Source organism: Dasypus novemcinctus, chromosome 24 (genome assembly GCF_030445035.2).
Source record: "Dasypus novemcinctus isolate mDasNov1 chromosome 24, mDasNov1.1.hap2, whole genome shotgun sequence".
In the NCBI taxonomy this organism is placed as follows: Eukaryota; Metazoa; Chordata; class Mammalia; order Cingulata; family Dasypodidae; genus Dasypus; species Dasypus novemcinctus.
The window spans coordinates 40,231,543-40,463,121 of record NC_080696.1 but is presented as its reverse complement, the minus strand read 5'-3'; the positions used below and the strand labels follow the sequence as shown (position 1 = coordinate 40,463,121).

General features: G+C 46.7%; 5 protein-coding genes and 2 pseudogenes across 14 annotated transcripts in view; 3 read left to right on the top strand and 4 right to left on the bottom strand.

Annotated features, from left to right (window-relative positions):
* The first annotated feature begins 20,583 nt into the window (after positions 1 to 20,583).
* Positions 20,584 to 92,278, top strand: SAMHD1 (SAM and HD domain containing deoxynucleoside triphosphate triphosphohydrolase 1). Its single transcript, XM_004466604.4, has 16 exons — positions 20,584 to 20,978; positions 23,897 to 23,963; positions 33,962 to 34,034; positions 39,914 to 40,074; positions 41,246 to 41,361; positions 42,866 to 42,936; positions 48,177 to 48,332; positions 49,301 to 49,401; positions 49,515 to 49,623; positions 50,913 to 51,004; positions 52,151 to 52,266; positions 76,281 to 76,420; positions 77,373 to 77,468; positions 82,770 to 82,874; positions 87,799 to 87,936; positions 90,117 to 92,278. Exons 1-16 carry the CDS (start codon positions 20,771 to 20,773, stop codon positions 90,249 to 90,251), a joined length of 1,884 nt encoding a protein of 627 aa, XP_004466661.1. The 5' UTR covers positions 20,584 to 20,770; the 3' UTR covers positions 90,252 to 92,278.
* Positions 84,448 to 86,061, bottom strand: LOC139437565 (heterogeneous nuclear ribonucleoprotein A1-like; annotated as a pseudogene).
* Positions 92,279 to 92,787: 509 nt separating the features above from the next.
* On the bottom strand, positions 92,788 to 109,012 carry TLDC2 (TBC/LysM-associated domain containing 2). 6 transcript variants are annotated; one of them, XM_058287055.2, is made up of 10 exons: positions 106,333 to 109,012; positions 105,847 to 106,137; positions 105,012 to 105,108; positions 104,832 to 104,956; positions 103,297 to 103,452; positions 102,514 to 102,666; positions 100,710 to 100,805; positions 94,463 to 94,536; positions 93,929 to 94,002; positions 93,367 to 93,446 (listed from the first exon to the last, which is right to left on the bottom strand). In XM_058287055.2, the coding sequence occupies exons 4-9, from the start codon at positions 104,862 to 104,864 to the stop codon at positions 93,963 to 93,965; spliced, it is 552 nt and encodes a 183-aa protein (XP_058143038.1). In that variant the 5' UTR covers positions 104,865 to 104,956; positions 105,012 to 105,108; positions 105,847 to 106,137; positions 106,333 to 109,012; the 3' UTR covers positions 93,367 to 93,446; positions 93,929 to 93,962. The 6 variants fall into 6 exon arrangements, with proteins under 6 accessions (XP_058143037.1, XP_058143033.1, XP_058143035.1 ...); XM_058287054.2 differs by lacking the exon at positions 93,929 to 94,002 and having other exon boundaries at positions 92,788 to 93,446; positions 103,324 to 103,452; positions 106,333 to 109,010; XM_058287050.2 differs by lacking the exon at positions 93,929 to 94,002 and having other exon boundaries at positions 92,788 to 93,446; positions 106,333 to 109,008.
* Positions 109,013 to 114,706: 5,694 nt separating this feature from the next.
* Positions 114,707 to 192,199, top strand: MTCL2 (microtubule crosslinking factor 2). Its single transcript, XM_058287045.2, has 15 exons — positions 114,707 to 115,588; positions 133,953 to 134,177; positions 141,267 to 141,425; positions 155,153 to 155,215; positions 155,919 to 157,100; positions 159,391 to 159,531; positions 164,861 to 164,986; positions 165,930 to 166,160; positions 170,179 to 170,283; positions 171,212 to 171,379; positions 172,922 to 173,173; positions 178,155 to 178,226; positions 179,249 to 179,319; positions 180,665 to 182,015; positions 184,714 to 192,199. The coding sequence occupies exons 1-15, from the start codon at positions 114,914 to 114,916 to the stop codon at positions 184,864 to 184,866; spliced, it is 4,974 nt and encodes a 1,657-aa protein (XP_058143028.1). The 5' UTR covers positions 114,707 to 114,913; the 3' UTR covers positions 184,867 to 192,199.
* On the bottom strand, positions 117,890 to 118,693 carry LOC139437564 (protein SEC13 homolog pseudogene; annotated as a pseudogene).
* A 3,681-nt stretch (positions 192,200 to 195,880) lies between the features above and the next one.
* DSN1 (DSN1 component of MIS12 kinetochore complex) lies at positions 195,881 to 218,392 on the top strand. Of its 4 annotated transcripts, XM_058287048.2 has the most exons (11): positions 195,881 to 196,131; positions 197,359 to 197,407; positions 197,733 to 197,957; positions 200,047 to 200,120; positions 200,863 to 200,935; positions 203,023 to 203,110; positions 212,509 to 212,568; positions 212,927 to 212,998; positions 215,457 to 215,604; positions 216,843 to 216,930; positions 217,505 to 218,392. In XM_058287048.2, the coding sequence occupies exons 2-11, from the start codon at positions 197,374 to 197,376 to the stop codon at positions 217,606 to 217,608; spliced, it is 966 nt and encodes a 321-aa protein (XP_058143031.1). In that variant the 5' UTR covers positions 195,881 to 196,131; positions 197,359 to 197,373; the 3' UTR covers positions 217,609 to 218,392. The 4 variants fall into 4 exon arrangements, with proteins under 4 accessions (XP_058143031.1, XP_058143032.1, XP_058143030.2 ...); XM_058287049.2 differs by lacking the exon at positions 197,733 to 197,957; XM_058287046.2 differs by lacking the exons at positions 195,881 to 196,131; positions 197,359 to 197,407 and having other exon boundaries at positions 197,573 to 197,957.
* A 6,612-nt stretch (positions 218,393 to 225,004) lies between these two features.
* LOC131275780 (uncharacterized) overlaps positions 225,005 to 231,579 on the bottom strand; it is an 8,249-nt gene continuing 1,674 nt past the window's right edge. The window contains exons 1-6 of one of the 2 annotated variants that reach the window (XM_058287042.2): positions 229,823 to 231,579; positions 229,386 to 229,496; positions 227,244 to 227,386; positions 226,569 to 226,628; positions 225,641 to 225,762; positions 225,005 to 225,362 (exon numbers count right to left, since the gene is read on the bottom strand). The exon at positions 229,823 to 231,579 is cut by the window's right edge and continues 1,674 nt beyond it. In XM_058287042.2, coding sequence (XP_058143025.1) covers positions 225,034 to 225,362; positions 225,641 to 225,762; positions 226,569 to 226,628; positions 227,244 to 227,386; positions 229,386 to 229,496; positions 229,823 to 229,981 — 924 coding nt within the window. In that variant the 5' untranslated portion in view covers positions 229,982 to 231,579 and the 3' untranslated portion in view covers positions 225,005 to 225,033. The remainder of the gene's footprint in view (positions 225,363 to 225,640; positions 225,763 to 226,568; positions 226,629 to 227,243; positions 227,387 to 229,385; positions 229,497 to 229,822) is intronic. The other variant, XM_058287043.1, reaches the window with a different exon arrangement.

The window sequence follows — 231,579 nt, the reverse complement described above, 5'->3', positions numbered from 1 at the left end:
CTCATGGATGAAACACTGTTTACCAGGAGAGTACCAGGAGGACAGAGCACAAACTGGAAAGGCCTAGAGGCATGGACATATTATAGATGTGGGATTTGCCAGTAGTTCAGTGAGGCTGGAGTATAGTAGGCATATATTTGAAAGTATGGAAGGAAGGAAGGATAGTTGGGTGGGCGGCTCAATTTCGTAGATGAGCTTTCCAAGCTAGGTGAAGGAGCTAGGCTTGATCTTTACAGTGGTTCTTTACATTAGGCTACATCTGGGAAACTGGAAAAATGGGCCTCTCCCCCAGAGATTTCTGATTTAATTGGTTTGGAGAACCACCTAGGCATTAGGATTTGAAAATATTTTTCAGGTGAGCATCTAGGGTTGAAAACCACAGTTACAAGCCATTGGGCGCCTCAGAAGACTTTTGAGGAAGTAGTAAGAATCACCTTTGAGAACTTAACTATATAGGTCACTAAGCTTGTGCCCTGGAAATTCTGATTTATTAGTGTAGCCCAGAAATCAGTTTTATTACACAGGGAAGTTTGGGAAGTACCTGTCCAGAGTCCAGCAGAAGAGTATTATAGCCAAAGAATATGGAGATCCAGGTTCAAATATCATCCCTTCTGCTATAACACCAAACCAAGTTGGATTTCACTACTTCCTTACCTCAGTTAAGTCAACAGCACTTAAGAAATAATTGATTAATTATAGAAAATCACATTCATTGTTGAAAATTACCATATATATAAGAAAAAAAATTTTACCTGTATTCCTCAGATATGATAGTCAGAGTCACCTTTTTTGACTTAAAAATTTTATTACCAGGGAGCAGATGTGGCTCAGTGGTTAAGCACCTGCTTCCCATAAATGAGGTTCTGGATTCAATCTCTGATGCCTCATAAAAAGAAATTATCTTTTTTTGTGGTAACATACATAACATAAAACTTTCTACTTTAACTATTTTTAAGTGTATAATTTAGTGGCATTAATTACAGTGTGTATTAGCCAAAAGGGGTGCTGATTCAAAATACCAGAAATTGGCTGGTTTTCATAAAGGGTATTTATTTGGGGTAGGAGCTTACAGATACCAGGCCATAAAGCATAAGTTACTTCCCTCACCAAAGTCTATTTGGAGCAAGATGGCTGCCGACATCTGCGAGGGTTCAGGCTTCCTGGGTTCCTATGTTCCTGGGACTTGCTTTTTTTTGGATTCAAGGTTCCTTCCTTCCTGGGGCTGACTTCTCTTTACTCTGCGTGGTGACTTCCCAGGGCTCCAGCTTAAGTCTTCAGCATTAAACTCCAACATCAGAAAACCCTTGCATCAAAAGCTCCAACTCTGTCCTTTGCCATGCCTTTTATCTGTGAGTCCCCACCCACTAAGGGGTGGGGACTCAATGCCCTAATGAAATGGCCCAATTAAAACCCTAATCATAACTCAATCATGTCCAGTAATAGACCAGATTATAAACATAATCCAATATCTATTTTTGGAATTCATAACCTTATCAAACTGCTACACAGTATCATGCTACCAAACTTTTACCAAACTGTTCACTACCAAAACTTTTTCATCACTGTGTACCCACAATGCAATAAAATTCTTTTTTATGTAAAGTAAATAGAGGGAAGTGCACTTGGCCCAGTGGATAGGGCGTCCGCCTACCACATGGGAGATCTGCAGTTCAAATCCCGGGCCTCCTTGACCCGTGTGGAGCTGGCCCACGCACAGTGCTGATGCGTGCAAGGAGTGCCGTGCCACACAGGGGTGTCCCCTCCGTAGGCGAGCCCCATGTACAAGGAGTGCTCCCCATATGGAGGGCAGCCCAGCGCGAAAGAAAGTGCAGCCTGCCCAGGTGTGGCGCTGCACACAAGGAGAGCTGACATAACAAGATGACACAATAAAGGGAGACTCAGATTCCCTGTGCCGCTGATAAGGATGGGGGCGGTCACAGAGGAACCTGCAGCAGATGGACACAGAGAGCAGCCAAATGGGAGGGAAGGAGGGGAGAGAAATAAAAAATATTGAGCAAATCTTGTGTAGTGTGGTGAATTTTTTCAGTTTTATTAAGGTATAATTTACATACAATAAAATATCCATTTTAACTGTACAGTTTAATAAATTTTGATAATTGTATTACTACCACCACAATCAATATAGAATATATCCATCACTCTAAAACATTTTCTCTTGCCCTTTGCTCTCCTTCACTACCCTCCCTACATTCTCCCCACCCACAACCCAAGCAACTGTTAGTCTGCGTTATGTTACTATAGTTTTGCCTTATCTAAAATTTTATGTAAATGGCATTGCACAGGATGTAGTCGTTTGTGTTTGAGCTCTTTCACTTAGTGTAATGTTTTTGAGATCCATCCATTTTATATGTATAACATTTCTAACGTCTTTATTGCTGAATATGGGTATACCACAAGTTTTTTATCTATTCACCAATGATGGACATTTCAGTTTCAGAAAAATTTGGCTATTATGAATAATTACAAACATTTCTTTGTATGGACACACATTTTTTTTTCTCTTGGAACATGGTTAAAAAGTTGCATTTCTGGGGGAAGCGGACTTGGCCCAGTGGTGAGGGCGTCCGTCTACCACGTGGGAGGTCCACAGTTCAAACCCCGGGCCTCCTTGACCCATGTGCAGCTGGCCCACTCACAGTACTGATGCGCGCAAGGAGTGCCGTGCCACGCAGGGGTGTCCCCCTCGTAGGGGTGTCCCCCGCGTAGGGGAGCCCCACACGCAAGGAATGCGCCCCATAAGGAGAGCCGCCCAGCGCGAAAGAAAGTTCAGCCTGCCTAAGAATGGCACCGCCCACATGGAGAGTTGACACAAGATGACATAACAAAAAAAGAAACAGATTCCCATGCTGCTGACAACAACAGAAGCGGACAAAGAAGAAGACACAGCAAATAGACACAGAGAACAGATAATAGGGGCGGGAGGGTGGGGGAGAAGGGAGGGAGTGAAATAAATAAATAAATCTTTAAAAAAATTTGCTTTTCTGGGTCAAACAGTATATGTTTTACTTTATAAGATACTGTACTGCCATATTCTTTTTTTAAGTGTCTGTACCATTTGGCATTCCCACTAGCAATGTATGCATTCCAATTGTTCCACATCCAAGTTATCTTTTGATTGAAACTTCTAGACTTTTTCGATGTATAGATTGTGTATATTTTTAAATAAAAATGTGTCATATATCACAATATGTCAGGGTCATCTTTGTCTACGTTATACTACTATGACAATTTTTGTTTAAAGATTTATCCCCCCCCTCGCCCCCCGCATTGTTTTTGCACTCAGCTTTCTGTATCCACTGGTTGTGTGTTCTTCTGTGTCTGCTTATCTTCTCTTTAGGTGGGCTTGGGAACTGATCCTGATACCTTCCAGAGTGGGAGAGAGGCACTCAATCTCTTGTGCCACCTCAGCTCCCTGGTATGCTGCATCTCTTCTTGTCTCTCCCCTGTGTCTCTTTTTGTTGTGTCATCTTGCTGCACCAGCTCTCCATGCAGGCCAGCACTCTGAGTGGGCCAGCACTCCTGTGTGGGTGAGCACACCACACGGGCCAGCACTCGGCGTGGGCCAGCTTGCCACTCAGGCCAGCTCACCACGTGGGCCAGCTTGCCTTCACCAGGAGGCCCCAAGAATTAAACCCTGCACCTCCTGTATGGTAGACAGGAGCCCAATTGTTTGAGGCACATCTGCTTCCCTGCTGTGATAATTTTAATGCTATCTTCCAGTGTACGGTTATACCATTGTTTTTTTATTTTATCATCAAACGGGAAAATAAGGAGTTTTTTTGTTGTTGAATTTCAGATAATGGCAATTTCAATAATTTTTTTTTAGTGAGTCTAGTATTTGCAAAGTTAAGAATCAGGAACTATTTAATCTTTAGCATTTATGATGCAAGGTTGTTAAAATACTAAAGATAGGGGGACGGACTTGGCCCAGTGGATAGGGCGTCTGCCTACCACATAGGAGGTCCAAGGGTTCAAACCCAGGGCCTCCTGACCCATGTGATGAGCCGGCCCACGTGCAGTGCTGATGTACGCAAGGAGTGCCGTGCCACACAGGGGTGTCCTCTGCGAAGGGGAGCCCCACGCATAAGGAGTGCGCCCCATAAAGAGAGCAGCCCAGCGCGAAAGAAAGTGCAGCCTGCCCAGGAATGGCACCGCAAACACGGAGAGCTGACGCAGCAAGATGACGCAATACAATGAGACAGATTCTTGGTGCTGCTGACAAGAATACAAGCAGACACAGAAGAACACACAACGAATGGACACAGAGAGCCGACAACTGGGGGAGGGAAGGGGAGAGAAATAAATAAAAGATAAATCTTTAAAAAAAAAAGCCCAGGTTTTACTTGCATGGTAATCATGGCAGGAGAAAAATGGCAAGAGCAGAGTGCAGAGGGCAGGAAGAGATACACGGATCAGTCCCAGGAGAGGCACCGGGACAGGGTGAAGGCAAGAATGTGCAAGCCAGACCAGGAAGTCGTCACACTTGCTTTTTAAACCATTAATTATCCCTAATGGCATGGGAGAAGTTCCAGCTGTTTGCTGTTTTGATTGATTACCCCACCAATCAATCCCCCGGGGGGACCCAATGATAAAGTCCTTGGGAAATATCTGGGGCTCCTGGTTTTCATAGGAAAAGTCATTATGAATGGTAAAATCTCGTGAGGGTCCTCCAGCCATCTTGGGGGTAACAAAGGACACATATTCAATGGCAGTGGTTTTTCTGCCAGCTTCCAGATCCATCTATTGATTTCCTATACAGCTTCAATGGTACTTTTTTCCCTGTGCATTTCCCAGAGTGTAAAATGATGCATAGTACATGTTTGATATTTGTTAAGTTAATGAACTAAAGAAGTAGGCTCAGGAATGTTTTTTGTAATAATTATATCACATGTGTATTGAGCATTTTCTATATGCCAACCTCAATTCTCATAAAACTCTATGTGATGGTTAGGCTAATGCGTCAAATTCAGCCAGATAATTGTGCCCAGTAGTTTGGTCAAGCAAGCACTGGGCTAACTGTAATACAAGGACATTTATGGACTTTAGTCACCAGTGACTTTACTGCAAAGATAGCTGATTACATCTACATCAATCAGGGAGACTGCAGTCGGCTATGAGTGATGCTTTATCCAATCAGTTGAATGCCTTTAAAGGGGAAATGATTTTAGCATTAGAATTTCCCAGCTCATCTTTGGACAGCCAACATCTCCCAGAAACTCATCAAGGATCTTCACTAGACTTTCATTGCAGCCCTGGCTTGCATCCTGCCTACAGAACCTGGACTTGTGCAACCCCACAGTCACATAAGAGACTCTTCATAAAATCACATACTATTGTCAGATATCTCCTGCTGATTCTGTTTCCCTAGAGAACCCTAACTAATACAGCTTGGTATTGGGAGTGATACTTGAGGAACAGTCTTAAACAAGGGATGTCTGAGGTGGTTCTGGGAGTTTTACAATTGGCTCTCTACTCTAATTGGATTCAAGGGTAACTCCCTCCCCAATAACAAAGACGGTGTTAACAGCCATGGCATGAGGTGGCAATAGAGATACGCAAAATATCATCACTGGATTCCCTACTTCCATGCTTATAAGAAACAAGGATGTGGGTGAGAGTGTTTTCAACACTTTAGAGTATTGTGGACTTAAAAGGTACAATGATTTTGGCTGGCTCCTCCTAGATACCTGGATACAGTTACAAAAGAAAGAGAAGAGTTAAAGTCTTCAAATTTTAAATGTAAACACCACATGAATAATCTGAAAGTTTCTGTTAGAGAAAAGGCCCTCACTGGGGCATGGAAACTGATGATTGCAGATAGAAAGTTTATTGGGAAGCTCTTCCAATGGAGGGATCTGAAGAATAAACTTCAGCACCCCTGGGGATCTGAAGAGAGGCTTTAGTCCACCTCTGGCAGAGGTGGTCATGAATTTATACAGCACATCTATTCTGCCCTGTGGAGACCACACCTTGTCACCCTTGTATCACCCAGCCTCCAGCCTGCCCCAGGGAATTGGGCCTCCTTCCAGCCCTGAGGTGGGTACCAGCCAAACTGAAGCCTGCACTGCCCAGCTTCTGGCCTGACCCAGGGAGTCTGGACCCCCTCCCAGCCCTGAGGCAGATACCAGCCAAACTCCAGCCTGCACTGCCCAGCCTCCAGTCTGCCCTGAGGAAACTGCCTTCCAACCCCTGCCTTAGGAGATTAATCCTATCTTACCAGAAGAAAATGCAAAGGTATACCCTGAGGTCAGAAGCTTGCCAGACATTTATTCCTAGTCCTCCTTACCCACCCCCACCACCCTTCTTGTCTTCCTATTACTAGACTACAATCACAACAAGCACCCAAAGGTGAAATACAAAATGTGACACTTTGAGGAAGTATGGTATACTCTGAAAGAACTGCATGGAAGTTTTCCAACTTACATACACAGAAATTGGGAATATGTATGGGAATGGATACTAAAGATATGGGACAGTGGTAGAAGGAATATAAATTTGGATCAGGCTGAATTTATTGATATGGACCCACTAAGCAGAAATTCTAGATTCAGCGCTGTAGTTCGACGGGTTAGAAAGGGCTCTAACAGTTTGTTTGGGTGGCTGATTGAAACATGGACCAGAAGATGGCCTGGCATGTCTGAGGCTGAGATGCCTGATTTGCCCTGTAAATCTGAATCTAAATCTGAAAAGCTTAGAGAGACTGGAATGCTAGAATGGATTTACCATTTGAGACCTGCCCATGCACCCAGGAATGTCCAAAGGACTCACCTTTAACCAGGACTGTGAGAAATAAATTTGTAGGACTAACTCCATCTTTCCTGAAGAGCACTGTGGTTGGTCTTCTCTATAGTCCAGGTATTACTGTAGGGAGGGCTGTAATGGAATTAGAATCCTTAAACATTATGGGGATGATCAGATCTTGGGCTGGTAAAAGTCAAGAATCAGCAGTTAATCACCAAAGACAAGGCGGGTGTGGCTACCGCAATGGAAGACAGATTTAAAGCAGCACTCAACATAGTCTGAGTCGCATAGAGTTATGGTGCTGGCTAATACATCATGGAGTATTTAGAAGTGAAATAGATGAGCAGTCCACTAAATTTCTTCTGAATCTGTATAAACAGAAGAGTTCCAGGCTGAGCGAACAAAACCCTAACTCAAATTACAGATGCAGAGAATCACGACCCTTTAATCAATTCCCAAACTTGAGACAGTTTACAGACCCAGAGCCCTTGAATGAGGAGAAGGCCAGGTCGCCTTGGGGAAGGAGCCTATTAAACTGCCAAAAATTTATACTGTTAATTTTCCTCCCCCCTTTCCCAAGGAGATCTATATCCTTTTACCAGAGTAACTATGCATTGGGGAAAAGGAAATGATCAGACATTTCAGAGATTATTAGACCCTGGCTCAGAAGTGACATTAATTCCAGGAGACCCAAAACATTCACTGTGGTCCACCAGAGTAGCAGCTCATGGAGGTCAGGTGATTAATGGAGTTTTAGGTCAGGTCCATCTCAGAATTAGTCTACTGGGTCCCCAGGCTCATTCTGTGGTTATTTCCTCAGTTCCAGAATGCATATTTGGAATAGACATACTCAGTAACTGGCAGAATCCCCACACTGGATCTCTGACTTGTAGAGTAGGGGTATTTTGGTTGGAAAGGCCAAGTAGAAGCCACTAGAACTGCCCTTACCTAGCAAAATAGTAAATCAAAAGCAATACTGGATTCCTGGATGGATTACAGAAATCAGTGCCACCATGAAGGATTTGAAGGATGCAGGGGTGGTGATTCCCACCACATCGCTGTTCAACTCTCCTATTTGGCCTGTACAGAAAACAGATGGATCTTGGAGGGTGACAGTAGATTATCACAAACTTAACCAGGTGGTGACTCCAATTGCAGCTGCTATCCCAGGTGTGGTATCATCGCTTGAGCAAATCAACACATCCCCTGGTACCTGGTATGCCGCTGTTGATCTGGCAAAGGCTTTTTTCTCAGTTGTCATTAGTAAGGACCACCAGAAACAGTTTGCATTCAGCTGGCAAGGCCGGTACAGTATCTTCACTGTCCTGCCTCAGGGGCATATCAACTTTCCAGCCCTATTTCATAATATTGTCTGCAGGGACCTTGATCGTCTCTCCCTCCCACAAGACATCATCACACTGGTCCCATTATTCCCCCGCCCTGTGGCTTTTTTTTCCCTTTCATGCTATCTGCTCTGTGTCCATTCACTGTGCGCTCTTCTGTGTTTTTTTTGCTTGTCTCCCTTTTTTTGTTGTTGCATCACCTTGCTGAATTGGCTCTCCACGGCACTTGCAGACCGGGTGGCGCTCTGTGGCGTTTGCGGGCTGGGTGGCTCTCTGCAGTGGGTGGGCAAGCTTGCCTTCACAAGGAGGCACCAGGACACGAACCCAGGGCCTCCCTTATGGTAGACGGGAGCCCAACTGATTGAGCCACAGCCGCTTCCCTGGCCCCATTATTTTGATGATATCATGTTGATAGGACCTAGTGAGCAAGAAATAGTAAAGACTCTAGACTTATTGGTAAGGCATTTGTGTGAGAGAGAATGGGAGATAAATTCAACAAAAATACAGAGTCCTTCCACCTCAATGAGATTTCTAGCATGGCACACACATGCCATGGTGTGCGGCACATTGCGATATCCCTTCTAAAGAGAAGAATAAGCTGTTGCATCTGGCCCCTCCTATGACCAAAAAAAGAGGAACAATGCTTAATTGGTCTCTTCAGATTTTGAAGACAATACATTCCTCATTTGGGTGTGCTATTCCAGCCCATTTACCAAGTGACCTGGAAAAGCTGCTAGTTTTGATTGGGGACCAGAACAAGAGGATTTTCATCTGGTCCAGGCTGCTGTGCAAGCTGTACCTCCACTTGAGCCATATATATGATCCAGCAGATTAAGTGGTGCTGGAAGTTTCAGTGGCAAATAGAGATGCTGTCTGGGGCCTTTGGCAGACCCCTATAGGAGAATCACAATGCAGACCCTTAGGATTTGGGAGCAAAGCCCTGCCATCCTCTGCATATAACTACTTTCCTTTTGAGAAACAGCTTTTGGCCTGCTACTGGGCCTTAGTAGAGACTGTACACTTAACCATGGGCCATCAAGTTACCTTGAGACCTGAGTTGCCAATCATGAGCTGGGCATTGTCTGACCCACCAAACCATAAAGTTGGGCATGCACAGCAGCACTCCATCATAAAGTGGAAGTGGTATATACGAGATAGGGCTTGAGTGGGTCCTGAAGGCAAAGTAAGTTACATGAGGAAGTAGCCCAAATGCCCATGCCATGCCTGCTGTTTTACCTTCTCTGTCCCAGCCCACAGCTTTGGCCTCTTTTGGAGTCCCTTACAAACAGTTGACTGAGGATGAGTAAACTTGGGCCTGGTTTACAGATGGTTCTGCAAAACATGCCAGTACCACCCAAAAGTGGACAGCTGCAGCACTGCAGCCCATTTCTAGGACATCTCTGAAGAACAGTGGTAAGGGAAATTCTCCCAGTGGGCAGAACTTTGAGCAGTGCACCTGGTTGTTCATTTTGCTGGGAAGAAGAAATGGCCAGAGCTGTGTTTGTACACTGATTGATGGGCTGTTGCCAATGGTTTGGCTGGATGGTCAGAGACTTGGAAGATTTGTGATAAAGAGTTCTGGGAATGAGGTATGTGAATAGACCTTTCTGAGTGGGCAAAAATCATGAAAATTGGTGACAAAGAGGTCTGGGAAAGAGGTATGTGGATAGACCTTTCTGAGTGGGCAAAAAACATGAAAATATTTGTGTCCCACATGAATGCTCACCAGAGGGTGATTTTAGCAGAGGAAGATTTTAATAATCAAGTGGATATGATGACCCACTCTTTGGCTAATGCTCAGCCTCTTTCCCCAGCCACTCCTGTCCTTGCCCAATGGGCTCATGAACAAAGTGGCCATGGAGGTAGGGATGGAGGTTACGTATGGGCTCAGCAACATGGACTCTCCCCTCACCAAGGCTGACTTGGCTACAGTCGCTGCTGAGTGCCCAGTCTTCCAGCAGCAGAGACCTACACTCAGCCCCCAATATGGCACCATTCCTTGAGGTGACCAGTGTGCTACCTGGTCACCATGGAAGGGGCAGTAATTTGTTTTAACTGGAATAGACACATACTCCAGATATGGATTTGCATTTCCTACACACAATGCTTCTTCCAAAACCACCATCCGTGGACTTACCGAATGTCTTATCTATCACCAGGGCATTCCACACAGCATTGTTTCTGATCAAGGAACCCATTTCATAGCAAATGATGTGTGGGAATGGGCACATGCCCAAGGAATTCACTGGTCTTACCATGTTCCCCATCACCCTGAAGCAGCTGGATTAATAGAATAGTGAAATGATCTTTTGAAGGCTCAATTCGGTGCCAACTAAGTGGCAATACTTTGCAGGGTTGGGGCAATGTTCTCCAGGAGGCTGTGTATGCTCTAAATCAGTGTCCACTCTATGGTGCTGTTTCTCCCATAACCAGGATCCATGGCTCCAGGAATTAGTGGTCACTATTACCTCTAGTGACCCACTAGGAAAATTTTTGCTTCCTGTCCCTGCAACCTCAAGTTCTGCTGGTCTACAGGTTTTAGTTCCAAAAGGAGGATGCTGCCACCAGGGAAAACAACAATGATTCCATTGAACTGGAAGTTAAGAGTACCACCTGGCCACTTTGGGTTTCTCTTACCTCTGAATCAACAGGTAAAGAAGGGAATTACTGTTCTGGCTGGAGTGGTTGATCCTGACTGTCAAGGGGAAATAGGGCTGCATCTACATCATGGGAGTAAAGAGTTTGCCTGGAATTTAGAAAATCCTCTAGTGCATCTCCTAGTACTGCCATGCCCTGTGATTAAAGTCAATGGAAAATTGCAACAACCCAATCCAAGCAGGACTAACAATGGCCCAGAATCTTCAGGAATGAAAGTTTGGGTCACCCCACCAGGCAAAGAATCATGGTCAGTTAAAGTGCTTGCTGGGGGTAATGGGAACATGGAATGGGTAGTGGAAGGAGGTGGTGATAAATATGAACTTCAACCATGTGACCAGTTACAGAAACAAGGACTGTAATAGTCATGAATCTTTCTTCCTTGTTTCATTATGAATATGATAGTATATGTACACAAAATGAATGTCTTTGTTTTCTTCCCCAATCTTTCCCCCATCATATGACAAGTTGTATTAGGTTCATGTCATAATATTTAAGGATGTCAAGTTTAAGAGTGAAAATCACCTAAGGACTTGCACCCTATTTTGTAGGGAATTAATGCATTTCCAGCTGTGCATAGGAACGTTGCACATCGTTAGGCAGAAATGTATATACATGCATGACTGTTATTGTTTTTACTTAGAGACTAAGTATGGTTTCAGGTAATGTATACAGTTGCCAAGCTGATAAGTGCTGGACTGTGATGGTTAGGCTCTTTGTCAACTAGGCCACATAATTGTGCCAGTTGTTTGGTCAAATAAAGACTGGGCTAATTGCAATACAAGGACATTTATGAACTTTAGTCACCAGTGACTTTATTGCATAGCTTTCTGATTACATCTAGGGAGATTGCCGTCAGTAATGAGTGATACTTTTTCCCATCAGTTGAATGCCATGAAAGGGGAAGTGAAATAAAAAGGGGATGGGGGTGGGGAAGTGATTTCAGCATTAGAGAGAATTAAAAAGGAGAAGTGATTTCCCAGCTTGTCTTTGGACTGCTAGCAGCTCCTGGAAACTCATCGAGGACCATCATTGGACTTTCACCAGAGCCCTGGTTTGCAGTCTGCCTTGCAGAACCTGGACTTGTGCATCCCCACGATCACTTGAGAGACTCTTTTAAAATTGCATACTATTGTCAGATATCTCCTGGTGATTCTCTTTCCCTAGAGAACCCTGACTAATACACCCTATAATAAAACTATTAATCTCTCTTCTACAGAAGAGGAACTCAAGGCTCAAAGATTTTAAGTAGCTTGCCCAAAGCCACAACTGAATGTACTAGGATTCAAACCCAAGTAGTCTGGTTTCAACAGCTCAATTTTTTTCATGGGCATTCTAAACTGTATTTTTTTATATTTGTCTTGGGCAGTGGTTGTAAATCAGAGTCCCACAAGTATCTCTACTATTCTGGAAGGTTCCATGCTATCTTCTTCCTCAAGCTTCTTCCTCTTCCCTGTGAAGCATCCTGTATCTCTGTTTTGGAGCAGGACTTCCTACTCCCATCACACACACAGAAGAAACTCAGCTTGTTAAAGATTTCCATCAAAAATGTTACAACAAACTTTTTTGGGAGTGGGGTAAGTAGCCCAAGTGCCAATATTTCCCCTTTCTCCCTTCACTCAATCTTTTTTTTTTCAGGTACTGGGGCCAGAGATTGAACCCGGGACCTCATATATGGGAAGCCGGCACTCAACCACTGAGCCACATCAGCACCTCTGAGTTGTTTTTTTCCATTTGTTCGCTTGTTGTTTGTTTTTAGGAGGCAACAGGGACCAAACCTGGGACCTCTCTTGTGGGAAGCAGGTGCTCCACACCTTCAGCCACATCTGCTCCCACCTTCACTCAATCTTGATGACTCTCCTTGTTCCTTCTATTCTCAACCTTCTCTTCAAAACTGCCTCCTGGGAGCCCAACATTTCTTGCTTTCATTGTGCCTTCCCTAAGCTTCCCACTTCAGAAGGCTTGTGCTACCTTAACCACTTCCACAAGGAACAGGGTCTTTTCCTTCAAGGAAAACTCTCCTTAGACTCTAGTCCCAGTTTCCTCCCTAGTACTTAAAGCACATTAGATAGGGAAACTTCATTTTCTTGCAGCCATCCCAACTATGTGATACTATGTTTTAATATGGATAATTGAGTTTTCTTCAGTCTTATATAAAATGTAAATAAAAGCATCTTTTTTAATAAATGATGATTTACTTATTCATTTATAGTATTTTTTAAGATTTATTTTTTATTTATTTCTCTCCCCTTCGCTCCCCCCCCCAGTTGTCTGCTCTCTTGTGTCCATTCACTGTGTGTTCTTCTGTGACCGCTTCTATCCTTATCAGTGGCACTGGGAATCTGCTTCTTTTTGTTGCATCATCTTGTTGTGTCAGCTCTCTGTGTGTGTGGCGCCATTCTTGGGCAGGCTGCACTTTCTTTCGTGCTGGGCAGGTCTCCCTACGGGGTGCACTCCATGCACGTGGGGCTCCCCTATGTGGGGGACACCCCTGTATGGCAGGGCACTCCTTGCATGCATCAGCACTGCACATGGGCCAGCTCCACACGGGTCAAGGAGGCCCGGGGTTTGAATCGTGGACCTCCCATGTGGTAGGCAGATGCCTTATCCATTGGGCCAAGTCTGCTTTCCTCAATTTTTTTTTTTTTTAACAAAAAAGAATCACTATGCAAACATATTTAACTTTGAGAAAGAAATATTTAAAAATCCCCAATGATCAAAGGTTTCTTTAACACTTGAATCATTACAAACTTTGTTAATAATAACAGCACATTCTGAGTGGAGAAACATACAACTATGTGTGAAACTGTATTTTGAATGATATCCATATAGGTGCAGGGGCATCTTATAATAACTGACTCCATGGCCTGTCAGAGGCCTGGGGCCCAAAGGTTCAGAACTACTAAGAATGTCCAAACTTAGGCTTTCAACTTAGGGAGTGGAGATGGCATAGCACAAAAGTATTAATTGCAGGTCTACTTGGTGAGTGACAGGGAATTTCTCAGAGGAAAGGAGATTTTTTTAAAAGATTAATTTATTTATTCCACCCCCCGCCCCTCCACTGTTTGCTGTTTGTCTTCATTTGTTGTGATAGGATGAAACAGTAGGGCATGAAGTGATGAAGAACAGACTAGATTAGAATGGATACAAGTGACACTGCAAGAGAGAAATCAACCAGATAACACTGGGTATCTACAATAGAACCTTGTTGGATGCTGGAATTGTGGAGTATATCAGAATGACTTTCAGCTACAAATAAGAAAAAAAACAATTTGCACTGGTTTAAAAACTAAGGAAATTTATTGCTTCATGTAGTTAGAAGTGAAAAGGTAATATGGACTTCTGGGGTGACTGGTCAAATGGCTGAGTAATCTTATCGGAGATCCAAGGTCTGTCCACAGTACCAACTTCTTCCTAAAGCTCTTCTAATGGCTTTAGGCTGTGCTAACCATAACAATTGCAAATCCCCTTTTTGTTGTAGCTCAGGAACTCCCAATTAAATCTATGTTGGAATAAGACATTCTGGCTGATGCAACTACCATTTGAATTTAGAAGCCATAGTTATGTTTGAAATATGAACTGAGAGTGGCTTTTAGGAGCAGGTAGAGCTCAGTGGTTGAGTGTATTCTTCACGTGTATGAGGTCCAGGGTTCAACTCCCAGTACTGTAAACAGATTTTGTCTAGGTGTTTGACTATGCTGCAGAAATTAATTTCAAGAGCACATTGGGTGAGTTAGGCCAATAATTTACTAAGGGAGGGAGGGAAGAGAAATGGGAAGAGATCATGGGTCCCAAGTAAGAGAGGAAGGGGCTGAAAAGTGATAAAGTGGGCTGATTTACAGACTACAGTTCTCCAATATAGATAATAAATGCCCAAATTTTACGCAGAGCCATGATGGCAGGGGAAAAACAGTGAGAGCAGGGTGCAGAAGGCAGGAAGAGGCACACAAACTGGCTCCAGGACTGGCACCGGACAGGGCAAAGGCAATAGAGCAAGAGAGCTTGCCTCTTGCATTTTAAACCACAAATTATTCTGTCCCTTTGCTAATGGCATGGGAGGTGTTCCAGCTGTTTGCTGTTTTGATTATCCCACCCATCAATCCCCTAGGAGGGTCCAATGATAAAGTCATTGCCCTGTCATGCAGAATAATTCCAATGTCCCCAAAATTCCCCATGTTACACCTATTTTTCCCTCTCTCTCCCCTCAGAACCTCTGGTGACCACTGTCTTTATTTTTTTAATTTCTCAGCCCCCCCACCCCCAGTTGTCTGCTCTCCGTGTCCATTCGCTGTGTGTTCTTCCGTGATCCCTTCTATCCTTATCAGCGGCACCAGGAATCTGTGTTTCTTTTTGTTGCGTCATCTTGCTGTGTCAGCTCTCCGTGTGTGCGGCGCCATTCCTGGGCAGGCTGCACTTTCTTTCGCACTGGGCAGCTCTCCCTACTGGGTGCATTCCTTGGGCGTGGGGCTTCCTATGCGGGGGGCACCCCTGCGTGGCAGGGTGCTCCTTGGACACATCAGCACTGCGCATGGGCCAGCTCCACACGGGTCAAGGAGGCCCGGGATTTGAACCATGGACCTCCCATGTTGAGGGTGGATGCCCTATCCATTGGGCCAAGTCCACTTCCCCCATTGTCTTTATATCAATGTTACAAGTTCTTCCATTACTAGAATAATAGTAAGTCTACTTTAGTTCATAGTTGCATTCTCCCTTATATATATATTAATTAATATATTTTTTATTTAATTTAAAAAGATACATAGATCGCACCCCTTTATATTTGTTCATTCCTCAGTCTTGAGGATTTTGGGATGGTGATGCCCACTCTACTTCTGATTGAGAGGGAGCTTAGATCCCATGGGGCAGATGGATGGAACTGTCTTGCTTGCAGTTGTAGATACTGTTTTTGGGGATAGGTGCCCATCATTTACGTTTTGTTAGTTGTCCTGGTTGAGTCTGATGAACTGGAGAGGTGTTGGCTGCAACTCCACTGAGAGTCAGGGCTCAGCTGGCATATTAACAGCTGGAAGACTTAAGTTTCTGGGACATATATTTAACATAAACCCATTACATTTTCTAAATTTTCTTTCTTGGGCATTATTTTTATCTTCCTGGACAAGGAAATCAATATAGTGTTTTTTGCTTAATTTTTAAAGAATTTTGGCTGGGTTTTGGGAGTCAGGCAGATGGTGAATAAGAAAAATGTCTTGAGAAGGCTAGACTCAGAAAAGGATGAAGAGGAAGTAAAGTCAAGCCAGCACTTAGAACTGGCAGCACTAGTCAAAGAGGACGCTGTGGAGAGACTGAAAACCACAAGGCTAATGCTGCCAGAAATACAATTGCCCAGCTCAGCTGGGGGCACGGAAAGTAGCTAGAAGGTCATGGGAAATTACTGTGTATATTCAAAGTCAGTGGCAGAGGGCCTTAAATTAATTGAGCTTATCGTCTTTTCTAGTCCTAACTGTGGCATAATTGACTTCAGAAGGGAAGAGCTTGAGCTGTCATTTCTCTCTCTACGGGCAGAGCACAGGGCCTGCATCTAGTAGGTATTTGTTCCCAGTTTGTGAAATTACTAAATAGACAGGATTACCAGGACTGTGAACGAAGTTAAGTGAAATGGCCAAGGGGGAAGAAGCTTTGCAGTCAGCACTAGTTTTGAATCCTGACTCTGCCACTCATATGACCTTGAGCAGGTTATCACCCTGTGCAAAATCAAGAACCCCTAGAAAGTAGGGGATTAGGAGGACAACAAGGAATTATATTTTTAAACAAGCAAACACAAATACACGGAAAAAAGTTCTCAAAAGCAACTGCCTCGAACAAATCCAATTGATTAAACTTAAAATCCTGCTTATATCATTTTTTTTTTGCCCCCACCCCTTCCATGCTGTTTTTGCTATGTCCATTTGCTGTGTGATCTTCTGTATCTATTTCTTTTTCTGTCTTCTCTTCTTATCTTTCTCTTCTAAGACTCATCCGGATTCGACCCTGGGGACTTCTGATGTGGAGAGAGTTTCCCTGTCATTTGTGCCACCTCAGTTCTTGGTCTGCTATGCTTCACCTTGACTCTCCCCTTTGTCTCTCTTTTGTTGTGTCATCATCTTGCTGCATGACTCACTTGCATGGGCACTAGCTCACCGTGTGGGCACTAGGCTCGCTGAGCAGGCACCCACATGGACACTCAGCTCACTATGTGGGCACTTGGCTCACCACACAGGCACTTGCACGGGCACTCAGCTTGTTGCGTGGGCACTGGTTCACCACACGCGCACTTGGCTTACCACAAGGGCACTCGGCTAGCCACATGGGCACTTGCATGGGCACTTGGCTCACTGTGCAGGCACCCACATGGGCACTGACTCACCACGCAGGCACGCTTCCTCTTCCTCTTTTTCAGCAGGAGGCCCCAGGGATCAAACCCCGGTCCTCCCATATGCTAGGCAGAGGCCTTATCACTTGAGCCACATCTGCTTCCCTATATCACTTTCTATTACCCAGGAAACCTTGTGTGGGACAAATTTTCCCACAAGTCTTATAAACTCTCATTTTATTTTTTTATTTTTTATTTTTTTTAAATACAGTTTTTAATTTTTAAAGAAATACTTCGATTACATAAATGTTACATATAAAATAAAAGGGATTCCCATATACCCTTCTCCCAACCCCTTCCACATTTGTCCACATTAACAACCTTCATTAGTGAGGTACATTTGATATAATTGATGAACGCATTTTGGAGCATTGTCACTAAGAATGGATTATAGTTTACGTTGTGGCTTACATTCTCTCCTGCGCTATTCTGTAAGTTTGACAAGATATATAATGGCTTGTATCTGTCATTGCAGTGTCATTCAGGACAATTCCCAAGTCCTGAAAATGTCCCTATATTACACCTGGTTTTCCCTCTCCCTCCTCTCAGAACCTCCAGTGGCCACTGCCTCCCATCAATGATAAAAGTACTTCCATTGTTAGAATCACAATAAGTCTATACTAGAATACCAAGAAGTCTACTGTAGTCCATCATTCATTCCCCAATCTTAAGGAATCTGGTATGGTGATGCCTACTCCACCTCTATTTGAGAGGGGGCTTAGATCCTATGGTGCAGACGGATAGGACTATCTTGCTTGCAGTTGCAGACTCTATGTTCTTTGGGACGCTTGTTGTCCATCATCATCTCCTTTTTAGTTGTCCTGGGGAACCCTAATGAACTAGAGAGTAGGGGTTGCAACTCCATTGAGAGTCAGGGCTGAGGTGGCACATGGACAGAACAAAGATTTAAGTCTCTTGGACATACACCATCAACTCTAGCAAACAGACTCTGCCAAACAGAAAGGGGCAGAAGAGCCATGTGTAAGGAAACCAAAACTGGGTCCAACTCTGTCACACTCGGGAGCATAAGTTCCTAGGTAGGGCCCACTGGCAGGGCACCAAACTCCTGATTTGTCCGCCCTACCTGTAGTTCTGAATGCCTCCACTATTTGAGGCAGTATCTAATTTGGCAGTCAATGAGATCCTTCAGAGGTGTGCATAAACAAAACATCTGGAATGACCCCCTTCACTTTTTAAGTCTCTTAGCCATACAAACTCATTTGTCTTTACCCTTTCCCCGTTTTGGCCAATGTCTTTTTCCAGTTGCATTGCTAGTTGGTGCCTGGTAGTAATCCCTCAGTGCCAGGGAGGCTCATCTCCAGGAGTCATGTCCCATGCAATGACATGACAGTAGATGTGTTTTTCCTGCAGATACGCTGCATGGAGAGCATTAATTTTTTAAGACAACTTTCTCTGCCTGGAAGAACTGAATTCTCACTTTGGAGAAATCCATTTCCTTCTCTCCACAGTTCCCCTCCTTGCTCCAACTGGGAAAGTACATCTGATTTGCAGAACTGATGTCCCACTGAGATCAGATGATGATATTCTCCAGCATCACATCTCTGAACAGCTTTCTCTGAGATGTGTCCAGCAAGGCCCATTCTTCTTGAGTGAAGTCTATAATTACATCTTTCAAGTTCACTAACTCCAGTGGCTGCATTGTAAATAGTTCAATTGATAACTGACTTCCTCTGGGTTTTCATTCACAACCAAATAAGCCCAACACTGAGTTCTATATCTTATCCCACTGGACTTGGACATCACCCAAAATACTGAAGAATGTATTTCATTATGAGGTTGATCAATTCAAGGCTTGTTCCATTTGGAGACATCAATAGCTCCCATCATGCAATTTTGGACCTTAGAATTCCCAGAATCCAAACAGATCAAACATGCAAGGAAAACAAGACACAGATGAGGCTTTCACCCTCAATCTAGTACTAAGAGTTCCCTTCTCACTGTAGAAAAAGGTCCATTTTCATGAAGGACTCTTGTTTTATGCAGTTGATTGTGTCACCAGTCCTGTAACCTTGGACTGGGGAAGGAACCCAAAGTCCTCCGCTCACACTTAGGGAAGAAAGCCCTCGAAGCACCACCACGCAGCCCTGCGCGGCCCCCGTGGGAAGAGGGGCTCTCTCCTCATGCCCACCGCCCAGCAGTCCCGATGCGGGCAGTTCCCCGCGGTCCCGAGGGACGAGGCCTTCCAACTCCTGCCGTGGCTGTTTTGCTACCGCTGGAACGTGGATAAACTCTCATTTTAAAACCAGCCATTTCCAACTTGAAATATAAATCTTTCACATAAATCTAAAACGCTTTGTTTCAGTTTTATACATCTTGGCACTGTCAGGTCTTTTTATAAATTATTCTGGTGCTTAAGGGCATGTTTTTCTGGGCCTGGCTTTCTGTACAGGTAGAGGGTAAATACATATGCTTTCCCACATAGGACTATGGGTAAAGGGCACACTGGAAAACTTTTAGTTATTATAAATTAATTTTATATCAAAACCCTCATTAAAAGCAATTGTTGACAAGTTATTAAGAGCATGGATGGTGGAGCTAGATTGCTTGATTTGAATCACTTGCTAGCTGTGTAACCTTGGGCAAATTACTTATCTCTCCGTGCTTCAGTTTCCCTTATCAAAAGGTAATTGTGATAATTAAGTGAATTAATATTTGTAAAACTCCTAGAATAACGTCTGACATACGGTAAGACTTTTATAAGCGTTAGTAATCTTTTGGCTCCCACTAGACTACAAGTTCATACTGCTTGATAATAAACTTATCTGTCTCATTCATCCTGTATCTCCTAAATGGGTCTATGGCGGGAAGGTGGATTGGCTTAGTTGCCATCCTTTTGCCTGTCAATTGAACGGATCACGATTTATAGGGAAGCTTGCATGGGCCCTCCTCAGAGCGGCTGAAGTAAGGGGGAGATGTCTGTCATTTTCACATGCTGATACCACCAGGTAGTAAAAGTCCTTGAAGTTAAATTTTAAGTTATCAGATTGGCCACTTCCTCTGGGTAGGGAGTTGGGATGGAGAGAAGAGTGGAGATTCTCCTTTCTAGGGATATGTCTCCATTTGGAGAGGAGAAGTTTGAAATCTGCTCCTCATGGAAATCTGAAGAGAGGAGGTTGTTTTCGTGGATAGGCATCCCAAGGGCACTCTAGTAATTGAGCAATACTGTGGACCTTGTGAAATGTAAGGTATCCTCATGGCAGTCTTGCAGTCCAACTCCTAGCCCATTGTTCTCTGGCCTGGCAGCCTGATGGTCTTTTAGGTTTCCGGTCTCTGGAACTCAGCTTAAGGGGACGCCGGGAGTACTCATTTGTTGGAGAATCCTCAACTCACCAGAAGAGCCTGAGAGTGGCCAGACCCCCACCAAATCCCAGCATGCTCTTTCCCCGCCCCCTTACCGCCTTCAGCAAAGTCCACCCCACCACCCCCAGTTCCGCTTCTCAGTCCCACCCTTTCTAGTAACCGTCCGGGAGGGGTTGAGGGCGACTGGACTTCTATTACGCCTGCGCAGAGAGTCGGCTGGCGCTCCTGGGAAAGTCCCGGGACTGAGCTTTTAGTGCGCCTGCGCGCGGGCCAGGCGCCGCTGTTCTTCACTGTGCAGCCCGGGGTGCCGGCTGCGACCATGTCGCGGGCAGACTCCGAGCAGCCCTCTAAGCGGCCTCGATGCGATGGCAGCCCAAGATCCCCGCCACACACTCCTTCCGCAGCAGCAGCGAGGTCCCCGGACCCCAAACTCCACCCCGACCATGAGACCTGGGACCCGGAGCAGGTGTGCGTCTTCCTAAGTAACTGCGGCTTCAGTGAGTCCGGGCTGCTGGACCGCTTCCGAGGTAACGGGGGGACCGGCCCGGGCTGAGGAGAGGGCGCCTGAGGCCGTGGGCAGGGGCCCTCAGAGGAGGGCGGCCTGAAGGGAGAAGGGAGGCTTGCCGCGGGAGGCACTCCGAGGGGGTGGATCTGAGACCGGGGGCGCCGGGGAGGGGAGACCCGGGGCTGAGAACAGCGCCCCGAGGTGGCGAGGGGAGCCTCGGAAGGATGGGCCTGAGGCGGGAGGCGCCCGGGAAAGATGCTCTGAGGTGCAGGAAGGAGAGATGGGGGCGAGTGGGTTTGGAGACACGTGGAAGAAAGCAGGCTCTGGGGACTGCGACCCTGAGAAGGGCGAGGAACTCGCCACCCCAGCGCCGGGCGGGCGAGACTCGGGTCCCTTTTTAAGGGGGAAGAACCTTAGACCTTGGTCTGAAGTCTGCTGTCATTCGGGCTTCGGAGGCTCCACGGATCCCGGTGCTACCGCAGCTCCTTGAACACTGGCCATGTTAGTATGTTTTGAGGCTTTTGAGTTTCGTTTTCCTCCCGCTGAATTCCGGGTTCTCCTAAAGAGGAGGGAGCTTGTTTTGTTAATCTTCGAATTCCCCAGAGCCTGCTGTAGCATCCCAATAAGGCTCGATGTTTGTTGGCTGTACTTGTAGAACTTGATAAGGATCAAGGATCAAAAGCAGTTTCCTTGCTCATTCCGATCGCTCGTTTTGCCCAGTTGACCACTGAACCACCAAGAGCCCCCATTTTGGCCACATCACATGGGGAGGTTTGTACTTCAGTGAGTCTTTCTCAAAGGGAGAGTTCAGGAGCAGCAGACTTTTAGGTTTCGAGTTTTATTGGCTCAAGTTCAAGCATCCTTCCGTTTTAAATCTACTCAACTTCATGTGGTGAGTGTGAAACTTAACCCAGCCTTTTCCTCTGAGAAGTCAAGAGGAAGGTGAATCTTCGGTGGTTTGGTTTTGCAGTGGGGTGGAGCCCTGTTTGCCTAGTCTGGGGACTGTGGTTAGAGGACCTTTAGTGGCTCTGGACCTAAAGATAGCTTAACAAATTCTGCTTCCATTTTTTCCTCCCCCCACCCTTTTGTTTTCCTCTATTGCAGGGATGGAACTTTAGAACTATCTTTTTTTTGGGAACTTATCTTTGAGTAGCATGGTGGTGAAGTAATATTTTCTTTTCTGTCTCCAAAATGTGATTACTAGGCTGTGTTGTTGGCTTTGTTTCAGTGATCTGTGGATTAATTCATCAGCCTCCAGGTTGTCCTGGGTTCTCTTAACCCTGCAAGCTAGTGCTAGCCAAAAGACACATGTTTGCAGTGGCTAAAAACCAAGCACAAGGTGCTGGGTCCCTTTCTTCATTATGGAATACAGCCTCACAAGAACCTTGGAATGTATTTGCTGTAACCCACATTTTTTTCTTTTTAGTTCTTTTTTTTTTTTTTTCCACAGATGAGGTGTTTGAGGCCCAAAGATGTTAAGTAACTTGACAAAAGGACACAGCTAGAAAAAAAGCAGAACTGGATCCTAAACTCAGTCTTTGACAAACTCCAGAATTCATGCCAGCTATACCCTAACAAGTATTCTTATTAAAAACCACTGGGAAACATAAACCAAGTTAGAACCAAGGGAAAAGTAACACCCCAAAAGAAAAGTGAGCAAAACCCAAGAACAGACTATCCATAACCAGCCTGTGTAATTAAAGAAGTATCAGTTGTTGCTTTAGATTGGAAAAGACTTAAAAGATTGATAATAAGGAAAATGGGTAGTTCAATAAAGTTAGTATACATGTCAGTACACTCATGGCTCACTCATGTTAATGAACAGTTTCACAATACCTTTTGACTTACAGGAATTTTACCTACAGGGATTTACTGGTATAATTGGACAAGTGTCCAAATAAATATATCCAAGATCATTCTTCTAATTATTGGTTATAGCCAAACACTTAAAAATGACTGAAAGCAATAGTAATAACTCCTTATAAATTTTTGTACTGTTTGGATTTTTACACTGAGTAATTATTTATATGATAGAAAAATAACCAAAAAATGCCTTTTTTTTTTTTTTCACAATTATTGTTTCATTTTCTGTTACCTTTAGAAAGATTTTTATTTGTTTGAAAATAGTCCAGGGGAGCAGATATAGCTCAGTGGTTGAGTGCTAACGTCCTAAGTTCAATTCCCAGTACCTCCTAAAAAATATATATATCTTTAGCAGAGCAGGTGTAGCTCAGTGGTTGAGTGCCTGCTTTGCATGTACAAGGTTCCTGGTTCAGTGTCCGATACCTCCTAAAAAAAAACAACAGTCCAGAGTTTTAGTCTGAGGTCAGGAAGGACTAAAATTAAGTATATAGAAAGAGAAAGGGGAAAAAAAAATGTGTGTGTGTGTGTGTATATATATACATATATATATATATATAAAGCCTTTTATTTTTTATATGAAGTCTTTTAAAACACAGACTCTTGTGTGCTTTCCACAGAAGTTTTAGCAATAAATCTACACTTTGGGCACCTTTCTGGCTATGGTTTTGACCTGAGAATTCTTAGAACAATACACTTTTCCTTCTCTACCACCATGTCAAACCCTACCTATTCTATTTTAAAAGGAAGCTGCTGATCTGGAAATGCCACCCGGAGTCAGGTTTCACTTTGCTTTAAGCTGCTGGACTTTTCTTTTCTTGGAAGTAGTTTACACAAATAATTTTTAAAGTTTTAGCTATTTTATTTTTTAAAAATGTCTCTTTCAGAATAGTTATCCAGTTAAAATTAAGACTGTACAAGTAACGAAGCAAAAAAATTGGTTTTTAGCACAGTCCATTGCTTGCAGTGGGTGCTCAGTAAATGTTGATCTCTGTAAACTGTTTCATCCAAATCAAAATTGAAAGCATATGCTGTAAATATTGGATTCATTTTCTTTTTTTTCTCCCATTTGTTTCATAGAAAATAAAATCACAGGCTCGTTACTTTCCTCTCTTGATGAGTCTCTTCTTAAAAATCTTGGAGTAAGGTAAGAATGGTAAAATTTGCATTGTATCCTAGTCTACTTATGGGTGCTTTATTCACCTTAGAGGGACAATGCCCCAAATCCCTGATATTAATTGTCCTTATTTTATTTTTTTTAAAGATTTATTTTTTTATTTATGTCTCTCCCCTCCCCCCCCCCCCCGCCAGTTGTCTCCTCTCTGTGTCTATTCGCTGTGTGTTCTTCTGTGAACGCTTCTATCCTTATCAGCTTATCAGTGGCACTGGGAATCTGCATTTCTTTTTGTTGCATCAGCTCTCCGTGTGTGCAGCACCATTCTTGGGCAGGCTGCACTTTCTTTTGCGCTGGGTGGCTCTCCTTACGGGGCACACTTCTTGCGTGTGGGGCTCCCGTATGTGGGGGACACCCCTGCATGGCAGGGCACTCCTTACACGCATCAGCACTGCGCATGGGCCAGCTCCACGCAGATCAAGGAGGCCTGAGGTTTGAACCGTGGACCTCCCATGTGGTAGGCGGACGCCCTATCCATTGGGCCAAGTCCACTTCCCTGTCCTTATTGTAAATCTATGAAGTGTTCTAAAACAGAATCCCCTGCCTGCTGGTTAACGGGTTTTCTTGTTTGTTTTTTGCAAATCTCATGTTTAATACTATTGATGATTACTCTTTTAAAGAATTTTGCTCACAAGGCTTCATGCAATTTGTGATGACCAACTTTTTACTTTCAATCAGAACAATTGAGTTATGCACGTCAGAAAACATGTGAGAAGCGGTAGGTAGGAAAAATGCTGGCAAGGAAAATCAAGGCAACAACTTTATCTTGAACATGTTTCTAGATTTCCCTAAGGCTATCTCAAGATGGAATGTGGCGCCAGTGTAGCTCAAGTGGTTGAGTGCCAGCATACCACATATGAGGTCTTGGGTTCAATCCCCAGTCCGGTACCTAGAAAAAGTAAAAATAAAATAGTTGTTTAAAAAAGAAAAGATGGAATGTATCCGTGATATTAGATTGAGAGACACTATACAAACTACTTTGGCACTTTGTAGTTGTATGATTTGGGAAAAATTATTTAACCCTTCAGTTTCTGCTCCTGTGAAATGGATAATAATAATGAGATAATGTATATAAAGAGCTTAGCATATGATAAGCCTTTAAAATTCTATGTAGAGAGGACCCTCTGTATGGCTGGAGATTCTAGGGATGTCTGATTAGAGTAGGGGACACATTAAAGATCTCAACTGAGGAACCAATATTAAATATTCCTTAAAATGGAAGTTTTGTTTCTATTAGGGAATTGAAAACAGAAGCAAAATGTGTCTTTTCTTGTGGAATTCCACTTGACCAGATCTTGTTTGTGCTTACTGTAACCAAGGAGTCAAAACAAAGAATTATACTGAATTATTTCATGCACTATTACTTAGTAATTTTTTATGTCAATGTTAAATTTTTTATCAGTTTTATCAACACATATTAGTAAAACATACAATCTAGCCACAGTGTACAATGTTTGGTATAATCACATAGTTGTGCATTCATCACTTCAGTCATTATTATAGCTTTTTCATTATTCCACCCGTAATAATAATAATTTAAAAACCCAGAAAACAAAAAAAACTCTACCCCTTAATAATCTCCTCTCACTTTCTCTATGCTTCACCTGCCATACATAGCTGCTATTCTAGTTCCGTCTTTCTAATTTATTAGTATTTGTATTTTGTATAAATAGAGTCAAACAATATGTAGTTCCTTTTGTCTAGTTTCTTTCACTTAGTATATTTCCTTTTTTTTCTTTACCCTTAATAGAGGATTATTAATATATTAGTATACACTGGCGTCCATATTTTGTTTTGGTTGTATTTTTGCCTGGAATTAGCATCTTGTAACATTAATGTACCTTTGTTCAGTTTCAAAGAAAAAAATAGTCTTATGTGCACTATTACCCATATTCATATTTTACATGAGGTTTTGCTATGTTATACAGTCCCATGTTACATTTTTTTAACAAATCAATTTTATTACTACATAATAATAAAGCATAAATCCATCCAAAGTGTTCAGTCAGTGGTATTTGGTATAATCACATAGTTGTGCATTTACCACTTCATCATTATTAGACAATTTTCATTATTCCAATAATAATAATAATAAACAAAAAACAAAAAAAAATTAATCACCTCTCAATCTCTCTGTGATTCCTGTGCCGTACATAGCTGCTATTCTGTTTCCGTCTCTTGGAATTCTGTAAAAATAGTCTTGTATATGCAGTATTACACATGCTTATATTTCACATGAGGTTTCACTATGATCCATGTTTTAGCTTTCCTTCCAGTAGTATACATGTCCTTAGACTTTCCCTTCCTTTTTTTTTTAGTTTTTAAATTTTATTTACTTGTCTTTTTGTTAAAGATACATAGATCACAAAAAATGTTACATTAAAAAATATAAGAGGTTCCCTTATACCCCATAGACTTTCCCTTTCAACCACTGTCATATCCATATAATAGCTCTGCTAGTTACAAACACTGTGATATGCTTTCACCATTTCTATTCATTTCTAAAGATTTATATGAACTTTTTACCAATTATGCACAGATTAAACCTCAACTTTCCATTTTCTCCCTCATTCTATTTTCTGGTGACCTGTATTCTAATTATAAACTCCATGAGTTTACACAATATGTTTAGTTCATAATAGCACAATCGTACAATATTTGTCCTTTTGTGTCTAGTTTGTTTCACTCAACATAATATCTTCCAGGTTCATCCATATTATCATATGCCTCCCAACTTCATTTCTTCTTACAGCTACATAATAGTCCATCATGTGTATACACTACAGTTTGTTTGTTCATTCATCAGTTGATGGACACCTGGGTTTTTTCCATCTTTTGGCAATTGTGAATAACGACACTATGAACATTGGCATGCAGATGCCTGTTCGTGCCACTGCTCTCAGTTCTTCTGGGTGTATATCTAGTAGTGGTGTTGCTAGGTCACATGGCAAATCTGTATTCAACTTCCTTAGGAGCTGCCAAACAGTCATTCATAGTGGCTGTCCCATTCTGTGTTCCCACCAAAAGTGAATAAGTGTTCCTATCTCTCCACATCCTCTCCAGCACTTGTAGTTCTCTGTCTTTTTAATTTATTTCTCTCCCCTCTCCCCCCACCCCCTGCTGTCTGCTCTCTGTGTCCATTCGCCGTGTGTTCTTCTGTGTCCACTTGCATTCTTGTCAGGCGGCATCAGGAATCTGTGTCTCTTTTTGTTGTGCCATCTCGCTGCGTCAGCTTTCCATGTGTGTGGCGCCACTCCTGGGTAGGCTGCGTTTTTTTGTGTGTGCAGGGTTCACTCCTTGCTTGTGGGGCACCCCTACGTGGGGGGCACCCCTGGGTGGCATGGCACTTCTGGTGCGCATCAGCACTGTGTGTGGGCCAGCTTACCACACGGGCCAGGAGGCCCTGGGTACTGAACCCTGGACCTCCTATATGGTGGGCAGATGCTCTCTCAGATGAGCCACATTCACTTCCCTATTTTGGCCAATTTAATAGGTGTGAAATGATACCTCATTGTAGCTTTGATTTGCATTTCCCTAATCACTAGTGATGTTGAACATTTTTGTGTGATTTTTTGCCATTTGTATTTCTTCTTTTGACATGTGTTTATTCAAGTCTTTTGCCCATATTTTAATTAGGTCGTTTATCTTTTCATTTTTGAGTTGTACCATGTCTTAATATATCATGCATATTAAACGCTATCAGATATGTGATTTCCAAATATTTTCTCCCATTGATTCAGTTTCTTTTTCACCCTTTTGACAAAGTCCTTTGGGGTGCAAAAATGTTTAATTTTGAAGCAGTCCGTTTATCTATTTTTCCTTTTGTTGCTCATGCTTTGAGTGTGCAGTCCCAGAAACTACCACCTACCACAAGGTCTTCAAGATGTTTCCCTATGTTTTCTTCTAGTAGTTTCATGTTCCTGGCTTTTATATTTAGGTCTTCGATATATATATATTTTAAATTTCTTCCCCACCCCCTATGGTTTTTGCACTCGCCATCTGCTCTCTGCTGTGTATTCTTTGCTGTATATTCTTCTGTGTCTGCTTGTCTTCTCTTTAGGTGGCCCTGGGAACCAATCCTGGGACCTTCCAGACTGGAAGAGGTGCTCAATCTCTTGCGCCACCTCAGCAACCTGGTCTGCTGTGTCTCTTCTTGTCTCTCTGTGTCTTTTTATTGCGTCATCTTGCTGCACCAGCTCTCCACTCAGGCCAGCTTGTTGCATGGGCCAGCATTCCTGTGTGGGCCAGCACTCTGCTCGGGTCAGCACTCCGCGTGGGCCCACTCTCCGCTTGGACCAGCTCGCTGCGTGGGCCAGCTCGTCTTTACTAGGAGGCCCTGGAAATTAGACCTAGGATTTCTCATATGATAGACAGGAGCCCAATTGCTTGAGCCACATTTGCTTCCGCATAAGTTTTGATAACTTGTGTTCTCATTTTGATGTGTCTAAATGTATTTACTGATTTCACCTGCAATTTCTTCTTTGACCCACTGATTATTTAGGAGCTTATTGTTCAGCCTCCACACATTTGCAAATTGACTTTTTTCCTGTCTATTATTTAGTTTCAGTTTCATTCCATTGGACCTGAGAAGCTGTTTTGTATAATTTCAGTATTTTTAAATTTTTTAGAACTGCGTTGGGCCCTAACATGTGGTCCATCCTGGAGAAAGGTCCATGGGCACTTGAGAAGAATGTATAACCTGAATTTGGATGCAGTGTTCTATATATGTCTGTTAGGTCTAACTCATTTATCGTATTGCTGAAGTTCTGTTTCCTTGTTGATTTTCTGTCTAGTTGTTCTATCTAATGATGTGAGTGGGGTGTTGAAGTCTCCAGTGATTATTGTAGAGATGTCTGTTTCTCCCTTCAGTTTTCCCAGAGTTTGTCTCGTGTATTTTGGGGCACCATGGTTAAATGCATAGATATTTATGACTGTTATATCCATTTTATTAATATATAATGGCCTTCTGTATCTCTTATAATAACTTTTTTACATTTAAAGTCTGTTTTGTCTGATATTAGTATAGCTACCTCTGCTCTTTTTTGGTTACTATTTGTATGGAGTATCTTTTTCCAGCCTTTCTCTTTGAACTGTTTTGTATCCCTTGGTCTAAGGTGAGTTTCTTGTAAGCAGCATACAGATGGCTTGTGTTTTTTAATCCATTCTGTCAGCCTGCATCTTTTTTCTTAAATTTTTTTTTTTAAGATTTACTTATTTATTTATTTTCCCCCCTCCCCTTCTCCTGCCCTGCTTTTTTTGCTGTCTGTGCTGTCTTCTCATTTTCTCTCCTCTAGGATTCACTGGGACTTGATCCTGGAGACTTCTGGTGTAGAGAGAGTTTCCCTGTCAATTGTGCCACCTCAGTTCCTGGTTTCTGCTGCGCTTCATCTTGACTCTCCCCTTGTCTCTCTTTTGATGCGTCATCATTTTGCCGCATTACTCACTTGCATGGGCACTGGCTCATCACGCAGGCTCTTGTGCTCACCATGCAGGCCCTTGCCCAGGTGCTGGCTTGCCATGCGGGCACGCTCTCTTCTTTTTCACCAGGAGGCCCCAGGGATGCAACCCCGGTCCTTCCATATGGTAGGCGGAGACTCTTATCACTTGAGCGACATCTACTTCCAGCCTGTATCTTTTGTTTGGGGAGTTTAATCCATTCACATTATGATATCACTGTAAATGCACTAATTACTTCCACCGTTTTATTCTTTGGTTTTCATATGTTATATCATTTTTTTGTCTTTTTACTCTTTTGGATATCCTTTTTGCTATTCTTTCTTCTAATCTCTTCTCCAGTCCTCTTTCTTCTATCTTTTTCTTTCAGGTCCTAAGGCTTCCTTTAATATTTCCTGCAAAGGTAGATTCTTTTTTTGAAAACTCTCTTAGTTTCTGTTTGTTTTTGAATATTTTATACTCACCTTCATATTTGAAGGATAATTTTACTGGATAAAAAATATTCGGCTGGCAGTTTTTCTCCTTCAGTATGCTAATTGTATCATACCATTGTCTTCTCGCCTCCGTGGTTTCTGAAGAGAAATCTGCACTTACTGTGGATGTCCCTTGTACATGATGGTTTGCTTCTCCCTTGCTGCTCTGAGAATTTTCTCTTTGTCATTGACATTTGACATCTGAGTAGTATGTGTTGAGAGACCTCATCTTGACTCTTTAAGAACCACATCCCTCCAAACCCTCATACTACTGCTCTTCAGCTCCTCAGCAACTTAAACTAAACCTATTTATCATGTATATAGTTGTTTACTATTTGAAATAAATGGGATTTATTCTAATAGTCTTTATTTTAAAGGGAACCATATACTTTTTTGTGGACCCAAATACTATTTTTTTTAAAAGATTTGTTTATTTATTTCTCTTTCCTTAACACCCCCCCGTTGTCTGTTCTCTGTGTCTATTTGCTGTGTCTTTTTTGTCCGCTTCTGTTGTTGTCAGCGGCATGGGAATCTGTGTTTCTTTTTGTTGCGTCATCTTGCTATGTCAGCTCTCCGTGTGTGTGGCGCCATTCCTGGGCGGGCTGCACTTTCTTTTGTGCTGGGCAACCCTCCTTACGGAGTGTACTCTTTGCGCGTGGGGCTCCCCTACGCGGGGGACACCCCTGCGTGGCAGGGCACTCCTTGCGCGCATCAGCACTGCACATGGGCCAGCTGCACACAGGTCAAGGAGGCCCAGGGTTTGAACCGTGGACCTCCCATGTGGTAGACGGACACTCTAACCACTGGGCCAAGTCTGCCGCCCCAAATACTATTGATTCATAGAACAAATATTTATGAAGGGCCCTCATTTGCTAAGCATTCTTCCAGGAATTTGGGACACATTAGTGAACAAAAGAGAAAAAGTCCAAATTTCAGAATGAACATATATGGCACATCTCTTACGCCCTGCCTCACACTCTGAGGTAGAATGTGGTTGACTCTTCAGAGCTGCACTTTGAGCTGCCCTCTGTGTTAGCCACTAGCTATATATGGCTTTTTAAATTAAAATTAAATTAAAAATTCAGTTCCTTAGTTACACCAGCCAAATTTCAAATGCTACTGTGGTAGGCAGTGCTGATACAAAACATTTCCATCATCACAGAAAGTTCTACTGAACTGTACAGCTCACAATGGTACCATTGTAGGGCCACTTGCTCACAGTGGTACCAGTGCAACCAATTTGCTAAAATCCTTGTACTCTTTTTCCCATCTTTCTAATTTCACCATCCCTAATCCCTGACTCCTACTCCTAGGGTTCCCTTCCCAAAATAAATGATCTGTATCCTAGCTCTTTTCCAGGATCCTGCTTTCTAGAGGAAAACAGCTTAGTCAAGCACTTTTTGTGATCCCTCAATTTCATGATCAGTCATTGATTTATAAAGGTTTTTCTGGGAAATGAGAAACATTGTCACATTAAATGTATATTTTCAGTTAGAAGAAGGTTTAATTAGAGTTCAGAAATGTTGAAATACAGAAATAAAATCTTATTATAGTCTAAGACAACCTTTTTTTAAATGGTCTATGGTTTGTTTTTTAAATTTTATTGTGTTATATATGATGTAAAATTTAGCATTTTAGCCATTTTTACATGTACAATTTAACAGCATTAATTATATTTACAATACTGTGCTGGTAATACTTTTTTTTTTTTAGTTTCCTGGCCCATGACCATTTTATGTCTTTATTTAAAGCTATAGTCTTTGCAAAAACACAGACAAGTTTTTGGTGGTTGTTTTTATATGCTTTATCATGATTTCCTTATGAATAGCTTTTTTGGGACATCTTAATTAACTGATCAATACTGAGTATCAGTTCAGGAAAATATCAGGCACTGGGGTTATTTTAGATTTTGTATTATTTTGTTGTGTGATTTCTGTTTATGCTCAGCTGTGCAACTATACTTAATCAGTTATAGCCCCTCTAAATTGAGTTCTTCTAATGATTTTTTAAAAGATTTTTAATTTTTTATTTCTTTTCCCAACCCCCGCCCCGGGGTGTCTGCTCTCTGTGTCCATTTGCTGTGTGTTCTTCTGCGTCCGTTTGCATTGTCAGCGGCACAGGGAAACTATGTCTCTTTTTTGTTGTGTCATCTTGTTGCATCAGCTCTCTGTATGTGCGACGCCACTTCTGGGCAGGATGCACTTTTTTTCACGTGGGGCGGCTCTCCTTGCAGGGCGCACTCCTTGTGTGTGGGGCTCCCCTACGCAGGGGCGCCCCTGCATGGCACGGCACTCCTTGCATGTGGCAGCACTGCGTGTGGGCCAGCTTACCACACAGGTCAGGAGGCCCTGGGTATCGAATCCTGGACCCTCCATATGGTAGGCAGATGCTCTATCAGTTGAGCCATGTCTGCTTCCATGTCCCTTTATTTATTTATTTATTTAAGATTTATTTCTTATTTCTCTCCCCTTTCCCCCCCAGTTGTCTGCTCTCTGTGTCCATTCGCTGTGTGTTCTTCTGTGACCACTTCTATCCTTATCAGCAGCACCAGGAATCTGTGTTTCTTTTTGTTGTGTCAGCTCTCCGTGTGTGCGGCGCCATTCTTGGGCAGGCTGCACTTTCTTTCACGCCGGGCCGCTCTCCTTATGGGGCATACTTCTTGCGCATGGGGCTCCCCTAAGTGGGGGACACCCCTGCTGGGGCACTCCTTGTGCGCATCAGCACTGCACATGGGCCAGCTCCACACGGGTCAAGGAGACCCACGGTTTGAACCGCAGACCTCCCATGTGGTAGGTGGATGCCTATCCATTGGGCCAAGTCTGCTTCCCTCCATTAGTTCTTGAGAGCAGAAACTGAGTCTTTAATTTAACTCCAGTACTTTGACTACACTGGCAAACAGAAGTATCTGTTAAATAGTTGTTAAATGAGTGAATATTTACTTTTTTTCATAAGGTTTATAGTTGTGCCTGAGTATTAGGCTAAATTGAGAAATAGATTAATTAAGGAATTGCTAAGAGCTCTGTGATAAGTGCATTCTTTTTTTTTTAAAGATTTATTTTTTATTTATTTCTCTCCCCTTCCCTGCCACTGCCCCCTCCCCGAGTTGTCTGCTCTCTGTGTCCATATGCTGTGTGATCTACTGTGTCCACTTATATTCTTGTGAGCGCCACCAGGAATCTGTATCTGTATCTGTTTTTATTGCGTCATCTTGCTGCGTCAGCTCTATGTGTGTGCAGCGCCACTCCTGGGCAAGCTGCACTTTTTTCGTGCTGGGCGCCTCTCCTTAAAGAACACACTCCTTGTGCGTGGGGCTCCCCTATGCAGGGGAACACTCCTGCAAGGCAGGGTACTCCTTGCGCTCATCAACACTGCGGGTGGGCCAGCCCATCACATGGGCCAGGAGGCCTTGGATTTGAACCCTGGACCTCCCCTGTGGTAAGCGCTTGCTCTATCTGTTGAGCCAGATCCACTTCCCCAAGTGCATTCTTTTAATCCCTCTCCAGCTCTTTGAGGTAAGTAATATTGCCCCTGGGTTATAAATGAGTACGTCTATATATAAAAAAGTTGTGACTTTTACAAGGTCGTGCAGATTTCATGTGGTAGATCTGAGCTGGTTCTGTCTGGTTTCAAAATCCTCTTTCATTATCACTATACTTTATGTCAACAAGTGCTACCTTCAGTTTTCACTAACATGAGCCATGTAGATCCAGGATGATAAGGGTAGATGTTGAGTTCAGTTTGGTTATAATAAGTTTGAGGTTTAAATTGACATTCAGTAGAGATGTAGGAGATGTTGCAGATTGAGAAAGAAGATCAAGGGCAGAACTCTGGGGGAGGCCTATATTGATTATGCAGGAGAGTCTCAGATCTTAGGGCTAAGAATGGAGAGAGTTTCTAGGAGCATGTCTGAATTATTGTTCCTTCCAACCTGACCTTCCATTCTATTAGTCCAGATAACATAGAGTTGATTATATACTGTTATATACTCTAGGGATTATTATTAAGCACATGATGATGGATATGCTTATCCTGTTGTAATTTTAGTTCCTTGGAGGAGAGACAGAAGCTGCTTAGTTGTATCCAAAGACTGAGTCAAACTCACATTGATACAATGAAGGTAAGAGGAATTTGACTTTTTATCAAATTTTTAAATATAAAGTGGTGATTAACTCAAACATGTAAAATTCATTTAAAAAGAATGAAAGGAGGGGAGTGGATATAGCTCAGTGGTTTGAATGCCTGCTTCCCATGTGTATTAGCCAAAGGGATGGTGATGCAAATACCAGAAATTGGTTGGTTTTTATAAAGGGTATTTATTTGGGATAGGAGCTTACAGATACCAGGCCATAAAGCATAAATTACTTCCCTCACCAAAGTCTATTTGGAGTTAAGATGGCTGCTGATGTCTGTGAGGGTTCAGCCTCCTGGGTTCCTACATTCCTGGGGCTTGCTTTACTCTGGCTTCAAGGTTCCTTGCCTCCTGGCGCTGGCTTTTCTTACCTCTGCGTGCTGACTTCCCAGGGCTCCAGTCTTCAGCATCAAACTCCAACATTAAAAGCCCTCAACTGTTCTTCCCCATGCCTTTTATCTGTGAGTCCCCACCCCTAATCCTAACACCCTAATCATAACTCAATCATGCCCAGGTACAGATCAGATTACAAGCATAATTCAATATTTCTTTTTGGAATTAATCAATTATATCAAACTGCTATACCATGTGTGAAAAAAAAAAAAAGAGTGAAAGGAAATCTGCTTTTCAGTGATAGGATGAACTGTAGGTAATGGATCTTTGTACTTTCCTAAATTTTCTGCATTTTCTAAAATGAGTACTGAATATTTAAGTCAGAAGAAAACCTAAGATATTTCAAGCATACAGGAAAGTATAAATAGGGAGCCTTTCCCTGATTAAGATAGTAGAATGAGACACTTCAGGGCTCCGTCCCCTATAGAAGCTTTGAACAATAAGCAAGATTTGGAAGAAACATCTTTCTAGAAGCAAATCAAAAAAGGCTACGTAGAAGTGGTAGGAACTTGTGGTACCCTAACTGACTCCTCCCCATCCTTTTACTGCCTTTGCATGGAGTCAGTCCATACTCTCAGTATAGATTCCTGGTCCTGGTTTTGGAGAGAGCAGCGTAACACTCATACACATACTAGGAGCGTGTATGTCTAGCCCAATCTGTCTGGTTGTAGCCTGAACACCTTGCTGTCCCAGAATTTGCCCTTCACATAGAAGGTGACTCAGGGAACTCTCCTACAGAATGCTATGGGAGAGCAGACAAGTCATACTGCCTGGGAAAAAGGATTGCTGGCTATAGAATATACAGTATGGTGCCTGAGACCATGAGGCATTGGTTTCCTAGGGAAAGGGGGACATTTGTATCTGTATAAATGGGGGAATTCCTAGGGCCACACATGCATGCTCAAGATAAGAGGCTTGTACAGAAAGAATCACGGTGGCCTCTACACTTTGACCCAGAGCTATTCTCCCAACTCATTGTATAGATTAGCTCTGAAGAAAAGCACTGGCACAGGTCAATCTACAAAGACATAAATTTTTTGTTTTGTTTTGTTTTGTTTTTGTTTTTTGGGTTCTTTTGGTTATTGTTAGCTCCTGGCATTCAAGTAAAACTCTAACTGGATATAAGCTTATGGAACATGATAAGGCATTAAAATGTGAAAATGTCCAAGTTTAAAAAAATTACTAAACAATGGGATTTTAAAACATACAAAGAAATGAGAAGTGATGGCCAGGCAAAGAGAAGATTAAAGTGTTAGAGAATATCAGTGAGGAGATTCAGATCTGGTACATTCCAGACTAAAAAAGGTCTTATATATGCTCAAGGAGCTAAAGGAAAACATGAACAAAGAACTAAAGGAAATCAGGAAAAGAATAGGTGAACACAAAGAGAATATCAGTAGAGTGATGGAAATTATGAAAAGGAAACAAACAGAGCTAAAGAAAAAAAAATTCCTTGGAGAGGTTCACCAGCAGGTTGGAGCCTGCAGAACAAAGAATCAGTGAACTTGAAGCTAATACAACTAAAATCAGCCAGTCTGAGGAGCAGAAGGAAGAAAGAAGAAAAGTGAATAGAGCCTGAGGAGCCTGTCAGACATTATCAAGCATATCAATGTATATGGTTTGGGAGTCCCAAATGGAGAAGAAGGAAAGGTGCAAAGAATATTCAAAGAAATAATGACTGAAAACTTCCCGAATATAATGAAAGACATGAGTATACAAATCTAAGACACTCAGTGAACTCCTGTGGCACTTTGATATTATATATGCATTCAGAAAAGAGACATTGATTATGCTTGTAAGCTGGTCTTTTCCTGTGGGCGTGATAGCCCTTTGATTGTATTAAATTCAGAGGTTTCACTTTTACTTTATTAAATCAAGATTAGGGCTTTGATTTGACCATGTTGTTAGGCGTGCAGAAAGGCTGAGCCCTCTCAGACTGTTACCTGCCATCTTGCTGCAACACATGGCAACAGACTTGGGGTGAGAAAGTACTTTTTATGGTACCTTGAGTTGGATTCTTTAGGGCCTTGTAACTGTAAGCTTCTACCCAAAATAAATACCCTTTATAAAAGTCAACAGATTTCTGGTACTTTGCATCAGTACCCCTTTGGCTGACTAATACCACTCCCGTCAGGAAAACCCAAATAGAACCACTCCATGGCATATTATAATCAAATTGTTGCGTGCCAAAGATAAAGAGAGAATTATGAAGGCCACAAGAGAGAAGCAACATGTCACACACAAGGGAGCCTCAATAAAATTAAGTGGTGATTTCTCATCAGAAACCAAGGAGGCAGGAAATAAGTGGGAAGACACATTTTAAGAGCTGAAAGCAAAAAATTGCCAACCAAGAATTCTATATCTGGCAAAACCATCTTTCAAAAATGAAGGAGGGGCTAAGACATTCCCAAAGAAATAAAAGCTGAGGGAGTTTGTCACTACTTAACCGGTTCCATAAGAACTGCTAAAGGAAGTTCTAGAGGTTGAAAGGAAAAGACACTGGACAATTGGCTAAAGCCACATGAAGAAATAAAGATCTCTGATAAAGATAATGACATGGAAAAACATAAATGCCAGTATTTTTGTATTTTTTATTTGTAGCTCCACTTTTTACTTCCCACAAGATCTAAAAAGCAAATGCATAAAATATAATGATAAATCAATGATTTTTGACTCATAATGTGTAAATATATAATCTCTGACAAAAAGTATATGAAAATGGAGGTGATGAAGGGATATTGGAACATAGTTTATGTATGCTCTCAAAGTTGTTAAGTTGGTATGACAGCCAATGAGATTGTTTTAGATTTAGGATGTTAAGTTTTAGCCCCTTGGTAACCACACACACACAAAATATCAGAATATGCAAACTCACAGGGAAAGAAAGGAGAGGACAGGGGTTGGGGACAAGGGTAGTAGGGAATTAATGCAAAACAAGTGTAGGGTTTCTGTTTGGGGTAAAGAGAAAGTGATGGTAATGGATGTTGGTGAAGATCCTGCAACATTGTGAATGTGATTAGTCCCACTGCATAGAATGTTTGGGAGGGGTTAGGATGGGAGGATTTTTATTATATATATATATATATGTTTCCACAAGTTAAAAAAAAAGAAAGAGAAACTAAAGACATAATGACAATTAAATATAATACTTGATGGGCTCTAAGAATGGAGGAGAAGAGGCTCAAAAGGACATTATTGGAACATAAGAAAAAAAAATTGCATATAGAATGCAAGCTTTATATCAATGGTAGATTTCTTGAACTTGATAACTGAACTTAGGACGATTACGTAAGTAAATTTCCTTGTCTGTAGGAAATATACATGAACATATTATATGTTCAAGGAGTATGATGTGTGCAACCTGTTCTCAAATGTTGAGTAGATAAATAGGTAGATGGAAGGAAGAGAGGGAGGGAGGAAGGAACGAAGGAAAGGAGGGAGGGAGGATAAGGATATGTGGAAGTTCTCTGTATGGGGTTCATATTATTTTTGCAACTGACCTCTAAGTTTGAAATTATTTCAAAATAAAAAGTTAAAAAAAAGAAAGAAATGTATAAATAGACCACTACCCAACTTGTCAAATCTTAACATTTTGCCTTATTTCCTTCAGATCTATTATTTTTAGAATAAAATATTAGAAACAATGGAAAGTTTCTTTTGTATCCTTCCTACATCATTTCCCCAGAAATAAACATCATTCTGAATTTGATGTTTATCATTTCTATGAATGTTTTTATGCTTTTATTACATATGTAGATAGTATGTGTGTATGTGTAGGGTTGTTTTACATGGTTCTTTTTGTTTTTTGATTTTTTATTTATTTTTTAATGTTACATTAAAAAAATATGAGGTCCCCATAAAGCCCCCACCTCATGGTTCTTAAACTATATAAATATTGTACTATCAGGAACCTTCTTAAACTTTCTTTTTTCATTTAGAATTATATTTTTGAGAATCATCCATAATGACATACATAACCCTAGTTATCCCTAGTCATAGAATAACTTTTAAAGTTGTACTACATTTTCTTGTCAGTTTTTGTAAACTTTTTTTGTCAGATATTAGTGCAGAGGATAGATATATATCACATCACATCCTTATTAGAATACAAATTTCAATTTTACTTTTGCAAGCTAGCCTGTTTAATATTCATTGAAAATCATGTTCAGAAAAATTTAAGCAATATTTGGTTTAATTCTATGATCATTTTATTTTTTAGGCAAGGTAGTGATTCCTATAGCAAATATTTTCTTCAAATAATAGAATCCCAACCCTTTCTGAAAAGATTTCCTAACATAAAGTATACTTCATTCTTTTCATGAAGAAATAATAAAATGGTCACAAAGCAAAGATGATATCTAAATACTCTGTCCTGCAGTTGGAAGAAGGTTACTATCCTGTATTCTATTTTGTCCTTCCTCAATAGCAACAGCATAGGGTATTCTCTTTAGGTAGGGCATGGGCAAGGTGAATTTTCTCCATTAAGGGAGACTAAATCAGGTAATCTCTGAGGTCACATTTTTCACAATTAGAATTTGCAATAAAAAGGTATTTTTTTAATTAATATTCAAGGTAGTCAGAGGTTTCATTTGCATTGTTTTAATCTTCTATTTTTCATTTTAAAAATTTAACTTCATTTATGAATTATAAATTACAGTTGAAAATAGTTTTAAAATCTATTAAGTATTTTAACCAGTGAATCACTGTTTAGTAATGCAATCAGTACCTTATCTTTTTTAGCTTCACCAAAAGTAAGATTGAAAAATAATTGACCTAGTTCTCTACTCAAATACAATTCTCTAGGATTCCTACCCTAATTTGCTATTCACCTTTATTCTTTAACAGTTTTATTGAGATATAATTCATGTAATTTACCCATTTAAAGTATATACATAAATGTTTTGCAACCATCACCATAATCTAATATTAGAACATTTTCTCACTTCAGAAAGAAACCACTTATCCATTAGCAGTCATCCTCATTTCTCCTCACCCCATCTCTCTGCTGTAGGTAACCAACTTTCTCTCTCTAGAGTTCCCTGTTTGGGATATTTCATATAATGGGATCATATAGTATGGGGTCTTTTGTGACTGACTTCTTTCACTAAACCTAGTGTTTTCAAGGTTCATCCATATTGTAGCATGTATCAGAACTTGATTCCTTTTTGTGGCTTTATAATATTCCATTGTATGCATGGACCACATTTTGTTTATCCATTTATCAGTTGATGGGCAACATCAACTGATAAATTATATTAAGAAGTAAAATATACCCAGATATCCAATCTGCTTTATCTCTTTGGTAATGATGGTAAATAAGGTAATGATATTAATATCTGGTCATTTCCTTAAGTATTATTGTTACTTAACAATTAAATAGCTTTAACCTTGCAATGTAGTTTAGAATGGCTACAACAGAAATTTTAGCTGGAGTTACATGTTGTTACTTATATTAACTTCATCATAATTTTTAGGTAATTAATGATCCTATCCATGGCCACATTGAGCTCCACCCTCTCCTGATCCGAATAATTGACACACCTCAATTTCAGCGACTTCGATATATTAAACAGTTGGGAGGCAGTTATTATGTTTTTCCTGGAGCTTCACACAATCGATTTGAGCATTGTCTTGGGTAAGAAAGGAATGAGGTTGGAAAGCTAACAGTTATTAATTACTTCCCTGTCTCATGAAATAGTTATGTCTATCATTTAGAGAGCAAAGTGGTAGAAATGCCCTTATTTTATTGATGAGAATATTGAGACTTTTGATTTACGTTATTATATTTTTTGTACTTTATCTATTCTTTTAAGCAGCATGGATCCTTCCTGGAAAGATAACAAATGTTTCTATGAATTGGTCACTTCAATAAAGTATTCTTCTCTGAGTTGAAAACACTGATTTAATTTTACTCCCTAATATCATATAGAATCACCTTTTGGAGCTAAATCATTTTCTTATTTATAAGGAAGTGTGTAAGTCAGAAAACATCGACAGCTTAGAGACGGTGGCACTTCAGTTAAGTGCAACTAAGTTGGGACTTTGGTCTGCTTTTCTATTATAAAATGTAGAGCCAGGATGACATTGGCAAGGAAGAACTGGACAGTTTTCCAGATTTTCATGAAGCACTTACAGTGCATTATTTTGTTTGTGGTCTGTTTTGAAGCATTTTTTTCCTATCTGGTTGCATCATCTTTTTGGTACATGGCTTTGCCGCGCGGCGGGTGCCGCCTGCGCCTTCCCATGCAGGTCTGGAATGTGCCTTTTTCCTTTTTTTAACAGGAGTCGCAGGAATCGGACCCAGGTCCTCCATATGGTAAATGGGAGCTCAACTGCGTGAGCAATAGCTGCTTCCCTGAAGCATTTTTTGATTAGCCAGAACATATGCGTATCTACTCTAATGTTCATTCATCAACAAATATTTATTGAATACTTACCAGGCCTTAACAAACCACAAACAAGATAGAAATTGTTTCTGCCCTCATGGAGCTCAGAGTTCAGGGGAGAAGAGAGCTCTTGTATTCATTCAAGAATTACTTTCAGAGGAAAATACTGAGGTTGCATTTAACATTTGTTAGGCACTTCATCTTCAGTGTTTGTTTTATACATAACAAAGCTAAAGAAGTCCTGCTTTGGGGATTCTGTTTGAGTATGTTCCTACCCAGTTCTGAAATAGAGTATTCTGTAAAGTTGCCCTAGAGATATAAATGTTTGAGAACGTTAATGTTCTGGAGAACCAGAATTTTCTTCTCTGACCTTTCAGATGGAAGAGTGACTTTTTTTTCCCTTTCTTTTTTGCCGTGCAGGGTGGGATATCTAGCAGGATGTCTAGTTCATGCCCTACATGAAAAACAACCAGAGCTGCAGATAAATGAACGAGATATGCTCTGTGTTCAGATTGCTGGGCTTTGCCATGATCTCGGTGAGCTGTACAAAGATCCAAAGTTGTATAAATCCATAACATGTTAGCTCTCACGGAAATGTAAAAATAAGATTAACCGAGAGAAATATGGAAGTTTTGTTTAAATTTTTTAGTTAACAGCCACATAATTGTGCCATTGTTTCCTCCTAGAATGACTCATAAGCTCAAATCATTGCTATTTTATTGTGTCTTTCAGTGATTTTCCCAAATATTATAGCAAATATAACTTTGCTATAAGTTATATTAAAAGACTTTCTGATAATGAGATTTTCTGACTGCTATGTTTAGGATGATATGAATTTCATTTTTCATTTATCCTTTTCATTGAATAAAATTGCCATTTTTCCTATAATTGCTTTGTTAAATCCATTCTTCTCACACCTAGAATACTTCATCTGCTCTAGCAGATTTCTAGAACTCCTTTTCTTCCTTGATCCTTGTGAAGTCTGGGCTACTTGAATCTAAATGGAAGACTATTGTCTCTTTTCTTTAAAGAAACTATCCTGGCCTTTTTAATCATAGGAGTTTTTACTCCTTGTAATTTATCACTACATATTAGAGGAGTCAGAATTAGAGTATGCCTTCTGGGCTAGGGAAAGGGGAAAGGGGGTCTCAGTTGCAGTAGCCAGCTGTGTAAAGGCACACAGCTAAATCATCCTGGACAGCTCATTCCCCTGGAATGTTTCAATAGGACCAGTACCACCCCTGGAAGATACATTTAATAGATTCTTGGTATTTTTTGAGAAAGGAATCACTGGAAACCTTTGTCAGTCCTCAGGAGTCTGAGCACTATAGTAATAAGCCTTTGTGCACAGCCTGGGACAGACAAAGAAAGCCCAGGACTGGTCAAGGTAGGCTCCCTCTCTAGCTGACAGAAATTCTAGGGAAATTTTGACAATTTTGAGTTATGCTTCAAAAAGTTTCAAATTATTAAATGTTGTAGGGACTTAAAATTACTTTGGATAAAATAAACCAGTGATCTCTAAACACTTTTGAATGCCCATGTCATCAGTAAAAAAAGCTGAGATATAGTCCATTGTATACATATGTATTATAAAATGTTATATATGTTACAAAATTTTCGTAAAGATACATGTTTATAATGGATGAGAGTAATACAATAAAGTTGTAATATTTTCTTCCTGTAGCCCAGTGGATTGCCCTAAAATTGCTGTACTAATCCACAAATATTCATTCTTAAGATGCCAAATGTCTTTGGCATTAACATTCCTTTTAGTTACACAAAATGTCCTTTCATCAAATTTACTTAAGCTCTAGTGACCGAGAGACCCATTTTTGGAGAGCTTATTTTCCTCTATGGTTTTGCTTCCTGTTCTCTTGTTTTAAAAAATAGAAAGGAAGTATTTGGCCCTTTTCATGGTATATTTCTAGATTAATAATTTCTGTTAATACTCAAGTTAAACTAAAAAGATGAAAAAATGAATTCAGTTTTTACCAACTTACAAAGATTTTTCTTGCTTCTAAGGCTCCTTTTGTTTTTAAGGTCATGGTCCATTTTCTCACATGTTTGATGGAAGATTTATTCCGCTTGCTCGGCCAGAAGTGAAGTGGACGGTATGTATTCGTATATTCAATCTAAAAACAGACTTATTAAGCAGGATGTTTAGTTAAATTATCTATTTGGATCTGCTGCTATATTATAGTATACTTCCTGTTAAAGTTATCAGTCTGTTTTTTTGTGTGTGTGTGCCTGTGTATGTATGTGTTTTCATTTGATCCTCACAGTAATCTGCAAGGAAGGAGTCATTATCTCCCTTTTACAAGTAAAGGGACTTGAGGCTCACAGAGGTGAATTGATGTGCCCCAAATCACAGTGCTCTTGTGATTAAAAGGACCAGGATTTCCTTGTCTCTTTCATTCACTTAAAATAATTTTTTTCAGATTCATTCATGCTTCATGCATCAGCAGCTTATCCCTTTTATTGTATGAATAAGTCACATTTGTTTACCATTCTCCTTTGGTGGAATTTGGGTTGTTTTTCAGTTTGAGAATCTTATAAATAAGGTTGCTATATACATAATATACAAGTTTTTTGTGAAAATATATTTTCATTTCTCTTAGGTAAGTACCTAAGAGTGGACTTGTTGGGTTATAAGGTAGATGCATATTTAGCTTTATAAGAAACTACTGGAATTTTCCAATGTGGTTGTACCATTTTACCCTTCCAGTAGCAATGTGTGAGAGTTTCAGCTGTTCCAAAGCCTCACAACATTTGGTCTTTTAGAGCAACACTTCTAGAGAATGTCAGATGTTTTCTTGTCCTATTAATTTACATTCTCTAATGTATGTTGAGTACCTTTTTCTGTCTTTACTGGTCATTGATACATTTTTTTGTAAAGAGTCCTTTCAAGTACTTTGCCCATTTTTTTGATTGTCATTTTACTGTTGAGTTGTAGAAATTCTTTATATTTATTGTCAGATATAGGTGTGAATATTTTCCTGTCTCTGGCTTGACAGCTTGTTTTTTTAATAGTGCCTGTTGAGAAGAAATGTTAAATTTTAATGAAGTAAACTAGTTTTTCAAGCCAATAAGATCATGCATTTCTGTCCCATTTTGCTGCCTTGGGGCCTCATGCTAAAATCCATTTAAAAAACAAAACAAGGGAAGCGAATTTGGCTCAATGGATAGAGTGTCCACCTACCACATGGGAGGTCTAGGGTTCAAATCCCTGGCCTCCTGACCCATGTGGTGAGCTGGCCCACACTCAGTGCTGAGGCATGCAAGGGGTGCCGTGCCATGCAAGAGTGTTCCCTGCATAGGGGGGCTCCAAATGCAAGGAGTGCATCCCCACAAAGACTGCCGCCCGCGTGAAAAAAGTGCAGCCTGCCCAGGAGTGGTGCCGCACACAGAGAGAGCTGATGCAGCAAGAAGACACATCAGAAAGAGACACAGATTCCCAGTGCCACTGATAAGAATACAAGCGGACACAGAAGAACACACAGCGAATGGACACAGAGAGCAGACAATTGGGGGGGGGGGGGCAGAAGGGGAGGGGAAAGAAAGAAAAAATTTAAAAAAAGAACAACAACAAAACAAAACTGGAATGTCACCCAGTGCCTTTCTTATCCAAGAGTTGACTTTCCTCTAATATCTGCCTGCTTTGGGTCACTCCCTAGTGCCTTCAGCGAGTTGTCCAGAGTATATAGCGCTGTTCTCCAGCAGGGTTTATCCATGAGGATCTGCTCAACCATTACCAAGTCTTTTTCTTTAAATATTTAGCTTTTTCCATTTAAGTTCTTAGGGGAATTTGTTTTTGTGCATGTGTATAGTAGAGATCTAATTTCTTTTTCTAAATATTCATAATTGTTTATTAAATCGTTCATCCTATCCCCACTCATCTATTATATCAACTCTGACATTTGTTAACTGTCCATATATACTGAATCTTTCTGGATTCTATTCTATTCCTCATTTTCTTAATAACTAGAACTTAAAAATAAGTTTTTTTTAAAGATTCATTTATGTATTTTTCCCTTCACCCCTCTTTGTTTGTGCTCACTGTCTGCTCTTTGTGTCCATTCATTGTGTGCTCATCTTCTTTTTAGGAGGCACCAGGAACCGAACCCAAGACCTCCCATGTAGGAGGGAGGCACCCAGTGGCTTGAGCCACCTCCACACCCCACTTGTTGTGTCTCTCATTGTGTTTCCTCGTTGTGTCTCTTCGTTGCATCATCTCATTACATCAGTTCACTGTGCCAGCCCATCGCATCAGCTCGCTGTCTTGCTTGTCTTCTTTAGGAGGCACCAGAAACAAAACCCGGGACCTTCCATGTGGTAGGCAGGTGCCCAACTGCTTGAGCCACATCTCCTTCCATTACAAATAGGTCTTGATAGTTGGTAGGACAACTGAAAAACCATGTTCTTTTTCAGGAATGTCTTTGGCCCTGTGCGTTTTCATTATGAATTTTATAATTTTCTTTATAAAAGTCTTATATATATTTAATTATATTTACTCCTACATTCCTTATAATTTTAGTTGTTACTGTCACTGCTCTCTTTTTAAAACTTAAATTTTTCTTTTTGTTAGTTCCTTGACAAGCAGTTGGGTTTTCTATGTTTAAAATTACTGTTTTGCTAAGACAATTATTTAACACTTTTTCCTGTAGATCTTTTTGAGTTTTCAATGTAGATCAGTCTTTGTATCTGTAAGTAGTAAGGTGTTTTTCTTCTTTTCCAATACTTATACCTTTTATTTCTTTTGCTTTTCCACACTTCTCAAGCCTCCATTAAAATGTTAAATAGAAGAGGTAACAGGAAGCAATGATGTTTTAATTTTTGTTTTAAAGGAAGTGTGTTTTCAGCTACTGATTCAAGTTTTTAAGCATTTAATTTTGACATAATTTCACACTTAAAGGGAAGTTGCAGTAATGGTATGAAGAGTTCCCGTATGCCTTCACCCAGATTTCCCAAATTTTTTTTTTTAAAGATTTATTTTATTTATTTAATTCTCTCCCCCCTCCCCCCCCAGTTGTCTGTTCTCTGTGTCTATTTGCTGCCTCTTGTTTCTTTGTCCGCTTCTGTTGTCAGCGGCACAGGAAGTGTGAGCAGCGCCATTCCTGGGCAGGCTGCACTTTCTTTTGCCCTGGGTGGCTCTCCTTACCGGGCGCACTCCTTGTGCGTGGGGCTCCCCTATGCGGGGGACACCCGTGCGTGGCAGGGCACTCCTTGCGCGCATCAGCACTGCGCACGGGCCAGCTCCACGGGTCAAGGAGGCCCAGGGTTTGAACTGCTGACCTCCCATGTGGTAGATGGACGCCCTAACCACTAGGCCAAGTCCGTTTCCCCCAAATATTAACATTCTACCATATTTGTTTTAACATGCTCTCTCTTTGTATATATAAATCTTTTTCTGAACCCTTTGAAAGTAAGTTCCAGGCATTCTTCCTTACTCCTAAATGCTTCAATGGCTATTTACATAAATACATGACTATTCTCTTAAATAACCACAGCACAGTTTTCAAAATCAAGAAATTAAAATTGATGCAAAAAAAATTGGTGCAGTTCTATCTAATCTCTAGACTTCCTTTCAGATTTTGTTAGTTGTCCATATAGAAAAGGAGGGAAAAAAACTTAATTTTTTTCTAGTCCAAGACCCAATCCAGGATCAAATATTGCATTTAGTTTCCATTTCTCTTTAGTCTCCTTTGATCTGGAACAATTCCTCAGTCTTTACCTTTTATGATCTTGCCATATTTTCAAAAGGACAGTGAGCTATTTAGTTGAGCAGAAAGTCCTTTAATTTGAGTTTGAGTTTGCTGTTTCCTTGTAGAGTCAGGCTATGACTCCATAAGTGATCTTATGTCCTTAATGTATCATATTTTAGATGCATAAAATCTATTTAAGCTGTTATTGGTAATGTTAACTTTGATCACTTGGTTAAGGCAAACTTCTTCACTATAAAGTTACTATTTAATTTCTTTGTAATGAATATGTGTCTTTGATTCAATTTTTAAAAAATGGTTATAAGATGATTCAGGTTTTATTTTATATCTTGAGTCAGCTATTTTATTTTTATTTTTATTTATTTTATTATTTTTTTAAAAAGATTTATTTATTTACTTAAATCCCCCTCTCCCCCGGTTGTCTGTTCTCTGTGTCTATTTGCTGTGTCTTGTTTCTTTGTCCGCTTCTGTTATCGTCAGCGGCATGGGAAGTGTGGGCGGCGCCATTCCTGGGCAGGCTGCACTTTCTTTCACCCTGGGCGGTTCTCCTTACGGGTGCACTCCTTGCCCGTGGAGCTCCCCTACATGGGGACACCCCTGCGTGGCACGGCACTCCTTGCACGCATCAGCACTGTGCATGGGCCAGCTCCACACGGGTCAGGGAGGCCCGGGGTTTGAACCGCGGACCTCCCATGTGGTAGACGGACGCCCTAACCACTGGGCCAAATCCATTTCCCTTTATATTTATTTTTATTTTTATTTTTTCTGGAGTCAGTTTTTGATAAGACCTGAAATAGGGCACATGTGCCCAGGGAGTCATTTGGTCTTTATAACAGTTGTGAATAAGAGGCAGAGACAGATGAGCAAACCAAGGCAGATTTTTCATTCCAATGCAGATCTTGACTTCTGAGCTCTTTTTAAGTTTGTTTTTACTGGCACATTTGCTCTTAGCCCTTTCTCCACTAGGTGGAAATGCTAGCAGATTTTGTAACTTAACATGTTCTAAGACTGATAAAACAAGAGAATTGATTTTATAGTGACATGCATTAAAATGGGATTCTATCTGTATGACCTGGTAATATTCTTCCAGGTATTGTAAATGATTATACTCATTCAAATGCATTAAATATACTCAAGAAATAATGCACATGGTTTGTAAAAGGTTTGCAGGTAGTAAAATATTGACAAATTTGACATGCTTTAAAATATAACTGATGGGAGCAGACGTGGCTTAAGCAGTTGAATGCCTGCTTCCCACATGGGAAGTCCCGGGTCGGTCCCTGGTCCTCCTAAGAACAATGACAAAACAAACAACAAGCAAACAAATGAAAAAACCAACTCAGGGGAGCTGACGTGGCTCATTGGTTGAGCGCCAGCTTCCCACATATGAGGTCCCAAGTTCAATCACCGGCACAGGTACTTCAAAAAAAAAAAAAAAATATATATATATATATACACACACACACATACACACACGAATATATAAAACTGAAAGGCTATAGTTGGAAACTAGATAATTAACATGTAATAGAGCCTTATCTACAAATTGCCTGGAATCGTGAGTGATTTGGATAATCTGGAGATGCTAATGGGTAGACTACAATAGACTATGTTGTGCTGACATTTTTTAGCATGAAGAGGGCTCGGTCAAGATGTTTGAGCACCTGGTTAATTCTAATGGACTCAGAGATGTTATGAAACATTATGGCCTTATCCCTGAAGAAGACATTTGTTTCATCAAGGAACAAATTGCAGGACCACTTGAATCACCCGTGAAAAATGCTTCGGTAAGGTCATGTACAACTTAATTTGAACTGTCTGATGCTTTTCATCTAGTCTTTTCTTGACATGGCAGGCTATTTTAGAGGGACTAAATGATAAAATGTTATATATTTTTATTGTTTAATGCAAATAATGAAAGGCTTATACTTTTTTTCTACTTATTAACTAAGTTCTTTAAAAGTTACCCCCAAAATAAAAGAATAAATCTTTTTTAAAAAATGAATATGTATACAGTATTTTATACAGATGGCTAAGGTAACTTTATTTGGAGTTATAAAAATGTATGTCTTATTTATCCACTAAAATTAACATATTTAAATATTTAGATATGCAAAGACATAGAAAAAAAGTTGAACTGGCTCAGAGGAAAATCTGTTTTGTCTTCCTTTTGACCTTTTGTCTTTATTTTATTAATAAAGAAGTTGGAAAATAATAATTTCCCTGAGATTTTTAGGGATTTTCCTCAAATTTTCCTCTAATCAAATTAGGGATTTTACCTCAAATTTTCCTCTACTTTTAAGATACAAGATAAAGAGATGGGTTTTGCAGCAAATATTCTGTTTAAAAAAAAAAAAGAAGCAGCACGGTAAATGTTTTAAAACAATGTATGTCATTTAGACAAGGTATGTAACTACTTTGAAAGATAGCACTGATTTGGATGCATGATTCACACATATACATTTAGTTTAAACAAAACATGCTTAATATTTCATAATTAAATCTTACATATATTTTAAAATGTTTAAACCAGGAAAACAAGGAAGCATGTTGGTTGTGGAAAGTATAATGCAGTTAGGATCCTTTCAATGACATAAGAGGGTTTAGTGTTAATAGGATTAGTAGAGTAGAACTTTGTAATTTCTCTCTTGTACCCAAGCATCCTCTAATTTTTGATTAATGTAATTGCTTTGCCTTGCTTGTAATAGATTTGATTCTTATCCTAAAACTTACAGTGGGTTTTCTTGTCTTCCAGTGGCCATATAAAGGGCGTACTGAAGAGAAAAGCTTCCTTTATGAGATAGTGGCTAATAAAAGAAATGGCATTGATGTGGACAAATGGGATTATTTTGCTAGGTATGCTCTGAACACTTCAGAAAAGTTGGCTGAAATCCTTTTAAAGTTAGTGTTAATATATAAGGTAGAGTTTTCTTCTTGAAAAAATTGTTTCTCTCCTTTTGGAATCTTAGGGATTGCCATCATCTTGGAATTCAAAATAACTTTGATTACAAGCGCTTTATTAAGTTCGCCCGTGTTTGTGAAGTAAATAAAAAGAAGCATATTTGTACTAGAGAAAAGGTAAGCTATGTCAAAGGAAGTAAGAAGGGTGTATCTCCAAGTCTGAAATCTGGAAATAACCGTGAGCAGCTTAGAAAAATCAGTATCTGGTAAATCATTAATCTCTTTACTTCATGCTTTTATAAGTACCCTAAGGACCTTTTCATTTCTGTTGCATAGTTAATAATAATGATAATAAATTATATTGAACATTTATTGAGTGTATTACTAGGCACTGTTCTAAGTGCATTGCATGGATTAACTCAATCTTAACTCTTTGATAAAGATGCTATTATTATCTCACTTAACAGATGAGCAAATTGAAGCACAGAGAAAGTATAAAACTAATAAGTGGCAGAGCTAGAATTTCAACCCTGTTTTTTGTTTGTTTTTTTTAAAGATTTTTTATTTATTTCTCTCCCCTTCCCTCCTCCTCCCCCCAGTTGTCTGCTCTTTATGTCTATTTGCTGTGTGTTCTTCTGTGACCGCTTCTATCCTTATCAAGGGCACCAGGAATCTGTGTTTCTTTTTGTTGCATCATCCTGTTGTGTCAGCTCTCCTCGTGTGCGGTTTCATTCTTGGGCAGGCTGCACTTTCTTTCTCCCTGTGCGGCTCTCCTTACGGGGTACACTCCTTGCATGTGGGGCTCCCCTACACAGGGGACACCCCTGCGTGGCAGGGCACTCCTTGTGCGCATCAGCACAGCACATGGGCCAGCTGCACACGAGTCAAGGAGGCCCGGGGTTTGAACCGCGGACCTCCCATGTGGTAGGCGGACGCCCTATCCATTGGGCCAAGTCCACTTCTCGAATTTCAGCCCTGTTTCCTTAATCACTGCTTAGTGTTTCTCAACAATTAAATCCTGAAATCAAGTTTCTTCTAGATTACAATCATGTAACTATAAAGTAGTATAGTATTTTACTGTAGAAAGTCCTTCTCTTGAGAGTGAAGAACACAAGAATAATATCTACTTCCTAGAGTTATTGGAAAGATTACAACAAATACTGAATTTAAGATGCCTAGAACAGACCTAGTCACAGAGTTAAACATGCAATAGATTTTTATTTACTATTAATCAGTAAGAATGAATGTTGAAAAAGAAGAAAATAAAAGAATGAATGTTGCAAACCAATAAGAGCTTTACTGATCTGTTTCTCCGTTCTCTAGTGGGCTTTGCAGTTTTAATGAAGTAACCCCTGTGCATAGTCTTCTTCTCTGCTACCATCCTTTTCCTTGCTTATATACTTGTCTACACACAAGGTTAACATAATATGATACTATGTTAATATTTATTTCATATTTCCTTACAGGAAGTTGAAAATCTATATGACATGTTCCATACACGTAACTGCTTACACCGCAGAGCTTATCAACACAAAGTTGGCAACATCATTGATACAATGTAAGAAATTTGATTGCTATTTCCCTATGAATCTCTCTGTTACACTTTCACCAGAGTCTCCAAGTTAACATTTCTGGGATAAACTCAAATATATTTTATATTAATAAATCTAAATTGGTTTCCTTAAACAAACAGTAATGTAAAAATTAGCATACAGTAAGCTAGCTTGGAGGAAGAAAGGGAGAATTGATACGGCAGGTAGTTAAAGGGGAGAAGAACTGATTTAGACTAGATCTGAAGAGGCAAAACTGGAATGGCTCAGGAAGTTGCTTATATACCAGATATTAGTCATCATGGTAATGGGAGATGGATATAAACAATTGACATTTTGAAATTAATGATAAAATTAATTTTAAGGATTAAGATTAGTATCTGTTCTTATCTTATCAAATATTTACCAAAATGATAGCAATAGTAGGAATAGTAAATATTAAATATTCATAGTAACTACTATGAATAGTAAACCCTACAGGAATTTCATCTCTTCTCGCTGATGCAGTCAGAACCATAAGAGAAAAACAAAGCTATGAATCTAAATGACTTACATGAGAAGTCATCAAATTCGAGTGTGAATTGAGCTATTTCCTTGTCTCTAAAATAGCTTTAAGTTTATTTATTATAAGGCTTTGGACCCATGTTCATTTTTATATTTGTATTGAAAAAATTTATGTGTTTCTATATTTTTCCCAACCTGTCTCATGAGCAGTCTAGTTAGAATATGTTCTTCCATTTGTATGATTGATATTGATACTTTCGTGAGGATTTTTTTGTTTTTTAATTCAGAGAGACTTTGGTTCAAAGCCTGGCATTGCCTCTTCCTAATTGGTTAAATGAAAATTACTTAATTTCTGTATCTGGTAAAATTGTGACTGATTATACCACCTGATTGTTAGAAGGATTAAATAAGATAATGTATCTAAAGCCCTGCTGTAGTGCCTGCGATATAGAAGCATGGTAGCTCACAGATCACCATTATCATAGCACTTAGTTATTTAGTATGATGGAGAGGCAGTTGTCCTTAGATCATCATATCTCAAAATTTTATTTCCCTAAAGTAGAAAGATTTCCCTAACTTTAAGCAAGGCTTAAAAGCAAATCTTTGAAATTTGTCACATATATAAATTTTTATAAAATTATCCCCTCTAGGATTACAGATGCTTTCCTGAAAGCAGACTCCTACATAGAGATAATAGGTGCTGAAGGAAAAAAGTATCAGATTTCTACAGCAATTGATGACATGGAAGCCTTCACTAAACTAACAGGTGAGAACTAAAAGGTAACATAGTTGGTCCAGCTCAGAAAAAGTATAAGCTGTTCCTGGCTTACAGATCTTCAGATGTATTTTAAGTTCCTAAGTGTGTTTGAATTTATCTCTGCTTTGTACTACTATCAAGGTGACTTTAAGTCTAAACTCTCTGAACCTTTCTTTCCTCATTTCTAAAATGAGAATAATAATTCCTTGCACATAGTGGTTTTGTGATGCTTAAATGAAGCGTAGTACTTGGCACATAAAGACTCAATATTCTTTTACTTAATTCATAATATAGCTGGTCTAATACCATACTGATACCTCTCTTTTTAACATTGCTTTTGTTGCAAAACACAGGATGTTAGAAACATCTCTTCCCCACTTAAGCAGCTTAGGGTGGAAGGAAGGAAGAGAGGTGAAGCAGTGGCAGCCAGTTCTTTAATGTGGAAAAGTACAGATTGATATAAAGATAGTAAAGCAAAAGAAGAACAAATATTATATACTAGAGTTCTTAGTTGCAGATCATGAAATTGACTCTGTTTAAAAATAAGATTAGAAAATAATCACATAGCTTATGGAATTAGTGGGGATGCCAGAGGCACAGAAAATGGGCAAAAACAACAGAAGCTGAGTGGCCTAAGGCACTCTACAACAGTATCCAGCCCAAGGTACCACTCTTGTTCTACCACCAGATTTTCTTTGCTACAAACTGCCAGAAGGAAACTGAAGCCAGGTTCGCTCAAATTATCATTGAAAAATCATGTTTTTGTAAAAAAGAACAAAAGTGAATTATTAGAAAAATGTTTTATGTATGTTCCTCCAGTGTCTTTTTTTTTTTTTTCACTTTATTTTCCAAGAAGCTTTGGGTTCTAGAGAAGCCACATAGAAAATACAGGGGAGCGGGGAGCAGAGGTAGCTCAAGCCATTGGCCACCTCCCTCCCACATGGGACAACCTGGGTTCAGTTCCCAGTGCCTTCTTAAAAAAAAAGACAACTCAAAACAAACAGATACAGAGAGACAGTGAGCACAAACAACGAAGGTAGAGGGGAGAAATAAATAAAAATAAATATTTGATGCAGAGAGCAGACAGTGAGCACAAACAACGAAGACAGAGGGGAGAAATAAATAAAAATAAATCTTAAAAAATAGAATAAAAAATAAAATACAGGGAAGGGGAATAGATGTGAGTAAAGTGGCTGAGTGCCTGCTTCCCACATAGGATGTCCTGGGTTTGGTTCCCAGTGCCTCCTAAAACCAAAAAAACAACAAGCAAAACACATGAAAAAATGAGTGTGGTTGCCTGTGTGGCCTGTGTGGCTCAGTGGTTGACCTGACTGCTGGCTTCCCACATAAGAGATCCCAGGTTCAATCCCCAGCCCCAGTACCTCAAAAAAAAAAAAAAAAAAAAAAAAAACAAAGGAAAAGAAAATACTTTCTTTCCCATACACTCCCTACTCCCCAACATTCTCCCCTACCAATAACATCCTATATGAGTATAATATATTTGTTACAATTGATGAACAAATATCAAAGCATTGCTACTAACCATGGTCAGTGGTTTACATTATGATTTACCTTTTGCACGGTGTACTTTTATAGGTTCTAACAAAATGTATGATGGTTTGTATCCATCACTGCAAGACCTTGCAGAACAACTCCAATGCCCCAAAGATGCCCCATGTTCCACCCTTTCCTCCCTCTCCCTCCCCTTGGACCTATGGCAACCACTAACTTTCAGTTTCTGAAGAATAAGGTTCATAGTTACATGCGTTAATTTTGAAGGCTTGACATATCAGTCTATTTTCTTTTAATAGGCTTTGCCTACGTACTCCAGTTGTTCTTGCCCCTCTATTTGAGACTGTAGCAGGACTCCCTAGGGTGGGAGTTTAATATTTTCTTGTTTGCTGTATGGTAAACACCCACTGAGATAACACCCTATGCCAAGACGAACACATTCGTATTCCATTGAAGCGTGCCCCAGGTGCACCCTTTCCCATATATTCCCCCACCAATGCCCTGCACGAGGGACCCTCCCCTGCCATGTTTGAAGAAAAAAAAAAGCATTCCTACCATTGGAGTTTCAACCACAGACCTACACATCCCCAGAGTTCACCTGTTCCTTCCTCACATCCCCTACTCAGTTCCATGGATAGTCCATCCCAGCACCCCCACCCTGTTCACCCTCACATTCCAGCACCATCGACCCCACTCACGTCCCTGTACACCATCACCCCCCCTCCACTGCAAAACCAACCCCTTCCACCTTATCATGGGTTTTGCCATGTTGAAAGGCACAATGCAAAATATATATATATTTTTTTACTTTATTTTATTATTGGGATTTTTTTGGACTTTAGTTTTTGAGGAGGTTTTGGGTTGCAAAGGGTTGTAGCTGTGGAAGGGGAGGATCACTGGTCTGGGGTGTTGGTGGTAGGGGGATATATGTAGGAAGGGGTGCATCTGGGGCATGCATCCATGGAGTGTGAGTGTGGTCATGTGGTCATGGGGCATTATCTCTGTGGGTGGAGACCCACAGAACAACCTGTGGAATATTGAATTCCCATCCTGGAGAGTCCTGCTACATTCTCTCATAGAGTGGTGAGAATCTCTAGAGTACATGGGCAGTACCTAGCTGCGGTCACCCCTCGGGCTGAAGTGTGGTTTGCTGGCCTGGCGGGGGAGCAGCCGCGGCAGGCCAAGCCGCTGCCCCCATAATAGGGTGGCTGGTCGGACTCACCGCCACCCCTGAAGGAAGCTCGGCATGGGCGCAGAGTGCCCTCGGGTCTCCCCTTCTCGGCAGCCATGCTTCCGCGGCCGCCCCTCCTCCCGGATAGCGCCACATGATGCCTTGTAGGGCGGCACCCTTCTTCTTCTTTCTCCCTGCGCAGGCGCAGGGCGGAAGATTCCAGTCTGCCCTTTTCCCTTCCCCCGACAGCAGCAACAGCCAGGCGTGGGCGGAAAAATCCAGTCTGCCCTTTTCCCCTCCCCCGACAGCAGCAACAGCCAGGCGTGGGCGGGAAACTCAAGTCTGCCCTCCACCCCAGCAACAGCAGCCACCAATCCCTAAACCCTGCCCCTTCCCCCAGCAACAGCGACAGCCAATCCCTAACCACCACCCCTCCCCCGTCCAGTACCGCCCACTGACCTTTCGCCGGCAACCAATCAGAACAGGGTGTGGCTTCGACCAATCAGCCTTCCCCAGCCCCTATAAAACTGTTGCCTCTCCCTCAGTAAAGTGGACTTGCGTGTTTACCTTGTCTCCGCGGTAGTTCTTCTGCCGTGCGCCCTCCAGTCCTGAGAGCCCCCGACAAGGGCCTGGCCTCCCTTGTCCCCAGTTCGTCGCCTGCTTCTCCGGGCAACCCCTTTGTCGCCGGCTTCGCCGGGCGACCCCGTCAGCCGAACCGCGCAACCCCTTGTGAGACCGATCCCTCGTCTGCTGCCGGACCGACCCCTCGTCCCAAGTGGGACCGACCCCTCGTCCCAAGCGGGACCGACCCCTCGTCCAGAGCTGGACCGACCCCTCGTCCGCAGCCAGACCCCACCTCTACCGACCGAGCAAGCCGTCGCACCTAGCAAAGGAGGGCAGACCAATGTGCAGACCTTTGATATTGATGCTTGTAATTATGAACCTTGTTCTTGTGAAATCGAAACCTGGCCTGTTAATATATACTGCCTAAGACCTGAGGGCCTACTTCCTGCTCAAATGCGGCCTCTCTCTAAGCCAAACTCAGGAAATAAGTTTACTACCTTCTCCACCCCCGTGGGACATCACTCCCAGGGACAAGCCTCCCCAGCACTGAGGGATTAATACCAAGTACCAGCTAACAATGAATTTGGAGAAAGACCTAGACCAAAAGGGAGAAATCGTAAATGCAAATTAGTTTTTATGGCTAAGAGATTTCAAAGTGAATCAGAAGCTAATTCCAGAAGTTATGCTTATGTATGTCTCAGAAGGATCTCACTTACTACCACAGTAAACAGTTCCTCAAGCAGGGGTGTTCCTGAGGGCTCTACACACATCTGGATACTCAGGCAGGGCAGAAAACCTAAGGAAATTAGCACCCCGTCAGTGGACATTACCTTGGAATAAATGTTAACCTGTCTCCCCAATGTAACAGAGTTATTAGACTCATTTATAATTTTCTTACACATGGTTCTTCTCCTTTTATTTGAACCTATCATTAGCACTATACTCATATATATGTCCCCAAGACTTAAATCTTCAGTTTGTTCATATGCCGGTTGAGCCCCGAATCTCAGCAGAGTTGCAGTCAACACCTGGAGTTCATAGGACTTGCCTAGGACAACTGACAAAACGATAATGATGGACACCTATCCCAAAAAACAGTATCTACAACTGCAAGCAAGATAGTTCCATCCATCTGCCCCAAAGAATCTAAACCCCCTCTCAAACAGAAGCAGAGTGGGTATCTCCATTCCAAAGTCCTCAAGATTGAGGAATGAACAGACATAAGGGGGGAGTGCAACCAAGGATCAGAGTAGACTTATTTTTATTCTAGTAATGGAAGAATTTGTAACAATGCTATAAAGACAGTGATCACCAGAGGTTCTGAGGGGAGGGAGAGGGAAGAATAGGTGCAACATGGGGCATTTTTGGAACATTGGAATTGTTCTACATGATCTTGCAATGACAGAGGCCATTATACATTTTGTGAAAACCTACTAAATTGTATGGTGCAAAATGTAAGCCATAATGTAAAGTTCTAACCATGATTGGTAGCAATACTTCAATATGAGTTCATCAACTGTAGTAAATGTACCACACTAATGAAAGATGTTAATGGGGGAAAGTGTGGGAGGGGGTCGTATATATGGAAATCCCATATATATTTTTTTTCAATTTAAAAAAAATTTTTAATGCTGTTTAAGTTTTTTTTTTTTTGGTAGAGATGAAGAGACAAAATGATTAGAAGCTAAATTTGGGGGAAGGGTTTGGGATTACAAAATGGGACAGAGACAGTATATGTTAGGATCTTAGCAGCAGCCAAAATGGACCATTTTGTGACCAGCAGAGTGGTCTGTGGAGACTCCAAAGTTGGGACAGATGCTAAATTGGAATAAGGGTACTGAATTATTTGTATAAACTAAGGAGACAGGGCAATCACACTTCTGGTTCTGTGTGGCATGTCCATGTTTCTCTTGGAAGGACTGATTTTGACTCCTTCGTCTGGTAATTGTGGTTGTTGAGCCTCTTGTTTTTGCTGAATATACTTGTGTTTTGCTTTCTTGAGTTTTTCTCTATGGTTCTTGAACCAAATCTGCAGTACTGTTGGGTATATACCCATTTTAAGGGCTATTTCTTTTTGAAGACAAGGGTTTGGGTGTGGATTCTTATGGCACAAGATCTTCTAGTTTTCCAGCGAACATAGTTTGTTTCCTTTGTGGATGCCTTTGGTGCTTGCCTTTACAATGCCAAGATCTGGGAGACAACACCTTGACTGAGTGATTAAAAGTCACATCACTAGGCTCACCAGCGGGGGGACACCTGGTACAGTGTGCCTCCTGATGTGGTGGGAAAGGAGCTCCTGAATCACACCAAGTCTCGCTCATTAACCTGGACTCAACTTCCTCACACATCTTTCCTTCGGTTTCCTCACACATCCCTCTCTAGCTTACCGTTAGAAGGTCCTCTGAGTCTGTCATCTTTTGGGTGTTCAGATCCAGTAACAAGAAGTGCCCCCTATATTTTTTATGTAACTTTTATGTAATCTAAGTCTTTTTTGAAGTTAAAAAAAAATCTAAAAGAAAAAAGAACAGAAAAATGAAATGAGGGGGAAAAGGCATTCAAGATACAATCCCAAATTTTTATTGAATTTGACAGGTATAACATTACATTTCAAGAAATAAACCCCCAAGGAACCATAATAGAAAAAAAGCAAAAGAATTACAAAAACTATACATGTTATTCTTTTACAAAATATATGTAGGGAGTTACTACGGAGAATTACTATTTTACTTGTAACTTTTTAGTCATTTTGAAAGATAACCAACACTTAGAAGTGAATTAGTGACTCCCCATATTAAATGGCTTTGTGCACATGGAAGGCACTGTGTATACCAGTATTTAAGGTTTAAAATGTAATGGCTGAGTCAGCAAGAGTTTTCTTCTTGCTTCTTAATTTATGTTATAAATTGAATTGACAACAAAGTTACTGGTGGGGATAATGTATATCGAAATAGTTTCTGTATTTTATTTTAATAACTTCATAGTAGATAAGCTAGTCTCCCATTGTTATGTTAGAGGAGTGGAAAAGAAGATTTTAGAGCAATTTGAGAAAGCTGGGGATATTTATTTTTAAGTTTTATCCATAGTGAAGCAAGTGTTACTGTATTTTAAAAATCCATCTCTAATCTTTTATTGGAAGTCAATTCTCTTTTTTTTTTTTTTTTTTTTTAAAGATTTATTTAATTTCCCCCCTCCCCTGGTTGTCTGTTCTTGGTGTCTATTTGCTGCGTCTTGTTTCTTTGTCCGCTTCTGTTGTCGTCAGCCGCACGGGAAGTGTGGGCGGCGCCATTCCTGGGCAGGCTGCTCTTTCTTTTCACGCTGGGCGGCTTTCCTCACGGGCGCACTCCTTGCGCGTGGGGCTCCCCCACGCGGGGGACACCCTTGCGTGGCAAGGCACTCCTTGCGCGCATCAGCACTGCGCATGGCCAGCTCCACACGGGTCAAGGAGGCCCGGGGTTTGAACCGCGGACCTCCCATATGGTAGACAGACGCCCTAACCACTGGGCCAAAGTCCGTTTCCCCTCTCTTTTTTAATTTATTTTATTTTATTTATTTCTCTCCCCTTCCCCACTCCCCCCCACCAGTTGTCTGCTCTCTGTCCATTCGCTGTGTGTTCTTCTGTGTCTACTTGGATTCTTGTCAGTGGCATCCGAAATCTGTGTGTGTCTCTCTCTCTTTTTTTTTTTTAAGATTTATTTTTTATTTATTTCTCTCCCATTTCCCCCCTTCCCAGGTGTCTGCTCTCTGTGTCCATTTGCTGTGTGTTCTGTGACCGCTTCTATCCTTATCAGTGGCACCAGGATCTGTCTCTCTTTGTTGCATCATCTTGCTACATCAGCTCTCCCTGTGTACAGTGCCATTCCTGGGCAGACTGCACTTTTTTTGCTCTAGGCGGCTCTCCTTATGGGGCGTACTCCTTGCGCGTGGGGCTTCCCTAAATGGGGGACCCTCCTGCATGGCACGGCACTCCTTGCACGCATCAGCACTGCTCATGGGCCAGCTCACCACATGGGTCAGGAGGCCCTGGGTTTGAACCTTGGACCTCCCATGTGGTAGGCGGATGCCCTATCTGTTCCCTGAAAGTCAGTTTTAAGAATTTATCCTTTAAAGCTATATTTATATTTAAACTGTCTTTTGGTGAAAGAAAAGGATACAGGATTTTATACACTTTTGGATTAGTTGACTATAAAATGTCAGACATTTTAATGTGGTTCTCCTGCACATGACTAGTACACAGTGGTTGCCCTCTATGCAGGATTCATAATACCCAAATTGGTTCTTACTCTGCTCACTGAGATGAGTCCACTGGTCATGCATTTGGATATTGCAGCAATGTTATATTGCTATAAAACTTTCTAAGCACTTAGTATCAATTTCTTACATCTTACACTTTGAGTTGTACTGATCTAAATTTTCCTTTCTTTTTTATATCATTTGCTCAGGTACAAAATCCAAGCAGGAGAATAGGGCAACTTTTGTGCTTTATCTGCTAGAGTATGAGAAACAAGAACACAGCCTTTCTAGCTCTTATCATTTGAGGCAGGGATAATCTTGCATTTCTTGCATATTATTCTGAGCAGTCATATAATCCAGGTGTCCTTAACTGAAGGATTAGGACATCAGGACCTTGATTACCTTTTCTTTTTTCTTTAAACAAATGAATTTTATGGATACATATTAATAAAGCATAAAATTCATCAAAAGTGTGCAGTCATGGTATTTGGTATGATCACATAGTTGTACATTCATCACTTCAATCATTATTAGAGCATTCTCATTATTTCGATAATAATAAAAAGACAAACAAGAAAATTCTTTACCTTTCAATCTCTCCATGTTTCCCCTACTATATATAACTGCTACTTCTGGCTGTTCTTGCACAATTTATTTATTAAGCAGTTTTATTGAGATAGAGTCACATACCATACAATCTATCCAAGATGTGTAATCAGTGGCTTTTAGTATAATCACAGTGTTGTACATTCATTACCACAAAAAAATCTTAGAACTATTTTCATTAATCCAAAAAGAAAAACTCCACACCCCTTAGCATTCCTTCCACAGTCCTACATAACCACTAATCTAATTTCATCTTTATAAATTGATTTATATTTACATTTTATATAAATGGAATCATGCAATACGTAGTACTTTATATCTGGTTTCTTTCACTTAGCACAATGGTTCTTTTTTTGTCTGATATTAACATTTTGTAGTGTTAACACATACTTGTTCAGATTCAAAGAAAAACAATCGTTTATATGTAATTTTACTCATATTCATATTTCACATGAGGTTTACTATGCTATGCAGTGCCATGTTGCATTTTTTAGCTTTCCTTCTAGTAATATACATGGCCTTAGACTTTCCCTTCCAACCACTGGCATACCCACGTGATAGCACTGCTGGTTACTAACATAATGTTGGGCTTTCACCTTTTCTGTTCATTTCCACAGATTAACACCCTCCTTTCTACCAATTATACACAAGTTAACCCTCATCTTTCCATTCTGTAAACTCATTCTACTTTCTGGTGACCCATAATCAATTTAGTAACTCCATGAGATTACACAATATATTTAGTTAATAGTAGCACAATCATACAGTATTTGTCCTTTTGTGTCTGACTTGCTTCACTCACATAATGTCCTTCAGGTTCATCCATGTTGTCATATGCTTTACGACTCATTTCTTCTTACAGCTGCTTAGTATTCCATTGTGTGAATATACCACAGTTTGTTTATCCTTTCATCAGTTTATGGACACCTGGGTTGTTTGCAACTTTTGGCAATTGTGAATAACACCCTATGAATACCGATGTGCAGATGTCTGTGTCACTGCTCTCAGTTCTTCTAGGTATATACCCAGTAATAGTATTGCCAATCACGTGTCAAATCTATATTCAACTTCTTTGGAACTACCAAACAGTCCTCAACAGTGGCTATACCATTCTCATTCCCATCAACAGTTAATAAGCATTCCTATCTCTCCACATCCTCTCCAACACTTGCAATTCTTTGTCTTTTTAACAGTCACCATTCTGATAGGTGTGAAATAATATATCATTGTAGTTTTGATTTGTATTTCTCTAATCTTTTTTTTTGTTAAGATTTATTTATTTCTCTCCCTGTTGTCCGCACTCTGTCCATTCGCAGTGTGTTTTTCTGTGTCCACTTGTGTTCTTGTCAGTGTCACCAGGTACCTGTGTCTCTTTTTGTTGCGTCTTCTTGCTGCATCAACTCTACATGTGTGTGGCTCCACTCCCGGACAGGCTGCACTTTTTTCACGAGGGTCAGCTCTCCTTGCAGGGCACACTCCTTGCGTGTGGGGCTCCCCTCTGCGGGGGACACTCCTGCATGGAATGGCACTCTTTGTGCGCATCAACACTGCATGTGGGCCAGCTCACCACATGGGTCAGGAGGCCCTGGGTTTGAACCCGGGACCTCCCAGATGGTAGGTGGATGCTCTATCAGATGAGCCAAATCTGCTTCCCTCGTGTTTGTTTTTTTTTTTTTTAAGATTTATTTATTTATTTAATTTCCCCCCCTCCCCTGGTTGTCTGTTCTTGGTGTCTATTTGTTGCGTCTTGTTTCTTTGTCTGCTTTTGTTTCTTTGTCCGCTTCTGTTGTCGTCAGCGGCACAGGAAGTGTGGGCGGCGCCATTCCTGGGCAGGCTGCACTTTTCTTTTCACGCTGGGCGGCTTTCCTCACGGGCGCACTCCTTGCGCGTGGGGGCTCCCCCACGCGGGGGACACCCTTGCGTGGCACAGCACTCCTTGCGCGCATCAGCACTGCGCATGGCCAGCTCCACACGGGTCGAGGAGGCCCTGGGTTTGAACCGCGGACCTCCCATATGGTAGACGGACACCCTAACCACTGGGCCAAAGTCCGTTTCCCCCTCGTGTTTTTTTGACATTTGTATTTCTTCTTTGCACAAATGTCTATTCAGGCCATTTGCATATTTTTTAAAAAATTTTATTTTATTTATTTCTCCTCCTGCCCCATCGTTTGCATTTGCTGTGTCTGGTTTTTGTGTGTGTGTGCTGGTCTTCTTTTTAGGAGGCACAAGGAACCAAATCTGGGTCCTCCCATGTGGGAAAGAGGTGCCTAATCGCTTGAAGCACCTCCATTCCCTGCTTTGTTGTCTCTCTTAATATGTTTTCCTTCTTGTGTCTCTTGTTGTGTCATCTTGGTGTGTCAGCTCATTACACCTGCCCAACCTGTCAGCTTATTGTCTTGCTTATCTTCTTTAACCTGGGACCTCCCATGTGGTAGGCAGAAGCTCAATCGTTTGAGCCACATCCACTTCCCTTTGCCTATTTTTTAATTGGGTCATATGTCTTTTTATTATTGAGTTGTAACACCTCTTTATGTATCATGGATATTAAACCCTTATCACATATGTGATTTCCAGCTATTTTCTACCATTGATTTGGCTGCCTTTTCACCCTTTTGACAAAGCCCTGTGGGTACAAAAGTGTTTAATTTTGAGGAGCTCCCATGTATCTGTTTTTTTCTTTTGTTGTACATGCTTTAGGTGTAAGGTCCAAGAAACCAGCACCTACCACAAGGTCTTTCTTTAAGATATTTCCATACATTTTCTTCTAGTAGTTTTATGGTCCTGGCTTTTATTTGTAGGTCTTTGATCCAGTTTGAATTGATTCTTATATAAAGAGTGAAATTGGAGTCCTCTTTCGTTCTTTTGGTTATGGATATCCAGTTCTCCTAGCACCATTGGTTGAAAATATTGTTTACTCCAGTAATGTGGACTTGGTAGATTTGTCGAAAACCAGTTGACTGTATAGAAGAGAGTTTATTTCTGGATTCTCAGTTCTATTCCACTGATTGATGTGTCTACCTTTATGCCAGTACCATGCTGTTTTGATCACTGTAGCTTTGTATTATGTTTCAAGGTCAGGCAATGAAATTCTTTCCACATTGCTTTTCTTTTTCAGAATGCTTTTGGCTATTTGGGTGTTCTTTCCCTTCCAAATGAATTTGGTAATTGCCTTTTCTAATTCTGTAAAGTAGGCTATTGGAATGTTGATTGGTATTGCATTGAATCTATACATCAGTTTGGGTAAGATTGACATCTTCACAATATTTATTCTTCTAATCCATGAACATGGACTCTCTTTCCATTTGTTTAGATCTTTTAAAATTTCTTTTAGGGCGGGGGCGGTGGGGTTGAATGGGACCTCATATATTTTTTTTAATGTAATTAAAAATAATAATAATAAATAAATATTTAAAAAATAAAATAAAATAAAATTTGGAAGGAAAAAAAAAACTCAAAAAAAAAATTTCTTTTAGCATTGTTTTGTAGTTTTCTGCATATAGGTCCTATACTCCATTGGTTAAATTAATTCATAGATATTTGAGTCTTTTTGTTGCTATTGTAAATGGATTTTCCCCCCCTGATTTCGTCCTCAAATTGTTCAGTATTAATGTTCAAAAAATTTACTGGTTTTTGTGTATGGATCTTGTATATCCTGCCACTTTGCTGAACTTAAGCTCAAAAGGTAGCTTTGTCATAGATTTTTCAGAATTTTCTAGATATAGGATTATGTCATCTGCAAACAGTAAGAGTTTTATTAGTTTTATTTCCTCTTTTCCTCTTTGGATGCTTTTTTTTCCCTTGCTAATTGCCAGAGCTAGAACTTCTAGTACAATGTTGAAAAACAGAGGTGACACTGGGCATCCTTGTCTTGTTCCCAAGCTTAGAGGGAAAACTTTCAACCTTTCCCCATTGAGTATGATTTTGGCTGTGCGTTTTTCATTAGGCCTTTTATCACATTGAGGAATTTTCCTTTTATTCTTGTCTTTTGAAGTGTTTTTATCAAAAAAGGATACTGGATTTTACTGAATGCTTTTTCTGCATTCATTGAGATGATCATGTAGTTTCCTTCAATTTGTTAATACGGTTTATTACATTAATTGATTTTCTTTTGTTGAACCAGCTTTGCATACCAGGATTAAATCCCACTTGGTTGTAATGTATAAGTCTTTTGATATGCTGTTGGGTTCTAGTTTAAGTATTTTGTTGAGTATTTTTGCATTTATGTTCATTAGAGGGATTGGTCTGTAATTTTCTTTCCTTGTAGTAGCCTTATCTGGCTGTGGTATTAGGATGATGTTGGCTTCATAAATGTGTTGGGTAATTTTCCCCTCTTTTCAATTTTTTGGTAGAGTTTCAACAGGATCGGTGTTAATTCTTCTTGAAGTGTTTGGTAGAATTCACCTGTGAAGCTCTCTGGTCCTGGTCTTTTCTTGGGAGATTTTTGATGACAGATTCAATCTCTTTAAATGTGATTGGTTTTTTTGGTTTGGTTTTGTTTTTTAAAGATTTATTTTATTTTTCTCCCCTACCTGCCCCCTCCCCCCCCCCAGTTGTCTGCTCTCTTCTGTCCATTTGCTGTTTGTTCTTTTGTGTCTGCTTGCATTCCTGGCGGCACTTGGAATCTGTGTTTCTTTTTTTTTTTTAATCCCCCCCTTGCAGCTTTTTTGCTTACTGTCTGTTCTCTGTGTCCATTTGCTGCACGCTGTTCTGCGTTTTTTTTGCTTGTCTCCCTTTTTGTTGCATCACCTTGCTGAGTCGGCTCTCCGCAATGCTCGAGGGCCGGCGGCACTCTGTGGCGCCTGGGCTGACGACTCTCCACAGCGTGTGGGCAAGCCTGCCTTCACAAGGAGGCCCCAGGAAGCGAACCCAGGGCCTCCCATATGGTAGACTGGAGCCCAACTGAGCCACTGCCGCTTCCCTCTGTGTCTCTTTTTGTTGTGTCATCTTGTGGCGTCAGCTCTCCATGTGCACGGCACCACTCCTGGGCGGCCTGTGCTTTTTTCGCGTGGGGTGGCTCTCCTTGCAGGCTGCACTTCTTGCACATGGGGCTTCCCTACGCGGGGGATACCCCTGCATGGCATGGCACTCCTTGTGTGCAACAGCACTGCGTGTGGGTCAGCTCACCACACAGGCCAGGAGGCCCTGGGTTTGAATGCTGGACACGCTTCTCGTGATTGTTTTTTGTTTGTTTGTTTTTCTCTCTCCTCCCCGCCCCCAGTTGTCTGCTGTCTATGTCCATTTGCTGTGTGTTCTTCTGTGTCCGTTTGTATTCTTATTAGTGGCACTGGGAATCTATGTCTCTTTTTGTTGTGTCATCTTGCTGCATCATCTCTTCATGTGTGCAGCACCACTCCTGGGCAGGCTGTGCTTTTTTCGTGCTGGGCGACTCTCCTAATGAGGCGCACTCCTTGCGCACGGGGCTCCCCTACGTGGGGGACACCCCTGCGTGGCTCGGCACTCCTTGTATGCAGCAGCACTGCACATGGGCCAGCTCATCACACGGGTCAGGAGGCCCTGCGTTTGAACCCTGGACCTCCCATGTGGTAGGTAGACACTCTGTCCGTTGAGCCAAATCTGCTTCCCTCATGATTGGTTTTTTAAGTTCTTGTGTTTCATATCGTGTCAGTATAGGTTAGTTCTGCATTTCTAGGAATCTGTCCATTTCATCTAGATTGTCTAGTTCGTTGGCGTACAGTTTCTCATAATATCCTCTTATGATCCTTTTTATTTCTGTGGGTTCAGTTGTAACTTTGCCTCTTTCATTTCTGATTTTATTTTTTTGCATCTTCTCATTTTCTTTGTTAGTCTAGCTAGGGGTTTGTTTATTTTATTGATCTTCTCAGAGAACCAGCTTTTGGTTTTGTTGATTTTGTCTGTTGTTGATTTTGTTCTCAGTTGCATTTATTTCTGTTCTTATCTTTGTTATTTATTTCCTTCTGCTTGCTTTAGGAATGATTGCTGTTCTTTTTCTAGTTTCTCTAGTAGTTCATTTAGAGGTTTGATTTTAGCTCTTTTCACTTTTTAAAATATAGGCATTGAGGCTAAAAATATCTCTCTCAAGACTGACTACTCTGTATCCCACAAGTTTTGATAAGTTCTATTCTCATTTTCAGTCATCTCAGTATGTTTACTGTTTTCACCTGCAGTTTTTTCTTTGACCCACTGATTATTAAGGAATTGGTGTTTAGCCTCCATACTTTTCGCAAATTTACCTCTTCCCTGTCTGTTATTGATTTCCAGTTTCATTCTATTATGATCTGAGAAGGTGCTTTGTTAAATTTCAATCTTTTTTTTTTTTAATTGGGAGATGCATTATGACTTAACATGTGGTCTATCCTGGAGAAAGATCCATGGGCACTTGAGAAGAATGTATAACCCGCTGAGTTTGGGTGTAGTGTTCTGTATATGTCTGTTAGGTCTAGCTCGTTTACCATACTGGTCAAGTTCTTTGTTTCCTTGTTGATCTTCTGTCTAGTTTTTCTATCTAAGGATGTGAGTGGTATGTTGAAGTCTCCAACTGTTTTTTTAGAGCTGTCTCTTTTTCCTTCAGTTTTGCCAGAGTTTGCCTCATAATTTGGGGCATCCTGGTTAAGTGCATACTGGTTAAGTGCATAGATGTTTATGATTGTTAATTCTTCCTGGTAAATTGTCCCTTTTATTAATATATAATGGCCTTCTGTATATCTCGTCACTTTTTTGCATTTAAAGTCTGTTTTGTCTGGTATTAGTATAGCTACCCCGGTTCTTTTTTGGTTACTATTTGCATGTAGTATCTTTTTCCAACCTTTCACTTTCATCTGGTTTGTACTCCTGGGTCTAAGGTGAGTCTCTTGTAGGCAGCATATGGATAGCTCAAGTTTTTTAATCCATTCTGTCAGACTACATCTTTTGATTGGGGAATTTAATCCATTCACTTTCAATGATATTACTATAAATACATTATTTACTTCCATCATTTTGTTCTTTCATTTTCATATGTCATGTCTTATTTTCATATATATTTTTTTCTTTTAAATTCTTTTTGCTACTCTTTCTGCTATTCTTTTTTCTATACTTTCCTCTAAGCCTTTCCTCCTGTCTTTTTCTTTGAGGTTCTAAGGCTTCTTTTAATATTACCTACAAAGGTGGATTCTTTTTTATGAACTCTCTTAGTTTCTGTTTGTGAATATTTTATACTTTCCTTCATATTTGAAGGACAGTTTTGTTAGATAAAGAATTCTTGGCTGACATTTTATCTCTTTCAGTATCTTCATTGTATTGTACCACTGTCTTCTTACCTCCATGGTTTCTTATGAAAAATCTGCATTAAGTCTTACTGGACATCCCTTGTATGTGATGGTTTGCATCTCTCTTGCTGCTCTGAAAATTTTCTCTTTATCTTTACGTTTGACATTCTAGGTAGCCTGTGTCTTGGAGTAGGTCTATTCACATTTATTCTGATTAGGGTATGCTATGCTTCTTGGACGTGTAAGCTCATTTATTTTATGAGACTTGGGAAATTTTCAACTATTATTTCCTCAAATATTCTTTCTGCCCCCTTTTCCCTAGTCTCCTCCTTTTGGGACTCCTATAACATGTACATTGTTGTGTTTCATGTTATGATTCAACTCCCTGAGACCTTGCTCTATTTTTTCCATTCTTTTCCCTCTTTGTTCCTTTCTTTCTTCAATTTCTACTGTTCTGTCTTTGATATCACTTATTCTTTCTTCCATCACTTTGAGTCTGCCATTGTTTGCCTCTACTGATATTTTATTTGTTTGTTTTAATTTCTATTCTACCCCTTGATATAGTTCCCTCATCTGTCTGCTCCTTGTCTCCTCGTTTTCCTCAGGAGACACTGGACACCAAACCCAGGGCCTCCCATGTGGGAGGTGAGTGCCCAACTGCTTGAGTCACTTCTACTTGCAGCTTTTTGCAGCCCTTCTTCATTAGGAGGCACTAGGAACTGAACCTGGGGCCTCCCATGTGGGGTAGGCACCCAGTTGCTTGAGCCACATCCACTTCCACCAATGTGTTTCTGATTTCGCCTGTTGTGTCTTTCATTCCCATGAACTCTGTTATTTTTTAACTCATGTTTTCTTTTTTTTTAACCTTTTTATTTCTCTCCCCTGCCCCCCCCCGCCCCAGTTGTCCATTCTCTTTGTCCATTTGCTGCATGTTCTTCTTTGTCCGCTTCTGTTGTTGTCAGCTGCATAGGAATCTGTGTTTCTTTTTGTTGCATCATCTTGTTGTGTCAGCTCTCCCTGTGGGCGGCACCATTCCTGGGTAGGCTGCACTTTCTTTCACGCTGGGCAGCTCTCCCTATGGGGCACACTCCTTGCACATGGGGCTCCCATACGCAGGGACACCCCTGCATGGCACAGCACTCCTTGCACACATCAGCACTGCACGTGGGCCTGCTCCACACAAGTCAAGGAGGTTTGAACCGTGGACCTCCCATGTGGTAGACAGACACCCTATCCACTGGGCCAAGTCTGCTTCCCTAATTCGTGTTTTCAAACTCTGCTTTGTGCTTACCCAGTGTCTCGTTGCTGTCCTTTATCTCTTTAGCCATGTTGTCTTTCCAATCATTAATTTGATTTTGGAGATTTGTATGAACCTCATTGGTTAGTTGTCTCATATCCTGTGTCTCACCTGGGACTTTGATATATTTCTTTGCTTGGGCCATTTCTTCCATTTTCTTAATATGGCTTGTAATTTTTTGCTGATGTCTGGGCATCTGATTATTATTATTTTTTAAAGATTTATTTATTTGTTTATTTCTCCCCCCTTCCCGCCCCCCACCCCAGTTGTCTATTCTCTGTGTCTATGTGCTGCGTTTTCTTTGTCCGCTTCTGTTGTCAGCAGCACGGGAAACTGTGTTTCTTTTTGTTGCATCATCTTGTTGTGTCAGCTCTGTGTAGGCGGCACCATTCCTGGGCAGGCTGCACTTTCTTTCGTGCTGGGCAGCTCTCCTTATGGGGCGCACTCCTTGCGCATAGGGCTCCCCTATGCGGGGAACACCCCTGCATGGCATGGCACTCCTTGCGTGCATCAGCACTGCGCATGGGCCAGCTCCACATGGGTCAAGGAGGCCCGGGGTTTGAACCACGGACCTCCCATTTGGTAGACGGACGCCCTAACCACTGGGCCAAGACCACTGGCTGGGCATCTGATTATGATGGTGCGTTTACTCTGGTACTCAATTTCTCTCTCTCTCTCATAGGGATTTAGTGGCGGGAGGCTGTGTTACTGCCATTCTTTGATTCTTGGTTCAATCTATTCTAGGTCTTTAGGATGGTCCCTATTGCTCGAATCTGGGCCCTGGACCTAGTAATGGGTTGCAACTTCCTAGAACCTTGGATTAGGAGGCTGTTAAGGCCCAAGAAACCCTCTCTCATTTACTTATTTTTTTTTTAAGATTTATTTAATTTATTTATTCCCCCACACACACCTTGTTGTTTGTGCTTGCTGTCTGCTCTCTATGTCCCTTCATTGTCTGTTCGTCTTCTTTTTAGGAGCCTCTAGGAACTGAACCTGGGACTTCCCATGTGGAAGGGAGGTGCCTGTTCCCTTGAGCCATCCCCACTCCCCACTTGTTGTGTTTCTCATTGTGTCATGTGTTGTGTCAGCTCACTACGCCAGCCTATCATGTCAGCTTGCTGCCTTGCTCATCTTCTTAAAAGACATCGGGACCCAAACCAGGGACCTCCAATGTGGTAGGCAGTCACCCAGCTGCTTGAGCCACATCTGCTTCCCTCATTTACTTTTTAAAATTTATTATTTATTTATTTATTCCCCCCGTTGTCCATTTGCTGTGTGTTCTTCTGTGTCTGCTTTATTCTTGTCAATGACACCAGGAATCTGTGTCTCTTTTATTGCGTTGTCTTGCTGTGTTAGCTCTCCGTGTATGCGGCACCACTCCTGGGCAGGCTGTGCTTTTTTCGTGCGGGGCGGCTCTCCTTGCAGGGCGCACTCCTTGCGCATGGGGCTCCCCTATGCGGCGGATACCCCTGTGTGGCGTGGCACTCCTTAGACACATCAGCACTGTGTGTGGGCCGGCTCACCACACGGGTCAGGAGGCCTTGGGTTTGAACTCTGGACCTCCCGTATGGTAGGCCAATGTTCTATCAGTTGAGCCAAATCCGCTTCCCCTCATTTACTTTTAATTACTTCATGTGCACTTCTTTGGTCTGCCAACAGATGGTGCTCTTTGGCAGCCGTCTCATTTCAAAGCCTGGTAGGTGTGTATGTCCTGCAACACAAACTGTATGAATATGATAGAGGTTCCTGCCTCAAGGCTAAGAGCCTTGCAATCCAAACTTTTTCCCAGGCAGTTCTCCAACCTTTCCTGGCAGCCCCCACTCTTTTCCCAGATAGGAAATCATTTCACTCCCCTCTGCATCCTTAACACCCAATCCTGGTAAGTAGAGTGGGAGACTGAGAGGGTCGGATCTCTTTAGTCCGTCTTCCCAGGGCAAACAATCGTGCCCCACCCCCAAAAGCTGAGTCAGCCTTAAGCTGTGTCCCTCTCATTTCCTGGGGAGATGAATCCCTGGGACCTCCTTTGTCTGTAGCCTCAGGCCCAAGGTCTGAGAGTTCAAAAGTATCTATCTTGTGGGGGAGGATGCCAGTATTTGTGGCTGAGGCTTTTAACTCAGTTTTGCCGTTGTGATTCTTTTCCTTTGCCTCTGTCTCCTCTGGCTTGCATCCAGCCTTCCCCTGGTGTCCTAAACCCTAGAACATTTTTTTCCAGGCCGTTTCAGGCTGTCCTTTAGTTATTTTTCTGGGAAGAGTCCTGTGTCTTTCTAGTGCGCCATCATCCTGGAAGTCCCTTCATTACCTTTTGTGCTTTCCAAAAGTCAACTCGCCTTGTCTTTGTTTAAAAATATCTACTTTAAAAAGAGAAAATAATAATAATAAACTAAAATAAAAATATCCGCTTTGTATTTTTGTTTTGTATAATGTTTTTCTACTTCTTTTTAGGAAATGCTGCAAACATATAGTAATGTTGAAAGAATTTTACGGTGAACACCTGTATACCCACCTGTAAATTTTAGCATTTACTGGACTTATCTATCCATTTAACATTCCTTCTATCCATTCATTATCTGTTTTATTTTTTATGCGTTTGATGCAGACATCACTATACTTTCCCCTAAATCCTTTAGCATGCATATTGTATTAGTCAGCCAAAGGGGTGCTGATGCAAAATACCAGAAATTGATTGGTTTTTATAAAGGGTATTTATTTGGGGTAGGAACTTACAGATACCAGGTCATAAAGCATAAGTTACTTCCCTCACCAAACCTATTTGGAGCAAGATGGCTACCTATGTCGCGAGGGTTCAGGCTTCCTGGGTTCCCTGTGTTCCTGGGACTTGCTTTTCTTTGGATTCAAGGTTCCTTTCTTCCTGGGTCTGGCTTCTCTTTCCTCTGGGAGCTTACTTCCCGGGGCTCCAGCTTAAGTCTTCAGCATCAAACTCCAACCCTCAACTCTGTTCTTTGCCATGCCTTTTATCTGTGGGTGGGGACTCACGCCCTAACCATAACTCAATCATGCCCAGGTACAGATCAGATTACAAACATAATCCAATATCTATGTTTGGAATTCATAATCATATCAAACTGCTACACATATTAACTAAAGTTTAAAATTTGCTTATAGATTTTTTTCTTTTAATGTAAAATTTGCATTCAGTTTGTACAAATGTACATATCTTCAGTGTGCATTTTCTAGAGTTTTGATAAATGCAAGATATAGAATATTATCTTCTCCCCAGAAAGTTTCCTCATGCTCCTTTCCAGTCAGTTCTTGCCCCTACCTAATACCCAGTCGACCCTCAGAAGCAACTACAGCTTGCTGTTCTAGTCATATATAAATGGAATCAGATGATATGTAAGTTTCTGAGTAAGACTTCTTTTATTTAACATTGTGTTGTTTGTTTTTTATGTAGTATAATTTAATTGTGATTGTTTAGGTTGCTCTCTAGGCTCACATTTATATTGATTTTAAAAAGTCATTATAAAAAGGTCACAGACTTTTCTACCAATGAAAATATGTTCAGGCAAATCAATAAAATAATAAATTCATGGAAGAACTTAAAACAGAAACACAATAATCATGTGACTGACATACAAATTAGAATTCTCCCTGAAATTAGAGTACTGCTCCTCAACTGTTACTATAAACTTGACTTTTCCATAGCCAAGACAATATATAGCCAAAATATTTAACCAAAACATTTAAAATTACATTTATCATTTTATATGTAGCAATTAGTTTTTAAAATCCTTTAAAAATTTTTTTATTATGCCCCCCTTTGCGGCTTTTTTTGGGGGGGGGCATGTTGTCTTCTCTCTGTGTCCATTCATTGTGCGTTCTTCTGTGTCTGTATTTATTTTTTATTTATTTCCCTCCCCTCCCTTGCGGCTTGCCTGCTGTCTGCTCTCTGTGTCCGTTCGCTGCATGCTCTTCTGCGCTCTTGCTTGTCTCCCTTTTTGTCGCATCACCTTGCTGAGTTGGCTCTCCATGGCGCTCGCGGGCTGGCGACACTTGCAGCACCCGGGCCAGCGGCTCTCCAAAGCGTGCAGGTGAGCCTGCCTTCACAAGGAGGCCCTGGAACATGAACCCAGGGCCTCCCAGACGGGAGCTCAACTGATTGAGCCACAGCCGCTTCCCAAAATCCTTTAAATTTTATCTAGGGGCATAATCACTCTCACATCACAGTTAAGTCCTAAATGTCAAAAATTTGAGGGGAAAACAATAACAATAACAAACTTACTCTTGAAAAGTGAGCAAGAGAAAAATCTCTGTGTACATAGATATGACAGTCTTGTTCCTTTTTAACAAGTTTTACCACAGCATGGACTAATTATTAACAGCCAGCAAGCAAATGTATTTCACTTCTGAATAGTTACTGCCTCTTTAGTATTAATCTGTTCTTTTTGTGAGGAAATTATAAGTGCAATATTTTTTAAAAGTCAGATAAATAGGAACTCTTATTTTATTGTCAGCTTTACATTTGTCAAGAGCAAGGTTAGCCAGCAAAATAACTATATTCCTATAATAACTGAAGTAATAACTTCTGCTTGCATCTCTTCTTTCGAGTCTCCGTTTCCCCCATGGATCTTCTGGATCTTCATGCAAGTAGTAAAAGTAATACAATTGCAATTGAGCTTACTGTTACCAGTGGCACTCTCATCCCAGTTCTTACAGATCTAATAAGGTTCATTAGCTGAGATTTAATTCCTGGCTCCTCTCCGAATCCCAGTTCCCTGTTCTGTTCCCCATCCAGTGTTCTTGAGGAAGTGCTCCTCTCTGCTTCCTAAATTCCTGCTTATGTTACCAGATTTTATCAAGGTTCGTGACTATGCTGCAGAAATGAATTTCAAGAGCACACTGGGTGAGTTAGGCCAGTAATTTATTAAGGTAGGGAGGGAAGAGAAATGGGAGAGAATAACAGGTCATGGGTCCCAGGTAGAGAGGAAGGGACTGAAAAGTGATAAAGGGGGCTGATTCACAGACTACAATTTCCCTTTATAGATTATAAATGCCCAGGTTTTCCTTGCATGTTGATCCATGTAGGGGGAGAAGGTGGCCAGAATTGGAATCCAAAGAGGAGACAGTGAGTTCAGGCCTCTTTTTTTTTTTTTTTTTTTTAATTTTTAAAATTTATTTCTCTCCCTTCCTCCCCCCACTACCCCGTTATCTGCTCTCTTGTGTCCATTTGCTGTGTGTTCTTATATGTCCACTTGCATTCTCGGCAGAACCTGGAATCTGTATCTCTTTCTTGCATCATCCTGCTGCGTCAGCTCTGTGTGTGTGTGGAGTCACTCCTGGGCAAGCTGCGCTTTTTTTGCACATGGCGACTCTCCTTGTGGGCACATTCCTTGGGCATGGGTTCCCCTACACAGGTGACACCCCTGTGTGACATGGCACTCCTTGTGTGTGGCAAAACTGCACGTGGGCCAGCTCACCACACAGGCCAGGAGGCCCTGGGTTCAAACTCTGACCTCCTATATGGTAGGCAGATACTCTATCAGTTGAGTCACATCCGCTTCCCGAGTTCAGGCCTTGCGCCTGCTTTTTGAACTATTAATTATTCCACCCCTTTGCTAACGGTAGAGGAAGAGTTCCACCTATTTACTGTTTTGATTGATTACCCCCCCCATCAATCCCCCATGAGGGCCCAGTGAAAAAGTCCTTGGGGAAAATCCGGGGCTTCTCCTGGCTACTGAATGGCACAATTTTTGGGGGTGGGGGGATGGGAGGAGTCTTCCAACAGCCATATCAGGGTTATTGATGTCCACATGGACTTCTTGCCAGGTTCCAGATCCATCTATTGATTCCCCATCTTACTAGCTGGCTTCACTTCTGGTGAATGTTTCTGCCTGTTTGGGTGTAGCTACCTTAAGCATTGAGAATGTTCGAACCCACTGGGTAACTAGTTTCTTAGCTTGGTCCTCAACCCTCAATATTCCTAAATAATAGGTGGACCTAACCCCTAACCCCTTTCCTACCTCTACTGCAAACCTCCCCACCCCAAAAACCCTTATTTCAATTGGAATCATGGAATGTAAGATTTAAAAGGACATGGACTTCTCAGATGAGGATACTGAGACCAAATGACAGAAAGCAACTTATTCCCATAAATGCAAAGCCGAACTCACACCAAGTCTTCTGATTCCCAACTTGAGTGCTAATAGAGAAATCTGGAAATTAATGTCTTAACCAACTGATCTAACTTAACATAAACCAATGATGGTAATAAAGTAAGAGTTTGTGACTCCTGATACGATGCTGTGAGGACACATTCTCCATATTATGTTCTTGACATGTTTAACCTGAATGTAATAGTGAGGAAACAGACAAATTCAAAGTGTAGGACATTCACAAAACAAATGGCTTGTACTTCTCTAAAATATTAATGTCATGAAAGGCAAAAATTCAGGAATTGTTCTAGTTCTAGATTTTAAATGAGTCTAAAGAAAACCTGACAACTAAATGTCATCCATAATACTTGGTTCCTCTTTCTATCACCACCAACAAAAGCCATAAAATGTGAACATGGACTGTATGTTAAATAATATTTTTATATGAGTCTTAAATTTATGAGCATGATTGTGATTATGCAGGAGAATGTTCCTGCGAGATACATACTGAAGTATTTAGGAGTGAAGCTTCATGATGTCTGCAATTGTCATGTGTTTCATCAAAAGTTTGCATGTAGATAGGGAATGCATGTGTAGAAAAATGTTAACAATTGATGAATTTAGGTGAAGGGTATTCTGAAATTTTTCGGAATAAAAAATTAGAAAGGAAAGAAAAACTATTTTTTGCTATCATCATGAAATGGAACTTTAAAAAACTTTAAGAAAATTTATAAAAATTTATAGAATTCCACGTACCCATCACTTAGTTTCAGCAGTTATCAACACATGGCAATTTTGTTTCATCCACCCACTTCCTCCAAACACTGGGCTACTTTGAAGCAGATTGTCTGCTCATTATTTGTCTTCTTTAAGAGGCACTGGACACTGAACCCATGACCTACCATGTGGGAGGCAGGTACTCAACTGCTTGAGCCATATCTGCTCTCCTCAGGACATCATTTTATTTTTAAATTCTTGTGTGTTATTCTCTAAAAGATAAAACATAAATTAATAAATCCCTATGTCTCATCATCAAACCTCAACAATTATCAACTTGATAGCAGTCTTTCATTTTTACCGTTCTCTTTGGATCATTTTAAAGCAAATCCAAGACATTAACTGGAACATTTTTTTAAAGTTTTTTTATTTCAGTCTTTAAAAAAATTTATTTTCACATTGTTATATACTCATTGTGTGCCTGCATTTGTACACTGCTGCTTGAAATTATCTCAGGAGTAAAGCAGTATATGCCTTTTTAAATTGTGTCTTTTCATTTTAATATAAATGAAATTTTATCATATTGACAGATAACATTTTTTTGGAGATTTTATATTCTACTGATCCCAGATTGAATGCAGCACGAGAGATTTTAAAAAATATTGAATGTCGTAACCTGTACAAGTATGTGGGTGAGACTCAGCCAGTGGGACCAGTAAAGATTAAAAGGGTAAGTTGAGTTGTCAAGTAACTTTCCATTAGTGAATGTCGAGATCTTTCATTTAAAAGGAAACCATTAACCAATCCCTATATTTCTACTTAATGTAGATTTGTAATGTTTAGTTCTCTCTAAAATGTTCATGGTTAAACCACAACTCTGAACTCACCTCTTCACATTTTTCTTTTCTGGATATTGGATGTAATCTTTTAAAGTGTTTTTATTTGTTTATTTATTTTTAGTTCCAGGAATTGAACCCAGGACCTCACTCAACCACTGAGCTACATCCATTCCCCTCATTTTTATTTAATCTTTACAACGATGCAGTGTTCTTAAGCTTCTTTTACATTTGGGGAAGCTGAGGCTTGGAGAGATTAAACACCTTGCTCACTCCAAACCTTTGCACTCATCTAAGAAACGAAAGGGGCCTTCAAATTTTGGCTAAATCCAAGGGTGAGAAAAATGGATCTAAGGGTAAGGGGCCTCATGAGCAGGTACCTTATTTTGAGGACCTGCTTTTAGCTACTTCTGACCCACTCTTACAGTGTGTCAGGTTTTGTGGATTGCATATGCCTGTCTTCTGTATCTATATCGAATATCTATTTTCCTCTCCTGCTTGTTGGAAGCCTCTCTCTTTGCCAGAAAACCAGTAACACATGAGTCTTGCTGATAACGTCACTCTACCACTTAATACTTCCTTGGGTCACACTCTAGCTCCCTTTATTTTACTACTAGGTTAATGTCATATTTTTCCAAAATGTGAAAAACTTGTTATAAAAATTTCTCTAGTGTAGTTGTTTAAAGAATGACTTAGTCAGGAGCTATATATTTGTTAAGGATAGCTCTACCCTTTTTTTTTTTTTTTTTAGCAAAATGCCATTTTCAGAGAGGGAACGTTTTTGTTGTTTAAGCTCTTAATGATGAAAAATTAGGGTTCTAATGTAGAGAGTCTTGTCTTTTCTAGGAGAACTATGAAAACCTTCCAAAAGAGGTTGCTGATGCTAAACCTAATAATGTAATTCTAGAAGCTGAACTGAAGGCTGAAGATTTCATAGTGGATGTAAGTAAATTTGTTTTGTTTTGTTTTGTTTTTGTATTTTAAGATAAAGCTCTCCTCCCCCATTATAAATGTAGTACATGTTTGTTATAGAAATTTGGAAAATACAGAAAGATTGAAGAAGGAAGGAAATCACCTGTTGCTTCACACAAAGAACCAACATTAACCAGTTTTTTTATTTTCTTTGACAAGATTGATCAATCTAATCATGATTGTGTAATTAATAGAACATTGTACATATTGATTTTAAAATGTTCTCCTATTCACAAAAGAAATACATGCCTATTATCGTTTTTAAATTGCTCATACAAAGGAGAAAGTTAAAAAGACTTTTTGATTCCTATTTTCATAGTGGCTACAGGGTCTTCTTGTATACTAATGAAAATACCAAATACTTTACTCAAATTTTATTTTGTTCCCTATGGAAATTCTTTTCAGACTTCTAGTCTTCTGAAAACTCAGAACAGAGTTCCCCTTATATTTTTTCCCCCTAAGCCCCTCCTTTGTTATTTTCTTGTTAATACATCCTTGAGTAAAGTTCAGTCTCTCCAGACCTTTCTTTTTCCAAGGGATTCAATGAGTGAATTGTCCTTGGACCTACTCCTTATTTTTGAAGTGCCTTAGATCTATAGATCAAACTGCAGTTTCCTCTTTCATTAGGTGAGGTTCCACCAGAATAAAGGGATCTCACATCCTGACTTCCGGAGACTCAGAAAAGCTTCCAGCCCCAGAGTGTTTTCCCTGGGCGCTCGCATGTCTGCCCTTGCCCTGTGCCCTCAATGCTTGTAGTCAATCTGCTGACTTGCTGTATGGTTTTTCTCTCCCTGTGTAGTCTCCTAATGTCTAGAGGATCAGAGATCATTAAAGAGACCATGCATAGGAGATGGCATACACATGGCTAATAGGCATGAAAAGAAGTTTAACCTTCCTAACAATCAAATAAAGGCAAATAGAGGAAGTGATGAAAGTTTTTTTGGGCTGTCAGATTTTAAACAATGAAAAGTATTATAAAACTCTGTTTCTACCTAGCAAAAGTCTGAATGACCTAAATGACTCTATGCTTCTCCATACCTACACCTGGACAGATAAATGCTGCTGGAGAAAGTCACTACACTGAAAATGGGAGTGTAAATTGGAGTAAGAAACCAAATTAGGGTATATTCTAAATTTTTTATTGATCCAGCAATTTTATTCTAAGGATAATCAATTTTACCAAAAAAATTATTGTGGCATTATCATAGTATAAAATTAGGAAAAATTATGTCTCTCAATAGGGGATACAGTAGAATAATGTAAACATTATAAATTATTTTTATCATGGATAGAAAGCCATCGATAATATAATAAGTAAAAATAGGAATACATACAGAATTATTTTGTTTTTTAAAATGTATGTTTGTACATTTATTCATGGAATGAGTATATTGAAAAAAACCTGGATATATTAATGGTAAAATGATGACATTGTTTCTACTTGTGTGGTAGAATTCATGTGATTTTTTTTTTTTTAAGAAGGTACGGGGGATTAAACTTAGGACCTCATATAGGCAAAGCAGGTACAAAACCACTGAGCTATACCCACTCTTCAATTTTTTTTTTATAGCAAGCATAGTACAATAGTTTCATAATCAGAATAAAAACACATTTCCATTTTAGGATGAGGAAAGCCCTTATATATTCTGAGAAGACAAGTAAAATTGCTAATTAAATGACATATTAGCATCACAGTTTTAGTTTGACAGTGTAATATCTTTCTGTGGTACATTTTACCATACATGGTGTATTAGCCAAAGGGGTGCTAATGCAAAATACCAAAATTCGTTGGTTTTTATAAAGGGTATTTATTTGGGGTAGGAGCTTACAGATACCAGGCTGTAAAGCGTAAGTTACGTCCCTCACCAAAGTCTGTTTTCATGTGTTGGTACAAGATGGCTGCTGACATCTGTGAGGGTTCAGGCTTCCTGGGTTCCTCTGGGCTCAGCTCCTCTGTTTTCTCCACAAGGTCAGCTATAGACTATCATGTGAATGGCTCTATCTCTCTCCCTGGGGCTCCAGCTTCAGCATCAAGCTCCAACATCAAAACTCCAACATTAAGAACCCCCAACTCTGTCTTTTTCCATGCCTTTTATCTGTGAGTCTCCACCCACCAAAGGGTGAGGACTCAATGCCCTTCCAGCACAAGAGGTTTACATGATTGCTTAATCAAGCAAACCTCTGAATCCAATATAATCTAATATGCCCAGAGGGAAAGATCAGTTTACAAATATAATCCAATGTTTCTTTTTGGAATTCATCAATAATATTGAACTGCTACACATGGCTCCTAGGACTATATATAGTAACTTTTATGACTATTTAATGGGATATAAATATAATTTTACTGTTTAGAATTATGAAGATTCATAATTGGTCTGTAGCTGCTCTTTTGCTTTGAGCCATAGGTTAGGAATGGGATCCCTAACTATTATAGCATGCCCCCTTGGAAAAACATCTGTTTCATCAAATCCACTTTAAGGAGGAGTTTCTAGTAATACTTTTGGAGAAAACAGAGATTGCCTTTTATTCATATTTTAAAGCCAAGGAAATAAGCACTGAGGAACTAATTGCACATCTTAAAATTGCTGAAAATTTGTTTAGTATTCATGCCTCACCATGACATATAAAAATGTCAGAGCTGCAGCAGGTCCCTCCCCGACATGAAACAAGGCCCCGGAGAGAGACCTGTTATAATACCAGCCCTGGCACCATGAGTGAAGCTGCACAATTGCTTCCTTCCATGTGAAGGGATACAGGGCACACACTGCAGTGATCAACACCAGTAGACCACACCAAGTGGAAGGCTGACCATGTGCTCCAGACCCCCTGTTCTCATTTCTGGGCCTCAGCTGAATCCCATGTGCCTGCCCTTCTCTCACAGGCTGCTGGCTATGTAGCCACCAAACCTCATGTCTCATGTACCTATTTCTTCAGTACCTCTGCCAGTATAAGTTCCTCTTATCATCTCTTCTTTTCTGTGCCATCATCCCCACATTACTCTTTTTTTTTTTTCAGTCTCCCCTTATCCTAAACCTGTCCGTGGAACCAACCCTTTGAAACTTCCTCTCCATAATTAGCAAACTCCCCTATATCTCAGTTTCTTCCTTCACTGGATATGTCTTTGCCTCTTTGCCGTTATTGCAACCTGGCTATGACCTGAGAACTTGATCCCCGTACAGCCCTTTCAGGAAAAGCACATTCCTCAGGGTCAGGAGAACTTCCTCTTCATCAGTCCTCTTGTTCCTCTAATCATCCTACCTTCTTGGATCTCGCTATTCTGTTGGTTGAAGATTTTGGCATGGTTTATAGTATTCCTCTCTATTCCAGTTTCTGCCACTACCTGAGTGACTTCAGAGTCCACATGGCCAACCAACTCTTTCATCTCTTCATTTTCATCTTTGGTGACTTTATCTCCTCCACCTCAGCCAATACTCTCAGCTATTTACACACGGAACCTCATTGGCATTTGAAATTGCTCTCTCTAAAATCACAAATTCAAGCATCCTGTTCTCTGCCCACAAACCCCTTTCCTTTCTTCTGGTTTGCTTGTTCCTACTTCATCAAGTTCATTGTCCCCTCAGTTTCTTCCATTTCATCAGTGGCCTTCTATCTATTTTTCTGCCAAACTATCCTCATTTAATTCAAGTACTTTCTGTAATCCTTTAACTCCCTGCCCTTTATATCTACCTAGCAAAAGGCTGAATGACCTGAATGACTCAATACTTCTCCATACCTACACCTGGACAGATAAATGCTCCTGGAGAAAATCACTGCACTGATACCACTATAAATTCATGGCCACCAACCTTAGCTGGGCCCTAAGTACTGTCTGGCAGGCTTAGTGCAATTCTTCCCAGTCTCTGTAATGACTATATCAAACCTTCTACACTCCTCTCAGGCCTCCAGACCTGCTTCCTACCCCTAACTGTATTGACCTTCAGGGAATAACCCAACCTTGGCTCCTATTTCAGAGGTAAATTTAGACCATTAGGTAAGAACTCCCTCAACCTACTGCCACCAAATAAGCAAGCCTGTCTCCATCTGCAATTGTATGCACCCTTCCTCTGTTACAATGAGGAAATGTCCCTTTTCTTATCAGAGACTAAGGGTGAAACTTCTCCTTGTGCTCTAGAACAATGCTGTCCCATTTGAACTTTCTGTGATGATGAAAATGTTGTATATCTGTGCTATCCATTTCAGTAGCCACTAGTCACATGTGGCTTTTGGGTACTTGAAATGTAGCTACTGCAGCTGAAGAATTAAATTTTGTTTTTAATGTTAACTACTTTGAATTTTAAAAGGCTGTCATGGCTAGCGGCTATCGCATTGGGCAGTGCAGCTGTAGAGCCCTTGCCTCATAATTTCTGTGAAACTTTAGGGTTTCACTTCTCTCCTCCCTCTTTTTGACTTTCCCACCAACATTTAAGCCAGCTTTCGTCTTAGAAAACAACACACCACAATTCTCTTCACCCCGTCTCTTCTTCTTTGGGGTTAAACTTGTTGAGAAGTTGTGTCCACTTAGTTTTCTCCAGATACTCTTCTCTTGCCTCTTCTCAACAACCAACCTTCCTTTATCTTGCTTTTTTTTTCTTCTCATCTACGGCTGAACCTTTTTTCTGTTGCCATCACTGTAATAACATTACTTTGCCAAGATCACCAGTGACTTCATTGTTGCTAACTCCAGCAGACAGTTTGTCCCTTCTACCTTGGAGCTGTTTCTTCTGCCTGGAATTATTTTCTTTCTTAGCTTGGCCTTGTTAGTTCCTGCTTGTGTAGTAAAGTCATTTTCCCAGGAAAACATTTCCAGTTATTTCCCTGGCATCCCAGACTAGGTTAAGTCCTCTATTATTTAGTTGCATAGCACCCTTTGCTTTTCCTTGGTACCTTCTATAACAAATGTAGTCAATAAATACTTTCATAATTATTTGTTCAATTTCAGTCTAGGCCACATAGCCTGTGGGGGCTGGTAATTATCAGAAATTTCCTGGTTGTAGCTCTAGAGCCTAGCACAGCACCTACCATATAGTAGGTGTTAACTTTACCCCAACTTACGTTGACTGCCTAAATGCCTCCCCACCCCCACCTCTTATTTCTAAACAAAATCTCTGGGTCATGCGCCAGCATTATTTTATTTCACTATGAACCACCACATCAATGCTCTTGCATCTGACCCCCCAGAGACCTCTGCTGTACTTCCTATGGTACCCTACAACCCTGCAGTCATTTCTTATGGTTATAAGTGATCACTTTTTTATTGCTTTTCTCAAGGTTATCAACATGAATTATGGAATGGAAGACAAGAATCCTATTGATCATGTTCGCTTCTATTGTAAGGGTAACCTCAACAAAGCCATCAAGATTACTAAAAATCAGGTAACAATATATTTAGGTAAAATTAGTATACTTTGTAGGGACATGTGGCAAGTCTTTATAGTAAATTTGCATTTTTTACACAGATCAGATTCTAAAATCAGTGTGTGAAACAAAAAAACAATAACGCATGTCTTTAAAGTATACCTGATTTGCATATATTAGGCCATGTAGAGTATAAGCTGAACAAAGATGAAAATGCAGGCTTTGATTTAAAGACTAAGGTTATAAATCTGACAGGAGGGCACTGTAGGACGTTATGGTTGACTTAATGTAAGTAAAATATGCTTATTTGCAGATCCTCTGTATGAAAGTCTGATCTACATATAATCATGTAATACAAACCTTTAGTCTATTTTTAAGTTGAATTTTACACTTAAATAGATTTTGTATGTTCTTCATATGGAGGGAAGTATTATGCTTTTAAAATGTATATGCTTGCTAAATTTACTTTTTTTTTTTTCAAACAGGCCATAGGTACATACTCACTATGATCCCAGAATGAAAATCATTAGGACAGATGGGTTTTTTTGTTTGTTTGTTTTGTTTTGTTGAGGTACTGGGGCCTGGGATTGAATCCAGGACCTCATATGTGAGAAGCCAGCGCTCAACCACTAAACCATATCAGCAACCCTGAGTTGATTTTTTCATTTGTTCTGCTTATTGTTTGGTTTTGTTTTTTTTAGGAGGCACCAGGAACTGAACCTGGCACCTCCCAAGTGGGAAGCAGGCACTCAACTGCTTGAGCCACATCCACTCCCAAGGACATGGTTTTGACAATCACAAACTACAGAATTAACTGCCTCTGGCAGATTGCATAGAAATTAATAATAACAACAACATCAACAACAGTTTAATTAGAAGCTAGTTGTATTGGTTCATATTGATCATGCATTTTAAGCAAAAGAAGTGATTGAAACACTTGACAATTTTTATCCATTTAGCATTCAGTCTATATAAAATCTTCATTATGACCCACAAGGTCCCGTTGGGTCTGACTTCATACTTTCCCAGTTTTCATCATGCATCAGTATCATCTTTTCTCTCTTACCTCCAGCCATAATGGCCTTTGCTCAGTTCTCTGTGCACTATATACATTTTGCTCTTCAGAGACTTTAAGTACACTCTGTCTGCCATCTTCTTCCTCCCACACTCACCTCACTAACTCCTTCTTGTCCTCCACATCTAATCTCAGCAATCACTTACTCACTGAAATCTTCCTTTACCCTCCAGACTTGGCCAGGTCGTGCTCTTCTCTCACGGTGTTTCATGTGTCACTTCCCAGCACTCAATTTTATGATTATTCATGTCTGACTCTCCCACAAAATAAGAAGTTCCTTGACAGTAGAGACTATATATATTTTTCTCTTTTATTTTATCCCTAATATCTATCAAGGTGCCTGCATATGATAGGCAAGTCATACATACTTATTTAACTTCTAAACAGCAGAAACTCTATAAATTTCTCAGCTCACAGGCAAGTTTATTCATTCATTATCTCTAATAAATCCAGTTGCTAAAAAATGTTAATCTTGTTGAACATGTTAAATCAGTAATATGAAATGAATAGTAGAAGGGAAATGAAGTTTTTGTCCGAGGCAGCTTTTTTTTTTAAAGACACATTTATTCAGCGTCATGATCAGACTACTACATATAGCAATCGACAGCATGAGTGCAAAAAAAAAAATCTACGTTAAAACCCTTTGTTAGAATACTTAACACTTTCCACAGAACAGAAACTAAAATAACCTGTTATACAATTAGTCACAAATACAGTCCTCCTATTTTTTTGCCCATACCCATGAGTATTATCTAAAACATGTCTTCTTTGTAGCCGTGAGGCCCTGCCACAACTGTGCTTGACTGAGTTCACAAATCTATTGTAACCTGTAGCTTCTCTGTCACTTCTCTGGCTCTCTCCTGCTAAGCTTTGTTTCCTTCCAGTAATTAAAACCTTCTGCCACTGCCATAGCAACTGCTGCTGCTGGAACCACCTTAGCCACCTTGGTTTCATAGTTTGACAAAGTATTGGCCTCTACCTCCATAAGGACCAAAGCTTTTGCCTCCAAAGTTTCCTCCCTTCATGGGTACAAAATTTGAAGACCAGTTGTTGTAATTGCCAAAATCATTGTAGCTTCTACCACCTCCAAAATTTCTTCCATCATTGCTAAAGCCATTATAGCCATCCCCACTGCCACCATATCCACCACCATCTCAGCTGCCACCAAAGCCACCATGACCACTGAATTTTTCTCCATGACCAAGTGGTCATTCCCACCAAAGCTACCTCTACAACCACCACCAAAGTTTCTGTAACCAATTCCACCTCTTTGGCTGAATGAAATGCTGGCCATCTCTTGTTTAGACAGAGCTTTCCTTACTTCACAGTTGTGGCCATTCACAGTGTGGTTTTTCTGAATGACAGTCTTATCCACAGATCATGGTCATCAAAGATTACAAAAGCAAAATCTCTCTTCTTGCCACTGCCTCAGTCAGTCATGATTTCAGTTACTTCAGTTTTTCCATACTGCTCAAAATAATCCCTTAGGATGCTCTTCAATGTCTTCTTTAATACCGCCAACAAAGATCTTTTTCACAATTAAGTGGGCAGCTGGTCTTTGAGAATGTTCTCTTGAGACAGGCTTCTTTGGTTTCACAACTCTTCCATCCACCTTGTGCGGCCCTGCATTCATTGGTGCATCCACTTCCTTCACAGTGGCATACCTGACAAACCCAGAGTCTCTGGAGCGCTTAGTGTTTGGATCTCTCATTACCACACAGTCCGTGAGTGTTTCCCACTGCCCCAATTGGCTCCTCACACTCATCACTTATTTCAAGCTTAACTCTCTGATGAAGAGCTTCCACAGCTCTTCAGGCTTTTTAGCTGACTTAGGACGGCAGTGGGAGGAAAGAATTTAATGATGCTTCTTCAGCGGCATCCACGGCAGAAAGGAGTAAGCTAATGATCCTGTCTCTCAAGGGGACATTTTTTTTTTTTTTTACTTAAAATCTCACACATTTATTATCTTACAGTTTTGCTGGCAAAATCCAACATGGATCTCACTGAGCTAAAACAAGATTTTAGCAAGGCTGCATTTCTTTCAGGAGGTTCTTAGGAGAATCTCTTTTCTTGCCTTTTCCATCTTCTAGAGGTTGTCTGCTTTCCTTGGTTTGTGGCCCTCACCTCCATCTTCACAGCCAGCAATGCCCAGTCAAATCCTACCCATACCATATCACTCTGACTCTGCTTCCAGATGCACATCTTTTTTATTTGACTCTTCTTCTACTTCCTTCTTCCACTTTTAAGGACCCCTGTGCTTATATTGGGCTCAAGGGAACATTCTAACTCAACTTATAGAGCACATAAGGACAAGCTACTTCATAGAAATTTAATTCATTCTCATCTCTGTTACCTTGTGGTGGATGAGTATTCCTATAGGATAAAGTTGTCCAAGTAAGTGTTTCAATAAATAAATAAATAGCGTGTGTGTATGTGTGTATGTGTGTGTGTGTGGGGGGGGGGGTTGTTAAACCATCTGTCTGAAGCCCAGCAATGATTTTTTAAAAGCAACTCGTACTATTATTTGTATGAAATTCAGAGTTTCCATTCGCAGCCAGCATGTAAGAACCTATCAATACCTGGCTTCCTTCCTAAGGTCTGCTCCTGAGTTTTAATTATACTGTGGTGTCCACTGTGGTCAGAGTAAAGTTAAAATCAGATCCCCAATTTATGGGTTTGCTCTAGTTTTCAGGCCCCACCAGCCATGCTGACGCATGATCTCTTTCAGAGAAAGGAGTGGTGATAATACAGCTCGTGCTCTGCGTTTAAACATAAATATTTAAGGAAGCGAATCTTTCTAGATTATGGAATTTTTTTTTTTAGTGTCATATATGAAACAAAGTTGGGAAACACTTCAACTGATTGGGAAACGGACTTTGGCCCAGTGGTTAGGGCATCCGTCTACCATATGGGAGGTCCGCGGTTCAAACCCCGGGCCTCCTCGACCCGTGTGGAGCTGGCCATGCGCAGCGCTGATGCGCGCAAGGAGTGCTGTGCCACGCAAGGGTGTCCCCCGCGTGGGGGAGCCCCCACGCGCAAGGAGTGCGCCCGTGAGGAGAGCCGCCCAGCGTGAAAAGAGGGTGCAGCCTGCCCAGGAATGGCGCTGCCCACACTTCCTGAGCCGCTGACGACAACAGAAGCGGACAAAGAAACAAAAGCAGACAAAGAAACAAGACGTAACAAATAGACACCAAGAACAGACAACCAGGGGAGGGGGGGGAAATTAAATAAATAAATAAATCTTTAAAAAAAAAAAAAAAAAAACACTTCAACTGAACTCAGTCTCTTAGAATTTGAGAAAAAAAAATAAGGGAAGGCAGTGTGGTGAGGCAAGAATTGCATGGAATTACGAAATCTAATTCAATCCATGTGTCTCCATATGTCCATTTCTTAACAGCTGTGTCAAGTACATTTCTTATCTCTCTGAGCTTTACTTCCTTCATGTATAAAATGAGGAATATAGAAAATATTTCACTGTGTTCTATCTTTCTTTTTAAGTATCTAATAACACCTACCATTTATTGAGTCCTGTGCTAGATCCATTTACCTGTAGATCGCTTCTAAACTTTCTGTAACGTGGTATTAACATACTTATCTTCCAGTGAGGCTTACAGAGCCTAAGGCCACACAGTTAATAATTTTCCAAACTTTTAGTCTTTTATTAATTGACATAAAATTGTGGGACATTTTGCAATGTGACAAATATCTCAGATTTTCTTCTTTGGATTATGATTGCATAAAATCGCAAAACAATGTGGTGCTTTTCATATAACATCCAGCATGGTACTTAAGAACCTGGGTAAAAGCTGATCTCTCTCCCACCATGTGAATTTGAGGTAATAATGAAATCTTTTTTTCTTTAAAAAGGTTTCAAGGTTTCTGCCAGAGAGCTTTGCAGAGCAGCTAATTCGAGTGTACTGTAAAAAGACAGATAAAAAGAGTTTGTTTGCTGCACGACAACATTTTGTTCAGTGGTGTTTAAACAAAAATTTTACCAAGCCACGGGTAGGTAGCTTGTTATTTACATAATAATATATAGAGGGAAGAGGAGCCAGGAAGTCAGTAATTGCCAGCCCTGTAGTAAATGTTGTTAAAATATGTCTTATTAACCATGTTTAAATATCTAATTCAGTGCTGTTGATTACATTCACAATGTGGTGCTGCCATCATCAGAATCCATTACCAAAATTTTCCCATCATCCCAAACAGAAACTCTGTACAATTTAAGCATTAACGCCCTATTCCTTCTCTACCCCCACCGTGTCCCCAAGTAAACTTATATTCTAGATTCTGACTCCTTGAGTTTGCTGATTCTAATTATTTCATATCTGTGAGATCATACAATATTTATCCTTTTTTGTCTGGCTTATTTCACTCAATATGATCTCTTCAAGTTTCACCCATGTGTAACATGTATCAGAACTTCATTCTGATGAACTGATGAAGAAGGAAAGCACTAGTGGCAGATAGTTTGGAACATGAAAAGACAGGAGATTATTAAAGTTCAGTCATGTAGTGATAGTTACCTTAAGTTTAGCTATATTCACTCATTGAACAAGTATCTTTACCAGGCCTTTGTTGGATGCAGCAGTACCTAAGGCAGACATAGTTTCTTTTTCTACAAATCTTACTCTAGTTGATAAACACAAGTACATGATAATTGAAATAGCATGGTGAGTACTTTGAGGAGGGTAGAGTCTTAGAGGAGAGCAAAAAAGAGAAGGATAGACGCAAGACTTCGTTGGTAGGGCAAGGCTTCTTTAAAGAGGGACTCAGAAGCAGAGACCTTAAGGATACATGAGAATGATTTAGCTGGGTAAAGGGTAAGGGGGTGATTTATGCCCATAAGCAAAGGGCCATAGGAAACCATTGAAGTGTTTTAAGGAGGAAAGTGACATATTCAAGATTGCATTTATAAAATTCACTATAGTTGAGATTAGAATGGGTACAAATAAGGAAGTTTGGTAGAAATAGAGATGAGTTTGAAGACAATGTTGACTTTGAGATAGATGGGTTTTCCAAGTACGGATATCATGGCACTCGAATCACTGCTTTTAATAGTTATATTAGTCAGATCTGATCAGGAAGCAAAATCTGCACCCAGGTAGTTCAACTGAAGAAATTTAATACAGGGACAAGATACAAAGGGCAAGCTAAATGAGCAAATAGAAATGAGTGAGACAACAGCAGGAAGAGATGCTACCATCTCTTGGGTAGGAGGAACCAAGGAGGAAGGGGAGTCCAGGAACTAGGGCCACCTGCAGAACCACAGAAGAGTTCTGGCCATACCTGCCTAACCAGAGGTTGTAGAGAGAAGTACTCGGGCTATCTCTGCTCTCTTCCTGCTTCCAGGCCCAGTGACTAACATTGTCCAAACCTAACTGGAAGTTAACAAACAGGCTGGGAGCTTGGAAGTGTAGTTTGCAAGAGCAGCCTCCTGTGACAGAGTGGCGCAGAGGAAGGATGAGGAATGGAATGGATCTGAGGGCAGAGAGAGAAATGAGCACAATATCCTGCCATAAATATTATATTCCTAGGGTAATAGAGGCTCTCAAAGATCCTGTACCCTCATATAACCAAAGATAATCTCTCCACAAATTCAAAAAGGCCTTGCCTCTTCTGCTGTCCACATTCAAGTCATGGTCTCACTTCAGTGTGAGGCCATTCCTCCTTTTGGGTGGAGGAGGTCATTTGGCTGGAGCCTAATGCTCATGGGGCCAAAGTTTTAGCCTTGATTGCAGAGGAAAATTCCAAGTTCTACAGGTACACACTCTTCCTTTTTTTTTTTTTTTTTTTTTTTGCCACTTTGTAGACCTGGGCCATTTATCACAGAAGGGCCATAAAAGAGAGGAACAAGGGCCTACTGTAGCCTTTTTGCTACTGGAGAAACAGAACAGAGTTTGTGTTCTGTGAAGGGGTATGAAGAGAAAAAGTCATGAAACTGGGCAGTAGCGCTGCTTTCTAGCTGTCTGCAGAAAAAAAGAGGTCTGATGGCTTTTGCCTTCTTGGGACTGTGGTATTTCTAATTTGACCCCAGCATGGGACATTTATATGGTTTAAGGTTTGCCAAGGGTAAGTATGTCTAGTAGCAAGAAAAGGGCATGTATATCTGAGACCTGCACTGAGAAGTAAAATGATGTAACTGGCTTTTCTCTGTTCCCCTTTTTTCTCTCTCTTCCTGGTAGGATGGTGATGTTCTAGCCCCACTCATAACACCTCAAAAAATGGAGTGGAATTCCCATGATTTTGCCCAGAATCCAGCTCACATCCGTGAGACATCCAAATGCAAAACCCAGCTTTTCAAGGATAGCCCTGTGTGAATATCTGCAATCAGTTATTTGCAAAAAGCCCTCTCTCCCTAACACAATTAATTTAGGGAATTTGATCAGAGAGTTCCACAAAACTTATGCTTTTTATTTGTATGTTGAATGTAATACAGCTGAAGCTAAGTACTTTTTATTCAAAGAAACATTTAAAGGTATTAGGCAGTTCTTGCTCTACATGCTATGAAAGGTATAACCTTGTCTATTTTTAATATTACTTTAAAACCTTTCTCCTTTAGTAGTGTATTTTCTTACAATAAGGACTGGCTTTTTTATACTCTGAACTCTAAGACAGATGATTGTTGTTAGTTTTTAAAAGAATTTGAAGTTGGACTTGTCATGAACAGTCTCGGTTAAAAACAAAACAAAATTTTAGACTTTTGAGGAGATACTCACCCCTAACTTGAGGATAGCCCGCCTTAAATAATCTAAGCATGAGTGAAAGTCACCGTCCCTCACCCTTTTGACCCCCCTTGTAAGCTGCTGAGTTGGGTAAACTTAGTATAAGACGAGGGTCGGTAGTGGCCTCCACGTCTGGTGAGAGGCCTGGCTGAGTTATTCAGAAGCTCTGTTCAGTGGGACGTGAAACCATCTTTTAGGAGACCCCTGACCTCAGTAGTGAGGAAAATCCCAAGCCTATTTGTTCTCTGTGTCATTGCTGCTCAGATCCAGGCAATGTTTCTTTCCTGAATACTCTGCCCAAGTCTCTAGGGCTTTACCACTGCCCAAGCTGGAGGCAAAGTCCTCTGTTTTCCTCCCCTTCTCTATAGCTCCCCTGGGAATTGCCAGAGGGCATCACCAAAGCCTTCCTCCAGCCTATTCAGGGGTGAGATTTAGTTTTGCTGTTTCAGTGTTTTGTAGGTTTCAGAGCAAAGACTGAGTTGCCTGTGCTGAGATTGGTTACTACACAGTGAATTCCAGGTTCTCCTTTGTGGCTTTATTTTCCCAGCATTTGCTCTTTGCCTCTTGCAGGGAGCAGGCAGCATCACGTTTGGTTGAGCCGTACTCCCAGGGCACCTCCCCTTTTACAGAAATTCACCACGAACAGAGTCTAGGCTTAGAGCCCAAGCCAGTGGTGGCCAGAGGGTCCTGAAGATGCAGGGCAATGGGCGGTGGAAGCCACTGGCCCCTCAGATCTTATACTTTGACACTCCTTTGACAAAAACCTCCTGGGCAGGCTCGGAGTAAGGTGGTAGCCTTGGCTTTGGGCAGCCAGCAAGTTGGAGGAACCCAGACCACAGGCTAGCGGATTATCCGTGGTATTCTAGGAGTGCTATCACCTTACACTCTACAACCAAGTTCTTTTCTGTTGACACTAGGTCAAGAGTATTTGAAATGTATGCCATCCTGTTAATTCCTCTCTCCTCCCCTACTGCCTACCTCCGTTCCTCAGAAGATAATCAAGGCTTGACCATGATCCCTAGGAAAATAGTCGAAACCCATCTCCCCCCACCCCACTGTGATGCTCTGCAGGTGGGGCTATGGTTCCATGTGGGCCCATTGAAGCACAGGTGAGGTCTGCCATGGTACTGGGTATTGGTGTCCTATCTATCTTAGCCAAGGTACCTTTGACACATTCAGGGTGAGGGAGAACTATAGCTCTCAGACTGTGTGCCAAGGTCAAGAATGTAATCTGCTAAGACTGTTTTTGTTTCTGCACATCCTACCTTTGAATCATTATGGTTTACTCCGGAATTTTGTAGTCCCAATATTGTATCATTGTTCTGAGAAGCAACTTGAATGTATTTTCTCTGCATCTTTTGCTACATCTAAGGCAGTTGCACTTTATGTTCTTTGCAACTGTTTTAATTTTGAGAACTTATAGCCTAAATGTGCCATTTATAAGGTTAAATTTTGTTAAGAAACATCTTCACTATTTGTATAAAAATGGAGAATTTAACAGCTTAGCCTCTAAAATTACTGAGCTTCGTTACTTTGAGAATGTAAACAAACTGCTAGTTAAAATGGTTACTTCAATTGGGCGAGGGAAACAGCTGCAATAAAACTTCATGAATGTATCTCCATCTTGAAATCGTAGGTGTGCTTCTTAATGACTCTCACACTGTGTATGCCCAGTTTTGGCCTTTTTGTACAAAGGAAATGTGTTTTGTGTGGAATTCTCCAGATGTTTCTTAGTACTTCACCACTATGCTGCATTTGCTAGAAGGGTTGTATTTAACTGGGACCATCGTATTCAGTTTTCATTGTTCAGTAGCTGGCAAATAATAGTAATAATAAAGAATCCTTTCCTTCTGGCAGGAGGCAACCATTAGCCTGGGAAGGGATATGGATTTTTCTTAGTTTTCTGAGTCCCTGTTGTGCCAGGAAACATTTCTTCCTTCATTTTAACCTCACAAGGTTCCCACCTATAGAGGTTTCAAATCTTTATCCAAACATGCATTTTGTTCATTTGCTGCTTTCCTATCTTCCTCATGCAGTTAAATGAGATGATCACTTTGCAAACACCTGGCACACTGATGGCACACAGAAGGTCCTCTGTGTTCTAGAAAAGGCAATGGGGCAAGAGAAGGAATGCTGCTAACAGAATCTTTATTAGTTTGATAGATCCCAGGTTTCCATGGTTTGACAATATTCTTTAAAATAATTTCCAAAACATATCCTGTTTTTATAAAAGAATACCTAATGTCCATGGACAATTGTTTAGAAAGATATACATGAAAATGTTAGCGTTTTGGGGGATTGAATTTTAGGCAATTTTAATTTTTTACATCTTCTAATTTTCTATAATAAACATGTATTTAATTGTATAATTTCTGAAAAGAGGTTTTTCATGCAGGACTTTGCACCACTCAGGTGAGGTGTAAGTACATTTTACTCCATCAAATTCACCTTTCCAGGAAGGTAGCTCCTTCCCCTATTCCTGCCTTGGATCCTGAGGCCACGAGGAGGCTGGCTAACAGCCACTGTCAACACAAGGACACTTAACCATCCTTGTTTTGGAGAGAATGGGCTGCCCCATGGGAGGGAGGCCTAGGTGGCATCCATGAGCAGCTCCGAATACCTGTTATCACAGGAAGCAGCCCACCACTGGGCCATCAGCTCAGTACCCATGCCTCCAGCTCCTTGATGCAGAACTCCTCCTGCCGGGCCAGCACCTCGTTGTTGAAGGTCGCACAGGGGTGGCTTCCCCCATGATACAAGTCTCCATCCAACCATAGCCCAAACCGGCCACTAAGAAGAAGAGGAAAACCTTGGCATGTCTCACTCCTGGGGTGTTGAGATCTTTCAGTCCTATAACCCTCAACCCTCAGCCACACCATGACAGCAGCCCAGCTTTGCCTGTGTTTCATCTTTCCTTAAGCTGATCGACCCTGAATTGTTGGGGACTAAGCATGTCATTCCTGCAGGGTTTAAAGCATTTCTTTTTTGGCTCAGTGGTTTTAATATATATATGCAGTGGTGCAACCATCACCACAATCCAGGTTTAGAACATTTGAAACGTTTTTAAGATGGCAATGCTTAACTAAAGGAGTGATTCTCACAGGCATGGGCTCTGAGTGCCCCCAAACACTTCAGAGATCATCCATTCTGATCCTCTCGTTTGACAGAAAACTTAGGCTAGAGTGAAATACTGGACGACTTACTGCAAATCGGCAGTCAACTTGCCTCTTAGTGGGGGTTTTTTCAGGCAGTTGGAAGAGCAAAGAACTTGCCTGGTATAATCAAGCACTGCTTTCATCTTCACCCTCAAGGTGAGAAGTATCCTGTCTGAATTTGAAGGTCAAACCTGGGAAGAGAAGACTAACCTTTTCTTTCTAACCCACTCCAACCCCTACCCTCTCCACACACACACACAGGCAGGATTCCTGGGCAGATGCCTGCCTTCCTCCAGTGAGTTGTGTTCGTCAGGCCTGCCCATCCCTTTACTCTCTAACCTCATCCAACCATGCGGAATTCTGTTCCCAATGTTACATAAATTCAGATTAAGCTGTCACCTGCTGTAAACCCGTTGGTTGGAGAATTCATGTGATCTTTGCCCCTCAAAGTTGTCTTAGAGCAGGGTTGAAAGGAACCCCAACCTCTGAGAGTCAACCTGGGGATTGAGCAGTGCTGGGGGTGTTGAAGGAAGGGACCTGAAAGTTAAACCACCAGCTTCCCCGTTTTGTCCCAGGCAGCTTGGGGATAGGGATAGGGGAAGGAGCCAGAACACAGACCACCCCAAGGCTCAGGGGTACTGGTACACACACCTGCCACTGCCCATCATCAGTGAATCCAAGTCTCCTTTCACAAAGAAAGAGTTGCTTCCTGTCCATTTGAAGACCTAGGATGATAGGAAAGGGCTCTGGTTACTGGGCATGTCCTGCCCTTGCAGTTTGACTCCAAGTCACTGGGTGGCAGTGTTGTGGAGGGAACAGAGCCCAAACCCCAGCTAAGCTTCAGGAAGTGCTTTGGCCGGTAACTCTTAAGACTTCTCTTTCTATTCTCCCTGGAATTCATCTCCTTATGCCCTCTCGTCCAAATTCCCACAGTCTAGAAGCCCCTTCAATTATAGGGATAGACCAAAACCTCTGAGGATTTCTGCTTACAAAACTGAAGAGAAGAGAGGGAAAGTCCAGGTCTGGGAGTTGGGACCTGATTCTACCTTTAACTCTCCTCACCCGTCCCTGGAGGTAGCGCCAAGCCTGCCTGCCCTCCAGCGCTGCCTTTTATCCATTTCGTCACAAGTGGTGGGCTCCGCCCCAGAGATGCATCCTGACTACCGCCATTTCTGTTCTGTCTGTCCATCTCCACTCACTCGAACCCACCCAGCCAAGCTGCATTTGCTCCTTGCCTGGATTGCAGCTCCTAACTGCTCTGTTCCCACTGCCCACAGCCCATCTCCACACTGCAATCTGAAGGGCCTATTCAAAATCTAAGTCAGATCAAGTCACTCCCCTGCCTAAAGCCTTCCAGTGGCTCCCAGTGGCAGTTGGAATCAATGTAGCAATTGCTGAAAAACTGGGCCTGCTCTGACGCCTGCCCTTATTGGCTGCTCTTCAGCTCCACTGGCCTTTCTGTCCCTTGAACATCCAAAGCTCATTCCTGCCTGAGAGCCTATGTGATTGCTGATCACACTGTCCAGAATGATCTCCCCCCAGATCCTTGAATGTCCTGTCTCTCACCTCTCAGCCCAAATGTCCTCTCAGAGAAATTCCCTGGACTATCCCATCCACCTAAGCCCTGTTATGTTTTGTTTTGTTTTTTCCCCTCAGCCTTTACCACTCTTTGAGATGACCCAATTTATATGTCAATGCACTATTGTCTGCCCACTAAAATATAAGCTCCCTGAGGGTGGCTTGCTTCCTGCCTATATTCCTGGGGCATGGTAGGCACTGTATAAATATCTGTGAATGAATAAAAGATTCAGGAGTCAAATTAGGCAATAAAAGGATTTTTAGAGCGCCACAAAATATATTGCCTATAATTAGTTGCAAAAATCTGCACATAAAAAGTCTTTGGCAAGAAAATGGACAAATAAAAGATAAATCCTGGGCACAGAAGGGATAAGATAATGTTAAAAAGTGACTATAAGAAGACAGCCATTCAACTCGCCCTTGAATTTCACCAAGGAACATGACCTTCAAACTTGGAGTAAGATGTAATATTGCTACAGAAGAAAGTAAGACCAAGTTGTTGATGCTGCTTGGGTTGGATCAAGGAACTGCTGTGACTTCATGAAGAACAGAAGAGTTGTCAGAAAACCAAAGATGAGCAAGAATTAACCAACTTTTTAAAAGATGAATATGTAACTGTAGGCTGGGAAGACAATGATCCCCTGAAAAAATTCATTCTTTTCATTCAACAAATATTTTTTTTGCACTTATGCACCAGGCACTGTTTAAGGCACTGGGTAGAATGGAGAACACAACAGACAAAAATATATATCCCTGCCTCAAAAGACTCACTCACATTCTAGTGAGAGAAGGTAGATAATAAGATAAAATGGTACATTAGGTGACAATAAATATAAGGAGAAAAGTAAAGCAGAGATGGGCAAAAGGATTTTCAGGCATGGGTTATTGTAATTTTAAATAAGATGGTCGGGGAAGACCTCATGAGATGGTGACATTTGGTCAGAATCATGAAGGAGATGAGAACTGAGCCAGGCAGAGATCCAATGGAAGGGCATTCTAGGCAGAAAAGCAAATGCAAAGGAGGTAGAAGCAGAAAGGACCATCAGCTAGGGGGCCAGTGTGGCTAGAGCAGCATGAAGGAAAGGAAAAGTAGCAAGAGATGAAATCAGAGAGGGGCCAGGAGGTGTAAGGTCTTATAGGTCATTATAAGGATTTTGGCTTCTCTCCAAGTGAGAAAGGAAGTCATCAGCAGCTTGGAGCAGAGGATTATTTTGGCTGCTGGAATGACCAAGGGTGGAGGCAGGAAGACCCTTCCGGAGGCTCTAACAGGAGCACAGGGAGTAACAATGGTGGCAGCAAAGGACATGGTGAGAAGTGGTAGGTTCTGGACATAGAAAGAAGGCAGAGCTGTCAGCACAGTTCAAAAGTGGAATATGAGAGAAAGAGAAGAGTTAAGGAGGACTCCAGGAGTTTTGATCTTGATAGCAGGAAAGATGGAGATGCCATTAACTGTGACAAGGAAGACAGTGGGAGGAGCAAGTTTTGTGGGGGCAAGTCAGGAGTACAGTTTCAGATGCCATGTCTAAAATCCGAGTGGCCACCCTGAGTAGAGGATGCATATCTGGGAGTTTGGAGTCCAGGGAAGAGGCTGCCCGCATACGGATGGCATGGAAAGCTGAGAATGGGTGAGACTATGAAGGAAATAAGGGTCATTAAAGAAAAGATAATAACCAAAAACTGAACCCTGGGTGCCTCTGATGTTAAAAGGTGAGATAAAGAGTCTGACAGAGTTGTCTGTGAAGTAGGAGAAAATTCTACAACTTTAGAATTCTAGTATGCGAACTTTGGAAGACAAGTGTGATGACTAGCATAGGTTCACCATGATTAACTGACCCCTTTCCTGGTTTTCTTGTTAAGATTACCAGGTTGCTGATGGAAGTAATGCAAGAGATATGGTGTATTTTATCTTTTGTGCCTTGTGCCCTCTTGTCATGAGACCAGATGATTGTGTAGTTGATCTATCTGTAGGTTTCTTGGTCTGTAGATTGGTGTCCATTGGAAAGGAGGTCTTCAGACCAAAGCACCCAAAACTAGTTGTTATGGGATGGTTTCTTTCCCCCAGGAAAAGATATGTTGAAATCTTAAGCCCGAGTGCCTCAAAATGAGACCTCACTTGGAGATAGGGTCACTGCAGATGTAATAAGTTAAGATGAATGCATACTGGCGGGCCCTTAATCCAATGTGTCCTTGTAAGAAGAAGAGAAGAAACACAGTCACAGAGGGAAAACAGCCACGTAAAGACAGAGGCAGAAACTGTAGTTATGCTGCCACAAACCAAGGAACCCTGGGCCACCAGAAATCAGAAGAGGCAAGGGAGGATTCTCCCCTTCCTTGCCACACCTTGATTTCTGACTTCCAGCCTCCAGAACTGTGAGAATAAACTTCTATTGTTTTAATCCACCCAATTTGTAGTAATTTGTTCCAGAAGCTCTAGGAAACTAATACACAAGTGCTTCACTGATTGAAAAATATTTCTTGAGGGCATGTTATACCAATGCAGGGGGGAATATGTCCCTCCTTCCCGGCCACACACACTCATCTACTTGGGTTCTGAAATGAGTGTGATGGTTAGGCTAATGTGTCAACTCAGCCAGGTAATTGAGCCCAGTTGTTTGGTCAAGCAAGCACTGGGCTAATTGTAATACAAGCACATTTATGGGCTTTAGTCATCAGTGAGTTTACTGCATAGAGGGCTGGTTACATCTATGATCAGCCAGGGAGATTGCCGTCAACAATGAGTGACGTTTTATCCAATCAGTTGAATGCCTTGAAAAGGGAAGTCATTTCAGCATTCAGAGAGAATTTCCCAGCTCTTTGGACATTCAGTGTCTCCCGGAAACTCATCAAGGACCTTCATTGGACTTTAATCCGAGTCCCTGATTTTCAGCCTCCCTGCAGAACCTGGACTTGTGCAATCCCCATGGTCACGTGAGAGACTCTTATAAACTCTCATGCTATTTACAGATATCTCCTGTTGATTCTGTTTCCCTAGAGCACCCTTGACCAATACAATGGGCCTCTTGTTTTCTCCAGTTTCTACACCTTTTGCACATGCTTCAAGAAGACTCCTCCCTATGCCCTTTCATCACCTGGAGGTCTATTTGGCTGTCAAGACTTTAGCTCAAGAAGCTGCTTCTCGGGAAGCCGACTTGGCCCAATGGATAGGGCATCCGCCTACCACATGGGAGGTCCGCGGTTCAAACCTCGGGCCTCCTTGACTGGTGTGGAGCTGGCCCATGTGCAGTGCCGATGTGTGCAAGGAGTGCCCTGCCACACAGGGTATTCCCTGTGTAGGGGTGTCCCCCGCATAGGGAGCCCCACACTCAAGGAGTGCACCCCATAAGGAGTGCGCCCCGTAAGGAGAGCCACCCAGTGCGAAAGAAAGTGCAGCCTGCCCAGGAATGGCGCCACACACATGGAGAGCTGACACAACAAGATGACGCAACTAAACAAAACAGATTCCCCGGTGCCGCTGATAAGGATAGAAGCAGTCACAGAAGAACACACAGCGAATGGACACAGAGAGCAGAGGAGACAAATGGAGGGGGGGGCGGGTGGGGAAGGGGAGAGAAATAAATAAAATAAATAAATAAATCTTTTTTAAAAAAAGAAGAAGCTGCTTCTCCAGGAAGCCTCCCTGATCTCCCCACCCCCATCTCTCACCAGTGTCCCTCCTCTATGCTTCTAGGAGGAGTTGCCTTTCTTTCACAGCACTTCTCTCTCTCTCTCTTATGATCTCTCTCTTGTCCTCCAGCGTGGGAGCATCTTAAGGTAGGAACCCTCTGTAGATTAGAGAGGTGGTGTAGTGCTGTTGCTAAGAGCTCAGACTCCAAGGCCAGACTGCCTGTTTGCACATTTTGTCCAAGCTATGTGAGCTTGGGCAAAATTTCTCAACCTCTCTGTGCCTCTGATTCATCATCTGTAAGATGGGGAAGACAATAGTACATACCTCATAGGACGGTTTTGCTTTGTTAAATGCCCTAATTTGTGCAAGTCTCAGAACAGTGCCTGGCAGGCAGTAAGCTGGTAAATGTTAGCTGCTATTATTTATTATTTATATTTTATTTTTAGCTGCTCTAGAAGTAGAATGCTCTTTTCCAAGCATACAGGGCTCAGTAGCTTTATCTGAAAAATAACCCAAAGATGGAAAAGCTTTGGCACGGGGGATGTCTGGGACTACATATTCTTCCTTCCTCCAAATCCCCGGCCCCTTGGCAACTCATAATACCCGTCAATACCAGCTGCCTTGCTCCTCTCACCCACTGATCTAGTCACCACTTGCCATGAATCAAAGACTTAGGTTCTGGCTCCTCCCTTCCTTTCCCAACTCCTGTCATCGCCCTTGGTGAACTTCCTCATCCACATGGACCTGCCCAACACCCGCCCCTCAGATCCTTTTCCTCTCATCTCCAGTGTGTTTTCTTACACGCATCTCAGCCACTTCCTCCCGTGGTCGCATCCTGGAACTTGTCCTCACCAGGGATGGCATCTCCTCCACTGTCCGTCTCAAGCATTCCTTTCTGTCTACCATATCCTGTCTTCCCACACTCTGCTCAACTGATGCCACCACTACAAGGCTCTGACTTCAAGGAGAACTCTCATCCTATGAGTCCACCTTTGTCCCTTCTCTCCATGCTCTGCTGGCTTCTCTTCCCTCCTTGTCCAGTCCAGCTTCTGTGGTCCATTTGGTATTTTCACTCCCTTCCAAGAAACCTCCACTCCCTTTTCCCTCTCTTGCTCTGTTAAAACAGCTGGCAAAACCCTAGTCCTAGGTCATTTTCCCCATGCATGCACCTGGGCTGCTGAATGTTGCACACAACCGAAGTGACCAGCTTGCCTTGAAATTCACATCTTATACCTCCAATCAACACTGCCCAACATCCTCTGTTTCTCTAACGGGCTTCGCTTCCGCTCCCCACAATGACAGTGCGGTACTCTCTTCCCTCCAGCTCTCACTCCCCTCCCCCAGCCTCACTCTTAGCTGATGACCTGGCCCCATGCTTCACAGGCCACTGAAGCCATCAGACCTGTCCTCCGCCATCTTCCCCCAACCCACCCTCAGGGCTCCCTTCACGTGGGCCCATCTTGTCTTTGCAGCCTGTGTCCGGGTGAACGCTGTCCCCCCTCCTCCCAGGGCCAGTCACTGGTTACCCGGGGCCGACCGAGCATTTTCTCTGAATGGGGAGGGGCAGGCCAAGGGGGATGCTCTGCCCACCACTGCCCCATCGAATGCCCCCTGCGGAGAGATAAAGGGATGCCAGGCAGCCCAGCGCGTCCTGCCGCCAGCCCCACACCCGCCGCGAGAAGCCGTGAACGTCACCTTCAGCTGTGGAGCGAAGGAGAAGAGAAACGTCTCGCCGGTGCCGTAGAAGCCTTTGCTGAGTCGGAGAGCCGAGGAGGAGAAGGCCCCAAACAGCTGGAAAGCAAAAGGACTCGCAGTTTGCTGCCGAGGGGAGCTGGCCGGGAGGTCTGACAGCCCACTCCCCGGGCCTGGGTCTGTGGCTCAGCACATGTGAGCCGGGCACCCCTGGGGAACCCTGGGCAGAGCGGGGGGTGGGGAAGGCTCCGTGGACCAAGAGCGGGTGGCTCTTCCCCTTACAGCCCCCCAAGGAAGGGCACCTGCTGGCATCCTCCTCCCAGCCTTCAGGACCCTCCTTTTTTCCTTTAAAGTCCTTGTTTTATATGAATAATCCTTGTAGAAAACGTAGAAGCCTTACAGACAAGCAGAAAAGAAAAAACTAGTCACTCCAAATCCCCCTTCTTCCTAAGAAAACAACTGTGCGTTTTCTTCCAGCATCTGTTTAAACCCGTGTATATATTTTAATACAAAAATGAGATCCTAAAATGCATCAGTTTCATAAGCTGATTGCCCCTCAACTTTTTATTATGAAAATTCCAAACATACAGAAAACTTAAAAGCACAGTACAGACACTTTCCTCCTAGATGAAACAATTGTAAATGTTTTTACCCTATTTGTTTTATTTCACTCCCTATTTTTTCTTCTTCATTTGAAAGAAAATGTGATATTATGTCCCATCACCCCTAAATAGCTCAGCCCCTAAAAATAGGGACTTTCTCTCGTGTAACCACAATACCATCACTATGCCTAAGAAAATTAAGAGTATTTTCCCCTATGATCTAGTCTCCAGTTCATATTCCATTTTCTCCAGTTGTCCCAAGAGTGTCTTTTTATATCCTTCTTTAAAAACAGACACTTAATCCTCTTAACTATGGTTCTGTATCATCATTTTTCTTGCTTGCCCAATATTTCACCCTGTGGAGGGGCCATAAATTACTTTGCCAATCTCCTCTCGTGGTTAGATAGATGGGCTGCAATTTATGATCCCTGGCAGCAGTAATGGGAAGTAAGTTTTTGACTTAATATTAGGAGAAACTTGCTTATGGTCAGAGACGCTGTGCCACAGAAAGGCACGTGAAGGACGCAAGGTCCCCACCCTCCAGGGGCCCTGCGGCCCCCAGCTCTCCCCAGTCTACCGGGCTCCTTGCGCAGAAGAGCACGTGGGCCCAGCTTCCACCCCTCCCCTGCCACGCCGGGAGAGACCAGATCGACTTAGGCACTGCCGCCTCAAGGTTCCCTTGTGAAACTCGGGAGGGGCTGCGGGCCGCCTCCCCGGTCTGCTTCTACTCCCCCCCCCCCCCCCCCCCCGCCCCCAATCCATTCTCCTCCAGCCAATGGGGGAATGTTTTCAAAACATAAACTGGTCATTAAGCTGTACATCCCCTGCTTCAAATCTCTCCATAGTTTCTTGTGCCTCTGGGGATAAAGATGCAGTTCTACATTCACAGTGAAATGATTATCTGCTTAACGTCTGGCTCCCTTTCTCCTCTTAGACCATTAGCTCTAAGAGGGCTGGAAGTTTCCAGTCAACCTGGCACACAGAAGGTGCTGAATATGCACGTCCCGAATGAATGAATGAATGAGTGAATAAACGAACGGGTGAATGCAGGAATGGCTCTGAGCTGGGTGGGTCTCAAGGCCATCGTCAGTGTCCATCGTAAGGGGCTTAGTTGATCAGCTCTGCCCTCTTGTCCCTGAGGCCGCCCTGGGGCAGGTCCCACTGGTTGGGAGCCCCCAGAGCCTCAGGCTGGGGTCCCAGCTCACCTGCCCATCCTGGTCCCTCAGCAGCAGGAGCACTGGCCCGCCGTGGCCCTCCATCCGCCGGTACAGGCTCCGCAGACTGCAGCCATCCCTCGACGTGCGGAAGGCCAGGTGCCAGGAGTTGCCGGCGACTCTCGGGGGGAGGTGAGGGCTGAGCTGGGGACAGGGTCAGAGATGAGCCAGGAATCCTCCTCCTCCCCGCTCCTCCCACCGTACCCTCCGGGGTCCAGAAGGACGATTTAAACAACCACCACTCAGACAGACTTGGTGTTTTACAGGTGACTGAGGAATTAACTGTTTCCAGGGTAAACCCCTGGAGATGGGGTTGTCATTCCCATTTCACAGATGCTGAAACACAGGATCAGGGAGGTGAGGCAACATGCCCAGAGGCCCACACGGGGAGCAAGCGGCACCAGGATTTGAACCCAGGCCTGTGGTTACCGTGGTCCCCAGAAGCCGGAGAACAGATTAGATCTCAGCCCTCCTCCTCTCCCCTCCCCAGCTCTGACTTTAGTTGCAAAGGGCTGGTTCTATTAAAGACTTAGCTCGTTTCATTATCTTCTTAACCTTCCAGCCCAGGGAAGAAAGCGGGGCCGGTATTAACTGGACCGTTTTCTAAGAAGGGACAGGAAAGCCCAGAGAGAAGAAATGATTTGCCCGAGGTGACAGTGAGCCAGGGGCAGGGCAGGAGCGGCGCCAGGTGCCCTGGGCCGGGCAGGGCAGGACGGGACGGTGGAACCCTCGGACTCGGGGCTGAAGTCCTTGGGCCAGGAGCAGTGCCCGAACCTGCCTGATCTCTGAGGCACCCAGCACCTGGCTGGCTTCTGCCAGCTGGGGCCCCGCGGGATCGCCGGGAGCAGGAGCTGGCGAGGGGGCTGGGGCTGCCACTTCCTCCTCTTCTTCACTGTCCTCCAGGGACAGGGCGTCCTCCACCTGGCTGGGCTGCAGAGACACAAAGAAGCCCTGGCTTCTCCGTCTCCGGAGCCCGCGAGCCTTGGGCCCCCTCACCGCCGCCGGCCCAGGTCCCTGCCCAGCCCTGCCCAGCCCAGGGTAGGCTGGGAAGTGTCCACGGACAGACGAGCCTCTGCCCCCGCCTCCAGCCTGCTCCCTGCCTGGGCCCTGCCAGGGGAGGGGCAGAGGCCCTGCACGCCCCCCGCCCCAGCGGCTCATCAGATGCGGTCGCGGGCCCAGCAGTTTTCCTGCCTGTGTGTTCTGGATCGAGAGTGGGTGCTGGGGATCAACTTCTGAGCAGGAGAGCAGGAGAGAAGGGCAGGTGGCAGCCCAGCCCTGAGAGCTGAGACTGTGCATGTTTGAACAAGAAATAATAATAGCAGTGATAACTGCTGACATTGATACAGCACAGGCTTGAGGTCCGCGCTGAGTGTTTGGTCTCTTTTAAGTTCCCCGAGAATCCTAACAGGAACAGACTTTTTACTACGCCCCATTTACAAAGGAAGAAAGGGAGGCCCACAGGCTTTCTTGCGAGCCCGTGAAATGCTGTAGGTAGCCTCGTGTGTGAGCGTGGGGAGCCTAACGTAAAATTGGCATTTGCCTCTGTGAATGTATAGTTTGGCTTAAAATAGAGTTGTGTAGGCAAATCAGTATGTGAAGGTGTTAAGTGTAAATTTGTGTTTATATGTCAAAGTGTGAGTGTGAGCTGGGATTGTGTAGAAGCAGAAGTGTGTGTGTTCATTCATTCATTCATTCATTCCACTGAGTTTCCATTTGTACCAGAATGTGTTAAAGTGAAAGAGTGTGCATGTGTGTGTGTGTACACACACACAGTGACTTCCGGATTTTTCCACAGGAAGGAGAATCTTCCTAGAGGATGAGAGATGGGCAGTGCCCCCCTTTCTCGCCCTCCCTTGCTCCCCAGTTTTGGCCCCAATGAGAGCTCCTTTCCTAGCTGTGTGGGGCCTCCAACAGGGCTCCTCCCAGCACCCACTCCAGCGAGGAAGCGACAGAGGTCTGCCCCTTTCGAGCGTCACAGCCCATGGGGCTTTTGGCTTAGGCCCAAGGTCCCTGAGTCATGCCCCACTCAACACCTCAGGCTCGCTGGGAGGGTGTGGGAAGGGGAGCTGGTCACCTGCCTGCATCCAGCCGTGGCCCGGGCCCTGCCCGCCTGGAGGTCTGGACTCAGAAGCATCGGCTCCGAAGCCTGGCCCCCTGGTCCCCCGGCCCGCGGCTGGCACCTCTGCCCGCCCTGACTTCAGGCCCTCCTCTGGCTCTTATACCTGCCCAGAGCACGTGCCTGCTCCAGGCCAGAGATCACCCCTCCCCTGCCCCTGCCCCAGCCCCAGCCCTTCCCGGGGGCCCCTTACCAGCCGGGTGTACCGCCAGCGGTGACCTCTCATGCTCCTGTCGGCCCCGGAGCAGTGGGCGAGTCCTCGGCACTGCCAGGAGAGGCAGCACTGCTGGGCGGGGCCTACAGGTGAGAGGGCGAGGCCTGGGCACACCTGGCTGGCTCCATGGCCAACCAGCTGCCCTTTGCCCCCTCTCACCTGTGCCTAGCAGGCTGCGCTGTCGCTGCGGGGGCGGGTTGTGAGGTCAGTGGCGCTTGCTCCGCGTTCTGGCTGCGTTTGCAGTGAGCATCTAACGCTGTTAGCAGTGCACAGTAAACGCTGGTCACGACCCCCCCACCTCCTAGCCCCACTTCCAGCCTGGCCTAGGAACCGCGGTACTGTGGGCAGACGCCTGAGCCCGGGCCAGGCCTCCTGGTTCCCCACGTGACCTTGGATCAGCCCCTTTTCACGCCTGGGCCTCAGTTTCCCTACATGTAATAAGAAAGTTGGACCAGATCATCTCAGAAGTTCTGACAGCCCCGACAGCCTGCAATTCAATTCCCTCTCAAAGCTGATGAGTGCGTTGTAACCGAGTCTGAGAGGGGCCATGCCAAGACCAAAGGGACAGATCTTCAACACACACACACTTTATTTTTCTCAATGAAAAAGTAGTATATCTCTTCAACCAGTGGTGCTGGGAACAGTGGATATCCACAAGCAAAAGAATGAAGCGGGGCTCCTACCTCCCACCATATCCTAGTCGGGAATCTGATTGTGTCCTTCGTGATAAATTTCAAAAGATGAATGCCAGGCATATACCCAGTTCTTGGTAGATATTTCCATCAAGGCTTCCTGTGTGCTTCACACTGGCCGGTGTCCAGGGGCCTTTAGGGAATCTCAAGGTAATAGCTCGCTAATCATCAAGTCTTCCTGCCTCAAAGTACAGACAAGGACACATGGGGAGGGACCTAGCCTCAGTCACAGCATGAGGTGGCAGTCAAGAGCACAGGCTCTGGAGCCTGGGAAGGGATCAAAGTCTGGTTTTGCCACTTACCTGCTGGGTGCCTTGGGCACGTTACTTAACGTCTCTGCGCCTCTGTCTCCTCATCTGTGAAACACTAACATCCACTTTGTTGGGCTGTTGTCGGAATGAATGAAGGTGGGGCCTGAAAAGCCAGATGCTAAGCCAGGGCTGGGTCCTTCTGTCTGCAGTTTGGTGGAGTAACCCCCGGTACCTGGTACTTGATAAATGACCGTGCTGATTGCTATCCCGCCACACTGCCTCTTTGGAGATCCAGGGCTGGAGTCCCTGATGGGCGACCACCCAGTCTCCACCAGGACAGGGCTAGGAAAGGCGGTCACTCTGTCACTCACCGGGACAGAGCTGGCTGGAGGAAGCTAGGGCGGGATCCTTGGAACCGTGGACTCTCCCTGCCTCGCCCCAGGCAGCCTCCTTCAGTCTGTCCAGCCCACTGGTTTCCTTAGCACGAGGCTCCCGACCCCCGGGGAGGGCGCCACACCCAGAGCCCACCCTGCCCACCTGGAGGTCCGCGCTCTGAAGCTTCGCCCTGAAGCCTGGTGCCCCGTCTGTGGCCGGCGCCTCTGCCCCGGCGCTGGCGTCAGGCCCTCCTCTCTGGCTCTTATACCTGCCCAGGGCGCCAGCCCCTGGCCCCGCGCCTGCTCCGGTTCCAGCTGGGAGGGCCTGGCGGTGACTGTGGTACGTCAGAAGCTCAGGCCCGCACACGGCGTCCTCGCCACCCCTCCGGCCCCCGCCCCGCCACCTGCAGCCAGCGCAGGGGGGCGGGCGGCTCTGGGGTCCGCGGCTCTCACCTGGAGCCTCTCGCCGCCGCAGCGATCCGGTACCCACGTGGCTCTTGAAGCCCGTCATTAAAAACCCTCCCCGGAAGGTTGAAATCGGAGGGAGGCAAAAGCTACAGGAAAGGACAGTGCTCGTGGCCTGTGGCTCCTGCAGGGGCAGCTCAGGAGCGGCAGGCTGGGAGGAGCGGCCGCGAGCAGCCACCGGCCGCTGCCCCTGCGGGCCGTGCCTGGGAGGACCCGCTCCCCTGCCCCGCCCTCCGGGCCTCGGTTTCCCCCCCGCGTGGCAGGGTAACATCCTCCCTCACTGACCAGCTCTTCCACATGTGAGACTTGGCACAGAAGGCCCAGTGTCCGGCACATGGGGGGCACCTTGTCAGCGGCAGCTGCTCCTCTGTCCCTGGGTGAAGGCTGGGCTTGGGGTCACAGAAGCTCAAGGCTGGAAGGGACTTCACTGATTTCCCCGGGCAAGCGGCCTCCACGCAGGGTGGGGAACCTCTGGACGCTTTGCCTACCAAGCGGTCCCCCAGCCCCTGCCTGTCACCCCCAGGGACAAGGAGTCCACCACCTCCTGGGTGGCCGCCTCCTTCACACCGATGAAGGGACCCTGACCTGCCGGCCTCGGGGAGGAAAGGGTGTGGGTCCCAGGTACTCTGCCCCTGGCCAGGTCTCCCGGGGTCTGGCCCGCCCAGGAAGCGTGGGTCGCGGGGAGGACTTGTGTTATGGGGAAAACAGGCGGGTGGAGCGCCCTGTTACCACCGCAAACACAACTGTTGCACTCTGTGTTTAGGCTGTAAACTGCTCTCCGCTCACACGCTCCGCCCTTGCTGCGCTTGGACGCGGCTCCCAGCTCCCCTCCCCTGGGTTCAGCAGCCGAGCCGCTGGGTCTTGGAGAAGCTGGTGAGGTCTGCCAGGATGTCCCATTCGTCATCCTCCCGTCCAGGAGAAATCAGTCTGTGACCTGGCAGGAACACCTGTTGCCATATCCTAGGTCCCTGAAAAGCTTCAATCACAGAATTCAGGTGCCAGGTTACCCACATTCCGGCTGCGTCTGCCCTTGCAGTTTGCCTTTTTCTTTCCTCCCCACCAGACCACATGCCGCCTCTCTCAGAACTGCAGTGTCGTTGCCATGAAGCAAGTTAAAGGTCCAATAAAAGGGGGAAGGTTAAGTGGCCCATGGAACATTAATTCAGCAGATTATTTCTGAACATTGAAAGTGGAATTCGGCAGCTTTATCCACAATAGCCAAAAAGTGGAAACAACCCAAACATCCGTTGACAGAGGAATGCACTAATAAAATGTGCTATATCCGATGACGGAATATTGTTCAGTTGTAAAAAAGGAAAGAAGTTCTCATACATAATACAACATGGATGAACCTTGAAGACATCATGTTGATAGTGTGGAGTGAAACAATCCAGGCACAAAAGGACAAATAGTGTATGAACTCACTTATATGAACCACCTAGAATAAGCAAATAAATAAACAGATACACAGACTACCAGCGGATGGAGTGAGGCAAAGGGGGAATTATTGCTTAATGCGTACGGGGTTTTCTCTTTGAGGTGATGAAAAGTTTCAGTAATGGATGGTGGTGATGATAGCACAGCATTGTGAGTGTAATTAATGTCGCTGAATTAAACACTTACAAATGGTTAAAATGACAATTTTTATGCTATATATATGTTAACACAATAAAAACAATTTTTTAAAAAAGTGATTGCAGATGTGGCTCAAGGGGCTGAGTGTCTGCTTCCCACATGAGGGGTCCCGGTGCCGCCTGAAAACAAACGATAAAAACAAACAACAAGGAAACAAATGAAGAAACCCAACTCAGGGGAGCCGATGTGGCTCAGTGGTTGAGCGCCGGCTTCCCACATATGAGGTCCCAGGTTCAATCTCTGACCCCAGTAGCTCAAAAAACAAAAAGGGAAAAGTCATGTTTACAAAGAGTTTACAAATGCATGAGAAAATGTTTCTGCTACCCTGTTAATTGGTAAAAGCAGGATCTAAAATTGCACGTGCAGCACAATTTCAGCTATGCAGAACAAACTCGAAAAGACAGAAGAGGAAATGACCAGAAGGGAATTGCCAGGGTTCCTTGGGCTGACCGGCTCCACGTGGAACGTCCCATGGCCTGGCTTCCTGCCGCTCGCCTCCTGGGAGGTGGAGTTCTGCTCTCTGAGATCACTGCGACACGCAAGCGGCACCCTCCCCAAACAGCCCTGACTTCTAGGACCCCATCTCTCTGTCTGCGACTTCAGTCTTCATTGAGAAAACAGAAGCCGTCATCAGTCATTCCGGTCTTGTCTTCCCACCTCCAAACCAACAGGCAGCCTGCACCCTACCCCACTGCCCTGACAGCGGAGGGGGTCAGCCCCCAACCCTGGATCCGTCCCTTTCCCCTTAGCCCTTACTCCTCCCTCCCTCTCATCCCTCTCCCACTTGCCCATCCCTCCTGACGCCCAGGTCCCCTCCAATGATGTTTTTCTTCTCCTTTTGCAGCCACGCCCCTCAAGAGAGTTGCCTGCACTCTCCCTCGACCCCTCATTCACTCATCAACCCACTCCCTTAGGCCTCAGTCCCCCTCTTCCCTGAAACTGCTCTCATCGAGGTCCCTGGCAGCTTCCTGTGGCCCAGTGCAGGAGGCGCTTCTCACTCTCCTCTTTTTCCTCCTGCTTCTCTGCAGCTTGCACGGCGGAGGCCTCCCTCCCTGCTGGTCCACGCTGCCGCCTCGGCCTTCCGCAGACATGCTGCCTGGCTTCGCTCACTCACAGGCCACCTCCTCTCAGTCTTTTGTGGCTGGCTCTCCCTCTTCTACTCCTCATGTTCTAGAACCAGTGCTCAGCCGCCTGTTTCTAGGCTGGCTCCCCTTCCTCTCCCTAAGGGCCCGCTCCTGGTCCCATGGGGTTTAAACAGTATCTAAATACTGATGACTCTTCCTGGCTCCCGCCCACCTGCTACCCTGCACTCCACACTCATCCAGAGGCTTCTTTGACATCGGCATCTCAGACTGCCTGTATCGGGAAAGGACGCTTCATTCCCCCTGCAAACTGCTCCCTCGACCCCTGGCCATTGCCTAAGCTTGTTCAATGGCACCAGCATTCGTCCTGTAACTAAAGCCAGAAAGGGGAATTGAGCTGGACTCGGTTTCTTCAATCCCTCACTGCCAGGCAAGGGCACTTGAGTCTTCCTCCAGAACAGATCTCAAGACTCCTTTCCCTGTCCACTGCCTCCACCCTCAGCTGGGCCACTGTTATCTCTCAGGGGCTGGTACAAGAGCCCCTTAGCCCATCTTCTAGCATCTGTTCTCCACCCCACTGCACCCCCAGAGCATTCTCCCTAGCATCCAGAGTGATCTATTTAAAACAGAAATTAGTGGGAAGCAAATGTGGCCTGGGCAGTTGAACTCCTGCCTACCACATGGGAGGTCCCAGTTTCAGCTCCTGGTGCGTCCTAAAGATGACGAGCAAGACATAAGCTGATGCAATAAGAGACACAACAAGAGACACAAGGAAAACATAATGAGAGACACAACAAAGCAGGGAGTGGAGGTGGCTAAAGTGATTAGGCACCTCCCTCCCACATCAGAGGTCGCAGGTTCGGTTTCCGGTGCCTCCTAAAAAGAAAACCAGCACACCCCAAACAGACACAGCAAATGCAAAACAATGAGGGGGTAGGGAGAAACACATAAAGGAGATCTTTAAAACAGAAATTAGGTAGCTCATAACCCCCGAAGGCTTCTCACTGCACCAGGAATAAACCCACGGCAAGTGCATGGCCGAAGCCCTGCTGACCTCTCCAGCTTTATCTTATCCTCCATCGCTCATCAGGCTCCAGCCACGTTGACCTTCTCACTCTTCCTTGAACGTGTATCAAGTTTGTTCCTGCTTCAGAGCCTTTGCCCTTGCTGCTCCTCTGCCTGGAATTCTCCTCTCCTGGCCCTTTGAAGAGTTCAGCTGAAATGTCATCTCCTCAGAGAGGCTCCCTGACTACCCTATTTAAAGTAGGTTTCCCTACTGATTCCTCTCAGTTCTCCCCCAGTCAATGGTTTGTTTTTTTCATGATTTGTATAATGGGGAGGAAAAAACCCAAACACTTCAGTTTACATTTTTAAAAAATCACCTTCTCTTTGAAGCCTTCCAGGATTTAGTCTCCATTCAGTTTCTGACATGTTGATCACTTGAGCATCCTGAATGGGGGAAACAAAGCTTTTTCTGCTGGATCATCAGCATCTTCATTTCTTTTATTCTGATATATAATTCTTACAAAGATTTAATCCTTCATTCTTTCTTCAGTACAGCTTTATACAGCACAAATCTGTGCCTGTGCTGAACAGTTTATAGCTCAACAGTGCAGTCAAACAGGCTCCAAAATTGTGTGGCATTAGGTTTACATCAATCCCAGCCCTGCCACTTACAAACTGTGTGACCTTGGACAAACATTCCAGTTATCCACTGCTGCGTAACAAACTACCCCAAAGCTTAGTAGCTTAAAACAACAACATTTGGGCAGGGCTGATGGGGCAGCTTGTTTCTGCTCTACTTGGGCTCACCTGGAAGCTCAGTCATCTGAAGCAGGGGTCTGTAAGCATGAGTTGAAATTCAAAACATTATTCTTACGGGGACGTGTTGGTGCAGGTGTGATATAGTTATTAAATAATACATAGTATAATGTGGACTTAGTAAGGAATGTGACTGGCAAAAGAGTTCATGGAACCAAAAGGTTAAGAACCCCTGAATTCTGGAGGCTCGTTCTCTCATGTCCCTTGTGGTTGATACTGGACCCAAGCTGGAGCTGTTGACTGGAATACATCTGCATGGCCTCCCCATGAGGCCTGGGCTTCCTCCCAATATGGTGGCTGGATTCTAGGGGTGAGTGACCCAAGAGAGGGAGAGAGCACCGGACAGAAGCTTTGTGTGTGTGTGTGTTTTATTGATGCATGTAAATAAAGCATACAATTCATTCAAGGTATACAATCAGTGTTATTGGCTATAATCACATAGTTGTGCATTTATCACTTCAATCATTATTAGACCATATTGCTTGATTTTTTAAAAAAAATATTTATTTATTTATTTCCCCCCCTTCCCCTCCTCCCACCCCTGCTTTTGCTATCGGTATCCATTCACTGTGTGATCTTCTGTATCAGTTTCTCTTTTGGACTTCTCATTTTTTCTCCTCTAGGATTCACCCGGATTTGATCCTGGGGACCTCTGATGTGGAGAGAACTGCGCCACCTCAGTTCCTGGTTTCTGGTGTGCTTCACCCTGACTCTCCCTTTCGTCTCTCTTTTGTTGCATCATCACTTGCACAGGCATGGGCTCGCCGCATGGGCACTGGCTCACCACGTGGGCACTCGGCTTGCTGTGCGGGTACTGGCTCACCGTGCGGGCGCTGGCTCGCTGTGCAGCACGCTTTCTCTTCTTCTCTTTCACCAGGAGGCCCCAGGGGTTGAACCCAGGTCCTCTATGTGGTAGGCGGAAGCCCTATCATTTGAGCCATATCCTCTTGCCTGGTATTGCTTTTTATGACTTAGACTTAGAAGTCACAGAGTGTCGTTTCTGGCATACTCTACTGGGGGAGGCAGGTTCAAGGGGAGGGAACATAAAGTCCACCACTCAATGGGAGGAACAGTTGGAATGAGATACGTATTGGTGTGGCTATCTTTGGAAAAATCAAGCAGTGACAACAAGTTCCTTAACCTTTCTGAGATCCTTTGCTGAAGTGGTGAACATGGACCCTGGCACGAAGTGAGTGCCCATGGGCTGGGTAACCACAGGGCTTGCTGGCAGCCAAGGTTGAGGGCTGCCTGCCTGCAGCCAATTCTGGACTCCGGGCAAGGCCGCTCCCTTTGCAGTATCCCTGGTCTGACCTTCCCCTGAGTGCAGGGTCCCTATGTCGGCCCCACCAAACACCTGGGTCCCTTCTCAAGGGCTTGCTGTTCTCTGGGCTCTTCTGGGGCTTCCATGTAGATTCACGACTCCCCAAATTCAAAGAAACTCAGAGCAAGACAAACCCTCAGCCACCTGCTCAGTCATGAGTGTTGGGGCCCATAGAGGATCGGTGGCCAAGCCAGGACTCAGGCCCAGGGCCGTGGGGAGATCCAGGTCCACTCTAATTTCAGGACCACTGGTGTGGCCCTGGGTGTGTTAGGAGCAGCAGAGCTGGCCTGGTTTGGCACATCCTCTGCGTGGATTCATACTACCCAACAGCTCCAAGCCCACATTTTGCATAGGGGGAGAAACTGAGGTCCAGAAACTGAATAATTTCTCTATGCCAACGCAGAGCCAGCCTGCAAGAGCCAGGGACACAGAGCTGGAAGGCACCTGTCATCTGTTACATCAGATCAGACCAGACCAGGTGGGGACACTGAGGCCCAGAGAGGGGGAGGGGATGCCCTGGGTCTGCCCAGCGCCCTTGCCTTGTGCCACGCACGCCCCGTTTGTGATGAATCTTTTGTGGCCCATCTTCCCTAGTACTGTGTACTCCATGAGGCCGGAGTGGCAAGACCCCTCCCTGTCTCTCAGTGTCCTACCCGGGGAGGGGTAGAGGGTCATGGGGGTTTGCCAAGAACTTGCTCAATGGGCCTGCTCCCTCCATGGCTCCGCGGGGGGTGCCTGGAGGATCCGAGCTGGAGGGGGTGCTCACACCTAGGTCAGGATGCACCCCAGAAGTGTAGTCACTGTGTCCCCATGTGTGTGTGGGAGACCAGGGAGTGCTGCTGGTGTCAGCTGTGTGCAGAGGGCAGAGGAAGAGGTGGAGAAGAGGAAAAAGAGGAGGAAGAAAAAAATGGGCAGGAGGAAAAAAGGGGGGAAGAGGAGGAAAAGGGAGAGGAGGAGGAAGAGGAGGGGAAGAAAATGAGAGAAAGGGGGCTTGAGGAGAAGTAGAGGTTGCAGAGGGATAAACACAGTTCTGCCCCCCGGGGTGGCAAGGAGGTACCCACCTGCGTGAGCGCCCACCCGCGGGGCAGCGGAGCAAAGAGCTGCCCTGACTCTGGCTCAGGGAGTAGCGGGGCCTGGGGGTGGGAAGGCGTGACAGACCCGTGGAAAATCAAAAGCACGATCGGGAGTCCTGGAGACAACCGTGGCAAGAAAGAAAAGCTCGAGGGAGGCCGGGCTCCGGGGCTCCTCTCGAGCTGCGCTTCAAGGGGCTCCTGGGGCCCTGGCAACCGTCCCCAGCCCGAGCCAGCCCCCGCCGGGGCCTGAGCCTACCCCCAAAGCACCCGCTGTTCTCACACCTCGGGACGGGTCTCCCGAAACTGGAGCGAAGCGTGTGTACGGCGCATGCCTGGAATCACAACCCGTCGAGGTGTGCAGAGGGGGGAATGTACCCAGGGCTCCACGGCCCGTTACGCCTGTGGATGGGAAACCGAGGCAGGAGCCCGTGCCCCCTCAGGAGCTGTGTGACTTGGGATCCGTCCAGGCTCTGCCACTGACCTTGGGCTAATCGCGTGTCCTCCCTAGGCCTCAGTTTACGCATCTGTATAATGGGATAATCGGCCTTGCTTTGCACGGTTAAGGGGGGCGGCGTTGGTGCGTCGGCGCACGCTCCACGCGGGGCCGAGGGTCCCAGTGTGGGTATGGAGCGAGTCTCCCGCCTTCTGGAGTTCGCCCGGCCTCGGCCTGGGAATCCCCCCGCCCGCCCCTGCCGGGACCCCGGGCTCGGCGGCCTCTCGGTCCGCTGCGTTCTCCAGCCCAGCTGGGGAGGGTGCAGGGTGCAAGTGGAGGCGAGGGACGCCGGGGCCGCAGCTGCCCGGGCCCGCCTGACCCTGGAGGGGGTCGCTGTTGCCGCGCAGATCCCTCCCTCGCGCCCGGCCTGCGTCCCTCCCCGCCGCTCCCGCCGCGTCCGCCTTTTGTTCGCGGAGCCGCGCGCCCCCGAGCCGAGGCGGCGGGGCGGGGAGCTGGCGGGGCTGCGCGGGGGGCGGGCCGCGCCGGGCGGAGCCGGGGCCCGGGCCGCAGCCGGACTCGGAGCCCGAGGCAGCGAGCAGCGCGCAGGCCGCCGGGGGCCGGGTGCGCTTCGGCGGCGCGGCGGGGCCGGGGCGGCAGGCGCGGGGCGGAGCCGGAGCCGGAGCCGGAGCCGCAGCCGGGGCGCGTGGAGGCGATCGGGTCGTTCCCTCCGCGCGCAGAGCAGCCGGGAGGCCGTGCGGCGCGGGTCGGGGTCGCAGCGCAGCCCCGGGGCTGAGGCTGACCCCGCGGAGCCACAGCGCGAGCGGCCCGAGCGGCCCCGGGACCCTCCCCAGGGGCGCGGAGGTCGGGCGGGCCCGGGCCATGCGCGCCGCTCGCTGAGGCCGAGGGAGGCCGCGATGGAGGCGCCGGCGGCCGAGCCCCCGACCCGGGGCTGCGGGCCCCCGCCCGCGCCCGCGCCTGAGAGGAAGAGGAGCCACCGAGCGCCGTCGCCGGCCCGGCCCAAAGACGTGGCCGGCTGGTCTCTGGCCAAGGGCCGCCGCGGCCCGGGGCCGGGCGCTGCCGCCGCCTGTAGCGCCGCGTCCTCGGCGCGGCCAGACAAGAAGGGGCGCGCGGCGGCGCCCGGGGCCCGGGGCGCGGGGGCGCGGGTGGCCGGGGTCCGCGCGGGGGCCCGCGCCAAGGGTCGCCCGCGGCCTGGCGCGGGACCGCGGCCCCCGCCGCCGCCCCCCAGCCTCACCGACAGCAGCTCGGAGGTGTCGGACTGCGCGTCGGAGGAGGCGCGCCTGCTGGGCCTGGAGCTGGCGCTGAGCAGCGACGCCGAGTCTGCGGCCGGGGGCGCCGCCGGGACCCCAGCGGGGCAGCCGCCCCAGCCCGCCCCTCCGGCGCAGCAGCCCCCGCGCCCGCCCGCCTCCCCTGACGAGCCGTCGGTGGCCGCGTCGTCGGCGGGCAGCAGCCGCCTGCCCCTCAGCGCCTCCCTCGCCTTCTCCGACCTCACCGAGGAGATGCTGGACTGCGGGCCCGGCGGCTTCGTGCGCGAGCTGGAGGAGCTGCGCTCCGAGAACGACTATCTCAAGGTGGGGGCGCTGCTGGGGGAGAGGGAGGGCGCGGGGTGGGAGGGGGGTCGCCGGCTGTCACAGCCCCGCGGGCCTGAGGTCCCGCTGGCCCACTTGCCCACTGAACAGGCAGAAAAGAGGGACCAAACCCTTCGGGGACCTCCTGAGGGGAGCGGGGCTGTCCCCTTCAGACACACACGTTTTGGGGGGAAGCCCTCTCCCGAAGAGGAACCCGAATGAGACACTGGCCAAAGGGCTCAGAATGTTTCTGGCATTGAGGGAAAGGGGGCTTGGGAAAGCTGCTTTGGAGGAAGCTGAGATGCATTGCTCGGCAGGGGTGGGCAGTGGTCCCGTGGTGGTCGTGAGGGACTGGATCTCTGCACTGACCTACACAGAGCCCCCCACCCCCAGGCCTTTGGTGGCTTTCCTTTGGGGACAGGTGTTGGTGTGCACTGGTGGCCCAGGGAGCAGCTGGGCCATCCCCGCCAAGCAGAGGCCAGCACCCCAGGCTGAGCCTTTAGCCAGGGCTTCCCTGGCACGGGCCTGTCTCCGCCTGCCTTTCAGGGCGGGTCCGGTTTGAAAGCATGACATCTGGGAACGTCCCCTTGGCCAGAGTCCGACTTCCGCCCTGTCTAACGGTCCCACGGCCCGGGAGGAGGATGTTATGGGAGAACCGGTTCAGAGGCAGCTTCCTAAATCCCAGGATGGCCCCCGGCGGTGCGAGCGCACGCAGGAAGAGGATTCACGCTTATTGTCTTCTGCCCCCCCCCCACAGGCCCAGTGCACACATTGGCCCCAGTGGCCCCTCTCGGTTCCCTGGTGAGAGAAGGGAAACCGCCCGCCTAAAAGGGGTGTCCTTTCTGGGTGTGTGGGGACAACGGGCCTTGCTCATACCCCTTCTGTGAATGTGGGGCACCTCCTGGGTGCAGGCCGGGCTTTGTGTGCCCACTGCCTGGCACTGGGGCAGCTTCAGGGATAGCCCATCCCTCGTGTGCCATCCTCGACCTGGGAGGCTGGAAGGTTCATGGGCTCTACTGCCACCAGCTGGGTGTGGTTTTGGAAGAGGCTGAAATGTTGTCCAGTCTTGTCGCTTGATGGCCTGGCACGCACCCAGGGCACCCTGGCCCTGAGCCACGGAGTTAAGAGCACTTGCTGATTGATGGCAGCCGGGTGGACTTACTTTGCTTTGGTCTGTGGCCCTTCTGGCCTAATGGCTTCTCCCTCAGTGGAGCAGAGGGGTCCTTCTCAGCTGTGGCCCTCCTCCCCACCTCCCCTCAGGCTCTGCTGTCCAGCATGCATTCAGTACTTACTTGTACAACAGTAGGACAGGGTGTGTCTGAGTCAGAGCCATCCACCTCTTCAGCCTCAGCCTTTCTCCAGGCCAGGCCTCAGTTTCCCCATCTGTTTCATGGGGGCGTGAGTCTTCCCAAAGGCCCCCTGCACTGGGGACAGTTGGGGTTTCAACCAGCCCCAATGGCCTGCAGTAGCCAGTGGTGAGGTGAGGGCAAGTGGGACTGGGTGGGAGGCAGGAGACGAGCCACGAAAGGAGACTTTTGGCTGTGTCCTCCCAGTGCTCTGGGCTGCTTCCAGCGCCCCTTGCCTTGGCGCTTTGAACTCTGACCCGGAGCTCCTCCCCCTTCCTCTGGCTCCCACTGCTTACCCAGGCAGGGGGCGTGGATCACAGAGCCTTGCTTCAGGGTCTCTCTTGGGAACCCTCTCCTAGCCCAGGAAGTCATCAGGTAAAACCCTGGAGTCTGTCTGAGCTGCCCACCACTGTTTAGTCCCAGGAGGCTGGGGACCGAGCCCACGCCCAAGGGGCCAAGGCTTGGCTGGGGACATCCCACTGGTTCAGTGTGAGTGTGGGTCTTAGGTTGCCATTGGATCTGGGGTCTGTAGTATCCTGGCTGTGTGATCTTGGACAAGTTGCTTACCATCTCTGGACCTGTTTCATCATTTGTAAAAATGGGATAATGATACATCTTCCAGCCTTAAGGGTAAATGAGCTGATGTGTACACAGTACCCCTCGAGGGGCTGGCATGCGTGGGCCTCAAAGACGGCAGATGTGATGACTGTTATTCTCAAAGGTGTGTGGCACGTTCCCATGTGCACCTGTTGTGTGGTTACTCAGGGCAGAATAATCCTCCCCCTCCCCCACGGAAGCATTCAGGCTCTTTTTCCTGCCTTCTCATTCATTTATTCACCCAGTATTTCTTCATTGGCTACTGTGTGCCGGGCACTAGCCCAGATCTAGGATACAACTATGAACAAGGATGAAGTGTCTGTTTGCATGGAGCTGGGGGAGATGGGATTAATCAACAACTTTAGAGGAAATCATAATTGGGGGTACTCAGGGAGGCACAGGGCTGATGGATGAACACACAGATGAACACACGGCCATCCTGGGAACAGCTGGCAATGGTGCTGGTGGGCAGACCAATGGAGGGGGCCCAGGCCACGTCGCGAACCCAGTCACTGTGAGCTTCCAGCTTCTGCTCCTCCTTCCACTGGCCATCTTCCTCCTCCTTCCACAGCCTGATGAGATTGTCGCAGCCCCCTGATGCAAACTTCTTGATGTAGTTGGGTTTCTGCCCCGAGGGCTGGTCTATGAGGCTTCCAGGTACAACAGCAGGGGCCCAGCTGACGGCATTGCAGCCAATAGTGTGAGCATTGTTGATCTTCTTCACTTCCCACTGGCCCTCCCCGGTGTAGGTCAGCAGGGAGATGGCCCCATCCGAGCTCCCACAGGCCAGGATCAGGCCGTAGTCATGGGGGGCCCAGCACACAGAGTTCACTGATGAGTCGTGGCCTGTGTGCTCATGGGTCTTCTCCCAGGTGCCGTTTTCCTCTTTCCAGATGATGACTTTCCGGTCGTACGAGCAGGATGCCAGGATATTGCCATACATGGGGTGGGCCCAGGCCACTTGCCACACAGGACCCTCGTGACCCCTGAGGTCGGCAATCAGGATCTGCCCTCCGTTGCGTACATCAAAGATTTTGACGGACCTGTCGGATGAGCAGGTTGCCAGGCGGGTGCCATAGTAGTCCATTTGGGCATCGTGAATCATGTCCTCATGGGACGTGTCCACGGTGTTAATTACCGACACCATGACTGCAGCGGTAGCGGATCCCAGTCCTCCATGAGGAGCTGGGAGCAGAACATTCCAGGCCAAGGGAAATTGGAAAGAGCTTGCTGAGTTCAAGGACTAGTACCCAAGCCAGGCGGAGGGGGAAAGGAGATGGGGCGAGAGAGAGCGGCAGGGCCAGCGGTGCTAATTCTCCCTGTGGACACTTGGGTTAGTCCCTTAATTTCTCAGGAGGTTTGCTTACCTCGGCTGCCCCTCACAGAGGCGGGGTGAAAATCGAGGGAGAATATGGATGTGGACGGTAAACACACAGGCTATGATAGGAGGTGTGTCGCTCAGTTGACAGGTGGGTGAGCCGTGGCCAGAAGGGGGAAGGACCTTGCCCCAAGCCCAGGCACCCGGGAGGAAGAGGGCACTAAACTCTCAGCATGGCCTCTGCCCCTCTGGGCCACTTGGCTTCCAAGGTGCTGAAACTGAGTCACCAGGAGAAGGACTCCGAATCCCCAGCATGACCCCTGCAGGCCTTGTGACACTTGGGTTGAGGGGAGCTCTGGGTCCTGGGGAGTCCTGGGGAGGTCCTGCTCAGCTCACCTTACAACCCATAGGGGACACTCAGAACTGTCAGCCAGGGTGCCTGGGCAGGTGATATTGGCAGGTCTCCTGTGACCCCTATCACGTGAGGCCTGGTCTGGGGTCCAGGTAGAGACCATGTAAATGGGGGCAAGTCTTTCCCAATGAGAAAGGAGAAGGAGCTGCCACAGGAAAGGTAGTGAGCTTCCTGTCACTTGAGTTATTCAAGAGGCTGGATGATCTTGCATGTTTAGATAAAGACATGGTTTATGGCAAGCAGCTTGTAAGCTATATGAAATGCTGGTGGTTGTGATTCCTTGAGGAGGGCTCAGGGGGAGATTCACATGGTGGCTGCTTGACCCCAGGATTCTTCCAGGGAAGGAAGACTGAAGAGTATTCACTTCTGAAGTTCTAGAGCTTTGGTTACAGAGCAGACCCATCAGCTGTGTTTGACCTTCCAAGCCCTGATGGTCTGAAGTTGTCCTGCTCCCCATCACACTGACCACCACCCACATGTCATGTGGCAGAGGCCTGCTGGGAGCCCACTTGGTACAAATGGAAGGAGCTGAGAGTTGGAACCCAAAGACCTGGCGTTGAGGCCTGACTTTGCCGCTCACTGTGTGGCCTTGTCCCTTGGCCCCTCTGAGCTACGTCTTTCTCGTCTATATAATGAGGTTGATAAACCTCCCCCAGCCACCTCATTCAGGAATCGGGGCGGTACGAATGGATAGGAAAACATTTTGCAAGCAGTGAAATCCCAAGGGGAACTGTTGTTCTCCTTAGCCAGGAGCAGATAGAATGACTGTGTGTTCATTCTTGGGGCGATGGGAGAAGCCAGGAGAGTCGATCCCTTGGCTTTAGAATGTTCATAAAGTGGTAACTGGCCCAGGAGGACAGGAAGGTGTGATCACATTCCATGCTGTGTGGGCCCCCGCCTCCTTGGAGGTCTCGGTTGTGAGTACTTCAAGTGTGCCCAGGCTACACGTCAGATCCAGAAGGGCCCAGGGGAAGCACCTAATCCGCCTCCTGGTTGCCTTTATACGATTGGTTAAATGGAGTCACCAGGTCACCCGGCCAAGCTTCCAACCTGGTTTGTCTAACTCTGTTCTCTACAGTGTGACCGCAGCGGTGAGCTCTTGTTGCTAACGTGTGTCTGTTCTGAGACACGGGGGTGAGAGGAATCCCGGTGTGTGCAGGCTCTGGGCCAGGCCTTGTTGGGGCAACAATGACTAAGACCCGTTGGAGGCCTGGAGCCTGCAGGTGGGGGCTGAGGGTGTGTGTGTGTAGGGGGATGTGCACCTTGCACCAGTGCAGAGGACAGAGCGTGACGGGGGACTGTGGGGATCTGAGATCCTGGAGGATAGTGAAGGGAACTTGGGTCAAGCCTTGAAGGTTGGACAATGACGAGCTGGACTCCAGAGTGTTCGACTGTTAGCCCTGGCCCACGGGCCCCCAGATCCTGGTCCCTGGATTTTGTGGTTCTTGCCCCGTGAAGACTATCAGTTACTGAGCACTTGCAGCGTGCCAGACCCTGGCTAAATCAGCTCGTTTCTCCTCGCAGCAATGAGTGTGGAGGGTTCTGACATCAGACCCATTTGACAGACGAGGAAGCTCGAGCGGCTAAGGACTGGTGGCGCAGCTCGGGCTCGCCAGCCTCGTTAGACAGCCTCCCCTTTCCCAGGCCCTCGCCCCCCGCTCTTCCACGCAGAAGAAGGCTCTACCTCCCAGTTTCACAGCTCGGGGTTCTAGCCCGGCTGCGCCCATTTTGAGCTGGGTGACACTGGCTGAGACACTTGCCTTTCTGAGCCTATGCTTCTTCGTATGTAAAATGTGGGGTATGCGTGCCTGCCCCCCAGGGTTCCAGGGACCCTGTTAGTGTGCTCTGCAGATCGACTCCATGGCAGAAGTTAATGCCCGCCCGTGTCGTCGCCTTTCCCTTCCCTGCTCCTCACAGGCATTCATTCATTCATTCAGCACATTTCGAGGGCCTCCTGGGTGCCAGGCCCTGGGCTGGACGTCTGGACGCAGCAGCCAGCAAGTTCAGTGCAGCTCTTCTCGGCTCCCAGGGACTGTGGGGGAGGGCTCCCGTCTGCTTAATGTCACCAGGCCCCACTTGGCGGGGGGTTGTCACCATGGGCAGCCGAGCTCCTGGCTGGCCGCTGTCCTGAGTCCCAGCCCTTCCTGAGAGATGGCCTGCAAGAGGCCGCTCTAAGGAACCTCAGCACTTGGCTGAGGGGGGAGGGGGCAGCTCCAGCGAGATGGAAAATGAGATGGAAAATGTGAGGCAGCGGCGGCTGCTGCCGAGGCCTGGGGGGCGGGGCACGGAGCTCCCCCCAGCTCCCGGCATTCCTTGCAGAGGGGCTAGGCTGGTATTCGCAGGTCCACTCCCTCTTGCACACATTCACAGCTCATGCTCAGAGATCCACAGCCTCACATGCACATCTCACACGCATCCAGTGGCAGACTTGCAGAAAGACGCTCACACACACACATATTACACTCCCAGACACACTCAGACTGTTCCAGAGCCGGACACACAGCCATCCCCAGATATGTCAGAAGCACACACACATACGCCCGCCCACGAGGACTTACACACGTGCTAGCATCCCACGGAAATCCATGGGCCCACCCTTGCCTGACTGGCTCAGACACAATCTCGTTACCCTGTACCCCCACTGCCACGTCCACAGAGAGAACAGCAGAGCATCTTGCACACCTACTCGAGGCACAGAGACACACACGGACACCCAAGGGACAGCCACGAAGACCTACTCAGGTATAAGCCTCGCAGTCACACACATAAGCAGGCACATAAACTCAGAGCACACAATGTCAGGCATGTAGTGTTTGCCACCAGGAGCCAGAGACCCACAGACCGGGTATGTGGACACACACACACACACACACACACACACACACACAGTGACATTTCACCCGCACACAGAAACACAGGAAATCCTGGTCCATGTCTCCCTGGACTAATGTGTAAAACCCCTCCTGTTTTCAGCTTCTCTCCCTGCCTTCCTTCCACAAGACTGCTGGGAACAGCGAGGAGCGTGGCGGGGGCGCTTGAATTTGTGGCTTCCTGGATCTGGGGTCTCGGGCTGGGCCGGGGCTGCGTGGTGGGTGGTTAGGGGGCTGGCCAGTCACTGAGTCAGGAGGAGCTGCACAGCAGGCCCCCAGACCCCTGATGTCCAGCCCTGGGGCATGGCCCAGGGGACTGAGTGAAATGGAGGGAGTTGTCAGGCCAGCCCACCAGAGAAACCTGCCCAGGGGCCCCTGCCTTCTAGTCCCAGAGGAACTCTCCGTTTGCCCTCCTCTGCCCCTTTGCTGGGAGGGCCAAGCCAGTCTTATCCCTAATGGCTGCTGGGTTCTATCTGGAAAATGATGCAGGAGGCAAGAGTGGAAGGGCCAGAAGAGGAGTGGGCACCCGTGGAAAGGCCTGTGAGGCTTCCTGGAGGAGGGGGCATGAGGAGCTAGGGAGTTAGCTTTGAGCATCAGTCTCTGTGCCCAGCTTGTGGAACAGTGCCTGGCACACAGTAGGTGCTCAATAAATATTTGTTCTGTGATTGAATAAAGGACAATGATCCAGGTCTGGAAGTGGGCGGCAGGCTTGAAACAGAAGAACTAGGGGGGATGGGGTGGGGCAGTGGCCCCTGAGAGGCGGGGAAGGGGGCTTCAGCCTGTTTGGGAAGGGCACTGACTGCTGAACCAGGCAGCGGGAACACCCTGCTAGGAGGCGGTCCCCGGTTTCCATGAGTCTGCAGCCCTGGGCTCAAGGCCTGCTGCAGGGCCCGGGGCGGGAGGGAGGGAAGGCTGGGCCGTGAAGTGGGCACACGCTACCTTTGGAGTCAGGTCTGGGGCCAGGCTTCCCTTGGTCACCTCTCCCCTGTGTGTGACCTCGGGCAAATCCCCTAAGCAAGCCTCATTAAAATCTCTTTCTTGCAAGGTACCTGGGAGGATTAGAGTTCAGATACGTGGCCCACCCAGCACCATCCACAGCACCCCAGAAGGGCAGGGAGGGAGCCCCCCAGGGAGGCTCGACTCAGTTCAAGACTGGACCCTGGCCATAATGGGCCAAGGTCATTAGTGAGGTCATCCGCTATGCATGACCTCATCCATGGTCACATTCACTGCCCTTTGGTGCCGGAAGGAACTTGGAACTGGGGTTTGGGAAGGGCTGGAGCCTCCAGTGCTCTGGCCAGGCTGACCCGGCACTCACGGCAGGCCCTCAGGCCAGCTAGCCTCCCCGAGGAGCGACAGGGATGGGGGAAGTGGCTGCAGCAGGCCAGCCCTTCCCTTCTCTGGGGTCCAAGGTGGTCTGGAGTCCAGCAGGCCTGGACTTGAATCCTAGTTCTGCTTTTTCCTTATGAGCTTCCCCTTTATGAGCCTCAGCTTCCTCCTCTGTAAAATGGGGGTGTGGGTAGTGCCTGCCTGGTGGGGTTGCTCTGAATATTAAATTAGACAAAGCATGTAGGAAAGGGAGTTGGCTGGGGCCTGGCCCATAGCGCGGACTCAGCGGATGTCAGGCTCGGGTCTGACTGCCCGTGCACCGCAGTTCCTTGGCGGCAGGGGCTGTGCCTGGCTCTGGGCACAGGGCAAGGTGTGTGTGGAGCTGAGTTGCATTGTGGGTATCTCCAAATACATCTCTCCCTACCCCTATCCCACCTGCCTGCCAGACTTCCTGTGATGGCTGAGGCCAGTACCCCAAGATTCAGTGACCCAGCGAGCTTCTTTTGCTGGAGGGTGGCTTTGGGGTCCTGCTTTCCAAAACCAAATTAAATAATCCCCCACTGCTTGGGCCAGAAAGAGAAACTCTAGTTCAGGTGGAAAAACAAAGTTTGCGGTCCCCTGAACTGGGCTGGTTGTGCTCATGCCCGCGTTGGATCTTCTGGGCCCTGATCAGTGGCACCAGCCTCTCGCATCCCCACCCTCCTCCTGGGCCCTGCCCGGCCTCTGTTTCCTGCCTCCCTCGGCCGCACCACCCCTGCTCCCCCCAAGCTCCCGGCCTGCTCGACACACCCTAGCCCTCTGCTTCTCCTATGCCCTGTGCTCTACCCGCCGCCCCTGCGGGGCCCTCCCCCTGCTCTGGCTCCCTCCCGGGCCTTTGCCTTTGGCATCCTCGGGCTGCGCTGGGCCTTGGGCAGCTCCGGGCAGACTCCTGGGTTAGGCACCTAGGAGCTCCGCGTGGGCACCTTTGGGTCATTAGATTAATTCGTTGGGTAATTACAGATTTCAGGTCTGGCTCCCCCGTGTGTTCCGCCTGAGGGTAGGGACCTGTCCATCTCCTTTGCTCAGTGTCCCCTGTGCCTGGAAGAAGGCCGGGCACAGCCCTTGGCCCATAGTCACTGGAGAACTGGCACATCTGTAACCGCCCCCCACAGCCCTCATCTGAACCCCCCCCCTTTACACAGGTGGCCACTGAGGCTCAGAGAGGCTGAGGGGCTTGCCGAAGGTCACGCAGTTAAGTGGCAAGAGGCAGAGGGACTGGGCCTTGTGCTGCTCCTTCTAGGATGCCCGGCAAGGGGAATGGCCTGCGCCAAGGCCCAGTGGTGGGAAGTGGTGGGGTATCAGGGAGCTTCAGGCTGTGTGACCCTGAGCCACTCCTGTGACCTCTCTGAGCCTCACTTTCTCCCTCCAAAGAGATCTCAGAATCCTGTTCTCTCCCTGTCTAGAGACTTGGCTGCAGCCCAGTGGCTATTTGGGGATGTTTTGAAACATACCCAGATCCCAAATCTGCCTTCCTTCCTGTTCACACAGTAAGGACGGGGCAGACGCTGAGTAAGCCCCGGGCAGCAGGGACTGTGGGCTTCTCCTTGATCTGTTGGGGAGGCCTTGAACTGGGGGGTGACGAGCTGGGCCTGGCCTTGGTGGACAGCTGTCGCTGGGTGTCTCCCCCCCCCAACATGTACACACACACGCTCCCACACTTAGCTCCCTGCTAGAGTGCACAGAACCCCTGTTTCCTCATCTGTAAAATGGGGCCAAATACAGCACCTGCCTCTAGAAGGTAGTCACTGAGCACGAAATCATGGGCTGCTGGCTGGCGCTTGGTAAGCCCTTGTAAACGTTAGCCAGGACTTTTACTGTCATCGTCCCCTCTCAGAGATCAGCTAACCTAGTTTACAAGGGCTCAAACTGGGCTTGAATCCTGGTTGTGCCACTTAGAGCGTGGCTTTGGGCAACATACTTGGCCGCTTTGACCGCGGCCTCCTCACCCGTCAGGTGGAGATGCCTTAGGAGTATGGTGGGGTGCTGCATGCTGCCGGGTACTTAATATTTACTGGTGTTGGAGAAGCCGTCCCGGGCCCTTGACGTCCCTCGTTATTCCAGCAGCTTCCGTGCCAGCGGGAGCCAGGGGCATTGCTGTGGCATGGCTGGTGCCAGCCTGGGCATCCTGGCAGGCCTTTGACCCCGACTCCCCCGAAGCTGGCGCCCAGCTTCCCCACAGGGGGCTAAGCCGGATGGAGCTCCGGGTTGGGAGTCAGGAGCTCAGGGTCCTTCCCTGCTGGACGCTGGAGCCTCAGGGATTATGGGCTGGTCTGCAGGCCCTCTCTGGTCTCAGTGTCCCTGGAGTCTTTGGGTTCCCTTCTGCCTCCTGCTGTGCATTTGAGCTGGGAGGGAAGTGGGGCTTTGCGGGGCTGTCTGCCCTCCTGGGGGTCTAGGTGCAATGATCTCATCTGGAGCCTTGACAGACCCCCGGGGGACAGGCAGGAGGGACAGCAGATGGCTGCCCTGGCCTCTCAGGAGGGGCTGGGGTGAGTGGCCAGGGCATGAGCCACGTGGCCTGGAGCCAGGGTGGCAGATGGTCAGGCAGCCTGGGTCTTGGCCCGAGGGAGGGACTGTGGTGGCCAGGGTGGCATGGGAGGAGGCAGGCCGGGCACAGGCTCCTGCTCTTCCGTGGAGCGATTGCCAACCCGCAGAGGGAAGGTTCCGGGTCACTTTTCTCAGTCCCGTCATTCTCCTGGGTCTCTCTGCCCTTTGGCTGGTCAGGCCCTGCAAGCTGGGGAGGAGGCAATGGATTTGGGTAACATTTGGGGTCTGGGGAGCTGGTGGGCTGGACTTGAGGCTCAGCACCAGGGTCTGAGGCCTCTGTGACCGTTAGCGTCACAGAATCAGTGAATTCAATTCAGACAAGGGCAGCACTGACCGGAAGTAGCTTTCCACGGGGTAGTGGAACAGTGATGATAACTCTCCCCTCTTAGGATCTGTTTATTTATCTGACATCTATTTATTGAACTGCTCCTTTGTGCGCCTGGCACCACGCGAGGCTCTGCCCTCCTGAAGCCTACATTCTAGCAGCAGAAACCAACTTTACACAAGTAAACCGACAAAGGAGTAATTAGCATCGCAAATAGGCCTGTGACATGTGCCCTGAAAGAATAAGGGTTGAGGAGAGACAGTGATGTCCCTAGAGGGCACCGGAAGGCTTCCCGAGGAGGGTGACGTGTAAATGAGACTTCAAGCCAGAGGAGGAGCCAGTAGTGCAGAGATGGAGGGCAGGGAAACCCGGGCAGGGGGACTGGCAAGTGCGAAGGCCTAGAGGTGGGACAGGCATGGTGTCCATCTGGGACCTGAGAGAAGCCAGGCAGGGGGAGGAGGGGGAGAAAGAGGAAGAGAGGAGGCGGGCCGGGGCCAGGCCCGCAGGAGCAGGGGTGGGTGCGGGGGTTGGTTCACCTTGTGAAGGACTTTGGACTTGATTATGGGAGCGATGGAAAGGTTTTGGAGGTTGTTTTTGTTTGTGTAGGTTATGTGTATTGAGGTAAAACGAGTTTTGACAAACTCAGTTGTGTAACCACCACCACAAACACAATGTAGAACAGTCCATCGCCCCAAAGAGTTTTCCCTTGGTGCCTTTGTTGTCAAATTCTCCCTCCACTCCAGCATCTGTTTTCTGTCCCTGTAGTTTGCTAGGATGGAATCATCCAGGATGTGGCCATTTGGCCTGGCTTTCCTCACTTAGCATAAGTGAGGTTCATTCATGCTGGTTTGCAATCAGTAGTTTCTTCTTATTGCTAAGTTGTATTCCATTATATGGGCGTACCCCGTTTATCCATACACCGGTTGAAGGAAATTTGGATTGCTTCTAGGTTTTGATCATTGGGGGGCTTAAACATGGAAGCGTGTGGTTTTAAAAAAAAAATCATCCATGTTCTGAATGGAGAACAAATTAGTGGGGAGCAGAATGGTCACCGCAAGGATTAAATCCAATAATTTGGTCATGGGTCGGACCCACCATAGGTACTCACCGATTGTTCAAACAAAAACGCTGTGCCCTGCAGCAGCAAGGAGGCTTCGTGGTGAGGTGGCACTTGGGGATGGGCTGTGAGGTAGGTTTTATGTGGCAGAGGTGAGGAGGTAGGAGAGAGGTAGAGGTAGAAGCAGGCCCCGGCAGCATGGAGTCCTCGTGCTAGCTACCCACTCCAGATCCAGCTTCGGCTTATCCAGTGTTTCTAGAACGTGGACTGCTGGGCCCATATCTGAGTTTCCTGGGGGCCTTGAGTGAACGGGAACATCCCAAGGTGCATCGGCCCAGCGGGGGCTCACTCCTGGGTGGAAGGTGGCTGGGGACCTCTGCTCTGGAACAGTCTCTTCCTTGGTGGCTGGTAAGAGGTGACCTCCCCCTGCGTTCAAGAAGCCAGTGTCCCCTTGGCTCCCTCCCTGTCCCCTCAGCCTTAGGGCCAGCTGGGAGCTGCCCCTGGGCTCATCCCCCCATTGCTCCGTGCTGTCCTTTGTTCACTGCCATCTCCATCTGCACACGTCAGGGACAGGTCTTCTCCCCATCCGCGCCTACAGACCATCCCATCGTACCCAGGCTTCCGGGGTCCGTGCTCCGGATCCAGTGGGCCCCACGTCTAAACTTTCCCCTTCTGTCCTCTTGTACGGAGATGAATCATCTTACATTCGTGTAGGTTTCTCACAGCGAACACTCTTTCTTCAATTTAAAATGTGGTTTGAAACCAAAGCTCTGCTTCTCCAACTTTGTGCCCTGACAGTGGAAGACGAGGGTCTGGGCTGGCGACCCAGACTCTGCAGCGGGGGCGGCTCGGCGCCTCTTCCTCCGGAGAGAACAGACGGTACATCTTTTTTGTGTGTCGAGGACCCCTTAGGCTCTCTGCTGAGGCCCCAGGCTCCTTCTCAGAATAATGTTTTTAAATGTTTAAAATAAAATGCAAAAGAAACCAAAATATTGAAATAGAGTTATCAAAATATCTTAAAATTACGAGGCAGTAATCTATTTATTAACTCATAAGATTTGGTGATAGGCCTATTAACTATGGTAATTTCAAAGTACTGATGAGTGCACACAATATTTTGACACTTCTGCCACAACTGTTCTGTGATGTGAAAATATGCGTGGTTTCTTTTGGTGCAAAGTCACTGGTACCACGAATATAGTTGAGGTTTGTTGCAAAGGTCCCAAAAAGAAAGAAATCCTAAGTTTTAGTTAGAGGTGAGTGAAAATAAAGGTGTGATTCTACCCCTCGTCTAAGTCGATGGGCTCCCTGAATTCTGGTTGCAGAGGAAAGAGCCGGAAGTCCGAGATCTGAGTCCTGCTTGGCGGTTGGCCTTGCTCTGGCTGGTGACCTTGGCCCAGCCCGCCTCCCCTTGCTCTGGCTGGTGACCTTGGCCCAGCCCGCCTCCCCTGTGCCGCTGCCGTGCTCCGTCTGTACAGCAGGGATGCGGTTCCCATCCTGCCTGCCCCGGAGTTTCTGGGAGGACCCATGCGATGATTCAGCTGGAATGTCTTTGTAAACTTCGAAGCCCTGTGCTGCCGTGCAAGGTCTCGCTATTATTAGCAGCAGTGTGAGCTCATGTTTGGCCCCCTGGCCCAGCCTGGCCCAAGAGACTTTTCCTGGCCAATTCCCCTAGGATTCCTGGGAACTAGTCCGTCGTGGGGAGCGGGTCTGCCTCGGAGAGGCCACTTCCTGCAGGCTGACCTCATGGATTGTGGAGGAGTGGACAGAGATGTGCTTTGTGGGCAGGGAGTGAGTGGCTGAGCAGGAGGGTTCCTGGGTGGACAGCCCCTTCTCTTGGGATGGTTTGGGGGTTTGAGGCCAGCCCGCAGCTGTCCAGGTCCTCCTGGACTCCTTGTGGTTGGTTTGGGGCTGGGGTCAGGGTTGCCTGCCTGCTCCGGGCTGTGGAGAGAGTCTGGGCAGGGCAAGAGCTATACTCATTCTGTCATTCATCACCCATAGACGGCGACTGGAGCCGGCTCTGCACCACTTCCTGTCCTGGATGATGCTGGGATCAGACATGGATTAGTCCCAGCCCCTGCCATCCTCCCAGATCTTGGGGAGGATAGACTTAAAAACAGACAAATGCAACTTAAAGTTGTTGGCACAGGGGACATGGAGTTCAGTGCGTGGGGTTTGAATCAGATTAGGGGAGGAAGGAACGCTCTGGAAGGATGAGATAATTAGGAGTTAGCCTGGCAGAAGGCCTTTCCAGCAGAGGGAACAGCCCTAGCACACCTGGAAGCAGGACATGCAGGTACATTCCATTGGTTCAGGGTCCCACGGCCTGTTTAGATTCCAGCTCCGTCACTCTCTTGCTTAAGAAACTCTGGGAAACTTCTGAGCCTCAGTTTTCTCAACTCTAAAACAGGACCATTTTCACAGAGTTGACCAGAGGATCAAACTGCCCGTCAGTAACCCAGTGCTTGGGGGAGGGCCTGGTACGTAGTGAGCATCCCAGTAGGGGGGAGCTGGTTTTTAACCATGGCATCTAGGAGGGTGGAGGGTGAGGGCAGAAGATGCAAGGGCAGGGGCGAGGCGGGAGGAGGGAGGGGAGGGGCCAGCGCCTGGCTCGGGGTGCAGGGTGAGGGGCTTGGACCCGATGCAGAAGCCTGTGGGAGCCAGTGGACGAGATGGAAGGCCATCTGCTTTTTTCACAGTTTTTCCAAAAAACAGGTATTACCCGTGTAATCAAAGCAAAATATTTTTTGTAAAGGGAGAGGCTGACGGCGGAGCGGTGGGGGCACCCTGGTTTTGCTCCCCTCGCCATTCCACGTTTTCGGCCTGAGTTAAATAATCACAGTCAGCTTCAAGGTCAGCCTTGGAGGGGAAGAGAGGTCAGCTTGGAAGAGATGGCCGGAGGGGGTGGCGGGCCAAGCTGGCCGGGGCGTTTTGGCCTGCGGGGTTGGGCCCGGCTCCCGTTTGGCTCTGAGGTGGGCCCTGCCGGGCAGTGTGACCTCTCCCTGCTGTGGCTGGAGGACGAGGCGTGCGATGTCCTGTAGGTTTTGGTGGGAAACTGACAACCTTGTTCCGTATCCACGAGGCCTACCATATCCAGTGGGAGCTCGGACCCTCCGTCCTGCTCCCCTGTGCTCACGGTTGGGGGTCTGGAAGGTGAGAGAAGGTCAGTGGAAGGTCACTGAGCTCCGCAGACCTTCCCCCTCCCTCCAGCTTCCCCGTAGGCCAGGTGGTCCCTGGAGACCTGGTTCAAAGATGGGCTCTCTGGGGTTGGGGGCTGGGACTGCATGTCTGAGCAGCCCCCGGAGAGCCCGGGGCCCAGGGAGGTCTCAGAACCTCTTGACTAAAGCAGGGTGTCGTCCCCACCTTGCCCGCCCCGGGCCCTCTTCCCGGGTCCCCAGCAGCCCCTTTCCCTGCCTCCACCTCCTGAAAGCTCAGAGCCCCTGCCCAATTCCTGCATCCCCCAGCTTCTGCCCCCCACCCTCATCCCTGCAGACTCGGCGTGTGTGCCACAGGCTGGCCTTTGTCGCCTCACCCGCTCCCGCAGGGCTGTGCCAGGAGGGGCTGGCCGGCATTCTGCCTGCAGCTGGGACAAGCCCCCTGGGGCCTGGGGACCCCCCCACCCCGACCCTGGCCACCACGGGAAGACGGAACTGGCCTGAACGCGATGTCTCGCCTTTTCAAGAACTGGCCCCCGCGAAGGGCGTCCCCGAGGAGACAGCTGCTCTGTGAGAAGGGTCATTTATTCGTCACCTGTTCAGTGGAGGCCGATTGCGACCCTGCTCTCTGTGGACCCTGAGCTGGGGCACTTGTGGTGCTGGGGGCTGCGGCTCCTGCGCTTTCAGGGGAAAAGGCCTGGAAGGAAGAACACACTGATGCAAAGCTTCTTGGACTTTACCCTGGAGAGGAATCGTTTGGAGGACCCCAGCCCCGAGTTTCTGACTCGGCTGGGGCCTGATAATGTGCATTTCTAGCAAGTTCCCGAGTGAGGCTGGAGCTGCTGCGGTGGACCACATTTTGAAAACTGTTGGACTGAAATTGATGAGCAGTGATCCAGAACCGGAGGGAGGAATTGGGGGCAATTTTTGTTTTCTCTATTTTCAAAACTGTCTCTATGGTCATGTTTTATTTTTCTAATTAGAAAAATCAGTTATTTAAAAATTTTTTAAAAACATGGCCTTCAAAATTGACCCCCGTGCTCTGAGGGTTGTCCCATGTGAAGGCATGACACCTCCCATGATCTAACTGCCCTTTACCTACTAATGTAGCCTGGCACCCTGGGTCTGTGTGGCCCCTGCACTGCCCCTTGGTGCCTCTCCATCACCAGGTGATACCACTGCAACAGCAGAGAGAATGAATGAGGTGGCAGGACTTGAACACAGGCCCAGCCGGAGGCTGCCTTAACTTGGATTTAGCTGACCAGACTGTACTTCCTGGATCGTTTCCTTTGTGTTTCCTCCCTTCCTCATTTCTCTCACTGGTGTGAGCACCCACTGCCCCACTTCCTCCCTCTCCCACTTCTAGTTCTGTGCACTTGGCCCCGGGGTGGAGCATGAGTCTGCGGGAGCATGAGTCTGCGGGTGTAGTTGAGCGGAGGTGGGGGAGGGGGCCTGGCGGGGTGACTTCCTCTGCCGCTGGTGCTGGCAGGATCATCCACGCGGGGGGTGGCAAGTGGGGATCCATCGTGGTTGGGGGAACAAGTATTCGTCACCTTTGCCTTCCCCTGCTGAGTTCAGAACCCTTTGAGAAAGGCCCTGGAGGCAGCAGGTGCCTGAGTTCGATGGCTCACCAGGCTGACCGCTCTCGCGAGCGTTGCCTGCCGCTTCCCGTGGAGAGGGCTGGCCTGGGTTCCTTTTGCAGATGTCCCTGTGCTGGGTGTGGGGGATACCGAGGGAAGGAGGAGGCCTAGGGCCGCCCGCAGGTGCTGACAGTCTTGATGGGAGACTAATTGGAAAGTCAAGAGTTGCAGACAGGCTCAGGATCACAAAGGGGAAGTGAGAGACCTCTGGGAGCTGCAGGCAGAGATGGGCAGGGACTGCTTAAAACCCAAACCCAGACTCTGTCCTGGGCCCTTCAAGGTCCCACGTGGCTGACCTGACTTCCCCCTTGGCTACCCTAGCTTCTTCACTCTTTTTTTTTTTAAGATTTATTTTTTATTTATTGCCTCCGTTGTCGCCTCTGTGTCCATTTGCTGTGTGTTCTTCTGTGTCCACTTGTATTCTTCTCAGTGGCACTGGGAATCTGTGTCTCTTTTTCTTGCATCATCTTGTTGCTCAGCTCTCTGTGTGTGTGGTCCCACTCCGGGGCAGGCTGCACTTTTTTTGCACGGGGCAGCTCTCCTTACTGGACGCACTCCTTGTGCGTGAGGCTCCCCTACTCGAGGAACACCCCTGTGTGACATGGCACTCCTTGCATGCATCAGCACTAGGCGTGGGCCAGCTCATCACATGGGTCAGAAGGCCCTGGGTTTGAACCCTGGACCTCTCATGTGGTAGGTGGATGCTCTATCCAATGAGCCAAATCCACTTCCCCTCACTCTTTCTTAACACAGTGAGCCCTCTTGCCCCCAGGCCTTTGCGTGTGCTGTTCTCTGCCTGGAATACTCTCCCCCTGGCTCACTCCCTGCATGGCTGTCCCTTCTGGTTTTAGCTCAAATGTCCCTTCTTTAGAGATGGCCTCCCTGACCACACCCTCTAACATACACCTGCCCCCATCATTCTAGCTTATTACCCAGATTTGTTTTTTTCTTTTTTTTTTTTTAATCTTCATAACACTTAAGAGTATCTGACTTTTTGTTGTTGGCTTACTTTGTGTCTCCACAGATGAAACTTGGGGCTCCATACAGAAGGGGCTACACTAGTCTTGGCCACCACTTCCCCCCTCCTCCCAGTGCTTAGCACAAAGCCTGGTGCATAGTTGGCACTCACAAATGCTCATTGAATGAACCTCTCCTGCTTCCCCATTGTATTTGTTTCTTACGGCTGCTCTAACAAATTTACACAGACTTAGTGGCTTAAAACAACACATATTTATTATCTTATAGTTCTGGAGGTCAGAAGTCCTAAGATCAAGGTGTCTTTGGGCACTGTTCCTTGTGATGGCTCTAGGAGAACCTGTTTCCTTGCCTTTTCCAGCTCCTCCTCCAGCAAGGAGGCTGCTTGCATTCCTTGGCTTGTGGCTCCTTCCTCGCTCTTTAGAGTGCATCCCTGCAGTCTTTGCTTCTGGCATCACATTGCCTTCTCCCACTCTCACGTTGGGAGTGTGAGGACCCTTGTGATTACATTGGGCCCACCTGGATCATCCAGGCTAATCCCCCCACCACCTGATCCTTACCTTTATCAGACCTGCAAAGTCCCTTTTGCTATGCAGGGTACCAAATTCGCAGGTTTGGGGGATTAGGAGGTGGGCATCTTTGGGGGCCATTATTCAGCCTTCCACACAGGGTGCCTGGGACAGGGTTGGGGGCTGCGCACTCAGGTGCCCTGGCTGCTGCCACTGGTCCCCGCAACCTGACTGCCCCCTCCCCTCTGCAGGACGAGATAGAGGAGCTGCGGGCGGAGATGTTGGAGATGCGGGACGTCTACATGGAGGAGGACGTCTACCAGCTGCAGGAGCTGCGGCAGCAGCTGGACCAGGCCAGCAAGACCTGCCGCATCCTGCAGTACCGGCTGCGCAAGGCTGAGCGTCGCAGCCTCCGCGCTGCCCAGACTGGCCAGGTGGACGGTGAGCTCATCCGCGGCCTGGAGCAGGACGTCAAGGTAAGCTTGGGGGACTCCCTCAGCTGTCATAGGTGCCCTTGGTGGATGGGACGAGGAGCCCAGGATCCTGAGTGGGACCCAGGCATGCCCTGTGTGTTCTTGGGCAAGTTATACCACCTCTCTGTGCCTTGGTTTTCTCATCCCTAAAATGGGGATCCCTTGTGAACCAGTAGGCCTTCTGCCAGGGATGCCCCCAAATCACGTGGTAACATGAACCCTTGGGAACGAGTGTAGCTCAGTGGTTGGGTGCCTGTTTTCCACGTGTGAGGTCCCAGGTTCCATCCCTGGTACCTCCTTGAAAGATATATATAAACCCTAGTACTGGCAGCTACTGTGTATTGAGAGTTGATCATACACAGTTGCACGGAGGTTTGTTGATTGTGCTACTGGAGAGTAGTGAAGGCTCTCGTGTAGGCCAGCTCTGTTCAGATCTTGGCTCCAATGTGCCCTAATTTTGTGACAAGTCACCTAAATATCAGTTTCCTCACCTGTAAAATGGGAATAACTGCAGACCCTGCCTCACAGTGTTCCCTGAGGATTAAATGAGAAAATGTGGGTAAAATGCTGCCCTAATAAGAAAAATCTTATTATTCCCATTTTCTTTATGAGGAACCTGAGATTCAAAGAAAGGATATACTTGTCCAAGGTCATGCTCTGTGTGGAGGCAGCAGAGCTCAGGCCCAGGGGCCCCCCAGGCCTCTCTGCCTCGGGAAGCAGAGGGGAGATGGGCTGGAGGCCGGCTCCCTCCTGCCAGGCTGGCTCCCTCCTGCTGGGGTCTCCGGCATGGCCTGGGGCCCTAGAGAGCCACTGCCTGGATGACTTTTGAGCTGAGGCCCCAAGGAGAGAAGTGAGCAGGAGCCAGTGCGAGGGAGGAAGGTGGTCCCAGAGAGGGACTTGGGGGTCCCGGGGAGAGGGACAGGATGGTGTCAGGGAGCTGGAAGTTGTCCAGCAGCTGCTGGGATCCGTGGAAGGCTGGGCGTGGTGAGGGCAGTCACCTGCCTAGAGATGCCCCCCCACTTCTGCCCAAAGATGCAGGCAAATTCAAGCTCTGTAGCATTTCCAGTGGAATATTGAAGAAAACAAATATTAGCTAAGGGGTGCAACAAGAATTTCTGAGGTTACTGGGCCAGAGGGCGTAAACAGTGAGTCCCAGCCTCAGAGGCTTTGGCAGCTCCTGTTGTCTGGAATCTGCTCGGTGGGATTGTGGGGCTGTTGCCCAGGTGAGAAAATGGAGCTCGGAAAGGTGGGGCCTCCAAGGCCCTACCTGAGAGAGCCACTCCGGGAATATTCCAATTCCAATCCCTCCATTGGGAGGGGAGTGTGGGAGGGAGCCCGGGCTGCCCTGAGTGTGGGCCAGGGTAGGGGGGATTTCAGGGCCTGGGGCGGAGCGGGCTGGCTGGGGAGCAGCTGATGGGGCGGGGTAGCTCTCAGGAGTCTGGGCTGGGGGGAGCGGCCCCTTCTGTTGGGATTTGAACTAGCCAATCAGCGCCAGCCTTGCCCCCTTCCTCCCTCCTCCTCTGCCCGCCCCTGCAGCTGGAGCTCTGAGCCCTTTCACGTCCTCGCCTGAGCTGGCCGCCACCCCTGGCCCCAGAGTGCTGGGCTGTTCTGGGGCGTCCTTGGAGACCCCCAGATTGCCGACTTCCCTGGGAGGGCTTGGTGGGCCCAGGTGGGGAGGGGGCTGCCGAGAAGGGTAGCCCAGGAGACTCTGCCAGCCTCTTGTCGCGTCCCCATCTCTTGGGGCCTCAATTCCCCCTTTTAGCAAAGGTGGGCCATAGACCAGCTGAATCTTCCGGGGGTGAGGGGGCCATGAATGGACCCCTCTGCTGGTCCTCACAGAACTCAGGGGGGACATTGCCTGGCATGAGGAGGGTAGATGGAGGTCTCGGGCAGTTGCTGCATTTGGGTAAGCTTCTTCATGTCTTTGAGCCTCAGTTTCCCCAAGTGACAACAGAGGTAAAACTAGTCCCTACCTGTAGATTTCTGGGAGGATAAAATGAGATAATTCAGGTAAGGACAGTGCTGAGCACCAGGTCTGGCATGGGATGTTCACCCGGCAAAGGAGCAAGTGTAGGCTGGGATCTTTTCTTCGTGGTCTAGGAGGAGAATTAATTCGGTGCTAGTGGGGAAAGTGGCTGGGGGTGGGCATGGAGAAGGAAAAGAATCGCCTGGAGGGCTTTTTTCACAATGCAGCGTCCCTGGCCCCACCTTCACCAACTGGGATCCTGTAGTGTCAGGTTCTGGGAATCTGGGGTGGAAATTCCCACCTGAAGTAACCTCTCTGGGAAGCCCGAGGACTCACAAGCAGACGTTTCCTTTCTAAGAAACAGAAAGGAAAAAGTTCTGGCTTTGGCTAATAATGGCTGCTGCTAAGGTTTCCACTACAGACGCAAGAAAACAAAGGTTTTCTCGCTTTCTGTCTGTCTGCTTGTGGCAGCCAAGACTGAGTGGGGGAATACAGGAAATTCTAAAAACACAGGGAGAGGGAAATAATCTTTGCACCTCTGAAATAAACTTGTAAACAGCAAAAACAAAACAAAATTCTGCTTTGGGTTTAATTTCTGTGTCAGACAGGTCACCTCCCTTCTTGGACCCTCAGTTTCCTCATCTGTAAGATGGGGGGTGACACTCCCCCTGTTCTGGGGTTCCTGGGAGGATTCAGCCCTGGTTGTGGATTCAAGTGACAGGGACACCCTGAAGCCTGAGGCCCTGAAGCAGGGCCCCCTCGAAGCTGCAGGCTGGAGGCTGAGCTACAGGCTGCATTTGGCAGGAGCGGGCTCCCCGCGTTGTCAACGCTGACCTCATGGCTGAGAGCTGACCTCATGGCTGAGAGCATTTGTTGGTGCTCGGGGATTTGCCCTGGCTTCCAGAAGCTGCAGCTGCTTCATGTCCCTTAGTGTCTCGGCCTCCCTCCCTTGGGGTGTTGGGATGAAGTGAGACAGGCCTGTGGGGTCCCTGAGCACCTGACCCAGGGCGAGCTGCCTGCCAGGGCTGGTCATTGATACTTCTGTTGGTTTTCCTGTTATGTCGTCAGACGGGGCGGGCTGAGAGCAGGACTTTCGAGTTGACCCCCCTGATCCAATAGCTTCCAGGCTGTGTGACCTTGGGCAGGTAACTTTTCCTTTCTGAGCTGCAGAATAAGGATCACAATCAATTTGGTTTCCCAGGAGATGAAAGGCAAAGGCGCCTGGCGTGTGGCGAGTGCTCAGGAAGTAGGAGCTGATTCTTTTTTTTTTTTTTTTTTTAAAGACTTATTTATTTATTTATTTCTCTCCCTCCCCCACCCCGGTGGTCTGTTCTCTGTGTCTATTTGCTGCGTCTTCTTTGTCCGCTTCTGTTGTTGTTAGTAGCACGGGAATCTGTGTTTCTTTTTGTTGCATCATCTTGTGTCAGCTCTCTGTGTGTGCTGTGCCATTCCTGGGCAGGCTGCACTTTTTTTCGAGCTGGGCAGCTCTCCTTACGGGGCGCACTTTGTGTACGTGGGGCTCCCCTACACGGGGGACACCACTGCGTGGCAGGGCACTCCTTGCGCGCATCAGCACTGCGCATGGGCCAGCTCCACACGGGTCAAGGAGGCCCGGGGTTTGAACCGCAGACCTCCCATGTGGTAGACGGATGCCCTAACCACTGGGCCAAGTCTGCCGCCGGAGCTGATTCTTAAGTCATCCATGAGAGTGGAGGGGTCCCAGGACCCCTGAGGCCCGGGGACAGGAAGGGCCGTGCCCAGGTCACCAGACTCCTGCCTCCCATCCGCCGTGGCCTCTTTCGGGGCACAGGGCGCCGTGGGGATCTGGGATGAAGGGCTCTTTTGTCCACGCTGGAATTCCACGCGCTGCCTCGGGGTGGGCTTTCTTGATACAGCAGCCCTTGGGGGTGTAGAGCAAAAGTGAAAGGGGGGCGATGAATGCGCAAGTCTGTGACTATACTGAGAGCCATTGAGTGCACGCCTTGGATGCCTTGTGTGGCGTGTGACTAAATTAAAAGATAAATTTAAAAAGCAAAAAGGAAGGAGACTCCAAGGAGAATGGGGCAGAGGGGACAGGGGACTCACAGAGGGGGTGGGAGGGGATGAAATCCGTAGATCCATTCAGGAACCTGACTGGGTCCAGGAATCCATGTGGATCAGGGCTTCTGGGCCATGGCAAGGATGGGGATGCCTCACCAGACAAAAGGCCCTGGTGGGGACGGGACACCCCCCTGGTGGGAGCGGGGTGGGGAGCAGAGGCCTGGCCTCCAGCAGCCTGCTCTGTCACCCCAGTCAGAGATCAGCCTGCGCAGTGAGGGCAGGGTGGGCAGTTGAGGGGAGCACCCCCAGCCATGCTAGGGCCCGTGCAGCCTGCGGTGCATATTTGGGCATTCATTCCTTCATCTCCCTCCCTTTTTGCTTATCAGAACTTTGGATTTGTTTGTTCAGCCAACAAGCACTTGTCAGGCATTTGCGTGCCAGACCCTGCACTGCTCCTGGACCACAGAGATGTGAACGAGCCCAGGCAGGGTCTGAGGCCTTGAACACTGTACCCCTCACACCTCCCCAGTGCCTAGGCAAGGTGAATGAATGAGTGAATGAATGAATGAATGGAGTGTTGATCAGAACAGGGGCTTCCTGAGTGAGGATCCATGGTGCAGTGCGCAAGGCGAAACAGTAATCATGATAATGCATTAAAAATTGCTAGTTTTGAGCACTTACTGTGTTCCAGCCACCAGCAAGCATTTATGTCCATCGTGTTGTTTATTCCTCACAAAGCCCTCCAGAGTAGGTTTTAACAACCCAATTTTACAGATGAGCAAAGCGAGGCTTCACATGGTTAAATAACTTGTCCTGAGTCACACAGCCAATAAGTACAAGAACTGGGCCGGAATCCAGGGTTCCCATTTGCAGAGTCCTTGTTCGGATATTGAGGTAGGGATTGCTCATTCTACTTTATGGATGAGAAAAATGGCCTGGGGAGGCTGTGGGAGGGGCCTCGTGGGCCAGCTTCTTTTTGTCCTCGGTGATCTTCAGGGACAGAGAGCAGCAGTGGGCAGGACGGGGCCGCCGGGCAGCGCCGAGCTTCCTTTCTGGCCGTTGTTTTTCCTGGCCTCCCTTGCACACTGCCAAAGGGTCCATGCCGAGCTGGGCTTGGGTCCAGGCAGAGGGCAGAGCCAGGGAGGGCCCTCTTCCCTTCCGGCAGGGAGGAGGCATCACGGTCATTTCCGAGACATGGGCACTGGGCTGCCCGCCCCGCCTGCACCTCCTGCCCGCCACAGGGAGCCCTGGCCACGCTGGCCCCTCAGTCGGCGCCCGGTGCTCCCAGCCCAGCTTGGCCCCCACTTGCTTTATGTGACTCTGCTCTGTAAAATGGGGAAAGGATTGGGTTGAAGATGAGCCTGTCACACAGTAGGTATTCAGCACAGGTAGTGCCCCCCAGCCCCTCTTTCCTCTTTTTTTTTTTTTCCCCTTAAGATTTATTTATTTATTTAATTCCCCCCTCCCCTGGTTGTTTGTTCTCTGTGTCTATTCACTGCATCTTGTTTCTTTGTCCGCTTCTGTTGTCGTCAGCGGCACGGGAAGTGTGTGCAGCACCATTCCTGGGCAGGCTGCACTTTCTTTCGCGCTGGGCAGCTCTCCTTACGGGGCACACTCCTTGTGCATAGGGCTCCCCTACGTGGGGGACACCCCTTCGTGGCAGGGCACTCCTTTGTGCGCATCAGCACTGCGCATTGGCCAGCTCCACACGGGTCAAGGAGGCCCGGGGTTTGAACTGCGGACCTCCCATGTGGTAGATGGACGCCCTAACCACTGGGCCAAGTCCGTTTCCCCCTCTTTCCTCTTTCGCAGTCCCAGAAGCCTTTGCTTCAGCTCACGAGCAAGTCTTGCTGCGATTGCCCAGCTCAGAAGGGCTTCTTTCCTCATCCCCAGAGGCTCCCTTTCGTGGCCTTCTCCCCCAGGGACAAGGCAGAGGGTATCCTCAAGGAAAGCTGCGGAGTCCCAGAGTCCTCTGGAGTTTGCAGCTCCCATAGCTCCTTTCTGTAGGGAGGCCTGGACACCTGCCCAGCCTTTGTCATTCAGGGTGCATTTTCCATCGCAGACAATTGGAAGCAGGCTTTGGGGTCACATCACGACCTCCAGCAAGCCCCACCCTTCTCCGGGCTTCAGCTTCTCATAGCGGCAGCCACCATGCGTCCAGCGCACGCTGGGTGTCAGACGGTGGGCACACCTTTCTGTGAAGTTGCTGATCCTCCCGTAGGCCCGTGCGTTTGGTCTGATTATTATTGAACCCATTTATAGTGGAGGAAGCTGAGGCTCAGAGTGGGAGGATGTTTTGACCAGGAGCACATGCTGGTCACTGGCAGAGATGGGATTCAAATGACTCCAGCACTGCCCATTTGGCTCTGGGTTTCCACTCCAGCGCTCTCTCCTCTTCTCTTTAAAATGAGCTTCTGCTCCTGCCATAGGATCTTTTTTTTTTTTTTAATAGATTGTATGCTTTATTAATATGTATCAATAAAACTGATTTAAAAAGTATACAGGGAAAAGACAAAAAATTTTAAAAAATACACTACAATTCTGCACACATGCAAAAGTGTATTAAAATAACCAGCACTCACGTGCTCATCTCTTACTTTAGATATTAAAAGATTATTAATGAAGCTGAATTCCCCCTGAATATTCCCATTATCTTCCTGCTCCCATATATGAAATTGTTATCTTGTTGCCATAGGATCTTGTGAGATGGGCCAAGAGGGTGGCTAGGAGAGGCCTTTAGTAACATTGAAAGCCCCCAGAAAATGAAAAGGCATTCCTAAGAGACTGGCAGGCCCTCTACAGCTTTCTCAGGACGGTACTATGGTGTAGACATTGGGAGTACAGGGTGCCTGGGTTTGGGTCCTGGTTCTGTTACTACCTGGCTGTGTGACCCTTGGTGAGTTACTTGACCTCTCTGTGGTTCATGCCATCATCTGGTAAGTGGGGAGAATGAGAGTCCCTGCCTGCCTTGGGGGGCCTCAGCAGCTGAGGTGGAACAGCCTGTGGGGCTTGCAGTGTGGGTGCTACCGCCCTGGCTGGCCTCACTGAATCCGCTCACGCCCTTGTCACTGCCCCGCTTCACCCAGGTCTCCAAGGACATCTCCGTGCGGCTGCACAAGGAGCTGGAGGTGGTGGAGAAGAAACGGGTGCGGCTGGAGGAGGAGAACGAGGAGCTCCGGCAGCGGCTCATCGAGACGGAGCTGGCCAAGCAGGTGCTGCAGACGGAGCTGGAGCGGCCGCGAGAGGTGAGGGCACTCCTGTCTCGTCCTGGCAGGGCCGGCCTGGGGCCGGGGAGGCCGGCGGGCCCGTGCATGCCCCAGCCTGCCGGTGTCTCCATGAGCTCTCGTGGGAAATGGGCTCAGTTACGCCTCGCCGGCAGGGTTGTTCATTCATTCCTCCAGCACACATTCACTGAGCACCTACTGCATACACTGTGTGCTGGACCCTAAGGAGACAGTGCTGAACAAAAGAGCCCCAGTTCCTGTGCTCGGGGAGCTCACACGCTAAGGAGACAGCCATCCAGGAAAGATCACAGCTGCTGGAGAGATGAACCGAGAAGATATCACACGTGCCCAGCCCAGGGCCTGGCCCTTTGCACCTCAGTTTCCTGCTCTGTGGATGGGGCAACCGTGCCCCGAGTCAGTGTGAGGACTGAGATAACTTGTGTGGTTGTGCTTTAGGGACCCCCTTGTGTGCCGTCAGTGCCGGGGCAGGGGCACTGGCTCTTGAGTCTGGGGGCTGCGATCTCGCTCCCCGCTTGTGGCCTGCAGCGCCAGCCTCTGTGTCGGTCAGGCCTCCAGCCTGGCAGGCCGTCTGCTCCTCCTGCTGTGAGTTGGGTGTACAGTGTGTTCAACTAGGTCCTGTGTCTCGGCAGTGTCTACAAAGACCCAGTGAGGTAGTGATTATGTGCATCTTACGGATGGGAGAACAGCCCGAGAGAGGGAGGGAGTCCTCAAGGTCGCACAGGGCCCCATGACTCTGCAGCGTGCTGACGGCAAACCCTCAGCTTAGGGGGCCCCCGGGGTGTCAGCATGGCAAGGGCACCTTGATTCCAGGGTCTGTGTCCCAAGAAGCCCCGGGGAGGCTTCGGGCCCCAGAGGCACAGCTGTCTGGTGGCTCCCATGGTCTCCTAGGATTGTACATGCTCCTGGGGCACAGCTCCGCCCCACAGGCACTTCCTGCTTCCCGAGAGGGCAGGCATGTTCTGACAGGAGACACCGCTGCCCTGAAGCCGGAATGGTCCTCCAGCTGCCCTTCCCGTGGTCCGACGTGCCTACGTTCTCTTGGAGTGGAGAGAAAGGCTGTGGCAGCCCGGGGCTGCTGTGGAAACCTGCCCTGCCTGGGCTGGGGAGACCCCTCCCTGCAGGCAGCCTCCCACCCCCGCGCCCCGCCCGCAGCAGAGGGCACCACCTGCGCACGTCTCCTTGCTGCCTCGCCTGGCAGTGAAAACGGGGGACGGTTTCAGAAAGCGCCTTAGAAATCGTCCTGTCCCTGTTGTACAGGTGAGGAAACTGAGGCCTGGAGAGGGGCAGCTTGTCTGAGGCCAGTTAACTTTCCTTTCCTTGGCAGAGATGATGCCGAACCCTGAAGTCACTTCCCTTCTCTAAGTCTCAGTTTCTTCAGGCCAGGATTATGAGCATCTTGGGCTTACATGGTTATTTATTGTTATTTGTAAGATTGGATAACCATAGAATACTATGAAGAGGTTACAGAGGATCAGCTAGCCATATGTGTACTGATGTGGAAAGATCACCACGGTGCATTGTTAAGCAGGAAAAGAAAGTTCTAGAACGCTAAGTATAATGCCATCCCATTGTTTTTTTTAAGTCTGTGCTTATGTGTGTAAATCATGGCAAAAGTCTGGAGTTAGACCCACTAAACAGAAGAGTTAGAAATGGTGGGAGTGGATGTGAGATGGCTTTTCTTTTTACGCTATTAATGCTGTAGTTAGGTTTTTATAAGGAGGATGTATTTGAGTATTACTCGTGGACTTCTGAACAATGAAGTCAAGCATACCCTTTGCGGTGCATGGCGCACAGTAGGTGCTTTAGAAGCACTCGTTCACTTCCCTGTAAGGCGGATGTCGCCGAGGCTGGTCTCATCTTTCCCAACGTGCCCCTTGCTGTCTTGGGAGCCTGGGCATGGATCCTGGGTCCTGTATTTATCTGCTGAATGCCCTCTCTCGCCTCCCTCTCCTGCCCGATGCAGTTGCTATGGAGACGGGGGTCCCTTAGCAATGCTTCTGCCAGAGCTCCTCAATCCCATCATCCTGATCTGCCTTTGCCATCCTGACAGGTTGCCGTGGCGATGCTGTCACTGGGCTGGGAACAGGAGCCCCTGGCCCGAGCTGATGTTGTTGTCATGGAGATGGCGCTTAGCTAAGAGAGAAGGGAGCGGGGCAAACCCTAGCCGCGCTCAGCTGTCGCACTGTTGCCCCAGGACCGTGACACCAGTCCCATCCCCCTTTCTTGTATTTTAGGCAGAAAGCCAATGCCAGTGTTGACGTGATTCACGATGACATAGCTGCTGTGTCTGAGTGTGCACCCTGTGCCAGGCGCGGCTCCATGTGCTTCCATGCACCCTCCCGTGGGCTGACCCTCACCACGGCCTCCCCACCAACAGTGCTGGTGTCCTCACTTTACAGATGGGACTTTTTTTGTGGGCAGTTTTTAAATTGAGATAGAATTCTGTACCATAAAATTCACCATTTTAAAGTATACAGTTCAGTGGTTTTTAGTCTATTCCCAGTGTTGTGCAACCACTGCCACTAATTCCAGAACATTTTTATCCCCCTAAAACGCAGCCCCGTACCTGTTAGCAGTCACTCTCCATTCCCCCCATGCCCCACCCAGCCCTTACAACCACTAATCTACTTTCTGTCTCTGTATTTGTCTATTCTGGACATTTCATGCAAATGGAATCATACATAATGCAGCCTTTTGTGACTGGCTCGTTTTACTTTGCATGTTTTCGAGGTCCGTCCATGTCGTCACATGTTTCATTACTTCATTCTTTCATGGCTGAATAATGTTCTCTTGTATGGGTAGACATTCTGTTCATCCATTCATCAGCTGGTGCACGTTTAGGTGGTTTCCACGTTTCGGTTATTGTGAATAACACTGCTGTGAACGTCGTGTTCAAGTTTTAGCGTGAGCGTATGTTTTCAATTCTCTTGGGCACCTGCCTAGTGGTGGAATTGCTGGGTATAGATGAGACTCTTTAGCCATGTGGGAAAAGGCAAAGAGAAGGTCCAAACCAGGACCGTCTGTCTCCCAAATCCAAATGGTCCCAGCCAGGGGCCTTCCTACCACCCGCTGTGCTTTCAGGACCCCCGAAGAGGCTGCTCGCACAAGCTTCTCGTCCCCGCTCCCTGGTGAGCACGGTGAGGGGGCAGGAAGGGCCTGAGCCGCGGGGTCAGACCTCGTGGGGTCAGGCCCCAGGTCTGCGCTAGTTTGTGTGGTGGAGGGAAACCACGAACTTGGTGCCACGGCCGCTTGGCCTGGCTGTGAATCTTCTCTTTTGCCCTTACTTGCCGTGTAATCTTGGGCAAATAACATACCTGCTCTGGTGCTGTTTCTGTTTTTATAAAATGGGAATAATAATCCCTCTCCTGAAGGATATTTGTGAGGATTCAGTGAGTCAAGTTGGTAAAGTGTTTAGCACAGAATAAGGGCTTGGTAAAATACTTAGCATCATCGTTACCGTCTCAGCGCTCATTACGACGGCTGTGGGTCTGGAGAAGCGTTTACCTCAGTTAAGTAACTGCCGTCCCTGCTGCCTGTCACGTGGCTCACTCCAGAGAGCTGCTGGAAGGAGCAGCTACCTTGCACGTCGGCGGCTGCAGTTGGCAGTGCCTCTCTTGTGACTTTTGCTCTGGGGCTCACGTCTGCACCGGGACGTGTTTTCTCGCGCAGGGCCCCTGCGTCGGGCTCGGCTTCAGCCCTCAGCCTTGGACGCGCCCCTCCCACCCCAGGCTCTCTCTAGAGTAAATTTCGTACACGCGGCCCAGTCTGTTTTCTGTCAGACCTGCCTAAACATCCCCTTCGAAGCTTGGCGAAAGTCCGCATGGCTGTTGTGGCGGAAGGTTCCTTTTAGTCCTGGGAAGGCTGGCCTTTGTTTCCTGGCAGCGGGGAGGCCTGGGAGGTGTTAGCGGGACCAGGGCCCCTTCAGGCTGTGCTCAGGCGGCTTCTCCGTGCTGGGGCCTGAGGGGCAGGGGAGGATCCGCTGGTCTCCTGGGGAAAGAGGCTAAGGGAGGAGGAATTAGCTCAGGCTCTTGCTAGGAGCCTTGGGCCAAGGGTGCTCAGACAGGCCCCCTCCCTGCTGGAAGGCACCTCTGTGAGTGCCCGGGGTGGGGAAGGCCCTGCTGCAGGCGCGGGGCACCCTTCCCGGCCTGGGGTGCCAGGACATCCGCCTCTTGGGTAGGGACTGGCTCTGCCCCTGGGCATCCACAAAGGAGCTTTGACGGGCCCTGGCTCCCTCTGAGGGGCACGGCAGCCCCCCGGGCCGCCTGGCCAGCTGCTGTCCTCTCTGCGCTCTCTGAGCCTGCCTTGTTTTCCGTCCTAAGCTGCAGAGCAGTGTGGGAGCCAAAGAGACTTAGATGAGGTGGGGGAAGTCTTCATGCTCAGGCCTTCTCTGCCCCCCACCCCTCCTGTCTGGTGAAGTTCTAGCTGCTCTCAGCGTACTTTCACCTGCACATGGGGCACTTTCTCTCTGCCTGCTGAAAAGCGTACAGGGACTTTTCTGGGGGAAAGGACACTTTCAAATGTTGACTTTTGTTTTACGACTTCCGTCCTGCCCGACACTTAGTTACATACGTAGTAGAGAAAGATTAGCCAATACAAATAAGCCATAAGAAAACAAAAATCACCTATATCCAACCTCCAGAGGAAATTACTATATGTGTGTGTACTTAATTTTTTTCTGTTTATGCATTATATATATATATATATATTTAAATGTGGATGCATATATGTATTTTTTTTTAGGAGGGTACCGGGGATTGAACCTAGGACCTTGTAAGTGGGAAGCAGGCACTCAACCACTGAGCTACATCCACTCCCCAATGAAAGTTGCTTTTTTCATTTGTTTGTTTCTTTTTAGGAGGTACTGGGAATCAAACCCAGGACCTTGTACATGGGAAGCAGGCCCTGGACCACTTGAACTACAGCCGCTTTCCTGTATGCATTTTTAAGCTAAAAAAATAGTGTAAGTTCAGTAGATCAGAAATATTACTACGAAAGCACATAAATGCATGCCTGGCTCGCCTCTAAGGAAGGGTTTACCAGACTTAGGCTACATTGGTTGCCTCCAGGCTTAAGGCTGAATGGCTGGGTTCATGGCGTTCCTTTTTGTACTTTTTCACTTTTGAACCATGTGATTATATTATCTAGCAAAAATTCATAGAAATAATAAAAACCACACCTTGATCAGGTCTATTCCCCAGCTGAATCCATGATTTGTAATTTGGTTTGTGTCCATGTTGCTGTAACACGAATTTCTCTCTCTATGTATCGTATTGCATTGACTGTTTCTGAAACGTATAGAATAATATAGCCTAGAATGTTGGGTTCTTTTGGGTTGTCTTCTGCCTAAGGTGCTTATTATAAAAATCAAAGAGAACAGAATTAAATAAACATAGGAAGGAAAGAAAGTCTAAAACAGCACCATCTATTTCCGTATTTTAAATGTAGAGCCAAAGTCTGGAAGGAGCCCCACCAGACTGTCAGTAGTGGCATCCCTTCGGGAATGGAGGAGGATGGAGGGAGGGATGGATAAGAAGAGGGCTTTTGCTTAATCTGCATTGTGTAAATTTTTTACAGTGACGTATTTTTGTGTATTAATAGATTTTTTAAAATATGGGGAAGCGCACTTGGCCTAGTGGTTAGGGCATCGTTTACCACACGGGAGGTCCTTGGTTCAAACCCTGGGCCTCCTTGACCCGTGTGGAGCTGGCCCATGCGCAGTGCTGATGCGCGCAAGGAGTGCCCTGCCACACAGGGATGTCCGCCTTGTAGGGGAGCCCCTCGCGCAAGGAGTGCGCCCCATAAGGAGAGCCGCTCAGCACGAAAGAAAGTGCAGGCTGCCCAAGAATGGCACCGCACACACAGAGAGCTGACACAACAAGATGATACAACAGAAAGAGACACAGATTCCCGTGCTGCTGACAACAGAAGTGGACAAAGAAGACGCAGCAAATAGACACAGAGAACAGACAACCGGGGCGGGGTGGGGGGGAGAGTGGGAGGGAAGGGGAGAGAAATTAATAAATAAATCTTTAAAAAAATATATGGTGTAGTTACGTTTAAACGTTCACTGCACTGTCACTGTTAACAGTCTGGTGTCCATTCATCAGACTTTTTTTGCCATGTGTATACTAATACAACTCCCCCCCACACTATTCTTATAAAAATGGCATCATGCTGTAGTTTTTTTCTAAATAACAGTTTTATTGAGATATAGTTCAAATACCATAAAGTTTGCCTTTTTTAAAATGTATAATTCAGTGGTTTTTGGTATATTTCACAGAATTGTACAACTATCACCGCTCCCTAATTCCAAAACATTTTCATCATCCCCAAAAGACACCCTGCACCTCTTGCCACTCCTCCCTCCCCTCATCTTCTGGCAACCACTAACCTACTTTCTGTCTCTATGGAGTTTCTATTCTGGACATTTCTGATGAATGGGATCATACAATATGTGGCTTCTTTCCCTTTGAATAATATTTTGCATGTTCATCCACACTGTAGCTTGCATCAGTACTGCCTTCCTTTATGTGGCTGAATAATATTCCGTTGGATGGATCGATCATATTTGTTTCTCCTTTCCTCACTTGATGGATATTTGGGTTGAAGGCTTTATATTGCAGGTTACTTTTTTTTCCATAACAAGGTGTCTTGAGACCTTCCCATGTCAGTGAACTCAGGTATCCCTTGGTTCTTTCTACAGCTTTGCTCGTCTTGTTTGTTTATCTTGATGCTTGGGATTCCTCAGTTCCTTGGGGACCCCTGACTCCCCTTTCTGTCACCCCACTTCCCTCCTCCAGGGAGTCCCAGTACCATGGACTGCAGTGCTTCAAAGGGCTGTGGTGACCTAATCCATCGCTCAGTTTTATAGGTGATAAAATGGAATTTTGGGGAAAGGAAGGGGTTCTCCCAAGATCATAAACTGGGTCCCCCGAGTTTAACTCCCAGCCTTGGCCATAGCTCCTCCCACAGAGCTTGTGATAGGCTGACCCTGAGCCCCCACCTCACCGCGGCGGTGGGGGTGTGGGAGGGGGTGAGTGTCTCCTGCTAAGCACCCCCACCCTGAGACCATGTGCAGCTCTGGTGGGGGGGTCTTATTTTGTGGCCCACACTCCCTACTCTTTCCTTTTTGCCTTTGAAAGAACCCACTTTGGGCCTCCTGAAGTCTGGCTCCCTGCATCTGAAATATCAGCCTCTGCCTTCCTGCCTCATTTACATTTCAAAAGGTCTTTTTAGGATTTGATTGGGCCTTAAGATAATACTTTGGAGCCCATCTGGGGTTTCTGTCCCTGGCTCAGTGTTTCTCAGCCTTGGCCTCCTGTTAGAGTCAGTTGGGAAGCTATTTAAAATACCGGATCCTGGGACCTACCCCAGATCAACTATATCAGGATGTCTGGGGGGAAGCTTGGGCATCAGGTGTTGTTTTTTTTTAAGATCCCCTGGTAATTCTGATGTGCACCCAAATTGAGAACCAAGGTGCTAGCACCACTCTAGATCAAAGAAGGCACGTTTGCTCCCACCCAGTCTTTGAAACTAGGTCAAGAACTATGTCATGAGCTATTTCCAGGTCGCTGTGAGTTTGCTTTGAGACCTTGGACAAGTCCCTGACTTTCTTGGCCTCAGAGAGCTTGGTTTACATAAATGGATCTCACCTGAATTCAGGGATGAGCTGTGAGAGGTAGGGGGTGAGGAAGGGTGTGTATCCAAATCACCTGGGGAACATTTTCAAACATATCTTTGAAAAGTCAAAAGCAAACTAAGTGTGGTTTCATATAACACCCCTCTTATGGAAAGAAGTGGATTTAATTGAGTCACTTTTTAAAACACTGATTTCTGTAAAAGTTCTTTGCCTGAATGCTTACATTTTGAAAGGCATATGGGGGAAGCAGACGTGGTTCAATTTAGTGTCTGCCTACCGTATGGAGGGCCTGGGGTTCTATACCCAGGGCCTCCTGACCCGTGTGGAGCTGGCCCATGCGCAGTGCTGATGTGCGCAAGGAGTGCCGTGCCACGCAGGGGTGTCCCCCACGTAGGGGAGCCCCACGCGCAAGGAGCCGCCCCACGTGAAAAAAGTGCAGACTGCCCAGGAGTGGTGGCACTGCACATATGGAGAGCTGACGCAGCAAGATGATGCAACAAAAAAGAGACACAGTTTCCCGGTGCCACCTGATAATACAAGTAAACGCAGAAGAACACACAGCAAATGGACACAAAGTAGACAACGAGGGGCCGGGCGGGGTGGGAAGGAGAGGGGAGAGAAATAAATAAATCTTAAAAAAAAAAAGGGCATATGGGAATTGTCTGAAAAAAAAGGGAGGGGTTTTCAAACATTCCTTTGATTTCAAAATGTATTTGAATGCAGATGCCTGGGTGCCCTGAAAGCTGTCTAGTATTAGAGAAAACCCAGTAGAGGGTGTTGAGCTCTTTCCCTTTGAAGGTGATTCTATCCAGTAATGATGTATATCCAAGTCTGGTAGTTTCATTTTTCTTAAATTGTTTTATTATGGAAAATTTAAAACATATGCAAAATAAAGGGAATAGCAATAATAAGCTGTTAAATTTTTAACAGCTGCTCTCTGAGAGAAAAAGAAAATTCTGTTTTGTTATGTTTGCCCATTTCGCTGGTGTAAATACTTCCACCACAGCCAATTTCAAGCTACCAGTGTGAAGTCACTGAACTTGGAATTGGGAAGAGATGTGCTCTGTTGACTCTCGAGTCCTTAGGAGCCAGCTCCAGCATTCTACCGCATAGCCTAACAAATCCCCATGCACCCATCACCCACTTCAACAATTATCTGTTCTGGGCCTGGATCAATCTTTTTTCATCTATACTCCCAACCATTGACCCTTGTCCCAAAGTTATTTGGAAGCAAACACAGGACATTATATCATTTCATCAGTCAACATTTTTCCTTTGTATCTAGAAGATAAGTTGTCTCTATTTTAATTAATTACAAACACAGTTATCACATCTAAAAACAATAATTTCTCCATGTCATCAAATATTCAGTCAGAATTCAGTTTTTCCTGATTGCATCTTTTTTTTTTAAGTTTGTTGAATCAGGATCCATATAAGGTCCATGTGTTACAATTGATTGATATGCCTCCTAATTCTATAGAACCTGCATGTTCTTCTGTTTCTTTCTCTTTTTTCCTTTTTTTTTTTTTTTGAGGAAGAAGTTTTTTGTTCTGGAATGTATCCCTGAATCTGGATTTAGCCGATTGCATCTCCATGGTGTTGCTTAACATTTCCTCTGTTCTCTGTATTTTCGGTGAACTGGTAGTTAGCTCTGGAAGCTTGACTAGGTCCGGCTTAGATTGTTTTGGCAAGGCTGTGTCATCAGTGGTGGCATGTACTTCCATCTGGAGGAACTTGATGTCTGGCTGTCCTTCTTGGATATCTGGATGGTCATTGCCTAAATCCATTAATTAACTAGGGGTTGCAAAATAATGACTTCTAGTTCTGTTATTTCATCTTCATTTATTAACTGGAATACTTCTATAAAGAGAAACCTCTCATCAACTGTTCATTTACTCTGAGGACCAGTCATATAGGAAAGCAGGATAACTACTTAATTCTTTACTTTTGTTTACAGTTTTAAAAATAATGAATCAGTTCCCTAGCATCTTCCAAAGGTGACCAATGAATTTATTTTGTTTTTTAAGTATCATACATTTGTGAATTTAAACATTTGAGGTGCTTTATTCCTTCTTTTTAAATTTTAAAATTATTCCATTTTTAACCAGTAGAATCTTATTCAAGTTGACTCCTGAGTCTTTTTTTTTTTTTAATTTTTAAATTTTTCTCCCCTTCCCCAAACCCTCACCCCCAATTGTCTACTCTCTGTGTCCATTCACTGTGTGTTCTTCTTTGTCCGCTTGCATTCTTGTCAGCGGCACCAGGAATCTGTGTCTCTTTTTGTTGCATCATCTTGCTACATCAGCTCTCCATGTGTGCAGCGCCACTCCTGGGCAGGCTGCACTTTTTTCTGTGCTGGGTGGCTCTCCTTATGGGGCACACTCCTTGCGCATGGGGCTCCCCTAAGTGGGGGACACCCCTACTTGGCAGGGCACTCCTTGCGCGCATCAGCTCTGCTCATGGGCCAGCTCATCACATGGGTCAGGAGGCCCTGACTTTGAACCCTGGACCTCCCATGTGGTAAGTGGATGTTCTGTCTGTTGAGCCAAATCCGCTTCCTGCCCGAGTCTTTTTTAAGACAAACTTAGTGGTTTTTGGTAAGTTCCTTCCTTTCTGATATAACAAGATATTTTAAGTTCAACCTGAAGATTTCTTGCCCTAAACATAAGATCAGATATTTTTTCAAGGAACCCTCCTTCCTCTTAGTGGGAAGTGTTATTTGGAGACCGTGATCTGGATGCTACAGGTCTTCAATACTACTGGATTGTTTCTAGGCCCTTTTTGTGATTTGGACTAGAATTTTAAAAGAATATAAAATACAACATGAATTCTCACTGGTTCCTCAGATTCAGGCCAACAAATTTTTTATCTATCATTTATTTGCTTTCTTTCAAGCTGAAAAGTTCTCATTTCCTTCATCCTATATCTCATACACAACATCCTCAGAATAAAAATACCAATACTTTCATGTACTTACTGAAATGATGTACTGACTGAGAATGGTTTAAAGTAATTTGCTATTCTCTTAATCCTTGCAGTATATTCCGTTAGGCTGGATAGGCCATTTACTGGTTTTAAAGTAACTTGAAACAGTTCTTCTCACTGTGGTTATGCCATCAAAAATTAGGATAATTTGTTTCATTTTAATTTTGATTTTTAGGGATTGCTTTTTAAACATTTTAAAATTTTATTTTTGACATTTTGGTATCTTTCATCTGACCATCCATATCAAATGTTGTTCCCATTCAAACATTACCTAGCATCATTGTTTAAGATCAAAATTCTGGTTCTATGTCTAGTGGCATTTTGAGTTCCTTTATGCCTCAGTATTTCAATATCAAGAGAAAGGATTGTATGAAAAATTGGGATAGTCTCCATGATTCCAACTAAATAAAGGACAAATAACCTGAAAAAAAAAAATTTTTATTTTAATAATTTTGAAAAATTTCTACATGGGCCCTGAACCAAATTTATAAAAAGAAGATACTTGGCAGCAGACTTGGCCCAGTGGTTAGGGCATCTGTCTATCACATGGGAGGTTCACAGTTCAAACCCGGGGCCTCCTTGACCCGTGTGGAGCTGGCCCATGCGCAGTGCTGATGCGCGCAAGGAATGCCGTGCCCTGCAGGGGTGTCCCCCGCGTAGGGGAGCCCCACACGCAAGGAGTGTGCCCCGTAAGGAGAGCCGCCCAGCGCGAAAGAAAGTGCAGCCTGCCCAGGAATGGTGCCGCATGCACGGAGAGCTGACACAAGAAGATGACGCAACAAAAAGAGACACAGATTCCCGTGCCACTGACAACAGAAGCGGACAAAGAAGACACAGCAAATAGACACAGAACAGACAACCGGGTGGGGGGGGAAGGGGAGAGAAATAAATAAATAAATCTTTTTAAAAAAAAGATACTGGGTAGCAGATGTGTCTCAAGCAATTGGGCTCCCGCCTACCATATACGAGGCCCCAGGTTCACAGTGAATGGACACAGAGAGCAGACAACAACAAAGGGGGGTGGAGAATAAATTTTAAATATGTATTTTATATTTTATTTTTTATAAATTTTAAGATATAATTAAAATTTTGTAGCCCTCTCTCTTTTATTTTTAAAAAAGATTTATTTTTAATTTTTAATTTATTTCTCTCCCCTTCCCCTCCCCATTGTCTGCTCTCTTGTGTCCATTTGCTGTGTGTTCTTCTGTGTCTGCTTATATTCTTGGCAGCACCGGGAATCTGTGTCTCTCTTGTTATTGCATCATCTTGCTGCATTAGCTCTCCGTGTGTGTGGTGCCACTCCTGGGCAGGCTGTGCTTTTTTTGCATAGGGCAGCTCTCCTTGGGGGGCACACTCCTTGCACATGGGACACCCCTACGTGGGGGCATCCCTGCATGGTATGGCACTCCTTGCACGTGGCAGCACTGTGCCTGGATTAGCTCACCACATGGGCCAGGAGGCCCTGAGTTTGAACCCTGGACCTCCTATATAGTAGGTGGATGCTCTATCAGTTGAGCCACATCCGCTTCCCTCTCCCTTTAGATAAATGGTAGATACTTGCTTTTGTCACTTATCACATGCTGGGGATGCTCCATAGCAGTAACTAGAAACGTTCATTTCTTTTTACCTTTCTGTTATTCATCTTGCTGCAGTGTGCTCCATTGTATAAAAGTCCTGTAGTGTTTTCAACCAGGGTCTTATTGAAGAACTTTTTGAGGTATTTCCAATCCTTTGTTTTTGCAAATAGTGCTGCAACAAATACCCTTGTGCATATATCCATTTTTATCTTTGGGATAGATTCCTAAAAGTGAGATTACCAGGTTAAAGGGTAAATGCATTTATAATTTTGCTAGATATTACCAAATGCCTCTCCATAGAGCTTGTACCATTTTGTGTTCTTGTTAGCAATAGATGAGCCTTCTTGTTTCTGCATAACCTCACCAATAGACTATGTTGTCAGGTGTCTGGATTTCTACCTGATAGGTAAGAAATGGTTTTTCATCTTAGTTTTAATTTACATTTCTCTGTTTTGAGTGCACGTGAGAATCTTCATATGATTAAGAGCCAATTGCATTTCTTTTCCTTGAAGTCTTTTTCATATCTTTAGCCCATTTTTCTATAGGTTTGTTGACCTTCTTGTTCTCTATTTTGTGAAGTGCTATATATATTTGGGATATTACCCTTTGCCAGTGTTATAAAATGCAAATAGTTTCCCCAGTTTGTCATTTATCTTTTTAATTTTCTTGGGGTGTTCCCCCATGTAGAATTTGATTATGTAATCAAATGTATCGATTTTTTTTTCTCTTATTTGGAAACTTTTGCAGTTCAAATTATTTGTGATCCGTCCCTCACTATCATTTCTAAGCCTCCTGTGTAATTATGATTCATTGTATCCATATTCATTTTGTTTATTGCTATTCATTCTGAATTTCCCACTAGAAGGTGAGTTCCATGGGGACAGGATTCCTTGGGAAACAGACCCTGAGACACAGGCTTGCACACGGGGTTTATGGAAGAGGCCCCCCAGGAATAGCGCCAGCGCCGGGCAGAGGGAGGAGCTGAGCTGCGGTGCAGGCACACCATGGGCCTCCGCAGGTCCTGTGGGGAGCGCTGGAACTGGGAGGGCCCTTGTGTTGTCCCTGATTGAAGCAAGGTAGCCTCAAGCAGCCATTTGATGTGAGCTGCCTTGGGGGAGAGCACATGACCTTGGCAAGGACCGTGGCTGGAGCGAAGGTCTTCGCTGGCGGAGTATCTTGGTCCTGAGCAGAAGATCTGGGTGCGGCCCCACAGCATCCTCCCCGGGTGCCTTGTCTGTCCTGTTCACTGCTGTTTTCTAGCCCTTTCTGTGCCTGTCATGTAATAGGTGCTCCGGAAATCTGGTCTTGGCCCAAGCTAGCTGGATCTCCGTGTAGGGGTGGGAGAGGAAGGAGAGGCGGCCGGAGCAGGTGTGTGTAGAAGCATCTCCCTAGGTGCTTCTGGCCTGTCCCCCAGTTGCAGCCCCCTGGGTGGTCTCTAGGGCCCTTCCTCCTCAGCAGCTGCTGAGTGAGACTCTTTGGATGCCTCATCACCCTCTTTAATTCTTTTTCTCTTAATCTTCCTCCAGCATTCCTTGAAGAAAAGAGGAACTCGTTCCCTGGGGAAGATGGACAAGAAGACTTCAGTGCAGGTACTTCTCGGCAGCCCCTCTGGCCCCTGGTGTAGCCCCCCAGGCAGGTTTGGGGGAAGGGTTCCAGGCCTAACTCCAAGTGGCCCGGTGAGCCGCTCCCCCCAGCTTCAGCTGTGGTTTCCCTGGGCCCACATCCTTAGCCTTGCTGCCCCTCAACTTCCTAAAACCACACCCTGAACCATCCAGAGGTCAGGCGTCAGGGACCCGGCTGTGACGCTCTGTCCCTTGATTGCCAGGTGATAGGGCGAGTCACATCACCTTTCCAGCCTCAGTTTCCTCAGCTGTCCAAAGGGCACACGATCCCTGTCTTGTGAGTTCGTTGTAAGAATTGCAGTGCAGTATGCAGCACAGGCCATGGCATCACGGTGGCTTCTAGTGGTTCTAAAAACAACTAAGTACCTGCATCACCAGGGGGCAGCTGATCTCATTCCCCCTTTCTGCCGCTCTGTGAGGCCCCATTTCACAGATGCGGAAACTGAAGTCGCTGTGACAGTAGTAGCAGCAGCCGCCATCTCTGTTCACCCTGGCTAATGTCACCTGCTCCAGGAAGCCCTCCTGGGCAGCCCAGCCTCTGCGTGGGCCCCTCCTTGCTGCAATGTCAGCACCCCCCACGCAGCGTTTTAACGCGCCCCGAATGCCGTGGCTGGCGCCGAGCTTCCCGACCCTAACCTTCCTGGGCCGTGTCTGTCCCCGTCGGCCGCAGGAGGACAGTGCGGACCTGAAGTGCCAGTTGCACTTCGCCAAGGAGGAGTCGGCCCTCATGTGCAAGAAGCTGACCAAGCTGGCCAAGGAGAACGACGGCATGAAGGAGGAGCTGCTCAAGTACCGCTCACTCTACGGCGACCTGGACGGCGCCCTGTCGGCCGAGGAGCTGGCCGACGCCCCGCACTCGCGGGAGACCGAGCTGAAGGTGCACCTGAAGCTGGTGGAGGAGGAGGCCAACCTGCTGAGCCGCCGCATCGTGGAGCTGGAGGTGGAGAACCGAGGGCTGCGGGCCGAGATGGACGACATGAAGGATCACGGCGGCGGCGGCTGCGGGGGCCCCGAGGCCCGCCTGACCTTCCCCGCGCTGGGTGGCAGCGAGTGCGGGGAGAGCCTGGCCGAGCTGCGGCGGCACCTGCAGTTCGTGGAGGAGGAGGCGGAGCTCCTGCGGCGCTCCTCGGCCGAGCTCGAGGACCAGAACAAGCTGCTGCTGGGCGAGCTGGCCAAGTACCGCTCCGAGCACGAGCTGGACGTGACGCTGTCGGAGGACAGCTGCTCCGTGCTCAGCGAGCCCTCGCAGGAGGAGCTGGCGGCCGCCAAGCTGCAGATCGGCGAGCTCAGCGGCAAGGTCAAGAAGCTGCAGTACGAGAACCGCGTGCTCCTCTCCAACCTCCAGCGCTGCGACCTCGCCTCCTGCCAGAGCACGCGGCCCATGCTGGAGACGGATGCCGAGGCCGGGGACTCCGCCCAGTGCGTGCCCACGCCCCTCGGCCAGGCCCACGAGCCCCCCGCTGCCCGGCTCTGCCGAGCCAGGGAGGCCGAGGCGCTGCCCGGGCTGAGGGAGCAGGCGGCCCTGGTCAGCAAGGCCATCGGCGTCCTGGTGGCCGATGCCAACGGCTTCTCTGCCGGCCTCCGGCTGTGTCTGGACAACGAGTGTGCCGACTTGCGGCTGTATGAGGCCCCCGACAACAGCGAGGGCCCCAGGGACCCCAAGCTCATCCATGCCATCTGGGTGCGGCTGCACGTGCTCCAGGAGGAGCTCAGCACCTTCGCGCGGAAGGCGGACGCTGTCCTGGGCAGCTCCGGCAAGGAGCAGCAAGAGTCCTTCTCGCTGGCCGCCTTGGGCTCCCAGGGGCCCTCCAAGGACATTCTTCTGGCCAAAGACCTCGGCTCCGACTTCCAGGTGAGATGTCCGCGGCACGGGCCCTCTTGACTTTTTTAATGGTTACTGAGTCATGTGTCAAGACAAGGACATAAATCACAGGTTCAGCTTAATGAGTTTTCCCCCAGGTGAACACAGTCATGTAATCATTGCCCCAACCGCAGAGAGGCTATGGCCAGGGCTCTGCAAGACCCGTCACGCCCTCCTCTTGTCACTGTCCCCGCTTCCAAGGGAAGTCCTCTCTTGATTTCCAGTACCACAAAGTAGTTTGGTCTATTTTGAATTTTCGTTGGAGTGAATCGCTTGGCCTGGCTCCTTTTGCGGGCAGTGTGTTGCCTCTAGCATTAGCTTGTTCTCATGACTGGCTGCGATCCCACTGAAGGAATAAACTGCAACTCACTTGTTCGTTCTACTATGGAGAGAGCTGGGGTTGATTCAGAGGCCCGCTTTTTTTTTTTTGTCCAGGTTGCCCTTTTTTCTTTTTGTGTCTCCCGTAATTTTGCATTTTTAAAACAGATGTTATTGTTTTTTTGTTTTTTTTTTTTTTTTAAGATTTATTTATTTATTTAATTTCCCCCCCTCCCCTGGTTGTCTGTTCTTGGTGTCTATTTGCTGCGTCTTGTTTCTTTGTCCGCTTCTGTTGTCGTCAGCGGCACGGGAAGTGTGGGCGGCGCCATTCCTGGGCAGGCTGCACTTTCTTTCACGCTGGGCGGCTTTCCTCATGGGCGCACTCCTTGCGCGTGGGGCTCCCCCACGCGGGGGACACCCTTGCGTGGCATGGCACTCCTTGCGCGCATCAGCACTGCGCATGGCCAGCTCCACACGGGTCAAGGAGGTCCGGGGTTTGAACCGCGGACCTCCCATATGGTAGACGGACGCCCTAACCACTGGGCCAAAGTCCGTTTCCCCAGATGTTATTGTTAAAAACAAAAAAAGCTTCAGTCAGGTTCTACACAAATGCAAGAAACTGGGGCTTCTAAAAACAACGAACTTCCGGCCTTGCTTGACATATATCAAACCCAATTTAGAAAAATTAAGATGGTAAATATACTTGTCAAAAAAAAAAAGGCGCTATTGCAAAAGTAATATATAAACATAAAGAGTTTCAGAGGTGTCTGAGGCAAAAAGGTGAACGCCTCCCCCCATCACTTCCTGCATCCTAGAGGCACCACTGTTAGCTGGCTGGAGCCGTACTGTCCAACACAGGAGTCTAGCTGCACATGGCTACTTAAATTTATATGCAAATTAATAAAAATTGAAGACAGTTAAAAATTCAGTCCTTTGGTTGCACTAGGCACATTTCCAGTGCTCAGGAGCCACGTGTGTCCAGTTACTGCCGTGGGGACAGCACAGATGAACATTCCAGCACTGCAGAGCACCTTTCTACATCTTTCTCCACACGTATTTGTTCCCCACCCCCAACTGTTTTATGTTGTACCTTCTGTGATTGCACAACTTATTTTTCTCGTGTAGTGTATCAATGTGCTCATTTATTTATAATGCTTCATTATTGTTCATGTATTGTTCATATATGTTCATGTGCATGGTGCCAGGTATGACTCTTGCCCCCATGGCACCTGCTATCCCGTGAGGAAGATAGACTTTAATCAAAATAGCATGCCGGTGAATATGAAATTAAAAACCGAAATAAGGGATCTGAAGGCAAGGTCCCTGGTTTTACGAACAAAGACGTCCATCTAGACCCCAGAGTCAGGGAAAAGCTCTGCTCTGAACTGACATCAGAGGGAGGAATTACCTGGGAAGAGTGTTCCAAGCATGGTTGGACGAAGCACGGCATGTCCAAGGTCTGAGGCTGGAGTGCAGAGAGCATTGAGGAGTTTGATCTTCATCCTGAGAGCAATGTCCATACAGAGAGATTTAGCTCTTTCTTTTAAATAACTACACAGTGTAACTGGGCTCTAGTGTTTTTAAGCCCTGCCCTGTCCATCTGCCCCATGTTGGGTCTCCCTCTTGGTTCTTCTCGAGGGAGAAATGAGCGGGGGCCGCACATGTGATAGGACAGTTGGCACCGGCTCAGGAGGTTTGTCCACAGGGCAGATGTTTGCCAGATCAGTGTTTTCACCGACCGCTTATTTAGACATTCATCCATTCAACAAACGTTCTTGGAGTGGCGGCAGAGCCCCCAGCCAGGGCTGCGTCTGGGCTGCGGAGGCAAATCTGCCTGAGCCCCAGGCCTTGGCTCGTTTTGCAGCCCAGAGGCCTGGGGCGGGGGTGAGGGGGCAGTTTCTGTCCCCTCTGACCCCTCCCCATGGTCACCTTTGGTGTCGTCTGCCCGTGCCTCTGTGTGCAGCCATCCGACCTCAGGGACTTGCCGGAATGGGAGCCCAGGATCCGAGAGGCCTTCCGTGCCGGCGACTTGGACTCCAAGCCCGACCCCAGCCGGAACTTCAGGCCTTACCGGAATGAAGACAAGGATTCCTACGCCTCTGAGGTGGGCCTAGTTCTGAGCAGACAGTGGGGTGGGAAGGAGAAGAGTGCCTGGGGCCCCCCAAAAGCAGGGTGAACCATGGAGAGTCTTCGCTGGTCACGAGAGGGTTTTTTTTTTTTTTTTTTTTTTTTTTTTTTTTAATATTTATTTATTATTATTATTTTTAATTACATTAAAAAAATATATGAGGTCCCATTCAACCCCACCGCCCCCGCCCCCCACTCCCCCCACAGCAACACTCTCTCCCATCATCGTGATACATCCATTGCACCTGGTAAATTCATCTCTGAGTATCACTGCACCCCATAGTCAATGGTCCACATCATAGCCCAGACTCTCTCACGTTCCATCCAGTGGGCCCTGGGGGGATCTACAGTGTCCCGTAATTGTCCGTGAAGCACTATCCAGGACAACTGCACGTCCCGAAAACGCCTCCACATCTCATCTCTTCCTCCCGTTTCCCACACCCAGCAGCCCCCATGGCTACCGTTCCCACACCCATTCCACATTTTCTCTGTGGACATTGGATTGGTTGTGTCCATTGCACACCTATGTCAAGTGAGGGCTTAGATTGCACATGGGTACTGGATGCACTCTTCCCGCTTCTAGTTGTAGACACTCTAGGCTCCATGTTGTGGTGGTTGACCTTCTTCAACTCGATGTTAGCTGAGTGGAGTAAGTCCAATAAGTCAAAGTGTAGGAGCTGAAGTCTGTTGAGGCTCTGGGCCTGGGTGTCATATTATCAGTCCAGAGATTCAAATCCCCTACATATATCTTAAACCCAGCACCAACTACAATTCCAGTAAAGTAGCATGCAAGTCTTGTGAAAAGAGATCCCCTCTGAGTCCATTTCCATCACGCAGAAACACCAGCTCCAAAGAAGGGCCATCTGTCATGGCAGTGAACCCCTTCTGCCATGACCATAGAACCCATGGGTCTCTTTATCCCTCAAAAGAACCAATACCTGGGGTTGTATCTACCTTATCTGTCTCTTAGACTCTGTTCAGTTGTACATAGGGGTATTCCTTCTGACAACCTCCAGACTCTTTTTTAGAGACTCACAGCCTTATAATCTCATTTCTCCTTTCCTTTTCCCCCTTACATTAGGTCAAACCGCTTCCCGAAGTCATGTTATTATATGTAGACAGGTATATTCTGCTGTTCCGCATTGAATCTTTAATTCAAGGTCATTTTCTAGTTGCTTCTTCAGCTGGTATGTGGTAGTGATCCCTCGGTGCCAGGGAGGCTCATCCCCGGGTGTCGTGTCCCACGCTGGGGGGAATGCATCACATCTACATGCTGAGTTTGGCTGTGAGAGTGGCCACATTTGAGTAACATGAAGGCTGTCAGGAGGAAACCCCCAGGCACAATGCTACTCTAGGCCTTGTTCTTATTGCAGGTGCATAGGCTCAAAAGTGTAGCCATTAGTATCAAGAGCCCACTGTTGGGCCCTCCTTCCTTCCTGGTTCTTGCCGTTGCACCTGGAGGATTGCCGCTGCTCTCCCAGGGCCCACAACAGTGACCCCCCGGCCAGGAGCCCAGTAACCCCCCAGCTGTTGTTTTTAATTGTTTCCACTATGAGTATATATAGACATTACCATATACCCTGGGCATATGCCCTGTATAACTCCCTGTCAACCATATATATCCTGTCAATAACACCCCATATCAGTATTCCTCCGCTGCCATTGTTGAACCACTCTGTGATCCAAAACTTCCCGTAAAGTGAATCCCAACATAATGTCAGCTTCAGAAGAGTCTTAGATCACCAAAATTCATATATACAATATACAGTATTTCCCCAGATCCACCATAAAACCTTTTCCCTTCCACAGCAATAATCTTTTAACTTATTCATATCATATTTCCTGAAACTGATGTATAGATTCCAAAACTATAGTTTTCAAACAAGGTAACATTTGTGCTTACTATGTGGTCCATACTTTAGGTTGTACAGTTTTCTAAATTTTTTAGTTATCCTATGTTTTGTCTTATGGTTTTCATTATTAGTCTGTCGTCCCCTATATGTTTTTGGTGTAATATTAGCTGTTTTATATTCATCCTCGTGTACTCTCACATAACTCCTCTTTTGCCCCCTTATTTACCTTTGTTCCATCCATTGCACGTCCATTTTCCCCTCCCCTTAGGGCCCACAACGCCTGCCAATCTAATGCCCTGGGAGCCGTCCTTTCTCACGAGAGATACAGTTCTCTCTATTCGACGGCATTAGTCTTCCCCAGGATATGGGTCCACCCCACCCAATGGTAGAACCCACCTTGGCAAAATGAGCCTTCAGCTATTCCCTCCGGAGTCCTCCCGCATCAGACCATACCCCCTGAGCGTCCTAACCAGGTAACCCTCCTACTTATACTTTGATACGTTTTACTCAACATTTAGTTCTCAATGAACTTCTGGCACTCTCCCATGTTTGTATGTCGCCCCTCCCGCCCACCTATTTCTTGGACCATATTACCCCTCTTCCCATCCCCAGCCCCCCTCAAACCCAGAAAACCCCACCCGAAGGTAACCCCTTGCCCCCATTTTGTCCCTTCTTTGTGCTCATACTTACCCCCAGCTCATCACAGATTCCACCCCTACAGACATTAACTCACATCCTTCCTCCATCCCCCGATTTCCAGTAAGCCACTTTTCCAGACTCTAGCTCTCTGAGGCAGTTAACTTATTTCATATCATTGAGGTCATATAGTATTTGTCCTTCAATGCCTGGGTTGCTTCACTCAACATAAGAGTCTCAAGGTTCATCCATGTTATCACGTGCGATTGTAGTGTATTGGTTCTTACAGCTGAGTAGTATTCCATTGTGTGTATATACCACATTTTATTGATCCACTCATCTGTTGATGGACTTTTGGATTGATTCCAACTTTTGGCGATGGTGAACAATGCTGCTATGAACATTGGTGTACATATATCGGTTTGTGTCCTTGTTTTCAGATCTGATGGGTATATACCCAGCAGTGGTATTGCTGGGTCATATGGCAAATCTATGGATAATTTTTTGAGAAACTGCCAAACTGTCCTCCAGAATGGTTGGATCCTTCTGCATTCCCACCAGCAATGGATGAGTGTTCCCCTTTCTTCACATCCACGAGAGGGGTTTTGAGTTCTATTTGGTTCCAAGCTTCCTGGCAGCCATGACAAAAAGGAAAGCAGAGAAGCTTGGGCCATTCTCATGGCCTGATCAAAGGAAACTTATAAACTCATCTGAGAAAGTTGATTTTTTCCCTGCACTAAATTCCCCTGTGAATTTAATAATTTATATCATCTGATAGACTCACTAATTTATGTGCCATGAAGGCTGCGGACTCTACAGTCAAGCAGACTGTGGAGTTCACATTGTGGATCCTTCATTTACTGACTGTGAGACTGTGGATAAGTCATCTCACCTCTCTGATCCTGTTTTCTCACCTGTGATAAAATGAAAGCAGTTCCCCATAAGGTTGTTGAAAGGATTAAACATATGAAAAGGCTTAGTTTAAGGCCTGGTCCCTGTTAGGTGAGGATGATGATGATAACATGTCCCTGGGACTCAGGGGACCTGTGTTCAAGACTTGGCTCCACCAGTGTGGCTCTGTGACCTTGAGCACATTCCTGCTGTCTGGCCTCAGCTTCCCCATCTGTAACATGGGAGGGTTAGAATGCATGATGCCTATAGAATTGCTAGGATCCTCAAGGAGTTCTGGGTGATTCTGAGCCCCTCACAAGCCCCCTGAACCCCTCTCCAACTCTTTATAATGAACCTGAAGCAGGAAAAGGCTCCCATGGGCTGGGTGGGGCTTTCCTGGGCCTCCTGAAACAGAGAGCCCTGCATGTGCCCCAGGCTGAGCACCTTTTACTTCTGAGCATCGTGGGGAAGACAGCTCTGCTCCCGGGAAGGCCAGCCTGCAGCTGGATCACACTCTCTAAGTGAGGTAGGCTGAGCTTCCTAGAAGCAATGGCAAAAAAAGGAGAAAATCATGAGATCCTTAGTTCTCATTTTCTGGGAAGGAAATAGGCCAACTTAGCTGCAGAGAAAATAATTACCTGCATGCATTTGATTATTGTGTCATTTAGCCACTCTTTACTGAGCACTTGAAAGTTTGCCAGGCACTGTTTTGGGCACTGAGTTCAAGAAGAATTGGAGAGATAGCAGATAGTATCTAGGCCTCGCAAAGATTTTAATACAAACTAGTATACAAAATAGACTTCAAGTCAGCATGCCCTCAATTGCCTAATTATCACGTTATTGGGCACATAAAAAGTGTTGATTTTCTTTCATGGAGGGATATCTGGCATGCCTAGGAAGGTTTTGTGTAGGAGTTGGGGCAAAGCTTTCCTTTTCTTCCCCCGGCTTAACAGGACAGCATAAATATTTCCCTCTGTTACCAGAAATACTTAAAAAAGATTATTTACTGAAGTATAATATACCTACAGAAACACACTCACATTGGAAGTAGACAGCTCAAATAATTTTCACAAACTAAGCATTCCTATGTAATCGGCACCCAGGTCAAGAAACAGAACACAACCTGCCCCCCCCCAGAAACCCCGCTTGCATTCCCTTCTAGTCACCATCCTAGAGGAACACGAGGGGTTAGTTTTGCAGGTCTAGCTACAAATACTTTAAATACAATTTACCCCCAAGATGTAGAGTTTTAAAAATTTAATTTCATAATCATAAGCATCATAATCCTAAATATAAATGACTAACTGCAACAAAACCCCCGCCTGTAGTGATGCATCACGGTGTAAAGAAGGAAATCAAGATCACAAGAGTATTTCATAGTTTACCACTGTTTACATTTAGATGGGGTGTGTCTGTGTGTCCCTGTCCTTTATGTTTTTCTTTTGAGGTGTATGTCTTTTTTCTTTTACTTATTATTAAAGTATAACGTAATAATATACATACAATAAAGGATACTATTCTTAAGTGTAGTGTTAAATAGAGTTTTACTTATGTATGGACCCATTAAACACATATAATAATCCCCATCATTATTATCTAAATAGTTAGTAAATTTTTGCATTTATAAACAATGAGGTGGTGGACATCTTTGTCAAACTTAGTTTTCTCCGTGTATTTTTTTCTTCAAATAAATCTCAAAGAGTGAAATTATCGTGCTAAGATTATGACAATAGCTAGTGTTCGATGTGCCTTATTTCATTTAATTGTCATGACAACCCACCAAAGTAGGGACAGCCATGGTGCCAGATTTGTGCTTGAAGGCGAGCTTGGCTTGGCTTGCTGTTGCTCCCCTACCTCTCTCATTCTTTGGTGACAGCTCTTCTCCTCTTTCTCCCTCATTATCCTTGTCCCCTATCCCTACCTCAGATCAAGGAGCTGCAGCTGGTGCTGGCTGAGGCTCATGACAGCCTCCGGGGCTTGCAAGAGCAGCTCTCCCAGGAGCGGCAGCTACGGAAGGAGGAGGCTGACAGCTTCAACCAGAAAGTGGTCCAGGTGGGTGGTTCCCAGTATGTGCCCCCAACCCCGGCACCCGCTCCAGTCTCCCATCTTTGAACTGAAGGCAAAGGCCTTGGGGTTCCATGCGTCTTCAGAAGATGAGACCATCGGGAAGCCCATGTCAGCCAGCCCCCCTGCCCTGGTGGAATGTAACTGGGTTTGTCGCTGGCTGCCTGGTTGACCTTGAGCCAGTCCCGTCCCTTCTCTGAGCCTTTCCCATCTGTGAAAGGATATGGCTCCGAAAGCCGGTAGCAGAAAGGCCGCAGGTCTGGCTGGTAATTGAGAAATAGTCCTGACAACAGCATTCATTAAGGCTGTGCAGTGCACGCTCCACCTTTTGTGTCCTTTAATTCTTCCTCCCTCCCTTAGGAGGTGTCCCTGTCTTACAGATGCTCAGAGAGCCAAAGCGCTTTGCCCAGGGTTGCACGTCCAGGCCGAGGTGGGGCTGGGATTCTAACCCAGGTCTCGTTCCTCAGTTAGCCAGGACGCTTCATCCTCGGGTATCAACATGCTCATTTCTACCAGGAAAGAGCAGCCTTCCTCGTTCCCAGAATGCCCTTCGCTGTCCACACGGGGCGCCCCTCCCTGCCATCACAGCTCACCCTCACAAGTTCCTCTTTACTTGTAAGAATTCGGGTGAAATATTCAGAGCCCAGTAGTTGTTCAGCATGTGATGTCATGGTTCATTTAGCCAGACAGCTGGATTCAAATGCCAGCTTTGTAACTGGTGGCTGCTGCTTTGGAAGTTTCTCTTCCCTGAAATAGCAGAGGATGATGCTTGTCTCAACAGAATGAGCCACTAGCGGTGGAATCCCTGGCAGGAATCCCCAACAGGCACCCTCCACATTTTCTTCTGTGCCCTTCTCTGAGGCTGGAAATGGGGTGGTGGGGTGGTGCCCAGAGGAGCCCCGGGTTGCTCAGCCTCTTGTCCCCGTCGTAGCTGAAGGAAGACCAGCAGAGGGCGCTCCTGAGGCGGGAGTTTGAGCTGCAGAGTCTGAGCCTCCAGCGGCGACTGGAGCAGAAATTCTGGAGCCAGGAGAAGAACATGCTGGTGCAGGAGTCCCAGCAGTTCAAGCACAATTTCCTGCTGCTCTTCATGAAGCTCAGGTGGTTCCTCAAGCGCTGGCGGCAGGGCAAGGTCTTGCCCAGTGAGGGAGATGACTTCCTGGAGGTACGATGGGCCTGGGGTCCCAGTTACAGGGGTGGGTTGGAGGGTAGGACAAGAGGGGCATCCAGCTGGCATTGACACAGCTGAGGCGCAAACCCGCGTTCATTCCTTCATTCTGCACCTGACTGTTGAGACTCAGCTCTTCACTGAGCGCTGCGGCAGGAGCTGGGCTTACCGCAGTGTAGAAGGCAGACTTGGCCCCTGCCTCCACAGGAGAAAGCCTCTGGGTGCTGGTAGGTCTTTCACATCTCACTAGCTTCCCTTTTTAACCAAACTTAGAGTCTTCAGCGGATAGCAGTGTCTAGAAGAAGTTAATAACCTCTTGTGTTCAGATGTAGTGTATTGTAATATTTTAATTATTTTAAGTTATAACTTAGGAGTGAAGTGCACACACCCTAAGTAATCAACTTGATGGATATTCTGTGTGTGTTTTTATTTTAAGTTTTTTTCCTTGATGGCTTTTTAAGTGTCTACTCATAGAACTGCCACCACCAGTCACAATGGGGCACTTTTCCAGTGCCCCAGAGGGCTCCCTTGGACCGCTTCCCAGGCTCCCCCACACCCCTTTGGTGCTCCAGGCCCCTGCCTCCACCCGGCAGTGCACTAGCATTCTTAGGAGAAGGGCCTTTAGAAGGACTCCTTACTTCCGCCACAGCCGCCTGAGTTGGCGCTGCTCACCTTGGCCTTGGCCTTTCGGGTACAGGTGTCTCTGGCCTAGCCCAGGCCTGGCCGTCCTCTGACCTGGGCTGCTCTCTCCAGGCCCCTTTCCAGAGCCACTGGCATCCAGTGGCACTTGTCCCCCTGTCCCCCAGGGGTCCCTAGCGTAGTCCAATTGCCCTGAGAGCTGGGGATGGTGGTTAACCCTGAATCCTTGCGAGAGTGTGCCGCCCTGCCCCCACAGGGCTCGTATTTCTTCCCACAGAGCTCCCAAAGTGAATTGCTGGCAGGCCACAACCTATCTTTTAAGTCATTTTGTCTCTCAAGTAAAAGATTTTTTTTTAAGATTTATTTTTTGTTTATTTCCCCTTCCCACCCCACCCCCAGTTGTCTGCTCTCTGTGTCCTTTTGCTGTGTGCTCTTCTGTGACCGCTTGCATTCGTGTCAGCGGCACCGGGAATCTGTGTTTCTTTTTGTTGCGTCATCTTGTTGTGTCAGCTCTCCGTGTGTGCGGCGCCATTCCTGGGCAGGCTGCACGTTCTCTTGCGCTGGGCAGCTCTCCTTACGGGGCGCACTCCTTGCGCGTGGGGCTCCCCTACACGGGGACACCCCTGCGTGGCAGGGCACTCCTTGCGCGCATCAGCACTGCGCATGGGCCAGCTCCACACGGGTCAAGGAGGCCCAGGGCTTGAACCTTGGACCTCCCATGTGGCAGGCGGACGCCCTAACCACTGGGCCACGTCCGTTTCCCTATACTGACTGTTTACAGTGTTCTGGGCACTGTGCTAGGTGCTTTAGGTGCATTATTGCATAGTGCCTCCACGTAGTGCCCCGTGAGAGAGGTACAGTTACCACCTGCATCTACTGCAGATGTAGATCTTTGATTCCTTATCCCTGGTTCTGAAATCCATAAATTCTGAGGGCTGAGTGTGTTTTGTGTCTAACTCAGTTGGCAGAACCTTGGCCTGACATGCCTTTGCCAGCAAAACTTTTATTTTTCCCACTTCATGTGTGTTAACATCTGTATGTTTGTTGGGAAATTATTAATGTGCTTAAGGATGGACTATTAGCCAGACGCGGCCAGGGCTGTCATGTAATAATACAGAGTGTATGCACCATATTATCTTTCAAAATCCCGGAAGCTTTTCTCTTCCAAAACACATCTTGCCCCAGGGATTCCAGAGAGGGAGCTGTGCACCTGTGTAAATGTATATAATAAAAAGACTATGCTGAGGTCCTCGTGACTCGTGATGGAATCGGAGAGTTAAACCACACCGGCTCGCACCTCCCCCACACTTCCCAGCCCCTGTATCTTGCTGCCACTTGAGATCCTTTTCTCATTTGGACCTGAGGACAGTACACTGTCTTGGCTTTCCTCCCACCACACTGGTTGGTCTTTCTTTTCCCTGACCTGTCCTTGTTTTAATTATTTATTTATTTATTTTTCTTCATTTTTAAAATCTTTTTATTTTTCAAAGACACATAAATCACACAAAACGCCACACCACCCACTCCTCGACAGCCTCCCTCACATGCTCTGTGTCTGATGAGCACACCTTGGAGTACTGCCACACAGCATGGGCTGTGGTTTATGTTGGAGTTTACACTGTCTCCCAGTCCATTCAGTGGGTCATGGCAGGATATACAATGTCCCTGCAACATCATTGAGGACAACTCCAAGCCCCGAAAATGCCCCAATATCACACCTCTTCTTCCCTCTCCCTGCCTTCAGCAACTCCTGCGGCCACTGTCTCCACATCAGTGACACGATTTCTTCCATTGCTAGAGTCACAGTAACGCTTGGGGAGTTCATCCAGGTTCATGGCTTTAAATGGCCTTTCTGGATACTGAGTTCCCAATGTGCGTCTCCCACCTCGGGTTTGTGCGAGAGGCCTTCTCCTTGCTGGATCCACTTTGGTGTCTCATTGGATTCTCAGTCTTAAGATGCCCCAAACCACACTCCTGAGCTCCCCTCCAACCTGCTGTCTCCATAGTTAAGGAAGATTCCTTTTTGCTCAGGCCCAAAACCTTAGAGGCATCTTCAACTCTTCTCTTCCCCTCATATCCCACTCCAGTCCATCAGCTGATCCTACCAGCTCTACCTCCAAGTCTGTAGAAACGGGGCCCCGTTTCCCACCGCCCCCTGGTCTGAGCCATCATCCCCTTTTACGTGGATTCTTGCCAGAGCCTCCTGACTGGTCTCTCGTTCTGCCTTTGCCAACAAGCACTGCTTGCTACCCAGCTGTAGGAGTATCGTGCGTTTTATATTCTGGGGGAATGGTGCCCCCGGTGTTGTGCAGTAGGCGGCTCGTGGCTACCCTGTAATACATCTCAGCTCAGCAGCTAGAGTGATCTTGTGGAACCAGATGTCAGGTCCTATCACTCCTCAGCTCACAGTCCTCCCATGGCTCCCATTTCACCCAGAAAGTTCTCACCATGGCCTTGCTCCCACCCGGCTTTCTTGCTGTTCCCCCTCAGGGCCTTCTCCTTGGCCGGCTGCCTCTCCTTAGAAGTCCTCCTTCAGAGGCACATGGTTTTTTCTCTCCCCTCTTCCTTTACCCACGGGTCACCTGCTCTGTAGGCCTTTCTTGGCCACTCACTCCCAGCGCACCCTACCTCCTTTCCCTGCTCTGCTTCTCTGCAGAGCACCTGTCCCAGTGTGGCATTCCAGGTCTCTAAATGACTAGTCGTACATTTCACTTCTTTCTTTCTTGGTCCCCAGCTCCTAATACAGGGCTTGCCATGTTAGGGAGGCGTTCTCTGAATGTTGTCGAATGAATGAATGATGAATGAGTGAACACCCAGTCAGAAGGTGGCTTCCTTCTACTTCATTCCCACCTTGAATTAATACCCCGGGCTCCTTAGCTGGCTCTAAACACCCGCCTAGAGCCCGTCAGCAACAAATCCTCCCTCCCAGGAAGGGTCCCTTCTGCCCAACCCAAACCTTTGGTTGCTATAATCGCGGGGGTGCCTGAGGCCCTTTTGTTCCAACCACAGCCCTTCCCTTGACTCAGCTTGTTAATGTGGTTTTTTTCCCAAATAAATGCCAAGGATGCCTCAAGATCTTTGGGACAGAATAAATGGTGTGGGAGGCCAGGAGGGCCCTGACTGTCCACTGTCCAGCGGTGCTCCTTGGCCTCCACATCACCCACAGTTCAAAGTTAAGATCTGGGAAATCAGTGCCAAGCTGGGGTGTCTTTGGTCTACCCTGCACTGTAGGGCCCCCCTCGCCCCCCCAAATTTCTGCTTCCTGCCTGGCTGTACCATCCCCTTTCTAGGCTACAAGCCAGAATCAACCCCCCCTCAGCCCCAAGAGCCCCAGGCATAACGCCCTCCCCCTGATGAGTGTGGTTTTTGAAAACAGGTCAATAGCATGAAGGAGCTTTACCTGCTGATGGAGGAAGAGGAGCTAAATGCCCAGCATTCTGATAACAAGACCTGCTCGGGGGACAGCTGGACCCAGAACACGGTGCGTCCGCAGCCCTCCCCACGCCCGTCCTGCCCGTTTGTTCTTTTGTCTAGTCAGTGTTCACTTGTCGCTGCCTTTTCGACCTCGTCTCTGCTCTGGGAGCGTTTGCTGCGGCCGTTGCCCGGTCACTGGCCCGCTGGTGCTCGGTGCTGTGGATACGTAAGTCCTGCCAGCACAGTGACAGAGGGCCAGGTGAGGCCCTGCGGAGACCCAGGCGAGGGGGTAATGAATTCTGTTTCGAGTATAGAGGCTGGATCACAGAGGAGGGGTCATAGGTGGTGAGTTTCAAAGGATGAAAAGGAGCTTGTCTGATAGAGAATGGAGAAAAGACCATTTTGAGCCAAAATGAATTGTGTGTGCTAAGAGGTGCAGAAGGTATTCTGGGGTCGGCTGGGGCTTGGGGGGTGCATGGCTGGAGCACGCACTCCAGGCAGGACCATGTGAAGAGGGGCCTTGTGGCTGGAGCTAGGAGTCCTTAGATCAAGGCATGAGGTGGAAGGAAGGTAGAGTCAGGCTCCTGGCGTCACACAGTGAGTGGAAAGCAAGGCCCAGGGCCCAGCTGGGCCAGGAAGGCTCCGTGGTTGAGATGCCCCACTTGGCCTGCTGGGGGTCAGAGAGGTGGAGATGGGCAAGGAGACCGTCCCAGGACGCAGCTGCTGCAGAGCCTCAGAGAAGCCAGGGCTCAGCTTAGCTGAGCGGCGACTACTGTGACACAGGGCTTGTCACTCCCCTGAGGCTGGGCTGAGTTGGCCTCAGAGGTGGCCAGGGCTTGTCGTGCCCGCGCTCTTGGTCAGATGCGCGGGAGAGGCTGTGGACTTGCCTGAGGCCTGCTCGGGCCCTGGGCTGGCCGCCTGGGTGAGGGCCGAGGTCCAGTGTTCTCTCCCTGCCGCCCTCAAGCCCCTGAGCCAGGCCTTGCCCCTGTCCACAGCCCAATGAGTATGTCAAGACGCTGGCTGACATGAAGGTGACGCTGAAGGAGCTCTGCTGGCTGCTCCGGGACGAACGCCGTGGTCTGACTGAGCTTCAGCAGCAGTTTGCCAAGGCCAAGGTCACCTGGGAGACAGAGCGGGCAGAGCTCAAGGGCCACACCGCCCAGGTGAGGCCCCTGTCCTTCAGAGACATCTCCCCTTTCGCTCCCGTCTCAGGCACGCCCTCGGCTGTCAGGTCTGGGGGTGGGGTGCCCAGGCCTTGCTCCTGGAGGCAAAGGAACCCCCTCACTTTACCCTGTGACCCCGAGAGGGCAAGGGTTTTATCTGGAGTCACATAGCAAGGGTACCAGAAACAATGGGAGCTGGGAATCACTGACCCAGGGAGGCAAGGTGGAGGCTCGACAGAAGGGTGCAGGGCCACCACAGGCCCCTCTGTCCAATCTCAGGCTCACAGGCGGGACCAGAGCACTTAAATGCCTGCCTGCCACCTGGTGACGTCCTTCACACGTGCCCAGGCTCCTGCTGCCCTCCCTCCTCAGTCGCTCCCCCTCTGTCATAGCCATCTGCCTTACCCTCATGCTACCAGGCTCTGTTTTGCTCCCTCCACTCAACTTGGGGACGACCTTCCTTACAAGCCAGTATGAGCCTTAACCAGGTGTCCTGGGGATTTGAGCTCTGCTGTGTACCTGGGGGCAAGTTGCTGCCCCTCTCTGGTCTGAGAAGTGAGAGGGTGGGCTTTGTCCCAGTCAGAGAGAATGCCCTGAGCCCACGGCTCGGTGGGGCCAGGCTCAGCTTCCTCCAGGCGGCCCCTGCTGTGGGCTGCCCGGGCCTCATGGGCCCCGTGGAGGTGGGGGCTCTGATTATCTCTAGGGAGCTTTGCCCCCAAGGTCCCTTCCTAGGAAGCAGTAGACCCGACCCTTGCCCCCCACACCGCTGCCCTTCATGGTTCCCACGGCCGAGGTCTGCGCCTTCTTCCCAGTTCTCACCACCTCCAGCTTCTGGGCGCCACACTCCCTGACCTTCCCTGCAGACCTCCCGGCTCCTGCCCCATCGAGGCATGTTCCCCCTGATGCCCCTCGCCCCGGGCTACCTGACCAGCCCACAGCCGGCGTGTGTGTGCGGGTTGTGTGCGTGCCTATTGATTGTTGAGGTTGCACGTTTCCCTCGTGCCGCCCAGGGTCTGGAGCTAGGAAGCCGTCTTGCTGGAGTGACACCTGCGCACATCGCATGTGACAGTGTGTGCGCGTGTCCCCGTGCGGGGCCTGTGAGGGACAAGGTGGGGTCCTGGCCCTCCAGGAGGGGAGATGAAACATGCCTCCTTTCCACCGGTGAGGGTTGATGAAATGTCATGAGAAGCCATGACTTGGAACCTCTGCCGTGTCTTAGCTCTGTGACCCGGAACAAGTAGCATTTCCTCCTCTGTGAAATAGGGAACATGGTAGTTGTTGTCTTGCAGAGTTTTCATGAGAGTAATCGAGCTAATTCCTGACACGCCTGTAGCACAGAGATTGGCCTGCAGTCAGTGCTCTGCAAACCCTTGCCATTAGGAGGGCTTCATTCTGAGTTGGGGGTCCTGTGAAGTGCTCTCTCTTCTTACCCTGCTCCTGGGGCTGGTGCCCAGGAGAGAGGAGGGAGGAGACAGGAAGGCAAGAGGACAAGAAGGAGGGGCCCCCTGGTGCCAGCGGCCCCTTCCGCTTTTGCTTCCCCAGATGGAGCTGAAGGTGGGGAAGGGGCCTGGGGAGCGGCCGGGGCCTGACTGGAAGGCGGCGCTGCAGCGGGAGCGCGAGGAGCAGCAGCACCTCCTGGCCGAGTCCTACAGCGCTGTCATGGAGCTGACGAGGCAGCTGCAGATCAGCGAGCGCAACTGGAGCCAGGAGAAGCTGCAGCTGGTCGAGCGGCTGCAGGGCGAGAAGCAGCAGGTGGAGCAGCAGGTGAAGGAGCTGCAGAACCGCCTGAGCCAGGTAAGGTTGCCCCGGCCCAAGCTGGCTCAGTCCACGGGAGGGAATCACTATAGGAAGAGTCCAGAAATAGGGTCTCCTTCAGGTATGGTTGGATCCAGGCACACAGGCACTGAAGTCCAGGTGCTCGCTGAGGTCCACAGGCTGGATCCAAGTGCTCAGGAAATGCAGTAGGGACCGGGTCTTTCTCTCTGCCTCGGTCTCTCAGGCCTGCTCTCCTGTTTTTTCCTTCCTTTTTTACTCTACTCACTTTTTTTTCTTCCTTTTTTCTTCTTATTTCTAACCAAACCACTGTAATTTACAATATGAAGTCCATAATTTCTTGAAGTTCTCACCTGACTCTTGTGAAGAATTGAGTTTACGTTTTCAGTCTTCATCCTGAGGGGGAGTATCTAGTCTTCATCGGTCCATTGGGAAGGATCTGGATATGGAAAGTGGCCCGGCACAGCCTCAGAATCATGCCCACAGCACCAGGGAATTCAGAACCACGTGTAGGCCCTGAAGAACTGGTCAGCTGAGGAAACTGTCTGTAATGGCTCCATTTGCACTATGTCTCCAGCACGACGGGCTCCTGTCTCTGGCTGTCTGCCCGTGGCAGCCTCTGAAGAGGTGGCCTCCGACGCGGACCAGAGGCGCCAGCCATGACAGAGCGGCCACGAAAGCCCACATCTACACAGCCGTGTGTCAGCTCTACTCTTGCCCAGTCTGTCTGCACGGATGGCACTGCTGGTTTCTAGCTCACGTCCTTACAGCTTAGCAGTTGCAATGGAAAGAGAGTTTCACTGTTCATTAGCTCTGATTGGCCAGCCCACCAAAATCTAGGAACCAAGAGGAGGAAACCAAGGGTGGTTGCCCATGGAAAAACTGGAGTCCTCTAAGCCATAGAGAGAGAGAAGGAAGAACAGTCCTTGACAATTACACCCAGTGACAGTTCACACCATCTCCCCAGCCCCTTTGCTCAGTTGCTTTATTTTTACTTTTTCCTTTGCTTTCTTTTGTATTCTTAATTATATGCATCTGGACTTCATCTTTATATAGATAGGGCCCAGACATTCCAGAAGGATTCCTCAAGGCCCTCCCTCCCTTCCTCACTATTTAAATTCACAGTCCCAGAGATTTTTTTAAAACTCAGAAATCCAATCATAGCCTCCATGTGGTTTACTCTCTGCCTCTTTCATGACAGAGTACAGAGGCTGGCCTCATTCTCTTTAACTGTCCCTTAGCATTCTGGGTGTGGAGACACCATACTTTATTATTCCATATTGAGGAGATCTAGATTGTTTCCAGTTTTTCACTACTGAAAGTGCTGTGGTGAACATCCCCGCAGGTACGGTTTTCTGCACACACATGAATCTTTCAACAAGATGGATTCCTAGAAGTGAAATTGGTAGGTCTGAGGGCACACACGTTTACATGTATCGGAGGCTGTCAGGCTGGCTCTCCAGAAAGGCCTTGCCCAATCACACTCCCAACAGCGGCACAGCAGGAAGGGCCTCTTTTGCCTTATCTTTGCCAGTTCTTGCTATTACCGTTCTTTGAAATGCCTGACAATCTCATGGAGTAAAATGCTATCTTGTTTTAATGTACATTTCTCGGATTGCTAGTGAAGGTCAGCATCTTTTCATGAGTTTATCGACTGTCTGAATTTCCTCTTCCATATGTTATCTTCAGTCCGCCAGCAGTCCTGCAAAGCTGCTGTCACTAAAGTCATTTTCAGAGAAGGGGACTGAGGCAAAGGGACTTGCCCAAGATCATACTGTGAGTTTTAGGCAGAACCAGGATCTTATAGAACTCTGAAATCTGGCAAGTTCCTAATCCTGAACGCTGCCCATTCCTCCACAGGGACAGAGTTCCCCTTGGGATCACACTCACCAGGAGCCTGTGCTTGTTAAGTACAGGACAGCCTCCAGGGTCCTATGTCCAGAGTTGGAGCATTCTAGAGCCAATCAGAGCATCCAGAGCCAGAACTTCCAGAGTCAGTCAGAGCATCCAGAGCCAGAACTTCCAGAGTCAGTCAGAGCATCCAGAGCCAGAACTTCCTGAGTCAGAGTATCCAGAGTCAGTCAGAGCATCCAGAGTCAGTCGGAGTGTCTAGAGTCAGAACAATCCATGTACTACAAGAAAAGCACCTCAGATGCATTTATTCATGCTATCAAACCACATTCCTTTCTATAAAAATACAATTCTTTTTTTTTTTAAGATTTATTTTTTAATTTATTTTTCATTTATCACCCCCTTCTCCCAGGGGATTTGCTCATCTACCTGCTCATTGTTTGCTTGCCTTCTCCAGGAGGCACTGGGAACTGAACCCAGGACCTCCCACATGAGAGGCGAGTACCCAAGGAACTAAGCCACATCCACTCCCCGTGAACCGCAGTGTTTGCTGGCTTGTGGCCTCTGCTTGTTGCAACAGGAGTGGCATCTAGCTTTGTTGCAGCAGGAGGCTGCATCTGCTCATCTTCTTTTAGGAGGCACTGGGACCCAAACCCAGGACCTCCCATATAGTAGGCAGGTACCCAAGTGGTTGAGCCACATCTGCTTCCCACAATTCATTTTTTAAATTATATTAACAATAAAAAGTTAAAAAAATTATTTTGAAATTATGAGCCAAGCTTCATAACATAGCCAGGCAAACATGTAACAGCCCACAGGTAGTTGGTGAATTCTGCCAGCTCATCAGGACACAGATTTTGTGTCCTGCTTTTGTTCCCACATCAGGGAATTTTGCAGGACACTTGTTGGCTCTCTTGCTTTGGCCTCATGTGTCATTCTGACACTCTTCTGCCTCCTTCTCTTTAAACCAGACCCCATAAAGCAGTATTCTTCTTTAATCTGGGCTGCCAATTAAGCCAAAGCCTGCAAAAACTAGCCTAGTGAAAGCAGCAGCCAATACAGCTGGCAGGAAAGATTGTCTGACCAGGAGCCCCATGTCCTCACCTGGCTGTCACACACTTGCTGTGCAACCCCAAAGAGGCAGTGGTGGAGATGAAAAGAAATAGATATACTAACCAAAGCCGTTTACAGCTTCAACGTAATCCCAATCAAAATTCTTAACAGTTGTCTTTGCCGAAATGGAAAGGCCAGTCATTGAATTCATATGGAAGGGTATGGGGCCCCAAAGAGCCAAAACCATATTCAAAAAGAAGGAAGTTGGAGGACTCGTACTTCCTGATTTTAAAACTTACTGGAGGGAAGCAGATGTGGCTCAAGTGACAGAGCTTCCATCTACCATATGGGAGGACCTGGGTTCGATCCCTGGGGCCTCCTGGTGAAAAAGAAGAGAAAGTGTCCCTGTGTGGCAAACGAGTGCCTGCACGAGTGCCTGCATGGTGAGCCAGTGCCGTGTGAGTGCCCGTAGGATAAGCCAGTGCCCTGCACAAGTGAGTCACACAGCAAGATGATGACGACACATCAAAAGAAGGACAAGGGGAGAGGCAAGGTGAAGCACAGTAGAAATGAGGAACTGAGGTGGCACAATTGACAGGGAACCTCTCTCCTCATCAGAGGTCTTCAGGACTGAATCTGGGTGAATCCTAGAGGAGAGAAAATGAGAAGAGAAGACAACAGACAACACAGATGGCAAAAACAGCAGGGCGGGAGGAGGAGAAGGGTGGGGGGGGGAAGCTTACTGGAAAGGTAGAGTAAACAAAACAGCATGTACTGGCACAAGGATAGACCTATAATCCAATGGAGTTGAGCGAGAGTTCAGAAATAAACCCTGAAATCTATGGTCAACTGTCCTGACAATGGTGCCAAGTCCACTCACTGGGGGAAAGAATAGTGTCTTTAACAGATGGAGCTGAGAGAACGGGATAGTCAGATGCAAAAATGAAGGTGGACCTCTACCTCACACCAAAAACAAAAATTAAACTTAAGTTGGATTGATAGGTCGATAGATAGTGATACAGCAAATTTGGCAAAATGTTAAAATTGGTGGCTCTTCATATCTGGGGGTAGGGTAGGGGTATGTTGTAGTTCTCTCTTTGGGGTTTTATTATTTTTGTAACGGTCCTTTATGTTTGAAAGTATTTCAAAATAAAAGGTTTAAAACTAAAAAAAAAAATTAACTCAAAATGGATCAAAGACCTACATATAAGAACCAGAATGGTGAAACTCGGAAGAAAACATAGGGAAACATCTTTAGGACCTTGCATCAGGCAATGGTTTCTTAGACTTTATACCAAAATCATGAGCACTAACAGAAGAAATAGATAAGTGGGACTAAAATTTACAACTTGTGCATTGAAAGACTTTATCAATAAAGTAAAAAGCCTACAGAGTGGGAAAAAATATTTGAAAACCGTATGTCCGAAGAGGGTTTAATATCCAGGTATATAAAGAACTCCTACAACTCAACAACAGATAGACTTTCCCTTCTCCCAGTCTTGATTTCTCAGCAGTAAAAAAAAGTAACAACAGCATCTACCGCATAGGGTGGTTGTGAGGATCGAACCAGCGAACGTGTGGCTCCATCACACACCACCGGGGGGCAATAGAGAGCCAAGAAGAGAGGAGATCCGGGCCGTCTGCAGGCTCAGTGGGCAAGCGCACTGGCATCCACGCGCGCTGACTTCTGTAGACAGGGAGTGGGGCACACAGGGCTTGTGTTTTCACCCCGACACGATATAGCTGCTGCTTAGCTGGTACAGATGTCCCGTGAATGGTAGACTGAGTTACCATGGCATTAGCAACGGCTCCTGGCTTAGGTAAATGACATCTGCAGGGATACCTTTATTCTCCAAGTCTGCCTCTATCAGGTCCCTGCTTACACCCACATGTGGATCCGGGCCTCAGGCTTTGCTCCTTGGGAACCCAACTTTAGTCCAATAATAACGAAGGCAGCATCCTGCCCGGGAAGAGGACTCCTAGTCAGGACCAGGTCCTGGGGGCTGCGGAGTGGAGCCTGGGGAGTGGCCCTGCCCAGAGCTGGGCCCTGCTCACCTGCCCGCCCTGCCACTGAGCCGCCCTCTCTGCTCTTGCCCAGCTACAGAAGGCGGCCGACCCCTGGGCCCTGAAGCATTCGGACCTGGAGAAGCAGGACAACAGCTGGAAAGAGGTGAGCGGGGCGGCTCCCGGCTACACTGGAAAGTCCCCGCTTGAGGGGGGCATGCCTGTGAGCCCCATCTTTCAGGTGGCACCCTCACATCTTGGGCTTCTCAGCCCTGGGGGCTCTGCTGATCCCTGCCCCTGGTTTTGGACTCGTGAAGGGTCTTCTGCCAGTGCCATGGGTGTGTCTGTGGGTTCTTGGCCAGTTCCCTTGCCCTCTCTCGGTTTCAGTTTGTGCCTCTGTGAATAGTGGGGCCTGGAAACAGCTGTGTGAGCTTGGGTAAGTCACTTTCCCTTTCTGGCCACTAATTGGCACATTAGTAAGATGCGAATCACCTTCCCTGCCTTAGCCCCACCCCGGCTGTGGAGAGGAACAAGGCCTGCCTGGTGAAGTTCTCACCTGAGCCTCAGGTGCATTGTCAACGTAGCAACATGCTGAGCGCCAAGGCGGTGGGCGTGCAGGCCCTCTGCGCACTATCCATTTAATCCTCCTGACAGCCTGAGGAAGCAGCGTGTCCATCAGGAGCCTTGGCTGCAAGCAACAAAAACCCATTCTGGGGAACTGAGGCAGGGGAGGGTTTCACCGGGGCCTCTAGAGGGCTGGCAGTGCAGTTTTGGAGTGCAGGTCCAGGGTGACGGAGCCTTTGGAACCCACGTGGGAAGAGGCCAGAGGGGAAGCCCCCGGGTCGTCACTGTCACCGCCAACCGTACAGCTGCCCCAGGGGTTTCTGTGGCTGCCACCTCTCTTGGAATAAATTCTAAACAGACTCCTTCCTTGGGGGTGTCTCCGGGAGCTTAGATCACATGCCTCTATCCCCACTGCCAGCGGGAGGAAAGAGCATACAACGGGGGCTGGGCCAGTAGATGCGGCACAGCCAGAAACTGACCCCTGGGTTCTGGATGACTGCTGACGTCACTCCTGTTCTAACTTAGGAGACTGGTGTGTCAGCTCCCGCACTACCTCCAGTCCCCTTCCTTCCCTCGTGGCTCTGGTGGCTGAAATTCACTCTTCCTGTCTCCCTTCCCTTGCAGACTCACAGTGAGAAGATCCATGACAAGGAACCTGTTTCCGAAGCTGAGATTGGGGGAACTGGCTTAAAGAGGTGCTGGCACCCTCTCCCCTGCCCTGCCCTGCAGGCCCCGCCCCTTCACCTCTCCTCTCCCTCCAGCCCCATGTGTCCTCTGCTGCCCATCAGCAGAGGGGGGAGGGCAATATGATGTGGTTCCTGGCGGCCCAAGCCCCCCAGGAGCCGCGAAGCTTGGGGCGATCGGCATTCCAGCCTACCTGCCCTGCCTGGAAGAGAAACTATTTAGTTCTCTTCTGTCCTCTCAGGGTTCTATCTTCTTGTGTCTGGAGATAGGAGAGTGGAGATGGGCTCCATTCCTGGCACCAGTGACCAGCACCCTTTGGGAGTAGCCATGGGCTGTAGCTGAGGGGACTTAGAACACCTAAGTACCATGTCTCCACCGTCAGGAAAGGAGGGGAGGGGAGTGGATGTAGCTCAAGAGGTTGAGTGCCTGCTTCCCATGTACAAGGTCCTGGGTTCAATCCCCAGTGCCTCCTATTAAAAAAAAAAAAAGGGAGGGAAACAGAAGCCCACAGGGGCTGTGCAGAGCACCCCAGAACAAAGCGGGCCTGGGGAATGCCAGATTTGAATTCCAGCTCTGCCATTTTTAGCTCTGTGAGTAGCTCCTTTCTTGGGCCAATTCATCCCTCAGTATTTGCTCATATGTAAAGTGGGAATAACAGGAGTCGCCTACTAGAGTTACTGGGAGGACTGAATAAAATGACAAGTGAGAGGCACTTGGATATGCCTGACACTGTCACTCACTGGGCAACAGGTGTGCCAGGTCTGTGCAGGGATTTAATCAAGTCTTTGTTTGGATTCCTCTGGAAGCAAACTCTGAGGTGGATTTGAGTCCAAATGGTTTGTTTGGGAGAAAGTCCAGGGAACACCCAGAAGTGAAGGGAGGGAGGATGCGAGATGGGGAAGGGGAGTGACCAGTAAAGGGTGTGTCACCAAGCAGGTTGGACTGTGGGAGACTGGAGCGCAACCCTGATGGGACCCCTGGGAAAGAGTGTAGAACATCCCACCCAGGGAGCCAGGAGCCTGGGGCTTTTATCCACCAAGTTCCCACCCACTGTTTGTTGAGGGCTGGGGACATTTCCTCTGCGGTGTTTCTAGTTTTCCCTCTGTGGAGGCAGAGTGTGCTCCCGCGGTCAGGCAAACAGAAGGCCGCGGGAGGGAAGGGCAGGTGTTGAGGTGCAGTGTGATGTGAGTGCGAGTGCAGAGGGGACATGGGGTAGGGCACAACAGCGTCTTCCACAGAGGTGAGGAGACAGGCCCAGTCCCCGCCTCAAGCCGCACAGTCGGGCACAGACGCAAGTGCGCACTCAGCGTGTGCCAGCCTTCGCTCATCCTGCTTTTCCTTCTCCGCTCGTCCCAGGACCAAGTCGGTTTCCTCGATGTCTGAGTTTGAGAGTTTGCTTGACTGCTCTCCCTACCTTGCCAGCGAAGCTGCCCGGAGCAAAAATCTGCCCAACAGCCCCACCTTTGCCTTTGTGAATTCTGAGCCGGCAGACCCCGAGAAGGATGCCAAGCAAAAGCCCGGGCTCGCGCCGTGGGACTGCAACCGCCTGGGCGCCCTGGCCTGCCAGGACCCCGCAGGGAAGCAGATGCAGCGCAGCTACACGGCCCCCGACAAGACGGGCATCCGCGTCTACTACAGTCCCCCAGTGGCCCGGCGCCTGGGCGTCCCCGTGGTCCATGATCAGGAGGGCAAGATCCTCATCGAGCCTGGCTTCCTCTTCACCACGGCCAAGCCCAAAGAGTCGGCCGAGGCCGACGGGCTGGCCGAAAGTGCATACGGCCGCTGGCTCTGCAACTTCTCACGGCAGCGGCTGGACGGTGGCTCCGGGGGTGGCCCTTCGACGGCTGGGACGAGCTTCCCGGCGGCCCTGCATGACTTTGAGATGTCGGGCAACATGAGTGATGACATGAAGGAGATCACCAACTGCGTGCGCCAGGCCATGCGCTCGGGCTCGTTGGAGAGGAAGGTGAAGAGCACGTCCAGCCAGACAGTGGGCCTGGCCAGCGTGGGCACGCAGACCATCCGCACGGTCAGCGTGGGCCTGCAGACGGACCCGCCCCGCAGCGGTCTCCACGGCAAGAGCTGGTCGCCCCGGAGCTCCTCGCTCATGTCAGTGCGCAGCAAGCAGATCTCTTCCTCCCTGGACAAGGTCCATGCCCGCATCGAGCGGCCCTGCTGCTCGCCCAAGTATGGTTCGCCCAAGTTGCAGAGGCGGTCTGTGTCCAAGCTGGACGGTGCCAAGGACCGCAGCCTGTGGAACCTGCACCAGGGCAAGCAGAACGGCTCAGCCTGGGCCCGCTCCACCACCACGCGCGACAGCCCTGTGTTGAGGAACATTAACGATGGGCTGTCCAGCCTTTTCAGTGTGGTGGAGCACTCAGGGAGCACGGAGTCTGTCTGGAAACTGGGCATGTCTGAGGCCCGGGCCAAGCCCGAGCCTCCTAAGTATGGCATCGTGCAGGAGTTCTTCCGCAATGTGTGTGGCCGGGCACCAAGCCCCACCTCGGCAGTAGGGGAAGAGAGCACCAAGAAGCCGGAGCCCCTCTCCCCAGCCAGCTACCATCAGCCAGAGGGCATGGCGAGGATCCTGAACAAGAAGGCAGCCAAGGCAGGCAGCAGCGAGGAGACCAGACCTACCATGCTCCCCCAGGTGGGAAAGGATGGTGCCCCCCGGGATGGAGATGGAGTGACAGTCCTTACCAATGAGGTAAGTGAGTGGGGTCCTGGCTTTGAAGGCCCTAAGCTATTTTGGTTTTCAAACTCGGGGAATATAGGTGTGTGTTTGGAAAGTCCTTATGCTGTTCTGGGTTGGGAGTTGGAAAACTCTGAGACCTGGGATTGACAGATCTGGTGAGCACATGTTCTGAATGCCAAGAGACTAGTGAGCATGGCTTAACGAGGTACTTTGTTACCCCACACCAAAGTTTGCCAGCATCCTCTCTGGGGCAGGGGCATGTTCACTTACACTGCTCTCCTGCACCCATGGCTGTGCTGAGCCAGCTCGTGCAGCTTGTGAGACTGAATTGTGCACACCTCTGCGGTCAGGAACATCACTTTGGTAGCTTGAAATCAATCACCATGGGAGGATTTACACCATGGATATTAGCAAATGCTACAAATCAGGTCTCCTTGTGATTTTCTTTAAGGTCTTTAAATATGCCATGCCACTGTCTTCTGGCCCCCATGGTTCATGATAGTGAAATCCACTGTTAACCTTATTGGGGATCCCTTGCATCTCTCTTGCTGCTTTTAAAATCCTCGCTTTGTTTTTGGGTTTTAACAATTTCACTCTAACGTGCCTTGGTGTAGCTCTCTTAGTCTATCCTGCTTGGAGTTTGTTGAGCATCCTATATGTGTACATTCATGTCTTTATCAGATTTGGGACATTTTTGGCCATTATTTCTTCAAATACTTCTGCTATCCCCTTTCTCTCTCTCAGCCTTCTGGGACCCCAGTATTGCATATATTGGTACCCTTGATGGTGACCACAGGTCTGACAGGCTCTGTTCATTTTTCTTCATTATTTTTTTCTTTCTGCTCCTCATGGTGGGTAATTTTTATCATCCTGTTTTCAAGTTCACTGATCCTTTTCTTCTGCCTGTTCAAATTGGCTATTGAATCTGTCTAGGGAGTTTTTCATTTTAGTTATCGTATTTTGCAGCTCCAAAAATTTGTTTGGTTCTTTTTTTATTATTAATTCCTATTTCTTTATTTTGTCCAGACATTTTCCTAATTTCCTTTAGTGCTTTCCTTTAGCTCACTGAACATATTTAGCACAGTTGCCTTAAAGATCTTTGATTAATTGTTCCAGTGTATGAGCTTCCTCAGGGATGGTTTCTGGCAAATTCTTTTTTCCTGTGAATGGGCCATACTTTCCTGTTTCTTTGTGTGGTTTGCAACTTTTTGTTGAGAACTGGACATTCTGAATCTTGCCTTGTTTTAACTCTGGAAATCTAGTTCTCTTGTTCCTCTGAGATTGCTGGGATTTTGTTGTTGTTTTTGTTGATGGCTAGGGCTGTCAATATGTGACTTTTCCAAACTACTTTTGCTTCAAAATGGGGAATGGAAAGTGAAAAGAGTAAAAAAAAAACCTTCCTTTTTAATACTCCTTTGCCATGTTTGCTGAGGGGGCTTAGAACCATGGCTGTCCTCAGAGCCAGCCCTCAAGTGAATCTGAAGTGGCTGATCCAAAGGAGTGATCAGCGTTCAGACCACAGGGCCCTGGAATTTGGAGGCCTAGGTCTTTATAGCCCACCCGTGCACCAGCAACCGCACCAGGGCCCTGGGCTGCAGTCCCCATTGCTGCCTGCCAGGGGGTTAGGGGGTGGCCGCTGCACAGAGGGTGAAATTCACCGGTATTTATACCACAGTTTACCAGCTTCTTCCTCTGGCTCTTCCCCAGTTGCTGCTCAGTGTTTCACTAGACTCCAGAGTTCTGAAATAGTTGATTCAGGCAGTTCCTGCCAGTTCAGTCATTGCTTTGGTGGAGGGACTGATTCTCGGAGCTTCCTACTCTGTCATCTTCCCACAATCCTCCTATTTAGCATTTCTCATTTGAACCTCACAACAACTTTGAGGAAGGTATCATGTCCCTCATTTTAGAGAGGAGGAAATCGAGACTCAGAGGTTGAGTGTTCTGTCCAAGATTACACAGCAGTAAGTGGAAGGTATGGGATTTGAACCAAGCTCTCTGCTTCTAGAGTAGCACTTTTAACCACTATGCTTATATCCCTGTGCATCAGTAATAATAAAAAATTAGAAACTACCTTAATGCACAGCAAAAGTGAATTGGATAGGGAAGCAGATGCGGCTCAAGTGATTTAGCGCCCGCCTACCGCATGGGAGGTCCTGGGTTCAGTTTCCAGTGCTTCCTGAAGAAGACCGGAAACAACAAATAGACACAGCAAATGTAAACAATGAGGGGGTGGGGAGAAATAAATAAATTAAATTAATGTTTTTTTAAAAAAGTGAATTGGATAAATATATCAAGGCATTTCTTTTCAGTCAAATAGTATACTGCCATTGACAAGAAGGAGGTGCCGCCGTACATAGCATCAGAAAAGTGTTCCTGTTTTGCAATTGCAAAATAGTCTGTAGGGGAGGAGAGGAGGTCGTTTTGGTAAATGTGTATGTGATAGATGGAAAACTTAATCTTTAATGTGTTAGGACCACGGATGACATTCACTTTCTTCTCTGTACATTCCAGAAATCATTATAATGACCACTCATTACTGCTACAATGAGAGAAAAAGCAATGATAAGAAAAACTGGTTCAGCAAGTGGCTGCAGCCCTGGGGGCTCGTCCAAGGGCACAGCTGAGCCCAAGTTCCTTGCCAGGCCAGCACCCCCAGCCCAGTGGGTGTCTCTGGCCCCTCCTTACGTCCTCCTTCCCTCCCTCTCCCTAGGATGCTGTTTGTGACTGCAGCGCCCAGTCTCTCACCTCCTGTTTCGCCCGGTCCTCCCGCTCTGCCGCCCGCCACTCTCCTTCCAAGTGCAGGCTGCACCCTTCCGAGTCTGGGTGGGGCGGGGAAGAGCGGGCAGTTCCCCCGAGCGAATGACGGAGCAGCCGAACTGCCCACCTCAAGCAGCCCGGGCCCCGGAGAGCAGAAGGGACCCAGCAGAGACAGGGCAGGGGGCCCGCGCCCTCAGCGTCGCCTCGTCTCGGAGGGACAGCAGCTCCACCACTGCCAGAGAACAGCTTCACATCGAGGTAAAGCAGGGTCTCCTGCTGACTGCCGGGTGGTGATGTCCCACTGCCGGGGGAAGGCAGTGTGTGGGAGAAAGACCAGAACTGGGCTTCAGAAACATCTACAGAGAGATCCGCTGGGAGCCGCTCCCTGGGTCCTGGGGTGAGCCTGGCAGGGCTTGCCTGGCTCCACCCACACCCTCTGCTTGGAAGATCCGAGGAAGGGATCCACTTCTGGCTGCACCCCTCAGGGAAAGGGCCCGCAGAGATGCTCCATACCAACCACACATCCCTTTACCGGGAGGAGGAGACACCAAAAAAAGAATAGGCTTTGCTCTAAAGTCACCTGGGGGCTCCTGGAGTTGCTGGGCTGGGCACCGTCCCCGTCCCTTCCTTCCATCCACCACCTCCTCCTCCCAGCCCCACTGCTCTGGGTTGCTGGGACTTCAGGGGGTATGATAGGGCAGTAGCCAGGTGCCAGTACCTGCCTGGAATCCTGGGCCCTGGATCTCCCTGCCCACAGCCTGGGTGCAGCAAGGACCAGGGATGAGGTGGGAATGTCATGGGGCTCGGGGTTGGGATCCACTCAAACTGGTCCCCCGGCCAAGGTGTCTTGGCACAGAGACGACCTTCACAGGAAACTCCTTGAGGACAGAAAAAGGTAGAGACCATCTCAAGACCTGGTGCAAGATAAATGCCTAAATGCCCACTGCCTTGGTTCCTGGGCCTATTTTCCCGGCACTCCAGGGACGTGCCACATCTCCACTGTGTTTACATCCTGCTGCTGGTGGAGGGCAAAGACATTCTCAGTAAGAGACTCCCGAGTGGCCAGGCCAAGCCGGGCCAAGGAGAAACGCCAAGAGACCAGCGCCCCAGTTCGTGACAGTAGACTGGGGCCTAGAAACACATTTCTCGCCTGGATTGTTTATTTGAATTTTTCTTACTATAAGTATTTAAAGTGATTTACTTTATTTTAATAATTTAATTTGCCCAAAAGTCCCTAAGGTAATTTATTGGAGGTTGAAACATGTTCTCACCACTGGGACAATGTGAGGCTTCTAACATGCTGGACAGGCGTGGGGTCCCCCACGCGGACGAGGCAGCTCAGCAGCCAAGCTCTGGCCTCCTGGCCCCGGTGTGGAGGGCTCCTGCAGGCCCAGAACCCTGCGGCCTGCTCGCCCCCCGCACCACCGGCCGCTCGGCCTCAGAGCGCTGCTGGGACTGAGAACACACCTGGTACTTGCCCGGCAGCAAGTGCCCGCTGACAGGGCGGAGGGCTGGCCGGGTAACCAGTTCCTAAACATTCCCCATTTCCCTTCTCATTTCCCCCCCTCCTTCCAACATCTTTTTTTTTTTTTTTAATGAGTCAAACTTGGAGTGCTCAGACTCTGTCAAGAGCCTGGAGATCCCTCCAAGGTCCCTGAGTGAAAACTCGTAGGAAAACAGGACTGAACTTTGAGAATGTTGTTTATTGCAGCTTTGCACATGGATCTGAGAGTATCTACCAGCCTGCCCCACTCCTCACCAGCCTGCCGGCCTTTTCACCAGCCTCTCCTCAGCCTTATGGCCTCTCACGGCTCTCCTCCCAGCCCCACCTCCTTGTGCCACGTGAGTCGCCCGGGCTGCCAGACGGATTGCGATGGGGCTCATGGCAACGTGACGAGGCCTCCCCCCTGGTGCCCGTGAACCCATTTCATTCGCACACATGCCCCCACAGACGCACACACAGACACACAGCACTCGCGTAACTGGCTGGGACTCACAGCGGAAACCCAAGACAAAACAGCTTGTCTGTGGAATTCTCCACCAGGAAGAACAAGAGCCAGCAGCTTTGCTAGCTTGTCCCCAGGACTCGGGAGCCACCTCTGCTCCCACCTTTCACCTGCCAAGTCCCATTCCTGCCCTTTGGGGGGCACCTGAACTGGCTACTCAAAGTCCTTCATCCCTGTTTCCTACTGGCAGACCTACCAGCCGCTCCCTCATGCCATAGTGGCTGTAGGGCAGAGTGGGCAGGCCGATGGAGCCGTGGACCAGTTTCCAGAAATTGCCGCTATTCCCTACCCAATGAGGTCAGAGGGACCCCTCCAAGGTTCTCTCCAGGTGAGGGGATTCACACCAGGCTAGAAGCCACCAGAGGCCTTGTGCTGTCTCCCCAAACCACAGAGGGCTGGGGGGGAGACGCTGCACTCCCAGCCTCAGGGAGAAATCCCCATGTGTCCAGAATCTCGCAGCCTACGGATCACCTGGCCTTACCATCGTCCTTGTGCAAGGTTGTCCGTGCCACCTTCGTTGTCTCAGAGCCTGGCCGCCTGGCCAGCTGGTGTCAGAGGCTCCAGATCTTGGTTTTCAGTAAAGCCTCAGTTTCTAGTTCCTGCATGCCACTGTGCAAGGTCACTCATCACTGTTCTTAGAGAAGCCTTGGGACATGGGGCTTTAACGGGGTTGAAATGTTACATGTAAATATTGGTTTGGTTTGGTTTTTAGCATTTTAATTGGTAACCGGTTGTGTTTGTTCTTTCGGGTGGGGGGGTTGGTTTGTAAAAACTCTCTACTCTTTTGGAATGTAATTTCTAAGTTTGTTTGTTTGTTCAAATGCCTTTTACGTCTTGGTAACATTCCCAAAGCAGAAAACTGCCTGACCCACTGTGGGAATTCCTCTGGAGGTTTGGGGTCACAGGAAGGAGCGCTGCCCTTCTTTCTCTTTCTTCCTCTTCCTCCTATGCCTCTGCTATTTTACTCCTAGCACCCAGCTCTTCCTCCCTCCTCCCTCTTCCTCCATGCCCCCACTCCCTTTCTCCACTCCCTGCAACCAAAGTCCTAAGGTCCTAATCCCCTGTAGCTGCCTTGGCTTGACTCATAGGTTTGGCAGCAGTTGGTTGGGGGAAAATGGGACCAGTTGGCAGAGCTGACCCTAAACTGGACGACCTCGTGTTTCGTACGTCTGACTTCGTCCCAGAGCCAAATAAGACCGTCTGGGTATAATGGTGTCTGTATTTGAAATGAAAATCAAGTCACTTTGGGGCATCAATGACTCTTAAGCCCTGTATACCCAAGGCATCAGGATCCAATTCCCTGCCCTCGGCCAGCCCTTTCCCCCCCACAAGGGTGACCCAATTTAAAAACATCCCCCGGAAGTCTTGCTTCCTGTAAACTTGAAAGGGGCCCTGTCCCTTGGTCTCCCCAGGGATCCTCCTCTCCCGGCTGCCCTCACAGGTGCCATCCTGTCTGTCCTTTCTGTCAAGGCCAAGGGCCCAAAGACTTGGTCCTGACCACTAACTTGGCTCTCCTGCCCACACCCAGGCACCTTTCCCAGGTTTATCATCCTGTTTTCCTCTTGCCCACCCAAATTCAGGCTTTTCTTCCCTTTCTCTCTCCCCTCCCATCCAGAATTCCACCCCCCCCCCCCGTCTTACCTTCCTCCCCATGCTCCCGCTACCTCTTTGATGATGATGATGATAATGATAATAATAATAATAATGATTCCCTCCACATCCAACCTTGAGCACTTTACTATTTAGAAATTGGCTTTTCCATTCCATGTCTCCTTCAGACCTCTCAGGGACAACTCTGGGAGGCAGCCTTGAAAGGACATGGGTTAGTACTCCCATTTTGTAGATGGGGAAATTGAGGTACAGGTGTCATCCCAGAGCGACCCAGCTGGGAAGTCATCAAGTTAAGATAACACCTGGGTCCACCGGATCCTCCAGCCTAGCTCTGTGCTGCTTGCTGTGCACACCCATGGCCCGTACCATCCCGCTGGGGGCTTTGTGTGAGTACAGAATATCCACAATATGCCACTGCCTTACCCAAGCATGAGACAAGTCCACTCCAAATCCCGGGACCTGCACGTCCCAAAATGTAGTCTGGGTATCCCTTGGATCAGAATCCTTTGAGAGCTTGTTCAAAATGCAGATTCCCGGGCCCTGCTTCAACTTTCTGGGCCAGGAATCTTCATCTTTAACCAATTCCCGGGGAGATCCTGGAGCACCTTTGACCACATGGCTTGTGTCATGACCTTTCTATACATATCTTAAAAAGAGCACTGAGCTTCTTGCAGTTCGGGGACCTGAACCAGCTCTGATTTTGTTAAATTACCCTGAAGATTTCCAAAAAGCATCAGAGGCAATGTATGATCTTAGTCATACACATGCAGGAGATGACAACAAGCAAAAAGAATTATTCCTCAAATCTACCTAATGTTATTCCCTCAGTCAGGCAATTAAATTGTACCCTTGAGTTTCCTGGCAGCCATGGTAAAAAAAAAAAAAGAGAGAGAGAGAGAAACACATTATGCTACTTAACTCTTATTATCCAGTCATGTCACACAAGTCCGTTTGCCCCAGGAGACAAAATCTGCTAATTGATAACATCTGTCCTTTTTCAATGGCCACTGAGCCAATTGACATTTTGACAGGTGAACCTAAGATGCAGGAATGTTTTCCAGGTGACTTAAAAAAACAATAATAAACTGCCACCAACTTGAACGACCTTGGCCAGATCGTGTGGCAAGTCTGTGCCTCAGTTTCCCCAGCTATAAAGTGGGGATAATGCCCTTCCTACCTCACAGCTGTGGTAAGGACCAAATACAATGCCGTGCCTGAGCATCTACTTGGAAAAGCATAAGGTTGTTCACAAATGTAAAATGCTCTGACCACATTTGTTGTCTGCCGTGTAGCCCCTCTGTACCCTGACCCTGGGGGGTGACATCCACCTCTTCACCCTCACTGTATCTTGGTGAGTAGAAGGGGGGCCATAAGATAATCTGGATCAAACCCCCCCTCCCCATTTTTTAGCTGAGGAATCAGGCCCAGGGAAGGGAGTGGCTTACTCAAGGTCACCCAGCAAACCAGAGGCAGAACCAGGACCAGCACCCAGGTCTCCTGGCTCCCGGCAGGTTCTGTGTCCCCAGCAGTGAATGAGACACTGCGCTGCCTTGCTGTGATCTTGGGCGAGCCCCTTCCCCTCTCTGGGCTCAGTCTGGTCACTCCCCTCCTCCTGCCTCCTCTTCTCACCTGCTTCTTGCCAGAAGCCGAGTGGTCCTGATGCGTGGTGAGGTTGTCCTCTTCTGGGCCCCCCGACTTCCTTGGAGCATCCCTCCATTCTCCCAGCACAGCCTCCCCAGCACAGATTTTCCTGTAACCTCAGCAACCCCCACCCCACCCTCACGCCAGTGGGGGACCCCCTTTCTCCAGTGCCTCAGGTGGCACCAACTCTGCCAGCCCTTCTCATTGGGCTTGGACCCGCACCATGGACACCCACCACTGCCCCCCCCCAGCCCAGAATAGCATCCCCCTGTCCCACCCAAAGCCACAATGTCTTGTCCAAAGCTTCCTGCCTCAAGCCCAACAATTTCCACTGGGGAGAGGGGAGGCTTGGATCTCCCCTGCTGGCCTTGGTTGTACAGCAGGTGCAACCTGGCTTGGGTTCTTCTCTTGCTCTGGTCATCTGTCCATCTGTTTGTCTGTTTGATATCCTTGCACCCCATCATCTCTGGAACAGCAAGTCCTGGCAGAACATACACCTGACCCTGGCTCTACCACTTACCCCTCCCAACAGCATTTTCAGTTTTGCAAAATCCATAGGCTTAAGAAACAAGGGGGACTGGGATGGGACACTGGGCCTCAGTCCCCTGCCAACGGCTCCTCCCTATCACCTGTCCTGCCCATACCTCCTTTATCTTGAATCTTTTCCCCACTGTCTGTGCCATTGGCCCTGCCCCCCCCCCTTTCCCCAGCCCCCTGGATGCCAGGCCCCATGAAAAGGAGTCGTGGTTTCCTCAGAGCATCCTTGAAAGACCAAGGCAGTTGAGACCTGGCTGCTGGTCACTCTCCATTCTGAAACCACTCAAACCTCTCCCATGAAGAAGGACCTCAGCCCAAGTATTTGGGGGGGATCCTGCAGCAACATCCCTTCTCTGCTGCACCCCGGTAGCCTGGCTCCTCTCAGCTCTGCCACTGATCTCTGTGCCTTAGTTTACTTCTCTGCACAGTGGGACTCACTACAGGACCATTCCCAGCAGCTTCCCAGATATTTTGGTGCCTCTAGAGCTGGAGGCCCAGGTCCCCGGCACTGACTAGAGGCACCAGGTTCCTGTGGACGAGATGACTGGAGGCAGTATTTTAGGCCAGTGGTTCTCAAAGTGGGCCCTGCACCAAAGTATTAGCATCACTTAGGAAGTTGCTAGAAATGCAAATTATCCTCCCCACCGCAGACCTACTGAATCAAGACCTCTGGGGTGGAGCCTAGCAATCTGGGCTTTAATTAACCCTCCGATGATTATGACTAATATTAGAGTTCACCAGACCCTGACTTAGGCTAGCAATTAGGGCAGTCTGGGGAGAGGCTGAGTCTGGCCTAGGCCCAAAGCAGATGGACCCCTGAGAGATTGGAAGCCACCAATTGGATCCCTGAGAGATTGGAAGCCACCGGCCCCTGGCCCCTTCCCCCACCTCCCAAACCTATGGTCTGATCTTCCTGGAACCTAGAGACCAGGGAGAAGGCATCCATGTTTTCCTTTCCTTTCTCCTGGGTTGTTTCCAGGCCTGCTCACCTCTCTCACTTGTCTGGATTTTACAAAAGGCTATGTGGGGTCTTGCCAGCCAAACAGGATGAGAGGCCTGTGAGGTAGGAGGCAAAAGATCTTGTTGGTTCATCCCTTGGGAACCTCACAATGGGCCTGATGGCCTCTTTCCAAATGGGAAGAAACCTAAATCCTCAAGGAAATAACCAGAAATCCCCAGCTCCTCCTCCTCCCACCCCCAGGAGAATTTGTAGACAGTGCCAAAAAACAGCTCCAACCCCCAGTGGCTGGGGAAGAGAGCCAGAAGCTGACCTCCCTTCTCATCCTGCCCCCCCCCCCACACCCAATACTGTGAAGCCCCCTTCTCACTCGGCTTAGTTTCCTGGTGAGGATCCTGCAGTCGTGGGCCCTGGGGGGACCCCTTGGGAAAGGTCCATGGGAAGGAAGGGACCAAAGACATCCTTAGGCCACTGTCCTCTTCTGCTCATTCTTCTCTCTTCCCCACTCCTGTCTTCAGAAGGCTCCTTCCCAGGATGGATTGGCTGCTAAGATGACCGTGGTCCAATCCACCAGCTCTCCCTACCCCCGTGTCTAATTACAGACACGAGAATAACTGTATAGTGTAAACTTACAAAGGGTTTTTAATGGTTGTAGATTGGAAATAAAGTATGTCATATGAACAGTTTCGCTGGGTTTGGCCTCCCTGCTAATCTCCCTTGCAGGGGTGTGGGTGGAGCTCCCAGCAAATGTGAAACCCAAGTCCATCCCCCTCCCCAGGGGAGGAGGGAGCCCTGGGAATACCACCGCCAGCTGGCAGATCTGGGGTCACTTGGGAGGGGTCGCCAGATGTTCTGTCTGCTGACTGCTGACACCTCAGAGTCTCCCACAAAGTATGATATGGCTGCCAAGAAACAAGTTCAAGGTGCTTAAAAAGAAGAAAGATGGAATTGAACTCTCTATGTAAAAAAAAATAAACTTATGGCAAAAAGGGGGGGGGGATGGATGGACACTTCAGATAAGTAAATTATCGCAGTGTAATTATTTGCCCCCAAACATTTATTATCTCACATAGATGCTGTGGGTCAGAAGTTCAAGAGCTGGGTGGTTCTGACTCAGGGTCTCTCACGAAGTTGCAGTAGTGTATTGATCAAAGCTGTAGTCATTTGAATGCTTGACTGGAAGATCCATTTGCAAGGCGGCTCACACATCAGGGCTGGCTGTAGTCAGTGCTGGCTGTCAGCGAGAGGCCTCAGTTCCACACTGCAGGAACCTCTCTATGGGGCTACTTGTGTGTCCTCACAACATGGTGGCTGGCCTCCCCCAGAACAAGCTGTGAGAAAGCAGGACAAAGTCACGTAGTCTCTTATGACCTAGCCTTGAAAGTCACACACTATAATTTCTGCAATGTCTTATTGGCTAAACAGGTCAGCCCTGCTCACTATGGGAGGGGACTACGCCAGGGCAGGAGCACCAGGAAGCAGGGATGTTTGGGGTCATCTTGGAAGCTGGCTACCACGTGGTACTTTCATAGCTCTAAAACCAGTCAGGGCCTAACAACAGTCAGGCCTGTGCCAGGCAATGAGGAGATAATAATAAGCCTTGAAGTCAGGAAAGCCAATGTCTAAAGCAGAGGAATCGGGAACAGCTTCAAGGAGGAAGAGACATCTGAGCTGAGACCTAAGGTTCAGATGTTGCCCAGATGAAGGGGATGGTAGCGTGTTAGTAGGCAGGGAGCTGAGGGGAGATGATTCCAGGGAGAGGGAACAGCATATATGAAAGCCTGCTAGCAAGAGAACAGAGCAGAAATGGAACTGAAAAGTCACTGGAGTGGGGAATGATAAAAGGATGGGTCAGATCACACAGGACCCACAGGATTTTATATATCCTGTGGACAGTAAGGAGCCATAGAAGAGTTCAAAGTAGGGAAAAGACATAAAGAATGTGGAGTCTTGGTTCCAGGAAGCAGTATTCTCACTGCCCTGGAACGGCCAACACTGGCTGGAAACACTGTGTTCTGTTCTTGGGACATTGACAAATGAGGAGTGGAAGGTGTGGGTGGGGTGGGAGTGGGGAGCCCATAGAAGGAACTGGGTACCTTGGAGTCCCAGCAAATGTTATTTAGGGAACCAGAAGCAAATCTCTGTTGGAATCACAGGATGGAAATTTCAAGAAGGTAGATTTCTGCCTCCAATCAGAAAACTCCAAGGACCACGGCTGCTATGGAAGGCTCAGTAGGCATGCTTCAGCTGCCTTTCTCTACCCCTCTTATTTCAGTCTTTGTGGCCTATCCTTCTTTCAACATTTGAAGTTTTCACATCGGTAAGAAAGGGTTGCACAAGAGGGGGCCAAGCTGGGTGCTGAGAATGCAGCCTGCTCTTTGGGGTCTCCCAGGCTAGGAAGAGACAATGGGGTAGGCAAAGGTTGGGCTCCTAGGAGCACAGAAGTGTCCTCTGGCTTTTAGTCTGGGGGCTCAGAGAAGGCTCTGAGAGGATTCATCAACCGAGGTTAAAAGTGGATAAATTATGGCCCACTGGATGGAACCTGGGAGAGTGTGGGCTACAGTGTGGACCACAGGACATGGGGTGCAGCGATGCCCAGAGATGTACTCACCAGATGCAATGGATGTGTCAAGATGATGGGGGAGAGTGTTACTGTGGGGGAAGTGGTGGGGTGGGGGCGGTGGAGGTGAATAGGGACCTCATATTTTTTTAATGTAATATTTTTTAAAAAATGAATAAATTGAGTAGAATTTGAAAAAAATAAATAAATAAAGAAGCTAAAAAGTGCCATAAAGAATACCAACAAAAATAAATAAATAAATAAAAGTGGATAAATTTGCCACATAAAAGCAAAGAAGGGCTTCCCAGGCAGAAAGAATGGCTTGAGCAATGGAACAGAGGTAAGAAACTATGTGGGTTGGAGCTGCAAGCAGTTTGGGGAGAGTGTAAAGTGTGATGAGAGTTCTTGAACTTTCCCACATATTAAAGGGCCCACAGGGGAAGCGGATTTGGCTCAATGGACAGAGCATCCGCTTAATACATGGGAGGTCCAAGGTTCAAACCCAGGGCCTTCTGACCTATGCGGTGAAGTTGGCCCATGTGCAGTGCTGATGCATGTAAGGAGTGCCGTGCCATGCAGGACTGTCCCTCACATAGGGAAACCTCACCCGCAAGGAGTGCGCCCCACAAAGAAAGCCACCCCACACGAAAAAAGTGCAGCCTGCTCAGGAGTGGGGCCACATACGGAGAGCTGATGCAGCAACATGATGCAACAAAAAGAGACACAGATGCCTGGTGCCGCTGACAAGAATACAAGCAGACACAGAAGAACACACAGCGAATGGACACAGCAGACAACTAGGGGGGGCAGGGAGGGGGGAAAATAAATTAAAAATAAATCCTTAAAAAAATAGATAAATCTTAAACAAGGGGGGCACAGGAGAAAAAGTCTTATTGCAGGAGTGGGATAGGGTTTAGGCAAACTTGTTACCATAAACACAGCTATTTTTAATAGACCCTCCCCATCTGTGCTACAAAGGATAAACACGTTTTTTTAGTTAGGTGATTTATTGTGAGTGCACAAGCAAGGAACAGGGAGCATCTCCCCAAAACCAGTTCAAAGTGAAAATGGGAGTTAAGGTTTTTATGGACAAAGAAAAAGGGTAGGAGAGAAGAAAAACAGGGAACGCTAGGGGTCTTGTGAGAGTATGCGCAATTTCTTAGTCCTGTAATCTCAAGCACACCATACTTGTCCTCGATTTCAGCGGCTAACAAACCACAGTTTAGATACAGTTGAGCAGGGACTAGACCTCATGGCTCCTTTTTTAACCACCGCTCAAGGATACCAAGCTTTGTGTCTCTTAGCAGTTACAGATTTATACAATTGTATGGTTTTGCGTTGAGAAATTTTCTTATTCCTGCAAGCAAAGAAAGCCGAGAAGGTCTGCTTAATATCCTTCAGGGAACTAAGTGCAAAGAGTAAACTTCTCAAATTAGATTAACAGAAAATCAGCTCAATTAGTGTATTAGAATGTTCAGAGGTGCTAAAATAAAGACATTTTAATAAGCAATTTTCCTGCTATCAAACTGAGCTCAGAGTTCCATTCTAATTTCAAAGTTAAGGAGATGAAGAGAGGCATTCCATGGTCCCCTGACGGGGCAGAGCATCAGGAACGCCTGCTTCTCCACTTCAGACGGCCTCTGGAACTCTTCGGGCGCTGAAGGAGAATACTTTGCTGCGGGCCATGGGAAGACACTCCCTAGGCTGGGTTTGGCAGAGGAAGTGGTGACGTGACCATATCAAGACCCGGAAAGACAAGAAGATCCGCGTTAGTAAGACCGGGTCCCCCCACGTTTACGCATGCGCTTTGGAGGAGGCCTGCTGAGCTCGCGCGCGCAGACCCAGGAGGTGGCCGACCGCGCACGCGCCCGTGGTTGGCGGGAGTTTCCGAAGCGGTGGTGGTGACGCAAGTGGCGGGCGGTGCAGCAAACCGGTTCGAGTGAGGCGGAGCTACGGCCAAAGAGAAGGCCTAAGGGTGGCCCGGGGCTGCGTAGAGAGTAACCTGCGGGTTTGTGTGGCAGAGACGGAGGCTCCGGACTGGACGGACGTCTCTCTGAGGTCAGGAAATCGCAGACCTCTCCCCGGACGCGGTCCCAGTTACTCTCAGCAGACCCGCTACGTCCCGCGCCCGCGCTGCCGGGAGACTGCGGGGACTGCGGGCCCCCGGGGTTGCCGCGGGCCCCTCCCGGGCGAGAGGGATCTTGAGAGCGGGCCGTGCCTCTCTTTTAGGGCTTGTTTGTAGACCCGGCGGTCTCGAATCCAGAACAGTGGTTGGGGACAGAGCTGAGAACTGGGAGTTCACAGCCCTGAGTTGAATCCCGCTTCTGCTCCAGACTAGCTGCGAAACAAGCTTGGACCAGGCTTTTTGCCCTTCTGAACCTCAGCTCCCCTATATGCAAAGTGGAAATAATATATAGCATTACCTTATAGAGTTGTGGAAAGGATGAAACGGAATAATGATGCAAATAAGTCACGTAGCAAGCGGACACAGAAGAACACGCAGTGAATGGACACAGAGCAGACGACGGGGGGAGGGCGGGGAAAGGGAGAGAAATAAATAAAAAATAAATCTTTTAAAAATATAGGGAATGGTGTATCAGTGTGGCTGGAATTTAGGGTGCAGGTAGTGGGCAGAGGTGGGAGTGGCAGGAGAGCAGGAATGCGTAGGTTGAGACTAGCTTATGAAAAGTATTGAATGCACTTTGAAAGAATTTCTGCTGCTATGTAAAGGATGGATTGGAGAGGAGCAACAACTGGTTGTAGGAAATCTAGGTGTGAAGTTTACGTTGGTGGAGATGGGGTGGAGGTGAGGGTTGTGAGACATGAACTAAACTAGAAACAGTGGGAATGGAGAAGAGGTTAAGAGACTGTTGGAGGTAGATGGAAAGGACTTTGGGATCTGGAGAGTTAAGGATAAGCAGAAATAAAGGATGGTAATTTTTCTTGTTTGGAAGACCAGGTAGATCATAATGCCATCACCTGAATTAGGAAATTGGGGATTAGGAAACAAGGTAGGGTATGTGTTTAGAAAGACACAAGTTTGTCTACCAGTGAGTTCTGTAGAAATTCAGAACAAGAGGACATGACCCCTGCTGATATTCTTGTGTGAAGAGGCATTGGTTTGGGCCTTGTCAATTAGGTAGAATTTTGTAGAGCAGAGATGGCTGGTGGAGAGGGAAGTTCAGAGAGGCTCGAAAGCTCATGGCCTATTCTGGGGTGTTAAAGTCCCAGTGAGACAAGGGCTGAAATGGGGAGAACAGATTACCCCGACTTTTCTGTTTTCAGGGCTCTTCATCCAGGATGACTTCAGTGTCTAGATCAGAGACTGCAGAAGGTGAGTATTGTCGTGTAATTCAGTACCTCTTGACTTGGGTCCAGGCTTCTAAGCTTTAGCCAAATGATTTCCTGGCTCCTGGTAGATTTGGAATTCATGTATATATGGAGATGCTTCCTCAGTGTTTCCATGAACTGGGGCATACATTTTCTTTTTCCATGTTTTGTGCAGATAACTTAGTTGTGGTGGGTTTGATTTTGTATTTTAACTTTTTTATGACAAGTCCTAGAAGATGATGAATCAGTGATGTCTAAGGCTCATGATCCTCAATTGGAATCAAATCCCCACCAGGTGGGAGTGTGTACTAACTCATCTGCCTCCCTAGACGTGACTCAAGGAGTTTCAAAGGAAAGAAACCTTGGCTCTAGCCCTAAAAGAGGAGGAAGTCATGATCTCAGTCACCAGGAAGGACTTCAGTCCAGGTCCCTTCATTTATCCCCACAAGAACAATCCGCACATCATCAGGACAGGAGGCAATCCTGGCGACGAGCAAGTATGAAAGAAACGAACCGGCGAAAATCACTGCCTCCCTTTCACCAGGGCATCACAGGTGGGGTGCTTATCTACATAGACGGTGAAGTTCCAGCTCAGATAAGAGGCAGTGAGGTATGGTGGAAAGAGCATAGTAGAATAGACTTGACTTTTCTACTTATTAGCTATGTGACTTTGAGCAAATCACTTCACCTCTTTGAGCTTCAGTTTCTTCATCTGTAATGGAGATAGTTCATCTATAATGGAGAAAATACTACCTACCTTGTGGGAATATTCTAAGATTATAAATACTGATGTAAAACACCTAGTAAGTATTCAGTATTATTCATATTAGATAACATTATTATGCCCATTGTAATCTGTACCATGAATACAATTATTTAATACCTCTGCTAGGATCAGAGGCACTAAAGATTCCTTCCTGTGAGTCTTTCTGCCTAATATCCTAAAGTGGAACAGAAGGTGAATGAATCGATTTCTTATTTTAGACTATATACCTGAAAATATATCAGAGGGAAGATGTACATAAAATATGTAGAGTGAAAACGTAGTTTTTTTGTTTGTTTGTTTTAGCCTAGTTTTTAAGGCAGTTATATTTGAGTGAAATTTATATGATTTTGTGTGAATTTACTATAATTAAACTACCTCTGTAAGCATCGAGTACAGGATATAATGTGTAAATCTAGCACATTTCAGGAAAAACTTAAACCTATGTGACCTTGAGCAGGTTACTTAACCTCCTTTGCCTTAAGGTCTTCATTGTTAGAAATGAGGTTTACACCTGGGATGATAAGAATACTTATCTTTCAGGGTTTCAGGGTATGAGGATTAAATGAGTTGATCTATAATACAATACTTGGCACATAATGAGCCCTCAGTTGTTAGCTATTATGATTATTTTAAAGTATTGCCTCACTTTCAGGTGGCCAGAAGTCTAAAGTAAATCTGGAGGAAAATGGCCCCTTATGTGAGGAAATTCTGGCCACAGTACCCATACACTTTACTCCATGGGTGTGCCAAGAAAACAGCAGTTCTCCTAAGCTTACCCCTACCTTCATCCCTATCCCAGATCATATGGACTTAAAATTTAGTAATAACATTGGTTATCTCCTGATTATTCCTGGCCATTGGCCAGGTTTTTTTGGTTTTAGGAAGAAAATATCCTGTTTCTCTTGATTAATAGCAATGAGAATTGAGGTAGGAAGTAAGAACTGTGAACAGCTTAGGCTGGAGGACAAAAAGACATATAATTCTCAGAGCAAATTTTGCTGTATAATTCATGTTTCTAAATGGAGATAATGAAAAAATAGTATCTACCTCTTAGTTATTTGAGGATTCAATGACATAATTATGTAAGATAATATAGAGGCCATCCTATTCAGGCTAATAACTGTGACTCTGGGCAAGTTAACTGTTACCTAGGCTTTGTTCCTCAGTTTCATCATCTGTAAAATGAATTAATAGGAATACTTTCCTCAAGGTTAATGAGATGTATATAAAGCACTTAATAAAATCCCTTTTATATAGCAAGTGTTCAACAAGTGCTAGCTATTAATGTTATTATTAGACCATTATAGAGAGGCAGCATGATATTAAGGGGGAAGGCACAGGTTTCGGTGACAGACCTAGGTTTGAATTATGGCTCCATGAATCTCTGACCTCAGACAAATCATCTCCCTCTGAGTTTTAGTTTCCTCATTGTAAAATGGAGCTAATAATACTTAGCTCACAGGGTTTATAAGAGGACTCTTAACAAACATATTTAAAGCATATAACATTGCCTGACATATAAAAATGCTCAGGTATTCCCACCTCCTTTCTTCCAGTGGTAAATGTGAATCATTTTTAAAATGTTAAATTCTTTTCTGTCTACTTGGTCTAACAAGTCAGGATTTTAATGTAATACATAGAAAGATTATTATGACATTTTTCATAGTTTGGATATACAAATGGATAGCCTTCATCCCTTAGTGATCTGGGAGAAAGTTAGATATGACTGAATAAGAATTTTCCCTTTAACCAGAAAAGGCTGCTTGGGTGTTCTTGCCTTAAGTTGGACTGCATCAAGAGGGAGGAAATATTCCAGTTTCCTTACTTTACTAACTTTATATAAATATCCAGCTTCTTAATGTTATATTTTATGTTAGAGCTCAGCAGATCCATCAGTGTCAATTTAGCAGAAAGCAAACGGCTTGGTTCTCTCCTGCTTTCCAGTTTTCAGGTGGGAAATTCTTTCCCTCTCCTCCCCTCCCCGTCCCCTCCTCTCCCTTCCCGTCCCCTCCTCTCCCCTCCCATCCCCTCCTCTCCCTCTCCCCTCCCATCCTCTCCTCTCCCATCCCCTCCCAAAGAGAAATCAATACTGTGTGATGCACTGATTAAGATTAAGAGATGTTTCTCTCTAATTGGGTTTATTTAAAAGCCAGATTTAATCCCAGTAGCTACTAACTGAGCTGCTAATGGTCAATTTCCCCCAGTCTTGTACCTTTTGCCCACTGGAAGCAAACTGTGGGAATTTATAGTGGGTGGAGGTCAAAACCTAAGTTAATATAGATACTTTTGGTCTGACTGTAGACTAAGTCAATATTTGACTGTGTTAAATAGCTTTTTTTCTTTAATGTGTTTTTTATTCATTTTTAAAAGATAAATAGATCACACAAAATGTTACAATTTAAATAGCTTTTTAAAAGCTGTGTTATGTATAATGTGGTTAATTGGAGTTTATATCAATATAGATAAGGAAGTCATTTGTACGAACTGAATAACATTTCTCTTGAACCCAAATCAAAATGTATAGTCTGACCAACAAAGGATTTCTTACTGATCTGTGCATTTGACTATATGAAGTCTTAGGTATAAAAATTATGTTTACTTTCACTTTTATTAAGCATCATAAAATTCCATGAATTTAGGACTGGCCTGGAAAATCTTGATTGCTGTACTGAAAATGCTTTTCTTTTATTTAGTTCTCTGTTCAGAAACTAGAACCTTTCTTAAAGGATACTAAGGATTTCAGTCTTGAAAGTTTTAGAGCCAAAGGTAAGTTGCTAAAAATAGATAAGTGTACTTTGATTCTGAGCTGGACCCTCTCTAGGTCAACCAAAGCTTCCCTCCCCTGATCCCTGTTTACAGGAACTGTTACCTCACAAAACTGGTTTCCCTTTTCTTTTTTTTGCTTTTTTTTGTAATTGCATTTAAGAAAATAAGAATACACACTTAAGATATAACTTCAGAAGAAACAAATGTGAAAAGTAAGCTTCCCTGCCCATCTGATCCCATCCTCTGCTCCTCCCCAGAGTTAACCACCGCTACCAGTCTTGTGTATCCTTGCAGAGATATTTATTGCATTTCCAAACATTTATACACACACACATATATATATATTTAAAGATTTATTTTTATTTCTCTCCCCTTCCCTTCTACCCTCCCACCAGTTGTCTGCTCTCTGTGTCCATTCGCTGTGTGTTCTTCTGTATCTGCTTGTATTCTTGTCATTGGCACTGGGAAACTGCATCTCTTTTGTTGCACCATCTTGCTGCATCAGCTCTCAGTGTGTGTGGCGCCATTCCTGGGCAGGCTGCACTTTTTTCATGCGGGGCGGCTCTCCTTACGGGGCTCACTCCTTGGCCTGGGACTTCACTATGTGGGGGACACCCCTGTGTGGCACGGCACTCCTTGTGCACATCAGCACTGCACATGGGCCAGCTCCACATGGGTCAGGAGGCTCTGGGTTTGAACCCTGGACCTCCCATGTGGTAGGCGGATGCTCTATCAGGTGAAACGGTCAAATCCGTTTCCCTACATTTTTTAATCAAATGAGTAACTTAAGTACTGTTCTATACCTTGTCTTTTTTTTTTTAACATAACAATTTATATAAAGTGGCCTTGATATTTAGTAGCCATATAGTATTCCATTATATAAATGTACCATATTTGATTTAACCAGTTCTTTACTGATAGGCTTTTTGGGTTGTTTCTAGTCTTTTGCTGTTATACCTAATAGTGTAATAAATATTTTTTTTCACAAGCCTATTGGTATATATTGCAAGTAAAAACAAGATATATTCCTAAAATTGAATAACTACATCAAATGAAATGATAGGAATGAACAGATTGACTTCTACAGAAGTTGTATAAATTTTTCTCTTACCAGCATATATGCTAGTATCTGTTTTCCCACATTCTCACCAACATAGTTTTATCAAACTTTTTTAATTTATTTTTTTACCATTTAATAGGTGATAAAAGGTACTTGGTAAATTTAATTTGTGTTCCTTTTTCTTTCAAAGAAGATAACATTTTTTCAGCCATTTGTACTTTTGGAGCAATTTGTACTTTATTTTCTGTGTATTACCTATTCGTGTCCTTTGTTAATGTTTTTAAAATGGATATGTTAGTCTCTTTCCACTTGGTTTGTAGGAACTCTTCATATTAAGGAAATTAGTTAATTGTCTCTGATATAAGTTGCAAATATTCTTTCCCAGAATTAATTTTCAACTTTTAGGAAGTAGCTGTTCTCTTAACAGTATAGGTATATATTAACCTAGGTTCAGAAATACTCAGTTACCCACATAAAAGACCCAGAAAATGCATAAATTCAGACTTATCTGTCAGTTTATCTCAGAATTACACCATCATCTTAATTAGAGTGGATATGCCAGGATTAGCTTGATGGCTAATTAACATATCCTTTCTAAGTTGCGATCTGTTTTCACCTTAAACCCATAGCTCTTGGATTTCTTCCAACATTTCTCATTATACTCTTGCCTAATGTGTGACTTAAGTAATATGTTCTCCCTGCCAGTGCCAGTGGTTCAAATCTCTTGAAAAGATGAAATATCAGATGCAGATATACTTTTTAAACTGTTTCCTTACCAGTTAAGTATAAATGTCATAAATGCTATAAAAAGGGGTTGTCTACCATTTTATCCATATCTACCCAAAAGAAAAAAAAGTTTAAATATTTCTTCATATTTATACTACTTTCTTGGGTGGGTGAGAGGTCAGAATGTAATAGGGAACTCTAGAGCTGATAACACCTTATGTATTTTATATCCTTGTCAGCAGCTTGCTGTGAAAATTTATATTTGCTTTATTTTATAACATGTAATTTTTATTCTTTCTAGTCTCTTCTCTTTCTGAAGAATTGAAACATTTTACAGATAGACTGGAAAGTGATGGAACTCTCCAAAAATGCTTTGAAAGTCCAAAAGAGTAAGAGAAATTCCCTTTCTATACTAAATTATAATTGAATTAAGACTTTTCATTAAAATTAGACAGTTGTTCTTTCATTCAACAAATATTTATCCAGCATCTTCTATGTACCAGACTCTTCTAAATACTGGAGATATAGTGATAAATAAGTCAAACAGGTTCCTCCTCTCATAAAGCTTACATTTTACTAGGAGTAGGAAAGACAGTCAAACAAATACATAGAAAATAATTTCAGATAGTGATAATCTAAAAAGTCAATAAATACGATAGTGACTTTGAGGAAGTGGGGAACCAACCATGGAAAGATAAAAAGAAAAGCATTCTTCAGATCTTTATTAGCCATGCAAATTGGTGATAAACTCATGTTCTTTGGTGTTAGCAAACAAGAATATTAGCATAATTTTTAAAGTGCCACCCTCAAACTAGTAGTTCTCTACAAGGGTGATGCTAACACCTCCAAGCCCCTCCCCACCCTATAACAAATCACGCATTTCTACAGGTCTCCTCAGTATTGACATTACTGTCAAGAAATGAAAAATATTTTTGCTCCAGATAACATCTCTTTTAATGCAGTAGGTTTGGCCACAAGATATGTGTCGATCAGAGGTGGTAGAGGCTGTGTGTCAAAGACCTCAGAAAAGCATGGAAGGTGGCACAGCTAATTTTGCTAGGTAGAGTACTAAGTACTTTTGTAATATTTTGACATCTTCAGTGCCTACTGAATTAATTATCCAACTGAGCTGAACCATCAGTGTGAGTAATACGTTTTCTCTCCTCACCAATACTTTAAAATTAAGTGGGAAGACAAGATGATCATATTAAAAAGTATTGTTGGGCCTTAAAAGATGTGAAGGTTTTGATTAGTGTGAAGAAAGGAAACTGAAAAATGATGTGAAGAGAAATGTGGTGACTGAAAATGCCAGGTGTTTGAAGGTCAAGCTGAATGGGATGATATGGGTCAGAATTGATAAAGGGTAAGAGTAGGAGTCAAAGATAGTAGATGGGAGCAGCCAGTACACAGAGAACCTCAAGTGCCAGGTTAAAGAGGTTACCTGATAGAGTAGAGGTCAAAATGTTTTGTTTATTTTTTCTTTTAATTTTTATTCCAGTAACAGATATGGCCTAAAATTTCCCATTTACCACATTCACATTATATAATTCAGTGTTTTTATTTATATTCAAAATGTGTTACCATCACAAAACTGTACAATCAACTCAGATCGAAACTCTGTACAATTTAAGCATTAACTCCCCAATCCCTACCCGCCCCCAGACCCTGGGGTAACCTATATTCTAGATTCTACCCTATGGATTTGCTTATTCTAATTATTTTACATTGGTGAGATTATGTCCTTTTGTGTATGGCTTATTTCATGCCAGATGATGTCCTCAAGGTTCATCCATGGTGTCACATGAATCAGACCTTCATTCCTTTTTTTTTTTTTAAGAGGTATTGGGGATTGAACCCAGGAGACCTTGTACATGGGAAGAAGTGCTCAAGCAATGAGCTACATCAGCTTCCCAACAAGAGTTGGTTTGTTTATTTGGTTTTTTTAGAAGGTACTGGAAATCGAACCTGGGACCTCCTACATGGGAAGCAGGCACTCAACTACTTGAGCTACATCTGTTCCCTACAAATTTTGTCTGGTTTGTCTTTTTGTTTTCTTTTGTTTTTTAGGAGGTGCCATGGATTGAACCCAGGACCTTGTACATGGGACGTGCACTCAACCACTGAACTTTATCTGCTCCCCCATGAAATTTGGTTTTATTCTTTTGTTTGTTTGTTTTTAGGAGGTAGCACTCAACCACTTGAGCTACATCCTCTCCCCTTCATTCTTTTTTTTTTTAAAGATTTATTTTTTATTTATTTCTCTCCCCTACCCCCTCACCCCCCCAGTTGTCTGCTCTCTGTGTCCATTCGTTGTGTGTTCTTCTGTGACTGCTTCTATCCTTATCAGTGGCACCGGGAATCTGTGTTTCTTCTTGTTGCATCATCTCGTTGTGTCAGCTCTCCGTGTGTGCGGCACCATTCTTGGGCAGGCTGCATTTTCTTTCACGCTGGGTGGCTCTACTTACAGGGCGCAGTCCTTGCGCGTGGGTCTCCCCTATGTGGGGGACACCCCTGAGTGGCATGGTACATAACTGCTCCAGGGCTGTCAAAGATGCTTTTTTTTTTTTTTTAACTCATTTCCCTTTTTTTGAGTCATCTTTCTAAGTTGGCTCTCCGTGGTGTGCGGGTGAGCCTGCCTTCACAAGCAGGCCCCGGGACGCAAACCCAGGACCTGCCATATTGTAGACTGGAGCCCAACTGATTGAGCCACAGCCGCTTCCCTACCCATTCCTTTTTAAGGCAGAATAATATTCTATTATATATTCCAGATTTTGTTTATCCATTCATGGGTTGATGGACACTTGGGTTGCTTCCACCTTTTGACAATTGTAAATAATATTGTTATAAACATCAGTGTGCAAATATCTGTTCCAGTCCCTGCTTTCAATTCTGGGTATAAGCCTAGTAGCAGGAATGCTATGTCATATAGTAATTGTATACATAGCTTTCTGAGGAAAGCAGCTACAGCAACTGTACAATTTTATATTCCTACCAGCAATGAATGTGTGTTCTTATTTTTCCCATCCTCTCCAACATTTGTAACTTTCTGTTTTCATAGTAGTAGACATTCTAGTGGGTGTGAAATAGTATCTCATTGTGGTGGTTTGTTTTGTTTGCTTGTTTTTTTAAACAAATCCATTTTATTTGTATATATTAATAAAGGATACAGTTCTTCCAAAGTTTACAATCAATGGTAACTGGTATAATCACATAGTTGTGTATTCGTCACTTCAATCATAATTATAGCATTTTCAGTATTTCAATTATAATAGTAATAATAATGAACAAAAAATACCAAAATATTTCTCCTCTTAATCTCACTGTTTCCCCTGCTGTACATAGCTGCTATTTCTGGCTATTCTTACACAATTATTTATTTATTTATTTATTTATTTATTTAGCAGTTTTATTGAGATACATTCACATACCATACGATCTATCTAAAGTGTATAATCAATGGCTTTTATATAATCACAATCGCATTCATCATCACAAAAAATTTTAGAATTATTTCTTGACTGTGAAAAGAAAAACACCGCACCCCTTAACATGCCTTCCCTAGCACTACATAGCCACTAATCAAATTTCATCTTTATAAATTGATTTATATTTACATTTAATATAAATGGAATCATTTATATGGTACGTGTATTTTGTTCATAGTAGCTCAATTATATAGTACTCATCCTTTTGTGTCTGGCTTGCTCTACTCAACATAATGTCTTCTAGATTCATCCATGTTGTCATATGCTTTGCTTTTATTTTTTAATTTTTTTTAAAGATTTATTTTTTATTTATTTCTTTCCCCTTTCCCCCACCCCAGTTGTCTGCTCTCTGTGTCCATTCACTGTGTTCTTTTGTGATTGCTTTATCCTTATCAGCGGCACCAGGAATCTTTGTCTCTTTTTGTTGCATCATCTTGCTGCATCAGCTCTCCATGTGTGTGGCGCCACTCCTGGGCAGGCTGCACTTTCTTTAGTGCTGGGCAGCTCTCCTTATGGGGTGCACTCCTTGCGCATGAGGCTCCCCTACACAGGGGATACCCCTGCATGGCAGGGCACTCCTTGTGTGCATCAGCACTGCACATGGGTCAGCTCCACACGGGTCAAGGAGGGCCGGGGTTTGAACCGTGGACCTCCCATGTGGTAGACGGACGCCCTATCCATTGGGCCAAGTCTGCTTCCCTTGTCATATGCTTTACAACTTCAGTAATGCTTAGAACTGCATAATATTCCATAGTATGACTATACCATGGTTTGTTCACCCATTCATCAGTTGATGGATACCTGGGTTGTTTCCAACCTTTGGCAACCATGAATAATGCCACTGTGAACATCATTGTGTGGATGTCTATTTGTGTCACTGCTCTCAATTATTCTGGGTGTATACCCAGCAGAGATATTGCAGGGTCATGTGGAAAGTCTATATTCATCTTCTTTAGGAACTGCCAAACAGTCCTTCAAAGTGGCTGTACCATTCTGCATTCCTACCAACAGTGAATAAGTGTTCCTATCTCTCCACATCCTCTCAGTCACTTGTATTTCTCTGTTTTTTTAATAGTGGCTGTTCTGATTGGTGTGAAATGATACCTCATTGTAGTGTTTTGTTTTGTTTTTAAGATTTGTTTTTTATTTTTCCTCCTGCCCGTTGTCTGCTCTCTGTGTCCACTTGCTGCGCTCTTCTGTGACCATTTCTATCCTTATCAGCAGTACCGGGAATCTGTATTTTTTTGTGTGTGTCAGCTCTCCGTGTGTGCGGCACCATTCTTGGGCAGGCTACACTTTCTTTCGCGCTGGGCGGCTCTCCTTATGGGGCGCACTTCTTGTGTGTGGGGCTCCCCTACAGGGGACACCCCTGCATGGCAGGGCACTCCTTGCGTGCATCAGCACTGCGCATGGGCCAGCTCCACACAGGGTCAAGGAGGCCCGGGTTTGAACCACGGACCTCCCATGTGGTAGGCGGACGCCCTATCCATTGAACCAAGTCCGCTTCCCCTCATTGTAGTTTTTTTTCTTCCTCTCTTCCTCCTCCACCCTGCTGTTTTTGCTGTCTGTCCATTCCCTGTGTGATCTTCTGTACCATTTCTCTTTTTGTTTTCTCTTCTTGTCGTTCTCCTCTAGGATTCACCAGGATTCGATCCTGGGGACCTCTGATGTGAAGAGAGGTTCTCTGTCAATTGTGCCCCCTCAGTTCCTGGTTCTGCTGTGCTTCAACTTGACTCTCTCCTTTGCTGTGTGTATTAGTCAGCCAAAGGGGTGCTGATGCAAAATACCAGAAATCTGTTGACTTTCATAAAGGGTATTTATGTGGGGTAGGCACTTAAGTTACCAGGCCATGAAGAATAAATTACTTCCCTCACCAAAGTCTATTTTCATGTGTTGTAACAAGATAGCTGCCGACATCTGTGAGGGTTCAGGCTTCCTGGGTTCCTCTGGGCTCCGGTACTCTGTTTTCTCCACAAGGTCAGCTGTAGACTATGAGGCTCTCTAGGCTTTGCCTCTCTCCACAAGATCAGCTGTAGGCTATCAGGTGAACCGCTCTGTCTCTCTCCCTGGGATTTCTGCCATGTCTAAGGAGCTGTCTCTATTCCTCTGTGTTCTTCTCCAGGCTCAGGTTCTCTCTTCCCAGGGCTTGCTTCTCTTTCCTCTATGTGCTTACTTCCGGGGGCTCCAGCTCAAGACTCCAGCATCAAACTCCAAATCAAAATTCCAACATCAAAATGCCTCAACTCTGTACCTTGCCATGCCTTTTATCTGAGAGTCCCCATCCACCAAGAGGTGGGTTCTCAACACCCTGGAGATGTGGCCTAATCATAGCTTAATCATGCCCAGGTACAGACCAGATTACAAACATAATCCAATATCTATTTTTGGAACTCATAACTATATCATACTGCTACACTGCATGACTCATTTGCATGGGCACTGGCTTACCGTGTGAGTACTCGGTTTGGTGTGTGGGCACTTGGTGTGTGGGTCTTTGGCTTGCTGCGCGGGTACTGGTTCACCATGTGGACATTTATATGGGCACTCAGCTCGCCACATGGGCACTCATGTGGGCACTCGGCTGCTGCAGAGGCACTCAGCTCACCATGTAGACACTTGACTTGCCACACAGCAGTTGTGGGCACCTGGACCACTACATGGGCACTCGCTCGCTGTGCGGGCACCCACATGGGCTCTTGGCTTACCATGTGGGCACTGGCTCACCACTCAGGCATGGTTTTCTTCTTCTTTTTCACCAGGATGCCCCAGGGATCGAACCTGGGTCCTCCCATGTGGTAGTTGGAAGCCCTATCACTTGAACCACATCTGCTTCCCTGTTATGTTTCTTTTTAAACTTTTGAATTTTCTTTATGCTCACACATTATTGTCTTCTTAATATCCTTTAAATCTATACCCATATTTTCCTTCATCTTCTAGAATTGGTTTAGAAAATTTGTTTAACTTCTTTGATTAGTCGATTCCAATTCTGTGTCTCTGAAGTTTTCATTTGTTTCCTTGACTGGGTCATATCTTCTTGTTTCTTAATATGGCTTGTTTTTTTTTTTATTATTGGAAAACAGATATAAAGCTTAGAATGGATTTGAGGCAAATTGTAACAGGTTTTCTTTAAGTGGTTAAAAAAAGTTTGAAAAAGCGAGTAACAATAAAAGAAAATGTTTCTGTTATATCACCAGCAGTAAAAAAAAAAAAAAATAGAGTATATGAGTACCTGGATATTATACCCATTTTGCAGTAGTACAACTTTAAGTACATATTGTTGACTATCCAAGTTACAACTTCACACTTCAATAATATGCTGACAGTTCTTAAAGAAAACTACCTAAAAATAAAGGCATAGCCCCTGTGTTCCCTCATTTGACCAACTCCATCTAAGTTGAGATGTGCAGAAGGTCTTAGATATATCCAGAGTAAGCCACGAGCAACTATGTTACTTGATCAGTTTTCTCAAATAAGGTTTCAGAACAATGACAGTAAGATAAGGGAAGAAAACATGGAGGAATGAAGTCCTAATTTTCTGTATAAACCTTTTATGGGTAAGTTACAAACAAAAGGCAGTTCAGTCCTCCTCCTCCCTTTTTTATCCCCTGTGCGTTTTTTCTGCCTCCAGTTTCTTCCCCATTAGTGTTTTCCCTCCCACCCTGGGGCCTAAATGGGGTCCATCCAGAAAGGTGGGTCAATTCAGGTTTTTTCATTTGTTTTTGTTTTATTCTTCCCCTCCTTGTCCCCGTCCCCCCCTCCCCCCGTTGTTTTTGCTGTCCGTGTCCGTTTGCCATGTGATCTTCTGTATCTATTTCTGTTTTTGTCTTCTCGTCTTTCTCCTCTAGGTTTCAATCCTGGAGACCTCTGATGTGGAGAGGGGTTCCCTGTGAATTGTGCCACCTCAGTTCCTGGTCTCTGCTGCGCTTCACCTTGACTCTCTCCTTCGTCTCTCTTTTGTTGTGTCCTCATCTTGCTGTGTGACTCACTTGCACAGGCGATCGATCGGCTTGCTGCGTGGGCACTGGCTCACCACATGGGCACTGGGTCACTGCGTGGACACTCATGGGCACTCAGCTTGCCACAAGGGCACTCACGAGCACTCGCCTCACCACATGGGCACATTTTGCTCGCCACGCGGACACTCGCGTGGGTGCTCAGCTCACCATGTGGCACTTGGCTCACTGCACGGGCACTCGGCTCACCACAGGGGCACTGGCTTGCTGCACAGGCACACTTTCTCTTCTGTTACACCAGGAAGCACCAGGGATCGAACCCGGGTTCTCCCATATGGTAGGTGGAGGCTTTATCACTTAAGCCACATCTGCTTCCCTCAATGCAGTTTTGAATTTAGGTTGTCCAGCAAACAGCTACTGGATTGAATGAGTATACCTCTTGCCAATAGTTCTGCTGTGGTCTTGCGCTCTCTTTCTTTTTTTTTAACCTGGGCTCCCTCCCCCTATTTTATTTATTTTATTTTATTTTATTTTATTCTATTCCACTCCAAAGGAGGTACCAGGGATTGAACCTAGTACCTCGTACATGGGAGGCAGGCCCTCAACCCCTGAGCTATCTGTTCCCAACCCAGGGACCCTTTTGCATACGGCACTCCTCAGTGACTTTTGGTCTCTGGGACTTTGGGGACTTGGTTCTCTGTGCCTGGGTATCTGTAGGAGTCTGACTCACTTCTGTGACAGGAGGCCCTGGGTCAGGACTGACTGAGGGTTTGGGGTCCAGACTGAGGGCTCTGGGAAGAAAATGTCCTACCTGCTCTTTTTTTTAAAAGATTTATTTTGTTTATTCCCCCTGCCCCCTTGCCACCTGCACTTGCTGTCTGCTCTGTGTCCATTTGCTGCATGTTCTTTTGTCTCTTCTAGTCTTCTCTTTAGGAGGTACCAGGAACCAATCCTCAGCTCCCTGGTCTGTTGCATTTCTCACTCCTCTCCTCTGCATCTCCTTTTGTTGTGTTACCTTGCTGCGCCAGCTCTCTGCAGGGTGACCCTTCAGATCTCCTTGGTGTTGGCCAGGCCTTGCAAATTGAAGCCAGGACCTCCCATGTGGTAGGCAGGAGCCCGATCACTTGAGCCACATCTGCTTCCCTCCTACCTGCTCTTTATTTATTTATTTAAAAAGATTTGTCTATTTATTTCCTCATTCCCTCCCCCCATGTTGTTTGCTCTCTGTGTCCATTCTCTGTGTGTTCTTTCTGTGTCTGCTTATATTCTCATCACGTGGCTCCGGGAACCAATCCTGGGACCTTCCAGAGTGGGAGAGAGGTGATCGCTCTCTTGTGCCACCTCAGCTCCCTGTTCTGCTAAGTCTTCTTATGTCTCTCCTCTATGTCTCTTGTTGCATCATCTTGCTGCGCCAGCTCTCCACATCAGCCAGCACTCCTGCACAGGGTGACGTTCCTGTGCGGGGCGGCACTCGTGTGGGCCGGCATTCCGCGTGGGCCAGCTCAGTGCACGGGCCAGCTTGCCTTCACCGGGAGGCCCCAGGCATCAAATCCTGGACCTCCTCTATGGTAAACAGGAGCCCAACTGCTTGAGCCACATCCCTTTCCCCCTACCTGCTCTTTAATTCAGTGTTTTTCAAGTTCTTCTCCAGTCAGTATCATTCTCTAGAGATCTAAGCAAGTTGGATTTGTCCTTTTATCGGTTGATTCTGATGGAATACTTTTCCAGGTGATGTCTTACATTGCCATGTTGATGATGTCAATGTCATGGTGTTTTTAAACAAGGAAAAAGTGAATGATATTTTAAGGAAGGTTAATCTGGTCATGACATGAATGGGATGTGATGGAAGAAATAGAAGATAAAGAGAACACTTACAAAGCTATTACTCAGTACAAAAATGAGGAGTCCAGAAATAAGTATTTGTTGAAGTATAAATTTTGAACAGTTTCCCATGTCATTAAAATAATTTAATGTATTATATGATTAAAAACAAGTGCTGTGGAGCAGGTATAGTTCAGTGGTTGAGCTTCCGCTTTGCACACACAAGATCTTGGGTTTAATCCCTGGTACCTCCTAAAAACAGACAAACAGATCACATTCTAAATTGAGGAAGCTTCATTTCTGAAAATCTTGTGGAAGGGGAAAAGGTGGCACTCTGTATAAACTAACAGAATGCCATTTGGCTCAGTTATAGAGAATAAGATCAAGAGACAAGAGAAGTCAGCCATACACAGTATGATGGTAGGGGTTAGGGAGAGGTGTGAATGGGTAAAAATTTAAAAAAAATTTTTTAAAAACCAAGTGCTTCTTAAGTTTTATATTAATCTCATAATCCTATCTCTATTCCAGAAAAACATCAGATTTGTGTCTGGAAACATCAGTGGCTGAGATGAAGGAATACATAACAAAGTAAGTAAAAGCATGAGAACCTTTGTTGGAAAGGTAAGTTCTTCTCTCTCCAGGGATAATAACTAAACCTGGGTAAAATAAATAGAAAAGTATTTGTTCAGAGTGTGGTGTATATCAGTATTGGAAGGCTGCAATTGGAATTTTATGGGCTATTCTGATGGCTAATTTCATAAAATTGTGTCTAAGGAATAAGGATATTAATTACATTGAGTACTCAAGTTTGAGTCTGTTAAATATGTTAATATATTCTGAGTCATTGGAGGTTTCTAGTTTTTTAGTAACCTTTTAATTCAATTCTTATATCATCAGAGTGAGATGATCAAAATTACCTATGACTTTTTTTTCCCCAATTCTGCAGATTTTCTTTAGAACGTCACACTTGGGAACAGCTCTTAATGCATTACCAGAAGGAGGCTGAAGAGATATCCAGGTTAGATTTATGAATTAGAAATAGGAAGCTGTTTTTTTATCTTGTGGAGTTTGATTTGAATTGATTTCAGTTCTGTTATCACAAATTGAATGTTGAGTCCTTTCTCACAGGCCAATCAAACCAACTTCTAGAAAGTGTATATTATGGGAAGCAGACTTGGCCCAGTGGATAGGGCGTCTGCCTACCACATGGGAGGTTCGCAGTTCAAACCCCGGGCCTCACTGACTGGTGTGGAGCTGGCCCATGCGCAGTGCTGATGCGCGCAAGGAGTGCCCTGCCACACGGGTGTCCTCCACGTAGGAAAGTCCCATGCACAAGGAGTGCACCCTGTAAGGAGAGCCGCCCAGTGCAAAAGAAAGTACAGCCTGCCCAAGAATGGCGCCGCACACATGGAGAGCTGACACAACAAGATGACGCAACAAAAAGAAACAGATTCAGTGGTGGACTTGGCCCAGTGGTTAGGGCATCCACCTTCCACATGGGAGGTCTGCTGTTCAAACCCCGGGCCTCCTTGACCTGTGTGGAGCCGGCCCATGCGCAGTGCTGATGTGCGCAAGGAGTGCCCTGCCACGCAGGGGTGTCCCCCGTGTAGGGGAGCCCCATGCACAAGGAGTGCGCCCCATAAGGAGAGCCGCCCAGTGCAAAAGAAAGTGCAGCCTGCCTCAAAATGGTGCTGACACAACAAGGTGACACAACCAAAAGAAACACAGATTCCCGTGCCGCTGACAACAACAGAAGCAGACAAAGAAGATGCAGCAAATAGACACAGAGAACAGACAACCAGGGTGGGGGAAAAGGGGAGATAGATAGATAGATAGATAGATAGATAGATAGATAGATAGATAGATAGATAGATAGATAGATAGATAGATAGATGATAGATAGATAGATAGATAGATAGATAGATAGATAGATATAAGATATTTAAAAAAAAAAAAGGGAAACGGACTTTGGCCCAGTGGTTAGGGCGTCTGTCTACCACATGGGAGGTCCGAGGTTCAAGCACTGGGCCTCCTTGATCCATGTGGAGCTGGCCCATGCGCAGTGCTGATGCGCGCAAGGAGTGCCGTGCCACGCAGGGGTGTCCCCCATGTAGGGGAGCCCCACGCGCAAGGAGTGCACCCATAAGGAGAGCCGCCCAGCGCGAAGGAGGGAGCAGCCTGCCAAGGAATGGCGCCGCCCACACTTCCCATGTCACTGATGACAACAGAAGCGGACAAAGAAACAAGACGCAGCAAATAGACACAGAGAACAGACTCCCGGGGGAGGGGGGGAATTAAATAAATAATAAAATCTAAAAAAAAAACAACAACAAACTTCTCTAATGCAGTCATTGAGAGTTGCCAGTTACTTTATTTATTCTGTGTATATTCTATTTATGAAGATTATAATGTAACTTCTGATGTGCATAGCTTATTGGTTAAGAGGGATGCTTCTGGAAACAGATTGTCTCCATTCAAATCTTAACTACTCCTTAGTTCTGTGACTTTGAGCAAATGGGGATAATATCAGTACCTACCTCACTGGGTTATTATAAATGTTAAATGAGATAATTAACAAAAAGTTTAGCAGTGTTTTAACACATAGTAAGTACCTAGTTATTGTAGTTGTTATTAAAGGATCCGGATTATCATTAGTTTTCATGAACTTCATCCTATTCAATTATTTTAGATAATTATTTTAGATAATTGAATCGAGATAGCTTTTTTTTGGTAAAAGATTATAGACATTGACTTCAGGATAACAAGGCTTGACTTCCCTCTGCCCCAGTGTAGGCCTTATATGGATCTGTTAGGTAGAGTCAGTGAGCTGAAGCTTCCAGGGATTTTCTGGAGTTCAGTGATATAAAAAGATTAACACTAGACTATCATTTCACAATCTTTTGTTAAAATACTGAACAGTCATTTCAGAAATTTTGGTTAAAGAAAGCCTATACCTAGAGTAGGGTGGAAGAATATTGGTTCAAATAATAGATCCTTATAGGAGGTTTTTTCCAAGGTGATCTTTTTTTTTTTATCATCCCCCCCCGCCCCGTGGCTTTTTGCGTGTTATCTACTCTCTCTCTCCATTTGCTGTACGTTCTTCAGTGTCTGCATTTTTAAAATTTATTTCCCCTCCCCCCTTGCGGCTTGCTTGCTGTCTGTTCTCTGTTCTGTGTCCATTCACTGTGTCGCTGTGCACTCTTCTGTGGTTGTTTTTTTTTTTTTTTTTTGCTTGTTTCCTTTTTTGTTGTATCACCTTGCTGAGTTGGCTGTCTGCGGTGCTTGTGGGTTGGATGGCGCTCCGCGCTCCATGGTGCCTGCAGGCTGGGCAGCTCTCTGCAGCTTGTGGGCGAGCTTGCCTTCACAAGGAGGCCCCGGGATGCGAACCCAGGGCCTCCCATATGGTAGACGGGAGCCCAACTGATTTAGCCACAGCCGCTTCCCGAAGGTAATCTTTTGTTTTCTTTTGTTTTCAGACAGTCATCTGAAACCAAAATTACTGAATTTGAAATGGAACGTATGACATATCTTGGTTCTTCCCAGAGTGAACTTCTTAACACAAAACCTGATTACCAGAAAATGATACAGAACCAGGACAAGGTCTTTGATTGTATGGAGTTGGTGGTGAGTTGGCTTATATTTATATGAGTTATCCAGTTTTGCTACCTTATCATCCTTGAAAATTTAAAAATCCTAGAGAATATATGTAGTATAATGAGATAGGTATATTCAGATGTGTTTGGGGAAAACTAGAGAGAGAATGGAAAAATAAACAAGTAAATATGTATGGCAATGGGTGCTAATAAAGCAGGGTGAGGGAGTTAGAGAGTACAGACAGAGTGGAAGATTGCTATTTTATATAGAGAGGTATTGAAGATCTCTCAAAGGTGACATTGAGACTTGGAGCAATGAGGGGAGTGAGCCATGTGGACATGTGGGAGAATAGAACTGGATGACACTTGAAATAGGATAATTCCTGACAAGTTTATTTACAAAAGATTATGTACAACGGTGTGGTTTTAAGGTTGGTAAAGGAACCTGGGGCACAAAGGCAACTGAGCTGTTACTGCCCCTAGGCCTTAGGGAAGGAGAGGAGGACAGTTACTTTGCTGATTTGAGTGAGCCATGACCTTCAGGTGAGGGATACACCTAATCCTTCCTGGACCAAGCCTGAGTAGTAACTATCCTGACCTTGTTCAGCTCCCTCCCGCTTGGGCTCCTCCTTTTTTTAAAGATTTATCTATTTATCCCCCCACCCCCATTGTTTTTGTTCTCGCTATCTGCTTTCTGTGTCCATTCCCTGTGTTCTTCTGTGTCTGCCTGTCTTCTCTTTAGGTGGCACCGGGAACCCATCCTGGGACCTTGTGGAGTGGGAGAAAAGTACTCAATCTCTTGCACCACCTCAGCTCCCTGGTCTGCTGTGTCTCTTTTTTTCTCTTCTCTGTCTCTTTTTGTTCCGTCATCTTGCTGCGCCAGCTTTCCATGTGGGTCGGCACTTTGCATGGACCAGTACTCGGCGTGGGCCAGCTTGCCATCGCCAAGATGCCTGGGAATCGAGCCCTGGACCTCCTATATGGTAGATGGGGACCCGGTTGCTTGAGCCACATCCACTTCCTTGGGCTCCTTCTTGACCAAAACCAACCAGAAGCCAGAGATCTCATTGCTCCTTGGGTCATAGAGCAAGGTGGAGAAGAATGGAATTTAGATCTCCAGGAGCAAACAAAAAATGCCCAACATAAGCATTCTAGAATGAAAGAACACCCAAAATGCAAAGTTGCTTAGCAGGAGCTTGCCTGGAATAATTGAGGAACATAAAAAAGCCAATGGGCCCTTAAAATGTATGACTTGTCTTTTGTCTGTAGATGGATGAACTACAAGGATCAATGAAGCAGTTGCATGCCTTTATGGATGAAAGTACCCAATGCCTTCAAAAAGTGTCAGTACAGCTTGGTAAGCATGCCTCTTGAAAGGATCAGAGCATTGGTTTGTTTTATATCTGATAGCCAATCCTTCTGATACAAAGTGCCCTTCAAAGCATGTGGTCCCAGAAGATGAGGCCTATATCAAGTGATATTTTTCCCCCTGACAATAACTAATAAGTTGTGCGTACTCAGAGTTAATGAGAAATTTCCAGATGTAAATTCTACAAAACCATAGTAAACTGAGAATTAAATCCCCATGAACTGTGTTGTTTTGCTAAATCCAAGACTTAAAAAATACCCATTGCCTTTTCCCTTTTCATTCTTCAAGAATCAACTGAAAGGACATTGCCATTACCTCCCTGTAGCTTTTCCTGACCAACTCCAGCTCTAAATTATTTGCCATACATACCTTCATTTTCTTATTTATCGTATTGTTGTTGTGACTGACTTTCCTCCCAGACTGCCACCTTGTCAAGGACACAAACTCTCTTGTTTGTCATTGTAATGTCCTTCAGTGTTTGGCACAGTGTCCACACAATAAGTTTTCAATAAATTTTATATGAATTAATTGAAATTTATTTTTTGGCTCCTTTTGTCTGCAGGGAAGAGAAGCTTGCAACAATTAGATCGTTCACCAGCTCGAAAACTACTCAAACTTCAGCTACGAAACCCATCTGCCACACATTACTCTGAATCTTGCCAGTGACCTTGTGCATTCTTTCTGCCACAAGGTTTTCAAGAAAAGAAGGTTGGGGAGAGTGCATAGCAACTGCCTGGCAGTCTGAGCTGGTGATCTCTGACTGACAATCTAGAGGCCCTCCTATCTTTGATGGTGACTGCGTGACTGTAGAGCACTTTGATATTTTTTCTAAAAGTACTGGAATTTATGCATTCAAAAGAACATCATTACCCTCAAAAGTAGTTTCCATGGAAGCCTGGACACTTTTTCCAGGAAGGCAGCTATGCTCACCACTATACCACCAACGCTGCACAGCTACTTTTTCCTGGAATGTGCAAAATGTTTGAAACTTCTCTTTTGGAATGACCTTTAGAACGAGTGGTCCATTCTTTTAAATATCTGTGGTCAGATATATTCATCTTATGAAGATGTTTTGCAGTTTTAAAATAATTCAGTCATCTGGAACCATGTCCAGTGAAACATTTTGGGTACTAAGTTGGGTTCTGGATGTAAAGGAATTAGACTGATTTTCTATTGTGGCTCTGAAGGTGATTTTTAGTTAGTAGATTTTTGAACATTGTTTGCATTGTTGGCATATGTATATAACTTCACAAGATGTCCAAATTTAAAGAAATTCTCATTTCGTATATCCTGATGTCTATAGTATGCTTTCGATTTTACTGTTGAGTTGACATCCTAACTCCCTACTCATGGCAGGAAGGGACTAAGTTTTCCTTTTAATTGTTGTCTGTATTTGTAGTTAATAATCTGCATTATAAAATTACACATAATTAAAAAGGTTTCTCTTGTCTTTGCGTATATTTTGAATTTATAAAAAAATAAAAGGCCAGGAGGGTTTAGCAGAAGGTTGAGTTTTTCGTCAAGGTGCTAAAGTGAACATTATTAAAGAAATATGCTTCAGCATTAATTAACAATAAAACACCAACTAATTTAATTGTTTATATTTTCTGATTCCTCTAGAGGTATCAAGTCCATTTCATTTAAATCTGTTCATGGGTGGAAGCGGACTTGGCCCAGTGGTTAGGGCGTCTGTCTACCACATGGGAGGTCCGCGGTTCAAACCCTGGGCCTCCTTGACCTGTGTGCGCAGTGCTGATGCGTGCAAGGAGTGCTATGCCACACGGGTGTCCCCGCATAGGGGAGCCCCATGCACAAGGAGTGTGCCCCGTAAGGAGAGCCACCCAGCGCGAAAGAAAGTACAGCCTGCCCAGGAATGGCGCCACACACACGGAGAGCTGACACAGCAAGATGATGCAACAAAAAGAAGCACAGATTCCCATGCCGCTGACAACAAGGGGACAAAGAAGAACACAAATAGACACAGAGAACAGACAACTGGGGCGGGAGGGGGGTAGGGGAAATAAATAAATCTGTTCATGGGAAGATTTGGCTCAACTGACAAGAGCATCTGCCTAGCACATGGGGGATCCAGGGTTCAAACCCAGGGCCTCCTGACCCGTGTGATGAGCTGGTCCACATGCAGTGCTGATGTGTGCAAGGAGTGCCATGTCACACGGGTGTCCCCAGCATAGGGGATCCCCACACACAAGGAATGTGCCCCGTAAGGAGAGCCACACCATGTGAAAAAAGCGCAGCCTGCCCAGGAGTTGCGCCATGCACACGGAGGGCTGACATAGCAAGATGATGCAACAAAAAGATTCCTGATGCCAATGACAAGAATGCAAGCATACAGAAGCACATACAGCAAATGGACATGGAGCAGACAACCAGGGGGGGCGAGGCGGGGAAGGAGAAGGGGAGAGAAATAGAAAATAAATCTTAAAAAATAAATCTCTTCATAAACTCAATCATAAACCTTGGTCCGAGCACCACTTAGTGAGAAGTGATGTCCTTGCTTTGACCTACGTCCATTCTTTAATCATTCACATATTTCTGCCAGGCAGGCCCAGGAAATGCCTAATGTCAGCAGGCCCTGCCCACTCACTGGTGGGGAGGAAGTGGGTGGGTGCCCTGGGGGCAGAGGAGACAGGCAGGCATGCTCGAGGTGGCCCAGGCAGGGCTGACATGGGCATCCTGCCCCTCGCCATTCACGGAGGCGGCCCCGGGCCAGGGGTCCACACCGAGGCTTCATGGAGACGCCCGGGCAGGGCCTGGCTTGGGTCCTGTGCTATCCCTGAACCGATAACAATGGCTTGGGGTGCTCTGTGACCGTCAGGCTTTAGCCACAATGTGGAGCCTGGAAGGGAGCAGGCTGAGTCCCTCAGGCACGTAGCATAGTTTCTACGGGGTTGGGTGGCAGAGCTGCGCAAAGAAAAGGCTTTTGGCAAGCAAACATGCCCACTGCAAAGCAGAGGCTTTTCACGGGAAGAATTCCCAAAGGAGACCAGGAGTCCTGCGTGACCTCGCCTATCTCCATAGCTGCACCATCCCAGGATGGCCGGGCTCCTGCACTACAGGCAAGTCCCCAGCCCCCCCGGCCTCATTTCCCTCCCCTAGGAAACGGGGAGGAGCGGCCCCTGCCTGGAAGCTCTGCGTGCAAAGCAGTCACTGGAAGGCGCTGGAAGCCAGCACCATCGCTGCTATTTCAGTTTCAGTCTGAGCACCAGGCCCGGCTTCTGGGACAAAGGTGAGGGGGAGGTGAGCCGTGCTGTGCTCTCAGGGTGACTCGGGTTCTGCGCCGCAGCATGACAAGTTCAAAGGCAGGGTCACGGTGTCCGCTGCGAAATGACGAGGCGGCGCGTGCGGGAGGAACGTGAGGGGACGTGGATGAATGGCGGTTGGCAGGCGCTGGAAGATGCTCGCCCGCCTGCTGGCGTTGCTCCATCCACCCGGTGGCAGCGGGGACGCCGGGACCCGGGGCTGGGGGAGGAAGGCATTCAGGGCGCGTGGGCTGGGTGAGGCGGGGGCCAGCCCTGAGCCCCCGGGGGGGCTGGCGAGCGGGGAAGGGATCCCCGAGGCTCGAGGTGGAGGACCCCCAGTCTCGGAGGCCCCGGGGGCTCCAGACGGAGGAGGAGGGAACGCTGCCTCGGCCACTTCTGCCTGGACGCCTGGGTGTCCCTGAGCCTCCTGCCTTCCTGGGACCCCTCTCCATTCCCCTCTAAGGAGAAGGGTGCTCCCCCCAGGATGGGGACCCTGGCGCCTCCCCCCAACTCTCAGGAGGTTCTCAGGGGCTGGCAATTCTCCTCGCCACTTCTTTACTTGTTTCGTCTGGATTCCTTATTTCCACCCTTATCCCGCCTCCTGAGACGGCCAGGCTCGTCCTGCACCCACCACCCACACGGGGCCCGGCCAGTGCCCTCAGCCCTCTCCCTCCAGTCACGGCAGCAGCCGCAATAACCACACGCGCTCAGGTGGATTTTGCACTCACCACGAGCCTGGCGCTGTGCACACGGCTTTACATGGGGTCACACAGCTCGTCCTCACGACACCTGCGACACAGGTGCCCCATTACCTCCCTGAGGTAGCAGAGGCCCAGAGAGGCCAAGTCACTTGCCCAGGGCCACATAGCCAGGAAGTTGTCCCAGACGTGTATTTATAGCCTATCAAACTGACACAGCTCGGGCAGAACAGTCCATTCAACAAATGGTGCTAAAAGAACTGGATATCCATAGCCAAAAGAAGGAAGGAGGGCCCCTATGACACACCTTTTCTAAAAATTAACTCAAAATGGATCAAAAATATAAACATCAAAGCAAGAACCATAAAGCTTCTAGAAAGAATTGTTGGAAAATACCTTCAAGCCCTGTGATAGGTGGTGGATTCTTACAGAGATAAGAGGAGGACTGAGATGGACTACTGATGTTTAATGTATAAAGTTTTCACTAGCCTTAATGTAAAAGTGTGGAGATGTATAGACTGGATGGTAACAAATAGTGAGTGACAGCTAGTTTATAAATGGGGATGTGGCTGAAAATGGTAGTCTAGGGATATAAATGCCAATTGACAAAATGCTAAAGAATAATCTAGGAAGTGAATAGCACAGTAAACTCCAAAGCGGATGAGAATTGTGGTAGATGGTACAGATGCAAAAGTGTCCTTTGTGAACTAGAGCAAATGCACACCACTACTGCAGGGTGGTGGGAATGGGGCAAAGCATGGGAAAATACAACTGGAGTGACCTCTGGAGTGTGGTTAGCAGTGTTAATGTAATATGTTTGCATCTATGCCAAAGATGTATTGTGTTGATAATGGGGCAGTGCGGAGAATCTGTGCCACACACTGTGCACGTGGTAACAATCCGATGATATTATTTTACCTGTAGTGAATGTTCCACCACAGTGCGGTGTGTTAATAGATGTATGTCGTTTGGGAATTCTGCACATGTGCATGATGGTTTTATAAGTTTACAACTTCTGTCATAAAAAATATTAAAAAATACTAATAGGGTGGGGGGAAAATACACCAAATGTGAGATAAGGACTATAGTTACTAGTAAGATTTTGACAATATTCCTTCATAATCTATAGCAAGTGTCTCAGCACACTGCGAGGTGTCGGTGGGGGCTGATGAAGGGATCCCTGTATAGTATTAGGCATGTTTGCTTTGTGAGTCCATAAGTTTACTCTACACTTACTGTTTATGTATGTTCATGGATAAATGATATAAAGATAATAATAATAGGGTGGGTTGGGGGAACATACTGTTCTTTAGTAGAAATATATTGACATTGTTCTTTACACATTAGTGAAAAATGTTTAACAACAATGCAAGCTATTGGTGGTAGGTGAGTTATGAGAGACCTGTACGATGCTATGTATGTTTGTTTTGTAAGTTCACAACTATCACATACACTTATGGCTTATGTATGTTTATGTGTGAGTGATATACTCCAATAAAGTTTTTAATGGAAAAACTATATAAAGGACTCCCTGAATTTTCACTTCTCACAATGATAAGCAGGTTTTATGCCAATTTATTTGCATTATGATGATCACAAGGATCATTTAATAGCTGCATTTTTTCCATTATATTATACCATTGGTTATTTTGCCATTCCCTTATTGGGCGATACTTATTTCAAATTTTTCACTATTACCAATAACACTGAGATGAAGTTATCTGTGCCTTAATTTCTTCCCTTACATTTTGAATTGTTGCTTTTATCTTTCTCTCTAGTTATTTTACTCAGCTATTGTGACCCTACTCCCTACACATCTCATTAACTTAATCTGAACTCAAAGTCCCATAAGAGACACTTTCTGCTCAGAATCACTGGCCACGTGTTGGAGCAGGAGAGTGGGCAGCGCCTACAAGGGCCAGTCTTCCTTCTCCTTAGGCGTTGTGGTCTCAGCTCCTTTCAATCTAAGTTGTCAGCTGCATAAGGCTCGCGTCTCTCCCAAGGGCTCAATTCTCCTCAGTGTCAGCTGCACCCACAGGCTATTAGGCTCATCTCTTTCCCCAGGGCCTCTGCGGTGTCTACAGAGCTGTCTGCATTCCCCTGTGCTCTTCTCCTGTGCACTTACTTTCTCAGGCTACAGTTCAACAACCCCAAACTGCCTTCTCCACAGTGCTTTTTTCTGAGTCCTCACCCCCTTGGTGGTTGGGGACACAGCAACCTGCCTATGTGGCCCCATCAAAGCCTAATCATTATTAATTCAAGTGAAAGTGAAACAACGGAGTCCAGTATAATATTATATGCCCAGAGGAAAAGACCAGTTCACAAATAAAATGAAATATCTCTTTTTGGAATTCATGACCAATATTAAACTGCTACACACCCCAAACTTTGCATCCTTGACCCCACAAGGACCACGAAATGCCCGGCTCATCAGCAGGTTTGTGGTTAGAGTCCATTGAAATGGACCAGGCAGACCTAGCACATGCGGATGTATGTAGGAGGGCCCAGGATCTGGGATTCCTTCCTACCTAGAGCAGTTTGCAGCAGATGGTCCCTGAGCAGGTGTTTTCCTGGAGTTGCTGCAGCTTTTCCTGTCCCGCCAACCACCCACCACCTCTGGGTGCCGGCAGGTAGCTTAGGGCCAGAAGGCAAGGAGCAGGGAACCCTGGCCCCCTCCCACTCACCCCCACCACCCTCCCACATTCCAGCTGGTATAACGGGTAGAGATGGCCACGGCAAGAGGCAATCCCCATGGCTTGTGTGGAGTGCAGAGGCAATTCTTGTTGTCAGAGAGCCCTTCCTGGTCCACCGCTTTTCCCCGTTTTGTAGATGAGCAGTAATCTCAGCCCTCAAGTCCCCCCAGCTTTCGACAATAGAATCCGGCTCAAGGGTGGGACTCAGAATCACTGCTCGGCGCCAAGTGCTCCATCTTCATCCCTTACTATAGAGTTCAAGCCCCTAAAACTTTAAACACGTCTAGAAACGAATGGTCAAGTAAAATAAAAAATAGGTTGGGAATTCTTAAAAGAAATGAAGATAAAATAAATATTCCAAGAAATGTAGGAACTTTTTAGCAAGAACAGAGAAAATGTATCTTTGAGCTTCCTTTCATTCTAGGCCAAAGTGAAAGTGTGCAGGACACGTAACTTCTCCAATTAAATGAAGAATAAAATTCATTTCTAGAGAAAAATGTATTTTGATGAAACTGAATATGGGGAGGAAGATGCCTTAAAATGTCAAGAGGAGGTGAGTATATACTCAATTAGAATTCTAGAAGCTCTCATAAGGCCATGGTTTCACCTTGCTCAGGCATGGCAATCCCAGTTTCCTTTTGAGTCCTGAGCAATTCCCTATATCCTTCCACACTCCTCTTACAGCCTCCCTCCAGCATCCTTTTCTGAGATGCTCATTCCCAGTGAATGCCTTGAAATACAGGGTATTCTCCTCTGTCATTCTCAGAATTTCCAAGACCTCTCCCCACCTGTCCCTCCATTTTCATGGATGACAAGTGCCCCACACGGTGGGGTGGATCATGTGGACAATTTCCAGTAGGCCACAAGGCTGCCCTTCTCCATGCATTCGGTTCTAACCATATCCTGTAGAACAAGCCAAAAGCATCTCCTGGATAGAAGTGGCCAGAACTCGAGAAAGTATGTGGGGCTGAGACACTGGCAGGGGCAGAACAACAGAGGATCGAGGCACAAAATGGTTGACTCAGACTTCAGACCCCTGCTCTGCTGTGAGTCCTGTTCTGGGTTCTGCCCTTGCTGCCTGATGTTTCAGGGGGGGCAATTTGGGCAAGTCCCTTAACATGCCTGAGCTGCGCCGCACCCGTATGTCAAAAGTGGATAATGTTTCCCTGGTCAAGCCTGACTCTGGGCCAGGAGCTGAGATTGTCCACCTGCTCATGCCAGAGCCCAGGAAACAGTGACACAGCAGCAGTGTATCCGTGGCTCCCGTGGTCCAAAGGATGTAAGAAAGGAATGTGGCTGCCAGGTAGGGAGGGGTTCATGCTTGGCGTAAAGAGACTTTCTCAAAGACAGTGACGGATGTCGGAGCAGCAGTAAATCTGCCTAAGACACTGATGAACACACTACAAAGGAGTAATGATAACAAATATTTAATATATAAACTTAAACTAGGAAATAAAAATATCCATAAAATAAATACACAACCAAAAAAGTTAAGAGAAAAACTCCGGAGGCAGTCTCGAGGGAAGGAAGAGAAGCCTCCTGTCCTTCCTCTGGCCCACACTGGAGAAGTGGAGCTTCAGCCTCCTGTGCTGCCTGGGCAGGCGCGACCTCCTCAGGTGACCGTTCTGTGCCGGGTGACGATGGAGCCGGTGCGGGCACTGAGCCCAGCCTCACATGTGCCCCTGCGGTTTTTCCTTCAAACATCTCAGAAGCGGAATTAGCAGGAGGGAGAGCTGGCCAGGCTGTGGCCGCTGGACCTGACCTTGGAGCTGGAAGAGAAGCAGGATTCAGCATCATGACTGCCATGCCGGGTGCCGAATGGCACAAACTGTCCCCAAGCCTTTCAGAGGGAAAGGCCCCAACCCCCAGAGGAAACTCTCCCTTACAGAGGACGACTAGGTGACTCTTCTGAGGTTCTTCTTTCCCCTCAGAAGCCCTGAAGCCTCCTGTCCAGGTGCCCCCCAGGTCCTCAATCACCCTCACAAGCAATGACCCTGATACACAGTCTCAAGCTGCACGTGTGAAATTTGGGCCTGGCACTGCCAACCTGATCCCACGATGTTCACGTCTATTCTGCAAACCACAGCGCTGAAGATGGTAGAGACCGCGATGGGAAAGGTATCTGCTGTGCAGCGTTCCAGCCAGGCGCCCCGGAAGCAGGATATTTCACTGCAGAGATAATGGTGGGCAGCAGATCAGAAGTCGGGCCTTTTTCAACACTGTCCCTTTCAAAAGCACTCCTGTATGTTTGGGCGGACAGCTCCTGTGACAGTCCCTGCCTGCCCCCTTGTCCCCACCTCACAGCCCATTCCTCCCTCGTTGTCCTTTCAGTGCATGAATGTTAACAGAGAGGGGACTTGAGAAAAGATTAAACCACTGGGTGTTCGTGCCCCATCATCTTCACAAGTCTCTCCTTCTTCAGGTGTCCTTGACACGTATCTGCCTCTCTCCCTACATGAACCGCAGGAATCTCGGTTCCAGCTGGGTAGAGATGGCCTGCGTCTCCTCTGCTGAGTGGGCTGAGCATTGACGGGTAGGCGCTCCCTAAAGACTGGTGGCTTGGGGACCTTCTACGGAGACTTCCCAGGGCCCTCACTGCCCCTCAAGCTGAGGCTCATGCAAGTGCGGGTGCGTCATTCCCTGTGTGCGTGTGAGGCTCTCACCCCTACACTGTCCTCCTGGAGGCATGGGCACAGCCGAGCCACCCCTGCCTGTAGGGGAGTATCCTTGACTGATGACGCAGCCCAATGGGGAACAGGTTGCTCCCCACGTCTCCTGTCCTGGACCAGGTATCCTGGGTTAATTCAGGAATGGGGGCAAGTTGAACCATGACGGGGTGAGGCAGGGAAGGTGGGAAACATTAGATATGGGGGCCTAGTGACCTGAAGTGCCACTCCCACCACTACCCACACCCCACCGTTTTCATTCCAATGAAGCTTGAGGAACCTTTTCTTTGTAACCTAGTGTCCACTCACATTTTTACTTGTGTCAGGCCTCTTCTATTCCCATCCACGACACGGATGTTTCTTTCACACCTACGGGGTGACATGAGGATGTCATTTCCCTCTGAACCCTTCCTGCTCATGAGGTCTAGAGTCACTGTCTGATTTTCTGAGTGGAATGGAAGCCCGATAGCCAGAGATTTTTCTTCTTTATTCCTGCAACTAGGCTAAATACAGAAATAGACCTGCACACAAAGACACCTGGGTATATTTTGTTGAGTCCCACCAGCACCTTCCTAGAAGTCAGAGTGGGCATGGAGCACTCCTCCCAGCCCGCTGCAAAATCTGCTCTGACTAGACTTCAGATCTTGACAGTGGATGACATCTCCAACATCTGGACAGAAAGAACATACGACAGTTCACGGACAAAGCGTCTGTGAGGGCTGAGTCCTGTGCTTCCCCATGAGGGAGGAAAAGTGAGAAGTTGTCTCCAAATCTCCAGTCCTCCAGCAGCACATTGCACTGGTTAGCACCGTGTCCGCACTTCTCATGGCATATCTCATTTATTCCACACAATAACCCTCTTAGCTCTGTCCTCTCAAGCCCTAGTCTCCCAGTGAGCCACTTGAGGTTCAGGGCGTTGAAGTGACACCCCAAGAAACATGCTAAAGTCTGGTGGAGTAGGGCCTGGGGGGGCAGGGTGCTCACCTGGTGACACGCAAGGACTGCAGCCTGCAGGGGAAATGTCCAAATTTCCCCAGAAGCTGGCCATGCTCCTCCTGCCTTCTCTCCCTGGGCAACATCAGTTCTGGGCTGGTCTCCTCCATGGTCTCTGGAGGCTCATTTTCCCACTGGCATGTAGGCATCGGGAACAAAATAGGAACACACAGTCAGAGTTTCTCTGTCTACCAGGAGGGTGGGGATGGAGGTCAGATAAGGAAACCTCAAGATCTCAGGGAGTCCCACCATGGGTGCATGCATTCAATTACAAAGCAGGAAGCCTTCTCTTCTTCCTTTTCCTTTTAGAGAGTTTTTTCTATGATCTGTTTATTTTTTTAAAATGTTACATAAAAAAATATAAGAGGTTCTCCTATAACCCCTACCCCCCTTAACCCACTCTTCCCACGTCAACAACCTCTTTCATCATTGTGGCACAGCCATTGCATTTGATGGATACATTTTTTTTTTCTTTTATTTTTTTAAAAAATATTACATTCAAAAAATATGAGGTCTCATTCAACCCCACCGCCCCCACCCACCACTCCCCCCACAGCAAAACTCTCTCCCATCATCATGACACATCCATTACACCTGGTAAGTACATGTCTGAACATCGCTGCACCCCATAGTCAATGGTCCACATCATAGCCCACACTCTTCCATGTTCCATCCAGTGGGCCCTGGGGGGATCTACAATGTCCCGTAGTTGTCCATGAAGCACCACCCAGGACAACTCCACATCCCAAAAACGCCTCCCCATCTCATCTCTTCCTCCCATTCCCCGTACCCAGCAGCCACCATGGCCACCCTTCCCAAACCAATGCCACATTTTCTCTGTGGACATTGGATTGGTTGTGTCCATTGCACATCTATGTCAAGTGGGGGCTTAGATTCCACATGGATACTGGATGCACTCTTCCTGCTTTCAGCTAGATACATTTTTGAGCACTGCTGCACCACGTGGATCAGTTTACATTGTGGTTTACACTCTCCGCCAGCCCGTTCAATGGGTTATGGCAGGATATATAATGTCCAGCATCTGTCCCTGCAGTATCACATGTGACTACTCCAAGTCCCAAAAACCCTCCCACATCACATCTCTTCTTTCCTCTCCCTGCCCTTAGCAACTACCAGCTCATTCTATGGTGATCCCTCATTCTGCATATGGGTAAACACCTGGAAATTTCTGAATGGGAAAAAAAGACCCTGGCTTGACCAAGGATAAGAGCTGATGCCGCAGTGAAGAAAAATTCTAAATGGCCTTGAAATGTTCATGGTAGATCCCCTTTTCACTGGAGAAATTGCACATACGACTTCATATCCCAGACAAGAGTTTCAAACCTTGTCACACACAAGGTTGTCAGATGGCAGGGAAGCAGCCTGGTTTTTGGTCTTTAACTCCTTCAAGTATTCTGGCCCCAGCCATTTAAACTTTATACATGCGTAACCTTTGCCCAGGCTGTCCCATTCCCAGGCGTCTATTCTGGGCGAGCTGGAAACATTAGGATATTCAGGGATGTTCCCTTCAATCCTGTTGAAATGGCAAGAGGAAGGATTCCCACCAAGGCCCGAGGGAGGAAGAGGCTGAACCCCTGTCCCTGTCCTATCCTATGAAGTGACGCAGCCCTGTCACCTGACCTGGAGGGTGCTAGTGGTGAGCTCTGTGAGACGGCAGGATGCTGAGAAACATGGATCACAGTCTCATCCCCTCACCCTTTCTATGTAAAAACAACCCAGGAAACCTGATGATGAGTAAGGACAGAGATGGTGTGGAGGGACAATCTAGCTGACCTCAGGTGGGACTCCTGGCATTGGGAAGCACCTGATGGCAGGTAGAGTAAACAAACACACACATAACAAAAGCAAAGACCACCATGAAAGAACGTGAAGGGGAATCATGACAAAGTCTCTTTTCTGCTATTCTGTCAAACACTGCGCCTGGTCAGGGCTGGGGCTGGGTGGTGGGCGTCGTGGCTGGGGCTGGGGCCTGGACGCCTCTGCTGGGACTGAGCACCAACAGCAGGAGTTCCCAGGAGGGCACCTGGTGTGCAGCTCAGGCAGCTTCTGTGTCCTGGAGCCCCCGTGACTGCCTAGAGCCTTGGGTGTGGGGACTGTCTGCTCCCATCTCACCTCCAGCCTGCTCTGGTCAATGTTGGTGGCATGATGCCCAGACTCCCAGGTCTGGGGCGAGAGGTCGATGACCTCCATGTCCTTTTCTGTTCTGGTCTCGTGGGTAGAAACCTGCAAAGACAGGTCTGTCAACCAGGCCTGGCGGCAGCAGGGCCCAGCCTTACAGTCAATGGCAAGGGACAGCTCCATGGGTCAGGATCAACATTTGGGCAGAGGGATGCCAACCTATGTCCCCCATCATGCCCTGGTTGCCGTGGCCTGGAAGTGAACATGACAAGCCACCTGGCCTCCTCCCCCAACCCCCTGCTCCTGCCCAGGGACGTCCTCACTCATGATCCTCCCCTGCACACACCAGGCCAGAGTGGACGATCTGAGGCTGCCCAGGCAGGCCACAGGCTAGGCCTGGCCTCCATCCCCTGCCCAGCCCCATGGCTTACCTCATGGCTCCTCCTAGGAAACGGCCACAGCCGGCGAGGCTGCGGGGTGAGCCGTCGATACTGTGGGGTGAGCCAACGCCGACAGCATCTGAGAAGCCTCTCGCGACAGGGACTCCTGGCGCGGGAGTCTCGGGAAGCTCGGAGGCAGCAGGAGAACATGTTGCTCCCTCGAGTTTCTCTGCCCGAGTGAGCAGCTAGCGGCTGTCTCTAGAATGTGGGTGCCTGGTTACCAGGTTCCAAGTTCTGCTGGGCTCCAGCTTCAAGGAAGTGAGGTCACTTCCTGTGTCCCCTTCCCTGGGCCCCTTTCCTGGATAACAGCTCCTCAAGGGCCTCTGTGGGCTGCTGACTGCTCGCCATCCTCTCCCATGTCCTTTCCCAACTGTGCTCAATGTCACCAGCACAGCATCCAGGCTGCACTGCGGAGGCCTGGGGGCATCAGGAACCATCTGGGGGGAAGGAGCTGGGCTCACACCCACTCCTCCTGCCAGTTCTGTGACCCTGGATAAGTCAGCGTGACCCTCAGGGTCCCCTGGTCTCCCCTCCTCCACAAGAAGCCCAAGCTAGCTCCTCTTTCCCAGGGAAGGCCGCAGGTGAAGGGGAGCTGATGCCAAGAACCCCGAGGGCTGGTGTCACGTGCAGCCACTTCCAGAAGGGAGACAAGGGAGATGCACAAGAAGAGGGGAAGCAGCCTGGGTCATAACTCAGATCAGGGCAGAGTTCAGGGTTTATGACCATGGAAAGTCAGTTATTACTTTGTCCTCGTTTCTAAGTCCACAGCAGGAGAGTTTTGAAATTCAGTGAATATCGGAATTTGTCATCACTTGGGTATAAAATCCTCCAAAGTTTCTCATTCTATATTGTATCCTATCGATCGCTCCCACAGAATTTGTCTTTCCCAAGATCCCGGACTTGTGGTCTGGTGCCGTTTCCTGCTTTGTGCACCCCAGGTCCACACAGCCCCGAGGCTTCAAGCCTGTATCTGCTTAGAAGGACCCCAGCGTGTGGAAAGTATTTCCCAGGGTCTCAGGGCACTGCACTTCATTGATGGAGAACCACAGCCAAGCATAGTTCTTGGGGTCCCCTACTCTAAGTATTCCAATTTATAGAGGAGGAAACTGAGGCCTCCTCTCCAACAGCCCCTCTAACAGGCAGGTTTCTCTAGGGAAACAGAATCAACAGCAGCTGTCTGTCGATAGTAAGAGGTTTTATAGGAGTCTTTTAACTGACTGTGCAGATACACATGTCGAGGTTCCACAGGCAGGTTGCAACCAGGGGTTCTCATGAAAGTCCAATGAAGGTCCTTGAGGAATTTCCTGGGGACACTGGCTGTCCAAAGATGAGCTGGGAAATTCTCTCTGAATGCTGAAATCACTTCCCCCTTTTAAGGCATTCAACCGAGTGGTAAAAGCTTCACTCACTGCTGACAGCAATCCCCCAGATTGATGTTGATGTAATCAGCTATCCGTGCAGTAAAGTCACTCATGACTAAAGGCCATAGATGTCCCTGTAGTACAATTAACGCAGTGCTCATTTGACCAAACAACTGGGCACAATCACCTGGCTGAGTGCATACATTAGCCTAACCATCACAGCCTCCATCCACACAGAGGCTCATCCTAGGTACAGGTGCCCATGGTGGGGCAGGCAGGACACCAGCTGTCCTCTTCTGGTTGTCCTGGAGCTGACCAGGCCCAGCAGATCCCTGGGAATATCAGGCATCTCCCTGCCCATCAACCTGGCATCTCCGCCGCCCTGTG

Coding starts and splice junctions, on each gene's coding strand:
- SAMHD1 (XM_004466604.4), top strand. CDS start 20,771: ATGTCGCGGGCAGACTCCGAGCAGCCCTCTAAGCGGCCTCGATGCGAT. Junction 49,402..49,514: donor AAATGGGATTATTTTGCTAG/GTATGCTCTGAA, acceptor TTGGAATCTTAG/GGATTGCCATCATCTTGGAA. Junction 76,421..77,372: donor GACCAGTAAAGATTAAAAGG/GTAAGTTGAGTT, acceptor TGTCTTTTCTAG/GAGAACTATGAAAACCTTCC.
- TLDC2 (XM_058287050.2), bottom strand. CDS start 104,864: ATGAGAGGTCACCGCTGGCGGTACACCCGGCTG. Junction 94,537..100,709: donor CCTTCGCTCCACAGCTGAAG/GTGACGTTCACG, acceptor CTATCATCCTAG/GTCTTCAAATGGACAGGAAG. Junction 93,447..94,462: donor CTGATGATGGGCAGTGGCAG/GTGTGTGTACCA, acceptor TCTTCTTCTTAG/TGGCCGGTTTGGGCTATGGT.
- MTCL2 (XM_058287045.2), top strand. CDS start 114,914: ATGGAGGCGCCGGCGGCCGAGCCCCCGACCCGGGGCTGCGGGCCCCCG. Junction 164,987..165,929: donor TCAACCAGAAAGTGGTCCAG/GTGGGTGGTTCC, acceptor TCCCCGTCGTAG/CTGAAGGAAGACCAGCAGAG. Junction 170,284..171,211: donor ACAGCTGGACCCAGAACACG/GTGCGTCCGCAG, acceptor CCCTGTCCACAG/CCCAATGAGTATGTCAAGAC.
- DSN1 (XM_058287046.2), top strand. CDS start 197,654: ATGTCTAAGGCTCATGATCCTCAATTGGAATCAAATCCCCACCAGGTG. Junction 200,936..203,022: donor TGAAAGTTTTAGAGCCAAAG/GTAAGTTGCTAA, acceptor TATTCTTTCTAG/TCTCTTCTCTTTCTGAAGAA. Junction 216,931..217,504: donor AAAAGTGTCAGTACAGCTTG/GTAAGCATGCCT, acceptor TTTTGTCTGCAG/GGAAGAGAAGCTTGCAACAA.